This window comes from Marmota monax, unplaced genomic scaffold (assembly GCF_021218885.2).
Source record: "Marmota monax isolate L192 unplaced genomic scaffold, Marmota_monax_Labrador192_F-V1.1 WCK01_AAM20220418_F8-fsc00060, whole genome shotgun sequence".
In the NCBI taxonomy this organism is placed as follows: domain Eukaryota; kingdom Metazoa; phylum Chordata; class Mammalia; order Rodentia; family Sciuridae; genus Marmota; species Marmota monax.
Window position 1 is genome coordinate 2607025 of NW_026692826.1, and position 288358 is coordinate 2895382.

A 288358-nucleotide genomic window follows, 5' to 3' on the forward strand; every position below is an offset into this window, starting at 1 on the left:
GTCATAGAATTCCTGGTGAACAGTAATATTATGGGTTTAGAACAAGCAATGGTTCAATATCTTCTTTGATCATAAGAAAAATTCAGTCATAACTTTACCTTCACAGACACAAGTTTTCTTCTGTTACTCTCCTTTTTAGGTTTGGTTTTATACCCCACTGCTACAAATATTTTCCTCTAAATTAGCTACACTTTTAGTTGCACAGATTCTATATTATTAATGAGTTATCATATTATAAAAATTAACAGTTTTATTGCAGTATAATTGATATACTAAAACAGAACCTATTTAATGTATACAATTTGATGAGTTTGGATGTAGGTTTATGTCCTTGAATCCATTATCATGATGAAGGTAAAGAACATAATTTTCACATTAAACCCCTCCCTTTTAAGGTAAGAACACTTAACATGCAAGCTACTCCCTCAACAGATTTTAAGTGCACAAGGCAGCATTATTAACTGTAGGCACTGTGCTGTACGAGGATCTCCAGAAGTTACTCATCTAATGTGACTGACTGTATACCCATCAATCAACTTCCTACTTCCCCTCCCCCTCCAGCGACTGCTAATCAACATTCTACTCTCTGCTTCAATGAGTTGGACTATTTTAAATACTGCACATGTGTGGCATTCATCAAGTGTCAGGTTTTCTGTGAGTGGCTCATCAGCATAATGTTCTCCAGGTTCACCCATGTTGTCACATGTGGAAGAACTTCTTTATCAAGATCAAATAGAACTCCATTGTATGTATGTGTTAGTCCACCAATAATCACTGTGGAAAAAATACCTGAGAAAATCAGCTTCTAAAGAGGAAAGGTTCTTTGGGCTCACAGGTTCGGAGGTTTCAGCCCATGCCTGGTTGGCCCTGTTGCTTTGGGGCCTGTCGGAGCCAGTACCTCATGGAAGAAGCACATGGCAGAGGAAGCTGCTCATGTCCTGGCCTCCAGAAAGCAAAGAGGGAAGAAGGGCCCGGGGCCCAACATCTGCTTCATGGGGCACTCTCCCAGTGACTTGACTTCCTTCAACTAAGCCCCACCTTTTAAAGATTCCACCACCCTCCAAGTGTGCAATAAGCCAGGACCAAGCCTTTAACGCCTGGGCTTTGGGGAACATTCCAGACCAAACAACAGCACTGGACAAACCATGTTTTTTCTGTGATGGTTGGGCACTGCTGCAGTGAATGTAGGCATGTAGGTTTCCCTTCCTCACGCTGGTCCCAATTCCTTTGATTGCATAGTGGTTGCACCGTTTTACATTTCAGGAATGGTGTTCAGGGGCTCAAGTTTTCGATGTGTTCACTGACACTTCTCTTTTTGCAGTTGATAATAATCAACCTAAAAGATGTGAGATGAAATTTCACAGTGGTTTTGGTTTGTGTTTTCCTGATGATAATGGCTTTGTGCCCCTTTTCACATAACTAAACACTTTTTTTATGATTTGGGAGTAATGTCTGCTTAAATACTTTGCCCATTTTTGAGTTGGCTCACTTGTTTTGGTCTGTTGTTTGGTGTAGAATTCCCTTATGTATTTTGGATTTTAACCCCTTATCTTACTTTCTAAGCTAGAATCCAGATGAGACAGGATTTTCCACTTGTGTGCACCTCGATGAGACTCTGCCTTAACACAGAAGCTGAGCCTGAGCAGACAGGCTGAGTGCTAGGTGTGCATTTTTCTAACTGGCAGACTTGCAATCTGCAGTGGTGGCCAAAATTTCCTAATGAGGCAGCTACATATAGTTGTTTTTCCAAGTGAGTAATTTGCAGTTCTCTGACTCACTGTAGTGGTGGCAGTTCCTGTGTCAGCATGTGCTGGCGGCACAATAGCAGACAACCCAGAGGCTGCACAGGCAGCATGGAAGCTGGCTCAAGCCCGTCCTTCAGTGCTTCCTGTTTTGAAAGCAGTTTACCGCAAACTAATAAATCCTCTTTTAAACCTGGCAAGAACAGACTCTGTGTTTCCTGTGATGAACTCCTACCTGACAAGTTGCCTAGGTGGTAAAAGTATAGCAGCATGTATATAAAAGACAGATTCTAACTCCAGGATAATGGTTGTCACTAGCACTCTGATGGGGGAATAAGAATGGGGAACACAGATAATTTCACTGTATTATTCTTTACTTTTTATTTCTTAAATAGCTTGTGGATACCTGGGATTTATAATAGCAATATCTATTCTTTTTGCATGTTAGAAATTTTTTCTTTAAAATATCTGATTGGGCATTCTTTTGGAATCTTTGGGTATGTTTGTCCAGCCAAAGGAAAAAGTGGATCTTCATTTTCTTTGGTTGAACTCATCTAGAAACTTGGAGATTAGCAGTGAAGAGGATAAGAAAACAATTAACCCTCTTATTATAGATAATCTCAAGTATGTACCAATATACATACACCCAGGCACCTGTGCGTGCACATATGCATACACATAAAGATAAAAGAGATATATGTTTATACACACACACACACATATATACACACAGTTAAGATTATCTACATCCCAGTTTTATAAAAATAACAGAGTTCTTTGTTATTTTTAAATTATAAAAATTGTTTCAACATTGTCTTGTGTCCCAAATACTAAGAATGTGTTTTGTATAAGCCTTGCTTAACACTCAGTCACCTCCTTCTTGCTCAAGTTGATTATAGATAGACCTGTTAATATTACTGTGTATCAATTTCTTCCCTTGAAATTTTTTTTTTAAAAAATGTCAATTTTATTACAGTTCTTGTGAGAGATGATATTTAGTTGGGTCTGAGTTGTTTATTCCACAAAGGATTTGAAGAGGCTTACAACCAAAGTGACCATGATAAAAACTGCAAAACTTCTAGCCAAATGGAAAGGCCATAAATCATTCCCTCGTTCTGCCTTGTGAAGTCCTATTTAAATATTCAAAAGATTTAAAAAACGAAATACTCTATATTCATGGGAAGCCAGTAAAATTTGCTATATTCTGCATTTTAAGGAACCAAAAGAAAGTCTGCTAAATTTAGTAACAATGTGACTGAATTGAATTGAACAGGCTGTGTGAGATGGCTATGCAAACCCCTCTTAAGCAAGGGATGTATAGATAGGACTGGTGATTGGACATCAAGAGGACAGGGTCAGAAGCAATGGTGGGCTGGGGACACCACTATGGACTTACTATTTGTGTCCCCATAAATCCATATGTTGTAACTTTAACCCCTGATGTGATGATTTTAGGAGATGGAGTTTTGGTACATGCTTAGGTCATGAGGGAAGAGCCCTTAAGGACAGGATGGATGCCCTCGTACAAGAGGCCCAAAAGAGCTCTCCAGCTGCTTCCACCAAGACGGAAATGTGTAACCCAGGAGGTAACCCAGCAGACACTGACTTCACTGGTATCTTAATTTTGAATTTCCAGTCTCAAGATGTGTGAGAAATAAATTTCTGTTGCTTTTCAGTTTCCCAGTCTATTGCATTTTGTTATAGCATCTTCAATAGACCAAGAGAGAACATCAAGTAAACTATTTCAGATTGCTTCTTTATTCTTGATCTCCATTCATTGAGAAATGCAAGAAAGCTGCATAATAATTCAGAAAATTATGCAAAACCTAGAAAGCCTCAAAACTGTTTTCCAGGAGAGAAATAGATGTCTGGAGTGGGAGATGCTGCCCAGGAAATCACTCCAAGTTTTTATCGTAGTAACTACAGCTTGGCTGCTATTTCTAGGAAGGTCTAGTTGCATGGTTACACCTCAGTCTCTTGGACCACTGGACTTGGAGACAGAGGAGGACCAGGTATGACTGACATGACCAGGCTTTATGCCAGCCTGACAGAACCAGTTCAAGCCCTAAAAAGTCATGATTGGAGAGAAGACAATCTATGAACAATATATCAAAAGAAAGGAATGCTGATTTCTCTTAAAGTGAAAAAGTTTGTTTTTCTCTGCAGTATTACTATTGTAGAAATAGAGATATTTTATATTTATAAAAACTGCAATGTAAAGCACAAATATGAAAATTATAGTTTTGGGTTTTGTCAAACATGATATGAAATACGTAAATTGTCAGAAAAGTAATCGAAACAGGAGATTTTATATTCATGTAATTGATTCATAATAGATTTAAGTAAAGAAAAAATGGAAACAATTGATAACAAAATTTTATTAATGTATATAAATATACATTATAGTTAAATATATAGTTATATATAACTATAAGTTTTATATATATATATATATATATATATATATATATATATATATATATATATATATCCAATATTTGAGAGTTGAACTTCCCTACAAACATCAATAAAAAAATTATAAGAACCTATGATTTAGAAGACCAGTAAGCAATGAAGGGCATGGTGGCACACACCTGTAATCCCAGTGGCTCAGTAAGGCTAAGGCAGGAAGATTGAGGTTCAAAGCCAGCCTCAGCAACTTAAGGAGGTCCTAAAAACCTAGTGAAAGAGACCCTGTCTCTAAATAATATACAAAAAAGGGCTGGGTATGTGCTCAGTGGGCAAGTGCCCCTGGGTTCAATCCCCAGTATCAAAAACAAAAGACCAGTAAGAACTTTTCTACAAATTACAAATAATAGAAATTGTGTATAGAGTTGCCAAATTTGATCAATCTAAACTTGGGATGCTCAGCTAGAACTGGGTTTCAGGTATCAGCATTTATAATTCACTTATCATTTTCAGGGCTCCTGTATTATATCTGGGAGCCCTAAACCCCTAGGTGATGCTTTCCAAACTGCCACTGCAGACTAAGTATTACTATCAAACTTCTGTTTTTAAATATTTTTTAGTTGTAGATGAACACAATATCTTTATTTTTATTTATTTATTTTTATGTGGTGCTGAGGATCAAAACCAGGGCCTCATGCGTGCAAGGCAAGTGCTCTACTACTGAGCTACAACCCCAGCCCAAACTTCTATGTAATACAAACCCACATTACCTCAGTCACTTCAAATACTGTTCCAAGTAACTGTGGAATTATAGAGCAAATCAATTATGAGATAAGTTGTGTTTAAGAAAATAAAATAATGTAATACCAGAATACTTGGGATTTACCTAAAGATTTACATAGAAATAAAAAGTTTTTTAAAAAGTTGGTATTAAGCATTCAAAAATAAAATACCAAGAAAATTATCATACTTTGGCTCATAGAAGGTTTCCAATAATAATATTTTCAAATCAATGAATTAATTCAGGCAAATAAGAGAGGATAACATGGAAAAGAATAAATATAACGAAAGAGAAAATTATTTCAAACACTAAAATTAAGTAGGTTATATTGATAAATTATTTAATAGTAAATTAATAGTATCTTGTAGTTTCTAAAAGAAGTATAGCAAAGCCCCTAGAACAATAAAATAGTTGACCCCCTGAGATAACAAAAACAAAGAAAACATATATAAACAAATTAAAATATGAAAGACAATATAGCAGATACAAAATATATTTAAAAAACTCTTTTAGGCAATGTCTTTTTCTATTCATCCTAGTAAACTTGCAAATTTCAATAACGCTTTAAAATGGAAATCCAAATTGCATGTGTTGATTCAATAAGGAAAACGTTTTGGTAGAGTGATGGCCATATATGCCACATATGGTCAAGGTATTTCTAATTGTACTGAAGGCAAGAAATGCCATGCCCAGTGTGAGCTGTATATTTAAAAGCTTCTGCCTAGAGTTTGACAATATGGCACATAGTTTGTGAGGACATACCTGGTGTCCTTAACAAGAGCCAGGGAGTGTTACTTCTAAGGGACATTCAGAAGCCAAGTCAATACAACCATGGGGATAGTACAGAAGTCCCTCGTACTTCAGAGGCCAAGTTTTGTATCACTTCATACATGTCCTGTTGATGCAGTGCTATGTAGCCTGTCTATGTAGCATGCCCACGCCTATGAGTTTAACCCAACAATTGTACTGACAGCCAATGACAACTGGGTGCTCACAGCTCTGCTCTGAGCTTACCTTCTAAAAGTGAGTTCTTCATTACTTCTGTAACTAAACCTGCATTGCCCCCATCACAAAACCTTAACTGTTACCAAAAGCCTTTTTTCCTAATTCCTGACTTTTTAAGGAACATAACTGTGTTTATTTCATGTTGAGAATATGGTACTAGCTTGCATGAAGAGAACAGGTTCATTGTCTTTACTGAGATTGCAGGTTCCAGAGAAAGGTATGACTTTATGTATGACCATAGACATTTCTGCTCCTCCTAGGAATTCTAATTTATTTTTAAAAACAAATTTAATCTGAAACAGCTGTTGAAACTGCCCCCAAACTGTCGTGTAAGGAAAGGAGAAATAATTCTGTTGATGAAACTACATAACAAACTGGTCATCCCCATGGAAATTTCAGTTACTCCTAAGAGAGACATTGTCATTTCTGCATGGATGAGTTGGTAACTTGAAATATAAGCATTCAAGAGTGCACACACACAAACACAGGCATGTCTTTTGGAAATAAGAATTTTTAAGTAGCTAAATTCTTAATGTCTAGTCAGCTTACCTTTAGGTAAATAGGCTTCTCTGTTTTATATGGTTGTGGAAATATTGTTATGGTTTAGATATGAGGTGTCTCTCAAAAACTCATGTGTGAGACAATGCAAGAATTTTCAGAGGTAAAATGATTAGATTATTAGAGGTATGACCTAATCAGTGTATTAATCCATTGATAATGGATTAATTGAGTGCTAAATGTAGGCAGGTAGGGTGTGGCTGGAGGAACTAGGTCACTGGGGTGTATCTTTGGGTTTATATTTTATCCCTGGAAACCTAGTTGCTGTTCTGAGCTGCTTTCCTCCACCATAGCCTCTGCCATGATGTTCCACCTCATCTAGGGCCCAGAACAATGGAGTCAGCCAACCATCGACCAAAGCTCTGAAACCATGAGCCAGAATAAACTTTTCCTCTTTTAAATTGTTCTTGTCAGGTCTTTTGGTCACAGCAATTAAAATGCCAAGCCAAACAATTATTGTTTCACTGAGCCTTTGTTTAGATGTTATTATTTCAGTTCTGCACACTTCCAAGGTTAGGGATAAATATAACTCGGTGCAGAATCCAATGCAACGAGGAGCAGAATCAAATTCTCCTGTGACTTCTGCCAAAGATCCAAGAGTTTTTGACTCCAAGTTTGAACACACTGGTTTGTGGATCAAAAACAAAAACTTCCAGAGTCTCACATGCAATCTAGTATCATTCAACAGAACAAAGATTTGCTCACTAAAATGGATTTATTTTATTGAAACCTTTTCTTGTTGCCAGCATGAGGTGAAATGAAAAGCTGGAAACTGTGCTGAAAATCTGGTCAGCATGGGCAGCTGAACCAAACAATGAAGACAAAGCACTGTGTTCTTAGAACTTGTAGAGTACAAATTATCTGCAGCTGTGAATAACTCCTAATATTTGAACAATGGGTGAAATTTTACTTTTTGACCCAAACTGTCTGTCTTGGCTCTCTCCACAAACACTTTGGCCAATTTTCCATTTTGCTTTGTACTTTACAGTCTTTGGCAGAATCTGTACTGCTGAGAAACCAGAAGTTTTCGTTCTTAACTTTATACACTGGAGCCAAACTATTTAACAAGTCTTTTCTGATTTATTGACATATATATATATCTTGATAAATTAAATAATCAAAATATTAATGTTTTCATTCATTGGGAAATTGAGACTTAAAAACAATTTTTTTCTAGCCCAATGAAAGAAGATATGTGAACAGTAGAGTATATCCTGACTTTTCTTGATCATTCTTAACAGACTAATTAAAAGAATAGCTTGAATATTGTTTTAGGTAGAGCTGGATGATACTCATCTCCAGGAATTTCTATCGTTTAACAGAAACTTCAGAAAGAATATCAGGGAGATAGAAACTTAGATGGCAAAGTGGTACAAGTCAGCAAACGCAAATTAAAGGGCAAAATGATTACTGAAAAGGGGCAAAGAAATGTTAAAACATTTGGAATACAAAACAAAAATCACAAAATAAAGGATTGAGTAACTTGCAGCCTTAACTTAAAAAATACATCATGTGCTATAAGAACTTATTACAAAGTTATATAAGAAATTTTCATTCTTGAAGCAACCTCTTCAAAATTAAGTAGAAAAAGAAAGGCCAAGACAAAAGAATTGGACTGAGTTTCTCCCCTAAATTTGACACCGGGTCGTTGTTGCCAGGGTTGGAGGATGTCTACAGCTGTGAATAATCTGAAATCCAGAAGTTGTGGGAATGACGCTGATGAAATCCTAGTGACACTGGAAGGGATCCAAGGAAAGGGAAGGTTAATTTGATAGGTCCTGCAGAATCCAAGAAGTTAGTGTACTTCATATGTTTTCAACAGAAGAAAAATTTACTCAAAATGAAGGTTTTAAAGTTAATCTTCTATATTTTATTTTTTTCAAAACATTTTTATTTAATGTAACTACTAGACTTTATGAAAAATTAAATGACTAAAGTCCCTTGCTATATAGCATCCTAATATAAATGTATCTTAATTGTAAATTGGATCTTAAATGAGGTTTTTAAAGCTATGCTTAAAATAATTTTATTTTTTTCAAACTAAATATATTTTTCTTTAATTAAAGATATTTTCCAAGTACAAAATATGCAAACCATTATATTACTTATTGACTATCATTAAGGATGAGGCTTTCAAAAGATGTAAAAAAATTTTTTTAATTGTTCAGGATAATTATTTAAAATATAAGCATGTTTGTGGTTGGTTGTCATTAAAATGTTTGAGTGGAAAAACACTAAGATGTCTTGCCTAATTTTCATATTTGCACAACATTTAGGTTTTTTTTTTCACATTTTATAATTCTTTTGGTCCCTATTCTTTTTTTGTATTTGTTCTAATTATACATGACAGTAGAATGCACTTTGACACATCATACATAAATGGAGTATAACCTCTCATTCTTCTGGTTGTACATGATGTAAAATCACACTGGTCATGTAGTTGTATATGCACATAGGATAATAATGTTCAATTCATTCTACTATCCTTTCTACCCCCATACTTCCTCACCTCCATTCACTTCCTTCTGCCTGATGCAACATATTCTTATATTTCCCTAGCTCCTACCTTACTGTGAACTAGTATACTCATATCAGAGAAAACTTTTTGGTTTTCCATTTTCCTGCAAATGCCATAATTTCATTTTTCTTTAAGGCTGAATAATATTCTATTGTGTAATATTAATATGTATATATATATATATATACATTTGTATATACATATATATATACATATGTGTAATATTTATATATATACATATGTATATGAATAATATTCTATTGTGTAATATTAATGTATATACATATGTATATATACATATACATATGTAAAAAATATACATATGTGTATGTATATATATATATATATATATATATATATAATATATTTTCTCTCCATTCATCTGTTGAAGGGCATCTAGGTTGGTTCCATAGTTCGATTATTGTGAATTGAGCTTCTGTGAACATTGATGTGGCTGCATCACTGTAGTATACTGATTTTAAGTCCTTTGGGTATAAACTGAGGAGTGGGAAAACTGGGTCAAATGGTGCTCATGGAAACTCAAGCCAAAGCAATTAGACAGATAAAAGAAATTAAATGATACAAATAGGAAAAGAAGAACTCAAATTATCACTATTTGCCAATTACATGATTTTATATTTAGAAGTTCAAAAATATTCCATCAGAAAACTTCTAGAACTAATAAATGAATTTAGCAAAGTAGCAGGATATAAAATTAACACCCGTAAATCAAATGCATTTCTATATATCAGTGATGAATTCACTAAGGAGAAATTAGGAAAACTGCCCCATTCGCAATAGCCTCAAAATAAAAAAAAGAAAAAAGGAAGGAAGGAAGGAAGGAAGAAAAAGACAAGAAAAAAACCTTGGGGAATCAATCTATCAAAAGAGGTGAGGTGAAAGACCTCTACAATTAAAACTAGAGAACACTAAAGAAAGAAATTGAAGAAAACCTTAGAAGATAGAAATATCTCCTATGCTCTTGGATAGGCAGACTTAATATTGTCAAAATTAATAACCAAAAGTGTTATACAGATTTAATGCAATTCCTATTAAAATTCCAATGACATTCTTCATAGAAATAGAAAAAGCAATCATGAAATTCATTTGGAAAAACAAGAGGCCCAGAATAGCCAAAGTAATCCTTAGCAAGAAAAGAGAAGCCTAAGGCATCACAATACTAGAACTTAAACTATACTACAAAGCCAGAGTAACAAAAAGGGCATGGTATTGGCACCAAAACAGACATGTAGACCAATGGTATAGAATAGAAGACATGGAGACAAACCCACATAAATAGTTATTTCATACTACACAAAGGCACCAAAAACATTCATTGGAGAAAAGATAGCCTCTTCAACAAATGGTGCTAGGAAAACTAGAAATCCATGTATTAAAAAAAAATGAAGTATAACTCCTATCTCTCATTTCACCCTGCACAAAACTCAACTCAAAGTGGATCACAGGCATAGGCACTAGAACAGAGACTCTGTGCCTAACAGAAGAAAAAGGAGGCCCAACTCTCCACCATGTCGGCTTAGGAGCTGACTTCCTTAACAAGACTTCTAAAGTGCCAGAAGTAAAATCAAGAATCAATAAATAGGATGGATTCAAACGAAAAAGCTTCTTCTCAGAAAAGGAAACAATCAATAACATGTAGAGAGAGCCTACAGAATGGGAGAAAATCTTTACTGCATGCACTTCTGATTAAGCATTAATCTCTAGGGTATATAAAGAACTCAAAAAGCTTAACATCCAAAAAACAAATAACCCAATCAATAAATGGGCTAAAGAACCGAACAGACACTTCACAGAAGAAATACATTCAATTAACAAATATGTGAAAAACTATTCAAAATATGTAACAATTAGAGAAATGCAGATCAAAACTACTCTAAGATCTCATCTCACTCCAATAATAATGGCAATTATCAAGAATATAAGCATCGATAAATGTAGGTGAGGATATGTCGAAAAAGAATACTCATACACTACTGGTGGAACTGCAAATTGATGCAATCATTATGGAATGTAGTATGGAGATGCCTCAGAAAACTTGGAATGGAACCACCATTTGATCCAGTTATCCCACTCCTTGGTTTATACCCAAAAGACTTAGTATCAGCATACTACAGTGACACAGCCACATTTATAATTCTTTACTCTGACACTTCTATTCCTTAAGTATTAAAATGTTTTATATATCTTAATAAATTTATACATCTGCATAACATAAATTTCTAGTTGACATAGAAACATTAATTATTGTGGATTATTCATTGAAATGTTCTAACAACTGTGAATTACATCGTTGATACTGTTGTCAGAGCCATCCTGGAAAGTTACTTTGCAGTCACACATGCTGATTCACAGCACAAAAATACTAAAGAACATTAAATAATAAAGGATGTAATGTTGGTGTAGAAAAGTTATTAAGATACACACAGGGGAGTGATGCTGTAAGAAATGTCTTGCCTTGAAGAAGTTTGGAGGTTGTCCAATTATATTGAAATGTGCAAAACACAAAAATATTTTACTTAAGTTAAAATTATCAGGAGAATGTTTTGATAGGCAACAAGTATTGTTCAATGATGTTAGCTTTTGCTCAATTTATAATTTTACTGAGAGCTTAGAACTCTGTTATGCATGGAAAATGGATGAGACTAAGGTCTTCCCTTTGGGAATTCTTTGTTGTAAATTCCATTGTGACAGTTCACATTCCCTCCATAAATTCTGCTTGTATTTCCACCAAAATAGTTACTGTATTTTTATTCCATAAATTATCATGTTATGAACTCTTATAGGTCTTTCAAATAATCTTTGAGATGCTTTTTCAGTCTCCCATTGGGACAAAAATCTGTTTATTATATTAATTCAACAAACAACTGGGTATTTTTCTTAGATGTTTTCATAGTTTCTTTCCAGTTATACATAACTTTAGAATTCATTTTGACATAATTTTTTAAAAGGATGGAATATAATTTGCTCAAATTTCATCCACAGTATTTTTCCTTTTCCTCCCATTCCTCTGCTCTCCTGATCTTTCTGCTATTTGCTTGTAGACATTTTTTTTTTCTTTGTTACTGTCTTGTGGTTGTATGTGGTGAGAGTCACTGTGGTATACTTACATTCGTACATAGGAAAGTTAGGTTAGATTGATTTAATCAAAGTTGTTGGCACCTTTGTCTAGTATAAGATAATTATATTTGTGTGAGTTTATCTTTGTGTCTTCTATTTTCTTCCGTTTGTTTTCATGTCTATTTTGGTGCCGATGCCATGCTGTTTTTGTTAGTGTAAACCTGTGATACACTTTAAGGTTTGGTATTACAATGCCTCCAGCATCACTCTTTTTATGCAGGGTTGCTTTGGCTATTCTCAGTCTCTCATATTTCCAAATACATTTTATAATTGCTCTTTCTAGTTCTGTGAAGAATGGCATTGATATTTTGATGGGAATTTCATTGAATCTCTATAATGTTTTTGGTAGTATGATCATTTTAGCAATTTTAATCCTGCCTATCCAAGAATGTGGGATTTCTTTCCAACTTCTAAGAGCTTCAATTTCTTCCTTTAGTGTTCTATAGTTTTCATTATAGAGATCCTTGGTATCTTTCCTTAGATTAATTCCCAAGTATTTGTGAAGTTATTGAGGAGTTTAGCAAGTTTGCTTACCCTTTCAAAAAATGAACTTTTTATTGATCTTTTGTATTTTTTTATTCTCTATTTCATCAATTTTAATATTTTCTGTCTTCTACCAACCTTGATTTTGATTTGTTCTTTTCTAGGGACTTGAGGCATAATGTTAGATTTTATTTGGCTTATTTCTATTTTTTTTAACTTTTTTAGTTGTAGATGGATACAATACTTTTATTTTGTTTATTTATTTATTTTTTTATGTAGTGCTGAGAATTGAACCCAGTGCCTTACACGTTAGGTGAGTTCTCTACCACTGAGCCACAACTCCCAGCCCCTGTATTTTTTTAAATGTATGAACTCAGTGCTATAAAATTTCCTCTTAGAACTGTCTTTATACTCTCCCAGAGATTTTGATTCATATCACTATTCTCATTTGTTTAGAAGACTTTAAAATTATTTTCCTGTTTTCTTTTGCTATCCATTCACCAAAGTGCATTAGTTAGAAACCAAGTATTAGAGTGGTTTCTGTTTTATCTTTTGTCATTTATTTCTAATTTCACTCCATTGTGATCTGATAGGATGCAAGGAATTCTCTCTCTCTCTCTCTCTCTCTCTCTCTCTCTCTCTCTCTCTCTCATATTTGCTACTACACTTAATTTTGACTAGATAGTCTCTTCTTTGAACATTCATCTCTTTTTTTGGAAAATAAAAACAAGGATAACACCATAATTCCTTCTATAGCTATAACTAAGTCACAAATTTTGCCACAAATTGAAATTTTTCTCTTGCTTAAGAGAGTAAACATTACATTTAAAAATATTTACACTTTTTCTTTGAAGGTTATCCATTATTTGTTAAAGCAACAAATAAAAGTGATCATGATATCATTAAATCTGATAAGATAGACAACATTAAAACACAACTAGAAATTTGTGGGCAGATCACTAGCATTCTCTTATAGACACCATTGAAATTATTATTTTTTTCTGATGTTTAAATTACTCTGTTCTATTAATAACAGTTATTTTGAGTGGGAAATAGTATTGGAAGTCATATTTTGGGAGTGAGGAATAGTATTTGTTACTGGGCTTAACATTATTCCTTGGCTTTTTATTTAATAAAGCTAGGATGTATATGTGTATGTATAATATATTTGTGTAGTTGTACGTGTAATTTTTATGTTGTCTATACAAAATAATGGATTCTCACTCATATTCTATTTAAAATCAGGACTAAGCTTTCTCCTAACCTCTTTAGTCTTTTCAGTACCTCTTTTATCCATGTGGAAGACCCTTATGCTGAGTGACACCAGAATCATATTAGTATATTGCATATCACGTAATTTTTCATTTGTTTTATATACTGTCCATATATTGTTTTATATATGGACACAATAGTCTCAGAATAACAATATCCATGCTGCCATCAACAATATGACTGCTGGAAAGTTTGATTTTTTGCACTTATTTTTGTCAAATTTCCATGATATAAATAACTTGAATCATTGGTCATTTTGTGGTCATGACAACTTATTGAATGTACATGTGAGTTCATTTATTTTATTTTGTCTAGAATTCTAGAGATTGATTCCTTTTTAATTTAATTTTACATGGGCTCAAAATTGATCCTACAAACAAGGTGTATTTGATTTAACTTTTTTATCCTGTGCTTTCTACCCAATAATCCTGATAGTTGCCATTTTACAATATTATAGTTTATTCTTAACTTTTCCATACATATTGATGATATAATCCCTACCACTCTTAGTTGTCGTTTGAAACATTATAGTTTAATACATTATACAAAAAACACATTAAGTACATGATACATACATAGCTACATATGCATGTTTTGCCTTTCGTAAATGCATTGTAAGATGATACACTTTTTATTATGTTTTCCTTGGCTTCTTCACTTTCCATTATAGATATCACTTTATAGCCATGTATGGGAATACCCCTCATTCCTTTTTACAACTGGATAAATTACATTTTTGTGTCTATATTTAACTATGCATTTCATCCATTTTAATACTGACAGATATTTGTGCTGATTTAAACATGTTTTTTCAGTTATTTTTCTAATTAATAATTTTGTTACATGTCCTTTTCTGCTTCCACCAGTTTAACTCTGGCATACTGGCATTGCTGCTGCTTAAAATGCTAAAAGAATATGTCTAATTTTGTTAGTGCTAAATTATTTTTATTATATGTGAGATCATTTTAATTGTTTATTTAGAATGAGCTTTACATAAGATCCATGCTTTGCACTTGGCTAGTCTGCATTTTAAGTCTATTTTAATCCACAGATTCCTCTTTTCCTTTGGAAATTAGTTATTAATGTTAATAAGTGTGACTTTTCCCTTCTTCTCTTCTCTGTATTTCTTATTAACTGGATGTCATACTGAGAGGTTCCTTCTGACTTTTGTGTGGGGCACTTCAACAGGCTGGAGACTGCGGTTGACTCATCTGCTGAAGTCACAGCTGTTTGGACTCGAGTTTAAGTGAGGGTCAAGGAACCATAGCCACACCTGTCAGGGTCTCCTTCACACCTATGCCCTGAGCCATCCCCAAACAGAGAACCAAAGTTCCCAATTGTAGAGACATTCCCTCACAATAAAAACAGCCTTCACAACCGCTTTCCTCCTTGATTTCTAATGTGACTTCCTGCTTGGCCTAATACTTCTCATTTTTTCCCACAGTTCTGCAAAATAGTGTTTCTTTTTTACTCTGGTAGTTAAAAGTTTATCATTGGAAGGGCCCCAAGGAAGTCTTTAGATCGTTATGCTGCTGAAAAAAATAAAAGTTGTTCTATGGTAGAGAGGATTTTAAAGTTGCTATCAATAATAAAATATTCAAATTAAAGAGCTCACAATGTCATATGCCTCAAATGTATAACATTAGAGTAAGTCAAAGAGGTTTTTTTTGCCTAGTAGCAAATGAATAAACAACAGAAAGACACTAAGAACAATTGCCTAAATATATCCAAAGTAGTTGTTGCATTTGTTTGATTCTCAAGGGAAAAAAGAAAAAAAAAACAAGTTTGACAAGCATACTGTAATGAATTAAATGGAAAACTTCCTTCCATCTTTTAAAGATAGATTCTCATTATCAAGGTATTACTTGCTGACAGGGTAGAGGCACTAGATTAGAAATTAGTTCAGAAGCCATAGCACTTACACCAGGGTGTTAATTAAACCACTAATCCATAAATCTGACAAATGAGGTAACACTTTCAGGCACGAAATAGCAAACATAAGACTGGCCCTTCTATCTAATAGAAGAACAACTTCCTACCACAGTTTGATGTACTTGGAAATCATGTAGGTAGTAGACCTTTTCCCTCTTTGTAGTCTAACTGTCCAAGCATATTTCTTTCAATTAATGGTGAAAGTTTCTGGTTACAAGGGCCAAAATCTCCACTTGCCAGCAAAGGAAGTTTCTTGATTAATTTTCCAAATATAACATCATTTAGCTTTTTCTAAGATTTGTTACTTCCTGTTCATCAATCTACATTCTATTTATGAATTCATATTGGATATATACCATTTTGGGAGGAATCTAATTGCCAGGAATGGTTTATTTTACCTCTAACAATACTTCTAATTGAGTATCTGCCAAGAGTTAGTGTAGTAAGCGCCCACTTTGAGTTTGCCATTTCACTAGACAATGCTGATTGTCTATCAGGACTTTTTTTTTTTTTTTTAATAAGTAACAAGCAAGCAAAGACCAAGGCACATTGATTTGTGAAAGTTTTCCCCAAGTTGCACATTTAATTGACATGTATTTATGTTCATGCTGAAAAATACCAAATCTCTGATGCATAACTGATTGAGTAAATTACACACTTATTCAAAGTGTGTTCATTGAAAACCAAGTACTTCTCAGGCTAAAGTGCTGGGAACTGGGGATAAGGAGGTGAAGAGGGCTGGGAACTGCTCTGGAGGGATTCCCAGAGCTGGGGAAGCAGAGCTATGAAGAAACCGTGAGGACTTTTGATCAAAATGATTTCCTGCTATAGCCTTCAACTAACTCATCCTTTCCAAATTTCTCACTACAACGATGAAAAGGAGAAAAGTTAAAGAAATACAAAAACAAAAACTGAGAGAACCCAGTGCCAGAATTCCAAGAACAGAAAACAATTTTAAGGAAGATGGTGTGTGTATGTGAAAGAGGAGCCCTCAGCACCTGGCTTGTCCTCAATTTGGGTAGAGGTTACTCTGAATGATACGTTTAATGTGCTCCTATTTAATGACACACGCCACCAGGAGAACTGGACAGCCATCCTCAGGCACTTTTCTGTGACCGTAACAGAAAACTTACTGTGGCAGTAATTCTGCACGTTTGTGTCTTTATATAGGTGGGTGAGCTGGCCCTGGACCTGATGTCAAGACACACACAGTCCTGTCACAGAAGGATTATGAGGGAGGGTGATGATGGGGTGTCTAGCAGCAGGATATGCTGGGAATTGCATTTCTTCCCCAGACAATGTGCCTGGATTGCTGAAGTAATCAGAAACTGTAGACAAAATAACAAATTTGCTCTTTCATAGTTCAATAATATATAGCACATATTGGCACAATGATTCATGAATATATTTTTTATGAATGAATACATTTGTATGGGTGTGTATATGTATGTATGTATGTATATACATCATATATTATAGGTTTATACTCAATGTAATTTGCCGATGGCTCTGTAGTCAGAAATGTGTGGAGACCACTACAATAGAGTAGCAAAACGTCATGCAGTGAGGGAAGGAAAAGGCAGTAAAGGAGAGCTGTTTTACAGAGATAAGTTATATTAGTTATTTCCCAGGCCTTGCTCTTGATTTTAAGAAGCTCTGATAAAGCTTAGGCAAGCTCGCTGCCTCACATATGGGCTGACTTTTTAAAAAAAATAAGTTAGTTTCATGGAGCTATAACTCACAACGGCATATAGTCCACTTATTTAAAAGGTACGATTTAATCATGGCATTTACACTGCACCCATGAGCAGTTACTCTCTGTTTCCCCCCAACTTCAGTTGAGAGAGACTCATCTTTCTGTGTTTATATACCTTGCCCACTTTGGACATTTCATAAAAATATAACTTCCTACAAATGGATTCCTACAGCGTGTTGTCGTGTTTTGACTGGCTTCTTTCACTAATCATCACATTTTAGAGTCTCTTCAATGTTGTAGCATATTATCAGCACTTCATTGACCTTTATTGTTGAATTTCATTCCATCATCATTTATGGGAATATGCCTCCTTTTTAAATTAAATTTCAACAGGTCCAGTGTACTGTTTTGAAGAACTGCCAGATTACTTCCTAAAGGAGCTGTCCATTTTGTATTAGTCTCCGCAGCATATGAAACTTCCATTACTCCCTCATCCTCATCAACACTTTTTTAATCAACACTTTTTCTTACATCATTTTGATTAAAGCCATCATAATAAGTCTAAAATAGTGTGCCATTTTTGCTTCCTAATATCTGTCATTTTGCACTTCCTAATATCTAATGATGCTATGCATCTTTTCACATACATATTACCATTTGTATAACTTTTTTGGAGAGTGCCCGCAGAGATTCTGACAAGTTTTACAAATTTTTTATTTTTTCTCAGCTGCAGGTTTCCCTACTGCACCACTTAGCTGATGCTACCTGGATCAGAATCATTTTGCATACACTTACAGTGACTACTCTGTTCACAGTTCTATGTCAACGTTTCTGTTCTGTGTTGTAACATGTTTAAAAAAGACCTGGATGGGTGTCAGACGATGACGTGACGGCTATCACACCAGGTGAAAGGGCTGCTGGGACACATGCCTTACCAAGCATGAAGGAAAAAGCCTAGGACATCAGTAAAGTCTTTAAGTACACAAGATAACACACTCAGATTAGTGCAACTTGGACATAGTATCCACAGATAAGCATTATTATCTATGTATCATCTGTATCATTCACTAATGATGCCCTTAAAAGTACAGTAATGCCTGCCAGATTTCGCTGACCATGGAGGAAATGGGTGGCAATCTTCTTTGTGCTTATTTATGTTCTCTTTACAATAAATATCTCTGACTTATGTAGTATATATTATCTTTAGACAAAGGTATATTTTAATTTCCAGATAATTGATAAAAGGCTAATGAGTACATAGACCAAAAGAAACCTGGACATATAATTTTTCCTTGCTGAAGTCAAGATTCTTTATCTGTAAAGTAATGCTTTTATTGTATTAGTTGTTTTCCTAAGTGATCCCATGGAGTCTGGGTTCTGTGGATGACCTCTAAGGACCATTGTTGGAGGAAATTAGATGTGGGGAGAGTTTCCAAGTAGGCAGGTATCCAAGGTTCCTCTATGCCTTAGTGGGAGAACTTTCACTTTAGACATAAATGACTTCTGTGTAATATATGCTTTTTTATTGACTCTTAGAGAAAACACTTCATTACTTTATAAAAAATTCTGAAATATGTTTTTGTTTAATAAAGATTAATTCTGGCCTTATACTGCCAAAATATTAATGTATGATTATTATTTTGTTATTTTTCAAATTGCCTACAACTTATCTGAGTATTGCCTATGTAATGATTTGGAGATTAAATAGAAGAAAAATGAATTGGTTTTCCCACTTTGTACATTTTGAAAGTTTTTATAATAACATCATGTATCACTAAATCCTATTAATTATCTTAATTTAAGTGATAATATACAATAACTTTAATTTTAAGATGTGAGAGATATTACAAATAGAATAGTAATTGAGGTATTTTTGAGGGCTCTGGGACATCAACAGAAGAGAAATTGTTAACACCAAAGCTGGCTTTATTGTAGTTGTGTATTAACAATTTTTAGCATTCAAAAGTTAATGAGAAAGTTAAATCTTCTCTGGTTTCAAATAAAAACAAAAGATAATTTCTAATTGAAGAAATAGGTTAGTCCTGGTTAATACTATACTACCAAATATATTACCATTATTAAATTATTTTGGAAAGTTGTTTAATATTATTTATAGGCCTGATTTTCACATATTAAATATTTGTCCTTCTAAGATTTCAATGAAACTGTACATTTTTTATTCTGCTCAAAAAGATATGTTTTCTAAATTAATAGAAAAATTATTTTTTCTTAAAATTATATTCTACATTTTAAGTGTATGAACAGTCTTCTTAGTGAGGCTAAGTTAAATTGTAATTATATATAGTAAAAGAGCACTTTTCATCAATATAAAGGATGTAGAATTGTATTCTGAGATAAAATAGTGCTAAACAATGTTGATGTAGACTTATTCAGAACAAACCTTTTTTTTTTATTTGTTTGTTTCTGTGTACATGGTAATCCTGGAGTTGAAGTTACTTACAAAATAATTACAACACTCTGACTCCACTTAATAGTAGATTTTGTATCTTTTTTTTTTCATTTTCATTCCTTATACATTTGATACCATAATGCATGTCTACGTGAATGACTATGTTTGAAATATGTGAGGGAGAGAGACAGAGAGAGAGAGAAAGAATCAGGGAGAGAGAGATAAAGAGTGAGAGAGAGAGAATGAAGGGGTGGAAAGAGATATTAGAGTGCTTCAATTTTTAGTAAGATAGACTTTCAAGATTATCTAATTTCCTGAACTATATATATGTGGAAAATAAGATTAGGAGCATGGAGTCACTTTACCCATGGCCACAGATCTGTCATCTGCCAGCAGCAGAGCTAAGCCTGGCTGAGTCTCATCTTTCCACAACTCTCCATCACTAAACAGTGAATCTTGATCAACAGTTATTTTATTCCTTAGGAGACCTGGGCAAAGTCTGGAAATAGGTGTGGTTGTCACAACTGGAGTGCTACTGCAGTGGGTAGGGGTCAGGGAAGCTGCTAAGCACCCCATAGTCTACAACACAGCCCCCACCCGCCGCTCCCCAACAAGTGTCAACAGTGACATATCTAGAAATCCTCCTAAAATGCAGAGTATGTCCTACCATCAACCAAATAATTAAGTTAACCATTTACTTCTGCTGAGTTCAAGCAAAATTCTATGGCTAAAATTTTAATGACATATATATATATATATATATATATATATAATATATAATATATCTGATGATTTAAAAGGAAAATATTTGTTTTGGGGTCACTTTTTTGTGATTAGATCTTCCAAGGAACATTCCTGAAATGTTCAGAGTCTCACAAACACAAATGCATGGATTTTATTGTAAGTAATGTGCCTAATTGTCTTGGTCAGATCCTAAGTGTTGGGTACCAGAACAAGACCACAACCATGAAACTATCACTTATTGGCAGCAATATGTTAAGCCATCAAACTAAACCATGCCTACATTTGTTTAGCATTTATACATAATATGTAAAATTTTGCTTTAGACTACCTTATAGATAATGTAGTTAGGACAGCATAATAATAATTACTACTGATGGTAGCTTTCATTCATTCGTATGTTAAGTACCTTTTGCAGCACTTTATGTCTGTCATCTCTTAACCTTTACAATCTGTCTAACATCCACCTCATAAATGAAGGCATGAGGCTCAGAGATGTTGCTGGGAGCACACTCCACTAGACGCCATCTCAGGTCTGTCTGGCGTCATCTCTTTTCAATGTATTAGATTTTATAAATCAGATTCATTACTCATTTTTTTCCTTAACATTTCCTTTGACAAAATAGAACTATAAGTGACTTAATGCTAAAGCCTCGCATTCTTATTGAGAATATATATTGATTGTAAAGTAACCTAGAGACAATAATCTCCATTTTTAAAATAGTAAGAGAGTTAAAAATGTTATTTTCTATATGTCACAGCAGACTCACATACTGTCTTTAGGGTTTGTTTATGAGGCTGATGTAGGAGGGTGGGGACAGGTTAGTTAGCTTAATAGAAGACCATGACCTCCCAGTCCACCCGCTTGATTGTTTTTTAATTTTTTAAAAATTTTTAATTTTTTTTATTGGTTATTCAAAACATTACAAAGCTCTTGACATATCATATTTCATATATTAGATTCAAGTGGGTTATGAACTCCCATTTTTATCCCAATTACAGATTGCAGAATCACATCGGTTACACATCCACAACTTTGTAACATCAGAGCTGTGGCTGAGGAATTTTGTGAATTTTGTAAATGTGTGTTTCTAATCACAATTCTAAACCACCTACTGATTCTCAGTCAAAATCACAATTGACTTCCTTACAAGAAATTTTCAGTTACTGACACTGTCACATTTCCTGACACTGTCACGTTTCGAATACTGTTAAAACCATTAAAATTGTGGCACTTAAAATTTAAAAGTATGGCTTAGTTTAAATAGTTACTAAGGTCCACAGAAAATTCTATTTGTCTTACTTGGTTAGTATTTCTATTTTTTAAAAGTTGTCTGGGAGAAGCACATATGCATGATGTTGGCCCTATTAATTCTTTTAATTTGTAAAAGCAGGGAGAAATGGTAGGAGAAATTTAAACATCTCCATGGACCTTTTCACTGTTATAAGGGCATGTTTTTTTTCTAATTTATTTTCTCTACAACTTCTCCAATTCTCAGATATTCTCATTATTTTTATTTTCTTCAATGCACTCATAGAGCATTCATTCATCAATTCATTTACCATTTATACTCTCAGCCATTTGTCCATTGACTAACTTGTCTATTTGCAAAAGACCCAAAGACAAATACAATATTACCTCCTTAGGAAATTTATTGTCTCTGAGGCAAAGCATGTAACTAAGTGCAGAGCTTTGGCATTAACCCTGAGTCGTGGGAATGAGGAAATGCCTCACAGCAGGGTAAGAGATGGATGTATATCTGGGTGGAGGTTGTGGTATGAGTTTTCAATTTTATGCTTTCTTCTGGACCTCCCAGTTAGGGGATAATGACCTGGAATAAAATCAGTTTTGATTAATAGTTATTTCCCATTGTTTCTCCAGCAGAGACCATGACCACTTTCCCTCAGCCTGAAGCAGCTCCTGACTCAGTAAGAAGGCCCCAGGAGAAACCCGACAGTGTCTTAGCCAGATGACCACCTTCCCCCCAACACTGAGAGCTGTGCCAGCCCGGCTCCTTCTGCTCTTCTCACTCTGTGTCTTCCACAGGAATCAGGGGCCCAGGACAGCACTGTCATTCGGCAGTGGCTTCTCCACCTTCAGCCTGCTGACCTCTCAAGACAGGAAGAAGAAAAGGAAAAAGAAGAAATGGGTTGGCATCTTGAGCAGTTTTGTTTTGTTTTTTTGAAAATGCTCATTAGATTTCCACTTACGTTTCATTGGCAAAACTTACTGCCCAGCCAAGTGCATTTGTACAGGAAGCTAGATCGCAATTTCTTTAATTAATCACATTGTTGAGTTAAACAAAAATAAAATTCTTATTGTTGGAAAAGAAGGGGAGAAATGATATTGGATAGGCAAATAGCAGAATCCACAGGGAAGGCGTAGTGTATGGAATAAAATTAGAATCCACTCAAGAAGAATAAAAATCAATCCTCACTGATATGAGCTGAGTGCCTCAAGACATTGAAAACAAATTATGAAAAGTCCAAGACTTCATTTCCCCATACTTTTTTCCCCCTTTTTTCTTATATTCCTGGCGATTGTTACGTGAGATGGAATGTTCAGGTAATGCAAGTGGTGTGTGTGTGTGTGTGTGTGTGTGTATGTTGTGTATGTGTGTGTGTGTGTGTGTGTATGCATGTAGATTATGGATCATGGTTTCAATGTACCCTTTGAGCTAGGATGGAGACCCTGGATTACTGTCTCCTTGATGGTGGTAAGTACCATGCTACCAGTGAACAAAGAACCTGAGAACCAGACCTAGCAGTAACTGTGAAGCAGGACACCCACTCCACTGTCTGGCCCCAAGGGAGGTGGGGCTGTGTGAGAAAACATGATCCTTCACTTGAGGAAGCTGCAAGTGAGACAGTGCCCCCATTCACAGTCAGAGTTCACTAGATGGTAATTTAGGAACCTCCTGTAAAAAATTGTAGTGAGACAAAATCCTGACTGGTGCAGGTTCTGCAAAGACGGAAGAAGATGAAGCAGAGACAGAGACATAAACTGATTGTTCAAGTTTTAGTACAAAGCTGAGTTACTAAATTTGAGGGGCAGAGTAGTGTAAGGACTCAGGGATAACAAAATGATTGAGGGAGTGTGGGGTGATAGTATCTTAAGATGGAAATACTGTGAAAGTTTTTGGAAGAAATACAAGAGATTTGGTGTCACTGAGATTTGACTGGTTCCTAGTGAATATTTCATTAGACTGTTGTAAGTACAGATCTGAAGGCCGAGGCACTATTATGAGGATATCTTGTATATTTGGAATTTTATGTATATTAGTTTACTAGGGCTGCTGTAACCAATTACACAAACTTGTGATTTAAACCAAGGGGCAGTTCTTGTCTCACAGTTCTGGAGGCTAGGAGTCCAAAATGGAGAGTCACCCAGACCTGTGCTCTCTCTTGAGGGCCTGAGGAGAGACCATTCTTCTCTTTTCCTGGCTGATGGTGGTTTTTGGCAGTCCTTAGCTTGTAGATGCATCATCCCGATCTTTGCTTCTGTCTTGCCACGGCATACCCCCACGGTGTGGGTTCAAATGCCCCTCTTTTTACAAGGAACCAGACATTGGATTAGCTCTGGCCCCATCCTGCATGGCTGAACTTGATTACATTTGTAACGATACTACTTCTAAGTAGGTCATATCCATAGGCATTGGGTAGGATTTCAGCACATCTTTTTGGAGTTCACAATGCAATCTGCAATGATATATATAATAAAAGAAAGCCTCAAAAATAGATGTGATAACCCTGGAATAAGAACAGAACCACTGATGGTTCTCTGGAGGTATTCCAATACTGAGGAGAGAAAAGAAAAAAAGAAGGGATCAGTGCATGATATAAGTAAGAGATTAAAAAAAAAATACCGAAAAGCTTCATTCTGGAAAATAAGAGAAGCTTGAGAAGGAGAGAGTTGACCAGAGGATTAGAAATCTTCTGAGTGTCAAGTAGTATGTGAACTGGATGGAGGCCACTGTATCTCTCACTGAACAACAAGAAGAGCAAGTTTGGGAGCAGAGAAGAGATTTAAGAGGACACTGCAGTGATTCGGAATGGTTATGTGCTTGAACCAGGGTAGTGGCAGTGAGAAGAGAGAAGAATGGCGAAGTTATTGATGACAATCGCAAGGAACTGGTATTGGAGTGGGTGTAGAACAGGAGTCATGGTGACTTCCAGGATTTTTGTTTAGTCATCTATAAACTCTGTTGGTATTTATTGGTATAACATAGTAGGCCCACGGCATGATGATGACTTCAGATTTAACACGTTGGTTCCGTATCTGTGATATTTTCTAGTGCAGGGGCACAATGTGCTAGTGAATGAGTATTAGAGACTCAGAAGATGATTGGGCCCAAAGACAGATATTGAGAAGTCATCTGAAAAATAGAGATGGTAATTGAAACCATGAGCATGTTTGACACTAACCAGAGAGAGAATGCGTATATGTTTATCTGAGAACCTACCTGATGTCTAACAAAGGATGGGAGGAGAATGGACACCACAAAGGAGGTGGGAAAAGGCAGCTAGAGATGAAGGTCAGGAGAGTGTTGTGCCAAGGTAAGCTTGGACAGGGTTGCGAAGGGCATCCAAGGGCTGCATAGATTCGTTAAAGTGAGGACAGAACAGAGTTTGTAAACATTATCTTTTTTTCACATAAAGGCTTGTGTGTGTGTGATTACTTTGATGCATTAAAGGAAGTGGATCCAGATTAAATGGGGTTATTGGCTGGGGAGAGCTCTTCCAATCACTTGACTATGAAGGAGAGACAAAAAGTTCCTGCAAATGAAAATGACTAGATGGAAAGTAAAATTTATTGGCACAAGTGAAATCACCTGAGGACTTTATGGTGTTTAAAATCCCATGGGGAAGTCCAGGGAGGGGGAGAATTCAAAGACAAAGGGAAGTGCGATGGAGCCAGATAGCTCAAAAGAGTTTGTTGATTCTATAGGGAGAAAGGTCACATTTCCACTGCATCAGGGAATGAGAAGGAAAGGATGTTGTGAAGTAGAAATAAAGGATAAAAACTGATATTCAGCTGGGCTGGGGTTGTGGCTCAGTGGTAGAGTGCTCACCTCGCACGTGTGGGGCTCTGGGTTCGATCCCCAGCACCACATAAACATAAATAAGAAAAAATAAAGGTATGTGTCCAATTATAACTAAAAAAAAAATTTTTTAAAAACCCTGATATTCAGCTAAGAATAATCCTCCAAATTAAAAGGTGGAAGAATAAACTCATTTACTTGACATTTACTTCCTAATTTCCAAAGCTGTCCTGGTGTCACTCATGAGGAGCATACTGATTGTCTCCTCTGCCCTTGCTCTTTTCCTTCGGGAATTGTGTCCTCTGTCAGCCAGGAAAGCTCTCTTCTCCGTGGTCTGCCAGCACCCCTCATCACAACACTTCCTGACAGCTGAGTCATGTCACTGGAAAGCCACTCCTTCCCCTGGGAAGAGGCCAGAGAACTCTCCTGTGAGTCCTGGGGACGGCAGGTCACATTCCCTGCCAACATGACTAAGATCAAAGGATTGACAGATAGTTTTTGTATTATGAGTTGTATTCTCAAATACTTTATTAAATAGGATTTCTTTTTCTTTTTTTGGCAATTTAATGCAAACCAAATTGAACAAGTGATATTTTCCATTGTTCTATGACCTGCAGTAGAATTTTCCTTTAGCTATTTTCCAGATAGGGGCTTTAATAGTTTTTGTCATTTTAGCTTTAGGCTTTTCCATTTTTAGAAGTTATTATTATTAAATACTAAATATACGTGTGAATGAGGAGGTAGGTATTTTCTTCCTTTTCTGCTCACAGAACATAGTTTCAAATGGGCTGTCTGGAAAGCTTTGAATAACAATACTTAATACTTTGAGAACATTGAAATTATTTTATTTTGGTTATCTTACTTGTGATCCAAAGAGGGTGTTGTGGTATCGGTTTTGAGAGAACTTCACAACCAATGGGAATCCTTTTGGAGTTAGCGTGGGGTGTCCTTAATACTGGAATAATCCCGTTGGCCAGGACCCCGGAGCTGCTCAGATGAGAAAAGGATGCAGGAAATTCTCTTGTTTACACATGTGTCTGCAACTGAGACGCTAGCGCAGTCCCGCAAGCCCAGAGGGTAAGAGAATTTCATAACCTTCTGGTTTTCTATTTAATTTTCATACTTTCCTGCTAGGCAAAGCCTGTGTTCTCAGAGCAAAGGAAAAGACAGTTGCTTATAAGATATAGAGGAAAGCTACTTGCTGTAGGTCTGGAAGCAGGATTTGGGGGTTCTTTTTAAAATACAGTTGATTTCTTTGCTTCCCTTCCTTTTTTTCCACTGTAGGTATTATCTATTCTGACAGCTTCATGCATTTTCTGTCTTTATATAAAAAAAACTATATTCTAAACAAAACTCAGGTAAAAATTCAACTCCAATTTTAGACAGTCATAGAATTGGTTGATAGTGAATCCTTACTTTCTAGTTCCATGTGCATATAAATGAATGTGTTTGAAGTAATCTGTATTCTTGTAGTAAAAACTGTGAAATTGTCATGCAAAGTCTATGCACTTTTCATTTCATGAGACTTCATGCTAAATTCCTTTCATCCTTAACAGAAAAGTATACTTTAAATATTGCCCTAATACTGTCTTTGTTTTATATGTTACCTGTATAGTGTGGAAGAGTTAGAGACATGGAATAAAATCATAAAATCTTGTATTTAAGAGCAAAGAAAAGAAATTGATGTTCAATTATACAGAAATAAATTGCAGGGTTAAAGTAAAAAAACTCTCTATAATCAATTGGGAAGAATTTGCTTATGTTTTCTACAAAGATAAATTATCAAATAAATGCCCAGTGGGTATATCAGTTGGACATAAATATGAGGAAGATATTCTTAAAATAAAAGATACAATTAGAAATGTTTAAGTAATATAAGGCACCAAACTATATAATGATATTTCTTTATAATCTTATTTACATCAATACCCATTTTTCTGTTTTTTATAATCTTTTTGTTATCCATAAATGTCCTTATGTACACATTAAATGTTCTTGAATTCTATTTTTCCCACATTTTTGAGAAATAGTAAATTGGAAAGGAATTTAATAAGTTAGTCAGACAATATTTATAGGTTTTGTGTCATTTTGCAATCTGGACTTAAAATATATGGAGAAATAGTTTATGTGAATTTTTTTTTCAGAAACATTATTTTTCAGAAACTTTAAAAATAGTTTTCTTGTGAAATAATGTTATTTTTTGGTTTCTCTTTTGAATTCTGCATGTTCATTGGCTTCAACAGTTGCTTCATCCCAGGTACAGAGCTTCTTGCCTCTTACAGTGGATATGACCTTTAATTTATGTATTTTAGCTAATTCTTAGAGGCAGAAAGATAATGAGTATGATTCTTAAATATATGAAAAATATTCTCAGGTCACCTTTATTTGAAAAAGTGCCTTATTTTTATGCTGATATGACAAGGTTAATTGAGATCCATCAAAATCTTAAAAAGTTTTATTTTTAGCAGAGATGTTAGTATTAGAGGAACTCATGAGACTTTGAAAGAGGTTCAACTTTCTGATGAATATTGAAAAATTAGTGAAACTTAGATAGGTGCTCAAAACAAGAGAAATATTCTTACTTTGAGGAAGCAGTCAACTTAAAGGCACTAATTAGCATAAAGCATGGAAGAATAGTGGGAAGTAATCTGAGAGATCGGAACATGAAAAATGCACTTTGTGAATAGTTGACATTGTGCTCCACATAGGTGGAGCAGAAAATGTTTGTGGAAATCTTAAAATTCACACAATGTTTCAAGTTTTATATATCCTTCAGTGAGGGTGATGGCAAGTTTCTGAGCTGGAGTATATCATCCTTAACCTCATTCTCACCATCAGCAGCATATCCTGCCAACACAGATGGTGTTTCCTGTGTGCAAGGTGATTGACATACATGTCTTCAATTCTGATAGCTCTGCAGTAAACTGAACTTCATTTTACAAGTTACCTTCATTTACACATGAAGAAATCTGGTGTTCAGAAATGTCAAATCATTTACTTACAGCCACAGATACAGTGAGCGCCGGAGCCAGGGTTGCAGGCACTGTCTTTCTGGCTCCAGAGTATGTTCACAGTGCTATGCTGGTATTTTAGGAATGTGAATCTGGTAGAAGTTAAACAGAGAGTTTTGAAATGGGCATTGAATTAATAAGGTACAAAGAGGAGGAAGGGAGACAACAACCCAAAGATCAATTTCAATATTCCGTATAGCCAATCAATCACAATTCTATCAAGTGTTCCACTCTTTTCTTTGGCAATAGAGAACAGAAATCAATGATGAAAATAAGGAACAGTAATTGTTACGGAGACATATCTGGCCTTGTGGATCTGTGTCTCTGACTACCAGGGAGGTGTTTACAGTGTTCTATGCTATTTTTCTAATAAAGTATGAAAATATGGATCACTTGAGGAAGGGACAATAGGTTTCAGTGTGTGTGGGCACCTGTGTGTGAGTTCATATTTGTCATCTGCATCAAGCCTGATACCTGGTTCATGGTAGGTAACAAATGAAAGGCAAATAAATATTTGGGTCTGTGGAAGAGATTTACTAAAAACAAGTACAAATAAAATGCTTGTAGAGAAAAAATAAGGAGCAGATTTTACATTTGAATTGTTTTGCCTCCTCTTCAATACTCACAGCTTTCTTTCTTATTTTAAAAAACATTAAAGAGAAGGTATCTTTTGATTTCTCAGAGGAAATTTCATTACAGGTTTTCAGCAAAGATCACTGTACACAATAGAAATACTTGAAGTGCTTGGGAATGTTATCAGGAGCACGTTGACTCTCCTTGATTTCTTTTCAATGTGTGATGTTGATGACTACTTAGTGACCATGCCCTCTTAAAACTATGGAAAGATGCAATTATTATCAAAGGAAAGCACCATATACATTTTAGTTTTATCTCAACAAGTGGAAGAGTACACATAAAATTTATGTTGCTAATGGATTATGTAATATTCAGTGTATCCATAGTAAAATTACTAGAACCTATTTATTAGCAACTGTCCCCCATGTATACAAACTTTAAATATCTTTTATTTCCTCTTGAAGTAAAATAGAACTAGTGTTTGAATTAGCATTCATTTTCTTCTTCTCTCTTTTCTATGGTTTGAATGAAGTTAAAAAAAAACACTTCAGCTTATGCTGTTAATGAGTTTTTTTGGAAGATTTATATACACATATACAAATATATGCATATATGATGGTTTCTATGCTATCAGTTATAAACATGTTATCTGTTACTTTATAAGTATAGTATCATTTAAGTAAGCTTTACAGGAGAAACATATTTTCCATACACTGAAACAGATGAAGATATTTGAAATGCAATGATCTGGTCCCTGACCTCATGACTTTGTATTTTAAATAAACAGATTTAGGTTGTGTTCCAAGATTATATTGCACAGAATGATTTTTATTCCTGATGCCAAGTTCTCACCAATTACAGATGCTCAAATGTGATAGAATATGAACTTGAGACCTTGGGTACAAAAAGGAAAACTGGACACTGTATTAGAGGAAATAAACTAGCCATTTAATTGAAATCCTAACTTTGAAAAATTATTAATATTACTATGTATTTAAATATTATCTGGGTTGATTTAAGTCAGGTGAGTGAGGGATTCTGGAAAGATGGAAATAACAATCATATAAAATGCTACCGATTGTTCAAATAAAACAGGAATTTCAGGTCTAGAGTTAACCATTAATTAGATTTAGTGATGTAGAAATCATTCATTCTCTGATTTTGTTTGAAGTTGGGGCTGAAACTGATAGAGTAACTTCAAGAGAGAATAGAAAGAGAAAAATGTTTTCTTAAAGATTTTTATTATAAAAATCCAGAGAAATGGGATGGCTCCTGAGCAGGGATCAAGATCACTTTTGAAAGTTGAAGGTATCACAACACTTCTCTTGCTGATGAGAATGGCCTAAAGCAGGGGTCTAAACTGATGTAACACAGGAGCAAGGACTGTGTTGGCAGGAGACCCGCCTTTGAGTAGGTGAGCGGGGATGAGATGTGCCTACGAACAGGAAGCCTGACTTGAGGGCATGGACAATCCCTCTGCAGAAACACATAGCACATGGGCATCCTGAGATTGAGAGGTGTAGAGCGTGGGAAAACATAACAATTTTACCAACGAAGATGCCTTAAGGAAGACAGGAGTCTAGTGGAAGAGAAGTGAAATGGGATAAGGTTGAGTTGGCAGTGGTGAAAGTCCCTTTGAGGTTCAGAATCAAGAACCTGAGGTGAGACCCAAGCAGGTGTTTTCTCTAATATGAGCAGGTGCTCAGGGGCACATATGGAGCAGGCAGATAGACGGCATTGACCTGTTAGGGTTTTCTAAGCTGGTGAGGTGGATGGAATGCCAGGATGAGACTTATCTATTAAAAATGGAGTACAGAGGAGGAGGGGAGGGGAGATGTGAAATAAGTGAGAGACAGTGGAAAGGTCGTAGAGTTGATTGACAGACTCAAGCCTGGTTCAAAAAGGACAGTTACATGGAGGATGGGAGGAGGTAATAAGAGGTGTGTGTCATTGATTTGGAAAGAAATGCTAGTGCAGTATGGTGTCTAGGGTGTATAAGTAGCCAGTGGAGAGGTGAAGTGAAGATATTGGAGTTATTAGGAACTTAGGGTGAGAATATTAGTTATAAGGGTACTACATGTGGAAATGTTTTGGACATGGAGTTTTTGTCCCTGAAATGCTTCAACTCCTCCAGTACTTAAGCAATTAAGTAACACAGTTGGTTTCACTAGATAAATTTTAATACCCGTTCCCATGCTAGGGTGCTGGTATCTTGCTAGAATTCTCTGTTTGTCTCCTTTCTGTTTACATCATGTCCTGATCGCTCATACAAACTGCATTAGAAAAATAAATCTTCATGCAGAGAGGGATAGGAGCAAGATAGCATTTTTCACATCCAACAAATTCTAAGTTCACAATTTTTCTAGATGTTTATTCTTTGCCAAAGTTTAAGCTAAATTTTTTTTGAGAGAGAGAGAGAGAGAAAGAGAGAGAATTTTAATATTTTATTTTTTAGTTTTCGGCGGACACAACATCTTTGTGTGTATGTGGTGCTGAGGATCGAACCCGGGCCGCATGCATGCCAGGCGAGCCCGCTACCTCTTGAGCCACATCCCCAGCCCTAAGCTAAAATTTAAATACAGTTAAGTTCTAAAATAATGCTGTTAAGAGAGCATGAATGGGTAATATGATTCTTGGCCTCTGACTTCCAGTACAGCAGATATTTTAACAAATACACATTTTAAAAGTTAGTCATCATTTTTTGCATATTGTCTAAATGGTGGGATTTCTCAAAGTTTAGATTGAACTGTTGAGCAGATGTATCTAATTTTTTTAATGATGTCCATTTGCTTGTGATATGACAACTGCATTATGTAACTGTATGGCCAGGAATAAAATGACCTGTACACATATATTTAAATGACAGCCATAGACATTTTGGTGTTTCATTATCAGAACACACTTTTCAAGAATATATTTGCCAATAATGTTATGAGCAATCACCTTAATTTGAAACATATATAGGAAAACTCTACATGATTGAAACAGAAATGTTGCCAAAACATGTTGAACGTGCTTTTGAAAAATCAAAACATAGTTTTCCATTTCTGTAAAATTCTCCATAAAAAAGAAACATTTTGAAACTTTTCGGATACTCTAGAGTTGTGCTGTGCAATATAAATATAGCTCAAGCATGATTTTCAATTTAAAGTAGCTAAAAAATTAAATGACAAATAAGTGAAATTAATATATTTTAGTAAGCCCAATATATAACATCATCATATAACATATAAGCAATATATATAGTTTTTAGTGAGATATTTTATATTTTTATTTTCTGTGCCCTGTCAAATTCATGCTTTAGATCATTTCGACCCATGCTGCCTTCATTTCTAGGGAGCACTACTTCTGGCAAGGAAGTACCATGCCCGATGGCCTGTGACTCATGCACTGTGAAATAAAGTAAAAAAAAAAAAACACTCTCAGGGCAGTCATAGATCATACCATCTCTCTCCTTATTGTAAATGAATACATAAAGTTTAATGAGCTTATTAAGGATGAGACTTGATCCAGATTTCCTAAATCTGACCCACCGTCCTCTGGCTTGTACCAAACCTTCTGATGTCGTCTTGTTTGCATATTTATGTTATCTTGACACTGAGAAGTACATAAATTCTGGCAGCCTATAGACATAACCAAGCCAATATGCCCTCTGGTTGTTATTGATTAAGAGATTTGAACAATTTAGGGAAGTCTAATAGGTGTCAAAGCAGGCAAGGATGGAAATGATAAACCCAATTCTAAGAATCCACAGAATTCTTAGTATTTATTTGTGTATTTATAAACTAAAATTAAATTAAATCTATAAATCTGAGGAGGCAGAGATATTTAAGAGAAAAACAGCAAAAGAAGAGTTTTGGAGGAAGATTTTAGATTGAGACGTTCGAGGGATTACTTGTGAAAGAGTCGATGAGAAGAAAATATTCAGACTGGGAGATGAGGTGAAAACAAAGCTTCCAGCAACCAAGATTTTAATCTGGACTCTGACTCTGCAGCTTTCCTTACACATGGGTTACATTTTCTGTTTCAGGGACTGGAAAGTCAGATCTTTTGAGAAATATAAACACTGCTTACTCACTTCCTGTTATTTTGAAATTTTTAATCCTGTTCCCTTAGTTTTTATTACTAAGGAAATAAACAACTAAGCCAAAATAAAAGGACACAAATGAAAACTGATACCAGATCAATTAGCAATTATGTTAAGAATTTTGCTTTATGGTTAAATTTTTTAGTGCTTTCTTTTCCTATGTTAAAATTAGAAAATCAGGAACATCAACACTTATAAAGATGATTGGAAGCTGAGGATCCTGTGTCTAAACAAATGATTAATTCACTGACTAAAATGGGGAACATATGTACAGGGACTAAAACCAGGAAAAAGCTCTACTCATGTTTATAGCAAATAATTGTTGAATAAAGTTCTAATATTTGTTTTTTTAAGATTTCATGTCTTTCTTAAGATATAAACTCTTATAAATGAAACACTTCCAGTGAGATCAACATTTGCATCTCATTGTTATAAGGAGCTTATGCACTACAAAAGCATCACGTTGTGTTTTCCGAAGGATGTATCTGAAAACTGATTTCTTGTTTATATTACATTAAAATGAAAAGAATTACAATAAAATGTGATTGATAGTATTTCTATGGACTCAGAAGAGTCCACAGAAATGTAATGATGCCACACATCTAATTATGGTGACTCAGACACTCTTGGGTAAACCCCCATACACTGTTAGCTAATGTCCTGCTAATCCATGGTAATGATATATTTATATTAGGCTATATATACATTATTTCCCTTTTTGTTAGATTGTACAAGAATATTAGTCTTAAATAATCCCATTGTCTGTCTTTGATTTTTTGATAACTTTTCTGAGTTTAAAAATGCTCCTTAATAGGAGAAATTACTTGATTTAACTGCATATAAATGAATGTTATTTTATTTATGTTGAAAACACATTTTTCATCTTCCTTTGATCTTTTTTCATTCATCTCCCAAGACATACAACGATATACTTTCTGAAATTCATGCTATTAGTATTCAGAAGGAGCTAGCCTTGTGATTTCAAAATTAATTGTGTACTTTAAGAAAAAACAATTATGAAACAGGAAGTTCCATTTTCACTAATAATTTTATTCTGTCAACCTCTTCTGCAACTTCATTAATAAAGGCATTTAATTCAAGGACTAAAGCTGACCTGTGGGTTTGGAGTATGCAGAGACTTAGTTTTTGCAGGGCTGCCCTGTGAACACACCGCTTTGGAGGGGTGGAGGCAGCCAGCTTTCCTGTCTCCATAACACACTTGGAGGATATTTAGAAAGTTCAGTTGACTTTCTGCCCCCAGTCCCTTCATTTTCCATACAGAAAGTAGAGTTGGCTGTGTAAATATTTATATGTGGGAGGGTAATCAGGAGTATTAAACTCCAAAAACAGGGCTAGTTTGCTTTATAGTTTATACAATTCTATTTTCCAGTTTTTCCATCATATTCTAAATAATTCATTTTCATTCATAATATGTTTTGTTTCATTTAAAAATGTGAACAGCTCGCTAACTTGATAAAAGTGAGTCTTTGGAAAACTTTTCTTTTTTAATACTTACTTGAATTTCTCAGTCAGATTTCACAGGTAATCACAATGGGAGCTCCTTGAGGGTGGACATTCAAATCTTTTTCTTCTCTGGTACAACTTCAACCTCTAGAATGATGTGCTTGGGATATAGTAGACATTCAGTAAGCACTCACTGACTTAATACAAAAATGCAAGTTTAAAAATATAATATTTATCTTTATTCTACTGTAACATCATGCAGAAATGAGAAGACATTTTTGTGTATGTGTTTTAATAAAATGGTCATCAGAATACAACAGACACTAGTATTGCTGTATGTATATACGTGGCTGTATAACCAATGTGATCCTGCAATCTGTACACGTGGAAAAATGAGAATTCATACCCCATTGAATCAAATGTATGATATGTCAAGATCATTGTATTGTCTCGAGCAATTAATAAAAAATAAATTTTATAGTAGGGGATAGGAAAGGTAGCAGAATACAACAGTCATTAATATGGTATTATGTAAAAATGTGGATGTGTAACCGATATGATTCTTCAACTTGTATTTGGGGTAAAAAATGGGAGTTCATAACCCACTTGAATCAAACGTATGGAAGATGATATGTCATGAGCTTTGTAATGTTTTGAACAACCAATTAAAAAAATAAAAAATAAATAAAAAATAAAATAAAAAATAATTTTTTTAAAAAAAAGAAATAAAATTAGAATAGAAATGAGCAAAAAAAAAATGGTCATCAGAATACATCATTTCGTATGAACTTGCCGGCTTTTGTGTCTTTTATTTTGCTTTTGTTATCACATGAGCTCCTTAAGTGTTAGACAAAGGAAAATAATTACAGGCACTTGAAAATCTTAAAATTACTGTAGTTTACTACTTTTTGTTTTTTGATATATAATTTACTTTATATGATAATCTTTTTCATTGAAGTTTGGAGCCACAGAAAGATTTGCAACAGAATATAAATCACTTAGAATGGAATAGAATATATTATATGCAAGGGATGCTGGCTTAGGAAACACACACAGAGACGCACACAATATAAAATATAACTAAAAGATTTAAAAGGATAGTAAGCAGCTATGTATTTTTTTCAGATGAATTTTATTTTTATTTTTATCTTTTTTTCAACAGGAAGTTATTTATAAATCTCATTGAATCACTTCCACAAAAGGGATAATCATTTGGGTTACCATAACAGCTAGCAAAGCCCCACTTAGATTTTTATCTATGCTTGAGACAGATGCCTTCTATCTGGTTAAAATGAAAATACAACAGCAAAAAAGACCAAACATAATTTGTTTTTGTAACTCTACAACACCATTAAAAATTTCAAGGAAATCTCCCCTAATCTGCTTTAACAATCTAGTAACTAAAATCTCTATTGTTAGTGTGTCTTTCTCTGCCTTTTCTCTGAATGCTTCCTGAATGAAGTTCACTCTTAAAATTTACAAGTTCAAGGATTTTTAGTGCAACTCTGTTTAAAAAATTTCTTAATTAGGAAGTCCGAACATAAAGTCATAAATCATATAGAACCTCCACAGAAACATTTAAAAAACTGTTACCTTTCTATGTTGATAAAATGTAAACTTTAAGGAAGGGAGCAATTGACACAGGTAGGAGAGGTTTGAGGACAGAGGGTTCTGGAAGGAATGGGTAAGGTGAACGGGAGACTGGAGGGAGGCTGCTTTCGGGAGGGTGAGAGTAAGAGAGAGAGCAGGGATCAGGGTGGTGATCCCCTGATGCATGGAGTGTGGACAGCCATGGGACTCGGAGGTGAGAGAGCCAGGGAGGTGAAGTCTGGATCTGCAAGGAGCAAACACCAGGCTGAGTTAGGACTTAATGCACTGAGCCTGCTGACTAAAATGAGAAATTGACTGAACATGAGTATCTTCCATATTGGAAGGAAAAATAAAATTCTGCCAAGAGAGAATAAGATAAAACCACACGGGAATACATAGGCTTGGATTTTTATCACTACAGACCAGTACTTAACCTTTTGTTGTTTAACATTATTATTGAAACATAAGGAGATTGCAAGAACTATGAATCATGGTTAGATTTATGAAAAAGAAAAGCAGCTTTTCATATTTCCATGAGTTAAACTCTCTATTTTAATGGGAAAACATATTCTAGTAATTTTACTTAAAAATAAATTCAAAATCCACTTATGTTAATGTATCAAATGGTCTCCATTCTACTTTATGAAAAGTGTCAAAGTTTTAAAGTGTATTTTGTAACAAAATTTAATTCATACCCAAGATAATTTCAGGAGAAATTTTCCTTTTGTGTCTTATGGACATAACAATCATGTGGCCATATGTGATTACCTACTTATGGATTTTGTACTTAAAAAGGAGTAGAAAATGACTATCATGTCTTGGTGCAGCTTAAATAATAGAAGTACTTAGAGAAAATATTAGGGAATTCAAATGGCATCTCAACAAGCTGGCATTAAACATCTCTTTTAGCAGAGGCTACGCTTTTCAGATCTTTATATCAACTGAGGAGGTTGATGCTTTTATATAAGTCAAGAACAAGTAAAATACAAAAATGAATAATATATATCAAGACCCTAATGAATATTGAAGTTTGAACATGTGAACATAAATATCAGTACAGGCTGGTACTTGTATAATCTTTATGAAAGAAACACTCCTTCTGAATAAATATAAACAGCATATAGTGAAGCAAATACTGACATTCCAAGGAAATTGATTTATATTGATAGCACAAGATTAAAAGCTAGGGAGATAGAGTAGGGGAAAAGGAAACTTGGACGAAGGCAAGGGGAGTGGAGGGAGAGCACTTAGACCTCTGTTCCAGTAATTCAGGACAGAGGTGATGGTACTTGAACTAAGTAGGTGCCAAGAGAAAAGTGAATGGAGATGAAGAACTTTCAGAAGTTACAGTGAGCAGGACTGACAGCTGATGGTGTATGGGGATGACAAACAATGTTTAGGAAAGGAAAACTGACAACCTTCTGGCTTCCACCAGCTAAAAGATGGTGGTGCCTTTAGATGGTTTGACAAAATGAAGGAAAGCAGCTAATCTTTTTTTTTTCAATTGCAAATATTTTATGAATATTAATCATATGATGCAAACATTTTCCTTCAATTAAAGTTATTCGTATCATGCATTTAATGGGAAATTGTTATGTCAACAGCTCCATAAGTAAAGTATCTTTCAGACCATATACTTTCTCTTTAAAATCTCTGCGTATTCTTGTTGTGCTTCTAAAAGTAGGTTTTGGCTTGACTTATTAGATTTGGGTGTAATGGTTCTAGTGGGTCCAGGTTCAAACTCTGTGGTCACTTCTTCTAGTGCTCTGGGTAAGCCTTTGCCTGCTGCCTGCTCCGTCTTGGCCAGGTGGTCCTCCCGGCTCTTCCTTGCAGGCTGTGGCTGTGAGGTACGAACCACCACGTTTTCTCTTGGACCAAGACTTTCTCCGTGTCCCTGACTGTTGTCCTGATTTTCTAGGCTGCAGAGTTTGATCTTAGAAAGCTCTTGGGAGACAAGCTCACTGTTGTCTTTGGGGTGGCCTGTGTCAGCATCCGTTTTGGCCTGAGAACTGGAGTACTCCTCTCTTGTGCGCTGGAGACCCAGTTCTAGGTCTCTCCCCGGGGGTCTGACTTTCCTAAGGATGGGACGGCGCCAGATCCAGTCTGGCGCGGTAGGGTTCCAGTTCTGCTTCCAGTCTGGCCTTGCCTTGCTTCAGCTTCTCCAGTTCCGACGTTAGCATCGTAATCTCAGCTTTCAGGTCGTTCAGCTGCTGGTTCCTCTGGAACGTCGTTTCTCTCTGCGTTTTCTCGTACACTCGGATGGTCCTCTGGAGGTCATCGCTCTTTGCTTTCACAGTTTCAATATTCTCAAGGTATCTCTTCTCCACGTCCTGGCTCTGACATCTCACCCTGTCGATGTTCACTCTGAGCAGAGCGATTTTGTCCTCCAAACTGTTGTATTTTTGCAGTAGATCTTTTTTGGTACAACCACTAGCAGGGACCCGGGGCTGGTCACTGTCGTTGTCACCAAGCCTCTTGGACTCTTCCTCTGGAGTTACTTCCAAGCCGGGGGCGGAGCCGGGAGCTTCTGCGCCTGCATCGATTGTGTCCTGTGGGTCGTCCATGTTAAAGTGTCCCCGTCCTTCGCGTGAGAAGATACAGGAACCTCATCTCGCAGCCTCTTGACAGCTAAATGTCCAGATTCAGCAAAAATCTTCTGCTAAAAGGCTGGGGGTAGAGTTGCGACCAGCTTTTTCGTATTATACACACGTGCCTTCCACAAATGACCAGTGAGTCCTCCCAAAGGGTGGTGGGCACCTCCAGTTGACCCAATGCGGGGGCTCCTGGCCATTTCTGTCTTTGGTAGAACCAAGAGCAGCCGCCGGTTGACAGCGAGCCGTTCCACCATCATTGTCCCCGGCTTCGCTACCTTCCAGGACCGTTAGGACCATGTTCCTCCTGGTCAGGACCAAGTGACCAGGAAGAACCGTCAAACCGCCACCGGCACCGAGCTGTCACGCAGGGCCCCATCTGCGCGGCTCACGGGTCTAACCCGTGGCAGGACTTTCCACTGTCCATCCGCCGTCTCGGCCCTCGAGGCGTCACGTCCTTAGCGGTGGCTTCACCTGGGTCTGAGAGGGTTGGGCAGGGAGGCCCAGCAGCCTGCAGTCATCAGGGCACCACCAGGGCACAGAGATGATCAGAGTGAATTTATATACAAGGAACAACATAATATGTGTTCCCAAGCACCCTGCAGCAGCAGAATTCATCGATTCTTTCTAGGAAATAATGGGAATATTTCTATACTCCCTCAGGGGGAAAAATGGAATATTTTCTCTACTCCAGTTTCTAGGAAAGGTGTGAAAAATATTTCTTCAGTCTTTTTTTTTTAAGGGAGGAATTTTCTAGTTTGCAAATTATTTATGATGATTTTTTTTCTCCTAAGCCTTTTCTCTAAATAACAGGCATTGTGCTCTGTTATGCGGGAATAGTTATTCAATTTACATGATCTCTTTCAACAAATCACACACTTAAATTGAAATAAACTGGCTTAATCAAGGAACAATATTGAGAAATTTGGGTAATTATCACGTCTCTCTTAGAATCATAGAACTCTTGGTTCAAACAGTAGGCTAGCTCAGCTCCATTCAGACATTTCTTAAAATCTATTCTGTATAATTACATTGTTTTCAAAGGAAAACTGAAGAAAGATATAGCTATTTTCCTGTCTTCAAATATTTCTTTTGATTCTCTAAAAAAATTAAAGGCAGCGATAAATGACAGAATATCATTTCATAGAAACTGTTTTCTGAAATGTTTAGAAATTAGCTGAGAGCATGCATTTCAAAAAATGCAAATAATCTCTGAAGTATTTGAAGTAGAAATAAGTGCTGTAACATTCTTCTCAGAATATTTCATTTAAAATAAAATCAAGGTGAAAGAAAAAACTCTACAATGTGTTTATTATAAGTTGAAAGACAACTAACTTTAATGAGGAAAACTAATACCTCAGAAACATTTAGGATAATTATATTTATTCTTCTGCTACATAACTCTATGGCTGCTAATGTTTTTGGTGTGCTAGATTATTTTCCAGGAAAATTATTTTCAACAATATTAATTAATTAATAGAAAATGCAGACTGTTGTGTATTGTAGCACATGTAGTTTCTTAACCTCTTTTTATTGAAGAAGGAAAGTTAGTATTTTACATAGGTTATATGAGTAAACTACCTTATCACACATTAGCTGGAGGATTTTAGTTATTGAAAGCTAAATACTTTTGGTCACCAGTTCTGAAATATCAGAATTAATTACCATTTCCTAGTTATTATTCTCTCACCTTTTCCCTACATTTCTTTGATTCACACACTCACACCCACATCAACCACACATGCAAATACACACATACCAGAAGTGTTTTTGTCTCCAAGAAGACTGAGGAATCCCAGTGGATACTCATACCCACATCAACCACGCACAAAAACACCACACACATACTGAAATGTTTTTGTCTCCAATAAGCTTGGGGAGATGCCTGATGATTGGAATATGACTCCCTTGTAGGATCCCAATGGACACACACAAACCAAAATTTATAGATTTTTTAGTAACCTCTTTCTAAATTGAATTGAGGTTTTGATTCCCCCTAGATTCACTAATTGAATATCTTCTTTATTCTGGTTTCTGTGAGAACTCAAATAAACAAGATGCTGCCCCTACTAATCTCTCTCTCTCTCTCTCTCTCTCTCTCTCTCTCTCTCTCTCTCTCTCTCTCTCACACACACACACACACCACGCACACACACTGAGCACTTTTCTTTTTTCAAAGCTTATGCCCTACCTTCATTTCTCCAACTCTTTCTGCAGACCCCAGGTCGGTTTCTCTCAGTCTAGACTGTGTACCTAGCGTACTGTAGTGTAAACCAGGGCTGACAACAGACAGGACAGCAGAGCAATGGGCCCCGTGAGATGAGCTTTCTATTTGACCAGGAACCAAGGGAAAATCAGCTTCAGTTGTTTACTTCAATTTGTCATTTCACTGTTCCCATAACTAGATTATTTGGAAGTGGAATTGTTTACATTCCTACATCCTGTTCATTGTTTTATCTTTAAACACTTTGTTTTCTAGATTTTATTAATCTCATTTCCCCTAATTTCAGTTTAGCAGATTTTTTTTTTCCTGCCCGAAGGAAGAGGAGAAAATAAAACACACTGTTCTTTACTGAAGATGTGACTGACACTAGTAATCAGATATGTGTGCCAGTTGGCTTTATATTCTGAATTTTAATTTCAGCCACAGATTCACCATGTACAGAAGGGGAATATATATATATATATATATATATATATATATATATATATAGAGAGAGAGAGAGAGAGAGAGAGAGAGAGAGAGAGAAAAGCATAAAATAATGACAGATACCATCTACTGAATGTGTGTGTTGTTCCTGGAGTATGTGAGCATGTGTGCATGAATGTGTGTGTGTGTATGTGTGTACATATGAATGTGTGTGTGTGTATGTATGTGTGTGTATGGGGGGTGACATAGCCACAATCACTCCTGTTTTATTGTAAAACAGGACAAGTTAACTTCTTTGGGTCACACCTGCACAAAAGTGGCACATTCGTTTTCAGTCTAGCTTACTCCCCATTCCCTTTCATGATTTGCGGAAACAAAGGAGCTTGTAGAAAGGTTCTCTTGAAGAGCGATCAACAGCTGTCAAACAGTAATAATGGGTAAAAGCAGCATTACACAGGGGAAGCATCAGCTCGGCTGACTTAATCTATAATAAAACCAGAGATAAAATGTATGTTCAAAGTAACTCTTGTGATGATTAACAGGATGCTTGGGACTGGTCTGATGTTTAACATTCTGGGAGAGAGAAAGTAGTGAGTTGTATGGAGCCAAAAGAGTCTCAAGCCATCCCACTACTTAACTGTTGCTGTTTAGACCAAACAACAACAACAACAATAATATTTCATATTTTATATATATATATATATATATATATATATATATAATGTTACATGAGTTTTTATATTTTAAAATTAAGTTTATCGCTACTTTTATAAAATGCTTTATAAAATTCTCAGACCAGTGACATGATTATACTGGTCTGAGAATTCTTTTGATCTGAAATAGTGCAGATTAACCTATAGCATAAAATAAAGTTGAATTTGTTTTTCCCCCCTAGATTTATGCAACAGAATTCCATGGGAAACTTGGGGATCTGAAGCAAGATCTTTTATGTTGCCAAGGATTGTTAGAAATTTATAAATAGCTTTGGCTTTCATAAGCATAGTGAGCAAGAAGAACTCAAAATTGGAATTAAAACTTTTTCATAATATCAAGTTACATATTCGCTTTTCTCATTTTAATTTTAGCATTTGAATAGCAACATAATTATTAGGATTCTGTTTTTGTGTGTCCTAACTGTTTGAAATGGAAATATGTATAAAGATGGAGGAAGTGGGTAGGTTTTTTAATTTTTTCAAGTCTAATTATCTTTGTTTAGTTCTTGCTCATTATATTGAAGCAGGCCCAGAGAATCTTGCACTGACCTATTTAAATTGAACATTTTTGTGAATGCAAGAATGGTATCTTTGAGTGGACCGGGTATTAAGAAATGACCTCAGTTGCCTGTTTGTATAGGATCACAGGACAGTTGATTGCTTTGTCCTGAGACTTCTCAAAGATCATACAAATCATTTGTTTGCTGATATTCATGCCTTATTTCTAGTAAAGGATGTATATTTAAGAATCAAATTCTGATAATATGAACACAGTATTTTTAATGGGTATTAATTTCACAAGACAAAAACATATATGGAGAACTTAATGTGGGTGTTTGTATAATCAAACATGCTTCTTTGTATTAAAGAGACAATTAGAAAAGAGCTAAATTTTTAATTTTTCAGTATATTGTCACTGAATTCTAATAAAAACAAAGATGAAATTTGTACATGTGACATATGTTATTTGTACATATATAGTATCGTATATATAAATCTCATCAAACTTTTACTGCAATTAAGTGAATTTATTGGAGAAATTTTGCATTTTAGAACCATTCAGAATTTCCATAATAAACCACACTATTGGAGGAGACCTTATTTGACCCACCAAGGTTGTCCACCCTTTGGAGGAGTGCATCTCCTTTCAGGCAGAGCTGACGTAATTTGCAGAAGAGAAGGAACTATGTGGACCCAGCCCTGTGGCCAGGCTCTTCCCCCCCAGTGTGTCTGGAAAGTCCTTGCTCCTTATACTCTCCCCTCAGCCACCAAGCAAAGGCTCAGTGCTGCTCTGTGGTCAGGCTGCACTCTCACAGGAGCTCACCTTGCCAAGCATGACGATGCTCTTTATCACATGTCTCCTGCCCCTCCTGGAAACACCCTGACTGCTGAGATCTGGATGGATGTATAAAGACATCTCTGGCATGCGGCTGCTTTCTGGTGATCTCAATGTTGAGATTCAATGTTGGTGGATTCACTTAAGTTACTTAGTCAAAGCACATAGAGCTCATGGATTTTTGAGAGCAGTCATGAAGTCACCCTCCAGCTCAAGTGGCAGAGCCCTGTTAGAAGTGTCCCCCATGCCACCTCCTCCTCATCACCCCTGTGCAGTGGAAAACTCTAACCTCTGTCATGCACACTTGTGCCTCCTTTGGGGCTCATTATAAATGTGAATATGCAGAATGCATTATTTTGTGTGTTTGTAAATTCATCCCCATGGCAACAGCATTGATCTGTGTTATGTAATTGCCCATCACATGACTATGGCAAAATTTATGTGTTCATTTTTAGTTCACAGACAATGGACACTTTCAATTTTGAGCTATTAGAAAAAATGCAGTGAGGATAGCTCTTGTGGTTACGGTTTTCCATTGTGGTTTTAATTTGCATTTCCTTAGTAACAGATGGCATAAGGATATTCCATATGTTCATCGACTACAGGAATATTGTCTTTCAAAAAATGCATTTTCACGTCTGTAGCATGTTGTTCAAAAATCTTGTTTTCTGGTCAGTGTGTGACTTCATCAGTTTCAAGTCATTCCGTGAATGGCTAATACCTTCTCCAGTGAGACTGTTTGTATTTTCATTCTGTTGATAATCTCTTCTTTTAAACAGAAAATCTTAGGTTAAACACAGTTTAGCAAATCTACAAATATTTTACTTTGTGGTTAATATTTGGTATCCTGTTTAGAGAACCTGCTTACTGTAATGTCATGAGTGATTTTTCTTAGTGAACTTACAGAAGATTTATTGCTCTGTCTTATGCATTTGGGTAAGCATTTTATTTTTGTTTTCTTTTGTGGCACTGGGGATTGAACTCAGGGGAGCTCTAAGACAGAATGATATTTCCTATGACAAATTTTTTATGTCTTTATTGTTATTGTGAGATAGGGCTTGCTAAGTTGCTGAGACTAACCTCAAACTTGAAATCTTCCTGCCTCAGCCTCCAGTCTTTGGAACACAGGAGTGTCTCCACTGTTCCTGGCTGAGCACTCTATTTGGAAGATTACTCTTACATATTGTGATGCAATGGTTAGTTCTATGTAAATGTATTGTTGAATTGGCACTTTTTTGTTAAAGGAAAAACTATTTCCCCTATTGAATGGTCATAAATCAGGTTCAAAAGAAATGTGTCTGTATTTAGATTTTGTATTCTCTTCCATTAGTGTATTCATCTCTTTTATTTGCCAATATCATATTGTCTTAACTACTGTAGCATTATCTTATTTCCTTCTAGCTTTATTTTCTTTTAATTCTGCTCTTTTTTTAAAGTTGTAGATGGACACAATACCTTTATTTTATTTATTTTTGTAGTGCTGAGGCTAGAGCCCAGTGCCTCGTGCGTGTGAGGCAAGATGTCTACCACTGAGCCACACAATCCCAGCTCCTTAATTCTGCTCTTTTGTAAATATTTTTTGGCTTTCTTTGATTCTTGGCATTGCCAAGTGGGATGTAGATTCCAGCAGTCCACAGTGAATTCCTCACCTGGAGCCCTGGACACACTTCAAGGGCTGAGTGAAAGGAACCATCCAGTATGAAGTACAAAACTGTGCTTCAGGAACAGGAAGCAAAGACATATGATGAAAGAAGCTGAGGAGGCTACTGTTAGCAGACCTTCCCCTAAAGACTGGCCACAGGAAATTCTTCAGGTGGAGGAAAGACAAAACGAGTGAAGATTTCCTGGAACATCAGAAAACAGGGAAGAACAACTATGCAGTGGAAATATCATGTATATGAGAAAACACTTTCTCCTCATTGGTTTACAGATCTGATTATTTAAATAAGAATCAAGACCACTGTATACCCAAGAAAGTGATATTTAAAGAAGTGAAATGACCTAAACAAAGTAGTTTTTCTACACTGTGCTGTATGTCATATTTACATATTTTAATTGCTAGACAACCACTATGAAATCTGGACAAAGTGATATACTCAAAACATCAGGCGAGTGGATTAAAAAAAAACAATGTTTGAATAACAAATGGCAGAAAAGAAGACAATGAAAACAATGAAGAATAAGAAGAGGAGAGGAGAGGAGGAGGAGGAGGGGGAGGAGGGGGAGAAGAAATAGAATAAGAAACAGAAAACAAATAATAAAAAGGCAGACTCCAGTTCCAAAGTATCAATAATGCCTTAATATCCTTAACATACTCATTAAAAGTCAGGAGTTGCCATTTGACCCAGCTATTCCTCTCCTGGATCTATACCCAAAGGACTTAAAGACAGCATACTACAGGTACACAGCTACATCAATGTTTATAGCAGCACAATTCACAATAGCTAAACTGTGGAACCAACCTAGATGCCCTTCAATAGATGAATGGATAAAGAAAATGTGGCATATATACACAATGGAATTTTACTCAGTAATAAAAGAGAATTAAATCATGGCATTTGCAGGTAAATGGATGCAGTTAGAGAAGATGCTGCTAAATGAAGTTAGCGAATCCCCCCAAAACCAAATGCTGAATGTTTTCTCTGATATAAGGAGGATGATTCATAGTGGGGTAGGGAGGGGGAACATGGGAGGAATGGACAAACTCTAGATAGGGCAGATGGATGAGAGTTCAGGAAGGGAGAGGGTGTGGGGTTAGAAATGATGGTGGAATGTGATGGACATCATTATCCAAAGTACATGCATGAAGACACGAATTGGTGTGAACATACTTTGTATACAACCAGAGATATGGAAAAAAATTTGTGCTGTATATGTATAATATGGATTGTAATGCATTCCACTGTCATATATAAATTAAAAAAATAAAAAAGTCAGGTGTCGGCAAGTGAATAAAACAAGATAAAATAAATAAAAACATGAGCAAGATATGTACTACTAATAAAAAGCTCAACAAGTAACTAACTTCCTTCAACTATCAATTAGCATTATCAATCACCCCCCATAAAATAATGAAAAACATACTGGGTAAAGATTTGCTTAAAAAAACACATAGAGAGGCCCAGTGGCCCGCGGCGGGACAGAGCTTCCAATCACTCCTGCAAGGTAGGCGGGCCTGCGTCCCACCAGCAGAAGAGGAGCAGCGGCCTGCTGAGAGGCAGAGCCACCCCCTCCCCCTGCACCGGCAAGGTAGAGGGAACTGTGACCACGCACAGAGCAGGCCCAGCGGCCTGCTGAGGGGCAGAGCCGCACCCCACCCCCCGCGCCTGCCAGGTAGGTGGAACTGTGACCACCGACAGAAAAGGCCCAGTGGCCCGAGGCGGGACAGAGCTTCCAATCACTCCTGCAAGGTAGGCGGGCCTGCGACCCATCGGCAGAAGAGGAGCAGCGGCCTGCTGAGAGGCAGAGCCGCCCCCTCCTCCTGCGCCGGCAAAGTAGAGGGAACTGTGACCACGCACAGAGCAGGCCCAGCAGCCTGCTGAGGGGCAGAGCAGGCCCCCACCCCCCGCGCCTGCCAGGTAGGTGGAACTGTGACCACCGACAGAAAAGGCCCAGTGGCCCGCGGCGGGACAGAGCTTCCAATCACTCCTGCAAGGTAGGCGGGCCTGCGACCCACCGGCAGAAGAGGAGCAGCGGCCTGCTGAGAGGCAGAGCCGCCCCCTCCCCCCCGCGCCTGCAAGGTAGACGGAACTGTGACCACCATCAGAACAGGCCAGACCTGCAACCGAGAGACAGAACAGGCCCAGTGGCCTGAGGAAGGGTAGAGCCCCCCCCCCACGCCTGCAAGGTAGGCGGACCTGCGACCCACTGGCAGTACAGCCCCAGAGGCCTGCAGAGGGGCAGTGCCGCTGCCTGCGCCTGCAAAGTAGACAGAACTGCGACCACCGACAGAACAAGCCTAGCGGCCCGCAGAGGGACAGAGCCGCCGCCCGCGCCTGCAAGGTCGGCGGACCTGCTACCGACCGGCAGAGCAGGCCCAGTGGCCTGCCGGCGTGGTAGGCACATTGCCCCAATTGGAGGAGGGGCAGAGCCGCCGCCCGCGCCTGCGAGGGAGACTTTGCAACTATACAAGACCAATATAAATATATAGGGGGAAAATTCAATAGCACAACAGTTTCACCAAGTAGAAAGGAACGCGAACAGTATGAAGAGACAAGGAAAGAAAGGAACACAAGCATTGCAGGTCAACTCAACGTTAGAAGAGGTAATAGCTGCAGCAGATGGAATGTCAGATAAAGAATTCAGGATATACATGCTTCAGATGATCTGGAGTCTCAAGGAAGACATCAGACAGCAAAATCAGACAATGAAAGATCACTTCAACAATGAATTACATAAACAAATCCAAGAAGCAAAAGATCAACTATACAGGGAAATAGAGGTTATAAAAAACAAACAAACAGAAATCCTAGAAATGCAGGAAGCAATAAACCAACTTAAAAACTCAATTGAGAATACTACCAGCAGAGTAGAACACTTAGAAGACAGAACATCAGACAATGAAGATAAAGTATTTCAACTTGAAAAGAACATAGACAGCTCAGCAAGACTGTTAAGAAACCATGAGCAGAACATCCAAGAAATATGGGATAACATCAAGAGACCAAATTTAAGAGTCATTGGGATACAGGAAGGGACAGAGTTTCAAACCAAAGGAATGAGCAATCTATTCAATGAAATAATACGAGAAAACTTCCCAGACTTGAAGAATGAGACAGAACCCCAAATCCTAGAAGCCTACAGGACGCCGAATGTGCAAAATCATAAGAGACCACACCTAGACACATTATAATGAAGATGCCCAACATACAGAATAAGGAGAGAATTTTAAAAGCTACAAGAGAAAGGAAGCAGATCACATTTAGGGGTAAGCCAATCAGGATAACAGCTGATCTTTCAACACAGACTCTGAAAGCTAGAAGATCCTGGAATAACATATTTCAAACACTGAAAGAAAATGGGTTCCAACCAAGAATTGTGTTTCCAGTGAAATTAAGCTTCAGGATGGAAGATGAAATTAAAACCTTCCATGATAAACAAAAGTTAAAAGAATTTGCAGCTAGAAAACCATCTCTTCAAAACATCCTTGGCAAAACATTACAGGAAGAGGAAATGGAAAATAACAATGAAAACCAACAGTGGGAGGTAGGACACTAAAGGGGGGAAAATAATCAAAGAGGAAAACAAACCATGTTTAGTAACATAAATAAACAAATATGGCTGGAAGAACAACCCATATCTCAATAATAACCCTAAATGTTAATGGCTTAAACTCACCAATCAAGAGACACAGGCTAGTAGAATGGATCACAAAACAAGACCCAACAATATGCTGCCTACAGGAGACGCATTTGATAGGAAACGACATACATAGGCTGAAGGTGAAAGGTTGGGAAAAATCATATCACTCATATGGACTTCGGAAACAATCAGGAGTATCCATACTCATATCAAATAAAATAGATTTCAAGCCAAAGTTAATCAAAAGGGATAAAGAGGGACACTACATACTGCTCAAGGGAACCATACACCAACAAGACATAACAATCATAAATATATATGCCCCAAACAATGGTGCAGCTATGTTCATCAAACAAACTCTTCTCAAGTTCAAGAGTCTAATAGACCACCACACCATAATCATGGGAGACTTCAACACACCTCTATCACCACTGGACAGATCTTCCAAACAAAAGTTGAATAAGGAAACTATAGAACTCAATAACACAATTAATAACCTAGACTTAATTGACATATATAGAATATACCACCCAACATCAAGCAGTTACACTTTTTTCTCAGCAGCACATGGATCCTTCTCAAAAATAGATCATATATTATGTCACAGGGCAACTCTTAGACAATATAAAGGAGTAGAGATAATACCATGCATCCTATCTGATCATAATGGAATGGAACTGAAAATCAACGATAAAAGAAGGAAGGAAAAAGAATACATCACTTGGAGAATGAACAATAGGTTACTGAATGATCAATGGGTTATAGAAGACATCAAGGAAGAAATTAAAAAATTCTTAGAGATTAATGAAAACACAGACACAACATATCGGAATCTATGGGACACATTGAAAGCAGTTCTAAGAGGAAAATTCATTGCTTGGAGTTCATTCCTTAAAAAAAGAAAAAACCAACAAATAAATGATCTCATACTTCATCTCAAAATCCTAGAAAAAGAAGAGCAAAACAACAGCAAAAGAAGTAGAAGGCAAGAAATAATTAAAATCAGAGCTGAAATTAATGAAATCGAAACAAAAGAAACAATTGAAAAAATTGACAAAACTAAAAGTTGGTTCTTTGAAAAAATAAACAAAATCGACAGACCCTTAGCCATGCTAGCGAAGAGAAGAAGAGAGAGAACTCAAGTTACTAACATACGGGATGAAAGAGGCAATATCACAACAGACACTTGAGAAATACAGAGGATAATCAAAAATTATTTTGAATCCTTATACTCCAATAAATTAGAAGATAGTGAAGGCATAGATAAATTTCTTAAGTCATATGATCTGCCCAGATTGAGTCAGGAGGATATAGACAACCTAAACAGACCAATATCAATTGAGGAAATAGAAGAAACCATCAAAAGACTACCAACTAAGAAAAGCCCAGGACCGGATGGGAATACAGCAGAGTTTTACAAAACCTTTAAAGAGGAACTACTACCAATACTTTTAAAGCTACTTCGGGAAATAGAAAAAGAGGGAGAACTTCCAAATTCATTCTACGAGGCCAACATCACCCTGATACCTAAACCAGACAAAGACACTTCAAAGAAAGAAAACTACAGACCAATATCTCTAATGAACCTAGATGCAAAAATCCTCAATAAAATTCTGGCCACTCGGATACAAAAACATATCAAAAAAATTGTGCACCATGATCAAGTAGGATTCATCCCTGGGATGCAAGGCTGGTTCAATATACGGAAATCAATAAATGTTATTCACCACATCAATAGACTTAAAAATAAGAACCATATGATCATCTCGATAGATGCGGAAAAAGCATTCGACAAAGTACAGCATCCCTTTATGTTCAAAACTCTAGAAAAACTAGGGATAACAGGAACATACCTCAATATTGTAAAAGCAATCTATGCTAAGCCTCAGGCTAGCATCATTCTGAATGGAGAAAAATTGAAGGCATTCCCTCTAAAATCTGGAACAAGACAGGGATGCCCTCTCTCACCACTTCTGTTCAACATAGTTCTCGAAACACTGGCCAGAGCAATTAGACAGACGAAAGAAATTAAAGGCATAAAAATAGGAAAAGAAGAACTTAAATTATCACTATTTGCAGATGACATGATTCTATACCTAGCAGACCCAAAAGGGTCTACAAAGAAACTATTAGAGCTAATAAATGAATTCAGCAAAGTGGCAGGATATAAAATCAACACGCATAAATCAAAGGCATTCCTGTATATCAGCGACAAATCCTCTGAAATGGAAATGAGGACAACCACTCCATTCACAATATCTTCAAATAAAATAAAATACTTGGGAATCAACCTAACAAAAGAGGTGAAAGACTTATGCAATGAAAACTACAGTACCCTAAAGAGAGAAATAGAAGAAGATCTTAGAAGATGGAAAAATATACCCTGTTCATGGATAGGCAGAACTAACATCATCAAAATGGCGATATTACCAAAAGTTCTCTATAGGTTTAATGCAATGCCAATCAAAATCCCAATGGCATTTCTTGTAGAAATAGAGAAAGCAATCATGAAATTCATATGGAAAAATAAAAGACCCAGAATAGCAAAAACAATGCTAAGCAGGAAGTGTGAATCAGGCAGTATAGCGATACCAGACTTCAAACTATACTACAGAGCAATAGTAACAAAAACAGCATGGTACTGGTACCAAAACAGGCGGGTGGACCAATGGTACAGAATAGAGGACACAGAAACCAATCCACAAAACTACAACTACCTTATATTTGATAAAGGGGCTAAAAGCATGCAATGGAGGAAGGATAGCATCTTCAACAAATGGTGCTGGGAAAACTGGAAATCCATATGCAACAAAATGAAACTGAATCCCTTTCTCTCGCCATGCACAAAAGTGAATTCAAAATGGATCAAGGAGCTTGATATCAAATCAGAGACACGCCGTCTGATAGAAGAAAAAGTTGGCTACGATCTACATACTGTGGGGTCGGGCTCCAAATTCCTCAATAGGACACCCATAGCACAAAAGTTAATAACTAGAATCAACAAATGGGACTTACTCAAACTAAAAAGTTTTTTCTCAGCAAAAGATACAATAAGAGAGGTAAATAGAGAGCCTACATCCTGGGAACAAATCTTTACTCCTCACACTTCAGATAGAGCCCTAATATCCAGAGTATACAAAGAACTCAAAAAATTAGAAAATAAGAGAACAAACAACCCAATCAACAAATGGGCCAAGGACCTGAACAGACACTTCTCAGAGGAGGACATACAATCAATCAACAAGTACATGAAAAAATGCTCACCATCTCTAGCTGTCAGAGAAATGCAAATCAAAACCACCCTAAGATACCATCTCACTCCAGTTAGATTGGCAGCCATTATGAAGTCAAACAACAACAAGTGCTGGCGAGGATGTGGGGAAAAGGGTACACTTGTACATTGCTGGTGGGACTGCAAATTGGTGCAGCCAATTTGGAAAGCAGTATGGAGATTTCTTGGAAAGCTGGGAATGGAGCCTCCATTTGACCCAGCTATTCCCCTTCTTGGTCTATTCCCTAAAGACCTAAAAAGAGCATGCTACAGGGACACTGCTACATCGATGTTCATAGCAGCACAATTCACAATAGCTAGACTGTGGAACCAACCTAGATGCCCTTCAATGGATGAATGGATTAAAAAAATGTGGCATTTATACACAATGGAGTATTACTCTGCATTAAAAAATGACAAAATCATAGAATTTACAGGGAAATGGATGGCATTAGAGCAGATTATGCTAAGTGAAGCTAGCCAATCCCTAAAAAACAAATGCCAAATGTCTTCTTTGATATAAGGAGAGTAACTAAGAACAGAGTAGGGTCGAAGAGCATGAGAAGAAGATTAACATTTAACAGGGATGAGAGGTGGGAGGGAAAGGGAGAGAGAAGGGAAAGTCCATGGAAATGGAAGGAGACCCTCAAGGTTATACAAAAGTACATACAAGAGGAAGTGGGGGAAAGGGAAAAAAATATAAGGGGGACAAACGAATGTCAGTAGAGGGGGCAGAGAGAGAAGAGGGGAGGGGAGGGGGGATAGTAGAGGATAGGAAAGGCAGCAGAACACAACAGACACTAGTATGGCAATATGTAAATCAATGGATGTGTAACTGATGTGATTCTGCAATCTGTATATGGGGTAAAAATGGGAGCTCATAACCCACTTGAATCAAATTGTGAAATATGATATATCAAGAACTATGTAATGTTTTGAACAGCCAACAATAAAAAATTTAAAAAAAAAAACACACATAGAGAACAACATAGCTCCTAAACGCATGCAGATAAAATTGAAACTGTGATCCACGAAAATTTCAGTGTGGCACTGGGGGTCCACACACCCTAGAACACGCGGGAGCTTCCCTGTAGGTGTGGAGCTGCACCAGGACACAGCGCCTCACATCCAGCACCCTGCACAATGCCGACCGCAGAGTGGCCTCCCAGTGGAATATTCTAGTCTGAGAGGGAATTCAGAGTTACAGTGGGTTCACATTTGACCTAGCCTTTTCCATTTCCGTGTTACACATTCCACCACACTGCCAGGACTTGCCATCACGCAGACCTCTGAGACATCATTGCTTTGTAGTATCCAGAATGCCCAGTCTCACCATCACCTATGACCCTTCTTACTAATTCTCATAGTACACCTGAAACCCAACATTTGTTCACTGTTTTGCTTACAAATATAGTTCAACTCTAAGTTCTATTAAAATCTTAAGGCTATATATTAATGGATTGTCACTTGCCTGGTTATATGTACACTGAATGTATGTTTATTTATATTTTTATGTATTTAAAAATATGACACATGTGTTAGATATCAGTATATAGAAGGAAGTTGCAGTCACAACAATGAAAGAGAACAATGAAAGTTTCCATTTTCTAAAACTATAATCATAACTGCTTTAAAATTTAAATAGCTAAAATACTCTCTGATGTTTCCTTCTGACATTAACATCTTATTTAGATTATTTTGTGATAAAAATTATAAGCCAATTTTTTAAAATATCATTTTGAGGACAATAACAAAATAGTATTATTGAGAGGGCAGTGAACTCAAGCATAAAATGCCCTAATTTATCTCCTTCCAGTTACCCACTTACTATGCAGTGCCTACCAGCCAAAAACATAATTACTTGGACAATATTGCTATGGTTTAAATGAGAAAGGATAGATTAAATCATTAAAGATCTGCATTTTTAAATTATGCATACAGATCTCTTACTTCGAGTTTTCTGATTTCTGTTTTTTTTTCTTCCAGAATATTAAAAAAAAATCCACAAACTAACTGTATCTCAACTATCTAATATTTAGTTTCATGACTGTTTATGGCAAAAGAACATAGTAGAGATGACATTTCAATTGCATGTACAAATATTTCAATAATGGGAGGGAAGCTTAGTGTTCTCAAAGTCAGAGTGAATTCTCAACTGTCTTTGGGTGATCCATTCCCTGAGTAACTTTTCAGATGTATGGTGTTGCAGAAACCTCAAAGTTTTGTGTTCTTTACCCTTAAGATTTAATCTGACTAGTAATTTGAAGGGAATTCCATCCATATGCTTATAATTTAAAACGGCTTTTTACCCATTCCTATGTTTGATATCCAGAACTCAATTGAGCCACTTCTTTCAGGGGTCTTTTGGCAAGATGGTACTAAGACACAATCGAAAAGCTTCAGTTTGGAATTCAACGTTCACAGTATTATATAGATTCTGAAATATACTAAGAAGACTTCTCATTCTGAATCTGAATGTCATAAATTAATTGTTAGTTTGAAGGTTATTCAATGGCATTAAAAGATAACAAGGATTATTCTAATTAATGTTAGAAGTCAGTACATTTTCCTATTAAATTGTATGAATATTTTTATAGAAAAATGTTAGTATTATCAGTAATCTATTAATTTTTCCCTTACTATTTATTATTTAGTGAGTTAATATTTAATGAATTATTTCAACAGTATATTTGCATCTACTTGACCAGATTTTTCAAAGAAGTTATACTTGTCTGCTCTTTAAAAACAGGGTCTAAAGTGGCTGTGGTGACACATGCTGTAATCCCACTGGACAGGAGGCTGGGAAAGAGGATTATGAAATTTAGACTGGATTTGACACTTTAGTGAGACCCTGTCTCAAAATGAAAAATAAAAAGGGTTGGGGAGGTAGCTTTGAATTAGAGTGCCTTGGGTTCAATCCCCAGCAAGGCAAAAGCAAAACAAAAACTTATTGTGGATGGGGGAGTAGCTCTGTGGTCTAGTGCTTTCCTTCTGTGTGGGAGGCCTGGTGTTCACTCCCAATACTGCAAAGGAAAAATACATGGGCTTTGTTTGTTTCTATTACAGCATAATCCATGCTTACTAAGCAAGCATGATTTGAAGGTAAAAAATAACTGTAAGTTATCTTAATGATTATCATTTAATTTATTCTCTATAATGAAATGAAAATTCATTGACAACTTGATTACCTATGCAGTTACTACACATTTTTTTTAAAATAAGAGTTTTAACAACTATGGTATGACCCTGTGAAATAATAAAATATAGGAATGCATAAATAAAATATATTGGAAAATAACTGACTCGATTTAAGTCTTTGCTCCTGTATAATTGTAGTGCACACAGACTAAACATAAAAGTAATTTGACATAGAAGTATTATTTTCTCCAAGCACTGCAGACATTCATAAATATGCACAAACATGCAGTTTAATCTACTTAAAATGTTAAAATCATATACAATCCAGTTATACATATATATGTATATGTATACACATACACATTTATATATACAAATGTATTTAAATACATGGGTACACATGTTCTATATTGTTTGATGGGGTCTGGGAAGGCACTTTCATGGTAAGGTAACTTTAATTCTTCTGTTTTGAAAAGTGATTTAATGTTATGCTCATGGAGGAAAACTGAGCTTCAAGAGTACCTTATTCTGAAGCCAAGAATGTCAGATTAGTACATGGAGTGTTTGTGTCACTACTTTATCCAATCCATATGGTCTTTACACAAGAAATATTAAAAAAAAAAAAAGGGGGGGGGCCCTGGCTGCTAAACTCTGTAGCCTTACTGGATGATACGATGGGTTTAAGCTAAACTCTTTCTCTTGGTCTTTACCCAAAGTTAAGCATTAATGAGACCTCACACTGTGTGTGGTATTGGGTCAGGCTACTGATACTCAGTTTGAATATTTAGTGAAGAAACAACTTGGTACAGTGGCAAGAGCTCTTTACTTTCAAAGATGTGAAGTAATCTATGTTGCTGCCAGTTATTATGTTTCAGATATTGGTCAACACACCTAACCTTGCCTAATATAAAATAATATCTTTTGCATCATGCAAAACAAACTTTTAAACTCATTGAGAAAAACATACAAAACTGATTTCAAGAGTTAATACATCTCTGAGAAGATGAGGAGGGAGCTGTGTGCCAAAGGAGGTGGACGACCTTGAGAAGTTGCAAGGGCAGAGGGACTCCCTGCCTGCTTAGGGCCCTGAGGAATGCCAGCCCTGACCCTCTTCACTTTATCTCAGTGAGATTTATTTTGGCTTCTGAACTTCAGAACTGTACGATAATAAATATCTGCTGCTTCCCGCCCCCCCCCCCCACCAATTGAACTCAGGGACACTCGAAAGCTGAGCTACATCCCCAGCCCTATTTTGTATTTTACTTAGAGACAGGCTCTCACTGAGTTGCTTAGCAACCTTGCTGTTGCTGAGGCCGGCTTTGAACTCATGATCCTCCTGCCTCAGCCTCCCTGAGCTGCTGGGATTACAGGCATGTGCCACCACGCCCTGCAATATCCATTGTTTTAATATGCTAAATGTATGGTTTAGCAATTTATTTATTGCTGCAACAGAAATAGGAGACTAGTATCTCACTTTATAAGATAAGCTAATTATTTTAAGGGTTGTCATTTGCTTCTTAGCTAAACTTAAATTGTTCTATAATAGTACTGTTTAATATACAGAATAAATAAGTTACAAATTAACTTTTATTATTTTAAAAATACTGTTTTACTCAACCACTCAGGCAGGAACGACAATCTTATATGACTTCTTAGGGGTACTTCAGAAATGTTGCCTTTCTGTCTACCCCACTCTTGAAGCTCAGTGTTGGTTCCATAAATCTGATCTTTCTCTTGTCTAAAATTAACCTATATTGACCCATCTTTCTTAGATGGTCCATATAGCATCTGAAGTGATTTTGTGGAACTGGGCTTTTAAAAACACTTTTAATTTGATATAATTTCTATTTTAAAAGGGTAAATTTTTTTCTCTGGTATCAGTATAATATTACTGTTTACATTTAAAATTAAATTTTAGATTATACATAAGAAAAATTAGCAAAAATGCACAAATATATTTGTTTTAGTAAGAAGCAGAGTAAACAACAAAGTATTTGGAAATATGCATAGGTGTAGCACATAAAAGTCTAAATATATTCTACAATTTCTGCTCTGAATCCATGTTTTTCTTTTAGCTTTTTGATGTGGAATTCCTTTACCCAGTTTGGATTATTAGTACAAAGAATGTAGTGTTGGGAAAATGAAACAGACATTAAGAATAAATTTTACTTATTGAAAAATTTGTTACTGCTTTCCAAAGATAAATATGACAGTCATTTGGCAAGCACGCACCAAAACTCATGATTAAGCCTGAGAAAATTTCCGGACATCTAGCAGAGTAGTTGGCGGTGTGCACACACATCAGATGGGTGTGAGAAAATGTTATTGAATCATACTGACACAGAGAGCTGTGTCTCATGTTCAGTATCAAGCATAGCCAGATCCGTGAAGAACCTCTGACTTAACCTTATATATTCTTTAAGATGAAATGTGAATGGGGTAAATGGCTTGGGAATTTCACTTAAGAAATGCATAGGAAAGGGGCTGGGGTTGTAGCTCAGTGGTAAAGCCCTTGCCTAGCAGTGTGAGGGCCTGGGTTTGATCCTCAGCACCACATAAAGATAAATAAATAAAATAAAGTTATTGTATTCATCTACAACTACAAAAAATATTTAAAAAGAAAAAAAATGCATAGGAAAGTCATGGGGTATACTGAGAGATACACACAAATACTGGAAAGCGTTGATGAATTCAATGTTTTAAAAGTCTATAATTTTAAAAAATAAATGGCTTTTAAATTTAAAACAGACGAAAAGTTTTAAAAATAAAAGCCCAGTCTTGGAAAGCATAAGCACCATCTTAGCACCACCTCATTTGTAGTGGAATTATGCTAGGAATTATTTCATCCTGTGATCCACAATCATCATATACATTCATAATCATAATTTCAAGTTGTCTACTATGTGCTCTTATTTTAAGTTCTTTTTAACCGAAATTTATGAAAGCAGTTGTACTGTGCTCTCTAATCTGTGGAGGTCACACAAGACAGGCTTTCAGTGTGATGCAAGTTCCAGAGAAGAAGTCATCTGTTCAACTTTGAAAAGTGGTAGAAGCTTTTGCCACTGCTAGACCTGCACAGCTTTATTTTCCATAAAGTGTGCATGTTATCGGTGAGCCACCTGAAAGTTATGCTAAAGGTATTCATATTTATATATTGAAAAAAGGTTTGGTGGAGCTCTATACTTCTAGTATAACTAATATTAACTTCATTTTTTGGCTTAAGATATTAAGGAATATTTTGACTCTTTATTTGGCACTATTAAGTTGGAATATATTGTATATTAAACTAGTTTGTGATTTTGTTTACAAAACTTTGAGGAGAACATAAATGTTAAAAAATGCTGGAAAATTCAACCGGTGTCAGGTTTTCATACAAATAGGTACTAAGTAGTATAGATGTCATATATATAATATATATTTTATTTATATGAGAATATATAATGTTTACAATATTATATATAATATACATAATACAATATATATACAATTATATTTTATATATATAAATGTACTTAAGCTGTTAAACTCAAATATTTATGCCTCAGAATTTGTACAGTGGTGAGAAATTTCAGGAATACTTTAAAACAGATTTTTAAAAAATTTGGCACTCCAAGTGCTAAATTAGAGTGGTAAATAATGTATCCACCAAGAAATTTTAAATTGGGCATAAATTTGTACTCTGCAGGAAAAGTACTATAAAGTGTTCAAGATGATCTAGAAAACAGGAATTCTATTTTCCTAAGATTCATTACAAATGATGCATTGACACCTTTAAAATGGTTTGTGGACTTTGGAATCTCTCTTTATTCCTTAATTTGTATTCCAGATAGATCAGACTGGTTACTTTCTGTCTCCAACTTATAAAGTTATTATTTGCATGTAATTTGGCATTTCTTTTTAAAAAATATATATTTATTTTTCAGGTGTAGATGGACACAGCACAATGCCTTTATTTTTATGTGGTGCTGAGGATTGAACCCGGGTCCTGCCAGTGCTAGGCGAGCGCGCTACCGCTGAACCACAATCCCAGCCCAAATTTGGCATTTCTTAAAGCATAGAAAACATAGGAATATCATCACAAGGAAAAATTATTCTGAAATAGTGCTTTTTTTTTTGGTACCAGGAATTGAACTCAGGGGCACTCAACCACTGAGCCACACCCCCAGTCCTAGTTTGTATTTTATTTAGAGACAGGGTCTTTCTGAGTTGTTCAACTCCTCATTAGGTTCTTGAGGCTGGCTTTGAATTCCTGATACTTCTGCCTCAGCCTCCCCAGTGCTGGGATTACAGGCATGCGCCATTGTGCCTGGCTGAAATAGCTTATTTTAAAAGAAATGGAGTTAATTTTTAATCAGTGAACATTATCAAAAGCATTATTCTTGTCACAATTTTTTAAAGATAATTTCTATTGTAAACCTTGGCCAGTGTTGATTTGAAGCAGTGATGCCCCACGAACAGGGAGCCACGAGAAAGAAGAGATAGAATAAAAAAATGAATAGAAAAGTCATAAAAGGTGAGGCTCATTGTATGAATCCCATGTTAATTCTAATGATAAAGGTAATTTCTATGAATAATCCAAGTAACTTATAATTCAATTATGACTCTTGGAAACCACAAATAGGCATGTTTTACTGTGTTTATGGTTATTTTATAATACCATGCTTTTGGAAAGGAAAATATATAAGCTTTAAATAATTATCAAATTTATTTTACATTCTTTAGTTGACTATGGAATTTTTTCTGCCTTTATACAATTCCAAAGTCTTTCATTTGCAACAATAAGCATGGACTCTAATTTTCCATGCAATTTGCCACAGTGTAAAGATAAATTTTAAGTACAACATTTAACCAGGAGCAGAGCCTGAGCCGCCTTGCAGTAGTATCTGGGGCCATTCACTGTCACGGTTCCTCTCTGCTGTCAAATCTGCTGTCTTCACGTTTTGCATTCAGTGTTCTCTTGCGCAGCATCCCCAGAATACATTATTTTTATGTTTTCAATCCAAACAAAATATATATGCTTTCATACAAGTCACATGTGTGTGTTTGGCAGGCCACACATTAGAATATAATGTGCTGTTTTCTCATAGATCAGAAACCAATTCTTCCTCTTCTTCTTTAGTCAGAGTATAAGGCCACAATTGCAATCATTGCTTTAGGCTTGTGCTTTGAATCTGTATTACTCTGTTCTCTCATTGCTATGGTTTTTGCTATTGTTGTGCATGCATGAAAGCTCCTCTCCTTCTAAAGAAAAACAAATATGGGAAAGGTTTCATTAGAATGCATTTTCTGTAGGTTAAGGGGAAGCAATAACTGTAAATTAAAAAAAAAAAAAAACCTTTGGATACTATTTTGTTCTGCCATGGTGATGTAACTTCTGCCAAAAAGGCTTTTCTTTCTGTTCCACTTCATTCTTCAGAAAATACATAAAATGTCACTTGGGAGAGACTTAACCAAGTAAATAGAGACATTTTGGATCAAAATACACTATGTGTTGCTTTTAAAGACTTAGCTAAAATTCGTGATTATTTTATTTCTTGTTTTTGGTTATTAGCAATGTCCCAGGATGGCAGAAGCCACTATCACAGAGGAGCCCCACTGTAGACATTCCTGTGAGACTTGGGCCTCTGGAACATCTGGGTTAGCAGGATTATCGGTCCTATCAGCAGTCAAGCAGAAGCTTCTACCTGGAGGGAGAGAAGCTGGGGAAGGGGTGCCAGGGAGGGAGGGAGGTGTGCCCCCGCATAGCAACCAGATGGCCTAGAGCTGAACACGCAGGGGAGGTCCTGCAAGGAAGGTAGCTCCAGGTGGCTGCAGCAAGACACATAGAGATCGGAATGACAACTGGAGGAGCTGATAGCATTTCTTTTAAGCTGTGATGAGGCCATTGAAGGAACTCTAAGGATGATGTCAGCATCAGCAGACTAATGGTGATGTGATCTGATAAGAGATACTTTAGCATAAAAATATCCAAAATGGATATCATTGTGCTGCAGTGAAAATGGATAATGCTTTGAAGCTGTAGATTTTTGACAAGGTGAGGTGGGGGCTTCTGTTACGTGAAATTCAGAACGCTATTGTGAGTAATTTTTTTTTCCTTATGTTCTCCTGTTTTTTAAAAGACACTATTTATCTTTCAAAACAGAGAAAATAAACTAAAAAAATTAAATGTGACAATACTCCAGTGACAGTACTATTGACTCCTACTTGTAGTACTAAGAGAAACTCCTACTTGTAGTACTAAGAGAAACCTTGGAGAGAGATGCTGTGTGAGCCAATCTGCAGGTGAAGTTCTATTCAGCAGTCAAAAGAAAGCAGTCCTATTGAATACATGCCATCTCTGTCCCATTTACAAACAAGGATATTGAGTCAAAGGCCGTTTGCATCATCTGTCCAAGACCTTTTCTCCAAAATGGGGGAGAGTCAGGATGAGAACCAATATACTCAAGATCCCACCATCTTATACATTAAGCTCCTCTTTGGCCAGAAATATAATCTTTAGTAATATTGGATGGACATTGCATTTAATATTCCTATCACATCTTATTTATTTGATAATGTACAATATTAAAATATTTGCAGTAATCATGGTAGCCTGAGAATTGAGAATTTTTTTAAAATGCAGAAATAAGTACAAGAAACCAAAGTCAATAGCATTAAAATGTTTTCTCTTACATCAAAGACCTTGTGCCACAATTATTGGCAAATACTTATGCAGTCATCTTAAATAAATCACAGAGGCTGAACGTGTATATATAGGGAAAACAATTACTTAAGTGAATCCACAGAGATGTTGAATATCTCCACCTCAAGTAAGTCATCTTTGCTTGGAGAAAACTCTTTGGAATAGGAAATACTATTTTAAGTTCAAGGACTGAAGGATTAAACCAAACTCATTTTTATTTAGTTAGATGTGGAAAAAATACAGAGTTAATTGGTGGGAAAGATCGGACTGTACCAGAATCCAATTATGGAGTCTTCAAAATACTAGTGAAATAAAAGTTAATGAGACATTTTAAGGACATTAGAATTTTATGATACTGATTTGTTTTGAAAAATGGCAAGGATAAACTTAAATTTAATATGATGAATTAAATTCTCTGTTCATTTTGGAATTTCAACAGAAAGAAAATGTAATTAAATATGTGTGTGTATGTTTCCAATTATGAATTTCTTTTGTTCGTTTCTTCCTTTTTATATTGATCTTGATTTATTAATTATCAGAAAACTGTGGTCAGTTTTATTATTATGTCCTCTGAATTATAGTAAATGTGTAGGGATGGATTACTCCAGTCAGCTCTAATTCAAACATGATGAACAGATGCCATCACGTAATTACAACCATGAATTTACATTATTTCAGTAAGTACTATAATAGGGAGTAAATTGGTTTGGCATCACTATAAAGTACTTATTAAAATGTGCTTTTCTTTCCTTACAAATAAAGTTAATACACATTAATTTTAATATTATAGTAATTAACTTGAGTATTATAAAGTTACTTAATTGTATAGTCTTTAGAAAATATTATGTAGTCTTTTTAATGGACATAGGCTTATTTTATAAGTAAATGGCTATAATAAATCAGTTATTAAGTTATTCAGTTCTTAAATAGATGGGTCATAAGAAGATGGATTATGATCTGTAACTATATAAAAGCAAATGAAAGAAGAGTGAGAGGAATTACTATCATGCACATAAAATATCATCTATAATTATTTACACCAGAAAATTATATCTGAGAATAAAAACAACAAAAACTGGTAACCATGAAACTGTATTAATTTGAAAATTCAAGTATTAGCAATTATTTTTTAAAAATGTTACTTATTATGTTTCCAATATAGCTATATTAGACAAAGTAATAAGTACACATGTTTGTAAAATGATATGCTTTTACAAATTACTTTGTAATTTGGTATATATATGGAAATTTTATTTTTCTTCCTTTACAAAGCTTTGAAATGATTTTTTAGTGTTATCAATTCAGGGATACATCTACATTTGTGGGAGATAGTCACAACTAGCAATACACCTTGAACATATCCCCAAAATCTAGCACTAAATTGACAAATATATACCAAAAAGCAATTGAAAAAATAAACACAGTTTTATAGTGTAAATTATATGTTTTAAATTTGTATGTATTCGTGTCATCCATTAGACTGCAGAAGTTTCAACAACAAGGGCCACATCTTATTTATAATATTTTATTCTTAGAGCTTATCACAATGTTTATCATGGTAGGAAATTAGTTTTTGTATTAGGTAGATATGCTTCTGACTGTAATCAACAGGAAACTCAAGGATCATAGCTTAAATCAATAAAGGTAATCCTTCTCATCTGACAAAGAAACTGGAGGTATGCATTCTAGGCTTTAAGCAGCATCTCAGTCATGAAATGTCTCTCTTCACCTGTCTTGTTCTCAATTTACATATTATGAGAGGGACTTCACCTTGCTTTTCCAAACCATATCCTAGTTCAGGTAGGAAGAAAGCAGAGCAGTGAGAGCTTTTCATATTGATGCTCTCTTCTGAGCAGAGACACCTGCCTGTCTTGAGACTAGCAAAGAGTCCCCCAGGTGGAGATCATTAGGGAAGAAGGAGACTAATCATGGTTTGTCCTCTGGGGTTTTCATAAGGATTTCTGCACACAGAGAGGAATAGAGTCTTCATTCAACTTCAAGGAATTGGGTTTAGTTAGCAGGAGCAAAGGAGACTATTGTGTAGTTTAGTAGACAACAAATATTCCAGTTTTTTAATTTTGTGATGGACAATGTTGCAATTACAAATGCATGAATTCTTCTATAATTTTGGTTATACTGGGAGAGAAACTATGCAATATTGAAAAGATGCTTTGTTTTTCAATTTGTTTTCTCAGTATAGGGCTTGATCTAACAATGACAATGGAAATTCAAATGTGTAATTATGTCCTTTCCTAGGCTTTGAAAGACAAATATGAACCTAGATTCCATTCATCGATTAATTGAGGAAACTCAAATCTTCCAGATGCAACAGTCATCGATCAAGCCACGCTGTGACAAGGAAGCTCCTAGCCCCTGCCCTAGGGACACCTGTGGTTCCTGCTTGCCACCTTGTGGGCTATCCTCTCCTGCAGCCTGTGATTTCAGTGCTCATCCCTGCAACACCAACAAATGGGATATTTGTGAGGAACTCCGCCGGCGCGAACTTGAGGAAGTCAAGGCCAGGGCGGCTCAGATGGAAAAGACCATGCGCTGGTGGTCAGACTGCACTGCCAACTGGAGAGAAAAATGGAGTAAAGTTCGAGCCGAGAGGAACAGTGCCAGGGAGGAAGGAAGACAACTCAGAATAAAACTAGAGATGGCCATGAAGGAGCTGAGCGCACTGAAAAAGAAGCAAAGTCTGTCACTTCAAAAGGAGGTGACAGAAGCCACAGTAACCCAGGACCTGGAGCTTCCTGGCTTTGCAGGGTCTCACCACCGGAAAGAACAGCTTCAAACTAGTTCAGCAATGTGTGGCTCCATCGGTTTGGAGAAAAGACAACTTGTTGAGGAGGAGGACACAAAGAGTAAGGTAAGAAAAAATCCGCTCAGGAATCCAGACATCACTGCACTTTGAACGTTGTTCAGACCCCTGGGGCAAAGGGACAGGAACAAACCCAGCAGTGCCTCTCTCTGAGCCAGCAGGGCCACAATCTGGGTGGGCCACACGACACTGATTTAGTCTTCCACAGTTCTAGGGGCGAGAAGTCCAAGACTAAGGTGTCTGCAGGATCCTCTTCTCCTGAGGCCTCTCTCCTTGGCTTGTAGGGTCTTCTCCCTGTGTCTTCACCTCATCTCTTCTCTGTGTCCAGATTTCCTCTTCCTACAGAGACAGCATCACTAATTCCTCTCGAATGCCCCCTTTTAACTTGATCACTGCTTGAAAGACCCGATCTCCAAATACAGCCCTGCTCTGAGCTATCAGGGATGGGTATAGAGTTTTCAGGAACACGATTAATCATATTGTGACTTTACTAACATATAGCAAAAAAATGGTGCAGCATTTAAAAAATGTGAACAGAAAATATTTGGAGAGATTTCTCTCCATTCACCCTAAGTGTGTCAATAATGATACATTATTAGAGGAGATTGTTGCTTAATTCTTTAGACTTGCCTCGCTACTTGGAAAAAGATAACTTTGGGCAAATATAAAGAATACATACCATGATTCATACTTGGAATTTTCTAGAGTTGTTTGCATCTTGAGATTTATGGGAATTCTGCATAAAATAAAGTTTCTAAAAAATGTGTTTTAGTAGTTCATGCATTCATTTATCAATAATCTCCTCCCCTTTTTATGACCTGATATGTGCTTAGGGACATACTTAGGGAAATTTTAGAAACTCATGAAAGCTTGGTCCATAAAATCATATTGCTACCCCATCTATGAAATTCCATCTCTAAAAACCTGTTGGTCAACATCTTGCAGCTTTAGAATTTATCTAAAATCTTAAGTTTTTTATACTGTTTGCAATTTATGTTAGATATAGTCTAGATCCCATTGCAAATGAAGAATTTCAACAGACTGAAATAACATGATTATTTCTACTAGTTTGGTCTTCTAATTGCTTTTGCTTACCTTGACAATGCAGGCTGCTAGTACCTTTATGTACATCTTCCTAGGAATGGGAAATGTTCTCCAAATTCAATTGTGTTAATATATAAATTTGGAAATAGAGATTGGCTACAGGAATGTAGTCAATATAATGTGCCATAAATCCACAAAAATATTTCTTTATTATTAGAAGTCACTAGACTGTGTATGAGAAAATGAAAGATTTTCTGTACACATATTATGCTGGGAAATTCTTAAATTCTTGCACTTTCATTTGGAATATCTTTGTGTCATTAGTGTTAAGAACAAATAATACATAGATGTATTTATTCAAAGTTTTATTTTGGAAAAAATACATAAAATGCCTTATGATTGCAAGAACATAAATGTTTTCTGTTGAAGAAATTTCACTTGGTTTCTTTACTTTGACAAGTTTCACTGTTAGCTCTGGACACACAAGAAGAAAACCTGTGAACATAGAACTTAGGTGAACACTTTACTTAACCAATGATTTTTTTTTCTTAGACCTTAAAAATGAAGTATAGGACTCATTTTATTGTTTTTAAAGTATTGTAAATAATTGCAATATTAATTATGAATATGATTAAGACATGGATAATACTAGGTAACTTGGTGTTCACATAGTATCTTAAAAAGAAAATACTATAAATCAAGTATCTTTGAAATTTTAATTGCACTTAGCTTTTTTCTATTTAATTCTCATAAGTCAGGTCAAATTTAAATTATAAACAAATATCCACAACATGAGTTCAATGGAGTTTTGGAATTATTACACAGGATTTTTGGTTCAGTGTGCTGTCCTGGTAATTGATTTCCATGTTTATTAAAATGTCTTAATTTCTATGTGAGATCTGGCTAGTGAACTAAAATTAAACAAGCATGCATATTAACACATTCAGGACCTTCCTGAAAATTCATTCTTTCTATCCCATCCTTCAAAAAAATGTTTTAAAAAATCAGATTTTTTTTTAACTTTGAAACTCTCAAGGTCCTTGTGACAAAATAAGTTTTAAAAAAAGAATTAATCAGTTTATTAAAAACTCTACGTCTATTCAAATTTACCCAGGTTTATTTTGAGTTGTGATTAGGAAAAGAAGACAAACTGCAAGCTAAAGCAGACCCCTGGAGAAATTGTTTTATAATAATGTTAGAATACAGAAAGAAATAAGTTTGAAGGAGAATGTGATTTTGTTGGGTCACATGATATGACCCTTAGGGAATGATAATGAAATACAAATATAGATTTGATGTTTATCACAACATTTATTTTCCTTTGAGAATGTTTTGCTTATGAGTTTTCTCCTGAGTCTAAAATATTCAACACAATAATTGGATTATGTTTTCCTTTTCTCAGGAAGAAGGTGTGGTTCTTGATTCATTAAGATTAAATGAGGAGATGAAACCAAATCCGGATTGCACTGATTTGTTCAGGAAGGGTGGTTTTGGAAGCTGTGCCATGAAGCCTGGGCTGAGACTGCCAGCAGGGAACCTGTCCCCAGAGAATGCAGTGACTAAAGTCTCATCCTGGCAGCTGCCTTTGGAAGACTTCCAAGAAATCCTGTGGAAGGAGAGAGAGTAAGTGCTCATCTTTGTCTCCCTGAACAGAATTCCTTCAGTCTGATAAGCTGGTCATTTGATGATGCATTTGATCTATGTGTAGACACAAGTTGTAAATCTATGCCCAGCATGGGTGAGGCCCTGGGTTCAATCCCCAGGGATTGGAGAAAAAAAAAAAAAGTGTACGATTTGAAAAGATGAGCTGTGCGCACACACACACACACACTTTTAATTTTGAAAGTAACTCATAACTTGTTAATCCTTACCATTCTTTTAAGATGACTTTTACCATTAACATGTTATCATCTCTCATTAGGCTAATGGTAATTGTATTTGGATTTTTAATGTAGACTTTTAAAATACTGTGTATTCTCTATGTTTTATAGCTTTATTAGACTTTAGTGAGTCAACAAAGATGAATAAATGTTAATATTATTAATGGACAAATCAGTTTTATGACTCATTAATCACAGAAAGGAACCCTTACATGCTGTCCAAGGTGAAATAGAGGAAGCACACTGGACTTGAGACTAGGTGACCCGGACCTCCTTCCTCTCTGGTTCTGACATGTTCTAGCCAGAGATATTGGGCTACTGTTTCCCTTAAGGACACAAGGTGGCGCTACTATGCTGCTGCTATCCTTTAATAACATATGTTCCTAATCCTGTTTGTTTTGTTTTGTTGATATTGGGGATTGAACTCAGGGGCCCTCAACCATTGAGCAATATTCCCAGCACAATCTTGTATTTTATTAGAGACAGGGTCTCACTGAGTTGGTTGGGCCCTTATGGTTGCTGAGGCAGGCTTTGAACTGATGTCAGTCCTCCTGCCTCAGCCTCCTGAACCTCAGGGATTACAAGCATTCGCCAAAATCCTGGTTCTTAAAGCAACGCCTCCATGTACTCTATTGATGCATCATAAGCATGGCTGGACAGCCCATCTCATCTTTTGGCTGGGATGGCTCCAATTTGCAGGTAGCTGGAAGGCTGGGAGTGGGATGTCTGAAGTTTGGATCACTCACAGTTCTGGAGGTCGGCCTTGGTTCTCATCAGGGGTCTCTGTTGTAGCACTCACCAAAGGACTGTGTGGTTTCCTCCCAGCCCAGTGATTAGATTGCGTGAGAGCATCTTAAGATCACCCAGAAAACAGGTAGCATGTTAATGACGTGAAGTCAGGGAGTGTTTCTTCTGACACTTTTGGTAGAGGCAGTCTCACTGGCCCACTCAGGCTCCAGGGCGAGGGCCCCTGGCAATGGGAGGAGTGTGGATTATTTCATGATCAGGGCAGGTAGGAGGCAATCATGTGGGGGACAGCTTTATCCCGTCTTCTTCTTTATGGCACTCTTGTTAGGATTACACACAAATGGTGTCTGGGAAAGAGGCGGAAATGTGAAATACTCCGTGTGTGTATGTGTGTGTGTGTGTGTGTGTGTTTCCTTCATGATTAGCTTAAACGCATTAGCATAATGTGGATGGAATTTTTGATGCATTTTAAAATATACCTACCAAATCTGAAAGTAATTATTTCTCCATCTCCTTAGTCAAAAGACTCTAAATGGGTAGAGCTAGAAAAAGAATAGGGATGCACACACACCCATAGATGATAAGTATATATTATATGCTTCCATATATGTCACATATTTAAATAATTATATAATATCAACTTTTATTGATGATATAAGTATGTAATATATTATATATTTGATATCTGGTTTATATTGACTCAAATAGTAATAAACATGTGCACAAGCTTTTCAAATGTACTGCAGCTGTTTATCTGCCATTCCTTCTCCATCAGCCTGAAGTGTCTCACTATTCACTCTCCATTTTTCGAGCGATACTAATTCCTTTTTGCAGATTTTTTATCTGTGCTTCACAACATTTATAGATTGTGTTAAATGTTCATCTGTGCACTAATGTATACTATATTATTCTACCATCAAGTATAAATTCCTAATAGAGGAAAAAAAACATTAGTAGAAAAAAGAACGCAACTGAGTACAATTTACACTTGTACACATGTTGAAAATCTCATCTGGCCCTTGAATTCTCAGTGAAATTGGAGCCTTTTAGTTTTTATTTCTTGAAGGATTTAGCTCTCTGTAGTCACATACTTCTCTCAAATCTGCCACAGTGTAATAGGAATGGTGTTCTGCATTTCTCCAGATAGAACCCTTTTCTATTCTAGGATGCCGGTTTTAATGGTATTCATATGCTACCTTTATGCGTCCAGCATACACATACACAAAACATATTTCTGACTTCCTTGTACTGAATTGTCAATCCCCAGGGGAAGTAAACTCTCAGTTCTCAGCTACTTCAGCATGTAAACCTAGATATGCCAAAGAATGAAGAGGGTGGGGGTCTGACTCTGACTCGGCTCTGGCTGTGTCTTCCCACTGCCTCTTAGAAACAATTCCACGGGGGTCATGAGTCCTGGTGGGTGTGTCTGTCAATCAGCTTTTGCATGGAACCCACAGGAGGCAACTACAGTCTTTATACCACAAGAGAATGTTCCCAGGGATATAGTATTGCTAGCATTCTCTCTAATCTTATAACCCTTTCTTCCTGGAATATCAATGAGTGGGTGGTTTCAGTAAAGAAGCTATGAATATAATTTTTTCTGTGTTTCCATCTAGTCTCTTGACTAGAACACAGGAACCAGCTGCAGAAATACAGGGAATCATTTCCAGCCATGTATGTCCCTCTCTAGAACCTCTCATCAAGTCCACTAAAATTATTATATTGTTCATATTCAGAACACTGTTTAGTTTTATGAACAATTTCCCAACATATGGAAACTCCATATATATATATATATATATATATATATATATATATATATATATATATATATATATACTTAAAGATATCTCAGGTACAAAATTTGGAATGAGGATAGGAAACCTGATGTTCTTACAGACCTAGGTGGACCTAAACATTAAGAGAGAAGAGTTTTGGCACTACCAAATCCTCTGTAAAGGAGGCCACGAGGTAAACTACTTTGATGAAATGTCTAAGCATATGAATCAGTCTTCCACTTCAACTATGCAGAGCACTCTGTCCCTTATAAATGCTTGCTTTGTGTCATTTAAGCTGAGCTTCAGTTCATCCTATTTTCGTTCCTTAATCTGTTTTTCTATATAAAAGTAGCATGCTTATATTTTGCTTTGCTTCATTAAGTGTTGAAAATTTTTGGTAATAAAATGAGATTTAAAGTACCATTGAGAAGGTGTAGTGAGTTAAAAAGCTTTAAAGATTTATATATATATATATATATATATATATATATATATACACACACACACACACACACACACAGACATATATATATATACACACAGATATATACATATATATGTATATATAAAAATATATATAGTATATATTTAGAAAGATAAATATGACATTTCTATTTCCTACATATATGTACATCTATTACTCAACACAATGAAAAAAGTGATATATATTGAATATATTGGCTGCCAGATACAAAACTATCATCAGGAGAGTGTTCAGGCAGCAGTCAGGGAAAGCTGTAGGCAGTGGGGTCTTCTTGGACCATTTCTGTGGCATGACAGTGCACTTGTCCCTGACTGCTTTACCTCCAAGCCTTGTTGTCTGAGTTAATGTGCTTAATTACATTTCTTATCTAATTAAATAAATTATACATGGCTTTATTGGCAACTTAAGAACACCCATTGATAAAAATATAATTATAAATAGCTGGGAATGTGATCACAAAATAACATCTATGTTGCTTGTGAAAGCATATTTGTAGTAACTTTTATTGTTAGCATTTAAATACTAACTCTAAATTTTAGACTGTCATAAAAATAAATACATTTATGTTTTTCATGCTCAATTATTTTTATTTGGCAAAAATATTTTGAAACTAATGACTTATTAGGAAATATTGATTAGACATTTTTTTCAATGCAATTTTCCAGAGTGCAAAATTATTAGTATTTATTCCCAGATATTAATGTTTCAAGACTTCACTTCCAAGAAATGTTTTGAATAGTCTTCCTGTACAAATATCTAAATTTAATCTTCAACTACTGTGAGATCATGATAGATAATAATGTATTAAAGATCAGACATAGGGGCTGGGGATGTGGCTCAAGCAGTAATGTGCTCGCCTGGCATGCGTGGGGCGCTGGGTTCAATCCTCAGCACCACATAAAATAAAATAAAGATGTTGTGTCCACCGAAAACTAAAAAAAAATAAATATTAAAAAATTTTCTCTCTCTCTTAAAAAAATATTTTAAAAATCAGACATAAATATATCACACCTTTCCATAAAAGTAATTTTAGTTAGCATTTTACCTTTTAGAACCTATACATTTCATATATATCAATCTGATTTTTAAAATTTCATAATATCAAATAAAAGATGATCTATTTTTGTTGAGTCTTATGTTTTTAATTTTGTTCTTTTAAGTAATGTGTACATGAAATATGTAGTATTTTTAAAGTAGATATGGGATTTTTTCTTTGCTTCTTATAGTTCAAGTAGCATCACCCTGGCATTCATTTCAATTGTACATTTAGCTATAGAATTAATCATTTTTGAAAATCTCTCTGAAATGGAATAAATTGATTAGGATAAAATATTAAGGACTTGTAGGGTGCCCTCTGCTGCATAAATGTGGATGTGCAATATCCTCAATGCTTGCACCAAACCACACATTTTACAAATATAGGGCCACACTAAAAATATTCAAGCACCACATGTTCATTTAATGATTTTTTTGTGAATTACTTGCCTTCTCCTGTACATGATCAAAGTATAATGTTTTACTTACTACAAGTACTTGACTCTTTAAGGAAACTGATATATTGGATGTTTATTTAAGATGTATACTTACAAAGAAAAATAGTACTACACTGGATGTTTATTTAAGATGCATACTTACAGAGAAAAAATAGTACTATATTTGAAATGTTACTAATTTGCTTTATATAGAAAACAAGTCATTATTAATTTTAATTTACTTTGGCCTGATTATATTCTGTTTAATTCATGGATTGTCTTTGGATATTTAGTCTAGGTCTAGATATAATCTAGATGTAGTTATATCTTTATATTTTATGTGACTGAAAGTATATGTGAAATAATATAATTATTTATATTATAAATCCCCTGGCTAGTGTTTGAACCATCCTTACCTAATCAGAGAGAGTCCAGAGGGAGAAAGAGAAAGACAGAAAGAGAGAGAGGTGATCTTCTTCAACCAGGTAAAAAACCCTAAAAGAAAAATAACTCCAATAATTTTGATAAAACTTAATATTAAGCAACGTGGGTCAACATTCATTCTCAGTGACATATAACATTTTTTAATGCACGTTATTTTTCCCAAAAAGTTTAACTTAATTTGAATTATTAAATTATCATTTGATTTAAATGCAATGTCAAAAGGTGACACTTGATTTCTGATTATATAGGATTTTGAATTTGTGATTTAAATATCTAGAATTTATCAATTTTTCAAGTATAATTTTCTTAGCATTCTATTTTTAAAATAACAAAATTAGTTTTAGGCAAAATATCAAAGCATATTCCATTACACAAATGTAGTTAACTAAAATTTTTGATTAATTTTTTAGTAATTTTACATTTTGTCTACCATTTAAGTTTTTCAAATATTGACATTATTCCAAATTTCTATTCATTCAAACCTAATAAATCAAAATTTTAAATTTTATGATGATTATATTGAATGTCCTAACAAAGTTTCAAGCTTAGAGCTACAATTTTTAGACTATTCAACTTAAATTCAAAGTGCTAGTTAATACCTGAAAACTTTTAATATTCTAATATGCATTATCATCCCAAATTTAAAGTTTCCATGTGCCCAATAGGTATTGTATTTCCTAAAGTATTTCAATGATTTGTAGACATACTTTCTAACTCAACACAAAATAATATATTTGGTGATCTGAAAATTATTTCTGTACTTATTTTCTTCTCAATATCCCAAACACTATTTCTGTGCTTTTTTTTTTTTTCTTCTCAACATCCCAAACACAGTCACTAATTTGGACAGAAATAAATCTTGGTAAGAAGCTTGGGTGTTGGCTGGCTGGGTTTGCTCATCAGAAATTGGAGCCGAGGCTATTAATTGGAAGCATAGATATTCATAGGCACAGTTTTGAAACCTAGACTTCTACACTGAACTTTTTCATTTGGTAATTTTGTTTAATGTATTTGCTGTGATAATAAGGATTGCAAATCAAAATCCTTATAAAAATTATGGTGGATTTTTTTCAACCTGAGTCCTTTGTAGTTAAACTAAGCTGTAAATAAGTCTTTTATATCCTTGTGTGGCTTGATTCATGCAAATGCAATTATATAACTCTTTAATAGGCTCCTTATCCATTTGATTGGATTAAACTAATATATTTATAGCCTGATACTATTTGAATTATTCTTACAGCATTGCTACTAGGAAAATTCATATTTCCTACAGATAGGTAAATGATGCTCAATTTTGATTCCACATGCATTTTCTACTTTATAAATACATTTCAAGCTCTTCCTAATAGCACTTACATTACTAAAATAAATCTGTGTGCTTATTAATTATAATTACCATAAGGCTTTAACTATCAAACACAAAAATCTCAGTGTTATATAACACTCAGAATTTATTTAGCTAGAGCTGAGCATGTGCGATCTTCACTAGTTGTTTGCTGTTTCACATCTAATATCCTCTGTCTGAGCTTAGAGTTGAGGAATGAGGAAATCAACTCCATCATGAAACGAGGAAAAAGAAGGAGGATGTTTGAACAGAAATCTAATATCTCAGACAGGCGAGGACAGGCCAGCTGTAAAGGTCAACCTATGCTAATGACAATCACACATAAATTAATTATTTTCAGTGACTCACTCTAGTGGACATTGTGGGCAAGGAAAAAAAATATCAAAGGCTTAGGTGTTAAAAGACCAGATTTTATCCTACTTCTGTTTCTATTTCTACAAATGGAACATGAATCTAAATTATTTCCAGTAGTTTAAATAGAGATCACAGTGAAATTGCTTTGTTAAAACTAAATTGCAAATAATAAAAATATTTTCAACTCCCAATAAGTGACTAATTTTTAAACTTAGATGAGCTTCTTGGTGTTCTGTGTCATATCAGAGGATGCTTCATTCATATACGGTTACAAGAGGAAGATGTGTCAAAACCGCGATGAAATTAGAAACATGTATGTCCTTCTGTGGGTGGAAGTCATGGAAATGTGAGGAACTGACAGAAATGCACGGCAGCAAGCAGAAGGGCAGTGTTGGCAAAGCTGAGTTTACTTTGTTTGATCTACCTTAAAGCTAATTGCCAGAATAACAAATTCAACCAAGTTTTAGTCAATATTTATACATTTTATACATTGAAAGCACATTTTCTCTCATAATGGCCATTAACAAGCGTCAAAGATTAGGAAGAAAGAAAACACAAAAATTGATACATTCCTAAAATCATTTTCAAAATATGTCTATTTCACTTTCTTTTACTTCTTCTATGTTTTAGGATGCGTGTTGCTCTGGAAAAGGAGGTAGAACGCCTGGAGTCAGCTCTGTCCCTGTGGAAATGGAAGTACGAGGAGCTAAAGGCCTCCAAGGAGGCCAACGTGCAAGAGGTACGTCAAGATTCAGAGGAGAGAGGGCAGCAGGTTGCCTGTCTCGGAGTGGGTAACGCAGTGAACCCAGGGCAGAAGGCATGGCAGAGAGGAGAAGGTGGCTAAAAGATGGAAATTCCTCTAAAGAAAACTATTTGAAAGCACGTGTCAGTAGCAGACTTAGTCACACCCTGGCAGTAAGAGTCTGGTTCTGAATGGCACACTGTGCTGCAGTTTTATGTTAGTATTTCTGTTTCTTAGAACCCTCTGTTGTATATATTTGAAGTGTACATATAGACGGTGAGATGGTTCTTGATCAACATGACGGTTGGTACCCGGTACCCACTATAGACTCCTGGGAAGGGACTGCTCACGTTGTATTTCCTACCATCCATCATAAACAACTAACTGCTCATATTCTTTAATGAAGCAGTCTGAAATATCAATTTATCCCTAGTGGGTTTAGGTTCTGTTCATGGTGGCATTATAGTTATTTATGATCAACCATTTTTCTTTCTAAAAAAATATTTTTTGTTTGTAGATGAACACAGTACCTTTATTTTATTTATTTATTTTTATGTGGTGCTGAGAATAGAACATAGTGCCTCACACGTGCTAGGCAAGCACTGTATCGCTGAGCTACAACCCCAGCCCCCCCAGTTGCCTTTTTACATTTCTTTTGCATTATTGCCTGTGGAATATTGTCATTGACCCTCTCATTTGAGTGGTTTATTAATACCTAGTATTCAAAGACATAAAAAGAATGAAATCCTGCCTTTTGCAACAATGTGGGTGGAACTGGAGATCATTGTGTTAAGTGGAATAAGTCAGGCGCAGAAAGACATCCTCTGTGCAACCTCACTCCAAAGTGAACATTAGAATACAGATGTCATACAAGTTGGGAGTAGAAAGGTGGTGACCACAGGCTGGGGCCAGGGAAAAAGGAGGCCTAGTGGAGGTCAAGCAGTGTGGGGTAACTGAGATGGGACTAAGAGGTTTGGGCTTGCTGTTTCACAGTAGGGTAATTATAGCAATGGCAACGTGTTTCAAAAATCTGGAAGAAAATACTTTGAATGTTTTGCCATACAGAACTGGTAAATATTTGAAGAGATAGATATGTTCAAAATGATGTACACACTACAATGTATTCAATACACAATGTATTCATGTATTGAAACAACACACAGTGTCTCATAGATACATATACAATTTTTAAGTTTTAGGTATCAGTTAAAAATAAATTTAATAAAACAAAAAGAAAGTTGGGCACTGTGGTGCACACCTGTAATCCCAGCAACCTGGGAGGCTGAGTCAGGAGGATCACAAATTCAGAGACAGCCTCAGAACTTAGTGAGGTCCCTAAGGAACTTAGGGAGACCCTGTGTAAAAAAAAATAAAAAATAAAAATAGAAATAAAATAAAATAAAAAGAGCTGGGGATGTTGCTCAGTGTTAAAGCGACTCTGGGTTCAATCCTTTACCCTACCCCCAAAAAAAATTAAAAAGGAAAGTAATTGTACATATTCTGTGTTCATTGTATCAGGTTAGTGTTCGGGAAAGAAAAATGAGCAAATCAAAGGAAAGAAAATAATGAGCAAGAATGCTGACAACTAAATCCTATCAAGTAGGTTAACATTTAGCAGGTGCATGTGAAATATGCAGATATCGTATACATGCACACACACTTACACGAATATATGAACTGGTGATATTTATATATGCACAAGTACCTAACTGAACCTGGAGACTCTGGCTACAAACATTTGCAATTAATTAGTTTACTTTTACTGGAAGAATAGTTTACAATATGAAAAATCATGTTATTCTTAAATACGTGTATATGCTATATATGCTAATGGATTCTAAATTTGACTAAGAAAACTAATATGTGAGATAAAATTGGTTTGAAATCCAATTTTCAAAAAGGCCACATGCATGTACTATCTCTTGCCACTAGTGTGCAGTGCAGACTTGATAATGTCACTGAGTAAGCCTTTTTATTCAAGAAATTTAACACTAACATTGTAACTGGTTGGGGAAGAAGTCATGGTTTCGATTCAGTTTATAAAGCAATATGTATATTTTTAAATGTTTGATATTTTATATTCAAGGATGATTTTTGGTAGCAAGTCTGATAATGTTCACTCTAAACAAATCAACAAAAATATTTAGGTGAAAAAAATAAAACAAATATACAATTATAAAATATAAATTTCTTCTTTCTTTGATATCCATACAGAATTACGTATTTATACACATGTGATGCTTTTGCAATATATAATAGTGGTAGGGTTTTCAGAATAGAAGAAAGAAGAAAGAATTTTTATTATAGATGAAGAAAATTTATAAACATAAATGGTTTGTTCTATTTATACGGGATTGAAAAAAATCTCTTTCACTTCCTAACAAGTAACTCATTTTATTCTTAGAATCTTTTTGTATGAATGTTGTATGCACATTTATTTTAATTTTTATATAATGATGAAATGTTTAAAAATATTCAAAACTGAACTAATAAGAATACCTAGTCACATATAATTAATTATATGTCTTTTGTTTAATTCTTTTAATAATGGATTACAACAGAAGAAGGATTTTATGGTATATTTTAAAATGGCATTGTCAGGTAAGTGTAAGGACAAAATATTCAAAGTCTAGATACAAGTTGATTGACATTCAGAAAAAGTGTGTCATGATGCATGAGTTGAAACTTTATATGTATTATTCTTTCTTACTCTCTGTCTCCTCAAAACTTTTGATAATTACCTTCACTTTCACTGTCTAGTTTTATGGTTTTATACATAAAACTGTTCAAATATAAGAGCAGTTCTTTTGTGGATACCAGAAACAGTTTAAAAGCAAATTCATGTCTGGTTGAGGACTGCTGATGGAAAGATTAGCAATTGTTAGAGCTGGAAACAGATGTGCTTGGTCGAGCTAGATTTTTAAAAATGTATTTAAAAGTCTGGTGTGCTTTAGTGAGAAATCATTCTTAAATCACTGACATTTAGAGGAGAGAAATGGTAAGAATTTAATTGTAAAATCTAAGTAAGTATTTAAAATGCAACCAAGATAATAAGCAATAGAGGTAATTATATCCAAAATGCTGTTCCTGTGTTGAATTTAATACTTATTCAGCTCTTTCTTTGCAAGTCTATACATATTGATTTGGAATTAGATTACAAATTCTAAGTGTGCTGAAATGATCATTCCTATGAAATCTCATGGTCTAGAGGATCAAATATTCATGCAAGAAACATTGATTACAAATAACTGTGACAACTCATTTAAAGAATCAATGACTCTTATTCTTTCCATAATGGAAGAGATCCTTTGACATATATGAGAATACTGCTAACATTTTAAATCGTCTCAATCTAAAAACCTGAAAGTTTACATTTTTCTTGAAAATACTGTGCTTCTACCTCTTACTCTTTTATGAATTGTATTAAATAAAATATAAAATATTGTATCATTTTGTGATCATAAAATATGTCTAATAGTTTATAATTCACAGTGATTTTCATTAAATGTTTGTGAATGATTATGTTCAGAGGCAAAGGCATCTTGCTACCCCGATGGTAACAGCCTGCATCAGAGTCTTACCTCTGACATTTCAAACACCTTTCTGATGTGGTGGTAATAGGTTAGAATTACTAGCTGCACAAGCTAAAATTTTACACTTACATTTTTTAAAGATATGTCATGGGGACGCTATTCCACACCTACCAAGAAAAGGTCCTTGAAGATTCTTATTAGTAATAAGCATCTGGAGAACTATCAGCACAGTTGTGAGAGCCAAGCTAATTTGGAAACATTGTCTCATTGCTATTCTTGTGGCTTAAGAAATAATTTCATAGAAGTGAGTGAAAACATTAATGTATCTCTTCGATTCTCCCTCCAAACTACATCTGGTACCGTCCCTTTCCATTCCTGCCCCATCCCCGTCAGAGCCAGCACCATCTCTTGCTTGGTGTCTCCATCCAGGTCTCCTCACCACCATGCCTGATCTACTTGACTCCTTTTCCATCCATCAACCAAGGAGACATTTCTAAAGCTTTACATTTGTTTGAAACATTCCAAGACCTCCCTTGCACTTAAAGTAAGCGCTGTCTTCCAAGAACTTTGGGAGACCAGGAAATGCAAATTCACCTGGCCAAACCACCTTGCAGACATTTGATGGATGCCCAGTGATGACACCACTCATTTCTACCTTAACTGCTGAGCAGTGACACAATTTTAGCTAATAGTGCCCAACAGACTTTTTTTTTTTTTTAAGTAAGTACCATCCCTTTTTCTCCTCTGTTTGGAGGGCAGTCTTCTTCCACTCTGCCACTCTGTGGTCCTCTGGGTTCTCAGAGGCCACATAGCTGGATGATAGGCATCAGGATAAAGATTAGGAAAAAGGAAGGAGGTCAAGTGGGAATGATTTAGATGGGCCAGGCTTCGGAGTAGAGCACATGACTTCCCCTTCCCAACTCAAGGTGCGTTACTCAGTGGACCAGCCACACAGAATTCTATGTTGAGAAATACGTTCAAATGTTTTACTCAAAAGGAGAAAGAAAATAGATTAGATAAGCATCTAACTAGTGTCCCATTTGGGGTCAACATGTTATCTAATACAGCGATACTTATTAATATGACATCTTGTTAATAAATGCATTGGCTAAAATATTGCTTTCATTGTAATTGATAAATGATGAAGAATTCAGCTTATATTTAAGAGAACGCAGGCTTCCTAATTCTGAACCCTCACATTAAGAGCTTGCCTTACATCCATGCAGCTGTTTTTACCCCAGGGGACCCTGTCACTTCATGGCCTATGTTCTGGAGAAAGATTGCAGGGTGTGTGCTTCCCACACACATCTCTTTCCCAGAGAAATGGGTGGTGGTGGGGGGGGGGCGGTGAACAGAGCTGCACATCTCCAGTTTCCCCTTCAACTCACCAACCAGATGATCCTCCATCCACTGGGGAGGCGAGTGGAGTCTTGGGGGGCAGCTGGGCATCTACAGGGGTGGTGGCCTGAGTGGTTACAGGTCAGCAGTGCCTCTGCTCTTCTTCTTCTTCTCCCTGGCCATGTGAACCTCCAGCTACACTGGCGTTCATTCCTTTCAACAGACAAACAGAAGGACTTGCTCAGTACCCGGGTCCACGCTGCTCAGTGGCTAGGTCCACCCACCCTTCTGTGTCCAGAACACCATAGCAGCTTTCTGGGCTCCTACCTGCCAGGCACACCTTGCTGTGCACCTCAGTTTACGCATCACGTCATTAGAGTCATTTCTTTCCAACACCTGCTTCTTTTCCTGTTTACCCTCAATACAAGGTGTGAAATTTTGAAAGACCTCATCAGAACGAGTAGAGCTTTGTATTCATGTGCCTCAACCCAGTGTTGAGCACAAGTTTTCAGTTTGTGGTGGATCTGAAATGAGTTGGACACGGTCCTGGTATTTTCCTTGCTAGCTCTACTTGTGTCTGTTCTGCGCACTGGCTGTAGCTGCAGTGTGAGGAGACTAGTTGAAATCCTACCCTTGTCTTTTATTAGCCTGATGATTCCACTGCTCTGCATCCCTAAGGATTTTAGATTTTCCAGGGCACTGGAATGAGTCTTTATCCCTGAAGTCCTATCCATCATGAAAATTTGTTCAGCCCGTTCTTTGTATGACATAAATTAGCTTATCAGGAAAAGAGTAAGGCAGATAAAACACCAAATTAGAATTGGGCAAATGCAGAAGAAAAATGAAGCATATGGGACCCACTTTGCTGACATAAGTACCTCCAAGACCTTTTTAAACAAATGTAATTAAGAATGATACAAGCACTAAATTACATAAGTCAGAATTAATTAAACTACTAGTGGATAATTTATAGGCATTGCCAAGGTAACCCTCAGAACACTGAGATGACTGAATATACACTAAGATCATTATGAGACTCATCAAAAAAATTTAGCCTATTCCTAATCCATTTTACTTGTGGAAACATAAATTAAAAAGAAGATGAAAACAGATATTTTAACATTTATTTAACTTAAACAATACTATCTTAAAAAATAGAAGGAAAGAAATCAGCTAATATTAAATTAAGATATACATATTAGTAGTTTGAGAATAATGGCAATATTAGGCTAAAAGAAATAAGGACTAAAGTCTCTAAGAAAGTTACAAAAAAAAGTTAATTTACCCCACACCTTGGCGATGTTTCACCCAGTATGGAGCAGAGAATTCATGAAATATTTTTATCTCTATTCCACTGGGTGGGCTATTTTGCAGTGGTCCTTGCCTCATAAATGCAAAGTCTCTGTCTTTTTTTTTCTATAAGAAAACCTTATGCAGGGACATTCTGTGTAGACTATTCCATAGATAAAGATCCACCTCAGTACATAGCATTGGTCTTTTTAACTGGAGGACCAGCTGTCCTGTTGAGAAGGAGATTGAACAAGGTCACCTGCCTTTTTCCCTTCTCCCTGAAGGTTTGCTCACCTCCCCACCTCTTCCCCCCCGGTCCTGACATCAAAAGTTTTGATTGTGTATATGGCTGGGTGAAAAATCAGATTGAATCAAAAATATGTTATCTCACTTTAAAAATGCTTGGACATACAGACATCTGAAACGATAAACTGAAAATTGTTCATTCTTTTCACATATATTGTATAACCTTCATTATTTTCTAAACATTCCCTTTTAGACTTTTAAAATACATAATCTGAGGTCAGGGAACCAAGGTGGGAGTTCAGGATCTGTGGGGTTGTGAAGAGGCGTGTCTGTATGTAACGAGATAAAATTGCTTGCATGGGCAATATAATTGAAAAATGGGTAGTGCTCCTCCTTTTTGGAATTTCTGAACCAAATGCAACATAAATTATAATGCTCCCTTTTATTCTACCCAGCTTGTGCTTTGTGCTAATGTAGAGGTTAGAATTTTTTTCTTTCTTTCTTTTTGCGTTTTACTCCATAGCTGTACACATTCTTTAAAAAATTATAATCATTTTCAAAAGATATAAGCTCACCCAAAATTAAAATGTTGGATAACACAGATGAAAACAAACATGTACAATAAATTCTATGTGGATATTTCACTAGTGTATCCTGAGATAATTTGGTTTAGGCACTGAAGAGTGTAAGAACAGCACAGGAAATGAACCACACAGAAACTAAGGGAGAAAGCTGGATTCCTTTGGATGAGAGGAGATAATAGAAAAAAAAATACTCAGGGGATTGAACTATAACAAGTAAACAACAACCAGAATGAAAACAAAAGAGGAAAAAAGAATGTGCGAAAAAGCCAAGTCACCACTCACCACTCCCCCATGCTCTGCGGGAGGGGAGTCCTGCCATCTCCACACTCCTGCCAGCAGACTGTCTGGAGTTACAAACCCCATTTCTGGGACTTGATCACTTTTTAGTGACTAATTATCCCTCAATGCTTCAGACTACTTCCTAGGTCACTGGTCACCCCTGGAGAGCACAATTTGATGCGGTGCAATCAGGATTGCACGGGGATAGCAGGACAAAACATGGCAAGTCACGTGGAAGGACTGCCTTGTAGCTGCCCTGTATAGGGTTGTGCCATCTGAACACCCATAGCATCCCCAGCACCTCTCCTGGCTGGGTGCTTCCTAACTGGCACCTATAATTTACAAGCATTAAGAAATCACAGGCAGAAGGCTAAAAGAGCACTTTAGCTAGCATTTTCCCACAGATCACACAGGAGGTTGAAAGATGCATAGCCTGCATCCTGCAAGAGAGGGGACCCTTTGAAATATACTTTAGAATGTGTAATTGCCACTTGAGGCAAATTTCCTTTGCAATATAGTACAGAAGTTATGATCAAAGCCAATTGGGATATGATTTTATATTTATATTAAAACGTTGTCTAATGTGTACAAAATGAGGTGCTGGCAGAATCTTGTATGGTAGCTCTCACATGTATAATCTGAATACCATAAAAATATTTAAGATATTTTAATGCAGTCATAATGAATTAGCAAAATTCATTAGATTCAGCTAGGAAGAATTTAAAAATTATAGCTAGATTGATAGATATGTCTTTATCTCCAGGTCCCTCTTTTAGAGATTTTTACTTAATTGAATTCAGGGCTTCTTAGGTATCTGTATTCTGAGATGCTCATTATTCTGCTGTGTATTCTCCTTTGAGAACTGCTGCTTTAAGTCACTATATTCCAAAGCTAGAAGAGAGCATGGAGATCCCAAAGACCAACTGTGATGTTTAATTCTGTGTGGCTGCTTGAGTGGACCACAGGATGCCCAAATACTCGGTCAATTATTTTCATTGTGGTTGTGAACGTATTTTGGGTGAGATTAACATTTGAATCCAGAGACTCGGGATAGCAAATTGCCCTCCCCAGAGTAGTTATATCTCATCTAATAAATTAAAGGCCTAAATACAACAAAATTGTGACCTTCCCAACAGTGACTGGGAACACCTCCAGCCTGCCTTCCTTCTAGCTGGATGCTGGATTTTTCCTGACTTTATGGGTCTACAGCTGCTAACTGCAGATCTTGGGATTTAGTTTACATAATTCTTTCTGGGCATGTGTATACTTATGTATAAACACATGCACATATACACCCTCACACAAAAAGCAACATACACACACAAACATCTAATCGGTTTTCTCTGAAGAACCTGGCTAATCTATCCAACCTCTCAAAAGAGTCATAATTTGGCCCAATCAATTCCCTACAAGTTCCAGGTTCTGTCCATTCAACAAATTTTCCTCTTCTACTAATTGTGTTATGGGGCCCCAAAAAGGTACGTGTGTTTCTAGTTAATAACTTCAATTCTTAAATGAGATACATAATTTATTTAACTTACCCTGCATATTAATTTGTAAGTTGACTTAAAATAATTTTTCATGTAGGGTAGAGAAAAGGATATGTTGATAAAAAGATATTTCATATTTTACTTATTTATTTAAATTAAACTACATACCATTCTGCAAAGAAGGAACATGATTTCTCATTGCGAAGGAAAAATTGGGGGATGCTGATGAAGCTTAAGATCAGGGCCCCTCTACTTGGACCTCTTCCAGGTCCTTGACATGGAATGGCTGTGGAAATGTTTGGGATCTTGCCAAGTCAGAGTTGAGTAGAAGCTACATGCAGTTTGTAGGCACTGGAATATAGTTTTGAAATTGTTTCTTGTGTATGTGTAGACAATATGGAAATTGTCTTGACAATGCAGCATAGCTTTAAATAAAAATTACCCAGAAAGTATTTTCTAAGATACCTGTAATGGACAAACTTCCAGAAGTGAAAATGCTAAATAGCAAATAGACCTACATGGTAACACTGTGATCTTATTTAATCCCACTTAATTCACACACACAAAAAAATGATCAACTGTTCTGGAAGAAAGGCTAAGGTTTCCCTATGAAAAAAATATACTAGAAAGTCACTTTCATACTAAAAGTTTATCAGAGTCTTCCTTCCTTCCTTCCTTCCTTCCTTCCTTCCTTCCTTCCTTCCTTCCTTCCTTCCTTTGTTTCTTTCTTTTTCATTTATTTGGTACAAGGGTTGAACCCAGAGATGCTTAACAACACTGAGCTACAACTCCAGCCCTTTTTATTTATTTATTTATTTATTTATTTTGAGACAGAGTCTCACTAAGTTATTTAGAATCTTGCTAAATTACTGTGGCTGTCCTAAAATTTACAATCCTCCTGCCTCTGCCTCCCAAATCTCTGGGATTACAGGCGTGAATTATCAGGATCACCTCATCAAAGTATTTACAATTTAAAAATCTAGGGAAAGAGTTTTGTAATGTTTTGAACAACCAATAAAAAAATTTTTTTTTAAAATCTAGGGAAAAATTATATTGTCATTACTTTGTGATTTTTATGGTATTTGTCATCTTTCCAAAATTTGTGAGTTGTGCTTATCATTCTGAATAAATATTTACTTTCATCCCTAGTTCTTCTTGGTCCCCAAATTGGGAAGAAATCACAGTCTGTGAGACCTGACTTCACGATGGTCCCACTCCCTTTCTGCATGCCCCCTGTCTCCGCGAGGTGGCGCTCCTCCACGTGGCGCTGGTACCTGCGTGCGCACAGATTGATAGCGCGGGCACCCAGGCAGGTCATCTGGCCTGTTTGTCCCCCACTGTGTAACCACCTCGAGGGTAGAAAAACTCTTTCATCTTTCCGGGCTCCTCTGCTACCTCAGTGTCCGACTCCCACTTACAAATGGACTTAATGGGGGTAGATGAATGCTGCAGGGCCGGAGCAGAAAGTTGCTGAGAGTCAGGACTGCGTTCTTTGTCCTATTTACCACGGTTCTGACGGGTTGGGTTTCTGTTTTAACTTTCCACCACACAGCAAGCAGGTTTTTGCTGATTCTAGATATCTGCACTATGTTTACCCAAAAAGGCACAAAGCCCCAAAGAAGAAAAGTGATTTTGTCAGCTATTTGGTTGTGAGAAGTAAGCGCAAAGGTCAGACTCCTCTGGCAGCCAGAGACTCCAAGAACGCGTTAGCAAACTGTAAGTCACAAGATGAGCGAGAAATCATCCCAGATGGAAAGTAGCGGTACCACGTGTGCAACTTCAGACACCATTTCAGTTCTGAGTGTGAGAAGCAGAGTCCCCTGCTGAGCCCCATTCCTCCCTGCTGAGCCCCACTCTGGATGTTAGATTATGACACACGTAAGAAGTGAGTGAGTGGGGTTTGGATTCTTCCTGAAACAGGGGCTCCAGTCTGACAAAAGAAGCCCGAAGCCCTGCCAGGCTCAGTCTGTTGGATTAAGAGAGCTCCAAACAGAAGCTCTGTATAATTTCCAGTTAAATTAGAAGGCATAACTGCCCTAATCCTTTTGATTAAAGCGATCTTTCTTTGTTTTTTACATATTTTAGCAGATTTATTGAAATGCAATTCACATACCATATAATTCATACATTTAAAGTATACAATGCAATAGTTTTAATAGATTCACAGAATTGTATAAGCTTCACCCTAATCAACTTCAGAGCATTTATAACGGCCTCCCAGGAAACTGGTAGCCACCTGCAGTCAGAACTCATTTTCCTGACCCCTGTGACCCCGTGGCTTCTGTTGCCACAAACTCATTTCATGCTATAGATCTGCCCATTCTAGGCATTTCATATAATAAAATTATGGACTGGCTTCTTTTACTTTATGTGATTTTCAAATGATTTCTGTAATCTGCTACATTAGCACCTTTTTGTTATAACCCAATAAAGAAAATAAACATGCTGATTTTTAAAATAAAAACCTGATTTAGAAAAAATATACATAAGAAAGTTTAATGTTATCTTTTCCAATAGAAAAATACTAACATTTAGGTGTTTGAGGCATGTCTGGGCCCAGAGGTAAATTTTTTCAATGTTATTTTCCTTAAATGAAAACTTCAATTTTGGCAAATTCTTGTTCACTATTTCCTGTTTTATAGAGACGTACTAAGTCAGAATCAAAGAAAAACTTCGATTTCTAAAGCCATGCAAGAATTGTAAGATATTCTCTTATTATGATACAGTTAGCATTAATTTTTACTTGATGAAGTCCATGCTTTAGCTTTAGTAAATTATTTCAACCATGATTATTTCATTTGATTTAGTTTCACACTATTGCGATTATTTGCATCTTCAGGCAATATTTAATTAAGAATTAAATAATGTTAATTCTTTTAAAAGTCTGTTTATCTACAACTAAAGATCTAAAATGTGTTTTTTCCACCAATAACTTTGTTGTGAATAATTTCAACTTCTGTATGAGCTGAAGGAATAAGGGCTGTGGAGGAGAAAGAGGGATCTTAGATAATAATCTGTAAAGTTTTAAGTTTAAGAGCAATACATTATAAGGGAACCACTTTCAAGAAAATCTTGAAGATGCTTCCACATAGTATTTTGCTAAAACCACAATAATGATTTGTTTTATAGCTGCAATTCATAAAAATATTTATTATACATGATATAAAGAACTCCTCATGCTATATCTATATGTATGTATTCACACACACATCATATATATAAATGTGTCATATATATGTCGAACCTAAAAGCCAGTTAGTTTTAATGTAGTATAGTTTGTATGTAGTAATGTTTTGTTAAGTTATAATAACTTTCTATAATATTTTTAATTAAAACAATTTTTCTGAATTAAAGAACAAAGTGCATTATCCACTTTTGTGTAAAACTTCAAATTTTATATTGTTTCACGATGTTAATCATTTTTTCTACTACTAATTTATCAATAGACATCGTTTCAATCACTTTTGTAGCACATTGGAAGCTACTTAAACTGATATTTAGTCTGCTTTTCTCCTCTGATGGAAAGTAAAGTAACTGGAGATCTGAATAGTGTGAAATGCCCCAGTGTATATGAGAGCTTTGTCAAAACCACACCTACAACACAAGATTCCTGGTTCTTTTACAGTATCTTTTCAACTACTCTGCTGTTATTCTTTGATCAAAATGCTAGAAATTTCATTTGGAGCCTGTGACTAAGAAATTAAATTTACTTCTTGTGGTTTAGTGTATGAAGTTTTTAGAAATGAATAACTCATGAATTAAATAAAAAAGTCATGTTTCCAATTTAAAAATGGAATAAAGGATAACAATTGATTTCTATATAAAATTATATTTCTCAGTTATTTCACAAAGTAATTTCTTTATACAGATCACATTTGTATAATCATTTCTCTCTGCATGTATATTATGTAGGTTAGCAGACAATTTCACAAAGAACTATAACATTTTATCTGAAATACATGCTAGATAACTTCTGGATAAGATATAAATTAAACTTCTCAGATGTTTGTTCTGTGCAAGTCATGATCAATCCTATGTTGACCGTATGATGTCCTCTCTAACCTTGTGGCAAAATCTCTTAGAAATAATAATTAATTTTTTGGAACTCACATTGGCTTTTCCCTGGCCTTTGAGTGACTGTGGACAAAATTCAACTGTCAGCTGAAATGTATAATCTTGGATTATTGAAGCCAATACTGGACCTTTACTTCATTGCAAGTGAGAGTCAAGTAGCATACAAAATGGCAGTACTTATCCTAAATGACCGTTTATTTATTTATTTATTTATTTATTTATTTATTTATACTTAGGAAGATAACTTTGCTGAATCTATTAAAATGTAAAACTCTCTAGTAATTCCACTTATCAATATCTACCCTAGAGTAACGCTTACATGTGCACACCAAGATGTAGGTACAAGAATAGAAACTTGAAATTTAAAACAACTTAAATGTACATTTATAGACTAGAGTGCAAATAAGCCAAGGTGATATAGCCATTCTATGGAATCATGAAGAATACAGTAAAACCTGGGCACACCTGCAATCTCAGCAACTAGGGGAAGCTGAGGCAGGAGAATTGCAAGTTCAAGGCCAGCCTGGGCAACTAAGCAAGACTCTGACCTAAATGACTGTTTAATAATTCCCAATAGACACAATGTATGTTATTATTTTTCACACTGTTGATTTTTAATCTTATGACTTGGTAGTTCAGCTCTTGGAGGCACACCCACAACAATATATAAAAGAAAAAAAAAACATGCATTATATAGTTTGTGTCAAAAATACTAATGTCTTTCATAGTTGACAGGTTCTTTTAGTGAATTATAAACATGAAAAGGAGTATATATTAATAGATCTTACACTTTGAGATAAACAGAAATGTTGATACTTACAGTTCTTGAGGTATGCTCATTCACAGAGACAGGGTATAGAGTTTGTAAGAAGGGAAATTGTCATTTAAATTATTTTTTTCTATGGAAAATTTCAAACACTTACAAAATAAAAAGAATATCATCACAAACCACAGTGTTTATGTTAGCCATCAATAAAAATTATCATTCTGTAGCCAATCTTATTATTCTGTACCATCCCCATTCACATTCTTACCATATATTATCCTGTCTGGATTTCTGCCTGTGACTCAGAACATAAGGACTTTTTAAATTTTTTTGAAAAATGTAACCATACCAGTTTAAAACTAAAATTTAAAAACAATTTACTCATATCAAATATTCAGTGTTCAATTTTTTTCTAGTATTACAATGTTTCTTTTCAAAGTTCACTTACTTGAATCATTAATTTCGGACATTGATTGGATATATGGGTTTTAAAATGTGTAGGGATCCCCCCATATATATTTCCCCTTTTTGTCTTTGAATTTATTTAAGATTTAGCCAATAAAGCTGAGCTTGGGTTCCACAGGTCGTACCTGTACTGCAGTTTGGTATGTCTCCTGTATTTCTATAGGTGGTAGCTGGACTTGAGGAATTAGGTGGGACAGGGTTTCAGGACTACAAGTCAGTGTCTTCCCCTAGGAAGACCACAGTGGTTGTCTCCATGGTATCAACTGATAATGATACTCATTGACTATATCCATAAATCTAGGAGTTGCAAGATTTTGACATTCGACCAGTTATTTCTGCTTATTAGTTGTGCCTACGAGGAGGTGGCAGGTTAGAGGGAGGACACACTTCCCACTAGTGCTTCAGCTCAGGATTTGAACAGGGGGATGCTCCTCAGCCAGGAGGGAACTCACTGAATTCCACATTGGACAGCAAAATAATCACAGAGACACAGAAACGTAGAACTCAGAACATAATATAAAAATAACGTGTTAGAGATGCCCCAGTCCACTGCAGAGGGGAAGGGAGCACGGGGTGGGGGGGGGGGAGAGCAAAGCTGAGGAAGGAGACTGTCCTGGGACTCTGCTCAAGAGAGGAGGTGGAGCCCAGCCTACCCAGAGACAGTGGGAGAGTCCTGGAGAGAAAAGGGTGGTGATTAAACTCTCAAACAGCGGTTGATACCCTGCAGTTCTCCAATCGCCAGTGTATTGGTTAGCCAACTTGCACATTAGGACTCAGGGGAAAGGTCCCTGGTTTTATTCCTGATATCCATAGAGTTTTGACTTTGCTAGACTGGTTGCTTTGCCTGCTTTTGTGGAGTTTTGCAGGCATTTTTTTTTTTTCCTTTTTGCAGCGCTGTGGAAGTAACCCATGGCCAAATACATGCCAGACTAGTGCTCTACCACGAAGCCACATCCCTAGCCTGAAAACCTTTAAAGTAGTTGTCAACCCTGCACCCTGGCCACCTTCCCACAAGTCACCACAGGGGTAGCTACATGGTTTCCAATTCCAGATTTCCAAGTATGGTCTTTGTAAATTAATCTGCCTAAGGACAGAACTTTACCAGCAAGTTCTTCTCGCCCATGTGACCTTCCAGCCACTTATTGAGGGCTTATTTCCAATCTTCAGTGATAGTTTGAAGCATGTGGCTGGGGTGGGGAAGACGTCTAGAGTACCTAACAGGAGATACTTTGAACTATTGGTGTTGTGAGACAAACTAATGGATAGGTCACAGAATCTGTGGCATTTCTGATGGTTTCCAATTTTCCTTTTCATGAAAATATTGGAGCAGGAGCAACTGGATGGATCAGCTTATAGATAATAAAAACTAAATTTTAATATCAAGTCAAAATGTAGCTTTGCCATATACTTAGAAGGATAATAAAACAACACAATGACTGCTATTACAAAACATTTTCTGTTTCTACCTAACATGTGAAATCAAAATTTTCAGTGCCTACATCAACGGAATAAAAAATAAAACTGATGGTAATTATTATCTCATTTTATCAATAAGTTATTTCACCTATATATACACAAATTAATCTAAAAAATCTATTCATTTATCTCATTAAGAGATGAATTTCTAGTAAATAATTAGTTTATATTTAATACTTACCTATTAAAATAAATAATTTCTTGTTTTTTAAAGCAACTATCTACTCATAGTAATTTTTTGTTTGTTTTTCTTACATATACATGACAGTACAGAGTATCTTGACATTTTATACATACATAGAGTATAACTTATTCGAACAGGATCCTATTCTTGAGATTGTACATGATGTGGAGTTGTCTATTCATATATGCACATCAGACATTTATGTCCAATTCATTCTACTGTCTTTCCTATTTCTATTTCCCCTCCCTTCCCTTCATTACCCTATGTCTAATCCAATGGACTTCTATTCTCACCCCCCCCACACACACACACACTTTTTGGTATTAGCATCTGCATAGTAGAAAAAAACATTTGGCCTTTGGTGTTTTGGGATTTGTTTATTCCACCATCTTGAAGGCTCCCTCATATTAAGATAATTCACCACAAAAAAACTTGACGTTTGGAGCCTTACAGCCACAATATATGCATACATATGTTAAATATGGACTTTTATTGCATATTATAGAGAAAAATAAATTTTTAAGGATAAATACATGTTATAATGTGATAATCTGGAAGAAATAAAATAGAAATACGTGTTCAAGAACTAAAATTAACAGACATTAACTTTGAATACATATCAACAAACACAAATTTGTAAGGTTGGAGTATCACTGATAGCCGTAAAGTCGGATATTTCATTTAAAGTGCCATTGTTTCAAATTTACTAGAAATTTTATTTTAAAAGCTGTAAAAAATGCACTCTTCTAAGACAAACTTTAAGGGATGGTGAAGTGGGCCTTTATCCCAGCAGCTCATGGTGTTGAGGCAGAAGGATCATGAGTTCAAAGCCAGCCTTAGCCACTTAGAAAGACCCTGCCTCAAAATAAAAAAATAAAGAGGCTGGGATGTGGCTCAGTGGTTAAGTTCCCTGTGTTCAATCCCAGGACCAAAAGAGACAAAAAAAGTAGACAAACAAACTTTAAGAATGTAAGTGTTAGGTCTAACTCCTGACTCAGTGCTGCGCTCCTGCAATCCAGCTACTCAGGAGGATGATGTAGGAGGATAGCAAGTTCAAGGTCAGCCTTGGCAGCTTAGCAAGGTCCTGTCTAATAAAAATAAATAAAATGGCCTGGGAATTAGCTTAGTGATGGAGCACCCCTGGGTTAAATAACCACTACCAGAATAATAAAAAAGAATTTTTTGAAGGATAGATCTGCATGAGAGTAAAAGAGCACACAGACCCCTGAGATAATTCACTTATTGTCCTTATTTTGACCTAAAAAACTTAACCAAGCTTTCATTTATCAAAGCTGGCTTTCCTGCTATTACTTAAGGTTATAGAAAAGAATTAGATAAAATTTACTTTAAAAATTTTCAGCAGAAATATTCTGAGCCATGATCTAATATATGAAGTGCCTCTCTGTGGTGTCTCTGAGTGTGTAAAGACTTCTTTGTGGGTTCATCGTTAACTGAAATTACTTAGAACCCCAAACTGGCTGTTGGATATCCTGGCATTGGAGTGCCATTCCTTCTCACATCCCTCACCTTTTACTATCAGAACCTGGTAAACAAATAAAACTTGGTCTTTTATCCTGAATTAATGGATATTCAATAGTTATCCCAAAGGTCAAATTAAAAATGTGTGCATCACAACAAAGACAATGAGAAAAGTCTTGGAAAAGCACTGGCCAGTGCTAATTCGATTACAATTTCAAAAATCAACTCACCTTCAATGTGAAAAGAGATTTGGGGGCAAGGATGATACAGACACCTTCAAATTTGTCTTGGTCATCCAGAGAGAAGTAGGTGGTTTCCTATGCTCATTGGGGGAGGAGAAATAGGGAGAGTTGAGAAATACACAGGATGAAAAAATGGCAAAACCTGGTGATTAGTTAAATGTTGTGGATGTGTTGGGGTGCAGGGGACATGACCGAGAAGGAGAAGTTAACAGATTCCTGACGTTGTCAACCAGGTGGCCATTCATTAGGAGACAGACAAGCAGGGAGAAAAATATAGGGGGAAAAGCTATGAATTTATCAAATTTGAGATGGAAATGTTTGATACATCTTTGATTTAGGACCATAAAGAGAGGCTTGAACAATGACAGAGCGATGGTGGCTGAAGCCAAAGGAGGAGATGGGGTGACACTGGGTGGGTTATCCAATAAAGCACATGGGGCTTAGCGGAATGACACCAGGCAGGACAGATGGAAAAGGAGGAACTGCACAGAAATCTAGAAGGAAGGGAGAAGGATTAGCTTTTTTTTTAACCTGAGTCTGAGACAGGATATTTTCAAAACCATGTGTACTTCTGTCAAGGATTCAAGTAAGAAAGGGTGAAGATGTGGGTGTAGGAAGGCCTGGGAAAGGCTGAAGCCAGTGGAGAACCGAGGGAGAGGGAAAGGTGGGGAGAAGGTGGTCCGCAGCGCTCCAAGGGCATTGGCAGACCGAAGGAAGGAAGAGGGGGAGCGAAAGCGCCAAGCGTGGAAATAAGGAGAATCTTCTCCCCTGGACCTCCCTCACTCGCTTGTCCCCAACCTAAATGAGAAGTATTGAGGAGTTAAATATGTCTAGGAAACCTTGAGGAAAGATATCAAATCCTGAGGGCAAGTGGAATAATTAGCCTTCAATTCTAGGAATTATTTAAATTCCTTAAGAGAGAAAAGAAGGAAGGACTCCTGTAGATGCATGCACAGTGGTAGATTTTATCTTAAGTATTTGGAAATCTTGGCTATGCATGGCTTCTTCTGCATGAAGGGAAGCTGCAGGATCCTTTACTAGAGCAATGGGAGAGATGGTGAGTTTGGTGTTCAGGGGAGATTGAAAGGTGCTGTATTGTTAATGATATTGACATAAACATTCCACACGTTATTTCACAAAGAACAGAATTTTGCAATCTGCCTTAGTTATGTAATCCTTGCAGACCATCCTGACAGATAAAATGATAGGCAAAATGAAAATAAATGGATGGGTTAGATTATATTTTTGTGCCCTTTTGTTATGAATTTTTCTCTTCCTACCATATTTGGATAAGTAGAAAAATTTTTATCGATATGATATACAATATTTTCATTTTTTAAACATCATCCTGAGATTATTTTTCAACCCATGCTTATCTTGATTCACAATACACATTTACATATAATGTTGATAATTTTCCAGAAAAAAATCATAGCAGATATTTCTGAAGTCACAGACGTGGCACATTGCCTGGTTTAACTTTCTGTAAACACTGCAGCATCAAAAGTGGGTTTTTAAAGAGTAATTTTGGAAATATACTTCAGTGCAACCTTGGGGAAAAAAGACCTTACAAGAGAATATACTAAATAAATATTAAATAAAAGGACATGAACTTGGAAAATGGTTTCTGATGCTGACTCACTCACTTTATCTGGTACCTGCTATTTCTGTCACTTGCAATTTAACTAATCTGACATGTCATTTGTGGATGACATTCATAATGTTTCTAAATTAATCGTCTCTAGCATCCACAAGCCCACTGCTTTCAAATTTCAGTTTCTAAATAGATTGTTACAACTCCATTAATCTAAACCTAAAGTCAAAGAGGTAAGTGGCAAAATTAAAGTGAGTTCCAGTTGAAACTCAAAACTGCAAAATAATCAATTTAACTCAGTTTTTCAAGTAGAAAGTAGCTGTTTCATTAATTTATCAGTTTTCTCTGCTATATATTACTTTATTAGCTTCAGATGCACACTGCGTCATTTCTTATATTTAGTTGTTTTGCTCTTCTGTGCTTGAAAGGAGCACTGAGAAGGACAGTGTGGATGGCCAAGAGATGAAGGGGGAGGGATGGTACAACCAAGTGGATAAAATAACTTTAAAGTGCATCTTTTGCTGATTGGGAACTTGTTAACGGGATCTGAGCAGAGAAAAATTACAGGATCTGAATTACTTTCTAGAGCTTTCTTTGGATGCTGTTTTGAGAAAGAGAGCATGGGGCCACACATAGAAACAGAAGGATGGAGGCTACTCCTATGCTAAGTGAGGGATCCTGGCAACTTTTAATCAGAATAGCAGTGGTGGATTTGGAGAGAGGTAACTGGATTTATAATTGTTGTAAAGGCTCAGCTGATGAACCAAATTGATTTGCTTTTAATTTGGATGGCACATGAGAGGATTGAATTAATACATCCTGGTCCACGGGGAAGATGGGATTGATATCTGCTGAGTTGGTGAAGACTGATGGACCAACAGGTTTGAGGGAGAAGTTCTGACTTTGGCTTTCCAGGGTGTTGAGTTTGAGATGTCTACAGAGGTGAGAAATTGGAACCTGGAAATATATCCCAAGTTCAGTAGAAAACAAAGGCTTCAAATAGACATTTGGAGACTGTCAGCATTTTGATTAGTGCACAATGCCACCAGTACATGTGAGCTGATCTACAGAGCAGTGTGACGTTCACAGGGGCAAGGATGAACCTTGGGACACTCCAAAATTCTATTCTGTATTCCAGCCCATCCAGGAAATTTGTCTAAAGATACATTGTGAAATTTCTTAGGGGACAATCTTTTATTATCTTTAAAACTTGTATTTGCTCTGTCATAAACTTCTGAAATTTATGAATGCAATGTACTAACTGGGCACGGTGACACATGCCTGTAATCCCAGCAACTCAGGAGGATGTGAAGAAGGAGGATCACAAGTTCAAGTCCAGTCTCAGCAATTGACCAAGACCCTTAGCAACTTAGCAAGGCCCTGTCTGAAAATAAGTAAATAAGTAAGTAAGCAAATAAATTAATTAATTAAATAAAAAGACAATAGACAATGCAAGTCTGGCTCAGTAGTTAAGTTCCTCTGAATTCAATCCCAATACCAAAAAAAAAAAAAAAGTAAAGAGATTAAAGCAGTATACTCTTGCCTTTTCCTGAAGACACTAGTTACTTTTAAAATCAGTGTATTATTTTATTCCGTAGTTTGTGTCCTCTTGTTAGTGTCTCCCCTCCACCTGGCATTCTGTTTCTTAATCTTGGTGTTAGCCATTTTTTCCCTTTCTTCTTGCTCCTGGGTTCTTTGAATGTTCAGAGAGCTTTGATTTTGACATTGACATTGATGAGTGAAAACAGAAATTTTGAAGTGTCTGGTGTGGATTTCCTTTGCTGTTGTTTAGGGAAATTTACATTCTGACTCTTTTAGACAATGAGAAGATTTATTGATTGACATAGTTTCTTGTGGATTAAAAGCTAAGACTTCTGAAAGTAAGCCAGGGCCATCAAGTTTCACAAGAAGCTGAATTTTCTTTTGGTGAAACCAACTCAAAAAACAGTTTAACTCTTGCAGCTCGCCATTTCCTCTGTCAAAGTGACTTTCCTTTTATTTTACCTTGGATTAATGTCACACTACTTAACTCACATGGTAGTGGGTTGAACATGCAGAGACCAGTGGTCATGAATTCTTCATTTTCTCTTGCTCTGACTCTCAACTCCCCTGAGCTCTCTTCACAGCACAACTGAGCCATTTCGGCAATGTTTGGGAAATCGGCTCCTGTCCCTAGTGTACTCCATTGCCTTTGTGTTGGGCCTCCAGCCTCTTTGGCTATGCTTCCTCTACTATCTCCATCAGCTTACTGCTTTTCAGAAAATTATTTTACTGGGTTTTATCTTTATAACTACAGATGCAGTGTTGGTTAAGCACTCAGGTAATGAATTCAGTAAAAAGCCTCTTAAAGTTTTCTCCCTGTAGTTAATAACTTTGCAGATTGGAAAGATGCTTATGCTTCTTTAAAATATGGTTCATGCCAGGCATGTTGGTACAGGCCTATAATCCCAGAGGCTTGGGGGGGGCAAAGGCAGGAGGATCACGAGTTCAAAGCCAGCCTCAGCAAAAGCGAGGCACTAAGCAATTCAGTGAGACCCTGTCTCTAAGAGAAATACAAAATCGGGTTGGGGATGTGGCTCAGTGATCGAATGACCCTGAGTTCAATCCCCAATAATAGAAAAGAAAATATATGGTTCATTTTTCTGTAGAGTAGGGATAATAATAGCAGTGCCTAACACTTGGGTCACTACTAGCATGAACTAAGACAATGTTTCAAGTTCAGTTCCTGGAGACTAGAACATACTGGTAATATTATCAGTATTAACAATGTCATGAATAATCCTGTTTTTAAATTTTTGAATAGGCTGTATTATATTGCCTTGTATATTCTAATTTATCATGAGATTATATACAAGTTATGTATAATTCATGATGGAAACATTTACCTATATGATATAAGGAAGGAATACATTAATAAAATAGAACAGCATGTATGTATAGCTACATATTTTATATATTTATCAAATTTCATATTTCTGCTAAAAACTTCTAATTATAAGAATAGATATGGAGAAATATCACCATTTATGTTAATAGTATTCAAATTCCTAGGTTTTTATACCTGTTCCTAGGTTTTATTGGTATTTTTCAGGTATTTTTAGATGTTTTATATACATTTTACCAACCCAAGCACCATTTATATATTTTTTCTCCAAGTTTGCCTCCATTACAATGAATTTAATATTTATACTTTATGTTAAATAGATTTAAGACTGATTATAAAAAGCACTGAGGTATTAATATTCTGGACTAAAAGATCAGAATTAATTCATTAATTTGGAAGTCAACTGACCCATTGTTAGGAATACGCAGAGGTAAGTGAATTTTGTCCACTTTTCAATTGAAGGATGAGATTTATGGAGACTTGCTGATTTTTTTCCTAACAAATCAGTATTTTTCAACTACAAGCATTGTAATAAATGGTCCAACTATAATAGTTATAATAGCAACAACAAGGCCTTTCAGAATCCACATGGAAAATAAAAAAAAGATTTTAAAAAATCGGAAAGATTAATGGGCATTAGACTGGAACCAGCTAGCTTTTGTAGCGTATTGTGATTATAGTTCGAACTTTGCTTTTCAGCCTGACATTCTTCACAGTCAACATGAAAGTGAAACAGGAGGAATTTCAGGAGATATAAAGGAAAAATCTACACCTCAAAACAGCAAGGATAGAGTCATCTGTGAGCTAAGAGCAGAGGTAAGGTATTGGATAAAGGGTGTAACATTATTAAATCACACTTGAAAATAACTAAATTATATACCATTTTAAATTGCACAAGTGAGGTCACTTAATGAGGGTGAGTGCTGCTTGTATAGTAATAAGCTTATATACTTTATGTAAGATTCTTTGGAATGATACTCCTAACTAAATGTGAGCTATCTGAGCAATCCCATAGACAATGTAAGTCTTATTGTGAGTAAATATCTATTGAAAGTTCAATCATCTGATGGAACATAATGTTAACTTATTTTCAGAAACAATGACATACAAAATATGTGGCATGTGGATTCTGGTGACATTAGCAATGCTATTAGCAGCTAACAACACTAAGACATAGGATAAATTCACATTGGTTATAGCTAATTGATTTATTTTCCTTTCTGACTAGCAACTGCAACAGATAAATTTTCATGGATTTGTAAACTCAGAGTGTTTTTCTGGTCTTAGATACAAAGCAGGAATTATTGTTCTTGGACATAGGAGGAGGGATTGAATTATTTATATTTCATTGAAAACTGCATTGCATTAAAAATAGAAAATAGCAAATTATTTATTTTATAACTGGTGATTCTGGACAAATGCTTTGGATACAAATGTGTAGGAACAAGTTAGGAAATGGAAAAGAAGTTGGTAAAAATATAGGCTGGGAAGAAGGTGATTTGTATGAGGCATTTTGTTTCCTATAAAACTCTTCAAAGACAGAGCTCATGCTGGAGTTTATTTTATGTCAGATGAACCAAGTGCATTGGGAAGTACATAGATTTGGGAGTCAGAAGCAGCAGAATCATCTTCTGGTTATTTTGTTGAATTCCTTAAGCCCCTCTGTGTCTTGAGTTTACAGAGATGGGAGTGATAATAGTCACAGTCATTACATAGGGGCTTTAAAAACAAAAATGTGCCTGGGGAATACTTGGTGGAGAAGAGTTCTTGTACTTTGGTACTCAGCCCACCTGTTCTGGGGCTTCAGGTCTTGCCTGCACTGCCTCTCCCTGCTGCCAGGCTGTCCTTACCCCTCGTCCTCAAGACGCCTGGCAGGTGTTGGGAACAGGAATATGCAACAACAGATCCAGATGAGAAGGTGACTATTGAAAACAACCACTTTTCAGTCAAAGGAGAAAAGGATGGCTCTTGTGCCTTTTGTTTCTAAGAGGCATCCAATCCTCAGGAGAGCTGCCTCTTTCCCTGGGCTCTGCGCTCTCAAGTGCACCTTTGATAAAGCACTGCTGGACATGCAGCTAACACCAGAAACAGAGGAGGGAGACCTGTCAGACTGCTTCCTGTAGCTCTCCTCAAAACCAGGGGCGTAGGTGCATACACGCACACGTTTGTAATGTTTTTAAAGAGCAGTTTTAGTTTTACTGCAAAATTTGGCAGGAAATAGAGTTTATATATTCACCCCTCTCTGTACAACATCTCTCAGGATTATGGTGCTTAGTAAAATCGATGAACCAACGTCGACACATTATCAACTGAGTCCAGGGTTTCCGTTAAGTTTTTACTATGTGTTGTACATTCTGTAGGTTTTGGCAAATGTCTAGTCACAAGCATCTATCCTAAAACTCCTGTATGTTCCACACACTTATCCCTCCCTCCCCTGAAACCCTGATGACCACTGATCTTTTCTTTGTCTCCATACTTGCCTTTTCCAGAATATCATGCTGTTAGAATCATGCAGTGTGTTGTATTTTCCGATGGACTTCTTCAACAGAGCAATATGTATTTAAGGTTCATTAACATCCTTTTTTGGTGGCTTGATAGTTCATTTCTTTTTAGTGGTGAATAATATCACATTGTCTAGATATACCACGTTTTGTTTATCTCTTCGTCTTTTGAAAAATATCTCTATTGCTTTCCTATTTTTTCTACTATACATAAAGCGCCTATAAAATTTTTTCTGCAAGTTTTCAAGTGGAAATAAGTTCCAACTCCTTTGGATTAATACCAAAGATGTCTATTGCTGAATCATATGGTAATTATAGGTTCAGTTTTGTAAGAGACTGACAAACTGTCTTCCGAAGTGGCTGAAGCACTTTGCATTTGCTCCACATTGTCACCAGAGTTTGATGCTTGGATTTTGGAAATTCTAGTGGTTTTGCAGGGGCATGTCATTGAGGTTATAGTCTAAAGTTTCCTAGTCAAGTGGGATACTGATGTTTGTTCCTATGCCTGTTTGTTATCTTCTCATCTGTGATGGGTTTTGTGTTCATATCTTTTGTCAACTCTTAAGTAAGCTTGTTTATTTTCTTATGATTGGGCTTTAACAGCTCTTTGTGTATTTTGTTCAACAGTGATCTGCCAGATCTGTGTTTTGCTAATATTTTCTCCTAAACACATAAAACTTCAAGGGTATGCATTAAAGAGGATCAAATGTAAATAAAATTTGCAATATTTTTTAAAAGTTAACAACTTTAGCCCAAAGAAGTTAATTATAATAAATCTTTTGAAAAATGATGTGATTATTTTAGGATGATCATATCCAATTGTTTTATTTCAAACATTTCCATATCTAAGCATGTTTATTATAGAAATAATTAGAAAGTATAGAGAATAAAAAAAGAAAAAAACATACACATATAAATGTATTTGCTTATATATGTATAAATGTATATGGTTTCTTAAAATTATACTTTTTTATGTTCACATAAAATTGTGTAATTATATCAATTTTATTAAAATATAAACCAATTTTTTAAAAAATGGGTTCTTGTTTTAGATATACAATCAAGATTGTAATAAGTAGCCTCATGCAAATACATACATTTAAAAATGGCTTAAATTCCTCGAAGTAAAATGGCTTGGTCAAGAGGATGTTTATTTTTGAAATCTCTTATACACATTGCCAAGTGCTCCATTAGAAACATTATATCAATTTACATTTTCACAAAGTATATCTGAAAACTCTATTATTCACAAAGCAAACATTAAAGACAGTTAAAGAGCAGAGGCTTTCCACCTAGGCAACCTGGGAACCAACTGGCAGTCTGGTGATCTCCTGGGGTTTTCCTTGGGCTGTATATACATCACAAAGATGCTAGCCATCTGGGAACACCAATCGGTAGAGACAGATGAAGAAACAAAAGCCATAATGAAAATGTAACCTAAGTCGGTTTGCTTTTGTCAAAGGACCTGGGAAGATCAAGACAAAAGTTTGAGGAGAGTAATGCTTGAATCCAACCAAACTCACAGGAAAAAAAAAAAAAAAGAGCCCCACCTCCACTCCTGCTAGCAGAGGCTGAGTGGGGAGGACATCATTTCACCCTGCTCAGGTGGTAAAGAAGTTCCCCAATCCTCCTTGGGAGGATTGTTATGGTTTAGATGAGGTGTCCTCCAAAGTCTCATGTGGAGACATGCTAGAATTTCCAGAGGTGAAGTGATGAGATTATGAGATCCTTAACCTAATTCATGGAGTGGATTTATCCACTGAAATAGATTAGTTGGTTGGTAACTGTACGTAGGTAGGGCGTGTCTGGAGGAAGTAGGTCATTGGGAGTGTGCCTTTGGGGTCTGTATTTCGTCCTTGGGTAGAGGAGCTCTCTCTGCTTCCTGGCTCTCATGTTCTGAGGAGATCTCTTCTGTCACCCTCCTGCCATGATGTTGTGCCTCACCTCAGACCCGGAGCTTTGGAGTCAGCTAACCATGGGATGAACCTTTGAAACCACGAGCCAAAGTAAACCTTCCCTCCTCTATGTTGTTCTTGTCAGGTTATTTGGTCATGGCCGCAAAGAAGGTAACTAAAATAGACTGTCATTGCTAGTTGGCAGTAAGGAGGCCGCCCAAGCTCTGGTGGTGTCTGAGGAAACCCCATGCAGAACTATGTGGATGAGGTCCAGCAGGCAGAAAAACCTGCTGTCACTGCCCAGCAGTGAAAGGAGACCCTGAGTTGGGCCTCAGGGAGGCCAAGTGGCAAGTCAACCCTCATCTTCCAGGGGTTTTCAGTAGGACCCTTCCATAGCGTCCAGTTTTGTGACATAACCCCCCACATATGCAGAATACAATGAATGTTACTCATTGAATGTTACAAATGGAATGTTACTCATCATATCTCAAAGCAATCAATCAACAGATGCCACCCCTGAAATGGCAACAATGTTTAATTATTTGGCAAGAATTTTAGACAACACTCAGTAAGCAACTGCGAGTGAAATACATTTCTTAAAGAAATAGTAAGCCTTTTAGTAAATAAATTGAAAGTTGCAGCGAATAGATGGAAGATGTCATCAATGAAACAGTGGAAGACTTAGGCTCAAGAGCACATTGAAAATTTTAAAGTTAAGAATGGAGGAGACAAAAAAGAAGCAATGAACTTGAAGGCAGACTAGAAGAAATGATCCTGTCTGAACACAAGAAGAAAGTTGGCTACAAAAAAAAAAAAATGCATCCTCAGGGACATGTGGAATATGTAACAAAAAATCTGTTTGCATATCGGCGGTCATTATCAGAGAAGTAGCACTGGGCGGGAGAGTACTGAAAAGATGAGTGAAATTTAGGGAAAGGGTCAAAATTAGAGCCCAGAAGCTCAGCAGACTCCAAGGAGCATAAATCCAAAGACACCCATCATCAAGCCACATGGTAGTCAAGCTCAAGGGAAGCTAGGGAAAACGTCTCGACCTCATCATGGCCAAAGCCTTGCCCCTCTGCAAGGACGAGCATTCAGCAGGCTTTGCACGTCCCACCAGAAACCCTGGAGATCAAGACAGAAGCCGCATGCCAGTGTTCAAGTGTAAAAGGATGGCCAACTGAACACGCAGTGCCTGATGACATGTTCTTGAGGACACCCGGAGAGCAAAAGGAATGTGACTCTAGCAAATCAGCACGTGAAAATGTGTCATTGAGAAAATTCAGACAGAACGACCATGAGATGTAACCACAGAGTGGCTAAAATGAGAATAAAATAGCCATAGCAGTACATACCAGTGGAGAAGCAAAGCCACAGGCCACTCATCTATTGTTAGGGGAGTGTGAACTGATGAGAGAACGGTGTAGAAGAGTTTGGCCGTTTCCAGCATAACAACTATCCTATGATGAAGCAGAGAACACCTGGGCATTTACGTTCTTAGGAAAGAAACTTAGATTCACATGAAACTGTAGGTGAATCTGTACACGGATTTAATTCGTAAATTCCAAAACCTGGAAACAACACTTAAGACCTTCAGTGAGTGAAAAATCAAACAAACTGTAGCTGAATATTCTTCAGCAATAGAACAGACTGAACTCCCCTTTTGTGAACCACCTCGAAGAGCCTCCAGAGAAGTACACTGAGCGGGGATTGTTAGTCCCAAAGACATCATAGTCTGTGATTTTATTTACAGAACAATTTTTGAAGCAATAAATTTAGAAACGGAGATAGATTTGCGGTTACCAAGGAAGCAGGTGTGTAGGAGTGGCCGATGTGACCCTTCATGGCGATGGAGATGGAAAACCTCTGCCTTTTGACTGCCTTGTCCATGTTGGGTTCTGGTCTGTGCTGGAGTTGCAAAGTGTCATCACTGGGGAAAACAGGGGAAGAGACACATGGATTTACCTGTATACCTTGCAAATGCCTGTGAATCAGCAATTATCTCAGAACGAAAATTCATTTCAAACACCCTAGTCCTCTTCCAAATGTATGCCAAGTTCCACCTTTTCATATACTTTTCTGAAAATATGCCTCCCACATTTTCTTACCATTCTAGGATCCAAGAGATCCAGGTCTAAGTTTTTATCTTAACAGTATCTAGTGTTTGGCTTCTCAGTAATTACACAGGCCGTCTGAGATTGTTTGCTTATGAGTTTGTTTGCAAACTGGTGTTAACAGCTTATCTAAAAGATGAATTGATTCTTATATGTAATAAGTAAAAGTGGGACACTACATGTAGTAGGTACTCAATAAATATGTCTCTCTTCCCATTCACATTTCATTTAGTATATTCTACATTGGCCAGACTATCCAGATTCTGAGATTTTAGTAACATTATACATAATCTTGTCAGAATGCTTCCACCTCCCTGTGTTTACCTTCCACTCAATTGTAGGCTATTCTGAGTGTAAAGGTACTGTCTTACAGCAAGTGCAATTCCTGCAGTTTTGGGTGCCAAATACACTCTCCTGGTATTATTTTTTTTCCCAAGCCAGATTCATATACAATCCTCCATGCATAGGTTATGTGTTGATCCATAGGCTAATCTTTGAGAATTTTTTGGACAAAGACTATGAATGTCTTGAACTGGAAAGCACCTAAGGTACAATTCCTTGTTCCAGATGCCTGTTCTGATGTTAATGAATCACCCACAGTGGGCTCTCCTTGAGTGATCTCTCCGTGGTACATTTTGTCTGATACTTTGTATTTAAGTCTTTTCACATAGTACAATAAAATGTTATTAAATTGGTTTCTTTTCTTCCCAATCCTAAATGAATGCAGTATGATATAAATTGAAGGTACCAAATGCATCATTTTTTCCTCACTTTCAAAATGTCTATATTTATCCCCTTTTAAAATGCTGCTTCCAAATTGGAAACAAAATACTCCAATAGGTAAGATGTTAAATTTAACTTGTGATTATAAAAGTAGTCTTCTTTATTTTGCTTATGCAAGAGAAGACATAAACCTTTTGCTACATTTTTTTTTTCACATCCAGTAATATTGTATTACCGATCAGGTCTTAGAAAGGGGATTTTCTCCACATGAGTGCCTTTCTATATACATAGACAAAATGCAGCAACAAAGACGTTGTAAGAAAACCACCCCAAACATCAGCATGGAAAATAACTAGGTGCATTCTCATTCATCCAAGGTCTCATTCAGTCATTTATTCAACAACTACTTCTCCAACATCTTCCATGTGTTTGGTACTGCGATCAAGCAGTGAGGACTCCCTAGGGTGGTTTGGTGTCAAGATCAAGCACTGAGGTCTCCGGGATGCAGGGTGGCCACAGGTGGATACACAAGCAAGCCAGAGGGAAAGTGGTGTGTTAGGTCTGATAGGTAAGGTAGAGAGATCTGTGCAAGCACAAGGAGACAGTCAGCGGAGAAAGCTGAACTGCCTTCATATAGTGAGGTACAAAGGCAGGCATGTGACGGAGGGTAGCCAATGAGACAGTGAGACTGCAGGTCAGTAGGAAATCAACACTACAGAAGGCCGGCACTTTGAGTACTGATGGTGAAACAAGAAGCCCTTCGTCGCCCTCTTGTACTACTGTAGATGTTAGGAAATGTTGATGTGAGGAATACTTTGAAAATCTGAAGAACATGCTGTTTTTAGCTTAAGCTGAAGGAAAATGCTGAAGGCAGAAAAATGTTGTTATTTTGTGTTAAAAATGAAAAAAAAATTATCTTAAAAATGTTCTCTTAAATTATGAACTCTCTCTTTAATATTTCAAATATTGTAGAGTACCCAATGTGTTAGTATCTAGTAATTCAAGAGTGTGGTAGAAATGGTCCTGCCCTCAGAGAACTGCCTTCAGGGAGGGACTTGGTATTCCTCAAAATCCTAAGGGCATCTTTCCCACTTTACTGAAGCTACATACCAGATGGGCCTGGGAGTCAGAGGACTGGCCTAGTCAGAAGTCAGAGATGATATACTGGAGATTTTATTTACTGATATGGTTAAATAATATCATCTTTGACTAAAAAGGTATTGCATGATTAGAACTCTGGTATCATTATATTTTAATTTTCTGAGATAGTCACAGTAGGTGTTGATCTGAATTGATATACATCTCTCATACCTTGATTCCTCTTACTGATATACACATTTTAGCAAAGAGGTTTAGATTGCTGAGAACACTATGAATGTGTCAGAAATGATTATACAGTTTTGACACATGGTACTGTCATTTGTAAGAGGTTCATTCAGAAGCCTGTTAGTGATACGGACTTAAACATTCCGAGTTCATATTGACAGAACACAGGGAACAAAATATACAAAAGGAAATTTGATACAAGTAGACCCTTAGAGCAAAACAACAGCCTGGGGAAACTGAAAGTCACACTGTCACAGATGGATACGCTTCTGGGCACTAGGTACACACAAGCCTCAATACTGTAGTTGTCCAAGGCTGAGACTATCACTTATCCTGCATTCACTAAAATCTGATAGATACAAACTTGAATACTGGGTGAAACCCTGTGTGATAATTTATCCAGGAAATATCGATGTCTTGAATGACATATTTCTTTCAAGAAAAGTCGTGAACCATGTGGAGTGCATTAAAGTCCTTAAAACTTCTATTTTCAAATATTCCAACAGGAGTAGTCATTCTTGGCCAGGTGTGGTGATGCACATGCCTGTAATCCCAGAGGCTCAGGAGGCTGAGTCAGGAGGATTTCGAGTTCAAAGCCAGCCTCAGCAAAAGCGAGGTGCTAAGCAACTCAGTGAGACCCTGTCTCTAAATGAGATCCAAAATAGGGCTGGGGATGTGGCTCAGTGGTCTAGTGCCTCTAAGTTCAGTCCCCAGTACTAAAAAAAAAAAAAAAAAAAAAAAAAGAAGTAGCCATTCTTTGTGAGCCAGGTCTGTGGGAAAGGTCTCTAGCTAAGTTTACTTACTTAATTACAATCTGAGGTTTATTGCCATTAGCAGTTAAGAGTTTTTTTTACTGGCTTCTCCTGGATGAGATGGGTGGGAATAGAAGGGATTACATTAGTTTAAACTGTTTAAAATGATAGGTTTTCATAGGTTCGTCCACTTCTCTTCAAAGTCCTGCACACTGTAGAGCCCACCCCAGAGCACCTAGTACGTGTCTTGGTGCCTTCCACGGAAGACCTTCCTCCACAAGACCTGCCCAGTGATGCCCTCCAGGTCTCACCCTCTCTGTGTGTTTCTGGTCCTTTGAGGGCACCCAGTACGCGTCATGCCTGCTTCGGGCCCACAGTCAGACACGACACATTTGCACCAGGATGCCCTCTACATTTCCCTGTCCCCATGGTCAACCATTCCTCCCAAAGCCTTGAATTCAAAACCAATTTACCGAAACTATTAGAGTACAGTTGTGTTTGACAAAGACACAAAGTTCGAGTAAAATAAATATTCTGTTATATTTTAGAGGAAATTGATTCAGAACTTTCCCATTATTATTATCAAAAACATTTCCCTTGGGAAACATATTTTCATACAAACAGGACTTCTGATAATATGGGCCTTAAACCAAACGGGCAATTGCATTTGTTTTCTTTTGCCAAAATCCCAAGTTAATAAAAACAGGACATAAAAAGGCCTGTCACTTTAGATGCTAGAATTCTTACCTTCATTCTGCAATAGTTCCTGGATTATACTGGCTGAGTATTTTTAATTCAAAATGCTTTGGACCAGAAATGTTTTTAACTCCAGATTTTTTTTTTTTTCAAATTTTAGGGGAAAAATATCTATCTATCTATCTATCTATCTATCTATCTATCTATCTATCTATCTATATTGGGGATGGAATCTGAGCCTAAGCATGATAATTAATTTATGTTTCATATATACCTTATATCCAAAGCCTAAAAGTAAGTTTATATAATTTTAAAAATAATTTTATCATGAAACAAATTTAATGGTGTGGAATTTTCCACTGTGCTCTCAAAAAATTTCAGATTATGGAGAATTTCAGACTTTGGATTTTTCAAATTAGGGATGTTTAACCTGTAAAAGGTGCTCAACAAATGGTCATTGAATGGATGAGAAAAAGATAAAGCAGATAATAAAGAAAGGGAGCCTTCTATTTTAACCTTTATGAGGTTAGGGGGGAAAGTCAAAATGGAGGGAGGATATTGCTTTCTAGATTCATTTGGAATTCGGAATGTGGTTTGATGTGTTCTGTAATTGACTACATCCATTGGTCATCATCGTGATTTGAATGTTTGTGCCCCCCCCATCCATACCCTGAATTCCTAACCCCCAAGGTGAAGCAGTCAGTGATAGGTAGGGTCCTCAAGAATGAGAATAGTGGCCTTATAAATAACTCTCCAGACAGCTAGCTCTTCTTGTCTACCTTGTTAGCTTTCAGGGAGAAAGCACCATCCATGAAACGGAAAACAGGTCCTCATTGGACACCAAGCACACTGCATCTCATTCTTGTACTTGTTAATCTTCTGTTGCTTATAAAGTGCCCAGTTTATGGTATTTTGTTACAGCAGCATGAAAGACTGAGGTTGTTATTAATACGGATAGATAAGGGTAATGTTTTAGGGATAAGAATATTAAAAAAAAAAACTAATAAGTAGACAAGTAAGTAATAAAGATAAGCCTCGTTTTCATAGAATAACTCCACTTTCAGTGGTTAATTGAATAAATTCAGTGGCCTCTACATCTCATTGAATTTGATACTTCTTTAATAGAGTAAGATTTTTCTCTCAAAACTGCTAGAAATCCTTCTGTATTTTAAATATTAAAAGCAGTGCAGAAAGTTGTTAATTAGATAATTTCTATACATTTATGAATCAGTGAAACTTTGATTTATTTTTCATCCTGGTAGGTGCAGGTGGAGTGGCTTTTGGAACAATTCTTTTTAACAGTGATAAACCATATTGGTTTTCATTTTTAATATTGATTTGTTCAAGTTCAAAACAGCTGTTCTGGAATTGAGTATTATAGCCTGAGGGACTTTTTTTTCTGTGTGTTTAGCAATGATTCAAATATCATAGAAAAGAGAAAAAAAATCGAGTCTCTGATTTTAGTCTTTCTAGAAATCTCTACAATAGAAATTGCTTAGCCACAGAAATAAATAAGAGCAGTGATATATCAAAACAATTATTCTTCTGAAAACTTTTATCAACCAATGAGTGGAGGACACCATTTGGACATGAAAGGGGACAGAGGGGAAAACTCAGGCCAAAAAGGAAAGGAAGAAAAGCTATATAATAGATACACTTCTGCAGTAAATGCTGAAAAGTAATGGGAGGTGCATAAGTAACTATTAAAATCTGTTTTTCTTCAGATTGAATATCAGTAGGTATTTATAGTAAATTTCATGGAGGCTTTATGGTTCTAGGTGTCTTGTAAGTACCTCACACTTCAGATCTCATTTACCCAGCACATCAACCTTATGAGGTGGTGGGATGGTGAACTTCAGGAGCCAATTTGTTTGGGCCATGGGGTTCCCAGTCTTTTGAGGAAACACTTGTCTGAGTGTGTGTGTGTGTGTGTGTGTGTGTGTGTGTGTGTGTGTGAGGGTGCTGTGGATGAGACGAACATTTCATTGATGGACTGAGTAGAGCAGATTACCCTCTCTAATGTGGGTGAGTCTTTTCCAATCAATTGGAGACCTAAAAAAAAACAAAACTGAAAGACTGAGAACGTGGCCACTACTGCGGAGCTGGGGCATCAATCTTTGAATGTTCAGACGTGGGGTGTGTTATGGTTTGGATATGAGGTCTTCCCCCAAAGCTTCTGTGTTCAGGCTGGAATATTCATAGGTGAAATGATTGGGTTATGGAGCTGTAACCTTGTCAGTGGATCAATCCATTTAATGAGTTAAGAATTTAAAGGGATTAAGTGTGTGGTAACTGTAGGTAGGTGGGGCATGGCTGGAGGAATTAGGTGCTGGGGGTGGGTTTTAGGGTTTATATTTTTTTCCTGGAGTCTCCATCCATCATTCTGCTACCTGACTGACAGGACCTGAGCAGTTTTCCTCCCCACACCCTTCTGCTATGACGTTCTTCCTCCCCTCAGGCTCAGAGCAATGGAGTAAGCCGACCACAGACTGAACTGATGAAACTGTAAGCCCCCAATACACTTTTCCTCCTCCATGCTGTTCTTTTTGTAAAAATTCATTTATTTATTTTAATTTTTGTTATACATAACAGCAGAATGCATTTCAATTCATAGCACACACAGAGAGCACAATTTTTCATTTTTCTGGTTGTACACAAAGTAGAGTCACAACATTCGTGTCTTCATACATGTTCTTAGGGTAATGACCTCCATCTCATTCCACCATCTTTCCTGCCCCCATGCCCACTTCCTTTCCCCTCCCTCCCCTTTGCCCTGTCCAAAGTTCCTCCATTCCTCCCATGCTGCCCCCACCCCCATTATGGATCACATTCACATATCAGAGAAACATTCGGCCTTTGTTTTTTGGGGGATTGGCTTACTTTGCTTAGCATGATATTTTACAACTCCATATATTTACCTGAAATGCCATGATTTTATTCTCTTTTAATGCTGAGACATGTAAAGAATCCCATGCTGTTCTTACTGGATATTTTGGTCACAGCAATGAAAGCTGTCTAGCACAGTCTGAAACATCAAATATTATGAAATATCCAGCTTGATGGCTACAGAAATCTTCATAGTCTCCAAATTTTGTAAGCCAATTCATTATTTCTCTCTCTCTCATCTTCCTTCCACCTCCTTCTTCTTCCTGCCTCCCTCCCACTGTCATATGTATGTATGCATATATGTGTATATATATATATATATACATATTTATTCATTCTCTTTAGAGAATTGTATTATAGACTGTATCATATACATTTTTTAAAAAAAACTGTGACAGCAGGAAACAGAGTCATAAAGTGACATGCCCAAGGCAATGGCTGAGTTAAAATTAAACAACACTACTTTGACCACCATGAGACACTGCTTTATACCACCAAAAATTAAATAAACATTTTAAGTATTAATTTATCTTATAGTTTTGTAATTTATTTGCTTATTCTTAGAAACATAATTTTTCTATCCTAGGATACTAAGCAATGATATATATATATATATATATATATATATATATATATATATATATATATAATATATATATATATATATATATATAGAGAGAGAGAGAGAGAGAGAGAGAGAGAGAGAGAGAGATGCCTTCTATGCTGTGAACACATAAGGAGGCAATGTGTGATTATAGGAAAACTTCATTTTTTCAAAAAATAATTTTAAAAACCTTTAACCATATTATTATTTCAGTAATAAAAATCATTAAGTGTCCTGAAAGAAACAATCATAATTTGCACTGCAAGAATGGACTTTGCATGCTTCACTTCGTAAAATTTGAATTAGAGGCATTTGAAAAAAAATGCAAATAAACAACAAAAAAATTTTGTCACACAAATATTGTAAATTCATGTGTTGTGACACAAAGAAAGCAAATGACAAGTTCCAGAACATTCCAGCATTTCTTTGGGCCATGACTTTATTTACATGATCCTTCTCCTAAGCAAGTTTGATTGTTCTCATTTGCTTAATCTTCAAGCTCCAAATGCTGGTGGAGAAATGAGCCAAGACAAGTGGCAACTGGTGGTGATATATCCTGTGGTTCTCCTCACATCAAGCCCTGCATTTAAGCAGATTGATTCTTTCTACTCTATTCATTGATTTATTTCTAGAATCGAAAGTGGTCTATGGTAACATTAGATATAAATTGGGTAAATGAATGACACATTTAATCCATTTATTCGATTTAGTTCCTTAGTAAACCCAGAATATCACCATTATTTCAAGCATGTATTTTATTTTAGGGTTTTCCTTTCTGTCTAGTACAAAAAGCTAATTGTTAATCTTACAAGCCTGATAAAGGGATTGCCTCATTTTCAAGAGAAGCCAAAGAAGATTAATCCTTTACATCGAGCAAATTGAGCATAGACATGTCCCTGTACTTTCTCTTCAAAACTGCAGAGTAACAGGAATAGGAAATAGCAGGACTAAGGTAGGATTGAATAGCATTGGTTGAAAATGTATTCGAGAAGTTTTCAACCACTGATCCCTTTCTTCCTCTTATGAAGCCAGCCAGTGATTATGCTTGACCTTCTATAGAGGAAGACTGGAAGTTACAGAAACTGTAAAACAATGGAACTAAATTTTCAAAACTTTGAAGGAAAATGATTTACATCTTAGAATTCTGTTTGCATCTAATATCCAATAAAATATAGAACAAAGCACTTTAATACATACAAAATCTCAAAAAAAAAAAAAATACCAGTTGTGGTAATCTCTTTCTAGTTCACAAAATAACCTAAGAAACATAAGAGGGAGTTGAATTAAGTAAGAAGGACTAGAAAAGTGTTTTGAGGATTCTGGGGAAACTCAATGTCAAATGAATGTCATCTATAAATGATATCCACAAGTAGTTTTCTGAGATCACTGGTATTTCTAGGAAATTTTTACTTCCATGTGGAATGTTCCATATTATTGAAAACTATGCAAAGGATAATCTAAGGGACTGTGTAAGTTAAGTAAGTTAAAAATATATAACAAAATACATACAATTTAGTACACTGCATAGAGCATCTCTAAATTTTTCTTTACAACATTCAAACAGACTATGTACCATGTTCTCTGTTAAGATGTTAGAACTGGCCTGTGTGGGGGATTGGGAAAGAGGAGAGTGGAAAGTAAACTTTTCATTGAAGACTTTTCACACTATTTCAAAAATTAAAAGGTGCCACATTTATATGAATATAAATACATGTTTCTGTTATTCATTACTATAGTTGACCTTGAAAAGAACCTGTTTTCTTCCTATATAATTCTTTAAATTAGGTCTCCTGAATAAACTTCTGAATGAATGAGGAAATGTATCTAAGATGATGCATATTTTTGTGACATTTGAAATGTATCATTAAACTAATTTCAAAAAATTTATTTCCATTTATATATCAAGGATCGGTATAATCACTTTCATAGATGACATATTATAACCCATAGTGCCATATTGTGTGTCCAAGCCATTGTCAGGAGAAGATGGGTCCTCACTTTAAGAGAAGTGTGATATTATACAAATCACACACAAACATTAAATGTTCAGCAGCATCATATTTTTATTTTTAAAACAAATTATATTTTTAATTTTTGTTATTAGTACATTATCTGATAATCAATCTGAGACAGGGTAATGCTTTCTTTATTCATACCAAATTTTGGAAAAAAGATACAACTAATTTGTAACAAATAGTAAATAAATAAAGAATGAAATTCGAGAATCCTCAGGGCAGTGTAAAGAGTAGGAAGTAGAAACCCATAATATGTGTACAAGTAGCGAGGAATACTTTTTTTCCATATACAATAGAAATGTAAGAAGACCTATCATTAGCATATATTCCTGTGACGTGGCTATAGAAAGCAGGATTCTAAAAACGACAAAAGAGTGATCCGAACCTACAGTCAAAATTAATTTTAAAATAGAAGAAAGCCTTCTGTTGAACTTTCTTATGTAAAAACCTAAATTATTTTATAAGCTTAAAAATTTCCCCAACATATGCTTTAAGATATTTGCATCATTTTACATTTTCAATGCTTGGTTTTTCTAATAAAACAAATGTTTTCATTTTTTCCCTGGGTCCCTAGAAAATCTTGTTCTGGGAAAAAATTTCAGGTAGCTAATAACATATCTCAAAGATATGACACTTAATTGTTGTCACTTATAATATTGCAATCATATTCATTGATCAGGAGAATTCATAATATCCTGTTTATTGTATCCGTATTATTTAATCTGATACTCACTGATTTCACAAGGACCCCACAAATTGTTTTTATTCTCTAATAATTTGCTCATAGAAGCTCATCATTTTCCTGCTGCTCAGGGCCAGCTGTTGTTGTTGTCATTGTTATGGCACTATGACTTTTATAAGGCTATCTGATAGTCCTGGTCACTTTCCTGTACTGGTCCTACACTGCCTCTCCTCAGGGTCAGCAGCCTGGTCTCCTCATGTCCCTGCATGTCATTCATCCTGGTTTCCATCCAGCCCGTCCCTTTATTTGACCTGGTGGCCAGCACTGGAAGCAGGGAAGAAGGGGCGAGTGGAGGCCCCTCCTTCTCCCATCCCTTTTACTCTGGGAGGTGACCAGGTGGGGACAGAGCAGTGGGGTGGGGAGCCAAAGTAAAACAGGTATTCTGGGCAACTCCCAGGACACTTGTCTGCTTCCAGACGAGAGCCACTTAAACTTTTCTCACAAATGATTTTGAATTCTGGTCATATGTATCACCCGAAACAAAATTTCAAATAGCACTCAAGTTTATCCTTTGACCTTTATCAAATCTTCTGGGGAATTCTTTCCTCTCCCATAAATGTCTAGAACTTTTCTGTAAAAGGTCAGGTGAGCGGAAGATTCTTACATAATCGATCCATAGACATTGACATTTGTTTTTGAATTTGGACAAATGTTCGTGTTGGACTCTGGCTCACTGACATATTTGAGTAATCGATCTTTTTAACGGACTCACACTTGAGAAATATTCTTCTTCTAGAAGAGAAAACTTCAACTACAGATATAAAGCCATACCTAAGTGCACTTTCAATGTTGTTATCAAAACTAAAATTATATTTTTTGTAAAGCATCCTAAGCTTTTAACCTTACCAACTAAATAAAAACACATTAGTCATTATATATCTATACATTACAGTGGGAAAGCATTTTTAAAAATCAAGAATGTTGTCCTGGGCTGGGGATATGGCTCAAGCGGTAGCACGCTCACCTGGCATGCGCGGGGCACTGGGTTCAATCCTCACCACCACATAAAAAAATGTAAAATAAAGATGTTGTGTCCACTAAAAACCAAAAAAAAAATATTAAAAAATTCTCTCTCTCTATCTCTCTCTATAAAAAAAGAATGTTGTCTAATTCTGCAAGAATACAACTGAAATTTTGGAAGCAGGACTCTGGCACTGGTGAGAAGGTCAGCAATTCATGTTGCTGAGTAATAATTCATTGTGTATGTATACCATTTTTTATTTATCTATTCATCTGCTGAAGAATACCTAAGCTGGATCTACACTTTCCCTCTCTATTATACACTCCTGCTCACTATTCTGTATCACAATTGAGATTCTTCCTACAAGATTGCGAGAACTGATGGCTGTGGACCTCTCCAGTCACTTTGGCTGCATAGATGGGTGACCTCTGTGACAGTATCTTTTCTTCCTCTATGTCTTGTGTTTCCTATAGACAGGAAAGTTAAGCCTAGGACAGAGATCTCCAAACTCTGCTCCACTGACATGTTTTGGGTGCTGCCCCATGAACATAGGACAGTTGGCAGTACTCTGGGCTTCTACCTTTGGGATGCCGGAGGACCTCTTCACCAAGAGTTTGCTAAATATCTCCTTCAGGAAAAACCATCCTGGGTGAGAGTTTTTGATGGAAAAACTAGATTACACTGAGGTTAAATTTTGTTGAGAATAATGAATGGATTACAAAGACGCCTTCCTGCTTCATATCCAGAGAAATACAATGATTCCTGTTAGTGAGGCCAAATGTGAACACTTGGTTAAGATGTGAGCTTCAGCTTTCTCAAATATAATACTGTACTCAATTTGAAATTAGTGAATGATTTGTAGGATAACCTTGAATATTATTGTGTCCTTCAAAAACAGTATCCAATGATTTTGGCACTCATTGGTGATCTTTATGTGAAGTAATTAGCATTATCATAATTGGTAGTTGCAAAATTTCTAGTTCTACTATCATGTTACATTAATTAACAAGCGTTCTCCTGACTTCTTAAATTAATTTTTCATTATCTTACTCTTTTTCTGTTGAGTAATGTTATAGACTTATGAATGAATCTTTTCAATCTGTTATTAATGAACAATTATCTTCTGTGGTCTAATATTTGTGCCCCCAAAGTTCACAGGCTGAAATCCTACCACTCGGGGGATGGTTCTGGGGTGAGGCTTTGGGGAGGCGATAAGTTCAAGAGAGAAACGCCCTTATGACTGGGATTAGTATCCTTATGAACCCCCAAAGTGCTGGCTGGTCCCCTCTGCTCTGAGACGACACAGGAAGAAGCTACCATCTATGAGGCAGACAGCAGACATTCACCAGATGTGAAACCTTCCTTGATCCTGGACTTTTCAAACTCTAGAATTGTGAGAAGTAATGTCCTATTGTTTTATAAACTACCCAGTTTGGGGTAGTTTGATATAGCTGCTTGAATGGAGTAAGAAACCAGCTTTCTTTTGGATTCTCAAATTGTTCCAAATATAGCCATCCATCTGAAGCCCTTTTAAGTTGAAACTGTTTTTGTTATATTTACCAATTAATCATTGAGTGCTCAGTTGTTTTAGGCACAAGGATATTCTGGACTCATCTGTATTTCTTGCTTCAGGTCCTGAATTAAGTGTTTCTCTAAAGAGTGCTGGCTTATCTTCTTGGAAATATTGGGTGCTAAACATCTTCATTTCCTTGATTTAATTTAATTCATGTTGGAGTGTGTTATTATTTTTCTCTGTCATGTGTTGGTTTTTTGAGAAGTATTTTCAGAAGCTGAAAGATCTTCTCATTTTGTTTTCTGTTTTTAATAGCTTCTTACAGTTGCTACATTCCTTTTTCTGTCCTGATAAAGTAGTCCATCAATTTGCTTGGGTTGTCATTACAAAATGCCAGAGACTTGGGTAGCTTAAGGGACGGACATCTACTTTGCAGCTCTGCAGGCTGGGGGTCCAATATCAAGGAGCCTGCAGAAGAGCTTCCTGCACTCCCTAAGCCCCCTCCCTCCTCCTTGCAGCAGGTGCTATCTCATCCTCTGGGCCTCAGGCCCGATTCTGTCTTTCTCCATGGACAGTGATATCACTTCTCTTGCAGGTAGTTCTCCCTCCTGTGTTTCACCTTCTATCCAGTTCCCACTCACTGCTCCCAGGTGGTGTCCAGAAAATGTTCTGCTGCTCTTGGGCATTTATTTCCCCTCTAGGTACAAGTCACACTCCAAGTAGATTAAGTCTCTTCACTGGGTTTGCAGGTATGGACTACCAGTAATTTTATTTCTCGTCATTCTCAGTCTTCAGAGACTGTGGTGAAAAGATTGAGATTTAGGCTCTGGTCTGGTTTAAACTACATAGTTTCAAAAGGATACTATTTTTTTTTAAAAACAAAGTCAGTCATCTATGTTGATTACTGAATATAATTTAAGTAATGATTTATTTTACTATTAGAAAACAGATATCTAAGTAACCCATAGATCAAATAAAGAAATTTAATGGAATTTAGGACTGAAAGAAAAAAAAACATTGAAATGTTCCGGGATGCCACAGAGCTCAGGAACATCATATAAAATACCATCATTGTGTATATTAGCATGAGAAAGTGCCTCTCACCCCTCAATTACAGGGAGTATAATTAACCTAGAACCCAGATTGCTGCACCCTGAAACCGAGCCAATGAGACTCTGCTTTCCACAGGCTACTTCTAGCCCAAGGAAGGTGGGCTAGCCCCGGGAGGTGCCAAGTTCCTCTGACTCTAGACCTTGATGACCTCACCTAGCTTTGCCTGGACTTCACCAAGTCTCAGAAGCTTCCATCCTTCCTTTGTCTCCTCCTTCCCTTTCTTCCATTTCTCCTAACTCAATGCCAGTCCTGAATCAGTTGGACTTCTCTGCATGCCTCCTAGCTATCTCCCCACTTTTTTTAGTCAGAGGCCTCCCCCTAATGGATGTATTGCTTTTGAAATCTCATTGTAGAGTTGCTGCTTGGAATACTCAGAATCACCAAATAACAAAGACAGAAATGTTAATGAGCTAATACTTAAGAATTTAGTAAAAGAATGTCTGAAAAAATATCTGTAGAATGCTGAAAGAGGAAAATAAAGACAATGCTAGGAATGAATAAAAATACCAAAAAAGTTTCACTAAAATAGCAAAGCCAGAAAATGGTTCTTTGGAAAAAGTCTTAAATGAAATTTAAGCAATGTTAACTAAGAAGTTATAATTAGAAAATATTAGTATCAAAAAGAGATATCCTTTTATATAAAGCAGAGATTTAAAAGATAAGGAAACGATATGAAGAATTGATGCTAATAAAAATAAATCTATGTGGAATAAATTATTGACCAGAAAAATAGAACTTATCCAATATAGCTTATCTTTGCCTGAATACATTTATAGTAGTAAGTTAATTGAATTAAAAATTGGTAAATTAAAGCTTTAACCCAATAAAACTCCAATATTCTAATGCTTTATGGTCATGCTAAATAATTTATTGTAGATAATTACAATTGTATTCATATAGAACATAGAACATCTTCTAGAGTAGGGAAAAGAAGAAAAATATTTTTCAACTCTTTTCATTCTGTTAGTTCAACTGTAATTCTGCATCCATAGAAGGATAATGAAAGAAAGGAAAGTTACAGTTAAACTTACACAAAAACACAGGGCAAACTATTAATCAAATACAAATAATATTAATATAAATCTAGTGAATTTTTTGAAAATTTCTTTGTCACAAGAATGGAAGCTATAATATAATATTCTATCATTTGTTATGTGTATCACCATACTCAACAGAATAAAAGCAAAATCAACTATGTACTTATCTTAAAAGCACTCACTGAGACAATTCATGATTATAGAGAAAAACTTGGAAATGGAAGGAGACCCTCAGGGTTATACAGTGGAGGGGGTAGAGAGAGAGGAGGGGAGGGGAGGGGAGAGGTGGGGAGGGGGGATGGTGGAGGATGGGAAAGGCAGCAGAGCACAACAGACACTACTATGGCAATATGTAAATCAATGGATGTGTAACTGATGTGATTCTGCGATCTGTGTATGGGGTGAAGGTGGGAGTTCATAACCCACTTGAATCAAAGTGTGGAATATGATATGTCAAGAAATTTGTAATGTTTTGAACAACCAACAATAAAAAATTAAAAAAAAAAAAGAAAAACACTTTAGCACATTTGGAATCAAAATGAACTTTTAAAACCTGATGTAGAGTAGCAAATTTTAGATCAAATAATTTTATTTACTGGTGAAGTATTAGAAGCATGCTATCACTTTAATTTAAGCTGGTACTTTTAGTCCCAGCTATTTCAATAAAAGAAGACAAATAAATCATAAGAATTGGAAAGATGCAAAATTACAATTATCAAAGATGATGTAATTATCTATTTAGAAAGCACAAAGTCATCTCCAAAATATAATTTGTAGTTTAGAGATGTTATTGGGTATAAGATAAATTATATGTATGTATTCAATAAAAATATGTGTGTGTGCATATGTGTGTGTATGTATGTATGTATATATATATATATATATATATATATATATATATATATGAAATTCAGTAGTATTTGTGTACCAATAGTTAAACCAAACAAATAACATATTAAACCCAGAATCAGAACACACACGCATACAGAAAACTGATTTAGCAACAGAGTTGTCCTTGTTAACTCAGTGCTACGTAGAGAAACCAGTAAAAAGGGCTGACTTTAAAGATCAATGAAGTCAATTAACTTGTACAATTTTAATCTCTTTTATGAATAAACAAATTTTGACATAAAATGCTTGTGTATTTCTGATTTAATTAACCAGAATATTTTAAATTTTTCACTATGTTTTTGTTGAAAGAGTTTGTTAATATGTCTTTAGGGAAATTTCCCTCCAATCTCAGATCTTAGAAAAACAGCATGTTTAAAATGCAAAATTGGTATGCTGAGTCATTCTTGGCAAAGCTGTAAGATACAAGGTGATGAGTTACAGAATACTCAGAATTTTGCCATTATTTCATTCTGTCTTGTAGCATCATCCTAAAGCTTTATTTCTCTTTACTATCTTTTCTCCTACTACTTTCCCTTTGTAAATCAGTAGAAATAGTTTTCTTGTTCACAACTCAGTGTTAATAATTAACTTTGTATTTTATCTGAACCATGAGAGTAAATGTAATCAGACAATAATACTCCTATCTGAAATGGTGTCAATTCTTTAGAATAAAACACACATATGGATTAGCATGAGACTGTCTCAGCTAAGTATCATCAGGGTCATGTGCTTCGGTTTCTGGGAGTGCTCAACAAAACCTCTGAGAAGCCCTTTCTGACAACATTGGTGGCAAGATAGCTTGTCTATTTTTTTTAAATAAGTTTTTAGGAGAGATTTTTGAAACAAAGAATATCTACTGCTCGTGCTTAATTGCAACGTTATTGTAATATATTCGTTTCCTAGTACAGATCTGTCAAGCATTGTGTATTTGCTTTTCCTAGGAGTACAACACACTTGAGGTGATAGTTAGTGCTGGATAAAATGAAGTCCACTTAGAGATTACCTGACATTAACTTCTGGTTCCTATAATCACTCAAACAAATCTACATTTTACAAGCTCCATTGTGTTTCACTTCCCCAGTTCTGTATGTACTGATTGTGTAAAATTTCACACTTTCCCACGTTAATCAGAGATCCACTGTAGCACATCACTGTTCTGGACAAAAGCCCTACTTTCCTGATTGGTTTAGGTTGAGACTTTGTTCTTGTTGTTCTCTAATTCTCATGTTTAGGGATAATAGCATCCTGTTTATTTGTACTTTTTGCCTAATTCCAGCACTATGTGTAGATGATTATTAACTTCTACACGGAAATGGAGGCGTTATTTGGGTATTAAATTTTGTAACATCGCTTAGGTTTTGGAGATATGGCCTGATTGTTGCAAATTCAATGAAATAAAACACAAGTTAGTATTTTTACTTCGTGAAGTTGGTGAGTTTTATTTTTCTGAGCCTAGTCAAAGTCTCCATAAATGCACTTCCCTTTGTTATCCTAAAGTATAACATACTGACTTATTTAGAGATAGATGTGCTTTTAAAAGTTTGTTTGTATTGCTTTTGATTCATGTTCAATATCAAATGCATTTTGGCCTCACTTTTATATTTAAAATCAGTACACATGTGTTTCAAACTAGTAAAGCAGTTTTTACTTTTACAAATTCTCCAAGGATTTAAAATGAAATTAAAGTAACTAAAATATATGAGATGTCACATATCACTTAAATCATTTATTGTGCTCTTGATTTTTGCTCAAAGAGGAAGAGAGATGCAACTGGATTATATTTAACTATAGACAGCTTGGAAGTAGACTTTTCATTTTTGAAGGAAGTTTCTGCAATTCTTATTTATGATTCGAAAATATGCTTAGAGAAAGAAAGTTAAAAGACGCAGGGGGTGACTTCAATAATATGAATCAAATTACATTTGACTTGCCAGACTTTTGAATTGACAGAAACTCTCTCTCTGTTAAATTGTTTGCTGGCAGAAAGAGACAGAATAAAGAAGAAAAACCCTTAAACATGCCAAAACAAAGCCAAATGCAAACAAAACCTTTCTTATAGAGCAACCCAGTGAATTGAGAATATGGTTGTTACTGTTGTAAGAGGATATGCTTGCATCTATCTGTTAGCATCAAGTGCAGGAATATAATTGAAGAACTTTAGAGGAACTGTGCCTGGACTTCTGGCCCACCTTGGGACTGTCTGTTGAATCTTGGAGCCCCAATGTTGCAGGATTATTGTTAGAATAAGGAGTACCTGCGTAGCTCTTTATCAGGAGTCCAGTAAGAATGACAACCTCCTACTGCTAGGACACAGCAAAGCATCCTTCCTTTGGCCTCTTCCCTATAAAATCATATGTGCAATGAAGTCTTATGTCTGATTTATGAAATGAAATGAAAATTCTGAGTATTTGCACATTCACTATTGGACATCCACATTGATCCTAACTAACTTCCTCCAGCCTACAGAATGCCATATAGTTCATTTTCTTAGGATTTTTTTTCAGTTGGTCAGGATTGTTTACAAAATGATTGTCATTTGGATAAAGCTTGATTAAAAATTAATACACTATTTTGATCTGCCAGCATTTGAATTGACTATTGAGATTTTTTTTTTTTTTTTCAGAAAGCAAAGGTATCAAGCAAGAACCACCACTGGAAATCAAGTATAGATGAGTGTTTAGAAAATGCCCAATAGTCTATGCTTAGGAATGATCAAAACATCTCATTTTCACAACTCAAGTGATTGTTCGATCCACACTTCCTTTTAGTGAATTGGGGTCTCTTGTTCAATATGCTCACCTGATGTTGTGTGATTGGACAGGAAATTCAAACCTCTTTCTTGGCTGCTTTGCTTGTGAAGCTCTACCCTTGAATTTGTTTTCCTGCTGTTTTGACTTATACCTTAGACTTCTCCGATGGCCTTCTTTCATCACCCAGATGATGCAGCTCTTTCCCAGAGCATGCAGGGATTTTTCCTTTCTTAGAAACTATTCAAGTTCTACTTATGCATTTATTTGTATTTTGAAAATGTTATGTTCATTGTTTTTCTTTTAGTTTCTGATCTATAAAAGAGACTCAATAAATATTGGATAAAGAAATAGAAAGGCTGGATATTTATGTATTTTTTTCACTGTTTAATATGTATAAAATTAAAGATCACTAAATCAAGACTTATTTCAGTGCTTACTGTGATAAGTATATACTTTTACATTAAAATGTTCAGATAAGATTTTTCAATAATTTCTATTGAATCATCTGAAATTCATATAACAGTAGAATACACTATTAGTTAAAATTATAGAGTTAGATTTAAAATATTTTAGGATTTTCTCTTAGTCATTAGAAGAAAATTAGTGGGATGCCATTTCATTTTAATAAAATTCTTGGAATTTTCAAAAATAAACTATGAAAGCATAAAATAGTATCTATTTTTTTTTTCATTATTTTAACTTGCTTTCAGATGAATGCCCTTAAGATAATGGATTTTTCATGTGATTCTTGGAACATAATATGACAGATACTTTTACAAAATGAAAATTAAATAAAACTCCTATACTTTCTATGATGTTCTTATTGTCACAGGACCTTTAACTTTTATATGTATCATGAACAGATATTAAATGATTGGCACATCTATTAAGATTTATTAAAATCTAAAACTAGCTGCGAGGGCAGGGCCGCCCGGAGCAGCTGCGCATGCGCGGGAGGGAGCGGCACCTGCGGGGCCTCCGGGTGCGGCCGTCGGGGAACTTTCCCTAGGGATCCCGAGGCCGTGCCCGCCTCAGTCTCTGGTACAGGCGCCCCCTGGGAGTTTCTGGTTGCAGACTGGTCGCTTTGTCCTCGGGTCCCCGGCCCCCTTCCACAGCCGCCGAGCTGCGAGGGGACGGCAATGGCTCCTGGGAGCCGCTCCACAGTGGCGTCGTGGCCGGGCCGGGCCGCCGCCCCCAGGGCGCTCTCGCCGGGTCAGCTGTGTCCACGCAGCTCCGTGTCCACGCAGCTCCGCGGGCTTTTCTGTAACCGCGGCTGAGTGCCGCGGTTCAGCATTCCTTCGCCTCGCCCGAGGGAGGAGTGGCCCCCGGGGGAAGGCGGTGCCCAGGGCTGGGCCGCGCCTCCCTGCTCCGCCCTCTGCCTCCGCCCTCTGCCTCCGCCCACCGCCTTCTCTCCTCTCTGCCTCCGCCCTCTGCCTCCGCCGGCCTGAGGTTCTGGGCAGGTTCTGCAGCACTCTTCACTACTGAGCTATCCCCGCTTCCAGTTTTGGGTCTTTGGGGTTTCTGTCTTCATGGTTCAGTTTTTGCAGGTTCCAGATGTCCGGAAACTTAGCCCCTTCTTCTAGGCCCTCTGATGTGTTGACACACGCTTGCTCATAATAGTCCCTAAGATCCTTTATCACTGGTACCACTTGAAAAATCTCTTTTCCTTTATGATTTTGCCTGTTCAGGCCCGTTTTCTTCCTGTTTATCCTGTCTAAAGATTCATCAGCTTTGTTTATTTTTCTAAAACCAACTCTTGGTTTCACTTACGTTTTGTGCTTCCTTTTCTTTCCCTTTTTCCTTCAGTCTCTTTCATTTATTTGTGTTCTGATCATTATTATTTTTTTCCTTCGACTCATTTTGAGTTCGGTTTGTTACTGCTTTTGTAGTTCTGTAAGTTATGTTGTTGTTTATTTGTAATCTTTCTCTTTCTTTGCTGTAGTTGCTAATAGCTATAAACCTCCATCTTAATATGGCTTTTGGTGTATCTGATAGGTTTGGGTATTTGATTTTTCCATTTTCATTAGTTTCAAGAAATTTTTGAATTTATATTTTGATTTATTTATTGACTCATTGGTAAGTTAGGAGCTTGTTTATTTCATATATATATATATATATATATATATATATATATATATATATATATATATACTGGGAGCCATTAGCCAAGTAGGTATGACAATTTCCTTGCCAGCGTACCCCATGTTGCAGTGACATTGAATGTACGTGACCTTGCTCAAGGACCAAGGCAGATTAGGGTGTTCCCGGTTTTAAGATAATCGTGTTTAGGGCGTTCCCAGTTTAGGTTCCAGGTTTAAGGTTTAAGATTATTCCTGCTGGGAATAGGGCGTATCCTGCTGCCTGAGTTCCCCTTGAGTTCTCACGGGATTCAGACAGTATATTTTGGAGATAGAAGCCCAGTGGAGGTGGATTTTGGGCAGAGAACGTGGATTTCCCCAGAACGTGATTGTAGACGGCTGGTGTGAGTTCGGGAATAAAGAGTTGCTGTTTGAATCTACAAGCTGTGTGGTGGCTCGTGATTGTGTGCCCAGCCAGACTGCGGCATTTGTGCCCAGCCAGACTGCGGCATATATATATATATATATATATACACACACACACACACACAATATTTAAATTTTACTATTGACTTCTAGTTTTATTCCATTGTGGCCACAGAACACATGCAATGTTTGGATTTGTTGTGAACTTGTTGAGACCGTTTTTTTTTGGGGGGGGAGGGGGTCTATCCTGGAGCATGTTCCTTGTGCTGATTAGAAGAATATCAATTCTGGAGCTGCTGGATGCAGTGTTCTGTTAGGCCCATTTGGTGAATAGTGTCACTTAACTCTGATGTTTCTTAATTTTTTTAACTTGACCCTCTTATTTGTTGATTTTTTTTTTTTTGTCTAGGTGTGTCTGTTGATGTGGGAGGGGTATTAAAATCCCCAAATATCATTATATTTGAGTCTACCTTTCCCTTTACTTATAATTGCATTTGCTTTATTTAATTCTGTTATTGGGTACACATATGTTTCTAATTATTATTTCCTCTTATTGAATTGATCCCTTTGTCATCATTATGTAGTGCTCTTGTTTTCTTTTACAGTTTTTGATTTAAAGTCTATTTTATCTGCTGTAAATACAGCTACTCTTCCTTGCTTGTGATTTGCCTTTGTATGGAGACTCTTTTCCCAACCTTTTACTTTTAGTCCATGAGTGGCTCTTCTGGTAGACTTTCTTATGGGAATGTATAGTTGATTCTTTTAAAAATCCATTTGGCTGATCTATACCTTTTGACATTTGAGGTAACTAAGCAAATGTTTACCACTTTCTAACCATTTTAATTGTTTTGCATTATTTTGTATATTCTCTTTCCTTTCCATCTTATTCTTTATTTTTGCAGCTTTGTAGTTTTCTTCAGTGATATGGTTGGATTCTTCTCCTTCTTTTGTATCCACTTTGCCAATGAGTATTTTTAAATATGATTTTATGATGGTAGTTATCATCCTTTCATTTCCAGATGTTGAACTTTAAGCATTTCTTATAGGGCCTGCCCAGTGATGATGAATTCCATCATTGGGAATGGGGATTTCTGGCAAAAAGTCAACAGTTTTTGTTTTTCCCTTGATACGTTTAATAGACAAATAAGGTCCAAAGTTAGTAACATGAGACAAGATGATAGGAATGTTTACATAGGGCCTTAGTCCAGGACTTTTGTATTTTTCTCAAGTTTTCAAACACGTAGAATTTTCTTTTTAAAGTTCCTTAAATGGACATGTCCTGAACATTTTGTGTGTGTGTGTGTGTGTGTGTGTGATGGACATTGCTGCCCATCACATGCTGCTTCTTTGTGCTCTGTCTTTTGACAATTACATGTGTCACATGATGCTTCTTTGTGTTCTCTGTGTTTAGCTAGAGAGAATACAGGCTGAAAATACATTGGAATGGGACAAGAGAGAGTTGCTGGAAACTGAAAAACAAGGATTGGAGAGAGAAAATAGAAGGCTAAAGGTCCAGGTGAAAGAAATGGAAGAGCTCCTGGACAGGAAAAGCAGATTAAGTGAAAACTTTCAAGGTCCTGATTTCAAGACATCCTACAGTGAACTACCGGAAAAGAACAAGGTAGGAGCTCTGGGAAGCACCTATTCCCTCACCCTGTGCTCCCCTCTGACGCCTGGGCACCTGCTGCCGTCACCAGTCCACGCTAAGTCTTAACTTCCCATTTTGCCCTCTAATAAATGATAGCTTGAACTTTTCCTCATTTTGATAGATAGCAGTAATATTCAGATGAAACATTGTGACGTATTTTGGATGAAGATGTTAAGAAATAACAAGTCTCTGAACAATTTCAAGAGTTTCCAAACAAAAGAAAAAAATGAAAGGAATTTTTTGTTTTACTTTTTCTAGTTATAGCTATGTAATTGGATTTCCTAAGCTATTGATCTTATTATCAATTAATATGCTTCTCCTTTAATTTGGAGCAACTATATAATAAGCATTTGTTGGTAGTTATTGAAAGTACTTACATAAACTTTTAAATTTATCTAAGGCTAACTCTTCTCTCTTTTTTCTTATAATACTCAAAACCATGATTTTCGAATCAATGAAATGCATCATTTTGCCAATAATTTTTACAGGCAGTAACATAAATGTGAAAACAAAGATTAAATTCAGAATTTGACTTAGAAAAACTTGGAAGGTTTTGAATGTGTTTTTAATCTTCAAAGTGATAGGCATATTTAGTGCTGCAGATGACAATTTCCTTCTTTTTGATAAATAATTTACAGATGTTTAAATGTACTTTTAGTGACAGAACTATAGTTAAAAATCTGTGTCATTGACTATCAGTTTGCTACCAAATACATACTACATTTTTTTCCTAATAAAACATCTGTAGAATGTTAATGTTCAAATCTATTTTTCACTCAATATTTTTAACAGTTTGAAAAGTGAATGTATAAGTTCATGTTTTTGACTTATATAATGAATTCATACTCATACAAACTCTAAGAGCAAAGTGGCCAGAAAAATTTAATTTGATGTAACTGTTCAGTTCTTTTATGATTTTAGGGATGTATTGCAAATATAGTATTAAATTGCATTGGTATTTCATGACTTGACAATACAAATTTTTAAAGCCAAATGTCGTAGTCAGTAATCATTAGTTTGTATGGTACAGACTCATGAACCATCATCTTAATGGCATGTGACATTCTGAAATACATATAACTAATAAATCTGTAGAGAATTATTTTGCAGATTTCTACTTCTAAAATCACACAATATTTTATCATTTATAGAATGTGGTTTTGTTATCCAAATTTGTCTTCCTATTTAATTCATTGAAAGAGGACAAGCATTTGTTCATGTTATTTTCTGTGTCAGCAACTGCTCTAGAGGGCTAATGGGAAGATGAATGGATCACTGTCCCTCTGCAGCATGAGCTTGGAGTTTACATAGGGACACACACACATAATTGATAATCAATGACTCATTGTGTTTATTGCTAAGAATGAAGTCTGACTGAAACATAGATGAAGAAGAAATTCATTCTATTTAATTGTGTTTAATTGTGACATCTTTCTAGTTATGCAGAAATGTCACAACATGAAATGTGCCAGTTAAGAAATATGAGGGCTAACAGGGACTCTTAGGAGCTGTCATAGGTGACGTGTTCTTTCATAAAGACCCACTATAGCCAGATCTGCACTCTTTGGAACCAATATAGTTCTTTCAAAGCAGGCGGAAGTTGGTGACTGTGAGTATTTTAGAAGACTCAGACCTTCCAAATCAGTGGGCGTGCTCATCATTTAAAAGACTATACAATTGCTTAAGTTTATATTATGGTGATGGTAACAGAGAGTTTTGGTGAATTTACTCTCTTCATTAAGAATTCAGACTTACTGCAGAAAAACCAAAAGAGAAACCAAAAGAATTACTTTTCATGTAGCAGTCGCTGGTCAAAAGCCTTGGTGCCTCATGGAAGTCCAAAATATCAATATTTATATGTCCTGAAATGTTAAATAAATCAGAATTCTCCAAAAACATACCAAATCAATCATGAGTAGGAGCATCAGATCTGTTTCTTCTCTATACATCCCTGTATGTGAGTGTGGACCACATGAGGCCCCTGTGTAGACTCATGTATGTGAGTACCGTGTCTATATGTGTGTATGAGTGTTCTACACAAGTGAGTGCTGGCAGGGGAGGAACACTATAGTAAACATCACACAATTGTTGCTCTCTCAAAAATATATGAGGTTTCTTACCACATGACATTTACATCTACTCACACTTGCTGAATGTCTGTGGCTGACTGAAACTGAAACTACTTGCTTCTTATAGAAATCTCCATATCAGGGATGGTGATAGAGTTGGTAGAGTGCTTGCCTCACATGCACAAGGCCCTGGGTTCAATCCTCAGCACCAAAAAAAAAAAAAAAAAAAAAATCCCGAAATCTTCATATCAATGAATTTTTAAAAATCTTTGAGTTTTATTAATCTTAATGTTCAATAAAATTTTTATATATCCCTAGTAATTCAAAAAGCATATTTCACCCTGGTTTTTTTTTTTTTTTACTTTTTAAATTTAGTTTAGTGTTACAGGAAATGTTTTTAATATGTCAATGTTTTAGAAAACGTACTATTGTTTTAAAAATGCCTCTCAATTTTAAATTGAATTACTAATTAAAAACAAATATTCTTCATGTGATATTATCTCTTTAATGTCCATTTGGTAATTGCTTTTATAGACTATATTTGAGTAATTTTCTATTTTTTTCGATTTTCTACAATTTACAAAAAAATAGTGGCACAAAGAACTTTTCATATTGGAAAATATTTTTTAAAATTTATTTATTTATTCTAATTTGTTATATATGACAGAAGAACACATTTCAATTTATAGTACCCATATAGAGCACAAATTTTCATGTCTCTGGTTGTATACAAAGTAGAGTATCTTTATAAATGTACTTGGGGTAAAGATGTCCACCTCATTCCACCAGGTTTTCTATCCCCCTTCCCCATTTCTTCCCCTCCCTCCCCTTTGCCCTATCTAAAGTTCCTCAGTTCCTCCCATGCTCTCCTCCTCATCCCCATTATGGATTAGCATCCTCATATCAGAGAAAACATTTGGCATTTTTTGGGGGTATTGGCTTACTTCACTTAGTATAATATTCTTCAGCTCCTTCCATTTACATGCAAATGCCATGATTTTATTCTCTTTTAATGCTGAGTAATAGTCCATCATGTATATATACCACATTTCTTTATCTATTCATCTACTGAAGGACATCTAGGTTGGTTCCACAATTTGGCTATTGTGAATTGTGTTGCTATAAACATTGATGTGGCTATATTACTATAGTATGCTGTGTTTAAGTCCTTTGGGTATAAACTGAGGAGTGGGATAGCTGGGTCAAATCGTGGTTCCATTTCCAGTTTTCCAAGGAATCTCCATGCTGCTTTCCATATTGATTGCACCAATTTGCAATCCCACCAGCAATGTGTGAGTCTGCCTTTCTCTCCACATCCACACCAACACTTATTGTTGTTTGTATTCTTAATAGCTGCCTTTCTGACTGGAGTCAGATGAAAAAGCAGTTTTGGTTTGCATTTCTCTAATTGCTAGAGATGTTGAACATTTTTTCATATATTTGTTGACTGATTGTATTTGTTGATTGATTATATATCATCTTCTGAGAAGTATTTGTTCAGTTCCATGGCCCATTTATTGAGTGGGTTATTTATATTTTTGGTGTTAAGATTTTTGAGTTCTTTATATATCCTAGGGATTAGTGCTCTGTCTCGTGTATGTGTGGTAAAAATTTGCTCCCATTCTGTTGGCTTTCTGTTCACCTCACCGATTGTTTATTTTGCTGAGAAGAAGCTTTTTATTTTGAATTCATCCCATTTGTTGATTCTTGATTTTATTTCTTGTGCTATAGAATTCTTATTAAGTTTAAGGTCTGGTATAGTGATGCTACCTGCTTCACTCTTCTTGCTAAGGATAACTAGCTATTCTGGGTCTCTTTGTTTTCCAGATGAATTTCATGACTACTTTTTCTATTTCTATGAGCAATGTTATTGGGATTTTGATTGGAGTTGCATTAAATCTGTATAGTGCTTTTGGTAGTATGGTCATTTTGACAATATTAGACATTTAGGGTTTTGTCACAATATACAGAAATGGTAAGTTTAATTATTATCTATAATATAAATATGTTTGCAAAAAGTTCTACAGTTTTTGATGGTGGACAGAGAACTGGGGGTGAGGTGTAGGATGAGATGGTGAGGGGGTAGAAGGTGAGGATATAGAGTTATTAGATCTTAGAAAGAAGCATGAAAGAAGAATCTAAAGAAGTTGGTGAGTAACAAGAGAAGAGACAGAAAGTGATTTGGGGAGACAAGTGGGAAGACAGTAGAGTACAAAAAACAAAGAAACATAAATATTAAGAAAAGTAAATAATGTAAAAATAGAAGATAAATAATATACAACACCACTGTAATATACTATTCAGACTTCTCAGTAGTAGCCTATTCATGAAAAGTACTTGGTTTCACAAATGTTGGGGATATGAGGGTGGGAGGAGAGGGAGGGAGAGAGGGAGGGGAGAGAGAGAGAGAGAGAGAGAGAGAGAGAGAGAGAGAGAGAGAGAGAGAGATCTCGAAGGAAGATACAAGGATTGTTTTGGTTGGATATAAGTATCTTTCCAGCTTCCCTTCATATCCAATAGGTGGGGTTGTCTGTTGTTTCCTGGTATCTCCACCCTCAGAATTATGAACGTTATTAGGGTGGCAGGGTTGGTCTCAGGGGTATGGCTCCTGGAGGTGAGGTATATTACTTGTAGTCCCTGATGGGAGACTATACCACAGAGACCTTCTGTGGCGCCTGCTTGTGTGATGTGGGTGCTTGGTCTTATCTCTATATCACTGTGGACCTCACAATTCCTGGTCTCTAATTTAGTCTCTAAACTGTATCTCACTCTCGCTCTCCTTTTCTAGTTCCCAGTCAGGAACCTTTCTCTCCGGAGATCTTGTGGGCTGAGCTCTGGGGGCTGCACACCTGTCATGGAGAGCTGTTTTATATTGGGCAGTCACTGCATGGAGTTAGTGGCTGCCAGGGAGTGGGAGGGAGTTCCCCAACTTGGTATCTGTCCAGCCAGTGTTCCAAACTTGGAGTTGCCCTAACTAAAGATGGTGACAAACCCAAGATGAAAACAGCTGCTTTCAGTGATGGGATGTTGGGTCAGGTGGGGCTGGGCTGTGGCGTTGAGCCATGTGTTCAGAGATACAGCTCCGTGGTGTGCAGTGTTGTGGCTGATGGTTGCTTCCATACCCTGTATGATGTCCCTAGGTTTAGGCAGGCTACCATGTGTAGAGGACTATGGCAGCTGCAGAGTCCCAAGATGGAGGTGACCAGGGGAAATCCCATATTGGTAAATGGGGGTCCACACAGGATGGAAGCTGGAGTTCCTGAGCATGGGTGTCCTGTGTGGGAGCAGCTGTTGGGAGTCCTTTATCACTTGCAAAGAAACAGTATTTCCACTACTTGAATCCTAGTTCTGGAACGACACAGAATGCAGCCTCCCTGTAGCCTGCCATCTTGAATCCGCCTCAAAGCCCTCATTTTAAATGATAATAAGAATGTTGGAGAACTAACTTTAAAAACATTAGTAAATCAAGGTGTATATTTTAAATAGAAGACAATTGGGTATACTTGAAACTTTGGCTGCACAGGCATTAGGAAATTATGTTGGTGATGCATGATTATTAAAATATTAATTTCATGCAAAATATTTTAGAAATGTACCTCTACTTATGAATATACAAAATAGTCCTATTGGAATAATTGATAAGATTTAGTATTTTAAAAATTTTCAGTATATTTCATAAAATTTGAACTTAATAATCTAAACTCTCTTTTAGAAAATGTTCTTACCTTTCGTTTACAAGATCCAAGTGACTAAAAAGTTTAAGTATATCAAAAATTGTAGCAATATAGAAAATGGTGTGTACATGTCACATTGTGGTGTGAAAAGAAACTACTAATGCTCTTTTTTAGCTCTTGTTTTTTGAATTTCTATGCTGTGGTTATAATACATATTTATGATGTTGGTACAATAGCATGTCTATATAATAGAATTAATGTATTTTAAAGATTAACTTATAATATTATACAAACATAAAATGAACATGTCAGTTATTTTACTTAACTCATTACTTAACAAAAGGAATCATTAAGTTATCTGAATCAGTTCAAAGGAGATTGTAAATATTAGAAATTGAGGCATAAAAGGATGCTGAAAGAAAAAAGTGCTTAACAGATGAAAAACTGACTCTTTGATAGTGCATAGTAAGGTAAGACATCAGAAAAAAATCCCCTGCAAGTGTATGAATGAGATTCATTTGCATTGCTATGGATTACCTATATATTGTATACAATAAAGCGTAAAGATATTCAAAGTTCCTGGGCTGTATAAAATCAGCAAATGCTACCTGGAAGAATTTATTAGACACAATTACAAGGAATCTATATTGAGCATCTCAATGTCGCTCATAATTTTTCTTTTCTTTTTTTTTAATTAAAAAAATTTTTTAGTTGTTGATGGAACTTTATTTTATTTACTTATTTTTATGTGGTGCTAGGAATTGAACCCAGTGCCTCACGTGTGAGACAAGCACTCTACCGCTGAGCTACAACTCCAGCCCCTCATAATTTTTCTTGATAATTATTTGATATATGTTTAATAACCCTTTATATAGTAACACATCAACAAACTCTTAGAGAGTGTTACTTTGGACTAGAGATGGGCAAACATTTTTTTGTAAATGTCAAGATTGTGAATATATTAATATAAGTTAGGCCATATAACTTCCTGTTGCATTTTTAAAAAATTATAAGCTTTTAAATATGTGGAAAATATTCTTCATTCATGAGAGGTATGCAAAGAGGTCTAGAGCTGGAAATCTGTGTGAGATATAGCTGCAGAACCCCTGTTCAAGATCAGAAGTCCATAACATTGAATGCCTGGGATGGGCCAAGAGAACCATGTGTGACAGAGCCAGGTGCACCTCGGCAGGGTCAGCGGCACTTCCATTTTACACACTTTCTTTCACACAGTAGGCTTTAAAAACAGCCAAGGAATGACGGAATCTTAAAGAAAGAATGAAGGAATTTGTAGTGTAAGGCCAGCCATAAAATGGTACCTGGATCATAATACTGGAAGAAGAATTTGAACGGCTTTTCGTAGATTTGCTTTGAGAGGAAAATGGGCTCTAGAAGTCAGTATGAACGGATACCCAAAGCTATCAGAGTGGACAGGCAGAGACAAAAGGGAATTTCAAGAACAAATAGTAATCCTGGAGTTAAAGCCAACCATTTTTCCCAGGGTGTGTGGCAAGGAAAAAAGAATCTTGGGTCTTTGGCTGCTCAGATCCTAGAGTCTGACACTCTTCCCTCATTTTCTTCTGGTTATTCACTTTGAGCTTCCAGGACAGAAAATAACTGTGAGAAGACAAATCAGAAGAAAGAAAATAACAAGTGGGTTTTGTGACCACTAGAGAGAAGAAGACATAATAACCAAAATGCGTGACCTAATATTTATCAAGACAAGTCCCAAGCTTTCGGTAATGCAGATCAGTAGAATTGCAACTCTCATATTTTTGATATGATATCTATGACAAATGCTGATTTGCTTTATTCAATGTAGAACTCTATCTCTTGCATTTATAATACTATAATTCTTCTGTTGATGCATACTCTCTTTCCCTTCTATTGCAAATTATATTATTTTTAAATGAGAAGTTATTGGGAAAAAATGGTCAGTATTCTTGAGGGTAAAACTCTGTGAACTAGTCAACGTGCCTCTCATGAAATGATTTGGAAGCTTGTTTTCTTAGATGAACTCAGCTACTGAATCCCTTCATTTAGGTCACATAGTGGGTCACTTTCAGAAAGCTAATGCAGCAGGGCAGTAATTGATGTGTCTAAGGAAAATGATGAATTAATCTAAAAGTTGAAAGGCTGTCAAATCAATTCCTAATTGATGTGCTACTGATGGTTCCAGATTCAAGGAATGACATTATATTTACTTTGTTCAGTAACTTTGGCTTCAAATACATTTATTTTGTTTTGTAAAATGTTTAATATTAAAACTCAGTCCCTATTGCAGTGTTTGTCATATGCTTATAAATGTGTCAAGTGGATAAGTCCATTCATGCATTTATACTTCCATTTTCATTACATAAATTTGAATATATATCTTAATATTTAATTCCTACATCTCCCATTTATTTGTGTAACAAGGCAAATGCTATAAATCTTTAGTGTTATTGGAGTCTCATATTATCCTTTAAAATTTCTATGTGTACCAGACAAATGATATGGTGTCCCATATCAGTTTAAAATGCAATTTTTGACATTTTAATCATTCATATTTTGTTTTATAATTTCATAATATAAATCATTACATTCAAGTACAAAATGATGTCTTTCTGCTTTTGATATGACTAGCATACTAGACTAGTAATAACCCACTATTTATTAAAGCATGATTAGCAATATGCATAAAAGTGATTTTTTGATTTAAAGGATAAGAAAAATATTTACATTTCAAGTTAAGATGTCATAAAACTGTAGTCACAAAAGTTTTTTTAATTTTTTAAATTAAAACTACATTAATAAAAACCCAAGCAATTTGAACCGACCTGAAACATTTATTATTTTTGACTTTTTACTCAATTGAAATCACAGAACATAAAATTAATTATTTTAAACTGAAAAATTAGTGGCATTAACTACTTTCACATTGTGTAGCCACCACCTGTACCTAATTCAAAAAGCATGTTTATTGCTCCCAAAGGAACCCCCCAGGGAGCTGTATGTGCTAAGGACTTGCTCCTCCTCCCAGCCCTGGCAGTCACCACTGATGGCATTGAGCCCACTTTTGCTTGCATATTGGCATTTGTACACCTTCTGTGCAGAAATTACACTTAAACACTTTGTGTGTATTGGGCTGTTTGTAGTTTTTTTTTTGTTGTTGTTGAATTATACGAATTCTTCATATATTCTGGACACCAAGCTATGGTAAGAGATATGACTTGTGAACATTTCCTCCCAGCTTTATGCTGTATTTTTACTTCTCAGTAGTGTCTTTCAGTGCATGCTGTTTTGCATTTTGATGAATCCCAATCTATTTTTTCCTTTCATTGTTTGTGTTTTCTTATCTAAGAATCCATTGCTGAATCCAAGATTTATCCCTACGTTCTCTTCCAAGACCTCTGCATTTTTTCCTGTTATATTTAGATCATTGATCCACTTTAGTTAATTTTTGCATATGGTGTGAGATTGCACTATAGCTGTTATTTTGCATGTGGATATTCTGTTGCTTCAGCAGCAATTTTGTACAGTTTATTCTTTCTGCCTTCAAATGATCTTGGCATCTTTTAAAAAACAATTTGCCCATAGATGGATAGGCTTATTTCTGGATGCAATTCCATTATGTTGGCATATATATTTTTCTGTGAGTACCTACACTTTTTAGATTGTTATTCATTTGTTGAAAGTTTTGAAATCAGGAAGTGTTAAATTTTCCAGTTTTTGCTCTTCTGTTTTCAATATCATTTTGGAAATCCAGCCCTGTTAAAAATTATCGTGAAAACATTTGCCATTTGTTTTTTTTGGAGGGGGGGATTGGCTAATTTCACTTAGCATTATCTTCTCCAACTGCATCCAGTTACCTGCAGATGCCATGATTTAATTCTCTTTTATTGCTGAGTAACATTCCATTGTGTATATATGCCACATTTTTTAGTCCATTCATCTACTGAAGGGCATTTAGGTTGGTTCCACAGTTTAGCTATTGTGAATTGTGCTGCTATAAACATTGATGTGGCTGTGTCCCTGTAGTATATTGTTTTTAAGTCCTTTGGGTATAGACCAAAGAGAGGGATAGCTGGGTCAAATGGTGGTTCCATTCCCAGTTTTACAAGGATTCTCCATACTGCTTTCCATATTGGCTGCACCAGCTTGCAGTCCCACCAGCAGTATATGAGTGTGCCTTTTTCCCCACATCCTTGCCAACACTTATTGTTGTTTTTCTTCGTAATAGCTGCCATTCTGACAGGAGTAAGATGGTATCTTAGAGTAGTTTTGATTTACATTTCTCTAATTGCTAGTGATGATGAACATTTTTTTCATATATTTGTTGATTGATTGAATATCCTCTTCTGAGAACTGTCTGTTCATGTTCTTGGCCCATTTATTGATTGGGTTATTATTATTATTTTTTTTGGTGTTTAGATTTTTGAGTTCTTTATATATCCTATAGATATAAGGTGACTGACTCATAGTGGGGTCGGGGGAGGGAGCATGGGCGGAATAGACAAACTCTAGATAGGGCAGAGGGGTGGGAGGGGAAGGGAAGGGGCAGGGGGTTAGCAATAATGGTGGAATGTGATGGACATCATTATCCAAAGTACATGTATGAAGACATAATTGATGTGAACATACTTTATATACAGAGATATGAAAAATTGTTCTCTATATGTGTAATAAGAATTGTGATGCATTACGCTGTCATGTATTTAAAAAATAAAAGCAATTAAAAATAGAAAATAAAAATAAATTTTATGAAACAAAAAAATTAATGTGAATCTGAGGATCAGCATTGTCACGTTTGCAAACAAAGACTGGTGGGATTTTGATAGGGACTGCACTGAAGATGCAGAGTACTTTGGGGAGTACTGATGGTTTAACAATACTAAGTGTTCTTACCTGTGAATATGGGATGTCACTTCCACTTATTTTAGCAATGGGTTATCATTTTCAGTGTATAAATTTTCACTGCCTTGTTTAAATTTATTTCCACATAATTTATTCTTTAGGACGGTACTGGAAATAGGATTTGTTTTTTAATTAATTTTTGGATGGTTCTTTGCTCAGGTATAGAAGGACAACTAATTTACATGTGTTCACCTTGTTCCCTGCAACTTTGCTGGATTTGTTTATCAATAAGATTTTTTTAATGGTCTTTTGTTGGTTTTCAGTTGTTGTTCTTGGTGTTTTCCATATATAAGATCTTTATCAGTGAGTAGGGATAGTTTTACATCAGCCTTTGCAGTTTGGGTGTTTTCTTTCCTGGAGTCTCTGGCTAAAATCTGCCATCACTGTTGGACAGCAGAGGTGGAAGCCAGCTGTCTCAGGGAGACAGCTTTAAGGCTCCACTGTGGATTATTAGGTCAGCTGTGGGTTTTCATATGTTGCTCACTATGTTGAGAAAATTCCTCCCAACCTTTTTTCTAGTTTATTGAGGATTTTCTTTTCTCTCCTTATGGTTGTTGGACTTTGTCCAATGCTTTTTTGCATCAACTGAGATGATGATGTATTTTTTTCCCCTTAATTCTATTAATGTGGTGTTCTTTGGTAGGTGTTTTTTTCTGTTTTGTTTTGTTCGGCAGTGCTGTGAGTGAACCCAGGACCCTGTGCAAGCCCGGCACACTCTCTACCAGTGAGCTACATCTTCAGCCCTGATGTATTTAATGTGATTGATTTTCTTACCACCCTGGCATTCTTGGATGTATCATATTCACTCCTAATGTAAAATTCTTTCATGATGTTGCTAATTTTTTTTTGCAACTATTGTGTTTAGGATCTTTACATCATTCATAAAGTATGTTAGAGGTAGATTTATTTCCTTGTGTTGTCTGACTTTGGATCAGGGTAATGCTGAGCATTAAAGGACAAGAAAAGATGCCACAGAGATTTCTTACCATACTCAAGTTGTTTTTTTTTTTTTTTTTTTTTTTCTGGATGCAGTGATTCCTTGACTCTGGAAACCTGTGACTGTGTTCCAGAATTCCAACACAGTTGATTGCACCTACTTCCCTTAATTTTTATACGCTTGAAGCTACCTACTTTGCCATATTTTGCTGGCATCCTGTGGCATACATTATTTGTCTTAGGAAAAACTGGATAAATATCTCCAAAGCCTCTGTATGCTTTCTGTTTACTTAGGCCACCTCATGATTTAGCTGGAATTTTGTATAGATGACATTGCCTTTAAAAAAAATACATTTTCCTCTGACTTTTTAAAGATACAGCATCTGTTATTATGATAATCACAACTTACTGTGAAGGAAATCAGTGTGATAGGTTTTGCTCCTTATTAAGTTCAAATAATGATATCTATTAAAATTGCTATAGCATGCAGTGATTTAACATGGAATGCGATCCATAGTTGTACATATAAAATTCATATCTTTGAGTTTCACTTAAATTTACTGATTTGTGTGTTTGTATACTACTCTTCAATATGTTAGTTTTGTTTAAATGGATCTGCATGTATTTATCTAGATCAGATTTGTAATATGGCTGCTGTAGTTGGCAATCAGTACATGTTAGGTAATGATTGATGGTTCATGCTTGCTCACACTGGAATAGAACTGAGTGAGGTGGTGCATACCTGTAATCCCAGCAATTTGAGAAACTGAGGCAGGAGGACTGCAAGTTTGAGGCCATCCTCTGCGTCTTAATGAAGGCCTCAATAGCTTAGTGGGACCCTATTTTAACATAAAAAGTAAAGAGGGCTGGGAATGTGATTCAGTGGTAAGATGCCCTGTTGGTTGAATCCCCAGTACCACAAGTAAATAAATAAGTAAGTTGTATGCACTGGAATCTCCACAGTGACTAATTTGAACAGATTGCTTTTACCCCATCTATGTGGCACCAAAGATAAATTTTCACATGGCAGAAAACAAACAAAGAATGACTAAAGAGAAGAGGAGAAAGAAAGAAAAATAAGTGGAGGAAGGAGGAAGAAATTAGAAGGAATAAAGGAAACAAAAAGTAAAGGAAAGTGGAACAAAAGAAAAATAGAGCAGTTAAGCAATTAATACATTATAGGATCTGTTTTTGTAAACTTTTAAATAAAAGTTTAAACTATTTTCTTCTCAGAATAGTTATTTTCATCAATATGTCTTTCTTCCCAAATGTTAAATAAATATCTAAATTAAATGTGAATTATTCCTTACTAGACATGATTGCCCAATGATGTGGAGCCAGTTTCTCCAAGTCATGCTTTAACATATTTTTGTTCAAAAGGTAAAAACATATACTTTGGGAGACTATGTTAGATATGAAGGAACTTCATGTTATTTTGTCACTAAAGTGATGCCACCAATTCTTTTAAGTAGATATAGAATGTGGCTGAAAAAAACTCTGATTCCAAGTTTATTAGAATGCAGTATATTTAAAAAATGGTTGTTGATTAGTTCAGAGGTTGTGAAGTCAGTTCATAAGTCAACCCACAGAAGTCAAGGCCTTCCAGCTATGTGCAGGTGTTCAGCTTCATTTTTGATGGTGATACGTACCATGATAGCCTGAAAATAAGACAGGGCCAGCTGAATATAGGGGCAGTAACAGTGCATCTCCAGGGACTTAAGTAGCTGCTGAACCTCAGCAGCTTCTTCAGTTACTTTGTGATATTTGACATTCACTTTATCTTTCTTTTTACATAAGACTTAATTGGAAAAAACCCAGATAAAAATTATTTTGGGGAGGGGTGATGCAGGTAAATAGATTACTTTGTATAAATTTTTATATAAAAATAGGAAAATGGTTAAATTTTAATGAAAACCAGTTAGTGTGCAAAATGTACAGAACCTTCTTAGAATTTTTAGGTAGTGTGGCAGAATGGTGTGAGCATCGATTAGTATTAAATGAATTTGGCTAAGGTTGATTTCCTCATGGTAGTAAGGCCTATTAAAACATGAAAGTAGAATGCAATTTTATTTATCATCTTCATTCATCATCATCAGTCATTGTGGACTGAATTGTGCTTTACTACTGAGCTACAACCCTAGGCCTTTGTATTCTTTATTTTTAGACAGGGTCTTGCTAAGTTGCTGTGGGTCTCATTTAATTGCTGAGGCTGACCTTGAACTTGTGGTCCTCCTGTGTCATCTTCCTGAGTCACTGAGAGTGCAGGTATGTGCCACCATGCCCAGATAGAACAATTTAATTTTATATTACTTCCTAAATTTACAAAGCTTTAGTAATGACCTAAGGAAAGCGAGAAGACCTTCTAGGGGTCACGAGAGAGCTTCTAGTGCAACAGACATAGGTGCATATGCTGAAGGCTCACAAGATGTATGGCTTCTTAAGAAGCATGTGGTCCTGAGAAGTATTTATAGGAAGTCTACTCTTTCTGCCTAGAAATGAAACAAAAAATGCAAGGCTGGTTCCACTCTAGAAGACTCTACATGTTTTAGAAGCAATTCAGAAGGTAGTGCTGGGTCTGTATCCAAATTACATGGTTTGGAGCTGCTGTAGCTTCCTTAGAATCCCTTAATTTATTGTGAACCAGGGATAAGAATTGTATTAGAACCAAATGGGGAAAGAATTTGAGAGGTTGGAATAGAGAAATGAAAATTAGTTCTGGGAGCTAAATTTCAGTGTAAGTCTACTTAATATTATCAACCCAATCAATACCATTTGGTATTGTCAGAGTTATTACTGGGTATGATGGCACAGGCCTATAATCCCTGTAGCATGGGAGGCTGAGGCAAGAGGATCCCTAGTTCAAAGCCAGCCTCAGCAATGACAAGGTGCTAAGAAACTCAGTGAGACCCTGGCTCTAAAGAAAATACAAATAGGACTGATGATGTGGCTCAGTGGCCAAATGCCCCGAGTTCAATCCTTGGTACTCTCCTCCTCTTTCCCCCCAACCAAAAAAAAAAAAAAAAAAAAAAGCAGAGCTATTACTGAACGCAATAAAATATTTTGTAAATCTTTTTAAGAACAACAGTATGATACATACCAAAATCACTACATTTTTCTTTGCATGCACAAAGCATTTTTCTTAATTTATTCACATCATTCAGCTACTTGATTAATTTTGCAATTTGAATCTGGAGAGAACTTCTACAAGTTAAATTAGTTGTACATGGTGTCAGTCCTAGGTTATAGAAAAGCACCTGATAAACCTATTAAAAAGAAAATTTTATTAAAGTGTTTTGATAATCTGTAAACACCACTCCATAAGTACTATTTTAGACAGCATTTTAGATATAAAAGATACAATTACATATAAAAAATGTACATCAAAACATTTATGTTCTGTCCAATCCTTTTGACTTACTATCTAACCCAGATGTTCTCAAAATGTGAAGCTTACATTAGTAGTAGCAGCAAATGCCCTGTCTCAGACCTCCTCTATCAGAAACTCCAGGTTTGTAGGTAGACTGTATTTTAACAAGCTCTACAGGTGGAACCTGATGCCAATGAACACCTGAGAGCCACTGACCTAGCCTATATACCTGCGTGTGCTGGCAGTGTCTTCATTGTGTTGTTAATGTGGGTCCTTTTCTAACATTGTCTTGGTTGTTTTATTATACAATGGAAGAGCTACTGGTTAACTTGTGGTTCAACTTACATGTCACAAGAACATTGGACTTATTGAAATATGAAAGGATGATGCTCTTATTCTGGGTTTGGGCTGAATATTTGAGTACTTTTGGCCAAGTGATACACTGTGTTCATAATTTTTAAAAGAATAGCTTGCTTTAAATAGCTGAAATACCTTCTACTACCAAATCCCATGATTCCATTGTGCTTTCCAAAATTTAGCTACTGAGTTTAAAAAATAGCACTAATTTGGGTTCATGAAGGCAGTGTAATATTTCCTTGAATTTCAGTTTATTTTTAATAAAATGGCTGTTTGCTTCTGATACAGTTGAGAATACCCTATCCAATTGCTGGATTTATTTCTTTTTAATTCACACAGTTAAACTTAATATGGTTATTGACATAATTGAGAGATTTTTCATTTAATATTTCTCTGCTACTGGCCATCACTTTCTGTTTCCCTATCATTTTATTATGCTTAATTTAATGGTATTTAAATCCCTGTAGCATTTGGCAGCCTCTCAATTTCTCTCTAAATGATAGGAAATCAGAGAAGAAAAAGCATCAATATTTCAGTAACAAGCAAAAATCATCTCTTTGCTTTTTAACCAACTTTGATTTAAAATTCTATTACATAGTCTTTTTAAAAAAAGATTTTGTGGTGATGGTTCTACTTACATACAAAGTGAATAGGAAGTCAGTAAAGTTAAAGACTGATTCTAGACCACATTGCTGTTTCACATTCACTTCTTATTCCATCATGCTAAAATCAGATCACCACATGTATGTCCAGCAAAATTTACAGGGTGAAGAAAACAAATGGAATTTAGAGACAAGTGCTTTATCTGATTCCTTATCTCCCACAGGGGCATTTCTTAAATCTGTATTTTCTTTTTATCTCTACCAGATAGGGTATTTTATATAATAAAAATTTAGAATTAGTAGACATATAAATTTGGGTCCCAAAAGTGTGTATATTTAAAAACAAACACATAGGTAGTTTTTTGGTGTACAAAAATCAGAAAAAAATCAGTGTTCTCAAAATACATTATAACATCTTTTGTGAAAAATGTAAATAACTAGTTTCTTTTCTCTTTTTCTTTTTTCTTTTTTTTTTTTGGTACCAGGGATTGAACTCAGGGGTGCTTAACCACTACCACTGATCTAGATTCCCAGCCCTATTTTATATTTTATTTGAGACAGGGTCTCACTAAGTTACTTAGGGTCCTATCAAGTTGCTGAGGCTGGCTTTGAACTCAAGATCTTCCTGCCTTAGCCTCCTGAACTGCTGGAATTACAGGGGTGTGTCACCACGCCTGGCACTTCTTTATTATGGGAAAGGTAGATTGTTATTTCTAACTTGGGATTATTAAGTGTGTGCATATCTGTGTGTGTGTGTGTGTGTGTGTGTAAGTTCAGTGAGGGCAGTGATTGGAACATGTATTTTTGTGACTGGTAATTTCAAATAATATATTTTTACAAATGTATAATATACCTTAGAGTTATATTTAAATAGATGTCACTAATAAAATATATTTTCCAACTTGCTGTACCCACATTTGAAAATCTGGTTCTCTTTTCTGGAGGCAAGGTGGTGGCTGCTGGTGGTATTGTCCTTGGCAGAGTCTGAAGATGCAGGGGAATTTGAGAAGCTTGTCAGGCCAAGGTGAGGCAGGTGCAGGGATTGGGAGCATATGGGCAAATAATTAACTGTCTTGAGTCTGTATTGCAAAAATAATTTTACCTTAAGCCAGTTAAAATTAATTATGCTTAGTGAAGCTAGCCAATCCCTAAAAAACAAATACCAAATGTCTTCTTTGATATAATGAGAGCAACTAAGAACAGAGCAGGGAGGAAGAGCAGGAAGAAAAGATTAACATTAAACAGATACATGAGGTGGGATGGAAAGGGAGAGAAAAGGGAAATTGCATGGTAATGGAGGGAGACCCTCATTGTTATACAAAATTACATATAAGAGGTTGTGAGGGGAATGGGAAAATAAACAAGGAGAGATATGAATTACAGTGGATGGGGTAGAGAGAGAAGATGGGAGGGGAGGGAGGGGGGATGGTAGAGGATAGGAAAGGTAGCAGAATACAACAGTTACTAATAGGGCATTATGTAAAAATGTGGATGTGTAACCGATGTGATTCTGCAATCTGTATTTGGGGTAAAATTGGGAGTTCATAACCAACTTGAATCTAATGTATGAAATATGATATGTGAAGAGCTTTATAATGTTTTGAACAACCAATAAAAAAAAATTAAAAAAAAAAAATTAATTATCCTACCTATGCCAGATAAAATTAATTTAATTTCTCACAAAGAAACTGTTTATTTGGCACAATTGGGGTGGATATAACTGGTATATTTTTGACCCTTGTGAGCCTATCATAATTAATATGTTGTTGTTTGGCTATATTTACTATAGAGGAAAAATAAAGAATGTTTGGATTAAAAAATTTTAAAAAAAACTTTGATGTATCCTTTTCTCCAGGGAATTGTTTGAGTTATTAATGTTTTCTATCTCATCTTTATATCTCAGTGAGTCACTACTTATTAGCCTGACCTGTACATATGAAAAATGCTGCTTTCATTATTTATTATTATATTTGTCTTATCTACTTTTTTACCAAACAACATGTAATTCATTTTAAGGGAAAGCCATTTTAAGCCAGTTTTTAGTTTTAATAGTTGTAAAGGAAATATATATGAAGGTGTTTTCAAACTGATGTAAAAATGTTGCAGTTTTTTTTTTTTTCCTGTGATGTAGGGGCAGTGTGAGTTTTCAACTATTGCAATCTCTCTCATTACTTATTTCACATGTGTTAGCAAGATATAATCCACAAAGAACACAAGAAAAATGTATGACATAATTTTATAAAAGATGCACAATATGTTCTTAGATATAAGAAATTTCATGTAAATTCAGATAGCATCTACTATCATTTGTTTATCGAATTATCTAACAAATAACTGGTGGGAAGGGAGGGATGGGAAAGACTGATCAATGGCTATAAAATTGCAGTTAGGAATAAAAAGTTCTAGTATGCTTTTGCAGAGTAGGATGACCTTGATTAATATGAATTGTCGACTTGATTGAATTAGGAGATGCCTAAGATTAGGAGGCTTCTGGGTGTCTCAGGATGTTTCTAGGCATGATTAGTATGTGGGGCAGCAAACCGAGGCAGAGACCCATCTTAAATATTACCAGCATCATCCAGTAGGTTGGGAGCCTGTGTGGAAGACAAGGAGAAAGAACAAGGAAGCAGCAGCAGCTGAGAGCTTGATTCTTAAGCAAGTTCTTTTTTTTTTTTAACTTTCAAAATAAAATTTTTTTCCAAAATATTTTGTGTGTGTGTGTGTGTGTGTGTGTGTGAGAGAGAGAGAGAGAGAGAGAGAGTCAGACCTAGGAATATATAAAGAATATATGGAGTACCTATATTTAATGTGAAACAATTTTATATCTTTTTGTAATCTCTGCCACATCCTCTTCTGCTGCCTTGCTCTGGTCTGTGTCTTCATAATACATTACTTGGGTTGTTGGAAATAGTGCTGTAATTGATATCTTTCCCCTCCAGGGTTTCTCACATTCAAGTCAGACTACCTGAGACTATAGGATTAAATTTCCTGAAATTCAGCTCTGATCTCATAGCTTTCTAATTCAGATATTTTTGATAGGTAACAGATGTGAGCTATGGGAACATGAGTTTAAGGAGATAATTCTATAAACTGGGCCCACCATGCTAACCCCCACATGCTTCCTTTTTAAAAAAAAAAATATTTATTTTTTTATTTATATATGACAGAGGAATGCATTACAATTCTTATTACACATATAGAGCACAAGTTTTCATATCTCTGGTTATATACAAAGTATATTCACACCAATTCATATCTTTATACACCTAACCCTAACCCCAAATAATACGCTACTGAATGAACAATGGGTTGCAGAAGACATCGACGAGGAGATTAAAAAATTTTTAGAGATGAATGAGAGTGCAGATATAACATATTGAAATCAGTGGGACACTATGAAAGTAGTTCTAAAAGGATAGTTCATTGCATGGAGTTCATTCCTTAAAAGAAGGAAAAGTCAACAAATAAATGACTTAACATTACATCTCAAAGCCCTAGAAAAAGAACAAATCAACACCAAAAGTAGCAGAAGACAGGAAATAATTAAATTGAGAGCTGAAATCAATGAAATTGAAACAAAAGAATTGAAAAAATTGACAGAACAAAAAGTTAGTTCTTTGAAAAAAATAAAAAATAAAATTGACAGACCCTTAGCCACACTAACAAAGAAAAGGAGAGAGAAAACTCAAATTACTAACATATGGGATGAAAAAGGAAATATCACAACAGACACTACAGAAATACAGAAGATAAATAGGAATTATTTTGAAAACTTGTATTCCAATAAAATAGAAAATATCGAAAGCATTGACAAATTTCTAGAGTCATATATTTGCCCAAATTGAATCAGGATGATATATACGATTTTAACAGATCAATTTCAAGTGACAAAATAGAAGATGCCATCAAAAGTCTACAAACTAAGAAAAGCCCAGGACTGGATGATTCACAGCCAAGTTCTACAAGACTTTTAAAGAAGAACTAATACAAATACTCTTTAATTTATTTCAGGAAATAGAAAAGGCGGGAGCACTTTGATCGAGTTCTTGATTGCTGCAGTCCTGAGGATGCCAGACTCCTGCTCCTGCACTCTTCCAAAGAAGACTCTGATCAGTGATTCTTCAGGGAATTTTTAGTCCTTTGGCCCTAGTGTTGGGTGGCATCATTGATCTCTCTTCTTCTGAGTCTCCAGATTCTTGCATTGAACAGCTACATTTCCTCCAGCCTCCAGCCTGCATTTGGCCACTGTGGGACTCTCCAGCTTCTGATTGTCTAAGCCTGTCTAACAATCCCCTTTTCATAATCCCCTTTTCATAATTACGTGTGTGTGTGTGTTAGAGTCTGTAAACAAGTCAAGATGGCGGCCTGGCATTTTGGGAAAGGGAGTGGTTTGTGAAGTAATGCCAGGGAGCCATTAAGTGTGGAGATTCCTTATTGGTTGACTGCTGTATCTAGTTTATGTTAATTAGATAAGCTGTGTGGAATGTATATATACCCCTCCTGTCCTACAATAAAAGGCTTGTACTCCTGCTGTATCAATCTACACAAGTTGCTCGTCACCCCCTGGTTATTTTGCTGCAGCCGGACTGCGGCATGTGTGTATCACCTTTTGGTTCTGTTCCTCTAAAGAATCCTAATACAGTGATAAGGATAATGTACTGAAAATTGCAGAAAAGGAGAGGAAAGGATTTTGAATGTTTTTTACCACAAAGAAATGATAAATGTTTGATGACAAATATGTTTAACCTGGTTGAAATATTACACAACATGTACTCTTTTAGTCAGCTTTTTTTCCTGCTATGACCAAAGAAACAAGAAAGATTTTAGAGGAGGAAAAGTTTATTTTGGGCCCTCCATTTCAGAGATCTGAGTTTGTAGATGGCCAACTCCATTGTTCTGTGCTCAAGATGAAACAGAACATTATGGCAGAAGGGTGTGGATGAGCAAAGCACTTCAGGACATGAGCACCAGGAAACAGAAGGCTCCTTCTGCACAGTGAGGACAAATAAAAACCCCAAAGACACGCCCCCAGCTACCTGCCTCCTCCAACCACACCCTACCTGCCTTTCGTTAACACTTAGTTGATCTATTTCAGTGATTTAATCCAATGATCAACTCACAGCTCTTATAATCTAATCAGTTCACCTCTGAAGGTTCTTGCATTGTCTAGCACATGACAATGGGTGGTACCTCTTATATAAACCTTAACTGTTTAAGTTTTTATTTAAACAAAGGACAACAAAGATAAAAAGTATTTTATCCTGGATCACTAAGAGTTTGGTTGTCAATAACAACATAGGAATACACTGGAAAGGCATGTAATATGATAAAATGCATTATTTGGAAGAATGGGGAATACTAGCCTGATGTTAGGACACTAGCACAGAACAGGCCCAACTAAAGGATGGGTTCTTCCTGGGAACCATCTGGAAGACATGAAGTCAGGATGTCCTTCTGTCTGCTGCTTTGATTGCTATAACTCAGCTGCAGGATATAAGTGGGGAGTTCCCTGTAGAACTGGGCGTACCAGCTCTGTTACTCCTCATTGCCTCTCCCCAAAATCAGTTCCAAATCAGTTTTCATGCATCATTTTAACAGCATCTGAATCATTTCTGGAGCTTGACCTATAAGAGATTCAAGGAAATGTGGATGTGCCATATCATAGAAGGGAAAATTAGAGGAAGCTGGATGGATGTGGAGATAGTCATCCATTTCAGGCCTACAGTGTAGATGGAATATCACGTTGTGATAGCTGTCTTCATGAAACTTACTGTCATGTGTAGGAGATGAAAACAAATTGGATATTATTAAGTTATAATATCAATTCCAGGAACTGGCAATTCAGATTGAGATCTAGAACAGAGTGATCCACAAGCTCCCACCCCATGTGGACTGGATGAGAGTAAGGGTCTTCCTTGCACTGGATGGAATCCAAGCTCCTGAAAGAAGACAGGGGTGTGGATGTGGTGGCATGAGCCTGGGAAGGAAAAGCTGCAGGTCTCAGTGGCTCCACAGGCTCAGTATTGCTCTTGATCCTAAATCATTAGGAAGCAAGGGAACAGCAACAACCAGACAGGGGTTTTGAAGCAGGATTTGGTTCCAAATCAGAGCTCCAGATAAAGCAGAACTGTATTTCCACCTCCTGTTTTGCTTGATTTTGTGCCTCTTGTTTTTATTTGTTTCATTGTTTTTATTTGGAAAGCCAAATTTCTTGAAAGCCACCAGTTTTCTTTTCTTTTATGAGATAGTTTTAAGTGTCTTGGGAGCAGGACAAGAGCAGTGGCATTGAGGAAGAGATACATGGAGGAAAATAGGGTTCCAGATCCCTGAGGTCTCTTTCTGTTGCAGACACTGGGCTGGTGGTAGCCATCCCCGAGAAATTCGATGATTGCAGGTGAGGGGAGGGGAGTAGCTGTGCTCAGCCAAAATTCACCTGCTGTGGGAATGGAGGGAAGGTACAGAAAGGGGTCAGAGGATTCCTAAATTAACCTCCTACCTTCTATTGGGAACAGATCTGGTGGTTATACTTAGCTGGTGTAGCTAAGGGAACTGTCATGTCATGACCTTTTTTAGTAGGCGGATCTTTAGATCTTGTTGTTCCTCTCTGTCCAAATTTATTTGCCTTAGGATTCAAATACTTTCCATCTTGTATTAAGGACTTTATTCATCAATTGAGATTTTTCTTGACATATGCTAATGAAAGAGCTAAGTTTCTTTAATTATCCAACTTGTGAAAACTTGTTATTTTTAATGTTTTAACATTCTCTGTAAAATACTGTTGACTTTTAATTTATCTAAGAATGGCAACATTTTGCTCTGTGTCTTTCTCTCTTTTTATTCTGTTAGTCAGCTATTTATTACTGGAACCAAAATACCTGACAAAAACAATTTAGAGAAGAAGTTTATTTCAGGGCTCACAGTTTTAGAAATTCAGTTCATAGTTGGCTGACTGAAATTGCTCCGGACACAAGATGAGGCAGAACATCATGGAAGAAGGGTGTGTGGAGGAGCAAGGCTAAGCTATGGCATCCAGAGAGCAGGGACTGAGAGAGAGGAAGGGATCAAGGAAAGATATAAACACCAAATGTGTACCCCCAGTGATCTACTTCCTTCAGCTATGCCCCACCTGCCTACAGTTACACCCAGTAATCCTTTCTGTTATTAATCCAGCAAATGAATTATCCCACTGATTCAGCTACAGGTCTCATAATTTAGTAATTTCACCTCTGAATGCTGTCACATAATCTTCTCCAGGAACAGCTTATTTTCAAACCATAACAGATTCCAAATGTTTTTTTCACTGTAATCACCATTCTTCACATCACAGTAGCAATACAACCTGAAAATAAACTGCTTTTACATAAAAACTGGACAAGGTGACATTTACTATCTATGAATATACTCAACCATTTTATTTGTCATATGCACACTCTGGTAATTTTTATACATGTGTGTGTGTGTACCTAGTATTTTTTCTTTTAGTACACAGAGGCACATACCTCTAAGGCAAATATGTCACTGTGGTAGACCAAATATTGACCCATCTAGCATGATAAAAAGCAATTAGAAAATGCCAAGTTTATTTATTAGAACAATGATCTTGTCACTAGAGATCAGAAGATTCTAAACTTACACAGAAACATCTACTTTATTTCTGAATAAAGTATCTACTTTATTTATGAAGGTAAAAGTTATAAAATTAATGACTTCTTGAGCACCAACACTGTACCCCTGAGCCTTTCAAGTATCTGAGTCAATATATTTTATTCTTCATTTAGGAAAATTTGAATTTGTTTGTAATTCAATGCTATCAAAATGGTTCCAGAATTTACAGCAAGTATATTTTTTGAAATATGTAGGTTTTAAAGAAATTATGGGCTGTAAACTAAAAAGTAATCTCACTCTATTGTTTCAAAAGAAAATAGGAAATTGAAAACTAATTTTGCTAATCATTAAGTAGAATAAGGAAGAGGTATTTAACTTTTTAAAAATATTATATCCCTGTTTATTTTGAGATCATGGTCATTTTTACAACATAATCTGATCTTTTGAACACAACTATAAATGAGCTCATGTTTAGCCTATTTTGGAGCCATTCTAACATGGAGTAAGGTGGGTGGCAGAGTTTTATCTTAAGTAAGGCAGGGCTCTTGACAAATAACACAATACAACATTACATCAAAACATGAAACAAACAAAGGCTTTTTTTGTGGAAAAGTGTGGTAAAATGCTTCCATGTTTTATAATGTCACCTTTAAATAGATCAGGCTGTCCTTATTACCTTCCAAAAATACATTTAAATTCCTAATATAGGGTGAAGAGTAACACAAAATTGTATATATAAAATACTGACAACAGGTTACTTTGTCCAGCTATAAAACATCAAATAACATGAATAAGTATCAACCAAATTTGTTATTTCTATACAAATCTGAGACAATTACTACTGATAATTTTAGTTTGGAGAACATCAACTTGGCAAAGTCCTCTCCTAAGCTTTACATTTAACTAATGTTAACTTTTAAAGTACAATTTTGAATCCATAGTATACAGTAACTATAATCACAGGTCTGCATGGATTAGGAAAAAATAAAAGATAGCCTTAAAACTCAAAAATTTAAGAAATTGTTAATCATCAGAAATTGATTTAATCAAAGCAAACAGATGTAAAACAGGTCTTCAAATGATAGTGTGGCCCATCTATGTCAGATACAATGTACAAAAGTGTTCATTAGTTATCTTGCCAGTAAAATTACATAAACTTTCACTTTATAAACTTTTACATAATACTTACAAAAGCCTTAGACAGATAATAATTCTCAGATGCATATATATACCTAATCACATATATTTAGGTTGTCATTTATATTATTATAATCTAAATAACATTTGTTTGCTTATCCAGTTACAAAGTAATCATTTAAGACTTTTTTAAAACAGGTACAAATCCTAATGCCTTTAAGACTTAGTTTCCCCAAGTAATAAAATCTAACAAATACAGGAAAATTATCCTGATGGGTAAGAGGAGATCTATGTTTCAGACTTTGCTTCATATTAGTTCTTTAAAGTTCAAATAACTTTAATTGACTGTGCTAATTATAGCCAATTTAATCACAATCACAAACTTTTTGAGATTTACCTTCCACAAACTGTCTGCGACTTACTTCCTTAAACATTCACAACTTCTTTACATCCTTAGTTTAGTTTTCTTTTATATTGGACTTTAGCACAAGAATATTACTTTGCCAGACAAAAATAGTTTCTTATCCAGAGACATTTCTTTTACCTTCTAATTTTACATTCTAAAGTATTTCCATACCTATAATTCTTTTTTCTTTTTTAGTTTCACACTCTTTCTTAAATTCATATTCTAAAGTAATCCTTATTAATTTTATCTGCAAATGTAATTTACAAAACAAATTTCATCCCAAGGAGAGGTTTGGAAAATCTGCCATATACAAAAATGGTCTTAATCTTTTCTCTCTCAGGTGGCAGTCAAGGGGTTGGAGTACAGGATATTTTTTAGCCTGACCTCTCTGTCTTATCATTATCACAATTCCAACAACTTTAAGTGAGTTCCCCATTGTCAATTTTACCCAGAGTCTCCTTTTGGGCTTTTTTCTTATACTCTGCATGTTGATATGTAATGGAAGAGGTCCTTTTCTTTTTCTTTTTCTTTAGGCTTCCTTGAAGATACCTTTGCAGAGACAAGGGTTTGCCTTAGTTTGTCTTTTTCTTTTTGAGTGCCATTGTTAATTCTGCCAGTCTCCCCATGCATTTAGTTTGATGGGGTACTGTTATAGTAAGAACTGCTTTCCCCAGTGATGGATTGCAAGAACTGATTTTCCCCGGGCCAAGCGGGGTGTCCTGTCAGATCTTAAAAGGGGGAAAGTATTCCTGTCCTCAGGTCATAAACAGTGCTTAAACCTAGTGCCACATCCTTTTTAGCCAGCAGCCTCCACCCTCCATGAGCAAAAGGGGCTAGAAGGCAGGGCAGAGGTTCTCTTTGGCCATTTTTCTATGGCCTAGGCTTCTTTTCTGGGAATTTTCCCAGTTTAGGGATAGTGTCCTTGACCACAGTAAGATTATCTGTAGCTGCCTGAAGCCAGGCTAAGAAACAGTGCTGGGAGTGCCAGGACTGGGTTTAAAAGATATAAATCTTGTTAACCCTTTCTTCTGGTGTGCTGCTATCCTTGCACACCAGAGGCAGTGTCTTTTGGCACTTTCAACTTATTTCCTGATGGTTCTGACCCTTATCATACAACTGCATAAATATCTCTACATATAGAATCTCTTTTATATACTTTGCCCCTGACCAACCTCAATGTCAAGATTGTATAATGATCCAGAAAAACCATTCAAAGGCAAGATTGTGTTATAGTAAACCATCTTTTTCTTAGACAGACTTATACCAATATGTGACCCATTCAGCCAAGATTTCTCTGCTCTAGAGACTATGGATAAAATCAACACAACATGGCCCTTGTCTTAAAAGACCAGTAACAGATACAAAAAAAAAAAAAAAAAGAAAAAGAGGATCACAGAAACCAGGGTTGACAGCAGATGGGAATCTTTAAAACAGACAGATCTACACATACAAATTTCTTCCACTTACTTCAAATTTGACAGACCAATTCTAACTGCAAGATTGTATAATAATCCAGAAAGCTATTCAAAAGCCAGATCATTACAGTAAAATGTTATCTTAGGCTTATAATATAGGTGGCCCTTCAACTTGCTTTACTTCTAACAGACTAACTCTAATTGTAAGATCCTACAAAAACCAAATACAGAGACAACCAGAGAGGAGACCCAAAACCTTGGCCAAGAGATGGGAACCTTTAAATTGACCAGCCAAGATCTTTCCCATGAGACTACCTATAGGATCAACACAGAATTGGCCATGTCTTAAAAGGGGTGATAATATATACAGACAAACAAAAACACAGCCAGCCAGCCAGAGGGAATTCCCAAACCCAAGGCCAACAAACAGATGAAAACAGAACAGATCAGAAGGGAGTAAATATCCCTAGGTTTTCTAGTCCCTCTTAACCATGACTCCTATACCAGTAGTGACACAGATGTTCACATAAAGAGGAACCAGACATGTGGAATCAAGGGTCTCAGTGTGCACACCAGGGGACTTACCAGAGAGCCAGGGGTGTTGAGACTTGAGTTCAGTTTCGTTTTTCTCAAAGTGGACCACTGTGGAGCTTTCTGTACCATTTAGGGAGAGAAGGCAGGAGTTCCCTGAAGCAAAAGGAGCTTCAGCAGCTATTGGGATGGTCCCTCAGTCCCTCCCTTTAACTCACAGAAACAGCTACTCTAGTTCTGCCTGAAGCAAACTCACCCATCTCCTAACTTTCCTGCAGTTGGCTCTCAACAAGTTTGCCAGCCATCTTGCATCTTCAGCATGGAAGTGGGGTTCCTTAGAAAGTCAGGACTACCCAAGAAAGCTGGAGTGGGGGCTGCTCTTGGGTTCTACCCAGGGTACCAAATTTGTTGCCTAAAGCTTGTTTGGTCCTTGTCCCTGATGCCAATCCAATAATGAGGACATGGTTTTGAGAAAAAAGAAGGAGAAGGTTTATTGCTTTGCTAGCAAAGGAGAAACACAGGGGACTCCTGCCCCAAAAGTTGTGTTTCTCAGTATTTAGCTCTTAAACACCAGATCTGATTTGTGTGTATAGAGAAAGTGACTGGGTGTTATCGTGGCTCCACGTGCAGTGTGGTTACAGCATGTGTGAATCATGGGGAACTTTTTGCATGTCTGTGCTCCAGAAAATTAGTCCTTAAAACACTTTAGAGTTTACCCCTTATGTCTGTTTTAGGGAGAAGTATTTTATGATATGTACTATTCATAAATATTATATTTATTTTTATAAATGGCATATTAATTTCACCAACCACTAGTTCCCAGTACTTACTGTATTTAAAGAGATAGTGAAGCTTTGTTATCCAGCATATATGTAAATATTTAGAAGGAATATATGCAATAGAAGAGAGAATGAAACTTTCTTATATTGAACACATTTCTAATCTTTAATAGGAATCCAGGCTCCTATGTGAACATGCCTAGGAGAGAGAAATACAGCTTTCTTATTCTTATGTATTTTTACCAAAGGCACTTGCTGAGAACCCTCCCTTGTCTCCTGCAGCTTCTGGCCCCTCCTGTTATTCCTGGATTTCTGGCAACAGCACTCTAATCTTTACCTTCATCTCCCTATCTCTGTAGTCTCTGTTTTTGTGCTTATCAAATCCCCCTTTCTTTATTCACAGAAGTGTGTCAATCAGTGAATTTAGGGCCAATTCTCAATCCAAGATCTCACCACAAGACTCTTAATTATATTGAGACTTTGCTTCCAAATAAGATCATATTCTTAGTTACTGGGATTAGGGCGTGGGTACATTTTAACAAGGAAACAATTCAACCTATTCAGTGATTAAGCGAGTATGAGGCTGGTTTGCCACACTACATAAGTGCCAAAGGTAAACAACAAACCAGGGCAGGAATATTGTAGGATAGTAAAAAAGAGATTCAACACATGGTAGACCTGTTTGCTTGTTCCCAAATCCCAAGAAGTGGTCTGTAGAACAAAGGTAGATCCACTTGCCAAAGTATAGCACTATTCAGGGCCTTAAATTTTAACTAAACATTTCAAATATCCATACAACTGAACAAGTTGCACTCATCCAGAGACCAAGAGTTTCTAAAGAGATCATTATATGGTTACCTTGATCCCTAACTACCTACGTGACTACTTCAGATGCACTGGCAACAATAATAAGTAGAAATGTCAGGGCCATGGTGAACTTCCTTTTCCAAGAATCCACCTGTTTGTACTACATATTCTTGGTTGAATTTAAATTTTTATATCTGCATATCTATGCTAGATAGAATAATAGCTCTTGAAGACTTTTATACCTCGGTCCCAGGAAATGGTGAATGTGTTATTTTTTTTTTTATATAATACAAGATGTTTTGCATGTGGACCAGAGGATGCTAATCAGCTAGTATTAAATAGGGAAATTGGGCTGGGAATGCAGCTCATTGGTAGAATGCTTGCCTAGTATTAGCAAAGTTCTCTTTCCAGCACCATAAAAGTAAACAAATAACTGAATATGAAGATTTTCCTGGTTTATCTCCTTGAGACGAATGTAATCACATGGTTCTGAAAAGTGAGAAATCCAGACAGAAAATTTGGTCAGAGCTTTCAGCATGAGAAGGACTCCATCTGCTGTTGCTACCTCTAAAGATGGGGGAAGTAGGCATGAGCCAAGGAATTCAGGCAGCTTTTATGAACTGACCAAGTCTAATAGCTGACAGCCAGAAAAAAAAAAAAATGCAGACATTGGCCCTTTTAACACAAGGCCCTAATTTCTGCCAACAATCTGAATGACTGAAGAAATTGAATATCCCTTAGAGCCTATAGAGGGAAAAAAAATGCAGTTCTAACAAGTAAGAGCCATGGCAGATATCTGATCTCCAGCTCCCCAAAGAATAAATTTATTTTGTTTAAACCAATGTTTGTCATACATTTGCAACTAGAGCAAAACTAATATGATGTCATTACTCTGCAACTTAGATTTAATATTCTGATAGAGGCTGTAACTAATTCTAGTCCTTTTGTCTGAATCATACTTCATTGATGATATTTTAACAGAATTCCAATCTGAAGGCTGAGTCCAGCTGCCATTGTTGACCTCAGCTATGCAGTCAGGGTTCCATACTTGGCTTACTGGATAAGTCCCAGAACAGAGTAAAGGTATTATTGCAGATGAGCAGGTACAGGTGCACTTTCCACTTGGCCTGCATTAAGTCAGTTGCATTAGGAAATGTGGGTGACTGTACATCCTCCTCCCTGCTCATTTGAGAATGTAGTTCTATGGTATACTCATTACAACATATACAAGGGCTGTTGAACTTGAAGGGCTTGTGATGTCTCACTAGGGATAGAGATTACTGTTGTTTAGGACTTATTGTTTTGCATCAATATTACATTGGTTTGGTAAGCCACATAAACAATATCACCAAATATTGTGTCTTCAATAACCATGTTGCATAAACTAAAGGCAAGTGCCAGATGAAGCATGCAAATTTTATTTTATTTTATTTCTTATTTTTAATTTTTTTTGGTGGCGGATACTGGGAAGTGAACTCATAGGCACTCGATCGCTGAGCCACATCCCCAGCCCTATTTTGTATTTTTATTTAGAGGCAAGGTCTCACTGAGTTACTTAGTACCTTACTTTTGCCAAGGCTGGCTTTGGACTCACAGTCCTCCTGTGTCAGCCTCCTGAGCCACTGAGATTATAGGCGTGGGCAACCAAGCCTGGCACATCTGAATTTCTATCAGTCTGAATGAAGAAAGCTTGCCCTACTGGGTGTTTGAACATGCACAGAGCCACTTCACCTTCATGAACTGTGGTTGACAGCCTCAGGCACAGGGGACTCAGCCATGCCTACCTGGGCTTTTCTGTTCCTGGAGGAGCAAGATGGGAAGACAAACTGTGCTGCTTCTGGACTCAGCTAAACAGGTGATGGTTTCTCCAGACTCCAGTAGTGAATATTAATCATCCCTCTCTCCTTACAACTTCTCAGGTGCTTCCTAACAGGTATCAGGAATGCTACTCTCACAGGCTACTCCTTCATGGCCACATTGTCTATATACCCAAACCCATAACTCTCTTGCACCCAGGTGGCAGGATCATGGAGCTGGGACACTGCTAAGATTCCCAAGGGAGAAAAGTTATTTGCTAAGCACCTACTATGCATCATTATATTGGCCTATTTGAGTTTGTGTTAACAAAAACCTTAAGATGTAGATTTATTATTGACATTTTACAAACAGAAGCCTAAGCTTTCTGACTCTAAAGTCAGAGAGGTTCAGTAACTTGTTCAACCCTGACACTGCTAAGCCTTCCAATCTCTTGATTTTGCATATGGCTTGAAACAAAGAAATAGCCTTTATGTCAAATTGAATGAATCAATATGATTGAAAATTCCATGTTCCATTCATCTGCCATATTACCTTCTACTACAAAGAAAGGAAAATGAAGCATCTGATAAATTAAAATATATGCACAGAGACACACATACTATTTTGTTTATCTTTTTTTCCAGTGTGTCCCATTTTAATAAATACTTACCAGATTTATTATTTAATAATTTATTGGATTCCTAGATAAGTTTCATAGGCATAAAAATGTACATTTTGTATGTATACAAAACTATATGAAATGTATTTTTATTGGGCAATACAGAAATCAGGGTATAAAAATGTCTATACATTTAAATAACTGTAATACAATATCTATGTAAATAATGCAAACTATGTAGATGCTAAAATGATGATTTCATTGTTTTATTTAGCAACTAATTGCATAATATTAAATAACATTATTTAATAAGAAAATAGTTCCTATGAGTTGTGCACATAGCATGTTCAATGCCTTCTGTCAGGTATGGTACAGACATGAGATCATAAAAAGGTATTCTTAGATAGGCATTTTTATAATCCCCATCCCCAGAAGAGAAACCTGTGATTCTACAAACCTGAGTAACAGCAATAAGCAAACCATTCTCCATTCAAACACAGATTTGCACTGCACATTGAAGAAAGCATTGTTTGAATCAAACTGCCATCCTGTGAACCAAAAATTAAAGTGTTAGGGGTGACCCTGGTAACAGAATTGCATTAAGCTTATCATTCTTATATCATCTAAAAACAATATCACACATGAGTAACCACCAACATAGACTGAACTACACTCTGGCCATAACAAGCCTGCCTTTGCAGTAGATGGATTTATGATAATGGATATATAGATACTTGGGGATTATTTTTAATTTACTAACTACAAAAGCAATCTGTGACCATCATCAGCAAAATTTGCTGTTTGTCCCAGAGCTACCTCCACGAAGTGCTCATTTTGTTGCATGTTTATTGCTGTAAGTGCCATCATTTCCAACCAAGGAACTCTGTTAGGAGTGAAGTTTCTGAAATACCTATTTTATTAAAATTTGTATCAAAATTTCTCATTCTGTGAGGTCATATCTGCCTCTCCTTACATACCGTATGTACCCTGATTTTGTTGGAGATACCAAAACAAGTGCAGCATTAAAGCACTCTGGACATACTGCTTTTCAAATTGGCAAGAAAATCTCCATGGAAGTCTTGGGGAGGTCCAGCAATTCTTAGTCACAGACCCCCCGCATGCCTTTCTTTCTTTGACCCCTCTTCTTCACATGCAAGCCCATGCCAGCCCTCACTCAAGGCTGTGGTGCAGTACTGACAAAGTTCATTGAGTGGTATGAGCACCTTTACTAGTGCCAATGATAGTGGGTTGTCATAATCATTAGACTTGTTACACACAGGTCATTGGTCTTTAGCCCTAACCTCCTGAACGGGCAGGGCTATAGTGGGGCCTACGGACACATTCAGAGTATCTGTGGAGAAAATTATATTTAATCCTACAATTCTTGACCCTAGCTGCTTCTTAAAATCACTTGGAGAAATTATTAATAAATAAATGCCACACCCTATATAGTCTGATGAAATCAATATGGCCTGCTGGGGTAATATAAGACAGGACTGAGAACAACAGCAGCTTGATTACTTGTCTAATCATTCACTGGGAGGGCGATGTCACTGAAAACGTGGTACCAGGTAAGCATTTTGATTCAATGTTTTTCATCTCAGTTTCTTTGTGTTGTTCTTGACCACAAAGTTGGTGCTCTCTTACAATGTTAACAGCTTTTCCCTCTCATTTCCTAGATGCATACTATATGGCATTGCTTTTCCAAGCTATAACATAAATGATCATCTTGCATTTGTTTATGTGTGGATACTAATTCAGATGAGCAGTATTGAGATTTGGAAGTGGAAGGACAATGTTACTCTGAGACAATAATGCCTTGATTCATAACTGAGGACACCCTACAGTTATCTCTTAATCATATTCACCAGTGGTCCTTCTGCCCACTGGAAAGTTTACTGATGAATGTTATATAGTGAACATCATTGCAATTGATATGTGCCAGTTCTGATAATTTGGCTATTTTGGGTAGCATGCTACCTGTACACAAACTATGAGACTTGTAAAAAGATTTTGAAAAACAGCGACCTCTTGACACTTCTTTGCTTTTGCTAAGCATATCATTCAAGACAAAAATATGATGATTGATATTACACCCATACATTTATTTCTGATAGGATGATAATTTATCAAAATATTGTGAAAATTGGGCTGAGGATAACAAGTAACCCAGGATGGAGACTTGTTGGCATTTGTACCATTTAGTGAGGAAGGTGGTAGAGGAATAACTCATGGTTATGTATTGGTTCTTATGATACTATTCGGCATTATAGTAATAATGAAGATTATTTAGGGTTAGAAAGTTACAAAATTTAAACTGGAAGATAACCAGGAGAAAATATAAACATATTTTAAAGTGTTTTAAGCTGTTTAACCAAACATAGTCTCAATATTTATAATTTTATGTTAATCACTGTTTCTGCCTTTGAAACTGCCTAATGGCTTTATACCAGCCATGATGAATGATATTAGAAGATAAAGCATCTGTAGTAATTTATAAAACATCCATTAGGGGAAGGTAGAATTGAAAATTTCTATTAGCTTTTTTACTTTGACTTGTTTCTGGTATCTATTTTTAAAATAGTTATCTCATTTAAAAGAGTTAAAAGCTAAATAGAACATAATTCTCTTTTAGAAACCACTATAATAAATGTGCGTGTTAATTTGATTTGAAGTTATGAGATGATTGAGTATTATTTCACATACATTAAAAGTCATGAGTACCAATGGAATTATTAAAATATTTCTAAAGTGAATATTATTGCCATTATTAACATAAGTTGCTTTTACTATGAATATAATATTATCTAATGAATATTTTTGTGGAATTGCTTTTCTTAATCTGTTTTTTTGAAGATGAATTTCACTTTTGACATGGTTTTTCACTACTTGGATTTTCACATTTAATTTGTGTTTAACAGTTTTTTTTACGAAATGTTTATTTAGTAAAATACAGTAATAGACATTTGATTCTAAGGAAAAAAAATTGATAAATAATTACCTTGAGCTATAATTGGAAAATCTGGTATAGATGAATCAGAAAAATACTAAATTTAGCTTACTTTTAGCAAGTTTTAGAAGTCAGATGATATAACCAATGATTTACAAAAAGTCCATATAAAATGAGCCAAAGTTTAGATTTTGCTTGAAACGCCAACTGATCATACCACCTTGAAATATTAGAGTCTAAGATAAATGGAGTTAGTGTGTGAAATGGAAAGAAAAGTGATTCACAAGAGAGTGGACTTCATAGGTTCCACAATCTAGATAGGGTTTTAAAACAGCATTAAGTCCTAGATTCCTGATTAAGAATCCTCAAAAGATACTATGAAAATAAAATAAGATAATGTCTATAACACATTGATAATGCATGGCACATCATTATCTCTTTCAATTACTTAAGCATTCATACATTAAATATTCTGAAACCAGTTAGGACAGGAACAACCTCTGGGAGGTACAGAGAATACTTTGTTAGTGAGAAAAACTTTCTTTCCAGTAGAGTTTGGATTGAATGCTCAACAGTTTCTATATCCTCCTATTTCTTGTATTCATATAACTTGTATATTTTATTCCACATATGGTAGCCTATTGGGTAGAAATTTTCCTACCTGAGGAGTAGCCAAATAATCCTCAAAAAACATGTTTACATGTGGTTTATAGATTTAAATATCAATAATCACACAAAATATGATACACATAGTTAATGCATTTAACCCATAAGTTAACTAGACTTTTTTGAAAGTCAAATAGTACCTACCACTTTCCCTGTTTCTGGTGATATAATGGTAACCAAGACAGAGAATAACAGAATGCATGGTCAACACTCTGGAAAAGAGGAGCCTCCTATAATTGCAGGTAACTAAGAGATTGGAAGTATTTGGAGACAGAAAGGAGGGAGAGCTGCTTGAGTCAGTGCCTGGAAATGGAGCTTTGTGCAGAGATAAATTACATTATATACACTGGAAGTGCAATGAATCTTTTCAGAGGGAGTGCATGTGTACAGGGCAGAATGGAGGACTTCATAAGTGAGTTTCAGATGGATTTGATTTGAAGTACACAAAACCTCTAATTTTCAGAAAACGTATGGCATTGTAATGGTTAAGAAACATGGTCATGTAATAGTTAAGAATTCAAACCTGGGATTTAGAATAAATTCTGACTCGTCCACGTGCTGACCATGTGACCTTGGGCACCTCTTTTATCCAAGCATTGGTTTCCATATTTATACAATGGTGGTGATATAGCACCTACTTTGTAGGTCCTGAAGGAGGATTGACAGATAATTCAGCAAGAGGAGTGCTTATCCTCAAGACTAGCTTGTAGTAAAGGCTCCAAACACCAAACTTTTGTGAAGCTTTGCTTTTAATATTATATGGATCTGGACATCAGAAGCATTGTGTGGATTTCAGAATCTTCAACACAGAGTGGTATCAATCCTGTACGAAGGTGAAAGGCTGAGAGTGGAGGGAGGACAAATAAGAAACTGTGACTGACCCCACAGAAGTAATATGTGAGCATTTGTGAGGGAAGATAGAACATGCAATCAAACTGAAGAGAAGCATCAAAAAAATGCTCCTCGCATAAACAAGATTGTGATGTTGCTTGAAATCCAGAACTCCAGGAGCACAGAGTGATCGTCTCCATCAAGTGATTCCTAGAGATAAAATGAGTGATAAAAAATGTCCTTGGGATTTACAACATGGGAGGTGATGGTGATCTTGGTGAGAGCTTCACAGATGGGTACCAGGGGAAGAAACTGACTGGAATGGAATAGGACACATGGCTGTGGAAGGTCAAGAAATGGAAGAAACTAGAGCAGGCTGCTCTTTAAAGGTATTTGTGAGAATTTTAAAAATTAGAACTACAATAACAGGCGGTAGAGTATTTTTTTTTAATTGGGAGAGATTTGAGCCATCTTAATATTTGCAAATAGAATAAAACTGATGCTTTTCTGAGCAGGTATACTTTGCATAGAGGAGACGATGAGTTATTGTAGACCAAGAAATTAGTTGAATGGATGTATCTTAATATCTAAGCTCAATAGGAAGGGAAGTGGCAGAGAAATTTATGAAGTTAAAGGGACGGAGGTCATGATGACTTGGCAGAATTGGAAAGCATTTATTCAGACAGTAGTGATGGGAGATGATAAAACAGATCAGCAGGAAGATTAGGAATGTGTGCTCAGTGATACATTGCAGGTCTTAATGAAATATATTTTTTAAATATCCCAAGTTGTAATTATATGTTTTTCACATCCATGGAGAATATTGAGATGATGTTGAAATTCAGTATTAATTTTATTAGATTGGAGCAGAAGTCTTAATAATTTGAGCAGAAAGTGTGGCCCAACAGAGGCCTCTTGGAATTTGCACACAGTAAGGGTATCACAGCGAGCAAATCCTTAATTTCATCCTTCAGTGTCTCATAAGATAACAACTTTGGTTTCTACCACATGGATGGAAAGGTTCTCTAAGAGATTTCTACTTGAAGTGGAGTAATTTTCTCCTTCTACTGAGTTTCCCATTTTATAAAAGTGTTGGTTTTTCCAACAGACTGCCTCTGCATTGGCTTTACTGAGGAAAGAGAACAGCTTTCATGGCCGCCCCTGCTGTGGGCCTCTGAGGCTTGTTTCCCCCCAGCAGACAGGAACAACAGGGGGCCAGAGCCCCAGAGCATTAAGAAAGTATAAAATCATAAATTGGGATTTAGTCTGCTCATTTCCATCATGTTTAATAATTCCTGGCAATTAATTTGTCCATCCATTTCATTTAAAAATTTTCAAATACACATCAACCATCGCAACAACTTCTGTTTCTTGGAGAATGAGATTTTGGTCTTCTGGTGATGTTTACTTGGATCCTCCAAGTAGAGGAGATCTTCATGCAGTGACTCTGATTTCTGCTCTGTCTCTGCTAGGAAGTTACCCATTTTAATCTACACAAAGGCAAGATGTAAGCTATTTCCCATAACTTATGAATTGTATAAATACAAGGATCAAACATATTGGCACTGACTGAAAGATTTCTTCTGAAAATCACTGGGAAATTTAGGTGGTTGTTTTAATTTTCCATATCCCACAAATGACCCTCTGACTATTTAGAAGGATATTTTAACAGAAAGGACTGGTTAAACTGTAAACAGGAATAATTTGCAAAGTTGAGAAACCTATAGCAATTGCAAGATCAAAAAATTACACACCGACATAAACAGATGCTTTATTTAAAGACTACCTTATTTTGCATGCTGGAAAACACTGCTATTGTTATGAAAGGAGCACTTGAAATTCATTTGTTATTCTTTACTCTGAATGAGGTATGATTAATAAATTTAGACACAGCTCAATGATGTGGTCACTCTAAAATTTAAGGTAGTTTTTACATTTTGTTTTTTAGGGTATCCCAATTTTCTTTGTCATAACACAAATTCTTTATGGGTATTTTTGTTCCTTAGTGGCACATACAATTGGGCTGAAAGTGTTTTGTATAACCAAGAAGACTAGAATTGGGAAATAAGCCACTCTTCTCCTTCAGGTAAAAAATAACATAAATTATCATTAGTTGACAAAATTCCATATGAATCTTAAGTTGTATATATACTTGAAAAATTAAAATAACTGGAGAAAGAGTTTAATGACATTTTAGTTGTTAAAGTAATAAAAACTAATATGTAATATTTTATTACCTACTTAAATGTAACAATGAGAAATTTGTATGTAGGTATTATTTATTATGTTATCATTTAGCTTAAAATTGAAAGTGATAATGATTATTACAGATTATTTTGCATTTGTTTGACCTAAATAGAATATAGCATTTATTTTATATTTCAAAATTAATTAATATTAAATAATTAGTTCCATGTTATTGAACCTGAAGGATTCTCACTTGATTTCACTTTGTTAAGCCTCTGTATATTTGAGAAAATGCAAAATGGACTAATGGATTGCAGAATATATTTAGTACTATGTTTAAAGTGTTTTAAATAAAAAGTAGCCAGTCTATGAATATTCTATGATATACTGATGGGTTTATCATAGAGATAGCTCTGAGAAAGGTGAGAGAATGAGAATATGGGAAGTAGGGCAGTAATTAAGCACTGAATTACAATGGCACCCCCTCCCCACCCAACCCTTAGGTTTGTTTGGGAAGAAATTCTATGATTGAGTGGATAAGCTTACAGCATAATGACATCACAGTCTGACATTATTTCTTTTCATGGCAGATATAATTTGTGAACCATTATTAATATTATCCAGAGAAATTACTTATCTGGTTTTCTATAATTGGGACTTTACAGATTAACTTTGGCCAACTATTGACTTCTTTAGCTAGAGAATATGCAGGCAAAGCATTTGTTTAATTTTACATTAATACTTTTTAAGTCATTTGTGTTAAGTACATGTTGCTTAGGTTAGGCTAAATGTGCAATGACTCAGCTTATTTTATTTATACCATATTCACACAGCACTCTGTGACCCTGAAGCCTTATATTTTGTCCTTTGAATACTCCTAGGGTTCACATTCTCCACATGGGCCATATCATTCTGTCGTGTAAAAACTGTGTTCCCCTAAGGAAGGCCAAAACAGTTTTAGATATCACTATAGTTCATGGTCCTCTGAAGGACCATGAAATGTAAATAACGATATACAATAACTATATAATGTATCCACAATATCAAAACTTCATGGGGAGGGAGGATTAGGGAAAAATATATCTAAAAAGATTCCTTGGGGAAGGTATTAATGGTGGCATGCAGGTTCTGAGAAATGTTATCTAAGGTATTATTGCTTTTTCCTTCCTTCTGGCTGAAGATATCAATCCATAACAGAGCTCTCTACAAACACAGGAGTGACAGGAAACACTCCCAGTCATATCCGCTGACCAAACTCAGCCACAGGACCATAGCTAGCTGCAGGGGAGACTGAGAAATGTAGTCCAGCTGTGTGTCCAGGAACAAGAGGAAGACAGGTTCTGGTGGCTATTGAGTTTTTGTTTTAAAATCTATTTTGACATAGAATTATACATATTTTATTTAGTACATGTCCACAATATATAATAACCATATCAGGGTGCGCAACATTTCCATTTCCTTAAACATCTATTATTGTTTTGGGAACTAACATACTTTACAAGTTCTTGATAAAATAAATCATAATTTGTTGTAAGCTTTAGTTGCCCTCCTGTGCTGTACAACATTAAAACCTATTCCTTTTATCTCACTGCCTTTTGATACCCCATATCCACCCTCCCTTTATCCTCCCTGTTGATTAAATGTTTTCTGAACTGTCCTGGAAATGGTGTGTGGATCTCTGTGTAACTTCCTTCTAACATAGTTTATGTCCCAGCTCCATAGATTGTCAACAAATTTTTGACCCATTTTGTAGAACTGTGTATCCATTTTGCTTTTATGATATTCTTCCTTATTAAGCACTGGCATGAGGTAACCTAGCTGTATTCCTGGGAGTTTAGTGTATGCCTCTGCTGTGAATCTTGTTTTTCTGATTCTATATATTGCTTTTAATGGGTTTTATTATTAATCTCTAACCATTTCAAATTTTTAAAATTGATCTTTTAACTATTACTTGTATAAGCATATGTTAAATAATTTTGCATGAAGTTGAAGTACTTTTCATTATAATAACCAAATAGGCAAATGACAGAATCTTTTAGACCACATTATGCTTTTAGATTACTTGTGTTGGAGAAGATTATAGATAAAGCCCTTCAGACTACATTAATTGTAAACGCAGTGCATACAATTACTCCTAGTATGTTCCTTTACTTAGCGTTTATTTTCCCTTTATTCTATTTTACACAACACCATCTTCTGGAGAAGTCCCTGTACACTGCTATCCACTTCAAAACACACATAGGTTGAGATTAGATTTGAAGCAATACAATAAGGGAAGAAAAACAACACAACAAACACTGTTTATGAGATGTAAGTTATAGACCTATCTCACCATGAATCACTCAGACCGTTAAAGAATTAGAAACTTTGATTTCCTTAGGAGTAAACAGAGAGGCTTCCTTGGTGAACTTTATCATTCCTTCCATTTTATTGATCACTGATACAGAAAGACTCCTGTCTTTCTATATCCTCTTTCTGATCTTGTAGATTTTAAATGAAGATGACATCTATCTAAGATAGTTGTTGGCAAACTCTACTTAAGAGAAAGTTTTGTGAACCATCAGAAAATTGTATAAAAGTTCATATTTCTTGATATATTTGGTAAACTAAATGGATATCTCGATTTCATAAGAAATACAAATCTTTGTTAATTTCTTTTATACGTTTTTTTTTCCAAAAGTAATTGCCTTAGTACATTTTGTATTGTTGTGGAAAATATACAAGGTTGAGTACTTTATAAAGAAATATGTTCATCTGCTCCTGGTTCTGGTGTTTGGAGGGTCTAGACATTAGGGCCCAGCATCTGGGGAGGCCCCTGGCTATATTACTACATAGCAGAGAGGCAGAGGAAAATGGCTGCATACATACAGAAGTGACCAGTCTTACAGGCTGCCCTTACTTTATGCACCTTACTTTATATTGTCTGCAAAGGTGGTGCTTTGTGACAACCTGCTCTCATTAGAACTCACTCAGTCCTGGAATAACTAACCTAATTCCCTCCAAAGGTGATCCCCTATGATCTAATCACCGTCCACTAGACCCACTCCTAAAGATCCACCACTCCTCAAGATCCACCACTCCTCAATATTGTTTCACTGGGGACCAAGCTTCCTGCACACGAAACTTGGAGAGACACACTTGAACCAGGGCAGTGACCTTCTGAACCCTTAATATTGAGGTTATATTAAAATTGAAGTGACACAACTAATGATTCCTACCCATGCTGGTTTCAAGGGCACTCAATGTTTTCAACTTGTATGAAAAAAGATTTAACTTTGAGTTAGTTGTCACTGTGGTACATGCCTATAATCCCAGTGGCTAGGGAGGCTGAGGAAAGGGTAGTGCAAGTTCAAAGCCAGCCTCAGCAACTTAGTGAGGCCCCGTCTAAAAATAGAAAGTAAAAAGGGCTGTTTTGGCTCAGTAGTTCAACCAAAAAAAAAAAAAAAACCAAGAGAGAAAGATTTAAGTTTGAACCAGGTGCATAATTGATGGCAAATCTTATCCTAGGTCTGTCCAAGGAGGAAATCATTTTTATACATGCATGAAAAATACGTAAAATATATTAATAGGAAGTAACTATAATAATAGGAAAATAAGTGTTTCTTTTATACATTCAGTAAATAGTATATCTAAACAAATTCTATGAAAACATTGTGATGGTTGTATAAAGATTTAAACATCTCTCAGATTTTTGCTCATCAATTTGACAACTTCTTATTAAACAATTATTATCAGAAGTATTGTTTACTTGGAAATGTTTATTATGCAAGCTTTTAATTTTCTAATTTATTTCAAGGATGGCAGAAAATATACTTGATGCTTTTTCTTTCTTTCAAAAGTATCCCACAGATAACTACATTTTTATGCACAGCTTGTTTCTATATATTAGTGAATCACATTGCATATGGGGAAAATCATGTTATAAAAGCCAAACTTTTTTTTTCATGGTCCATTAGATAAATACTTACTAACTCTTTGATTATAAATAAAATTTCTCTGGAAAATCTGGAAAAAAAACTTGTGATATACAAGTCAATGAATTTTCTTTAAGGTAATAACATTTCTTATTACAGAAGAATTTTCTTTGTTTTTACAACCTGAGGACAATCTTAATTGTTATTTCATTTAGGCATCTGAAAAAGAACTTTAAAGCAGGGTGTACGCTGAGCTTCATAATAATAATGACTATATATAAAGTCACTTAAACATACATAGTCACACAAAACATACATGTCACACAATAATGACTGCATAGTCACTTATTTTAAAAAATAGAGGGCTAGAATTAATGCACAAAATGCAGTTTTATTATATTTATTATAACTCAGTTAGTTCCTCTGTCATATAACATTCAACAAAGTACCTTTATCAGAAAATAGAAAGCTCAAGTTCCTGAACTGAACAGTGTAATTTGCCAGCATGAACCTTATTTTAAGGAATGAATGATTGACTCAGGTTAAATTGCTTATTAAGAAAGTCAACTGTCTTCACCAGAGTGCATTGTAATCACATTATAATCCTACTATATTTAATCCCAGAGGATCTGAAACCTAGGTAGTAGAAATGGGATGTTTTTCTGCATCGAAGTTCAGCACTTAATCCTTAGCATCTGTCTCTCTCTCTTTCCATGAGCATGCACGTGCACACACACACCTATAAACTCACCTAGCCTCTATAAGGAGGCATATGACCTTTAAAGCAGGTGTTAGAGAGAAGAGGAAATAAAGAAATAAAATTGCAACTACTATGTTGATCAGAAAAGTCAAAGAATTCAGAAATTTAAAGCGTTATTTTTATATTTGATGGGTAATTAAAATTCATTTGACCAGTAAATCATAATATCACATTTAGTGTATTCATTGGAGTCTCTTATTTATTAAAGATCCAACCTAGATGTTTAGCTGGCTACAGGGTAAATGGTGAATGATAATTCTAAATTGATTGTTTTCAAGCATATATCTGCACAATAATCATATACCTTTAAAATGTTGTTAAGGCTAATGTGATTCTTGATTGTGTTTTTTTTTTTTTTTTTTGCATTGTATCACAAGTTGACAAAACCTATTGTGAACAATAGGACTTGATGGTGTGTAGAGACTGATTTGATAGTAAGAAGTTACTGTATTGTTAGTTTTAATTCAGCTTAGATGTTCATCATTGACATATTCATTAACTATTAAGTATAAAGTGCAAACATTACTATAAACATGGCTTAGATGTAAAATATTATCAAAATGCAATGTAACACTGCCATAAGGTAAGTTGGAAATGTCGAGAAACTCTTTCATTTTCTGAGTCCAAAAACTTAATAGTATTTTATACTCAATGGGATGATTCTTCAAAGGAAAAAAAAATTCACGTTTCCTTCATGTGTTGAGTCTATTTTAATAATATAGGATATCAGGTCATTTATAAAGTTGTATGCCTCCTGGTTTGTGAGCTACTTAACCAGGGATAATGTTGCTAATTGTTCTACCTCTTGGCAAAGAGGACTACTTACACATGGCGGCTCATACGAAAAGCTCATGTGCTATTTGGAAAAATGGTAAATATACAGTCTCAGTGGAGTGATATATATATAGAAAATGGTTTTGTACACAAAAAAAGTCTAAAGCCAGAAGGTAATTTTGACTGTTGGAGTTATCTTATTGTTGTATGAATGGATTTTTCATACCAAATGTCTTAAAGTCATCACACTTTAATATTTGAAGTCTATGTAATTCTTAGTGAATTATGAGTTTGATAGTATTAAAATATTACTAAGTTGGTTTGAGATTTAAGGTCCCAACTGTGGTATTTCTGGACAGATATTATTCATATCTTAGTGAAAAAAATGATTTCATTGTAATGTCTTGGTCTTTTATTGAGAGTTTATGATGTCACGTTTTTAGGCTCCAGATTATGTCTACACTGTCAGAGCACATTTACATGTTTACTTTACAGTTATTATAACTAAATAATTAAATATTTGAGTTACATTCATTAAAAATTTTCACCAAAACATAAAGACATTTTTGAGCTAAGCACAGTAATGAAAGCTGTCTTTAGCCAACAGCTCTGAGTACCAGCCTCTGAATTATTATTCAGTTATCTCACATTATCAATGTCTTAGCATGTCTGGGTTCCATTACAAAATGCCTGAAATGGAGTGGATGTAAACAACAGACATTTGTTTCTCATGGTTCTGGAGTCAGGAAGTCCAGGACAAAGAAGCCAGTAGATTCAACATTTGTTGCAGGCCTGCTTCCTGATTTGCTTGGCATCTTTGGAACCTCACCTGGTGGAAAGGGCAACACAGCTCTCTGGGGCCACTTTCATAAAAGCATGAATCTCATTCACCTTATGAGGCCTCACCTCCTAATGCCATCACATTGGTGATTAGGTTTGAACATATGGATTTGAAGGAGATATGAACATTCAGATCCAAGTAGATAAGCATCACCATGAGATCAATATTAGCACATTGCTAGAGCACTAGCAAGGTTACAAAAGTTGCCTGTAATTAGAGCTAGCAAGTTCCAGACTCAGGTTAATGTTTGCATCTGACTCCAAAGCCTGTAACATATAGTACTAACCCTGATTGTCCCAATGGTGATGCCTTCAGTCAGAACCAAGTTCTTCCCATTCCTCACTCCTTCTCCTTTATAGAAGTCATTACTCATGACTCTTGGAGATTCCATTTCTACCAATGGTCTCTCAAAGTAGAAAGATGATTGCTTGACTGCAGAAACCCCTGGGTTTGCAATCAGGGAGGCACAGTTATAGGCACCAGTGTTCTCTCAAATCCAGAATTTGCATACCCTCATTCAACATACTGCCCCCATGAGTAGATTCACTTGTTAATTTGGACAAATAGATGATAAATTATAGTCACCACCACTTTCTTTTGCATCCTACAGAAAAAATGTGATGAAATTATTTTCTATTTATAAAAAGTTATACATTAAATACTGAGCTAAATACCAGCAGTGAACAGTCTACTTTATAAACTCTCCTTTAATTAAAAATGTGTCAGCTTAATCCAGTGAAAACTGAAGATGCAATTTGTTTACCATGAGCAAATAAAAACTTATGTCTGCCTTTCTCTAGCCCTATCTTCAATATACAAAAATAATTTATTACCAATTATTTTAATTTCAAAATCAAGAAGTACCCATGCTGAAGTAAGATGCCTAGTTTATTTGACATGACTATGTTTTGCTATTTGGCAGAATACTTAATAGTTTGTTGATTTTCAGTATAAAATGGATAGAACCTATTTTTAATAGTGCTGGTTGTTGAAGCATGCCGTTCCAAAGTAACTTCAAGGAATTTGTCATAAATACTGTGGGAGATTTCTTATAGAACAACGTTACAGTATTTCAGCCTTCTTTATTTCCAGGAGAGCACATCTATCCCCTTTGTTCCTATGATACAATACTCTAAGAATCGTCCTTCTTAATTTTAATATTGTAATTGTGGCCAGTAATTGCTGATACTACTAAATTTTCTAATCTGATTTTTGTAGGCATTAAAAGAATTGACCTTGCACACTGCAGGCTTGGGGAAAAGCATTTTTAAGTACAGGCTTTTTTAAATGGCCACTCATTTTCTGCTTCTATAACATACTTGTAGATATTCACTTTCCTATTTTGTTCTTTTTCAATACATTTCATTTTATTTGTGGTTTGGTGGCTTAGTTATTGAGTTTCTTTTCTGCTAAGTGCTTTGTAGTCTTTCTGGAGACTTTATTTTTTGTATCTTAAAATTATGATGTAAGAAAAATCAGAATATATTTAAGTGAAAATGAAGCTCATTCATGTAGAAAGAACTACACATAATCTTTTTTATAAATGCCATTAGATATTTTTCTGTGTTCATGCATAAAAATTCTTCCATATACATATGCACTTACTGAAAAAGACCTGTGGAATTTAGCTTCTGATTTTCGCTAAGCAGCACATGTCCATCTGAACTACTTTGCTTCTGCATCGTCATACTGGCTTTCCACATAGACATTATTCATACTTGGAAATACAGACACACATATGTACATATTCTGTGTGTAAATAAAACACACTGTATACTTTTGGCTAAATATATTTAACAGAGCTGTAGAGGATGTCACCTTGCCAAATGTTTTTGTCGTTATTCAGGTACTTTGCAAAATAAATTGATTCTACATATTTATTTTAAATTGTCATTTAGAAACAATTTTCTATCATCTCAATCCATAGGTTAGAGACAAATATTATATAGATATCTTAAATTAATTTCTCAAATTTTCATAAATAATCAAAACCAGATATTGTTGGTTGTTTGAAGCACAGCAAAATTACATTTTGGTACCCTGGTTGTGAGATGGTCCTGTTTGATGAGCTGTTATTTAGCCAAACCTAAGGGCTTTGAAGGTAAAAGAGTTGTTAAATTACAGTTTAATATGGTTACTTAAAATAAGTTAATCATCAGGATGAAAATCTATTCTAGATTGAACCACCTAAATATGCACTGTTTTCAAGGAAATGGTATTATTATTCCATGACTACAATTGCTTTAGTAATTTTGTTTCAGCGCATTTAATTGTTGCAATAGTATTCCAGAATAGACATATCATGGATCAGCAAAGATTTTCAAGATACAAGATGTAGTATTTTAACGGGAAATGGAGACTTTGATGCATAATATGTGTTCCAGAACAAAAATCACATTATATAACCATATGAACAAGACAGTCATATTGATTTTCAAAACAATTTGAGATAAAGAGTGTATTTGCATGTGACATCTTTGTGTCAAGTAAAGCATTTACTTCTCCATGACCTTGGGAAAATCTGATTTTGCATCCCCTTAGGAAAGGGGCTGGTGCTTAGAAGCATATATTTCTGGAACCACTGTCTCCTTTAATCAGTTTTTCTATCATTTAGATAAATTTCTAAATATAAGTGATAAAGTATTGCAATAATTGGAAAAAAAGTAAAGACATTTAAAATTATAGATCATTGAGTAGAGTTTGGAGCTCATACTTGTAATATTTCTATACTTACACATAGGGTCAAAAATATAATGGCTGCATGTGCATCCCTGTCCCTTAGTGAGCTTCTAGTTCAGCCCTCTGAGAAATTAAGAAATGGAGCAAGCAATTGTTGCATCTCTTCCGCTTATAATGGGTCTGGTATTAGAAACTCTATTTTGTTCCCTCATTCTGTGTTCATTCGGCTATTACTCATTGTTCACATACATTTTAATACACTAAATGTGATATATTTGCCAAAGTGTTTTCCTCTTAAGTGGTAGGTAAATTCCAATATCCAGTCTTTCTTCTGTGAATTCCACTTACCAGTTCTGAGCATATTTTATTTATTCTTTATTTTGCAAGAACAGTAGCTTGACATACTCTAGAGTAACCTTATTTTGCCAGCTGTTTTCTTTGTATTTGAATATTACTAAAATATATAGGAGTGTGATAAAATTGTTATTATTATAAAACATGAAATTTCAAACATGGTTCTTCTTCTATTCTGGTAAAATATTCCATGTTATTATTTCTAATGTGAGATGGCTTGTATTCCTATTTGATCTATAATTCACTAGAATGAAAGTAAGAGGAGGAAATAAAACTTTATTATTTACTTAAAAGAGGCAAGAACAGGAACGGGAACCACCCTACCTAGATAAGTTTTACAATCCAAATATTGATATATTGTTCATTATAGGCACTGCCATAGTTGGAAATGCTTTCACAGTATGTATATTTCACTTACTAAAAGATTTCAATTTTGATTGAGTAGAACCAGTGTGTTTGTGTGTGTTTGTATGCTTAAGCTAATTGGAACTTTATGGTTTCTGAATTGTCACATAATATGAAAGAAATTAGCACCTTTGTTTTCCTGGTAATAGTAATGAAAATAAATTAGAATTACAATTAAAGCACATTGTTAATATATGGGCTAATTTATTTGCAACTGTTTTATTAAATCTAGAGTATTATCTTCCTGTGTTTTAACTAAAAGTCATGATTTCCTACAGGGCAGTGCCTAATTTGCACTCCTTTCAAAAATCATATTACTCAATGATATCACCTTTTTTTCTGTTACTTAATATCTAATATATGCTATTTTTATTATTACTTAATATTATTTTCCTCAACTCTGGCCTTTTCATCACTAGGCAAAATAACTAAAGTGTATCTAGAAAAATTAATGAATCATGCAATATGACACCACAATAACTACAAAATCACAAAACCGTCAGATTCCTTTGATGGACCCATAATTGCTTGGAGGGCTGAAATGGCTCTCTGACCACACTGATTTTGTCCTCTTTGCAGACATTTTCATCTCAAACTGTTTGAGCAGTTGGGAAGAGTGTGGTGTGCCAGCTCTCTCTTTACCCACTCATATCCCCACTCAGTCAACAGATTTACTGAGCTGTATGCTTGTGGTCCTTAGTACTGTGCCATTCCCTCATACAGATAGTTATGCCGAATAAATACATAGCATGCTATTTATGACAAGTTAGTGAAAAGTTAAAACAAGCTATGGGGGACAGAGAATGACTGCTATGTCTTTGGATGAAATGGTTAGGGAGAGTATCTGACATGCATATAGAGACAGAAAGGAAAAGAGGTTGCATTCTGTGCAGAGACCCAGGGAGGGGAGGCTTCATGTGGAAGAAGCATCAGGGACCCCTGTGAGGTAGGAATATGCTTGGTTTATCCACAAAATAGGTACATGGGATTATTTAATGCATCATACAGGAAATAGAATCCCTTGAGTGAGTTTTAATCATACTTTTATGCCTTCTCTGATGTGACTGCTTCATTGCATCTTGCTTTTGCCTCCTGCCTCAGTAGCAGAAGTCTTCTCCCGCAGGAACTCAGTCTCTCCATCAGGGATACCTTCTTCTAGTCGGAAACTTTGTCCTAGCGTTCCTCTCTTTCTCCACTATGTATGTGATCCTATTTCTATACTCTATATTTCATATTAAAATACTCTCATTCTAAAATAGTAAATTAAACATCAAGAACACTGCCATTAATATTAAAGCCCCTTTTAACTACTGCGTATCCTGGGGAGCATCCAGGATGAAATAGTGTTTAATTGTGTTAGTCAGGTTTTTGCTGTTGTAACCGAAATACCCAACAAGAACACCTTAAAGGAAGAAAGTTTTATTTTCACTCACATTTCAGAGGTGCAATCCATGGTGGCCCACTCCATTGCTCTGGGCCCAAGGTGAGGCAGAACATCATGAGGAAAGTTCTTGTCAGAGAAGCACTGTTCCGTTGACAGTGGTCAGGCTGCATAGAGAGGGAGTAAGGGGAAGGCGTGCAGGGAAGGTCAACCCTCTCAGGCTTGCCCAGATGACCCACCTCCTCCAGCCATACCCTACCTGCCCACAGTTACCATAGAATTAGCACATTCCAACTAGGATGGACTGATGAAGTTATAGCTCTGGTTATGTAGTCAGTCCACCTCTAAGCCTTCCTGCTAACCCAGGAGCTTTGGGAGTATATCTCATGTCCAAACAATAGCACTAATAAATAATTCAAAACAACCATATATGCTTTGTATTATTCCTGGTTTAAGTTGAGGAAGCATTTCTAGTTATTGTCTCTAAGAGAAACACCTTCAGCCTGGATACTAGTTCTGCCATTGCTAAAATGTTTGGATTCTTCTATCAATGATAATTACCTGAATCTATCTAAGAAGCCCACAATCTCCATGCTGTTAAATTAAGTATCTGTTCTTTATGGAAGAGATATGAGAAAAATTCTTACTATCCTTAGTTGCAGCATTGAATATAACTGGGACTTAGGACTTTTGAAGATTTTTGGATGAGGTTCTGTTCTAAAATATTTTTATCTGGTGTAGTCTTGAAAAAAATGTTACAAACTATAAAAGTAGAGGCAATGCTAAAATATTACTACATGGCCTGTAGCAAATTTAAATATATGTAGAGCTAAAGTCTATAAGGCTTTTATATTTTAACACTGTATTTGAATAGAATTTCGAAATTGCAAAACTTCTACCCTATATGTGGGAGATGTATAAATAGTAAAAAATGAAAACTGGCTAAACAAATGTATAATAGCATACTGACATGATGAGATAAATTCCAGATTTAAAAAAATGAGGTGAAGATCATTTAGAAATATTTATTTTTAATTTTGTCTTTTTTGGACTTTCTATTGTATTTCTGTGTAGTGGGAATCCTGCTTATTCCAAGTCCTTTTCCTGCTTGGTTCTTTAGATTCAGGTGGCATTCAAAATTATTTCAGTATGTACATAGCACTTTTAAAAAAGTAGGGAAAGTAAAAGAAGAAATATTGTCCAACTTTCCAGCTTCTTTATTTTTTGAAAAAGTATATGCATACACCTCCTATTTTCTTATGAATGTAGTGAATAATTATGGGTTGGTTAATTTATTTTAGGAGTGATGTGTTTTCACTTAAAGAGCAAACTTGTTTAAATTTATATGTGATATTTAAACATGCTACTGATAATGAGAAAATTATGATATTAGATATGAACTTTCATATACTAGAATGTATTATAAAAAATCAACAACTACCTGCAGGGATTCTCTTAGTACTGGACATGTGAACATATGTGGGACAGAAAAACTCTGAAGAAATTATCAGTGATATGGGAAGAGATTGATGGAATAAGTTGAGAAAATGGCAGTCAGGAATGGCATGCATAAAGTTAGCTGAAAGATTTTGAAAGGAGGCAACTTTAGCTGATCCTGGAGCAGAGAAAAAGGTGGATAGAATTTAAATAAACACAGTTGATGGCAGGGAGTTCCAGATTAGAAAAGCAACATTTGAAGAGAAGCAGAAGTGATAATTCAGACAGGTTTTTTGGGAAGCAGTTGGCTGATAATTTGGCCAAGTCTGACTCTGAACAATTTGGTTTAGACTCTACTTTGGAAATTAAATTGGAATAGTAAGAAGACCTTGGATATTCATTGTCACTCAATGAATACATCACAGAGATGCATATTTCATTTAAAAAAATTAGTTGTAGTTGGAGACAGTACCTTTATTTTGTTTGTTTATTTTTATACAGTGCTGAGGACTGAACCCAGTGCCTCACATGTGCTAGGCAAGTGCTCTACCACTGAGCCACAATCCTAGCCCCTGCATGTTTCATTTTGTTTTAAGACAAAGCAATTATAAGGCTACTCAATTTTGAGAAGATTAAATGCTTCAAAACAAAATCTTTATAATGTTTTCTCTTTCCATCCAATAAAATTGTCACATATTTTTCTATTCTTCTAGAAAAATAGTAGGTGCATGCATGTAAAATTCTGTCTAAACAAATTTACTGGAATTGTTTTCTGGTCAGAAGAGGCTACTGATTCCCATTATTTGATTTTATTTCCATTGCTATTGTTTCCCCTCCATCTAAAATGAGTTTTAAATAAATGTACCAATGGCCTATAAAAATAAATTCTTCTATGTCATACTACTCTATAACAGAGCAATTGGGTGAGGAGTTAGGCAACTTGATCTTTAGCTCTGCTTCTAAACTGATTACTGGAATGATATTTTTGGCAAATTGTTAAACTTAAACGTGATAAAATAATGCCCCTCTTTAAAATAGTGCTAATCACAGCTAACCTATACTCAAAATTGTAATGATTAAATAACTCAAAACATATTGGGAATTACGGGTTGGTTTTGCAAGCACACAGTATCTTTTCATTTCATTATAGTTTTAGAGAGACATTGGAAACGTTGTACCCCATAATTTTGAACAAAACATTGGTAACAATGTGCAGAAATGGATGATAAGGTAGATGCCTGTCTAGGATAGAGGAACCAGAATGATCTGCCTCCTCCCCCAGTGCTTTAGTGTTTGCTGTAACTGGAGGAGATGCCAAATTTAGGGGTCTGAAGTGAAGAATGAAGTCAAGGTAAGGTTTTGTCAAGTCAAATTTCAGTGGGTAATAAAAAAGTCATTGGTCAACTCCAGTGATGTATGGTGTGGTATGCATGATGTATGGTGTGTATCAATACTTGGCCAAATTTGTCAAGGTCGATAATGCTAAGCACTGTCAAGGATGTGTGACTACAAATTCTGTTTTATATAATCATTGAGAAGCTAACCCATTAAAACCACTTTAGAAAAGTTCTGCATTACCTCTTATAAATTTGCATTGCCTGTAAGTGAATAATCCCAGTATTAGATCATGAACTGTTTTGTGCATGTAAAAGAAACATGAAGCACTATGCTATACGAAGTACTTGAAATTGCAAAACAGAAAAATATCTGCCAAAATATGGAGAAACAAACTATGGTATAGATAAATAGTGGAATGTTTTAGAGGAATAAAAACTGGAAATGGAACCACCATTTGACCTGGCTATCCCACTCCTCAGTCTGTACCCAAAGGATGTAAAACAGCATACTTCAGGGATACAGCCACATCAATGTTTATAGCAGCACAATTCACAATAGCTAAACTGTGGAACCAAACTAGATGCCCATCAGTTGATGAATGGATAAAGAAAATGTAGTAAATATACACAATGGAATACTATTCGGCATTAAAAGAGAATAAAATCATGGCATTTGCAGGTAAATGGATGGAGTTGGAGAGTATTATGCTAAGTAAAGTTAGCCAGTCCCAAAAAACCAAATGCTTAGTGTTTTCTCTGATATAAGGATGCTGATTCATAATGGGGTGGCAGGGGGAACATGGGAGGATTAGACAAACTCCAGATAGGGCAAACTGGAGGGATGGGAAGGGAGCAGGCATGGGGGTAGGAAAGATGGTGGAATGAGATGGACATTAACACCCTAAGTACGTGTATGAAGACACAAAGGATGTGACTCTACTTTGTGTACAACCAGAGATATGAAAAATTGTGCTCTATGTTTGTAATATGAATTGTAAGGCATTCTGCAGATATATATGCAAATTAGAATAAATAAATGAGTAAACTATAGTTTCATAAAAAAGGATGAATATTAGAAACATAATATTGAGTTACCAGATTCAGAATACTAAATCTGGTAAATACTAAATAGGATAATATTATTTTTAGAAATAACAAAGACAAATAAAAAATCACATATATATTATTAGCAATATATAATATTACATATGGGATTAGTTGATATTTAAAAACTTTAAGGTTGTTTTATTTTTAACTTTTTGAGAAACTTCCATCAGGTTTTCTATATTTGCTCTACTATTTTGCCTTTTCATCAAAAAATGTACTAATATGTCAAATTTGCCACAAACTTACTGATAGTCATTGTTTCCTCTTTTTCCTTTTATTCTTTTGACAACAATGATCATAACAGGAGTGAGGTGATATCTCATGGTTTTGAATTGCACTTTCTCAATGATTACAGATGTTGAGTCTTATTTATTTGTTGGTCATTTTAACATGTGCTTCAAAGAAATGTTTATTCAACTTTCTTACCATTTTTGATTGGGTTATTAGTTTGTTTTCAATTGGGTTGTAGGTATTTCCTCTATGTTTTGGAAATGAACCCCGATCAGAGACATGGTTTGCAAGTGTTGTCTCCAAACCTGTTGGTCATCTCTTAACCCTGTGATAGTCTCTATTGCTCCAGACACTCCTCAGTTTGCTGAGGTTCCACTTGTCTATATTTGCTTTTGTTGCTTTGGCTATCGGTGTCATATAGACAAAATCATGACCAAGACAAATGTTATGAAGTATTTTACTTATGTTTTAGGAGTTTTTATAGATTCAGTTCTTAAATTTCAGTCTTCAGCCTATTTTGAGTTGATCCCTATACCACGGGAGAAGAGATGGTCAGGAAGAGGGTCAGAAGAGTTCCCTGAGGGGAGAAGAACTCAGCTCAGGGCCAGCAGGGCTCTCAGCACAGGCAATGGAAAACACTTTCAACAAGAGCCAGACAACGGGACAGACAGCAATTAACTTAACACAGGTAGATACACATTCACTGGAGAACACACTCTCTCTCTAGAGTGAGAAGCCCACCTTTGGCTGGGGGTCCAATATTTATGGAAGGTCTATATCAGGGGACACATTGGAGGTGGGGCCAGGGTGGAACTGGACAATTTCATGCAGGTTTTCACTGTGTTTGCATATTGCCCTCGTTTTACAAGGGCATGATCCAACAACTGCTTGCTCAAGAATTACAACTAGTGATTTCTGAATCTCAATGATTCATTTCCCTTAAGACTATCCCAAATCCCTATCTCTCTTGTGTATGGTATAAGATAAGGTTCAATTTCACTTTTCTGTGTGTACCAGGTTTTTCAGAAACAGTTCGTAAAGAGACTATCCCTACCTCATTGTGTATTCTTGGTGTCTTTGTCAAGATGAGTTGACTGAACATGCATGGGCTTATTTATGGTCTCTCTTCAGTTTCCTTGGTCTATATCTCTGTTTTTACCAAAGTGTCATACTTTTTTATTACTTTTGCAGTATTACTTTTTTTGCAATATATTTTGAAATCAGGATGCTTCCAGCCTTGATCCAAAAATCCCATTTCATGGCATTTGTCCTAAAAAATATGTAATCTGTATCTCAATGAGATGGCAACACTTCCATGTTTATTGCATCACTATTCATCATGGCCCAGATATGGAAACAACCTAAATGTCCATTGATCAATGAGTGGGTAGTGAAAATAAAGCACGCATGCACAGTGGAGTACTTCAAGTACTTAAAGAAGAAGGAAATCCTGCCACATGCCAAATCTTTCTTAAGTTTGAAAACATGATGCTAAATGAAGTAAGCCAGCCAGTTGCAGAAGGAAAACTCTGCATGACTAGACTGATATGAGGTCAAACTCATAAAAGTACAGAGTACAAATGTGGTTGCCAAAGGGCAAGGGGGAGACAAAAAGGGAGTTGCTGTTTTATGGGTATAAAATTTCTGTTATGCAAATTCTAGAGGTATGCCATACAACCTCATTCTTATTGTTAACAGTATTTTATTGCACATTTAAAAGTGTTATTTCCTCAATAAAATAAAATAAAATTTAAAATTCTTAAGGACGATGAGTATAAGATTCAAGACTGGTTACTCTGAGAGGGGCAGATGAGGTATGGAACAAACACACAAGAAGACGTAACAATATTGACAACACTTTTGTTCTGTTTATTGTTGGGTAAAAATGATATTTATTTCATTATGTCTTTCACACTATTCCTATATATTTGTTAAATTAATCTAAAATCATATTAAAAATTAGAAGAAAAATTTCAGGAGTTCACCATGACTATCTATATAGTGACCAAAATAAATGTCACAGGAAATACATGTTTATCTACCATTTTATATGGTGGAAGGAAAATTTCACTTACTGGATAAACATTTTTACTAAAAAGGACTTGTTTAAATTTAGGATGACTCATTTAAATAAACAACTGTTAATTTCTAAGAAAGAAAAAAAATGAAATAAGCAACTAGAAAGCTTATTCCAGGACAATTATATACCTTGCTTGGATCAATTAAATTCAATATTTTGCTAAAAAATGTATGGTCCTTTTAGGTTGTTATAGAGATAGGTAAATGTACATAAACATTTCTTCCTCAGGAAACCCAATGAAGACATGAAGAAGGTAAGAGTAACAGGTGACACCTGAACAATCTTATTTCCTGTGAATATCTCCCCTCATTATCACTGGGATTTTATGAAGCTTTAAACACACAACTGACTTTTAGAATTATTTCATAACTTTTGGATCATTATTTGTATCTATTTACATGGCATTAAAATGCTCAAGTGATTTCATTGAATTGCTCTTTCCTTTGATGTCTGACTTTTAATTGCATTCCCTCATGATTGTAGTTCCTGACTGGAATATTTGCAGCTCCTTATGTACTTTGCAGTATGAAAATATTATAACCCTGGAGTACATTAACATCAGTGACACAGATTCTACATAGATATGCCGACTTGTAACAATGATACAACTTCCACAGGAAATGCTAATCTGTGGGTGTATCTTGCCAGCTGTTAAAACAAAGAATAGAACAACAATAGTAGTTCCATTTCACTCTTTTTCATTTGCCTGAAAACTATCAAAGGATAATAATGGCTATCAAATCTGATTGAATTAAAGTAAGATTTGCATTTGTATTTACATTTAGCTTAAAAGGGGAAATACAAATATTTATCCCTATCATAGGCATGAATGCTATAACATAGGTATAATTTGCCTTCTGATAATGTAGAGATAATGTTGAAGTGGAAGAAGGAAGAGAGAATAGGAAATATATACTATATTATATAATATATACTTTATTATATAATAGGAAATTTATACTCTATGATATTCTATATTCCACATGAGATACTTCACATGTTACATAATTTACTTTTTATGAATCTATGAAAACCCTGTGGAGCTACTAAAAATAATATGATTTACCAAGTGAAAACTTCAGATTTAGAGACATTAGACATCCTGTACAAACAATACTAATGTAGTGGAAAAATAATAATTTGAATTAAAAATTTTCAACTAAAATCAGTCATAAATTCTGCATAGTGGGAGGAGAGAAGGTATAGATAACAATATGAGCTATTTCCATTAGAATGATATGTAAGTTATTGGTATTCACTCATGATTAAGGAAATCAGAAATTTAAATTTCTTCCGCATTTTTTATGCTCTGTTACCATCTGGCTTACTGTGGTAACCATTTGCTAAAATTCAGCATCTCTAAGGTTGCTGATGAAAGAAAGGCTTCATGATTTATATGTGGAGGCTTTAATATTAAGAACAAATTTTCTATATCTTCTTTTTAAATACTGTGAAGACATCTTTGTTGTGTCAAAGAACATTTCCAGAATCTTCTGGAGATCAGTTTAGGCTAACATACCATGAGACAGGTCCTGCAAAGACAACCAAAATGTAATATGTCTCTGCCCTTCCCCCTAAGGATGGCGGAGCCCTTAGCACAAGGCTCTGCCCTTGGAGTCAGAAACACCACCTGTGCATTGTAAGGGTTGACTTTGAAACTCATTTTTAACCCACTATGTCCCAAGTTTTCAATTCAAGTAAGTAGTCAAATATTATTAAAACGGTACCATAATTTCTATACTTCTTGCTCAATTTAAATTTTGCTAGGTATTCCACATTTGGGACAATGGGAGAAAATGGGGTAGGGCACATGTTGCTATTTTACAGTTCCTTAAAATCAACATTATTTTAAAATGTGTTTTCTACATAGGAGTACTGTGGATAGGCAATGTTAGGTAGAGGTATTCTCCAAGACAGGAAGGCAAGAAAACCTGTAAATACAGAGAAATGCATCTGATGGCCCACTTCCCATTGTGAAGCTCCTGGGAAAAGTCAGTGGAATGTATTTCAGTTAATTGGAGTATCATTAATGCTCTCATTATTTTTCTAATATTGAAGAATATCTTTTCTGTTTCTTGCTCTCTTTTTCTATAAGTTTCCTTTCCTACCCTGAGTGGGTTCCACTCTATCCCTCCAAGCTGTGAGCAGCACCATTCAAACATTATTTATTGGTTTTCCTCCTTTGTTTTGTTTTTTCCATAACTTGAAAGAATTTGTCTGTGGACCCTCAGTGCCCTTGTGTATACTGAAGGTAAACCCTAACTGCCATTCAGAGCAAAGACTGGTCTTCCTGCTATTTAGGCCGCTACTGTATTTGTAATTCTTCACCTCTGAAAACTCCTCTGTCCTCTAAACATGCTGTATTTTATAACCTTGCTCTGTCTTCCATTGGCAGGTTAGGATTATTGTCTCCCACTTGAAAACAGAAATTTATTTGTCTAGAAATATAAATACTCAGTAAATTAGAGCTATCATATAATGGAGTGGATACATTTGACATTTCCCAGTATTGTATTATTTAAGAAATGTAATTCTGCATCTGGAAAGGTTTCTTACACATAGCCACTTGATAAGTTGGAGCATGTCAAGAATAAAGGAGGAATTGTGTCTAACTCAATGCAAATATTCCTAGATTCTGGACTCAGTGCAGTCTAGTCTACTTTTTATATTACCAAAATAAAAACATCTAGTTGTATATTTTTATTATGTATTATTATTTCTAATCCATTTTATGCAATGGACTTTAGGTTTAAGTGTCCCATATTGGCTGTATGGATTCCAGTTGGCTAGTTATTCAGGGAAATAATACCTTATACTCTATCCATGTTCCAGTAGTCTATAGTTGACTATATTAAATAACAGACCTTTCATTTAATTACTTAGGTTTTAAAATTTTTAAAAAAATATATGTAAATGAGAAATGTTTATATACATCTCATTGAATTCTTGAGACATTTTTGGAGTGAAATATTAATTAGGTTGTTATGTCCTCTCTTACTGAGGACTATTACTTTCCAGGATCTTGGCAGAATCATCTCACTTTGGAATTTCACCTAAGCTTGGCCCTTGTTACCTGGGATTATAAGAGCATGAAACTGTGTAATCCATCAGTAGAGGCAAGCTTCATGACACATTGTAAACTTAGCCTCACTGAAATGAGTTATATTAGCACAAACATACCATTGTATTTTAAGATACAAAATCTTTATTTGGGTTTGAAATATTAGACAATGAACATTATTACATTTTTGATGTTACAAAACAAAACTATTATAATATGTTAACTTAAAAGGATTGATTAAATAAATTGGCACACCAACTTCCTTAATAAGACTCTTAAATCTTGAGAAATAAAACCAAGAATCATTAAATGGAATAGCTTCAAATTAAAAAGAAAAGGAAACAATTACAGGCATGAAGAGAGAGCATATAGAATGGGAAAAAAATCTTCTTCAGCTATTCTTCTGACAGAGAAGTAATGTCCAGAACACACATATATCCCAATCAATAAATGGGAATATAAAGTATTTCTCAAAAGAAGACACACAAATGGCCATCAATTATAAAAAAAAGATGTTCAACATCCTTAGCAATCAGGGAAATGCAAATTAAAACTACACTGAGATTTCATCTCATTCCAGTTAGAATGCCAATTAGTAGGAATACAAATCACAAAAACTGCTGGTTAGGATGTGGGGCAAAAGGTACACTCATGCATTGTCAGTGGGACTGCAATCACTTTGGAAACCTGTATGGAGATTCTTCAAAAGATTTGGAGTGAAACCACTGTACCACACCCAACACAGCTAACCCACTCCTGGGTATTAGCCTTGAAGAACCAAAATCAGCATACTACAGTGCTACATGCATACAAATGTTTACAGCAGCACTTTTCACAATAGCCAAGTTATGGAACCTGCCTGGAACCAACCCATAAAGAAAAAGGAAATGCCATTTGATGGAATTGGAGAATATCATGCTGTGTGAAATAAGCCAGTCAAGAGTCAATTTTTTTCCCTCTCTTATGCAGAAGCAAGAGAGAAATAGGAACTTAATAAAAAGGGGATATCATGATAAGAGAAATGACACAGTAGAGTGGAGGTATATATATATATATATGTAAAACTAGAAGAAAGAAGGGAGACAAGGGGAGGGAAGGAGATAGTCTTGGAGATTGAAATGGAGCAAATTATGTTACATGCATTTATGAGTAAGTCAAAATGAACCCCATAATTATGTGAAACTATATAAAGCACTAATAAGAAGGAAAAATCAACAAATCAATAAATTGGTATATAAACATAAGCATGATGAATGCTTTCTGTTTTCTCCATAGAATTCTTATGTGTAAAAATAGTGATTTTCTTCATTTAAAATTATTTTATTTCTATACAAAACAATTCAAATTTATGTAAATAAATGGTGACAGATAGTATCATTTGATCTTATATTTTCAATCAAAATTAGATAAGAATTAGATGAAAACATTTTAAACTTAGAATTATAAAAGTTCACATCATCCTTTGCTAATAAGACAACATTAAATTTATTTGAAATGGATTTAGAATAAATTGTTTTGTGAATGAATATTCATCTGCAAATTACTTTCTTACTATGTTATTAAATTCATGGAAAATTTTCAGAATATCATTTATTGTAAAATGTTAGAATGCAAGTATAAAATAGTCTTGCTATTCTGCCAACAAAATTGTTATTTGGAATGTATTAGAAGGCTTTGAAATTCATCTTACATTTTCTCATTCTACAAATTGCATTGTAGCATTTTCATATGAATATTCTATGCCTGTGGTGTTATGCTCTTATAAAATAAAATAACACTTTTGTAGAAATGTTGTGGCACTGTAAGTTTTCCAAAAGGTATAATTGGATGCCAACTCACATACAACTTTATGGATCTTAATAGAATTTTACTTGCTTTTGCACATTCATCCTCTGTGGGACTCTATAAATTTATTCTACTTTTAAATTTCATAAGATATAAGATGTCTAAAAATTTTACTGCTGATATTATTTTTATATATGGTGTGTGTATCTTAAATAATAAACATTTCCTTCACTAGATGTTTGCTGTTAATATATCCTAGAAAATTAGTTCTTGCTTTTCCAAAGAGCAGCCAAATTGGTACTTAGAAATGTCATCCTAAAAGTTGTGATATTTTCTAATGTGTTCTAGCATAGATCCCATTCTTTATTTGCTTTGCTTTCCTTTCCTATAATTAGGTTGCAGCAATGTTTTCTTAGTTTTGTGATTTAGTTTTGCAAAGGAAATAAAGCCTTGCTTCTTTTATTTTCTAGAGTCTCCTTTGAATTTAGTTCTGCACTCTACATGGCTAGCTCACAAATCTGTATATTTGGTACTGTTCTCTTACACTCTCTTCATCCCTTGATCTTCAACAATCCACAGAGTAAATGGATGACTCACTAGCATGTCAGCTCAACATCTACACTTTATTTCTATATCCAGATAATTCATGCTTTTCAGTGTGGTATTGTTCTCCTTCATTCCAGACGCAAAACATATTACTAATTACTATACAGTCATTTTATAACATTGCTTATATTCAGAAATTGATGCGCTGATGATTATTATTTCATTCTTCTATTCTTCCATTCATTGTTTGATATTGAGCATTTCTCATTATGTCCTGGGTTAGGCACTGTCTATATAGTAGGAAATCAAACACCATTGCCTTCCTAGAGCTTAGGGTCGAGGAAAAAGGGAAGGAAACCAGGTCATCTTGATTTTTTTTTCCCTCAGCAACATGTCGGGTATCCACCACTTAACTGGCTGTTGTATTCTCATCAGGTCTATATACGGTGGCAGTCTCCAGATTTGCTTTCCTTGCTTTCTGCACATGGGCCTCCAACAGGTTTTTAAAATTATTTTCCCTCAACCAAAGACACTTTATTATTCCTATTTCCCATTACACCAAAGAATCAAATAGTCTTTCTGATTTTTAAGGCTCTGCTTCCTTGACGCACTCTGTCCCTACAATCATTGGTTACACTGTATTCCATTCTACTGCAATTCCATTCACTCTGGACAGGAAAAGATTCTTCAGTGGATGGCTGGAGGTAAATTTGTCATGCTATATATAAAGATAAAAATCTAGATTTGTTGTGGGCCTACATATGAATAGCAAAGCCATCGGGCTATGAAAATCTAAAAGAACATCTTCAAGATTTTGCAATGCAGAAGAACCTTTTAAAACTCAAAAGCAAAAATCAAATGCAAAACAATGACTCTTTTGAATAAAAATTAAGAATTTGTGTTTGGATCAAAGATATTTTAGTCAAAGTTATAAGGCAATTTATGAATTTGGAGAAGGTTTACAAATCTGAATGACTAAGAAAAAGTTCTTATAGGAAATTCTTACAAATCAGCTAGATAAAATGATAGGAAAAATAGAAACAAAATGTGCAAAATGTGCTGTATTTATTCCATAAATGATCACCTTTAAGCTTAGTGTATGTTTAAAGGTGTCCTTTTATTGTCCCATGTAATCAGTTTATGCATTCCCTGTTAGCAAAACAGCAACTTTCACATGTGCTCTCCTCCCCGTCTCCATCTATATTGCCTCACTTGTCATATTGAGGATCTTCTAGGCTCCTACTTAAAGAATATTATTGCTTTTGTAAGCATCAACTAGCAGATGTGCAGTAATACCTTACAATTTTAAGTTTAACTGTAGGTCTTTTTCATGGTGTTTTGTCTAATGGCTATAACTTTGAAGCCAGTAATTAATTTCTTAGTGTGTATGGATATGTGTGCATTAATGTGCTTATTTTAGTAAAACTGTTAATTCTCCCAGATAAAGTGTATGGATGGTGTTGTTGTGGGTGGCTCAATGGATGTGTCTGATTTTCTTACTTTTTCTCCCTCAAACCAGAACATGTGAGTACTACTGATTGACTACTTTTTTTCAAATATGCTGTGGCAGAGATGTCACATTTTGTTTATAATTAGGTTGCAGCAATGCAAGGCTTGCAGGTCTCTTTCAAGAACAAGAAGTAATATGTATGCTAAATTCTGGAAATTTCTTCCCTATTGCTATGTGTATTATGTAACCACAAAAGTATCTTCTGCCAGAAACCTAATGAGTCAGATAAAGTTCTTGATATGTCCTCTGTTTCTTTAAAATATAATTTTATTTTATCGTTTATATTAAGTTATCATTTGCAGTACATTCTGGAATAGTACCTTGGCTCTTGACATTTGATCAAATTCAGTCTTCCCTTGTGAGAAATTTGAAATTCAGCTCACTATTATCATCATTTTATTTTCAATGACCAAATTCTAATTTCCAAACTATCAGTTTAATTTTTTATGGATATGATTTCTCTTTATCTTGCTCTCTGAGGTTACTAAGAATATTTAAAAATTTGTTCTCTCTCTCTTCTTTTAATGCTAATTCTTTGGATAGAAAGCTTATTGTTGACTTTGGTCCTTGTTTTATATTCTTGGCTTTTCTCAACTTTTTGTTGAATCTTGGCTGTGAATTTGGTTTTGTCTTTTGTTTAATATTGCCAGTTATATCATCTATGGATGGAATTAGTATAGTTAAGCCCAGTTTTCTTTTGCTTAGTGTTGCTTAACATTCTTTCCCCATCTTTTCTTTTTGAATCTGTGCCTTTAGGATGAATTTCATGTAAACAGTATATAACTGGAGTATGATTTTACAACCTATCTCACTATGACTTTTCATTGTTATGCTCAGACCATTCTTCATACTTGCTCTCCTCCTGGTGGTAGCACCACTCCAAGACTCCGGCTCCTTTATTTTCTTCAGGATTATTAGTCACAGGTTTTAGTATAATTAGAATATTTAGAAATCAATTAGCAAGCAGGAGCCTGTGTTCTTAAATAAGCATGATTTTTATCAGGAAAATTTTGATGCCTCTCTGAACTTAGGTTTGAGGTCTTGTGATTTGGTATTCAGGAATACATGAACTTCACATGAATTCTTAACTCCAAACTTATTTCTCAGATCCTCAGATCCTTATTTCTCAGTTCCTATTATTCGTGTAATACAGAAATACACTTTTTATCATATTTTATATAGTAGAATGATCAACCGGCATCTGCCTCAGAGGAAATTAATCATAGCTCATCAACACATGAAAAGATGCCTGTCTTCATTTCATTTAGGTTGTGCATATTAAAATGACTGTGCAATACCTTATGACTTACTGGATTGTGAAAATTAAAAGTTCAATAGTATAGGTGTGATAAGAATGTTGTGAAATGGAAACTTTCTTCATTTGAAGAACAATTTGGTATAATATTGTGAAATCTCTCTATAGACAAATATAGTTTACTGGTATTACCTTTTGACCAGTTCAAGCCTCTGCTTATATTTTATTATTATTCTCCTATATAATACAACTGTTTTAAATATTCTCTCTATGTACATGGAGAACCACATCAGAAGTGCTGTGGCATCTGCTGACTTGTGAAACATAATATGGAAAACTTCAAAAGAGAAGGGATCTGCGGTATTTACCCACATCTTTACTTCCCTTTGCTTTCTTGATGTTCTAGGATTCACTATTTTGTCTGTTAGAGAACTTCCTTATTCATTCTTTTGACTTTGATCTGGTCACAATTTTTCTGAGTTTTCCTTTATCTGAGCCTGTCATTTCATTTTCATTCTAAAAGAAAATTTTGCTTGCTATAGAATTTTGAACTGACAGTTTTTATTTTTTCCCTCCCCCTCCCTAGCACTTGAAAAGCATTGGAAAAAAAAAGAAAGAAAAAGAAAAAGAAAACACCCTTGGTTCTCATGGTTTCTTATGAGGAATTGAAGATTTATTGCCTTATATAGATAAGAGGTGATACTGACGACTTTTTGAGATTCTTTTGTTTTTATTTTTTGTGAGTTTCACTAAGATGTGCCTTAACACAAGTTGCTTTGAGTTTATTTTGTTGCTGTTTGCTTACTTTCCTGAATCTGTAAATGTATTGCTGTTAATTTCTTCTATTACTTTTCCAACTGTAGCTTCGTTCTCTTTCTAGGAATTCAACGGCATGAACACTAGAATTTTATATTAATCCTACAGATTACAAAGACTGTATTTATCCTTCTTCTCTTTTCTCTTTTTTTTTAATTTTTTATTGTTGGTTGTTCAAAACATTACAAATTTCTTGACATATCATATTCCACACTTTGATTCAAGTGGGTTATGAACTCCCACCTTCACCCCATACACAGATTGCAGAATCACATCAGTTACACATCCATTGATTTACCTATTGCCATACTAGTGTCTGTTGTGCTCTGCTGCCTTTCCCATCCTCCACCATCCCCCCTCCCCACCCCTCCCCTCCCCTCCCCTCCCCTCCCCTCCTCTCTCTCTACCCCTTCCACTGTATAACCCTGAGGGTCTCCTTCCATTTCCAAGCAATTTCCCTTCTCTCTCCCTTTCCCTCCCACCTCTCATCCCTGTTAAATGTTAATCTTCTTCTCCTGCTCTTCGTCCCTACTCTGTTCTTAGTTACTCTCCTTATATCAAAGAAGACATTTGGCATTTGTTTTTTAGGGATTGGCTAGCTTCACTTAGCATAATCTGCTCTAATGCCATCCATTTCCCTGCAAATTCTATGATTTTGTCATTTTTTAATGCAGAGTAATACTCCATTGTGTATAAATGCCACATTTTTTTAATCCATTCGTCTATTGAAGGGCATCTAGGTTGGTTCCACAGTCTTGCTATTGTGAATTGTGCTGCTATGAACATCTATGTAGCAGTGTCCCTGTAGCATGCTCTTTTTAGGTCTTTAGGGAATAGACCAAGAAGGGGAATAGCTGGGTCAAATGGTGGCTCCATTCCCAGCTTTCCAAGAAATCTCCATACTGCTTTCCAAATTGGCTGCACCAATCTGCAGTCCCACCAGCAATGTACAAGTGTACCCTTTTCCCCACATCCTCGCCAGCACTTGTTGTTGTTTGACTTCCTAATGGCTGCCAATCTTACTGGAGTGAGATGGTATCTTAGGGTGGTTTTGATTTGCATTTCTCTGACAGCTAGAGATGGTGAGCATTTTTTCATGTACTTGTTGATTGACTGTATGTCCTCCTCTGAGAAGTGTCTGTTCAGGTCCTTGGCCCATTTGTTGATTGGGTTGTTTGTTCTCTTATTGTCTAATTTTTTGAGTTCTTTGTATACTCTGGATATTAGGGCTCTATCTGAAGTGTGAGGAGTAAAGATTTGTTCCCAGGGTGTAGGCTCCCTATTTACCTCTCTTATTGTTTCTTTTGCTGAGAAAAAACTTTTTAGTTTGAGTAAGTCCCATTTGTTGATTCTAGTTATTAACTTTTGTGCTATGGGTGTCCTATTGAGGAATTTGGAGCCCGACCCCACCGAATGTAGATCGTAGCCAACTTTTTCTTCTATCAGATGGCGTGTCTCTGATTTGATATCAAGCTCCTTGATCCATTTTGAATTCACTTTTGTGCATGGCGAGAGAAAGGGATTCAGTTTCATTTTGTTGCATATGGATTTCCAGTTTTCCCAGCACCATTTGTTGAAGATGCTATCCTTCCTCCATTGCATGCTTTTAGCCCCTTTATCAAATATAAGATATTTGTAGTTTTGTGGATTGGTTTCTGTGTCCTCTATTCTGTACCATTGGTCCACCCGCCTGTTTTGGTACCAGTACCATGCTGTTTTTGTTACTATTGCTCTGTAGTATAGTTTGAAGTCTGGTATAGCTATACCACCTGATTAACACTTCCTGCTTAGCGTTGTTTTTGCTATTCTGGGTCTTTTATTTTTCCATATGAATTTCATGATTGCTTTCTCTATTTCTACAAGAAATGCCTTTGGGATTTTGATTGGGATTGCATTAAACCTATAGAGAACTTTTGGTAATATCGCCATTTTGATGATGTTAGTTCTGCCTATCCATGAACAGGGTATATTTTTCCATCTTCTAAGATCTTCTTCTATTTCTCTCTTTAGGGTTCTGTAGTTTTCATTGTATAAGTCTTTCACCTCTTTTGTTAGGTTGATTCCCAAGTATTTTATTTTTTTTGAAGATATTTTGAATGGAGTGGTTGTCCTCATTTCCATTTCAGAGGATTTGTCGCTGATATACAGGAATGCCTTTGGTTTATGCGTGTTGATTTTATATCCTGCCACTTTATGAACCTAGATGCAAAAATCCTCAATAAAATTCTGGCGAATCGGATACAAAAACATATCAAAAAAATTGTGCACCATGATCAAGTAGGATTCATCCCTGGGATGCAAGACTGGTTCAATATACGGAAATCAATAAATGTTATTCACCACATCAACAGACTTAAAAATAAGAACCATATGATCATCTCAATAGATGCGGAAAAAGCATTCGACAAAGTACAGCATCCCTTTATGTTCAAAACTCTAGAAAAACTAGGGATAACAGGAACATACCTCAATATTGTAAAAGCAATCTATGCTAAGCCTCAGGCTAGCATCATTCTGAATGGAGAAAAACTGAAGGCATTCCCTCTAAAATCTGGAACAAGACAGGGATGCCCTCTCTCTCCACTTCTGTTCAACATAGATCTCGAAACACTGGCCAGAGCAATTAGACAGACGAAAGAAATTAAAGGCATAAAAATAGGAAAAGAAGAACTTAAATTATCACTATTTGCAGATGATATGATTCTATACCTAGCAGACCCTAAAGGCTCTACAAAGAAACTATTAGAGCTAATAAATGAATTCTCTTTTCTCTTAATTGTGTATTGAGTGATTTCTATGGTTCTGTCTTCAAGTAACTATATATTCTGTGTGTCTACTCAGTTTTGCTATTGAGTCCATTCATTATGTTTTTGTTTAGTTATACCTTTCACTTTTAAAATTTCTATTTAGTTCTTTATTATCTTTTATTTCCTTTTGAGAGTTTTTACTTCTTGTTAGGAGTTTCTTTTTTCTTATTTGTTTCAAGTGTGTTTTTGGTTGCTTGTTAGAATAATTTTTTAAATGATGGCTTCTTTGAAATCTATGTCAGATTTTTCCAAAATCTATGCTATCCCTCTATAATTGTCTGTGAGTTATTGTCTCTTTTAAGTTGAAATTTTTTGGGTTCTCAGCTGATAGGCAGTTTTGATTGATAGATTTATAAACCTGTGCACTAAGATTTAGTATGGTTGTAGAATAAAGTCAATAGTATACAATTTGTTGAAAGGATATGTAATTTCTGAGTAAAAGATTTATGTATAAATATTATGAGCAACTTCTATATTTTATATATTCCTCTGTAAGTTAACATACAAGTATTTTTTAAAAAAATACATAACCCATTAGTATCTATATGTAGACCTTATTTTTTCAGCTCATACCTATTTTGATTTACATTAGAGCAGAAAAATTTCTTAGGTTTTCACAGTTGAGTATGATGGAAAATAACTTGCTTCTTTTTATCTGAATTCTGATTTTGAGTCACAATTTCCTAACTTGCATTATTTTACATGGCATATTATCTTCAGTTCCACCAATGTTGCCCTAAATGATAGACTTTCTTTCTTTTTAAAGGCTGAATAATGTTCTGTATATCGGTATAAATAGGTCCCAAATCACCACATAGTACACATTAATTATGGACCACTGGTTATACTTAATGGGCTGGGAAAATATAGAAAATCTGTTTATTTGTTTATTTTTACATATTTGAAGACCTCAGATTGTGTCTTATTGTACTCTCTCATGATCTGTAGAAAACCCATAGGCATGAGCTTCAGACTTCTACCTATAAAAAGCATGCTCATTTGCTTATACTAAAAAATAAATAAATAGAATTTAAAAAAATAAAGAAAAGAAAGAAAAACGTCCATCCATCCCAGTGTAACAAACTAGGACAAATTCATCTTTCAATTGCGTCCCAGACCTCATCCAAACACCTGATCTTCACCTCCATTACTTGGATCAAACCCACTACCATGGCCCTGAAGAAGGCCACACAGTTCTTTGGTTTGCCTGGCTCCATTCAACTTGGGCCTCCCCCCTGCCTTACTGATCTCCACCTGACCATGTCTAGAGTTTCTTCTTAATTCTTATGAGCCTACCAATGGAAGCTGTATTGATCCAGTGTTCTGGAAGTTTTATGGAAAGAAATTCACCTGGACCACCTGATTTAACATGTTATTGTCTCCACATTTTGCTTTTTATTTTTCTGTTTCCTATAATAAATGGTAAGCTCTGTGGTCTCAATTACTGTGGTCTCATAACTACCACAAGCCTGGTACACAGCAGTTGCACAATCAATACTCATTAAACAATACATCATAACTATCAAAACATATGTGGTGATAAAACATTGTCATAAAATTTACTTCAGGGTCTTATTTCTTATTTTACATGTTGACAAAAGCTGTTCTTAGTATTTTAAGATATGATCATGTTTTTTGCTGCATTACAATTTGTATTACTAAACATTTTTGATAAATGACTATCTTGTTTTTAACCAATAATGTCAGAAGTATATAATTATTGGTAATATTAGAAGGCAAATTATGATGTTTTAAAATTATTTACTTGCCTAAGAGTAAAAAATATTTTGTGATTACATATGTGCATTTTCTTCTTGTAAAAGCAAATTAAACCATCATGATGTATAATTTCATTACTTTTTAGCAAATCTTACATCATGTAAATCCATCAGCCATGGCTGTTTTTCTTATTAAATTTGAAAATGAGAAATTTAGGTTAATGTTAAGCTGTCAGAATGAGAGTATTTCATAAAATATATTGACATAAGAAATATTTAGCATATTTATTGCTGTGAAAATCATAGACTGCCTGTGTTTCAATAGTAAACAAAGATACAATATCAGTAATAAATCTTTAAAGGATACTTATTTCTCTATCTTTCACGTTCTTTAGATATTACTTATTGCTATGGGAAGAATACAGCCAGGAGGGTTTTTAGATGAAATAAATCAAATGTAAAGAAGAACTTTTACAAAATTGGAGTCATAAATATTCCTGTGTTTATCTTACATAATTCTTTATTAAAAATATTTGCTCATACCTTATTAGAAAAACAACAAATTCATCTGTTTCGAGTCAAAGGTGGAAAAGTAATTTTTGCAGAGAAGTACCTGTTCTCATTCCATTCTTAAACTTACCTGTGTAAAGTCTACTTCGTCCAATGTGTTAATTACTTTTGTTGTGGTTCTGCCTGGTTTCTAATCCCATGTTTCCCACGTACTGGCAGCATGCCCTTGAGAACATCTAACTTATTTTTAGCTGAAGTTCTTCATCTGTAAAATGATTATATAATAGTAGCAGGATTGTTTGAGGATTAGATGATTTCATATTTATTAATAACAGAACATCCTCTAGCATATAATAATTAATTAATGTATTGAAATTATTTTCTGAATGCAATATGCCTTATAAATAATTTTTGAATATCATTGCAATCTAAGCTTAAATAGTCCAATAAATTAAATATGATACATGTTCACATGTATAATCATATGATAACTTTGGTAATTAGTATATAAGGTAATGCTTGCATCCTAGATTTTAGGTGTTTACATTATAAGTCCATACTTTGCTATGGACATGAGTTTCATAATTTGACCCAAGTTATAAGAAATTAAATATGATTTTATTATGCAGCAAATGCACATATATATGAAAACAAATATTTGGTTATAGCCAAGATAGCAATAATCAAGTCAAACAATGTGAAGTAAGTATTTGAAATACAAAAACATTATATTTAGAGATAGCACACTATCATTAGAAATAGTAATGAATCTTATTTAAATACCTTTGTTAACAGTCATTCTTAGTGAGCTTTTAATCAAATTAATTTTGATTAGTTCCAAATTTCCATATTCCCTTTTATTTCTGGTATGTACATCTACATGTTCTTGTGAAAATATTTTCATATTGTGTATAATTAATACCATTTTCACATCTTACACTTGCTTATGCAGCAAATTATCATGTACTGTTCTTTTGCAGATTTATGTTCAATTCTACCCTTATTTTAATTTTCCTCTCACAAATTCATCTGCTCTATCTTCCACTTGACCCCAGAAATTATCTAGTAGTTGTTGCACTCATACATACATATATGGATACCACTTTAGGACAAAAATGTGAGTAATTCAGTATTTGACTCATTTCAAATACAGTTTATGATTACCTGCAATATTCACAGATCTCTTTTCTCTGAAAATTGTTATATTTTGTACAAATGCAGTGTGAATAGATAAATTATTTGCACAAATATAATAAGGGGAAAGAGAACTTAAAGAATGAACATTAAGTTCTTAGTTTAAAAACACTGGACATTTGCATCTGAGAAGAGGAAATTGTCTAGGTCACTAAAAGAACAATGTACTTTAATATTTTCAGATCTTTTCCTATTTGCATTGCTTCTATATTTTGTCATCCTGTATAATACCCAGGTATTATTAATAACGTGGAATACATCATATTATGTCATCATTAATAATTTATATATACAACTTCTGTACTAAAGTGTATACTTTCTCTTCAAAAAATAATAATTACATCTAACTAGATCTGCCAGAAAGACAAGGGTAAATATAGGTCTTTTCCTTCACCTCTCCCTGGCTTTCCTTTACCCCCCATCTGTCCCCTTCATTTTCTATATGTTGTCTCCTGCAAATATATCTGGTGTACTTAATGCCAAAACAATATAAAAGGCATTTAAAGGATGTTGTAAATCAGAACATGGAAGTTCTTAGAAATATTAGAATAGTAATTTGGAAGGTATACACTTCCATAAAACAAAACAAACTGTAGACTCGGGAGTTGTATCTGAATTCTTCCTTCAAAGAAAGCATTGGAATTTAGACTACCCTTATCCTTGCTTCATATTTCCATGTGGATTCTCCCAACATGAAGGAAGGGGACAAAGTTACCTGGTGGGTGTTTCAGGCAGCAGGAATTGGCAGAGTCTGCCCTGCCACTTCCTTTCTGGTCTGCCTGCAAGACTTTGCTCTCAGGTTGACTAACAGTGTTCTCTGTAACATTTTTATTTCTATTTCTTCAAATCTATCTATTGCAGCTGGTTCCAAACTACTGGGAAAATGTTGTTTATCTGTGAGCACCTTTAAATTTCCAGTAGGGAGTTGACATATAATAGCTGCATAGTAAATATTTTTAAAAATCAATAGATTTCAGTAAATTGATATTCGGTTTCAGAAATGGGCATAGAGAGATAATAGGATGAATAACATAATATATTACTATAAATTTAACTGAACTTTAATAACAAATGGATACTTATTTGATGATTCTTTTCAAATTTCATTAAAAAGTACTGCCATGTCCAATTATGCACCTGTTTCTTAAAGTGCTTTCTGTTTTGTGTGACTTTGTTAGCTCCTTAATAAATAATGCAAGTCTACAGTTAATTTCTGAGTATCAGCAATAGTAAAGGAAAAGAATACTTTCCATTTCATGTAGAACATTAATGAAATCTTTAATCAGGAACTGTATTCATTTAGGAAGGATGACATGTAGAGGCAGCAAATCTCTTATGTTCCTTTTTCTGAGATTTAATTTGCAGGTACTCTACTGGTGATACACTCAAACCATTGAGTGAGTTTATTGATTTGCATGTTGCTGTACTCTGCGTGGGATCTTAAATCTCTTAAACAGCCTGAGAAGATTTGTGATGGACTGTCTTAGTATTGCATTTTTGTCTAATTTCTTGTTAGATAGTGAGAGCTCCTTTAGTGTTATTCTTATAAAGTCAACATAATTAATAACAAATAAACCTATCATTTTTAAGAGCATATCTGATTCTGGACATAGAAATAAAATATAATTAAGGGAAATATGTAAATGACCACCTAGTCACAAAATCTTAAATCGATTTTATTTTTATTTTTTGCAATAATCACAGCATTGTAAGGTATAGTTGACCAGAGTTAACCCACTTTATTCATCAATGTCTCTGACTTGGAGACCCTAAGAAGTGAATAATAAATATAGAGATAAGCAACCAACCAAAAATATGGTCTGCTGGTATCTATCAGCCTGTGATGATTAAACATAGTTGTGAGTATACATTTTCATATAAATATTCATTAAAAAGTAATTTATTATTATTTAATAAGACATTAATTTGCTTGTTATCATAAACACTCAATATTCATGATTATTTCAATGCTTTTATTTCTATGCAAACAGCATAAGTTTCAACAATGAACATTTTTAAGGAAAGACCCTTCAAAATTAGGGCAAATATTGCTGATTGTTTTGCAACTAGAATTTTAAATGTATTTTTTTTTACTTAGTTACAGATTTGTTTTCTGCTGTCCTATAATCACAAACATTGAATTTATTGCATTTTAATTGCTGCAACATTGTCTTGGCCAAAGCTGAGTCACTTTCTATATGAATGATGTCAAAAGAATACTCACCCCAGTATAAAGAACTAAATTGGAATTCTTTGTGATTTTTACTAATTTTATCAGGAATTATGGTGATTTAATTGTTTGTCGTGGTTAGAGGGCTTTTTCCACTCCAGATTTCATTTTGAAAAATATCCAGTGCAACAGTATCGGCAGGCAAGGCCTAGGAGAACAGTTAGGGCACTAGAGCCCCCTATCATGAAGGGATCAATACCTCTGCGGGTGGAGTGGTGGGAATGGCTTCCTCTCCTGCTCTTCTGTCTCTGAAGGAAAAGGGTCCTCCCCTCTAGAGGAAGAAGGATGGAGGGCGCAGTGTTGATGCAGCAATTGGGGCAGACAGATTAGGGCTGAACATGCCAGAACTTTGATTTTGGACTTTCTAGCTTCAAGCAATGTGTGAGAACAAAATCTGTTCTTTAAAAATTAGCCAGTCTCGGGTATGCTATTATAGTAGCATGAAATGGACTTAGCTGTCATTGTAGTAGTAAAAATTTAAAACCAAATTCAATTACTGAATAAATCTTTTTATTTTCTTTTTCTGTAAGAAAAAATGTTATAGCTTGGCTATCTGGAGTCAGATTTATTCCTTATATTATTTTTCTTTTATTTTATTGCCCTAAGAAAATGATTTTTTGTTGGGAATAGATATTTGTTTGCCACAAGTGCATTAACCATACAATAGCAGATTTTCTTGAATGATTTTAAATCTTGATACAACATAATTTTCTATTAATGACTATGAGATTATATACATAAATACTATAAATTATATTGAAATTAAAATTTAAAATGAAAAAGGGTAGAATTATGATGCAGGAATGTAGAAAAGCAAGATGCTATTACCTCCTGTTGTCTTTCTATATTTGGTACTTTTTCTCAGTCATTAACAACAAAATGTCCAAATAACTATTTAAGGCATTCAAATAGGCTGCTTTTTTAAGGACAGGTAAGATATATAAGTCTGTCAAAATTATCTCTTTCAATGCTACTGTATGTTAAAAGAGTCATTCTATTATCTATCTATCTATCTATCTATCTATCTATCTATTATTTATTTATTTATTTTTGATGTGCTTTAGGTGGAACCCAGGGTCTTGCATGTGCTTGACAAGGACTCCACCACTGACCTACCACCCCAGCACTGAAAGACTTCTAATGCTATAGGAAATCAAGAGTAATAAGACATCACATTGCTCAAAAGGCACATACATTCAGTGAGATTGCAAAACACGTCCACAAGGAAAAATTGTAAGGCATATTAGCCATTGTCAAGTGAAGAGTACAGGCACCTGACTTAGGCTCCAGTGCTGGCTCCACCTCTGCTTCTACATTCTGACACCAAGGTTTCAGTTTATATATGTATTACATATCCCTTTTTTCTCTTTATAGCTTAAATTTCTAGTCATTATCATTTTACAAATATTACACAGGTCAAAGGAAGGCAGAACTTCAATTATTAAATATTTAATTAAATTATGTTTTCATGATAAAACAATGAGATTATACAACAATTTGTTATATATAAACTCTTACCAAATATTTCAGGAAAGAGGCTGATATCTATTGTGCAGTTTGTAATAATGTTTAAGAGTTATTTGTAAATTAATTTTTCTGATTATACCTTTGAAAGTTGTTACCATAGATGCAAATTGTTTCTGAATCATTTGAGAAGCATCATTTTGCATATCTGTCCTGTTTGAGGGGACACTAATGAATGATAAGTTAAAGCAAAGATTCCATGTCTATTTCCAAGTTGAAGAGTATACTAGGGAATCATTTTGTGAGGTTGACCTGCTTTTCTGTGTGATGTTCATTCATTAAAATCATTGTTGTCTAATAAAATGACTTTGAAAAGCAGCATTCTCTTGCTATGAGTCATTAATTCTCACAGCATCAGTGTGCCTGATACACACACGTGAAACCCTCCACACACTGAGTGGCTCTTTCATTTAAAATAAATTCTCCACCTGAAATCCCAGGCCCATAAGGACTTCCACTTTTCAAAATTTCTAATCATCAATACTTTCTCTTCATTCTATGGGATATTTTGGATATTTGTAAATATAGCAGTAATTGAGGTTTTTATCTTCATTGGAGTCAACAGAAATGCAAATGCCACTCAGAGAAGTTTGCTTTGAGGATACTTTCCCCACAGAAAATTCCTTTTCATCAGAGAAATGGCATTTTCTCAAATTATATCAATGTTTAAAAAAAACTTTAAAATTTTTGGGGGGATTTTTAGGTTTCAGGTAACTGGTATTTAGATTCCATTTACGCATACAGCAAACTATTTGATGAATGTAGCTCAAAATTACTCTAAAAATATCTAGTGGACTTTCACAATATCTAATATCTAATATCAATATTAGAAAATTGATTAAGTATACTCAGAATCATAATTGACTATTGGAAAAATTGTTATATTTTAATGAAAAAAAATTTGATCATTTTAATAAGAAATGATGTAAATTCATATAAAAATCTTGGGAAATACAGAAACTATATAAAAAGAAATACTTTATAAAATTATTAAAACTTTGTATGAGTATTTTTTAATCTGTAGTTATACATGACAGTAGAATGTATTTTAACATATTATACATATAAGGAATATAACTTCCCATTCTGGTTTGTACATTGGGCATGTATTCATATATGCACATAGGAAAGTAATGTCCAATTCATTTTATTTTCTTTCCTATTCCCATTTCTCCTCCCTTCCCTTCATTCCTCTTTGTCTAACCAAGGTACTTTCTTCTCTGTGAGTCACCCCTTCATTCCGATTTAGCATCTGCATATCAGAGAAAACATTCTGCCTTGGGTTTTGGGGATTGGCTTATTTCACTTTGCATGATAGTCTCCAGTGCCATCCATTTACAGGCAAATGCCATAATTTCATTTCTCTTTATGGCTGAGTAGTATTCATTGTGTAAATATACCACCTTTTCTTTATTCATTCACCAGTTGAAGGGTACCTAGGAAGATTTTGTAGTTTAGTTATTGTGAATTGAGCTGCTCTAAACATTGATGTGGCTATATCACTGTAGTATGCTGATTTAAGTCCTTTAGGTATAAACCTAGGAGTGGGATAACTGGGTCAAATGGTTCCATTCCAAGTTTTCAGAGGACCTTCATACTGCTTTCCAGAGTGCACCAATTTGCAGTCCTACCAGTAATGTATGAGTATACCTTTATCCCCATATTCTTCCCAGAATTTATTGTTATTTATATTCTTGAAAATTGCCTTCTGACTGGGGTGAGATGGAATCTCAGTATAGTTTTGATTTATATTTCTTTAAATGCTAATGATGTTGAATATTTTTTCATATATTTGTTGACCGATTGCATTTCTTCTTCTGTGAAGAGCCTTATTTAGTTCCTTTGCCTGCTTATTGATTAGTTATTTCTTCTTTTGGTGTTAAGTTTTTGAGTTGTTATATATACTGAGAGATTAGTGCTCTATCTGGTGCAGGTGGCAAAGATTCTCTCCCATTCTGTAGGCTCTCTTTTCATATTCTTGATTGTTTTCTTTGCTGTGAAGAAGCTTTTAGTTTGATTCCATTCCATTTGTTGATTCTTGATTTCACTTCTTGTACTTTAGGTGTCTTGTTAAGGAACTCAGTTCCTAAGCCGATATCATGGAGATTTGGGCCTCTTTTTCTTCTATTAGGTACAAGATCTCTAGTCTAATGCCTGAGTTCTTGATCCATTTTGAGTTGAGTTTTTTGCTACATATGGATTCCCAATTTTCCCAGTATCATTTGTTGAAGAGGCTAACTTTTTTCCAGTGTATGTTTTTGGCACTTTTGTCTAGTATGAGATAACAGTATTTATGTGGGTTTGTCTCTGTGTCTTCTATTCTGTACCATTGGTCTACCTATCTTTTTTTGTGCCAATACCATGCTGATTTTGTTACTATGGCTCTGTAGTATAATTTAAGGTCTGGTATTGTGATGCCTCTTGCTTCAGTTTTCCTCCTTAAGGATTGCTTCGGCTATTATGGTCTCTTATTTTTCTAAATGAATTTCTTTACAACTTTTTCTATTTCTATTAAGAATGTCATTGTAATTTTAATAGGAATTGCATTAAATCTGTGTAGTGCTTTTGCAAGTATGGCCATTTTGACAATATTTATTCTGCCTACTAATAGGGAAACCAATGGAATGCACAATCTTTTTAATGGTATAATACGAGAAAATTTCCCACACCTAAAGAATGAAATGGAAAATCAAATACATGGCTTAGAAGATCCCAAATAAATATACAAAATTAAATAGACCGATATTAAGGCACATTATTATGAAAATGCCAAACATACAGAATAAGGAAACAATTTTAAAGGGTGCCAGAGATAAAGACTGTATTACATTTAGAAGGAAAGGTGTATGGATCTCAGCTGACTTCTCAACCCAGATGCTCAAAGCTAGGAAGTCTTGGAATAATATATACCAAGCTTTGAAAGAAAATGTATGTCAACCAAGAATATTGTACCCAGCAAAATTATGCTTCAGATTTGACAATGAAATAAAAAATATCCATGATAAACAAAAGTTAAAAGGATTCACAACTAGAAAGCATGCAGTGCAGAACATTCTCAGCAAAATATTTCATGAAGAAGAAATGAAAGATAAAAATGAAAACAAGCAAAAGGAAGAACTACACTAAAGAAAAAGTCAACCAATAGAGAAACTAATTCAAATGGAAAATCAGAAATTAACCAAAATGCCTGGGAATACAAATCATATCTCAATAATAACTTTGAATATAAATGGCCTAAACTCATCAATCAAAAGACATAGACTGGCAAATTGTATGAAATATTCTTAATGAATACATTATAAAGTTTTAGAAATAAAGTACTAAAAGAAATCCTAGAAAGTAAATGATATTTATATTATCATTGCATTTTTCTGATTTTCGCTTTGGGTCAATTACCAGGTAAAACGTTGGTCACATTGTAATCCATTTTATCATGTTGTCAACTTTGTCTCTAAAATTGAATCAATTTCTTTTCATTAGAAATGAATACTTGGCTTATAAATCCTCCTAGTTCCTTAATATGTTTTTGGGTTTCTTTGTTTTAAAAATCATCTGTTTTTTTTCATGGTGTCCCTGGTTTTAAATATTTTTGTGTTAAATATTTTAATTCACAGAGTGAAAAAAAAGCAGTATATTTCTTTTTCAAAATATTCCTGTCTCCTTCCTTATATCCTTACTTGCAGAAGGCTTTCCACATTATCGTTCTATGTTCCCAAAGAAAATCCCATTATGATCCATTTTATTTGTCTGATATTTAATTTGTGAATGAATTTAGAGATTAGCTTTATACATCACGAATCACTGCATATATCAAAGGTAGTGCTTCTTCACTTTTCTAATTTTTGCATTCTGTTAGAAAATTTTCCTTATATACAATACATGTATTTTCTGTTCAGTTTATTCTTAGATATTTTATAGTGTTTTTGCTAATATTGATTGGATCTTTCAATTATAGTTCCTATATGTTGATTCTGGACTATAGGAAATTATATATATATATAGATAGATAGATAGATAGATAGATAGATATCTCCAGATTAATCCTGGGATTTCTCATAAATTTTCCATTTATAATTTTGTGGGTAAACTGTTTATTCTTGTGTATAAAGAGTGATGATTCTGTCCCTACATTTTTAGTTACTTGTAGTTTTTCAGTATTTTTAAATGTTGTTGTGGTCAAAATTTAGGTAGCAGCACTAAAAACAGGATAAAATAAGCATCCCTGTTTTTTTTTTTTTTTCCCCCTGGCTTTATATGTGTACCAGGAAAGGTGGCCATGATGACAGTAGCAATGATGTCCCAGACTCTGCCTGTGTGAAATTCCCTCCTTATGGGGATTCACTCAGCTTTTATTTTTTGAAATGTATTTTACTTTTTTTTTTCAAATATTCTTAGGTTTATATTGAAATGACTTAGGGCCATTTTCTCCTTCCATTTAGCAATTTATGGGTTCAATTATGTGAATAATCTCCTAATAGCAAAACATTTCTGCCATACCACAAAAAGTGCTCCTCTATCATTTTCTAATATTCATTTAGTCTACTGCAAAATTCAATTTTCTACTCTTCTACTTAGGGTTTATCAATTTACTCTTAATTTGATTTCATATAGAATTGAACATTCTTTTCATTTAAGTAATATTTATTAATTTTGATAGGTTTAAAATATATTTTATCATCATATTAAGGGCCAAATTTATGTGGACGTGAGAGTATTTAAGACAATTTTTATGATATTAACTCCTTAATTAGTAGCTTTTGATTTCATATAAACCAGTGGATTAAGGTTATATGTTTTCTTTTGACCTTGTTATAATTAGTTATGGCTCTTTGGATATTATAATTAACTTAGATTAAAATACAGAAAGATATGATTAATTTAGGTTAAAATATAGTGCAGGAAAATTCTTTGAAAGAATGTGAAATTAAACATGAGCATTTAAGGGCATCTTGTCCTGTGGATTCTGGTGAAAGCCAGCTGTCTTGTAATCTGCCGGTCATTGTTTGGTCAAGACCACCCCATATAGATGTCCTGAAAGCTATGACTTCGCAGGCACAGGCACAAAGGGATCAGAGCTGCAGAGCCAAGCCTGATGACTAGCTGGTTCGTCTCCTTTCCCTAGACAACACTGAGCTAGTCCACACCCCAAAGCACAACATACATTAACAGTTCAAGCCCTAGAGTCAAACTATGAAGTGCAAATACAATACCATCACATAATTAAATGTTTGATTGATGTTTGCTTCTACTAATACGTTTGTTATTATCCTGTTCTTTTTCAGTGAGCCCTGGGCACCAGATCACCTATTGCATAATCAGGGAGATGGTAACCTTTTCTAGTGATTAATAAATCATTTAGAAACTTCTTTTAATTGACATTAGCCTAATGATTACTCATATCCTTTCTGCATATTGTCTAGAGAGATAATGATGTTGTTTCTAACAAAAGATTAAACATGTTAGACATTAAAAAAATGTAAATGCTAAGTGTTAAACTATTCTAAAAATAACTATTATTTCTTACCTAAGATTAAATTAATGAAGATCAGAAACATGGAAATGAAAGAAAGAGGAATAAAATCAGGGATATAGGTGTTAAAGTATATTGATATATATTTTATAAAATGTTAATACTAAGAATTAAACATTTGGGTAAAAAAGGAACAACCATAAGCACATAATCCTAGATCCTTTACAAAATAAAATTTCAATAATTTTTCCAATTAGAATTAATATGGGCCATAATACAGCAAAATAAAATCACAAATATTTATACAATATCACCTATAAAATAGACATTAATTTGGCATTTTTTGGGGAGGGATTGGCTAACTTCACTTAGCATTATCTTCTGTAATGCCATCCATTTACCTGCAAATGCCATGATTTTATTCTCTTTTAATCCTGAGTAAAATTCCATTGTGTATATATGCCACATTTTTTTTATCCATTCATCCACTGAAAGGCATCTAGGTTGGTGCCACAGTTTAGCTATTGTGAACTGAGCTTCTATAAACATTGATGTGGCTATGTCCCTGTAGTATGCTGTTTTTAAGTCCTTTGGGTATAGTCTGAGGAGAGGGATAGCTGGGTCAAATGGTGGTTCCATTCCCAGATTTCCAAGGAATTTCCATAGTGCTTTCCATATTGGCTGCAAACAAATGCTGAATGTTTTCTCTGATATAAGGAGGCTGACTCATAGTGCAGTAGGGAGGGGGAGCATGGGAGGATTAGATGAATTCTAGACAGGGAAGAGGGGTGGGAGGGGAAGGGAGGAAGCAGGGGATTAGCAAGGATGGTGGAATGTGATGGACATCATTATCCAAAGTACATGTATGAAGACTCTAATTGGGTGTCAACATACTATATATACAAACAGAGATATGGAAAATCGTGGTATATATGTGTAATAAGAATTGTAATGCATTCTACTGTCGTGTATTTAATAAAATAAAATCAATAAAAAATAAAATAGACATTAATGTCATTATTTTAAATATCTGTGTTAGAAAAGTAATTACTCATCAAGTGATTATTTCAAAAATCATGGAAGTTAGTAGCATTTTTCTTAATAGTCAAAATCTAACAGCAGTATACAATTCATAAACAATGATGTGGTTAAACCAGTTGTGATGTGTTTTTATGATGGAAAACTACATAGGAATGACAAAACAAAAGCAAAACCAAAAACTAACATATAAGACTCTGCATAAAGGATCTGAGCTGCAGACTTTGTATGTGGTTGCATTATTTATAGAGATCAAAAGTCCATTTACTAGTATGAAACAAAGGCTTAAGACAGATAGAAGAAAGGACAAATGAAAACCCTGCCAGCCAATACTGTGTGCAGCTGAATTATTTAGAGGCTGAATGTCCTGAGAAGGAATTCTGAGCTCTATTGAGGAGTGGGGACAGTTTATGAGCTGCATGAGGTCAGAATACTGGTTATGTTTTATCAACTACAAATGCTTTCCTGAGGCTTTGAAGGCAGAGTGAGGCAGAAGCCTTTATCCTGTGGATCTTCCCTTCTGCTCCCACTGGCATCTGCATAGGAGCCCCACGACCTAGAAGGTACACCTAAGCGAGCACTTCATCCCAGAGTGTGGTGACCTCTCCAGTTCATTGAGGGTACCTGAAACAGTGACTATGTAGATATCTATTTCCGGTGTATCTGCTCTCCCTTGCCTTGTTGACATGGTGGAGAGATAGGACCCTTGCTGGAAGTTCTGTAGTTGTCTCCAATTGGGAGATCCAGGGTCAAATTCTTTCCTCCAGAATATAAACATTTTATAGGCACCTAATTCCTTGTCCCTTTCTTCTTAGGAAATTAAGAGCTTCCTGCTGAATAAAGAATGATACAGTGATCTTAAATATGTTCATTCATTTATTCAAGGATTAGCCTAAGGCCTGCTATGGGGTAGCTGTTCTAAGTATTGGAGTTCTTCAGTGGACACAACAGACAAAGGCCCCTTGGCTTGGAGCTCTTTATATCCTAATCAATGTAGTCAATCAAGAAAATCCAAAGAAGAATAACTGTAGCAAACCTGAGAAAAGCACACTCATTCAGAGTGCACGCCCTGCTTAAAAACTGCAGGTGTTTTTTAAATTCTCTTATCCAGGGACATATCCAGGCACATTGCAATTTTTAGTTTCTAGTATACTTTAAAATATTTTGCTTTTTAAAATGGAACTTGGTGATTATATTATGATTTTACATGGATGACTAGAAAACAGTTTCCATTTTTGTTACTTTATTTGCTTTGTTTGATATGTTTAGGTAATTAGAATATGTATCCTATTCCCTTATATACTTCTTTCCTGAAAATAGTGTTTTCATAGGAGTAGCTAATGAACATTATTTGATAATCATTTTAGAACCCAGTGAAGAATTGCAGCAACATTTGAACAAGATATTTTCAAACCTTATAAAGTAATGGGATGCTTGTAGATTTGTCTAACAAAAACTTACATAACACAATTCTGTAGGTAGAACATTTTAAACATAATCATATCTTTTCTAGTTTGTATCACAAACCACAAAGATTTGTACCAGAAAAAAAATGCAGTTTTAAAGTAAGTGTTTTCATGGTGTGATTTTATTCATATTATTTAATTTCCATTTTCAATAGCTTACTCTTTTTCTTTAATGGGAAGTATACATTAATTTGAGAGGAATCTTGGGGGTGATTAAGTTACCTTAAGTATACTTTATCTGATTTAGGTGGATATATGAACTTTTCAGACATTTAGTAAATCATTTCCTCACTTTTATAATCATTATCTATTTGCCAAAGGGAAATGGACATTTGGCAAGTAACCAGTTAATTTGAGCAGACACCATGCAGGGGAAATGTCTCTTGGCGCCTGAAGGAGATATTAATAGACCAAGTGGTTTGATGCAACTGCAGGGATAGTCTTATCACCTTGTCTGAACTGACCCTGTAAATCATAGAGCATGAGACTGGTTGGGCATAAGAACTCAAGCGAAAGTGTTAAACTTTTATTATTTTACAAGCCTGTGATAAAATAGATTGAATGTTTTTTCCCTCAACTACATGTAGCAATAAAATAATAGTCTTCAACTTTCCTAAAGGATCTTTGATGATTTTAAGTAAAAAATATAAAAAACTAAAAAAAAAAAAAAAAACAAGGGAGAGAATTGAATTACAGCAGATGGGGTAGAGAGAGAAGATGGAGGGGAGGGGAGGGGAGGGGGGATAGTAGAGGATAGGAAAGGTAGCAGAATACAACAGTCACTAGTATGGCATTATGTAAAAACTTGGATGTGTAACCGATGTGATTCTGCAATCTGTATATGGGGTAAAAATGGGAGTTCATAACCCACTTGAATCAAATGTATGAAATATGATATGTCAAGAGCTTTGTAATGTTTTGAACAACCAATAAAAAAATGAAAGTATCAATATAAACAGAGAGGAAAAAGAAATATTTGGAGCTTAGAAAGCTTTGTATGTAATGTTTGGTGTGAGACTTTTGAACACTGTTAAATGTTTTATGTGTCTTAAAAGTTTACTACATCTTCTAAGAGTTCAACTTTTTAAAATTCCACATATAAGTGAAATCATGCAGTATTTGTCTCATCAGGCTTTAGCATAATATCCTTCGGGTTTATCCATGTGGTCATATAGGATTTCCTCCTTTTTTAAAGACTGAATAGTACTCCATTACTTATATTTGTATTCATTAATTGTCTTTATCCATTCATTGGGTGAACACCTAGTTTGCTTCCATATGTTAACTATTGTGAATATTAGTGCAGTGGAATACTTTAAAAGACATATTTGAAGTACATAAAGGAAATTTTAGAAAAAAAAAGTGCTATATATGGTTTGAATGACTGATTTTCACTTATTAATTAGAGCCTCAAAATATGAAAAAAGAATGTAAGAGCAATATCTGTGACCCTGTCTTCAGTAGCAGATTGGGTAGGCTATTTAGAGATATTAATGAAATTTTAAAAAAATATATACCTACAGATTTACATTTTTCCATGAGTTGTAGGCTTCTTTTTATTACTAAGATGACAAGATTATGTGCAAGTAAAAGACACTTATTGGTAGAGTGAGAAGATATTTAAATCATTTTAATTACTATTCTTAGCATTACTTTTGAAAGAAAAAGCAATGAGATTACAGTTGTTAAGGCCTTCCATACTCTGCTTATCTATAGCAACATTCCCAGAAATAACATTAGTTATTTATAAAATTTTATTAAAAACTCATGATTTTTCTTTCACTTGTGGAGCATACCCAGGGCCTCATGCATGCTAGGCAAGTGCTCTACTGCTGAGCCACATCATGTTCTGTTTTAATGCACATGATCTCATTTATCTCTTCTAATAGAATGTGAGCACCCTAAAGCCATAACTGGTATCTAGTGACCTATGAGTTCACAGAATGTGTACAGCCTGTTTCTTGTGAGTCACTGCATGTTGACTCCAACATGTGACTGCCCTCTTACAAAAGCTTAGCTGTCCAAGTCCTGGGCACCTGGAACTTGCAGATTCTTTGTATAAACAACCAGTCCATAAATTTGAATTGTCAGAAGCTCCTGGAAGAGCAGTTGGAAGGCAGGGCTAGAAGTATTGACTTACAGGACAAGCCCTCCCAGTGTTTCCAACAATGCCTCCAGTTCACCAGTTCTTGGATATTCATTCAGTCATTCAATAAATATATCACAGAGATGCATGTTTCATTTTAAAAATGATTTTTTTTTAATTGTGGATGGACAGTACCTTTGTTTGTTTATTTTTATGCAGTGCTGAGGACGAAAACCAGTGCCCCACATGTTCTTCCCATGGGGATTTTGGGACATGACATCTATGCCTTTTCTTCTTCTGTTGACTTAAGATTTCTATCTTTTTTTTCCTAAAGAAATTCTTAACCCATGCAATATTACATAGCTGAATTCATCATTCATCCTGGAGCAAAACTGGACTTACCTTGTATGTCAGGTAATCTTGGAGATCTGTATGAGAATATATTTAGACTTAGAAAAGTTAAGCTACGTGGTTTGTTTTTTTAGTTTTATTTTAATATTCTGCCCAACTTTAGCTTCCAATAATTCTCTTTTAAAATCACCAACACAAACTGCAAGATGAAACACAAATACTCCATATTAAAGGACTTATTTATGTTACTTAATTTATCACCACGTTAAACTGTTATGTATTTCCAGACACCCTATGAAAACACCTTAATGTATTACACAAGTTAATGTTGACCTATAGAATTTTAAATAATTCCATCAGATAATAGAAATTGATTTCTGAATATGTAAGCCATCTAAATAATTAAATTATAAGTAGTGCTATGAGTAGTTACCTAATTCCTATGTTATGGAAGTAATCTGATTTTGTGAGTAATACAGCTTCCTCATAAAAGTTTTAAAAAACTGAGTTAGCCTTGTTGTTCTATACCTAAATTTATTTATTTCAACCAAAAATGAAGATCCAAAGAACCACTCAATTTGTGTACTTGTGATCTCTCATCTAGTTTCTCAAAGAAATACTTGGTCAAATATGATGATACATTGGTATTGTATGGAACATTAAAGTTTTGGAGATTATTATTTATTTACCAACAAGTAACACAAAAATTTTTGGAAGGCTTAAATTCAATACAATAGAAAGAACCTCTTTTTAATCTTTTCTATGTCAATTCATATTTTCAATTTGATATACTTAGTTTGATATGTAGTATATATGTAGTTGTGAAAAGATACAAATATGAACATGAGGAAACTTCTGTCTTCTTAAAACTCAGTATATCCATTAGGACTGGTCAAGTAAATAGAAAACACATCATGTCTACAATCAGCAGGGACTTAATACAAGTAATTTGAAGAACTCAGAAGCTAAGAAATAGATTGCTGTGGGGTAACCTGTAGATTAGTAGCAATAGGGTAGATTAACATCTAGAATGGAAAGACCCTACCCTACATCATGGACAGTGTTCAGATACCTGGTAGCTGGAGCAATGTGGTGAGAACTAGAACTCCTGCTGGTGTGTTCTTCTTAGAGCCACAGTAGATGGAAAATTGTCAGACAGATGCAGCTTTGGTTAGCAAAGCAGAACTCGGCATCTCTCCCACTACTGCCTTCCAGTCTTCTGCCAGGTTCTGCCACTGCCTGAAAAGTTTTAGCAGTCAGCTGGCAAGGGGCCTGGGAAATGGGTCCCTTCCACTATGAGTGAGGACAGGGGAAGAACAGATTGGAGAGCAAATGTGCAGGAGGTCAAACAGCACAAGGACAAAGGTGAGTATTCAAATCACAAGTAGAAGAAGCAAAAGCGTTGAGGAAAGTAGAGATTACTTGATGGAAGGAAGGGAAGACTAAAGCTGATGGAGTAAATGATATTTGGATGTGACTTATGATTAAAGGAAGATATTCCTTATCATCTAAACTAAGAAACTTTTAAGAATGGAAGGGGTAATGTTAGGAAGTACTCCAATGCAACATACGCAAACTTGAAAATATAATACATGAGAAAGACGGCACTCCAATCAATCATACAATTAAGTGTAATTTTTTTCTAATGTAAACTTATCATTCTTTATTTGTTGTTCAATTTTTCATGATTATGTCATTGAAGATATTTTCCAATTAAATGCCAATATCCACGAACAAGTTCCAGCATGATTTATGTGGAAGAATCATTATATCATGCTATCTTTGAGATTATGAGGTTATTCATGGAAAGATTAAAATCACGTTGCTTTGGGACTTGTTGAGTGTGCTACTAGGACATGTTTGTAGGTATGTGTCAAAAGATAATTAGCTCATGGTAGTAAGGCCTCGGACGATGCTCCGGCAAGTTGTCCTGCATTATTCAATGCTGTACTTATTCTTCTTGGTCAAACTTCTGTCCTTACCTGCTTTTATCTGTGTTCTTTGGCCACATACTGTGCTTGCTGACTTCACCTTTAGTGTCCAGCATTGTTTAATTCTTGGAAATCCATATTCTCTTATTTCATTCCTCTGAAAGTATTCTTTCACACTTGACTAATAAATGTGTATGTGTCAGATAAAACATACATTCTTCAGTTTTTATGCTTCTGTGCATTGCTGGATCAGTTGAAATTATTGGTGCTCTTGAAAAGACTGGTATCCTTGGCCCAAAATATTTTGGACTGTTTTCCTCCTATAATGCTTTAAAAATGAAGATTAACTACAAAGTAAAATGCAAATCACCTTATACTAAACCCCACAGGGAATACATTGTCTACATTTTCAAATGTTTGGTTAACAGAACAAATTTTAAGTGGGAAAGATAGCAGTGAAATTTTTTTCCATACTCCTGCCTTGAACATGTTCTGCTCTTCTTCATTTCTGGTTAAAATCAAGGGATATCACAGAGCACCTTCCAATTGTCGTTGGACACTGCTAGCAGTTCATCATGCCCGCGTTCATGGATTCTAGACCCACTAGTTACAGGTCTCAGCCTCTGCTCCTGTTCAAAGACTCTTCATTCCCTCAGCTGGCTGCGTGGGGCGCGAGGCCACAGTGGGCAGCTGGTATGTGTCCCTGCCTTCTCTCCAGACTGCTCCTCCATCAGTATCCCCGCTCACTAGCCTGCTCTCACTTTTCCCGAGTGGGAGACATCTAGAGGAGAGGAATCAGGGAGGAGGAAAAGTTCTCCTCCTGTCATCAAAATGCTCCTCGTATATTTTAAAGATGTATTATTCCAATAAGGACTAATTTCTTTAATACGGGCCTAATCATATAGGCTACTTCAAATATTTATTATCAGAAGTGAAGCTGAGTGAACACTTCTGAACACAACTACTTTGTATGAGTCCTGGGATTTTCCTAGAATAGTTTTCTTGTTGTGAAATATACTTTGATTCATCTCAGTAAATCTTGCTCTCCCCTGAAAACATCACTGATATTTGTATCCTCCTTCAGAAATGTTCAAGAATGTCTTCCTTACCATTTCTCTATCCATATTTTTATTAATATATTTTTGCTGTGAGGAATATTGATTTTTCTCCTCCTTCCTTTGTGTGCCTTCATCTTGGCCTCTGGACAGCTTCCTGTCAAGTTTAGGACACTCCACCTGGCGTCATTGCTGTTTGCCTTTCTCACTTTCCTGTTGTCCTCTCTGGCCATTCTGCTCTTTTTCAGACACGAATGCAAGGAGAAATTGTTTGGATATTGCTTCTGTAAAACCCAATACACAGGTCCATTTATTTCATTTAAATGATTTATTCTCTAGAATTATGAGCATAAACAATAGCTTTATTCATTCATCATTCATTCGGAGAGTTTACTCTGAGTAGAAACTTATAAAAGATTGATTTATCAGATGAAAGCGTTTTGAACAACAACATGCTTTTTCGGAACATATGTAGCTCTGTGCGGTTACAGGGCATTGAGAGTGGGCAGAGAGAATGCTTGAGACTTTGTTATAAAGCATTGTTTAGCTAAGTGCTCCTGGCTCTAGGGAAAACCATGTAGGAGGAATGCTCCCCCCACTGATGTGAGTCACTCATCTGACTTTCTTCACCCATGGGGGCCTGCAAAATAGAAAAGGAGCTTGTGATTCCATTTACAATTTTGGTGACTAATCATTGATGTTTTAACTTAATACTTGCACTCTAGAGACAGAATACTGCCTACATACTAAATTATATTTGTTACGATGGTTTAACTGTAAGATCAACAGTTTTATTTTCAATTATTTAGAAAACTTTAAATATCACAGAATCAGAATATAGTTTATAACATATTAAAAAGTATTGCTTACCTTTACAGAGCTTTATTTGTAGATGTGATTGGTGATTAATGCAAGCTTTTAAAAGAAGAGAAATGTACAAACATGATTTCTATTTGACCTACATAATAAGAACTAATTTATCTTTCCATATGTGATTTGTATGGGATATACTCAGGATGTACATGTACAAAACAAACACATAATTATGAGGTAAAAATAAATAAAATCTGGCTGAGTAAGCCCTACAATTTTCCCTGTAATGTTTCAAGGTACATTTGGCATTGATGTAAAGCCTTTTATTTTTGCCAGGGAGGAAATCTTGATTTTTTTTCTCTTTATTTTCTCCTTAATTTAGTTCTATGACTGAAAGGAAATAATTGTTAGTGATAGACATTTAAGTAATCCAGAATTGCTAGGGAAAGGAGTTTGGACTTCTCATTTGGATTCCATTGTATAGACTATGAGTCCCAAACACTTAGATTATGTTTCATTCCTGTAGAAGTATATACTTATCAGCCACTATCCTCATGCTCATCCAAGTAAGAAATACATTGACAGCAAGTTCTGTGGGTTCTGGGATTTTCTCAGTAAGCTCTGACTGCATCCCACGTGGCTATCCCTGCTCCCTCCATTTCTCTTCATTTTGGTTCACAACTTTGGCTGTAAAGGTAGTGTTATCTGGGGAGTTTTTAATAGTTAATGATGTCACCTTCCTCCCAGCAGGGCAGAATCTCTGAACATGGGGCCAATGGTATTTTAAACCTCAGCTATAACTGGAAAGTTTTCCAGAATGCCAGTCTTTCCTGATTATTTCTTTCGTAACAACTTTGTAGTCATTTTTTTTAACATGCCTTAGGTATTCTTTGCTCCTTCTGGTCTCGCATCTTACCTGCCTATTTTACTTTAATCCAGATCTAACTGTGCTTTGACTGAAGAAAACCTCCTGTGCTTCTTCCCTGTGGCTCTCTGCTGATCACCTTCAGTGGCGGGCTCCCTCTGACACTCAAAGCCTGGCTAGCTCCAGCTCTTCCTTGCTCATTCACTCATTCAGTTGGTTTGTTAGTCAGTTAGCATTTTATCATTATATTATAAGCAGTGAAAAAGACAGAATTTGTCCCTATTCCTTGACATATACATCATAGTAGGTTGTAGGGTGGTGGAGTCCAAAAACAAGATCAACCCAATGAACACATCAGATAACATGATAGTAGATGGTATACAGACAGAAAATTAAATAAATAATATGATAGACAAGAGAGATGATGGGTAAGAAAAGTTCTTTATCTAACTGATGATTAATTATTTGTCTTCGTGTTTACCCTATTTTGTTTTTATTTAGACACCCAGTGAGGGAAGGACTTTAGGAAGAGTACTAAATGAAACAGAAAATGTGTAATGGGGCCTTGTGGGTTTTTTTTTCAGGGTAAAGCAGAAGGAAGTGTAGTTGCCAATGGCCAAGGCTGGAACTGCATGAGGACTCTGTCCAGGGAGAGGGACAGAAGGTCCTGGAAAGGGGTCAGCCTCAGAGTGTGTAGAGTCCGTGAGTCTCTTAAGTGGTGGGGGGCCATCACACTGGTGATACAACTGATCTGACTGTTACAACATCATCTGCTATGATTTACCTTTGGTGTGGAGGAAGGAATGGGAAGAAGAAAGGGGAAGGCTAGGGTTGAACCCCATCCTGTGTGGCCTAGTTTATAGACCATGGTACCTTAGAAAGAGGGAGGCTCTGGGGATGGAGGAAGAGGCAGAGAACATGCTCTACAAGTGCTATTTTTTTCCTCTTGCAGGCACCTTGAGAAGAGTGTCAACAGGGTTTTTCCAGTGTTAGATGTGGGATTGATATAAAATGAGGAGTCAGACAAGGATCTAAGTCACAGCTTCCTGCTAGCAGAAGGTAGAAAGAAGCTTTGCGGAGACCTTTAAAACTTCATTTTGGGTTGAATTTAGTTTCCTTTTTAAAATTAAATATTTCAAAGACTTTAGGAATGCAGAAAATTTCAAAATGGATATATGTGTATTCACCACCCAGATGTAAGTTTAATGACAGATATCACAGATCTTTTGATATGTTTAAGAAAGACTCACACAGCTGTAGCAAAAGACCCACTTTCCATTTCATCCCCCTCCTTTCCTCTAATGAAGAGATATGCTGGTGAATATCTTTTTTATGTGTATTTTTACTCCCAGATCACGCCTTAATGTAGTCAACAATGTATTATTAGCTTATATACATTTAAAATGACTGACATTGTACTGTATAATTCTGCAACTTAGTTTTTATACTATACTTATTTTATAGATGTTTGAATATTGATAAATACAAACATAATTTACTCATGTACTGTATTACAGGAAACCCTGTGTTTATTTATCAATTCCTTATTGATTAGTCTGTATTTCCTCAATTTATAAACTATGCCATAATGAAAATTTTGTGTGAAGCATGTAATCCATATGTCCAAGCGATGTTTCACATTAACAGAGCTGTTTTTCAGATGTGATGAATGCCACCAAACTGTTCCCAAAGTGTTCATGCCAACTTACATCCCACAGTGTTCATCCACCTGTGCTGAGCATATATATGAACATAAATTGATGAGTATTTTACATCAGTATGTATATCTATGCCTATGGATATTTAAAATATGATTATTATGTGTATTTTAAATAGAACTTTTAGAAATTTGGGTATTCTCTGGACTGTGGATATATCTTAGTTGGTAGAGTGCTTGCCTCACATCCACAAGGCCCTGGTTTCAATCCCCAGCACCACACACACCAAAAAAATAAATAAATAAAAAGAAAGAAAAAAATTTGGGTATTCTCTGAAATAATTTATGTAACACTAAGTGTACTTATTTCTCTCTGATTTGATAAAATTTGTCTAAATTGTTTCCTGAGCTTTCTTTGTTCAACTTTCTAAAGGTCATTAAAACAAAACAAAACAAAACAAACAAACAACCAAAAAACATGTGCTTCAGATTGAATGGAGCATGGAATTAAAAGAGCTTTCTGTTTTTAAGATGCAAGTTCTGAGATATGATGTTTGGCTCCCTGTGCCATTCATGTCTGTCTTGTGTTTCCTTTAGATGTGCACCTGTCACACCCACCTGGATCTCTCCACATTCCGTCTCTTGCTTGTTCAGTTGTCTGCATCTACAGCTTGGTCTGTGATGGTAGGAACAGAGATACTTGGTTCACAGCAGACACCAGCGTCTAGCAGTATACCTGAATGGTGTATAGACTGAGATGTGTTTTCAGTTGACTTGTTGGAGGTTGGTGGGAGAAAATTTGTTTCTTTCCTATTGATACAGTACATGCACTCTGGGAATGGTGAAAAGACAGTCACAGAATGAAATCCTGTTCACTCAACAAAGAGCATGCATATCGAATCTCCATTAAATAAGTTTCTCTATGAGCCCTACTAAAGAAGGATATTGCCAATGCTAAGAACACAGTGAGCATAGTTCATTATTTGGTAATGAGAACAATAACTAGGTACATAGAAAAAGAAATATATCTGCAGAAAGCACTATGCAAATGCTATTCTGTACTGGGTACTCTGCCAATCATCTAAAAATTCACACATTTACATAGCACAAGGTCCCTTAGAGATGGGAATACTCCTTGTTCACATATAAGAGAAAAAAATCTTCCCTATCACAGATGTCTTAAATCTCCCCAGGGGGAAGATGGTGAGATTAGAGCTGCACCTACTCTGACCTAGCACAGCCTGCCCAGGCTAGCTGCTCTTCATGAGCTCCACTGGTGCAAAGCATTATTGACACCTGTCTAGATCCATGCCTCATCCCCACGGGCAGGCTCTCCCACCTCTCCCTCCTTGTCTCACACACACATCATGAGTCACTACTCTCCAGCAAATTTATCAAATGCATTTCCTGTACATTTCCCCATTTCTCCCCCTCATTTCAATTTGTAATACCAGAAGCACATAGTTATAGTAGAGAGTTAAGTGATATTTTAAAGTAGGATGATAATAAGTCAATAAGTCATTATGTTGGGATATTCATAAGAAAATGTCCTTGTTCTAGTACATACTCTTACTTCTGACTCTATTTCCACAATCTGAAAACCTGTGATATATTTTTAAAATTATTTATTTGTTTTAATTAGTTATACATGACAGTAGAATGCACTTATGCACTTTGATGTATCATACATAGATGGGATATAATTTCTCATTTTATGAGTGTACATGTTGCCGAGTCGTACTGTTCATGCAGTCACATATATACATACAGTAATGATGTGTGTTTCATTCGACTATCCCTCCTATCCCCACATCCCCCCTCATCACTTTCCCCTACCTAACCTGAAGTAATGCTATTCTTCCTAGTGCCCCCTGCCTTATTGTGAATTAGCATCTGCATATCTGAGAAAATATTTGGCCTTCGGTTTTGTGGGATTGGCTTCTTTTGCTTAGTATGATATTCTATAACTCCAACCATTTACTGGCAAATGCCATAATTTCACTCTTCTTTAAAGCTGAGTAATATTTCATTGAGATTATATACTGCATTTTCTTTATCCATTCATCTATTGAGGGATACTTAGGTTGGTTTCATAGTTTAGGTATTGTGAAGTGAACTGCTATAAACATTGACGTGGCTGTGTCACTATAGTATCCTGATTTTAAGTCCTTTGGGTATAAACCAAGGAGTGTGATAGCTGGATCAAATGGTGGTTCCATTCTCAATTTTCTGAGGAATCTCCATACTGCTTTCCACAGTGCGTGAACCAGTTTGCAGTCCTACCAGCAATGTATGAGTGTAACTTTTTCACCACATCCTTGCTAACATTTATCGTTGCCTGTACTCTTGATGATTGCCTTTCTGAAAAGAGTGAAATGAAATCTGAAAACCTGTGATAAACTTCAAAGTTTAAATTTGTGATTATTTGTGATTATTCATATGTTAACACATTACTTCTATGTAGCTAGATTTCCGTACTGATTGTTTTTTTATTCTAAGGGGTCTCTTAAGACATGAGTATGTGGAATCTTTTAATTGTGCGTTATTTTTTTTTCCTACTACATATGAGTACTCTCTTAAAAAATAGGCTCATAGTCATGTGTACCATGCCAAAGTACAGAGACTCACGTACATGTGCGCGCACACACATGCACTCTCACACCCTCAAACTCAGAAGCACACACACACAATCTTCCACTTATACCTTCAAACTCAAAATCACACCCACACCCACTTAACACTCAAACTCACATTAACACTGTAACATACCCACAGTCACACACTCACCACACTATCACACTCACACTCACGCACACTCTGAAGCTCACACCCTCACCTTCACATGCACTCTTGCTGCAGTCCAGGCACCTTCCCATTGACACGTCCTTGGTGTGTGCTGCTACTTCAGCTTGGAGCATCTTCCTTTCAAACTTTCCTCTTCAAATAATAAGTTTTTTAAATTTTATTTGTTATAATTAGTTATACATGATATAATAGTGCATTTCAATTCATTGTACACAAATGGAACACAACTTTTCATTTCTCTGGTTGTACACAATGGAGAGTTGCACCACATGTGCAGTCATACATGTACCTAGGGTAATGATGTCCATCTCATTCCACCAGCTTTCCTACTCCTATGCCCCCCCCTCTTCCCTCCCTCCCCTTTGCCCAATCCAAGTTCCTCCACTCTCCCCATGCCCCCCCATTGTGGGTCAGCATCCACTTATCAGAAAAAACATATGGACTTTGGTTTTTTTGAGATCGGCTTACTTTGCTTAGCATGATATTCTTCAACTTCATCCATTTACCTGAAAATGCCATAATTTTATTCTCTTTTAATGCTGAGTAATATTCCATTGTGTATATGTACCACAGTTTCTTTATTCATTAATCTGTTGAAGGTCATCTAGTTTGGTTCCACAGTTTAGCTATTGTGAATTGAGCTGCTATGAACATTGATGTGGCTGCGTCACTATACTATGCTGATTTTAAGTCCTTTGGGTATAGACCGAGGAGTGGGATAGCTGGGTCAAATGATGGTTCCATTCCAAGTTTTCTAAGGAATCTCCATACTGCTTTCAATGTATGAGTGTACCTTTTTCTCCATATCCTCGCCAATACTTATCATTGCTTGTATTCTTGATAACTGCCATTCTGATTAGAGTGAGATGAAATCCTAGAGCAGTTTTGATTTGTGTTTCTCTAATTATCACAATACCAGACCTTAAACTGTACTACAGAGCTATAGTAACAAGAATGGCATGAAAAGAGACTTGTAGACCAGTGGTACAGAACAGAAGACACAGACACAAACCCACACAATACTCTTGAATTAACTTCCAAATTTCAGAACCCATGTCCCCTTCTCTATGAATCACTGCCATTTTCCATAATACTATTAGCTTCTTTGTCTCTACAAAGTGGCCTGAAGCTTGATTCTATATGGTACCACTTAGCCAATTGCCAGAAATATTCCTTGAATGGACAAAAGACAGAATGAGGAAAGGAGGATAATCAAGGGAAGGAGGGAAGGAAAGAAAGGAGAAAGGGGCTTTATGTCTGAGAGATCAAGAAAGATTCCGTTGTCACTACAGATAATAGAAGGGTGTTCCCTATTCCAAGTTTCTTTGTTAACAAATAAGGCATGTAACTTGACATTTGAAAATTGTGTTCTGAAGAGAAGTGAGAGATCTGTTTGCATTTCCAATGCGATCTGCGATGCCATTCAGTAAAATGCTGCAGTGACTTCACAGACCGCTGTGTTGCTGTGCAGCTACTGACCAGCTGACCAGTGTGTGGGCCACGTCTGATTGCCCTGCTAGATCTGTTTCCTCCTCTCTCCTGCAACCCTTCCTCAGAATTGGTCACCAGAGGTGGTGGTTCTCATTCCAACCATTTATTGTACTTAATACAGTCTCCAGGTTGGTCCATGTCACAAATGACAACATTTTGTTTCTTTTTGTGGCTGAACTGTCTCCCATTATGTATATATTCCATCATGTATATCTACCAAATTTTCTTTATCGATTAATTGGTTGATGAACACTTAGTTTGTTTCTATGTCTTGGCTCTTATAAATACTGCTATAACACATATGGGGGTGCATATATCTCTTTGACTGACTGATTTCATTTACTTTAGATATATATCCAGTAGTGGTAAAGCTGGACCATACGTTGTCTTATTTTTAATTTTTTGAGGAATCCCATATCAGTTCCCATAATGTCTGTTCTAGTTTGCATTCCTACCAACAGCATGTAAGGGTTCCTTTATTTCTACATCCTCATAATTAGACTTTTGAATTTTTGATGGTTACAGATTCATATATATTTGTAAGAAATAATACAAAGAGAAGTGTACAGCCTTTACCCAGTTTCCTCCAATGTTATCATCTTACAAAATTGTCTTATAATAGTACAACCAAGATATTGAAACAGAGAAAGTCAGAACAGAGAGAATTTCCATTTTAAGAATATGTGATGTTGCCCTTTTATAGCCATCTCCTGCATTTCCTGACGACCCTCTTACCCATCTCTAACTTGATTTCCATTTCTGTATTTTTGACATGTCAAAATGTTATGTACATTGTAATAATTATTCCCCTAGTTGAATGAAGATGAATATCTTTCAAAGTTTAGGAGATATTCTATTTTATTTTCTGTACATTTTGTCTTTTCACATTTTATATCCAGTTAATTTTCATAAACTTGATACAATTCTTTGTATAATAAGGTACTTGGTCTCATGTACAAAATACTATTTTATTTACTGTGCACAAATTGTATAATTGTGATTACATTTATCATTTTATGATATCTTGGCTTGGGATTATACTTAGGAAAACTTGTACTATTTGGTGATTTTAAAAATGTATCCGCATTTTTCTTCTAACATTTTCCAGTATTATATACTCTTTTTTATTTTTTTATTTTGATTTTCTGATTCATCATTATCAAGATGACAATTCATAAAAGATGTGAAGAAAAATTCAATTTCTAGTTGTCTACCTAATTTTCCTAAGTAATTGAAAAAAGATTTCAAACTGATACCATTCTTTGTGATTTTTATATATTAATTATGATGACAGTGTTTTTCAGAAAGTCAAAGAAATATCATTGGGTTTTCCTACAGTATTATAATATTAGGAGGAAGTACAGATTTTTTTCTTTAAAGCTTTAAGAAAGCTGTATTCCATGATGCAATACTGTTAATGTTATGCCGTGAATTTTCACAAAAAAGTAGAAACCCTTATTAATTATCTGTGGCCAATTACTCTATTCTATAAATGTATGTTGTGCCTGGTGTTGATCTTGGCAACACTGGTCAAGCAGCTGTGCCATCATAGATTCATCTGCTTCTTTACCATGTTCTCCAGGTCACTGAATCAGATTCCCTGGTTTCTGGAGGGATGGCTGGTGACAGTAGGATTGCAGCTGCTTCTCTCTCAGAAACACAGTTAATAGCATACAGCCTCACAACTTCCAAGACTTCTGTTGACATTGTAGCTGAAGAGCTCTTTTGCTTTTATTTTTATTATATTTTACTCTTCACTTATGGGTATGTGATTTTCTTCTTTGGAAAAGATACATTAAAACATTTCCTGAATAAGGAGGGAATTGAAACATTTACTTAACAGAATAAAGAGCTGCATTTTATTTTAGCCATTTTAGACACAAAGGAATACATCTTCCACTTACAGTTATATGCTAATCATAGTATTAACTGCAAGCTGGGCACAGTGGTGCTCACTTGTAATCCCAGTGACTTGGGAGGCTGAGATAGGAGGATCACAAGTTCAAGGCCAGCCTGGGCAACTTAGCAAGATCTTGTCTCAAAACTAAAAGTTCTTGTGGTTCCACATGAATGATTTAAATTACATGCCCACTACAACCCAATGAGAGTTCTGATCACTCCACCTATTGCCAATGCTGAATGCCTTTGTTTTTCTAAATCTTTGTTAATTTGGTAGATCAGAATAGTAGCAAATGATTTTAATTTGTGTATTTTTGAAGTTTCAAGAGAATGATTAGACTAAATGGCGTACATATGCTTGTGTCTTTTTCTTAACTTTCCACTCTGTTCCAAGAATCTTATGTACATTCTTACAGAATAAATATGCTCTTATAACTATCAGTTTAAAAAAAAAGTGGGGCAGGGTTGTGGCTTAATGGTAGAGCAGCTCTGTGTTCATCCCCAGTGCAGACCCCAACAAGAGACATTAATTGCAGCAAGATAGAGTTTGAGATGGAGGAGGTAACCCATCTGACTTTTTCCTGGAATATTTTCTCCTTGGTCGGAAGAACTTGTCTTTCTTCCGACTTCATCAGAGTAGATTACAAATAATGGATCCCTGCTTTCTCTTAAAAGGAACTGTTGGAACTTCGACATGCTTATCAAAAACTAAGAAGACAGTACCAGGTGAAGGTGGCAGAACTGAATCCTGCAAACAGCCCAGTGGATCAGAATGAGGCAGAAGCAAAGAAACTCAGATTTCAAGTGGAAGAACTGAAACTGGGACTGAACTAAAAAGAAGATGAGGTACTTTATAAATAAGCATGTAAGCATGTGCTGGATGGCTTCAAACATCACTTTATAGTGTGTATGAGGCATTTTGTTCTTTATTAATGCATCATTAATCAGGGTAAAAACCTTCATATTTTAACCACTAAAGTCAATTTTAAAAATTATATGGAAAGAGAAGAAAGATTACAACATGCACATTTGAGTGATAATAGTATGTTTATAGCTTTAACGTTTCAGCATAGTCTGGTGTGTGTGTGTGTGTGTGTGTGTGTGTGTGTGTGTTTAAATATGGACACAGTATAACTAAAACCTGGAGTTTTACATTTAAGATTTAAGCATATGTCAGAGAAATACAATACTTGTTGTGACTATACATTATATATATTAGCACTGCTCTCGGGTTTTTTGAATGAGGCTCATTTTGCTGGGTGAGGTCAACTTGTTAATGGCTATGAAATATCTCAGATGGTTCCGGAAGGCAGTCATCTTAGTGTGATGTCTAACAGCACGACTGTGACTCTGGTGCAATTTCAGCTTCACTTATGAGTACAAAGAGTTTGTTTATTTGTTTGTTTTCACAGCAACATAGCCTCCATTGTCACTGTGACTGTGGGACTGTCCTCTCCAAGTTGTGGTAATGTCAGATTCCATTCACTGCATTCCAGTCACTGCATCTGCTCCTGTTGGACAACTTATGAGGCAAAAATCAAAAAGCATTGGCTCCCTCCTTAGAAAGACTGTTTACATTTTTGCATGAGAAATAATAACAGAACATATTCTACATTTTGTGCTTTAGTTTTTTTTTTTAGAGTTAATTTTTTATTTTTTTATTTTTTTTTATTTTTTTTATTGGTTGTTCAAAACATTATAAAGCTCTTGACATATCATATTTCATACATTAGATTCAAGTTGGTTATGAACTCCCAATTTTACCCCAAATACAGATTGCAGAATCACATCGGTTACACATCCACATTTTTACATAATGCCCTATTAGTAACTGTTGTATTCTGCTACCTTTCCTATCCTCTACCATCCCCCCTCCCTCCCCTCCCATCTTCTCTCTCTACCCCATCCACTGTAATTCATATCTCTCCTTGTTTATTTTCCCATTCCCCTCACAACCTCTTATATGTAATTTTGTGTAACAATGAGGGTCTCCCTCCATTACCATGCAATTTCCCTTTTCTCTCCCTTTCCATCCCACCTCATGTATCTGTTTAATGTTAATCTTTTCTTCCTGCTCTTCCTCCCTGCTCTGTTCTTAGTTGCTCTCATTATATCAAAGAAGACATTTGGTATTTGTTTTTTAGGGATTGGCTAGCTTCACTAAGCATAATCTGCTCTAGTGCCATCCATTTCCCTGCAAATTCTATGATTTTGTCATTTTTTAGTGCTGCGTAATACTCCATGGTGTATAAATGCCACATTTTTTTTATCCATTCATCTATTGAAGGGCATCTGGGTTGGTTCCACAGTCTAGCAATTGTGAATTGTGCTGCTATGAACATCGATGTAGCAGTATCCCTGTAGTACGCTCTTTTAAGGTCTTCAGGGAAAAGTCCAAGAAGGGCAATAGCTGGGTCAAATGGTGGTTCCATTCCCAGCTTTCCCAGGAGTCTCCATACTGTTTTCCAGATTGGCCGCACCAGTTTGCAGTCCCACCAGCAATGTACAAGAGTACCCTTTTCCCCACATCCTCTCCAGCACTTGTTGTTGTTTGACTTCATAATGGCTGCCAATCTTACTGGAGTGAGATGGTATCTTACGGTGGTTTTGATTTGCATTTCTCTGACTGCTAGAGATGGTGAGCATTTTTTCATGTACTTGTTGATTGATTGTATGTCCTCCTCTGAGAAGTGTCTGTTCAGGTCCTTGGCCCATTTGTTGATTGGGTTATTTGTTTTCTTATTGTTTAATTTTTTGAGTTCTTTGTATACTCTGGATATTAGGGCTCTATCTGAAGTGTGAGGAGTAAAAATTTGTTCCCATGATGTAGGCTCCCTATTTACCTCTTTTATTGTTTCTCTTGCTGAGAGAAAACTTTTCAGTTTAAGTAAGTCCCATTTGTTGATTTTTGTTATCAACTTTTGTGCTATGGGTGTCCTATTAAGGAATTTGGAGCCCGACCCTACAATATGTAGATCGGAGCCAACTTTTTCTTCTATCAGACGCAGAGTCTCTGATTTGATATCTAGCTCCTTGATCCACTTTGAGTTAACTTTTGTGCATGGCGAGAGGAGGGGATTCAGTTTCATTTTGTTGCATATGGATTTCCAGTTTTCCCAGCACCATTTGTTGAAGATGCTATCCTCCCTCCATTGCATGCTTTTAGCTCCTTTATCAAATATAAGATAGTTGTAGCTTTGTGGATTAGTCTCTGTGTCCTCTATTCTGTACCATTGGTCCACCCTCCTGTTTTGGTACCAGTACCATGCTGTTTTTGTTACTATTGCTCTGTAATATAGTTTTAAGTCTGGTATCGCTATACCGCCTGATTCGCACTTCCTGCTTAGAATTGCTTTTGCTATTCTGGGTCTTTTATTTTTCCATATGAATTTCATGATTGCTTTATCCATTTCTACAAGAAATGCCTTTGGGATTTTGATTGGCATTGCATTAAACCTATAGAGAACTTTTGGTAATATCGCCATTTTGATGATGTTAGTTCTGCCTATCCATGAACAGGGTATATGTTTCCATCTTCTAAGATCTTCTTCTACTTCTCTTTTTAGGGTTTTGTAGTTTTCATTATATAAATCTTTCACCTCTTTTGTTAGGTTGATTCCCAAGTATTTTATTTTTTTTGAGGATATTGTGAATGGAGTGTTTTTCCTCATTTCCGTTTCAGAAGTTTTGTCGCTGATATACAGAAATGCCTTTGATTTATGTGTGTTGATTTTATATCCTGCCACTTTGCTGAATTCATTTATTAGTTCTAGTAGTTTTTTTGTAGACCCTTTTGGGTCTTCTAGGTATAGAATCATGTCATCTGCAAATAGTGATAATTTAAGTTCTTCCTTTCCTATTTTTATGCCTTTAATTTCTTTCGTCTGTCTAATTGCTCTGGCCAGTGTTTCGAGAACTATATTGAATAGAAGTGGTGATAGAGGGCATCCCTGTCTTGTTCCAGATTTTAGAGGGAATGCCTTCAATTTTTCTCCATTGAGAATGATGCTAGCCTGAGGCTTAGCATAGATAGCTTTTACAATGTCGAGGTAAGTTCCTGTTATCCCTAGTTTTTCTAATGTTTTGAACATAAAGGGATGCTGTACTTTGTCGAATGCTTTTTCTGCGTCTATTGAGATGATCATATGGTTCTTATTTTTAAGTCTATTGATGTGGTGAATAACATTTATTGATTTCCGTATATTGAACCATCCTTGCATCCCAGGGATGAATCCTACTTGATCATGGTGCACAATTTTTTTGATGTGCCTTTGTATCCGATTCGCCAGAATTTTATTGAGGATTTTTGCATCTATGTTCATCAGAGATATTGGTCTGTAGTTTTCTTTCTTTGAGGTGTCTTTGTCTGGTTTCGGAATCAGGGTGATGTTGGCCTCATAGAATGAATTTGGCAGAGCTCCTTCTTTTTCTATTTCCTGAAATAACTTGAAAAGTATTGGTATTAATTCTTCCTTAAAGGTTTTGTAAAACTCCGCTGTATACCCATCCGGTCCTGGGCTTTTCTTGGTTGGAAGTCTTTTGATTGCTTCTTCTATTTCATCTATTGTTATTGGTCTGTTTAAGTTGTGAGTATCCTCCTGACTCAGTCTGGGCAAATCATATGACTTAAGGAATTTATCAATGTCTTCACTATCTTCTATTTTATTGGAATATAGGTTTTCAAAATAATTTCTAATTGTCTTCTGTATTTCTGTAGTGTCTGTTGTGATATTGCCTTTTTCATCCTGTATGTTAGTGATTTGAGTTCTCTCTCTTCTTCTCTTCGTTAGCATGGCTAAAGGGTCTGTAGATCTTATTTATTTTTTCAAAGAACCAACTTTTAGTTTTGTTAATTTTTTCAATAGTTTCTTTTGTTTCAATTTCATTGATTTCCGCTCTGATTTTAATTATTTCTTGCCTTCTGCTACATTTGCTGTTGTTTTGCTCTTCCTTTTCTAGGGCTTTGAGATGAAGTGTGAGCTCATTTATTTGTTGGTTTTTCCTTTTTTTGAGGAATGACCTCCAAGCGATGAATCTCCCTCTTAAAACTGCTTTCATTGTGTCCCATAGATTCCGATATGTTGTGTCTGTATTTTCATTTATCTCTAAGAATTTTTTGATTTCTTCCTTTATGTCTTCTGTAACCCATTGATCATTCAGTAACATATTGTTCATTTTCCATGTGATGTAGGATTTTTCCTTCCGTCTTTTATCATTGATTTCCAGTTTCATTCCATTATGATCAGATAAAATGCATGGTATTATCTCCACCCGTGTATATTTACTGAGGGTTGCCCTATGGCATAATATATGGTCTATTTTTGAGGAGGATCCATGTGCTGCTGAGAAAAAAGTATATCCACTTGATGATGGTTGATATATTCTATATATGTCAGTTAAGTCTAGGTTGTTGATTGTGATATTGAGTTCTATAGTTTCTTTATTCAGCTTTTGTTTGGAGGATCTGTCCAATTGTGAGAGAGGTGTGTTGAAGTCACCCATAATTATTGTGTTGTGGTCTATTTGATTCTTGAACTTGAGGAGAATTTGTTTTATGAACGTCGCAGCACCATTATTTGGTGCATAAATATTGATAATTGTTATGTCTTGTTGGTGAATGGTTCCTTTTAACAGTATATAATGTCCTTCCTTATCCCTTTTGATTAATTTAGTCTTGAAGTCAATTTTATTCGATATGAGGATGGCCACCCCTGCTTGCTTATGAGGACCGTGTGCATGGTATATTTTTTCCCAACCTTTCACCTTCAGCCTGTGTATGTCTTTTCCAATCAGATGTGTCTCCTGGAGGCAGCATATTGTTGGATTTGTTTTTTTAATCCATGTTACCAGCCTATGTCGCTTTATTGGAGAGTTTAAGCCATTAATGTTTAGAGTTACTATTGATATATTGTTTGTACTTCCAGCCATGTTTGATTATTTATCTTCTTTTTTTTTTTTTAATTTAGTTTGTTTCTCCATGGTTAGCTTTCCCCCCACCCTCTGTCTTTATAGAGGCACTTCCCACTGATGGTTTTGGTTATTGTTTTTCATTTCTTCCTCGTGTAGTGTTTTGCTCAAGATGCTTTGCAATGCTGGTTTTCTGGCTGCAAATTCTTTTAGCTTTTGTTTATCATGAAAGATTTTTATTTCGTTATCGTACCTGAAGCTTAATTTTGCTGGATACAGAATTCTTGGTTGGCATCCATTGTCTTTCAGTGTTTGAAATACATTGTTCCAGGATCTTCTCGCTTTCAGCGTCTGTGATGAAAAATCCGTTGTTAACCTTATTGGTTTACCCCTGAATGTAATCTGCCTCCTTTCTCTTGTAGCTTTTAGTATTTTCTCTTTGTTCTGTATATTGGATATCTTCATAACAATGTGTCTTGGCGTTGGTCTACTGTGATTTTGTGTGCTCGGTGTCCTGTATGCATCTACAATTTGTATATCCGTTTCCTTTTTTATTTCTGGAAAGTTTTCTGTAATTATTTCTTTCAGCAGGTTACTCATTCCCTTGGTTTGAATCTCTGTACCTTCTTCTATCCCGATGACTCATAGGTTTGGTTTCTTTATGTTATCCCATATCTCTTGGATGTTTTTCTCGTGGTTTTTAACCAGCCTTTCTGAGTTGGCTAGGCTCTTTTCAAGATGATATATTTTGTCTTCATTATCTGATGTTCTGGCTTCTACTTGCTCCACTCTGTTAGTGATACTCTCAATTGAGTTTTTAATTTGGTTTATCGTTTCCTTCATTTCTAGAATTATTGTTTGGTTTTTTTTTATAATCTCAATCTCCTGATAAAGATGCTTAACTTCTTCTTTTATTTGTCTATGTAATTCATTTTCAAAGTGTTCTTTCACTGTTTGGATTTGCTGTCTCGTATCTTCTTTAAGGTTCCATTCCATCTGTCTAAGGTATTCCTTGAGTTCTTTATATGACCATTTTTCTGCTGACTCGAGGTCCTCCTGAATATTTAGGCTGTCCTTCATTGTTTGTACTCCTTTTCTTCCTTGCTTTTTTATGCTGCTCATGTTACTTCTTGTTCCGTTTGACTGCTGAGTTACTGTTTACTCTTATAGATTTATTTGATGCTTGGGAGGAAAGATATTAGAAGGGAAGGGAAGAAGTCACTAAAGAGAATGAGAGTAGGCAGGTAGAATTCAAGGAAGGGGGAATAAGAAGATTGAAAAGAAATGAAAAGACAAAAGAAACAAGAATAACAAAGATTAGTTAATAAAGAAAGAAAGAAAAGACAAAAAAAAATTTAACAAAAATAATAGTGATAATAAAAAATGAAAATTAAAATTAAAAAAAATAATAATAATAAAATAAAAAAATTAAAAAAAAATAGAAACATTGAAAAAAAATTAAAGAACAACAACAAATAAAAATTGAAAATGAAAGAAAAAGAAGAAAAAAAAGAAAAAAAAAAGAAAAAGAAAAGAAAAAAAAATGATAATAATAATAATAATAAATGCAGTCCTAGAGTTCTATTAACTTCTCTTCCAGTAGGTGGAGCTGTGCCCACTGGGCCAAGCTTCTCCTCTCAATAGGTGGGAACCATTCACTGTGCAGCAGCTCTTTCTCCTAGACTGGGCGGGTCTCCAATCCTGAGTGTCTAGGGCCTGTCTTGTGTTTCCTCAAGCCAGGCCGTGCTCACCTGTGGCGCTCACCACAATACTGGCTACACGCCAGGTCTGCTGCTCCTGGGAGCCCTGTTTTCATGAACACCTGGGCTCACTCTCCCTGTTTGCCTCCCTCAGACCCTAAGTTTGTAGAGCTTGGGGCTGAGATCCCCCAGCGAATTTGCTTGCCCTCCTGTAGCCACGCCCCCGGTAGCTGGTGCAAGAGACCTCAGTTGTCAGCACTCGTGGGAGCGGTAGCCGGGAGTTCCGCGCCGCGAGTCCCGCGCCACTCCTGATTCCCTCGGTCTGGTTATTGCGTTCACAGGAGAGCTGGGAGTGGCCCTTAAGGTTTCCCCGCTGTGTGGAGAGAGATGGCTAGGGGATTACACACCTGTCGCGCTGGTTTCACTGCAGTTATCTCCTCCGCCCGTGACGCCATTTCTCTGCCATGGTGATATCCCATGCAAATGGTGACCGTTTGTTCCCTTTGCCGGATGACCAATGCAACGGGTGGGTCCTGACTGTCTCTCCCAATCCCCGTTTCAGTCCTGTGGCCACTGCCTATGAAGGCTCGGTTGGCTTTTACCTCTGTAGGTTCCTAAGGGCCGGCCAATTATTTCAGCGGGATCGTTAGTGCTGAGTCACACGAAGCAGGCGAACCGGAGCTTAATTGCCTCCGATTCGGGCTCTGTGTGTGTGTTCTGAGGGGCCTAGCCTGTACACCCCAGATCCACGTCAGCTCAGCATTGCCTAGTGATCCTGAGCAAACAGCATTTAGACAGTTTACGGCTCCCTATGCCCGCGCAGTTGAAGATGTCAGAGACTTGATCTCTCTGCGCCTGCCACCATGTTAGATCTCCTCAGTAATATTCATGTTGCCCTTACAGCTTCCTGGTATAAGCAAGTTCTTGGGATTATACAAACTGCTGCTTCTGTTTCCAGTCCAGATTTCTAGAAATGAAACTCTGGGCCGTGCTGACGAGCGTCCGCGCTTGTCTGCGACCGTAGCAGAGCTGCCCTGGCCTCCGCAGCTCTTCAGCCCGGTGCCAGGCCCCAGGGGCCCAAGCGGCTGCCGCCGCGGCTCTCCGTCCCCCTCCTCCGGAGCACGGGTCCCCTGGCAGGGGGGTGCAGAACGACCCCAGAGCAGGCTCTGCCCGAAGGTGCAGCGGCGAACAGGCCACAGAGACGCTCGAGGCTGCAGTCCAGCCTTCGGAGGACAGGGCTCGGCACGCAGCCCAGCTCCAACCTCTAGGTGCGGCTGCCGGACAGTGTATACAGAGCCATCAAGACAGCAAGCAGAAAGCAAATGGCGGCTCCCGCGGAGTGGATTTTCGGCACAGAAACCACAGCCCCGCCAGCAATCCCAATCCACAAACTCTCCCTGTATAAAAAATATTCAAAAAAAAAAAAAGAAAAAAAAAAAAAAGGGCGGGGCGCACTGAGCTTTCTTTGCCTCGGGTACTTACAATCCACTGCTCATTACACACTCAGCTTCTCCGCCCGGAGCGAAGCGAAAGAGGAAGCAGATGGGAGCAAAGCGCCCGCGGCTCTGAGCAGCCAAGCGTCTCTTTTTCGATTTCTTTGTTCTTCCTGCTCCTTGGCAAAGTGGTCCACTACAGATTAACGGTGAAAGGAGCTTTAACAGACTGTTCGAAATCTCTATTAAAGCCGCTGCTTTTTCTGTGCTTTAGTTTTTAATCAATGTGATTTCAGTCAAGCAAACTGTATTTCTCTAGTGAAATCTTGTGAAAACAGATTCATTCCACTAGTGCAGCTCACACCCTGCTCTCTGCTCTTACTAGGGTTGTTTTTTGGTGGGCACTTCATCCCTGATATGTCTCTTTTTAATGAAAATATGCATCCATTTATTGATATTCATATATATGCGAAGAGTAAGTCCAAAGAAGACTACAGTAGTCTCAAGAGAATATTGTTAGGTTTTTCTTCTATTATAGCCATTATTTCTGGGAATAGTTTTAACATGCTCATGTTTATTGGGGTGGCAGGTGTGGTAAATAAATTGTTGTGTTTGTCAATATAAGCTTTAAGAAATAACTTGGTGCTGAATCATTTGCAAGGGAATGAATATATATTCCAGAGTTTGTTAATCAATGAAATATTATTCTCCAATGATCTGATTCAACAATATCATGGAATAATGTAAAAATGAGCCATGTTCTCAAGGATGGGCATATAATTTGCTCCTCTATGTAGGGTTATGTGTCCCACAGAATCAGTGACAGGTGCGGCCATCTGATGCTTGCTTCACTGATATCTCATGAGGAGAAGCAGAGCTCATCAGTTGCTCTGTTAGTCAGGGTTCTCTGGAGGTACAGAATCAACAGGAAGTATAATTATAAAAAGGAGACTTATTAGGCTGGCTTACCCAACCAGAAGCTGGATAGTCCACCATGGACATCTGCAGGCTGCAGAGCTGGAAGAACCAGTAGCTGTACAGTCCAAGAGGCTGAAGCCCCAGAACAAGAGGAATTAACAGTGCTACCCTAATCTGACACTGATGGCTTCTGGAAATTCCCTGAACACTCACTGGCAGAGTCTACTTTGGAAGAAGAGTGAAGAAGCAAGAGTCTGACATCCTCAAACCATTTCATCAGCAATCAAGAACCAGTTCAAGAAGAGTTAAGCTTGAGTTTGCTGTTGCTTCCTTGTTCTTCCAACTTTTATTCCATCCAAGCCATCATCCTGTTGGATGGTGCTGCCCACGTTGGGGAGGGTCTCCACTCCAGTTGCCTATTCCACATGCCAATCATTTCTAGACACATCCTCTTTAACACAGACTCTTAATCATTGGCATCTCTTAACCCAATCAAGTTGATGATTCAAATTAACCATTGCAGTTGCCATCAGAAGCTTGAGAGCCAATACAGGGCTTGAGCATGTCTCTCTTCTTCTCTCTTCCCATGTGCATTTTCTTCTAGATCTCATGTCATGAAGCATGTCCTATAATAGAACATGTTCATAATCTCCACAAAGATCCCAAGATAAAGAAGACATGAAGCAACACTTTTGCTGACCCACCATGGAATCCATACAAGTAAAAGTCGCTATGTGCTGATACAAGTCATTGAAACTTTGGAGTTATTGCTGGGGGGAAAAAAATCTTAGTTGAAGCTGATGCATATGGTCATTAAAATAATATAAGAAAACAAACTCTAAATACATACTGGGGCTTCTGTGCCAGAAGAAGGAGGTTAGAAAATATATTGGAGATTGGAATGATACAGACCTATTTTATGGAGTGGTGAAACTTCTGGTACATTAATTTCCTTTGGTATCTTGAAAGACAGATGATGAATGGGGATTATCTGGTGGATTTTAGGTGTAAAGATGTGAAATAATATTTCTTGTTTGCTATTGGTGCATTTTATAAGTGCCTATAATAAAGAAGAACTATAAAATAATTGTCAAATTTTTAAACAGATATGTAAGATTATATAATAATTTAAGGCATCCTATGGTTTATACTGCTGTAAAACACATCTGACTTTTATTTCCAAATGAGAAAATATAAAACTAAGAATTTCTTCAATAATAAAGGTCAATTAGAGTTGAATTTTGTGGCAAAGACCAAATCAATGGTGTGTCTATCAAATAACATTAAAGCCCCAACTCTATTAAAGTAGCTCCTAATAAATCCTTTAAACTGAGTAAATTGGTGCAGGGAGGAAAGATTGAGGCTGTACCTCTACCAGAACATCTCATAATTCAGGTAACGAAAAGTAGCTTGGCGACAGAGTTATGTCTCCAAAGGAATTTAAGATGTGATTATTGACATGCAGAAGTTACTGGAATGAAATAGAAGAAGACTCTGTTTCATTTATACTGACAAATGAGCTTTCAGCCTGAGCTGAAAGAAATTAATTTTTCAAGACTTGAAATAATTTTTTGTTCCTCCAAACTCCCACAAGAATGTTGCTCGCTGACTGTTATTTCAACACCGAGGGAGCAAATAGTCCTTATTAACATATCAGACATAGCCATAATATGATGTTGATGATGATGATGTTGTTGTTTGTGGTCTTGGTTTTGGCCTCAGCATTTTAAAAGGTAACAATAATAATAAATAAATAAATGAAATAAAAGAGTTGCCTACATACTAGGCAACTATTTTCAGGAAGCATAAGTCAGGCAAAATATAGAAATATTCCAAGGGACACTGTAAGTGCCCCATAACATCTACCAAGTTAGAATTCATTAATGTTTTCTATTTCGCTTTTATATATGGAAAAATTTATTTGACTTTCATTGTCCTACTTTTCCTACAGTATATTGATTATGTAGGTGTGGGTGTAAATTACTTTCCTTTTTAATGCATAGATCTCTGGAGCAACAGAGGACACATTGAGATCTGTTACAGAAATTACCATGAGATCTTGAATGTTGAGACCACTGCTGAATTGGGAATGTCATTTGTATAATCTCTTTTAGGGTAGCAGAGGAAAATTTTTGAGTGAAGAATAGAAGAAAACATCTTATGACCAAGAGAGTGGGCTGTATGGATACTATATATAAATGGGTATTTGTGAGTGCATTTGTGTGTGGGGGGTGTCAATACTGCTGCCCTTTCCTGAGGGAAGCTTATGTTCCCAAGCATAAATGGCAGGCTTGATCCTGGTACTTGTTGGCTAAAGAAATATGTGTTACTTTCCAGAAGGGAAACCATGGTTCCATATGTAGAAGGATAGGGGTTTATTTTATATTTAAAGCCTAAAAAATGGATGCATCAATATGTATGTTCAACACACAATATATTTCATACTTTTATACTTCTACTCCAGTTAATTTATCACTAGAGAGGATTAACCCAAACCACCAGCAGCTCAAAAGGAATCATTTTACTTCAGTTGTGAAGTCCTTTACTATTTTCTAATTAAATATCATCACTGAATTTGATGGTTGGGAATAAAAATATTCACCGTGAAAATAAGATTTTTGCCTTAGATAGCATTCAACATTTCCATAGTTTCACATATTATGGAGAAGCAAAGAAAAATCATGTCTGTGTTATTGCTGAGCTTTTCAATTTCATAGTAGCAAATTCTTCAAATTGCAATTAGCATTTAATTAGAATTGCCAAAATCAAAGTTTCTGTTAACTCCCACAAGTCAACAGATTTTAAATAAATTAAAATGAGATATTAATCCTCTGTACTGTAGAGAGAATAGATATTCTTGGGCCCAAAGGAGCAAATCCAGAATCTGATTAAACAAATGATCAAATTAAAAAATTCCTTTTTGGGTGAGTTGTTTTTCATTAGTAAATATAGCATTAAAAATTCTAATTTTATATATATTTTAAAAAGTGAATATCAGTTCTCACCATTTCATCAAAGTTTTTCTGTGTTTATGAGTTACATTTTAAAATGGAAAAATTTAATCATCATATATCCACATTAAAATATCAAAATAATACTTCAGTATATGTGGTGAGTAAAGCAGTGAAATAAAAATACAACAGTACAATAAGCAATGTTGTTAGAGACAGAAATAGGCATATGCTGAACTCATGAGTTTCTGTTTCTTGCATCAAAGAAGGAATGTACATAATATAAATTAAAAAGACACATGAATATTCAACCTTTAGAACTGGTGTCAGAAAGGCTAAAGGGTGGAATGAAATATTTGCCAAACATTTTGTAAATCATTATCACATCACACAAAAAAAGGAAAATAAAGGGGAAAAAAGTCAATTGGACTATCACCACACAGTACTAACATGGTACTTTAGCATGTGGGCTCAAATGACCAGAATATTTTACACACCATTATAATCATTGTTGCAAATAATATTATATCTTGTTTTATTGATAATTATAACCAGTTTTCCTGTTGCTTTTTAGTGTCCACAGATAGTGTTTCAAGGGATACAGTATTATCTCAAGGGATATAAATCAAAGCATTAATCTATCTTCCCCAATTGGAGGTTATTTGGATTTTTCCCCAACATCCTTCTACCTAGAGACTCTTAAAATATCCAATACATATATATTTTTTTTCATTTCAAAAGTTCTCAAGGTGGAATTACTACCTTGTATAAATGAAAATGGTTCTTAATATGTGTGGTCTTACCAATCTTCTTTCATTCTCAGTAATAGTTCAAATCATGGAAATGACAGCTGCTACCTGATGCAGAATGGTAACTGCATCTAATTAATGCAAAAGTAAGGTGACCCTCAGAGAATCTATTTATAAAATTAAAAAGCTTTTAGTCGCTTAATTTGTGATGTTCTTAGTTGTATTTTTAAAATTCCAGTTATTTTATATTTATATATATATATATTATATTTAGTTATTTTAATAAATATATATTATATTTAATATATATTTAATTAAATATAATAATTTTATTATATTTATTATACTAATATATTAATTAATTAATATATTAATTAATTAATATATTATATTAAATATAAAATAATTAATAAATATATATTATATTTAGTTATTTTAAGCTCATTTTATATTTTCATACTTTGCATATTTTAATTTTAACTTTTCATTAAAAATTTTATATGTTTGATGCTTTGATAAATTAATGAACATTACGTTCTCTTCTCATGGTTTATCTTTATGTGTATGTTTTAAGAACATGTTAGATCCACTCAAATTCAAGTATGTACTTCAGTGTTCTTAGCTGTAGTTATTAGGCAATATACTGGATCTCTAGAACTTTTCCATCCTATGTAAATGAATCTCTGTACCCTTTGACTAAAATCTTCCTGGTTCCCACCACATACTCCCTGATAAAAAAGCATTCTGTTCTCTCCTTCTATAAATTGGACATTTTCGGATCTTACATGTGGGGAATGGTGACTTGTACCATGGTCTTTGACTGCCTTGGAGCTGTGGTTGCACTTTGCCCTGGGAACTTTCTATGAAAAAGTGCAGACAAGATTGTCCAGGAACTATGGTAATGCCCTGCTGAGAAAGTTCTGTGCAAAGGCATGGAACTATATATCAGTCTTGACCTTGAGCTCAGACACAGGCTGCCAGTGATAGAGAATTCTGAGCATAACAAGGTAACCATAATATCTTGCAAGCACTGCATCCTTCAAGACTGCCTGCTTTGCAGAAACTTTCCCACAAATAATCTTTTTGTGATAATACTTATAAAGTAAACATGCTGTGCTGGCTTTGGGTTACTGTTCTCCCATCAGAGGTTGGTGTCCCATCTGGTCCCAGCTTCTCTCTATAAATGTCTGTGTGTCTTTCTTAATCCCTCATTGCCCCTCACTGGTTTCTAGGGCTCGGCTGTACAGGTTGTGGCACTTACATATGAATGAGATTGTGCAATTTTTATCATCGTGTTTATTTCACTTAGCATATTGTCCTTCAGGTTCATCCATGGTTTTGCATATGGCAAGATGTCATTTTTTAAAGGCTTAATATTATCCCATTGTTTATGTTAAATATATAATGATATTTAATAAGTATTAAGTACATTATAAATTTATTATGCTGTATTCATTTACAATGAACATTCAGCTTGTCCATATCAAGATTTTGCGGACAGTTCTGCAATGATATTAGAGTGAAGATATCTCTTTGATATATATTTATGCTGAAGAGAAATTGCAGGATCAAATGGTCATCATAGTTTTAATTCTTTTCAGGAACCCATATCATTTTTCATAATTGCTATACCAATCAACATTCCCACCGAGAGTGTACCCAGTGTTCCCTTTCTCCACATCCACACTAAAACTTACGACTGTGTCTTTGGGAGGATAGCCCTCCTAACAGTGTGTGAGCTGATAGCTCACTTAAGGTTGAACTCATATTTCTCACCTTTTTGTATACCTGATTATTTCTATGTCTTCTTTGGAAAAAGTGTATTCAGGTCTTTTGGTCATTTTGTTTAACTAAGTAATTTGGTTTTGCCATTCAGTTATATGAAATCCGTATCTATTTAGAATATTGACCCCTTATCAGTTTTCCAGGGTTTCCCACCTTGAGACTGTTTTCATTTTGCTCACTGTTCCCTTTTTCATGCATAAGCCCTTTAGTTTTCTCTTGTTCCAGCTTTGTTTTTGCGTATTTATTGCCTGTGCTTTTGGTATCAGATTAAAAAAAATCACTTCTGAAACAAAAAAAAAAATCAAGGAGCTTTTACTGTTTTTTTTTTTTTCTTACAACTATATGATTTCAGACTCTGTGCTTATGTCTAGATCATGTTGAGTTGGTGGTGAGGATATTATTAAGGGTCCAATTTCGTTCTTTTGCACATGGACATCCAGTTTTCCCATACCACGTGTCATAGAGACCTCCCTCCCTAATCATGAATTCCTACGTGCTCCTGTTGACACTTAGATGGCCATACATGCATGAGTCTGTTTCTGGGATCTCTGTTCAGTTTCACTGGCCTATTTGCATGTTTTTATCCCCCAAACATACTGTTTTGATTGCTGTAGCTTTTTAACATAACTGGGAATCAGGAAGTGATTGCCTCCAACTTTGTTCTTTCTTGCTTTGACAATTCAAGTGTTTTCACGGTTCCACACATACATTACATGTTTTTGAAAAATATGATTGTAATTATGATAGGGATTGAATTGAGTCCATAGATTGCTTTGCATAATATGCATATTTTAACAATATTACTTGTTTCAAATATTACTTGTTTTATTTATGTCTTCACTTTTTTATTAGCCCTTATAGGTATCAGTGTTCAATTCTTCCACTTCCTAAGTTAAATTTATGAAGTATCTTATTTTTTGATGTTGTAAATAAAGGTGTTTCTTAATCTATTTTTTGGTAGTTAATTGTTGTTCAAATAAATACTACTCTTTTGTGTATGTGCAGTCTGTACACTACAGAATTTGTTTATTATATCTAACAAGCTTTTCTTGGAGTCTTTGGAGTTTTCTTTTTTAATATTTATTTTTTTAGTTGTAGTTGGACACAATACCTTTATTTCACTTATTTATTTTTATGTGGTACTGAGGATTGAACCCAGGTTCTCGCACGTGAGAGGCGAGTGCTCCACTGCAGAGCCACAACCCTAGCCCAAGTCTTTAGAGTTTTCCACATTCATATCAGATCATCTAAAAACAGAGGGATATATATATATATATATATATATATATATATTTTTTTTTTTTTTTTCTTTTCCAATTTGGATATCTTTTGCTTCTTTCTTTTGCCTAATTGCTCTGGCTAGGACTACTTTGAGCAGAAGTGGTGAGAGTGGGTCTCTTGGAGGAAAAGCTTTCTTTTCCCCATCCATTACTATGTTAGCTGTGGTGTTTCATAAATGGCCTATATTGTGCTAATGTAGGTCCTTCTATATCTATTTGTTTAGTCTTTTTATCATGAATAGCTGTTGAATTTTGTTAAATTCTTTTTCTGCATCTATTGAGATGATCCTGTGGGTTTTACCACTCATTTTCTTAATATGGTATATCACCTCATTTGATTTGTACACATTGAAATCTGTTTCTTTAATTCAATTGCAGTACTTACTCTTGTTCTTTGCACTTAGAAGATAAAAAGTTTCAATAAATGAGGATGTTTGATATACTTAGTGAATCGTTTTGTGTTTAAAAGATACAAATCAGGGTAAAGTAGTTTCTAACTGCCAGATTCTTATATTCACAAATAAAACTGCATAGAACAAGTGCTAGTATACAGTAATTGAAAATTGAAAGGTCTATGTTAAGTAAAGGGAAGAAAATATTCACCTGGTCTTGAGGTGACATTCATGCTTTAGGCAATTCATCATTTTCTTTGTTGAAATATGATTTATTCAGCTAGGTGCTCACTACAATTCTGGGTGCAAAAATATAGAGATAAAACATTTTTTGGTAGTGTTAAAGTCTTTTCAGTAGTGTTAAAACTAGATGCACAATAGTATCACTTTAGGAGATTCAAAAAATATTGATACTTAAGTTTAACCTCCAGAAAATCTTATTCGATTGTTATAGGTGCTATTAGAAAGCTTCTCAAACTATTTCAATGCATGATCAAATGTCAGAAGTACAGGTCTAATAAAAAAAAGGCCGCTACAATTGAGATTCAAATTTGCTTAACTATAGTATACCTGGATCACATATATTTATGGTAACAAATTTTACCAGCACAACATAAAAATAAAATGGTCTGCTACCCAAGTAAATTTTTTATGTGGTCTAAACCTAACACTGTAACATACAAAATTAATTAATGTAATGCTTCTTCTAGTTTTGAAAGAAATTCAGAGATGAAAAGTCATTTAAGCAGATGGAGAGTGAAGTTAGTGTTTTGCTAAATGCATTCTGGATGTAGTTTTACAGTTAGCAATTATCACCTTATTGTTACAACTTAGCTAATTTTGGCCTCACATTTGAATACCTTCGGGTGTCAAAAAGGTGAATATTTTCAGAAGTTGGATATCATCAACAAATAATGAATATGAAAGACACTTTGATCAAGCTAACACATTAATCATCTAAACTCATGTCCAATTTTTAAACAATGTTTATTTGGAAAGGCATAGACATCATTTCCCAGTCCTAAATCCATTTCAGTAAAAATCTCATCAATTTATTCCCAGAGATTTTAAGATTGTGAGAATAGTGACAGACTGTAATTCACATTTATCTATGAAAAGGATGTGGTAAGTGTTTCAGATAAAATTAAAAAGAAATCTTAAAGAAGGGGCCAACTACAGTTTCACCTGGGGACCCAGGTGGTGACACCTTCTCATGAGATCACCAGGCCCTGAATAGACTATCACAGTCAGCCTAGTTCATTTACTATCCATTCCTTTATAACCTCTATGTAAATGTTATAATATACTTAATTTCTTCCCCCAAAGAATTTTACTACATAAGGGATATTGAAACATAAATATTTGATTCTATATGAGTCAAATATAACAAAATAAATGTGAAATAGATCTGGAACAATTTTCCATGCTTTTTCCTTCACATGCTCAGGCCCTTATGATTGTTTGTATTAGTTATTTATTTTCTGACGCCCCAACTGGGATGCATAGTGGGGATGGCAGGGTTTTTGACTCTGCCAGCAGCTTATCTTGAAAATAATGAAGGCACCACCAAAGGAATAACAAGGCTGTGGAAGAACAAAGCCAGCACAGGTCCCACAGCCCAGCCCAGTTTCCACTCATTGTCAATCTGAATCGCCCCAATAGTTCCGTTTCTCTTTTGATGGATAATTTGAAATTCACTGATATTGTTCTTTTGCCTGGCTGCTGCTTCTGCCCCATCTTAACCCAATGGAGTCCAAACCATCCTGCCTGGCATTGCATCAGCTACAATTTTGATGAGTTATACATGAGTGGAAAGGGGAGCCCGAGTCAAGAGGCTGAGTCAGGATGAGAAATTTTAACAACAGGCATATGGAAAGGCTTAGATCATGGTCTGTCATTAGCTTTTCCTCCCTGTTTTGTGTGCTAGACAAACACCCTTCCTTTACTTTGTTTTCTTTTTAACATCTGATACTTCATTCCCCCTCCTCTTCCTGCTCTATCCTTCATTGCCCCTTGATTTATGAATGGTTATGATTAATGATGGATGTGACAAACGTTATTATATTAGATAAATGATGATAGAAAGATGAATATCTTTCTCTTCTCTTTCTTTATCCCCTATTTTTTGTTTTATTTTATTTTATTTTATTTTCTGCTCTTCATTCTTTTGGTAGGTAACCCAGGCTGAGACAGTACTGGGGTACTATCAAGTTATTTCTTGGCACAGTTGTTGATTTCTAAAAATAGCTTTCTGTTTATTTGTTTATTCTGTTTTATTCTCATGCTCACTCTAATTGCCCTCCTTCTGTGTGCTGCTCTTTATATTATTGTGTGTTTTTTGTATGCATGTTTGTGCATGATGTGTCCTTTGTTTTATGTGTGTGTGCACAGAATTTGTGCTAATTCTGTTTCCTCATCTTACCTGCTAGAGAAACTCTCATAGAACCCTGAGGGGAGACACAGCGAATGTGTGGCAGCACTGTTCAGGAAGTCTCAGGAAGAGGTGGCTGGGACTTTAGCTACTGGGGGAGTAGAGAGGAAAATCTGGTGGACGTGCAACATAGGGGACTCCACTGCATGGAATTTTACATGAACAACTACACTGAATGCTCCTAAAAACATGCTTAATGTAGAAAAGGTAGAAAAACATAATATATTTTTTTAAAGTAATATATCCTTCTGCTCTGTGACAATGATTGAGTAATGCTAGAAGACGAAGTTGAAAAATATAGATCTGGCCTAGCTTCTGAAATTTTGACACTAAGTATGATACATTGGGTAAAATAGTCAGATCTGGAAGTTAACTAAGTTTACCATTGGTATTATCTTGAGTTAGTGTTTAGCTACGTGTGTTATACTTTGCTGACCTGCAAAATGAAGAATAATATGTGGGCTTACATAAATTTAACTACTGAAATATCTGTATTTGGTTTAATAAAAACATTAAGGGAAATAAATATTGTAGTATATGTTAAAATATTAAAAATGATACATAGTTGATCTACAAACATCATGGATCAAATGTTCAGCATTTAATTTACAGTGTTTAATTTAGTCTTTCCTTATATAGCCACATTTGACAGAATGCTCCAATATTGAATATATAATAATGTTGTAATATGTTATAATATTTTACTATTATTATAAATCTATACGTGTTGTTATAGTAATTTAGGAATATAAATATTAACGGTTATTTTTTTCATGTCAGCCTTATCACAACATTGAAATTAGGTACAATGATTACAGACTTTTTGAAGCTTCAGGAAGCAAACAATAAGGCAGGAGTCACTGATGGGAAATGAAGAGCTAAGACCCCTCCCCAGAGGTTGAAGCGCATGAACAGAGCATGTCCCCTGGGGTACTGCCATGTTTGACTCCATGACAACACTCACATGGATTCAGCTACCTTTCCCTGCAGTAGAAAGTTTAAAGATGAAAGGTATATTAAGTGCTATTCCTTTCATGTTGAATTACCAAGCAGGTTTAGTCAGATTGTTATTATTAATTCCTGGTGAGCCATTTTAATACTTGAATTTTTTTTTCCTGGCTTTAATCAGAATGTTCTTTTCACACAAAATCAAAATGGAGTTCAGAGGCAAGTATTTGAAATAATGTTCCAGAATAAAAATAATAAAATAAAGTGTGTTTTATTATATTTAGGGAAGGAAATAAAAGCTTGTTTGAGGTTTTCCTATGTAAAAAATAAATATAAGAAATAGTGAGATGGCTTGGGTGTTAAAATCATGTTTGAGAGAAAGCATGTGTCAAGGGTAGATTTATTTTTTCAGATTTAAAGAAAACAAAATAAATATAATAAAATCCCTCCTTGGGTCTTAAATGCTATTTAATTCTTACTCAAATCACTACTGAAGTAGCTTTGGGAATGGGAAGGAATTATAGATCCTATGGCACCCTTATTACAACTTAAGAAGACTACTATCTGTGGTCTGAAGTGGAAACTAAATCAAGTAACTTTGAAAAACAAATTTGGGAGAAAGAGAAAACAACATTTGCTAATTTATTTTGGATAATGTCACAATTTTATGAATACTGTATATTCAGAAATCTATGTTATCTCTATATTGGAAATATGGAATTTCAAATCAGTATTAAAAAGTATAACTATATATGTATGCATGTATATATGAGTATATATACATATATTCTTCTTAAGTTTTCTGTTACACAGAAATGCCTGTGTAGATAGTAATCACCTAAAAAACACAATAGTCTGCTAAGTGAGCATATGCTATTTCCTGTGAATTAAAAATATTTAGCCATATTTTTACCCTGTCACCTTATGAGTTGTCTAGGGATACAGTTAAAACAATATAGAAAGCAAACACCTCTCTCTTGGTCAAAAAAGACATCAGAGATTTGTTTTATGGCATGTTCTGTCTTCAGATTTGTGTAAGCAAAGAGATTTCAGAAGTCCTACATCTCGAGGGTAGAATGGCCAAGATCAGAAGAGTCATTCTTCAGCTGGAAGAATCAAGGCAACATGGGACATCTGGAGTTTCCAGAGGCCAGACCTGAGCTTATACTATCCACCTCTGATTATCCTAGGTGCATGTACATTTGCACAAATGGTGTGTCCCTACTTCATGTATAACCAGAAAAGTAGAAAAACTGAGCTCCTTTGTGTACAATGAATTGAAGAGCATTCTGCTGTCAAGTATAACTGATTTGAACAAATAAATATATTTTTTTAAAAAACAATGTATCCATTTAATAAAATTAATATAGTACTTATTTTTTTTTTAAAAAAGTCATAGAGCCAGGAGCCAGGCAGATGGAAAATAAGGGTATAAGGTATTCAAAGTTGGGTGGGTAGGAGATGCTCTGAGCTTGAGTGACTAATTGCAGACATGACAATAAGCTTTGTCCCTCCCTGGAGTCCTTCTTATTGAGGGAATAGAGGCCAATTTCCTCTGATTCACAACAAAAGGGAAGGGTAAATGGAGAAGACAAATTCTATTAGAGGTACTATCGATAGATAATTTGACCTGTAGAGAAAACTATTCACATATGAAAACAAATTTTAATTGGGAGGCACAGCAATTTAGAATAGATTGATATGTTTTTCCAAAGAACATGGGTTCATTCATTTTTTTAAAAGATTCAGAATAGAAGTAGACAAAGACATTGGCAGAGTCTTAAAACCAAAACAAAGGACTACTTCAGAAAGCAAAGGGACTGTGTTGTTTGGTAGGAAACAGAATGGAAATAATTAGTTCCAGAACTGAGAGGCAAGTTGCCATGAGAATCTATGGCACTTATTTTAAGGCCAAAAGAGAAAATTACTATGTAGAAAGTGTTTGATGATGTTAACATTTAGCAGTATTGAGAATGGGAAACTACTGATGTATGTGTCTTGTTCTCATTTCGGAGAGATAAGACCTAAGTTCTTGCTGAAATTACAAATGCTATTGCTTTCACAAACAAAATATTTTATTTTTAGTAAAATTTATATAGATAATGAAGCACATCAAAGTTTTTGGGTTTTGTTTGTTTGTTTGATTCAATAATATGAATAGCTCAGTGAAGGGAAGATGATTTTGTCATTACTTGGTAACAGCGTATTGGATTGGAGGACATACTTAAGATTAAAGTTAATGCCTTTAATGTTGGACTTGTGTGTTCCTGAGGTGATAAGCACGTTTTAGACCACAACAGGCTATAACCCATCCAGACTAGGATAATGCCGAGAAACAGTTGAGATTCAGAACTAGATTAACAGGCAGGGAAGGAGGTGAGACAGACTCTGCGTCAGAAGGTAGGGAAGAGTGGCCTGGACTTTACTTGCTAGGTAAAGTGGGAATAACATCCCAATCTTTTTATTCTCTGGTCATGAATTAGAGAGCAGGATGAAATGAAGCTTTATTTTTCCCTTGTAGCAACATTACTCTATTATTCAAAGTAAATACAATTTAAAACTATTCCTTTCAAAATTTTAAAATAATTGTTTTCCATAGTTCTTTTAAAAATGTTTAACAGGGCTTAAAAAATCTTTAAGAATAGCATACCTTCATTGGATTGGGACATTGGACCTGTTGCTTGAGGTCAGGTGATGGTTTTGATGACCCCAGGTAGTGATTTTCATATCCATGATTCTATGGAAACTTTTTTGCTTCTTGACTTTATTAAAATAAGTTTGCAGTTCTAATAAGTCATAAAACAATCTAATGTACATTTTTCAATTTTCTTGATTGGCATTAGGTCAACACATATGTTTCCTTTCATGATCATACCATTTGTACCATGTCAATGTGTATAGTTTTAGAAACTGAATTTTCCATATGCAACAAGCAAGATTCATTTTTATGAATTTGCATGCAATATCCAGGTGCAAACATTAAGTCTATTAACATTTTCACTTTAAAATTGTGACAGTTGGTTTAAAATTTTATGTTCAATGTTATGCATTCTAACAGTGAGATTTTAGACTCTCGACATGTTGATGGAGAAGGTTTTTTTTTTTTTTAGGCAAACTAAAACTTACTTCATACTAAAACTATTTCATATAAACACAGAACTGCTTTTTTCTTGAGTATTGCATAGGTGTGATATTGCTCTGAGTGTCAATTTACCAATGCCTACTGCATAAAGTAATAAGTAAGTAGAAGTCATTTGTCTTGTCCATGGAATTCTGAATACAAGAATATGTGTTCCAGGTTCTTAAGTAGGCAGTGATGATTCAATGGTGATATAAAAATGCTAAGAAAACTGACAGCCACCTAACAGATACTAAAATATATTTGGAAAAATGCATGCTCTTGGGTTTTGCAGAGGTTATGATCTATTTGATAAAATAGACAAAAGCAATTATCCTGGAGAGAGTTTAGTAGCTTATTGGGGGAAACTAGGGACAACTAGCTTAGGCTAGTCAGAAAGCTTCTTGGAAGAAATATAAGCTATAGGGCAGACCTTGAGAATATAAGGGTGAACAGAGGTTAGCGTTAGCCAGGGCCAGGGCAGGTGGAGAGAGGGAGCAGAAGGAGAGCCTCCTTGAAGACCGCGTAATGAAGAAGAGGCTGGCGAGTCCAAAGAGGAGTGACAGCACTGCTGAAATGTGGCTGGCTGGGAGAAGTGGTGGGGGAGAAAACAAAAAGTCACTGGGGCCGAGCACAAGGCTTAGAGCCAGCAGAGAACTCAAACTTTATTCAGAAGAAGAGGCAAGCCATGCAAATATTTCAGGCAGAACAGTGATATGGCTGGTGACCATGGCAAGGTGATGACCATCTTCTTTCCAACATGCCTTGTCCTCCGGCCTGAATGTGAGGCGGGGGTCCTCACTTGCCTACCCCAGCATCTTCAGACCTCTGCTCTTCTCTCTCACTCCCCTCTTTGTGCACACACACCCCTACTCCCATCACGTACCTGGCATAGGGTACCCTCCTCCCTGCTGCTAATCCTCATCACTCCTTGAGACTTCAGCACTTATCTCCACTCTTCAGAACACCACTCCAGGTGATTTTAATACCCAGAAAGACAATTTTTAGTACATTGAACTGTTCATTCCTCAATTCTTCTCTTCCAATTATCTAGCCCAACACAGACCTTAGCACCCTAATCTCAAAATCATATATAAATGTGGCTGTGTTTCCCCAGCATCTCAAATTTAGCATCCTGTTCTGCAAACACATTCTTTTTTCTTTACAGTTTATTCCCTTTAGTCTTCCAAGTACCGTCATTTGTCTACCTCTATTTCTGATTTCACCCTATGCACATTATAAATGGTGTGGCTCAACATTATAACCATTTAATTGAGGTCCAATTTAGATATAGGTAGACATAGATAAATAGACTAGACAGGGATATATAGACATAAATATGTGTGCAAGTATACATATGTGTAGACATGCGTATACACTTAAACTTTATATATAATAGTAGACTAAATCTCCACAAGTAATTACAGGTACTCGTAGGTTAATTAAAGAAGCACTTTGAGCTAACATCTTTTAAAAGACCTATTGTTATTGTTATTCTAAATATAAGAAGCCTTCATTCTTAATCAGGTTGGATGATATGCTTCCGTATTAATGTAACCCATATGTAAAGAGGCATGTGTTAGATATGTGAGGATAATTTTGGCACTGCTTGTAGAAACTTCTATCCAAATGCAAATTGTCTTAAGAGCTCATCCAGCTGGGTGCATACTCCATTAGGAAAGCACTCTTCAAACCCATAGTTCTCAACTCAGCAGGTCCTAGAGTAGCTTGTTGGAGGTCCATGAGGTCAACACTATTTTAATAATAACTTTAAGGTTCTCTTTGCCTTTTTCTCTGTATTAAATTTAAATTGTTCATTGAAAAATTATTAGTGAAAATATTTATGATTAGTTCTGAGATTATAGGCAAGGGCTGTGTTCAAAGTAAGAAATGGCAGGCAGACCAGGGTGAGTTGGGAAGCTGAAAGTCATCTCAAGAAAGCGCTTGCTGCTTTCTCATCAGTTTTCATTTATACAGAGCAGAAATTCTCTTCTAAGGAATGTGCTTTAAATACCAATGCTCTGTCTTTATCCCTTCAGCACTAAAGAGTCTCCTTTGGCTTTTGAAATACCACTAATGCTATGACTAGAAGTGATGTGTTTCAGTGAAATTAAACTAAAAATGTGCCACTTTTATTCTACTTACTATTTTGTGAAGAATTTTTTTCTTTCTATTTTGATATGGCATCAATTTTCTAAATTGTGACTAGGCATGTACTCTACCCTGCTGCTATTCAAAACAGCTTACCAGTGATGACAGCAAACAACCATGAATCGGTCTTAGACTTAGTTTTACTAGGAAATATGTATAACAGAATACTTAAGCATTTTGCTTTATTGTAAATAATTTACATGCCATTTAACTACCTTTGTTTTAATATTCATCACTTCAGATACTGATATATGTTCAGAGGAAATTAATCAAAGTTTTTGGTAGAGTAATATCTAGAAGGAAATGTTATTTTGGGCCTAGTTATGAGTAAATTTATACTAGACAAATCAGGAAGCTTAGAATTCAGATTAAATCAACAAATAATGAGTTGCCCTTTTTTTCTATATCAAGGCATTTTTGAAACAGCATTTTTTAAATTCCTTCAAACTGTTTCAAACAGTTTCTTCAAATTGGCATAAAAATATGGACAATATCATGCTTATAGATTACATATGTAAAAGTTTGTATGCAATTCAGTTTGTCTTGCTTTTAAATAGATATACATGTGTTTTACTAAAAGATGTTTTTAAAAATTTAAACCCATGAAAGGATTGATTTGATTTGTTTTGCTTAATTTTCCATACAAGGAAGGAAACCCATAGAAATGGGTTTAGGTGCCTGTAGCCCAAAGAGCTTTATTAACGAAGGAGAGGATGCGGGATAAAATGATTTCCCCTGTGTTTGTCATTTTGAAACTGTCATCAGGAAGGATGTATGTATTGTAGAGGAAACGTTTCTTCCTTGTACCACATATGCTTATTGTCATTATGGTCCTTTTTAGAACAGGTTCTCTTCTAAATTTAAAAAAAAATCAAATATCAGGTTATAATGTCATCCCTTTTCTCTGAGGGACAGTAAATATTACTCCCCTAACTTATAATACAATCATAAAATTGTTTCTTGTTTTCTTTTCATAAAATACATAAATAGTTTTTTTAATTTCTTATTGTTTTATTTCATGCAGTCTGCTTTATTGTAAAGCACCTTTTTGGAGGCCTTTCCTTTGCTTTTTCTACTCATGTTTTTGTGAATCTATTTTGATGTCACATCATTTTTCTAATTTGGGATCTTTTAAAAAAAATTTAACAATAGCCTGAACCTGTTTTAATAAATAAGCCAAGAGGGCTTGTTTTTTGTTTGTTTTGGTTTTTTTTTTTAAGAATTTTTCACTAGTTCCTAATTTTTTTCTTTTGTTTTTGTTTTCAGATGAAGACTATGTAGCTTTTAATAAATTGCTTTTTCTGTGTTTTATGAAAATTGCAGTACCCTTTGTGGCAAGGAATTATCTGACTCACTGGTAGATTGTCACGTCATGGGCAGGTGCACCTTTAAAAACTGGCTTGAGTTGCTGTGGTGCCAAGGAACATTGTAATAAATAAGTGAGTAAATAAAACCAAGTAAATTGATTTTGAATTCTCATGTTCTTAATATTTAATTTCCTCTAAGAGAGTTTCATAATTTAGCCACACTTCATCTTTGTGTATTTAGGTAAATATATATATATATATATATATATATATATATATGCTTTTCTTTGAGTTCAAATAAAACAGAATTTGATACACCTAGATTCAACAGAGCTGGGGGATGAGTCTGATAGTCCATAGCTTGTGATAACAGATTGGAACTCTGGAGAAAAATGGCAATTAAGTTTCTTTCATTGAGTTTCATGATGCTGGATTCCTCCCCACATCTGAAGGCAAAGAGGCACATAGCCCAGAGTTCCTAAAATGCTTCCTCTGATAAAGCAGACATCTGTCATGTGTTAATTGAGCAAAGATGACATAGGGAAGGAAGAGCTGTCAGTTCCCTGGGTGCTTTATTAGTGCTCTCTACTGTTCAGGTGTTCAGAGCAAAGTGGGAAATAGGTACATTGTATGATGATCAAATACTCATGCTGTTGTCATGAAAAGTAGCGTTGATATTAGTTGACAATGTTTTGTCTTCCTTTGATGTTAGACATCATGTTATTCTTTATATAAATAATTTAGCATGTTATTCAGATTAATGCAACTTGAAGTTAGTTTTAATAAAGATCCATACCAAACAATCTTATGACATACTGGTTACAAATTAAGCACCTATAACATTTTGTCATACTTCTTGATAAAGAATATTCTCCTCTGTGAAAAGAGATTTTCTATAGTTGTCGTTAATTTTGGTAAAATTGGATAAATGACCCCTATCAAGACGCCACACCGTACCGTGTAACATTGCCATACCAAGATGAGTGGAATGCTGCAGTGGTCTCCTGGCAGCAGTGGGCCACATGATGCTGTGGCTTCCATTCTGCAGTTGCTATAGCATCCTGAGTACATGCTCAGTATTCCTCTTCAGGGCACAAACTAAGAAGCACCATCCTCACAGCAAGTCAAGTGCTTTGCTCCCTCTGGTCATGGTGCTGGTTTAATTTAGTTAAAAAAAAGAAAAATAATTCTGAGCTGCGTAAATATTTTATTATGTTTAATGGAATGCTTTATATGTAAACATCACTAAGCCCATAAGATTATCTAGGTTAACATGTTTTAAAGCAATGCCAGTATTTATTAGATTTATTAAGGCATCGGCACCCACGTTTTGCATCAATTCTTAAGGAGATTTTAAAAGTTCATCACACAGAGTTAAAGCAATGAAATGGTAGAGATTCAAATGATGTGATTATTTAAGATAACATTCTTAAGAACTTTGGAATCATGTATGTCCACTGTATTTGTGGGTACTCTAGAATTATTCTTGATGTGGCTTTCCACATAAAAGGGTAGCAACCAAAATGTACGTCATACTCATATTTTTATTAACAGCTCTATTAATATCTAATTAACATACAATAAATTTCAGCCAAAGTGTTCAGTTCAATTGAATTATTTTTAGTATAACCACACATAGAGTTATGAAACAATCACTACTATCTAATTTACAAATAATTGTCATCACCCAAAAAGTCAAAAACCCACACACATCAGTGGGCATTCCTCATTCTCCCCTTGCCCACAGCTCTTGGCATATTAATCAACTTTTTTCTCTATAAATTTATCTGTTTTGGAAATTTTATGAATGATATATGAAACATAAAAATATAATCATAAATGACTATATTCTTTCATTTAGCAAAAATTTTATTCACATTATAACATGTATTAGTGTTTTATTCTTTGGCCAAATAAAATCTTACTGGAGTGATATCTCACATTTTTTTTCTTCATTTTATCATCTGAGGGGCATCTGAGTTGTTTCCAACTTTCAGCTATTCTGAACAATGTTACTGTCAACATTCATGTACAAATATTGAGTAGATGTATTTATATTTCTCCTGAAATTTCTGGATTACACAGAGTTAGACCCATGTTTAACTTTGAAGTAGCTGCCAAAATATTTTTCAAAGTTCTTGCATTGTTGTACATTTTTATGCAAGCAATCTTTGAGGTTTCTAATTTTCACCACCCTTTTACCAACACATGTTAGAACTCCCCCCCTCTTTATATAGGTCTGGAGATCATACTCATCAGGGTCTTGTGCATGCTGGCCAAGTACTCTACCATTGAGCTATATATAGGCCTTGTCTTGTTTTGTTTTTATTTTGTTTTTCTCTATATCGATCCTTGTAGATATCGATCATATGTGCTTGTGATTTTTATCTGAATTTCCCTAATGATTAATGATCTTTAGAATGTTTATATATATGAATTGTCCATTTGTATATTTACTTTGGAAAATTTCTATGGAGATCCTTTGCCCATGTTTTAACTGAGTTGTCTTTTTGTTCTTGTGCTTTTATTTATTCTGGATACAAGTCACTTCTCAGATATATGAATAGTATTATTTTCTCACTTTTTTTTGACTCTGTGGATTTCTTTTTACTTCCTTGATAATATCTTTTAAAGAACAACTTGTTAATATTTTTTATTTAGTCCAATTTGTTCTTTTCTTGCTTTTGCTTTGAGTATTGTGTATAGCCCCCAATTCAGTGTCATCAAGATTTAATCTCATGATTTCTTTTAAGAATTTTATAATTTTAGATCTTAAAGGTTTGGTCCTGATCTATTTTGAGTTATCTTTAGCCAAGGTGTGAAATGGGGGTTCAGGTTTATTCCTTATTTATACAAGCCAGTCGTTCCAGAAACATTTGTTGAAAAGTATTATTTCTTCATTGAAAAGTTTTGACACATGTCAAGAACCCATTGGCTGCTGGGCAGGGTCACTGCCCGTAACCTTGGATGCTCAGAAGGTGGAAGAGAGAGGATCACATCTCAAGGCAGCCTAAATAACACAGTGAGATTCTGTTTCAAAAACCAAAGATCAAAAACAACTGCCCATAAAACTAAGAGTTTATTTCTGGGGTTTAGAGACAATTTCAATCCCATATCTCTCTATGCTGGTTACTACAGTTTTCTAGTAAGTACTGAAATCAGGAAGTTTGAGTTATCCAACATTTTTCTTTTATTTTAGGATTGTTTCCATGATAACCTTTTTGTTTTCCTCTCAAGAATGTTGACATATAACCTCATGTATAAGAACAATGGCACAAAACCACAGCTACTTGGAACACTATTCTTGATTTTTGTTATTTAAGATAACAGTAAAGCTTTTTGGGAAATAATTGGTTCAAGATATTTAGAATATAGGTTTCATCATTCCAATCACTTCAATTGTCCAATTAGGAAAAAAAAAATCTCTCCAAATTTGGGGAACCAATGAAGTTTCTGTAATATCTCAAATTGAAACCTGTGTCATTCCATATAGAATTAGTTTTTAATTTTATTTTTGTTAGTACTAGAAATTAAATCCAGGGCCCCATAAATAAATTTTAGACAAGTGCTCTGCAAATGAACTACATACACATCAGGCCCAGAATTACTCAACCGTACCAATTCACCTGTAAGTGGACCCTGAACCTTCTGTTCTAAATAATGTAAATTAAAGATTAAGATATTTAGCTGTGATACCCTCTTTTTAATGTCATTGGCCCTATATCAACAAAAAGTGCATTGTAACTACAGCTTATTGGAAAAGTTATAGTTCAGACCTCAAATGTCAGCAAATTATTTTAGCAATTGATTTATACAATACTACCCTGTTTAATATTTCTTAAACACTTGGCAATCTCCCATTTGACAATGAGGATACTTATTTTAAATGGAAACCATGCTGTAGAAATCTAGCAGCCGGTTCTATGAAAGCTTTAATGTCTTGTGAAGTGCAAGAGTGTATGCATACAAAAAAAAAAAAAGATTAGTAAGAAAATTGCATAAATAAATCTGATAAATCACACCCTTCTCTTTATGGGTTACAAGACCCAAGACATTTTGTATTAGAAGATCACATTTTAATATTGACTGCCTTAAGAATAATACCTTAGACTCACTAAATTTAAATCACCCAACAATTTCCATATAGATAGTGAAAAGATATTTTAGAAACTGAAATTGATTCTGACATGGAAGAATGTGTGGAGTCCTGTAACATATGCTATGTACTTTGCAAATATCTCAATTACTTTCTGCCTGAAATTACCAAAAAGTTTTAGCAAAGTCCTGATTGAAATTACTGGGTTTTTTTTCAGTTTAAGAGCTCATTATGGTCTAGTCCTATAATAATGTGATTCAGAAATTTTCAGTTCCAATTATAAATATCCAAGCAAAATTTACTATGTACTAATTGTTTAAAGTAAAAAAATTGTCAAGCTTATTCATTTCTTACAAAGGTTCTGCATTACCTGAGCTTCGGTTAGGGGATTTGTAAACAGAAACCTATCTAAATTTGTGCCATTATTCCTTATTACCATGATCGAATTCCAAGCTGCTCACATTATAAGGATAACCTACCATGGATACCCTGGAGCAGACTTGAACAGATTGGTCAAAGAGACTTGCCAGAACTCCCCATGATCAATTGTCACCTCAGCTTCCATGACAAGAAATGGTCCTGTCTGTTGCTAATGGGAAGACTGATCACCAATGTTTTACAACTGAAGATTTAGATAAAGATTTGTAATATCAGTAAAAATCAGATTTATATTCGGTGATCTGTAGCATCTAACTGGAATTTCTTTTTCCAGTGTTTTTCAATTGTTTATCATATTCTTTTTTCTTTTTTAATTCTAGAAATCAATGTTTTCTAAGAATTATAATGCCTTTTTAGCTGAAACTCTTATTTCCACATTACCAAAACTTAGACTATAGTTGAACTTTGTTATACTGTCCGCTTGATCAGATTCTAAGATAAAATTTGAATATTTCCCTTGACTAATGAAATTTTGGGCATCTACCCAGATTTCAGGCAGATTGCCTGGGACCTTACCAGAGTAGCAGTAGGAACAAAGCAGTTATTCTGTATTCACAGTAAATATTGAATTGGATTCATCTGGCATATATAAAGCTTTAGGATACTATTTATATAGAATTTTTTAAATTATGGCTTATTGGCTTGGCAAAAACTATTAACCACAGTAGAAGTGCATCTGTTGCTTTAACCTGTCCAGCATCCATTTATTCTTTTTAAATGAACACACACTATTCCAGGCATTTGGAATATGTGCATGCATTAAAAAGTACCCATACTGCATAGAATAAATACCAATGGTGCTTGGAATTTGCATTCTAGTAGAGAGCCAGAGGTCATTAAGGTATGAATATACAAGTATTAGAAAGAGAACATCTGAATTCTTACATTGAGTTCAGATCTCAATATTAAGTGTGGTGTCTGGCCTGAGCTTTGAGTAAACATTTCAAAGATGTTAAAGATGACTATTGAAAGAAGGCTCCAGGTAGGGGAACAGCCAGTGCAAAGCTCTTGGTGGGACTGATCAAATAAGAAACCAGATGATATGTGACAGAACATTGCATACTGATGAAGTTAGGTGTGCCCTTCAGTAGGTGAAAGGGTAAGGAAACTAATGCATAAGTGAGGCGCAAATTAAGTGCACTGGCACACACACAGATACGCCTCCCCATACACAGAATATGTAGCTGGAGCACTGGCAGAACCCTTCAGTCTAGGAAGGACTGAGACAGAAAATACAATTTAGTTTGATAAGTTCAAGGACAAAGGTAAATAACAGGCATAGTGGAGTGTCTAATAAAAGCTTCACTGCTGGGATACGGCAGTGGTCTTTACCTCCACTCCAAGTACCCAGAGCAGCAGCACCAGTGCCACTTGAGAACATGTCGACATGCCCTGGACTCCAACTGGAACCCATTGAGCCAGTATTTGCATTTTGACAAGACCCTAAAGTGATTCGGAAGAATTCTGACATTTAAGAAGTCTATTTTAAAAGATTTTAGGGATGAAGCAGTGGTCCATTCCAGAGAAGAAAGGACTTGAACCAAGTTGTGGGAGAAGAGAAAAAATTACATATCACCACCTCCAACAAATCTGCCCTGCTATGTGCTGATAACTATAAAACATCAAGGGTAGCTGGAGCCAAAGACAAAACGCCAGTAGAGTGTGATCTGAGAAGGCGAATTGGAGAAGGATTTACAAGTTAATCTGGGAACCGAGGTTTGTCTCGTAGTCATTGGGACTGTTGAGGGATCTGTCACAGTTGCATTTGAGCTAGACCAGATGAGAGACTGTGAAGGTCTGGATCACACCTTGGCACATTCTTTTGCTCTTAAAACACCCTTAATACTAATTTAACTGTTTATTTATTTATACGTAAATGTTATAGAAGCTTGACACAAATTTAGAAAATGTCCAAAACATTTAAACAACAAAATGATTATAATGATATTATAGCCAATTCCATCAGCAGTTAAGTAGTATTTTTGTTTTTATTATTTTCTCATGAATAATTTTACATAAAAGTCATATATTTTTTACAATATTATGAGAGTTTTTCTCAATTTAGACATAAAAATCATATTATAAAATCTATATGTTTTAATGTCTGGAGAATGCTCCACCAGAGTAGTGGATTATAATTAAACATAATACTTTCAGAAATCAAGTAGGTCAATTTAGCTTTTTCATTATCATAATGAAGCATACTTGTGCTGAGATCTTTTATGTGTTTTGATATTATTTTTCACACATTTGAATACATGATGAATATTTTAGGACTTCTGTTATGATTTTGATTCCAAAATCCTCTGCAGAATTTGTTTCATACATACCATTCTCATCATTTTATATTTTTCCCTGATCCAAAAGAAATGCCCTTTATTAAAAATGTCATATGCAAACCAAATACCAAGATAAAAACTGAGTGCCCATAATTCTGTTGTAATAGAGATAATCTATATTAGCATTTTACTCGGTTTCCTTCCAAACCTGTTTATCCATTTATTTTATATCCATCTCTAAAAATGTATGCTTGTGTGTATATGTGTATTAACCAACAAATATTTGTACTTTTTCCATATATTTATCAATACACCCATGCATTCTGCCACAACATAATTCTCTTTGTTCATAACAAGTATACGTTGGAGCTTCTTCCAAGCAAATATAAAGGCAATTATTTCTTAAGGATGTTCATACGTGTAACATGCACGAATCTTAAACATCATCCAGTGACTCAGCATTTGATTATAACACTTTTTGTTAAATTAAAAAAAAACAACTCAGAATAAAAGAAAGATTGGTGAACTAGATGAAGGGGAGTGAGGAGGAAGAAGGGATGGCATAAGGAAAAAGAGTGGAATGAATCTGACCTGACTTTCCTAGGTACATGTGTGAATGTGCAGGGAATCCCACCATCTTCTATATCCACAAGACACAACAACAACAGAAAAAAAAACAAAAACAAACCTATAAGCAAATTGTAGAGGGTACCCAGTAGATAGAAGGGAAGAGGGGGAGAGGGGGGGGGGGGAAGGGCAAGCACTAGAGACAGAATTAGACTGAATTGTATTCCATGCTTTTATAATTGTGTAAAAACGAATCCTAATGCTATGCATAACTACAAAGAGCAAATAAAAATAAAAGTAGAAAAAGATAATTTTCTTATCAGCTGCTCATCACTAGCAAGGCCCACCTGTACATTTTTGTTACCTTACCACCAGTTGGTATAGCAAATAGTGGACAGAGCCATTGGATCAGCCCAACCCCAGGGTTCCTGCATTCATCATGCTGTAACCATGTGAACCCCCATCCTGGAAATCCCACTTTCTAGTTTAGGTCTAGACTATCTAATTAAAGATGAAAACCTATTGAAAAAAAAACAGCAAATTCCACCGTGTGATCAAGGACTTCATGATCCAGGGTGGAGATTTCACAAGGGAGATGGCCAGGAGGAAAGAGCATCCATGGGGGCGGGGAAGAGACGGGGAGGTTAGGTACAATTTTTTAAAATGTGGTAGCTTTCTCAGGTTTTAATTTGACTCTGTGACTAAGTTTTTGATAAATTTGCTAGTGTTAAAAAATCAAACAATAGGGTTATCTAGATTTCTAATTAGCTACCTTCTAGAAATTTTACTGATTATCCTGAATAAGTTGATTACCGTACTGATCTGCATTCTACACCTCCAATTATATTTGTAGATTTTATTGTCCTGTAATAAGAATGTGCTTGATTGGTAAGGAAATGGCAAAATTTTGTGATTATATGTACCTCAAAATTGTCTTAATTAATCTTCCTGATAAATGAAAATGAGTCTGTGTTTCTTTCAAGAGTGGATGCTGCATTATCAAACCTTTAAAAAATAAATCTGTCTCCAGAGGCTAAAGTAAGTTTTAAACACAGGATCACTTGCCTCTCTACCAGGACAGGAGGGACCTGGGCACTCATAAGGAGGAGCTGAAAGCTACAGACACAACCAGTAAAGGAGACGCCTGAGAGGTCTCAGCCCTCCGTTGCACTAGGAAGAGGAAGAAAGAATACCAAAGTGTTGGGGGGGGGGAGAATAAGGTTCAAGAAACATATACATTTATACATGTGGATTTAACTGTTTCATAGCTAAGCAAAATAAATAGCTTTAGAGCACACAGGTAGCCAGTACCCAGTAACAAAGCTGAAGTGGATTTTCGCTCTATTAATACAGAATCAAAGCTGCACTTGTCAGACTCTTCTTATACACAGCAATCCTGCTATCCACACACAGTCAGCAGATATTCAATTTATATCAGTTTCACTAAAAGAAAAAAAAAGCTTAACCTATCAATTCTCCTCTTAGACAAGAGAACATTTTACACACATACATCAGGAGAGACATACAAATATATGACTATTCGGAGTAGCACCAAGTTGAAAACATTTAAATACTGCGAACAGAAGGGTAAGTATATTAATCACAGCATATTCATGCAATGCTATATTGTAAAGCAGAACAAACTATAGTGACAGAAACCATGTAGATGAATCCTAGCAATTAAAATTGAAAATTACATCCAGTATAATTCCCATTTTGTTTGTTAAAAACAACTAAATATATTTTAATAATATTTATATAAACAAGTAAATTTAGTATACATTATAGACACACTTAGCACATGCATATATGTGTGAGAATATATGCTCATAGATTTTTCAAAGTCATGAGAAAACTTAATATCTATTTATGAATAGATTTATCTATTCATATCTATTCATATTATCATATAAATTTATGAATGTACAAAATATTATTATCAACTGTATCCACCATGATGGAAAATAGATCTCTCTGTCTCTTGAACTCAAGCAGTTTTAGTTTCACAATTTCTTGAATCATATCTGTAAGTTTCAGAGGTCTCTGGATGAACAGAAGGAAACAAAATCTTAGAGATTGAATTCAGGCACTTAAGAAATTGGTCATTACTTTACAAAATATGTTGGATTCAAGATTGGGATATTAGATAAGAGAATTTTGATGTCTTTTATATTTATTTTATGTTTTTTAAATATATTTTTAGTTGTCAATGGACCTTTATTTATTTTTATGTGGTGCTGAGAATTGAACCCAGTGCCTCACACATACTAGGCAAGCACTCTGCCACTGAGCCACAACCCCAGTCCTGTTTTCCTAAATATTAGGAACATTATTTTCAACAACTAGAAATATTAATGAAAGATATAGATATTTGAAAAACACTTGATTTTCAGGATCTCAGCTTATATTGCTTTTTGCCTAGTAGATGTTGCATGTTATGGTAAAGTAAATTTAAATATCATTTAAAAATGACTTTCATTCTAAAATGAAAATGAATGTTGAAAGACAAAATGAGATTTTAGAATACATTTCACATAAAAGATGGAAGAGTTATAATATCTGCAAGAATAAAGTAAGTTGAAAACCATGTAAGTTCCTGGACAGTTGAAAAAAGAGCCACTACATTTAAGTGAAAACAATTTTTTAAAATAATTGACAGACTCTTGTGCATGTGTTTTCTTCATCTATGTGGTTGAGGTGGCAGGCTGTGTGGTGGGCGGGGGGGGGGGGATTTTTTTTCACCCAGAGAGGTAACAACAAATTCCTGGAATAATTGAAAAATTTCTGCATGATTCTCATATAATTCTGGTCACAGGGAAGAAGTGGACAGAAGAGTCAGACCAAATGTTTTGAACTGTAAGGAGACTAAAAGGGCAAGCTAAGATTTGCACTTGGATTAATATGAATATCCTAAGAAAAGGAATAAATCACCTGTGGTGGAGCCAAGGAAAAGCTGCCAGCATCTCTGAGAAGATCCAAAGACTTTTAATTTGCATCTGCAGACATTCCTGGCACAGCAAGTAGAGGACCCACAGGCAACAGAAAGGACTGTCCAGCGGCAGAACAGATCGAAATATAGCTCCATTTTCCCTTCAAATGATAGGAGCAAAGCAACGTATAAAATTGCTCTTAGATGAGTATTTTTTAAAAATCTTTTGTATGTATTATAGCTTACTGCTCCACATTTGAGGCCAGTTTTTAAGATAAAGTATTTACTTTGAAACCAAAGACACTATATAATCTTAAAAAAACTATGTGTAAATGAAGCCAATTTAAAAAACTTGACCTAGTCAATAACCTACTCATTTCCTTATCTTTCACATTGGTAAGTGGAGAAAACAAAATATTACTGACTCATCAGTGAATGAAGATTAATTTTTTCCCAATACACTAATCTTTCTCTTTTATTGTCATCCATTGACATTTCACTTTTGTCCCAGTTCCTCTAACATTAGTAAAGAGGAATTCAACCTTTGGACCCAATGTTCCAGAGGTTTGCTAAACACTGGTCTTGCATATGCCAGGAGTTTTGCATATTTGTATGGCACAACAATCCATTTTGTGACTGGGAAGACTTGCTGGGTCCTACACTGAACCATGAACTCCCTTCCCCTTGCTTCAAGTACCTCTTGTATACAAAATTCTATTTTTGTTCTGTTTGTTGTAACCTCTTCTGTCCTATTACATTCCCCGTTAACCAACTGACTTAGGGATCCCAACCTGGAGTCTTCAGGATAGACTCCAGATAGGCTCTCATATCAGACACAGACTATTTGAGAAGTGAATGTAGTTTTGAGAAACTAAATATTAGTCTTTCTCTGCCTGACCATGTTTCTCTGTTGTTCTGAGTCTGAGCCTCAAGCAGGTGTGGCCAACCTGCAAGACAAGGTCCTCCCAAGATCCTGAATGTGACTGGAAAACAAAGAGTCCCCCTGCCCCTGTCCTTAGACCTCAACACTTTAACTCAACCTGTATAGCTGTCCTTAAGTGGGCACTGGAATCTGCCCTAGATCAAACACATAGCATAAAAGGAACGTTGAGATTCTTTTCTAAATAGTTGTCTTGTTTTATAATCCCAGCGCCCAAAAGAAATGGTTCTTATAGCTTCACCTAATGTCATGTGTCTTCTCTAGACTTTCATTATAACAGATTCTTGTGGAGAACTACCACTTACAGGCTGTTATGAATAAAGCATTACCCTAGTGGTTTCACATGCATTAACCACTTCATCTTCATGAGACATATGATGGAGACTACTTTTACCTTCATGCATCAGATAAGGAAATTGAGGCACAGTTGTTTAGTACATAGGATTATGGAAGACAGCATAGGAAGATTCATCCTATGCAAAGATGTGGTCACTTAGTGAAAATTTGGCTTCTATAGGCCAGAGCCTAGGGACCATGTCTGCCTAATGGTTTTACACATGGATAATCTTCACAGGGATGTGGTATCTAAGGCAATCTCTAGAGAATTATACAGTGCTACTTCCTTCATATTCTATTGGCAATGTCAGTTCCCAGGCCATCCCTGATTCAAGGCAGTGGCCCCAAGGTCTTACAGAAGGAGCCACATGAACATGTAGGGACACCCTGGGGTAGGGGGCTTGCATCCATCATTCCAGGCAGTTGAGCACAGCTGGCAAAATGCAGAAAGTCCTGGTCTAAAGAAGGCCTCAATTGTCTTTCTGTTATGTTATTTACCTCCATGCCTACAACGTGGAAAAAATCAAACCTGGTGGAAAGATGCTCTTAATGGAAAAATGAGGAGTGTGGTGGTACTGGTGTGTGTGTGTGTGTGTGTGTGTGTGTGTGTGTGTTTGTGATCTGCATTCCTTTTTCAGCAGCTTGTATTGATTTTTATAAGATGACAGCACATGGTTGTTTAGAATGGTCTTTGGATGCCTTTGCTTCTGAATGTACTCTCCTAAATAGAGATTTAAATCAATAGATAGGAATTGCTGCTTATGATCTTGTAACCTTGAGCATTCTTCTTATAATAAAATTAATTCCCTCAAAAACTGAATGAAATAATAAATGTGAAAAATCTGATAACAGACCTGTCATTAATAAATATCAAACAAATATTAGTTTATTCATTTCTTTGTACTTTTCAAGAGATAATATCTTTCAGAGCAAATAAATTTAGAAAATAAAATTACTATGCAAATTAAAGTATCCTTTTAATAAAATCTTGAAATCATCACATAAAATTTTAAAATCATAATGACACTTGCCCCTGACTCCAACGTCTTAATCCTTTAGCCTCTTACTTGCTGTATTTTCTTCTCTTTTGTTGACATGTTTTAAGAAATTATTCAGGTCTCTATAGAATATCATTTATAATAATAATCTGGACATTACACAGTTGACACTTATATATGAGACTTAAAAATCAAGTATACAGCATCATGATGTGAAAATACAGACATAAGCTAATAATCAGCAGCTGAATTTTTGTCTTTAAACATTCTAATTTATGACTTTAATGAAAATGATTAAACAGTTTTACACTTTTATGGTGGGATTGTAAATTAGTACAACCATTATGGAAATCTATATTGAGTCTCCTCAAAAGACTAGGCATGGAACTACTAGATGATCCAGCTAAATCACTCTGTGGTATTTCCTCTGAAGAATTAAAGCCATTTTCCTACAGTGATGCATGTGCACTCATGTTTATAGCAGCACAGTTCACAAAAGCCAAACCATGGAACCAGCCTAGATGTCCATCAGTGGAAGAATGGGTAAAGAAAATGTGATATATATACACAATACACAATATTCAGCCATATATAAAATGAAATTACGGCAATTGCAGGAAAATGGATGGAACCTGAGAACATTATTTTAAGGAAAATAAGTCAAACTCAGAAAGACAAGGTGTATGTTTTCTCTCATGTGTGGAAGCTAGAGAAGAAAAAAGAAAAGCTGGAGGGGGATATCATGGAAAGGGGCCAGGAAAGGGGAAGGAAGGGGTGAGGGGAAGGGGAGATACTGGTAAGTGATACTGGCTAAATTATATTGTCATGTTGTATGACCCTTGTAGTTTTACGTGCATTAACAACTTCATCTTCATGAGACACATATGATGGAGACTACTTTTACCTTCATGCATCAGATAAGGAAATTGAGGCACAGTTGTTTAGTTCATAGGATTATGGAAGACAGCATAGAAAGATTCATCCTATGCAAAGATAGGGTCACTTAGTGAAAATGTACAAATATGTAACAACAAATCCCATCATTATTTACAGCTAAAGTGTACCAATTAAAAAATGGAAAACAAAAAAGAAAAATGGTTAAAATTATATACTCAGGAATACTCCCAGAATAAAAAGAAATATTATCTAAATATTTTCTTTAACCTGATAGATACTCAATTACTATTCATAACCACATTAAAAAGGAGGAAGTCACTATATTATTTTAAAAAACACCCCTTTTAATCTAATTTTGTGTCAACTAACTTCTACATATATACATTTTTAAATAGAACTATAGTAACTTCAGACTACTTTATATTGGTCAACCTGAAGAAAAAGACATTGCAATAAGAAAAAATAGTTCAGTGTGGCACAGGTTTATATAAAATGGCTGTGGCTCAGTGGTAGAGCACTTGCCTTGCATGTGTGAGGCACTGGGTTCAATCCTCAGCACCACATAACAATAAATAAAGATACTGTGTGTTCACCTACAACTTAAATAAATAAATAAATAAATAAAATGTGTGCAGAATTTTTCTTTCTTTAATTCTCCATGCTTCCAATAATGACAATTTTATTAACTAGCTTTATAGAGGTAAATAAAAATAAATGTAAGAAAGGACATATTAGGCAGGTGATTCTAAATCAGACTGTTGCCACTGCTATATTGTCTCTGTACCCCAACAGATGATGCTCAGACTTCAAAGATTAGTGTCAAGCTAACATATGTATGTTGTACACATTTTCTGACAAAATTTGAAGTTCTGGTGTGTCCTGGCTTGGCATAGCCTTGGATTATCTTCAGGAATAAGAATGCAGATTGTGACTGCTGTGGGAAATGAGATAGTCCCTAACATATTTACATCTTGATGTGACCCTTTTTACTATGGATGAAGGTAGGAACAGAGTAGGAAACATGGTAATGGTTATTTCTGAATTTAATACATTCTTATTAGTGTGATGTGTTTCTAAATAATATATAATTTTCCTTTGAATTTCAATTTTGGGGAATTTTGCATTATTTTATAAAATTACTTACAAATATCTGATTCCTATGTCTTTAAATAAAAGCCCAATTCTGTGTTCATTTGTGGACATAACTACCGCATGAACTTTTGAAAATTTCTACTCTTCATGAAAATTATTCTGTGAGTTACAAAAACATACTTTTTTAGACATGTGTTCAGTGCTTTTATATTCACTGTATTCAACCAAAACCTAGTAAACAATAAAGAGAATTTTTGAAAAGCAAACTCTACCCGATTTATATAATTATTTTTGCCAATAATGGCTTGGCAAGTTTAAATAGGAAAACCATTTCTATACTGAATGTTCTTATTTGGACCTGTAAAGATCTATTCACAAGCAGAACATATTTCAAAGACAAATGGATTCTACTGGGAAAAAACACTGCTGAGGCCAACTCAAACCATAATTATGGGGTAAGGCAACAATCTGTGGCAATGGTGACATTGGAAAGAGTGTTCCTAAGTTAGCTACTCAATAGGCACGTGGATGATGAGGATAAAGAAACAGAAATCACAATCTATGATTCTAAATGATTCAATGCTGGAAAAGAATTAGAAGTAAAGGAAGTTCCTAAAGGAAGAGAATGTAATCTATTAGCATAAAAATATTAAAGGTTGCTCACATAATGGAACTTCATGTATAGGAAAGGTAGGTTCAGGTAATTCACAGTGACCTCCATATTTTCCCCATGTGCATACACTATTCTGCTAGCTTCATAAGGTAGGGATTGACATCCATTTTGATGGTAAGAAGCAGAACTTTGGTGAAAATATGATTTACTTAAGTATCACATGTGAGTCTGTAGACTTTCTTTTTTATTAACCTGCTAAAATTACAGAAGAGAGGGTCTGGAAGCCATTAAACATGCACAAGACATTTAAGCAAATCATTTAATCTTTCAGCAATAACAGATAGGAAAACTTGTTGTAATTATAAGCTTGCAGCCATAATTGAGTATATGCTAATTATGTCAATTTGAAGGAGGCCAAAATGTTTCAAGATTATTTTATGAGGTTTAAATCAGTAGTAGATTAAATAAAAATTAGTAATACACAATTTAAAATGTCTTCAATAGCTTTGGTTCACCAGCCTTTTAAAATTTTATTCATTTAATTTAATACGCATTTCTTTTTCAGTTTTGGCTCCCAAAAATGGAATTAATAGGATCTCAAGAACAATGACAATGATTTATATGTTTGAGAATATTTCCCATGAAAAGATATTATAAAGAATTTATTGTCTGTAGCTTTCAACAGCTATTGCAATTTGACTGTTAATGTCAAACAAATAAAATCTTGTTCAGGGCAATCTTCTATGGCAATAGATGGCCAGGCAGAAGTATATAACAGAATCTTAAAAATGAGAAATTTCATCTTACCATTATGCTATAATTTGTGATAGAGAGTGAGATAATAGCACTTGGATCTATATATTGTAATTTTGTGAATGAACATGTTACTGTCCTCTTAGAGATACTATGATTCAGTTTTGTAATAGCAGATTATATTCAATCTCTTTAGCTTGTTTTTAGGTCTATTACCTATTCTCCTTGAATAATTAGATAATAACTCAAAGAATATTACTGCTGAACGAGAATCCAGCTCTTTAATACCCTAATTCCCTAGGTCTGAAATATATTTTGGACAAAATTCTCTCATCTTTAATGTGGCATTTAAAGAAGTTACTGCTTTAGTTGAGATGTTAGGAGAGACTTAATATACTTTATTTTTATGGTGAATCCCCTTATCCCATGATGGGTTTAATGTTTCCAGAGTGTGATTCATTAATTAGAAAAGATATATTTGTTGGGTGACTACAAAATATACACACACCTCTCCATGTCTCTCATTGAGAATAGGAGCCTAGATATTGTACAGATATTAGTAACAAAGATGAAAGAGTTACTGAAAACATAAGAATTGAAGTACTTGTTTCACCTGAAGCGTAGGAATGACATCAGTTTTTATTATTAACTGGGGCTTTACCTAGTAACATTGCCAAAATGGGCTATAGTTGCTATAAATATTTGGGAACTGGAAGAGAGGTCAACATGTGTCTTGAATAGAGCTGAGATAACTTGGTATTTCTTATTCCAGAAATTCATAAAAACATTTTAAACAATGTAAAGTAATATTTAAAAATGTGAATTTCACACATGGCCAAAAATATTTTTAAATGTTTGAGTTTATTAGCTATTGGAAAAATGCCACTCTTCCAAAGTTCATATGGAAGCAAAAAATACCCAGAATAGTCAAGAAAATCCTGAACAGTGATGCAGGAAGCACCACAATACCTGATTTCAGATTATACTGCAGAGCTCTAGTGGAGAAAGCAGCGTGGTACTGGCAGAAACAGACATGAAGACAAACAGAATAGAAGACACAGAGACAAATCTACAAAGATAAAAGCATACAATCTCTGAAAAAGGTGCCCTTAAACTCACACTGGTGAAAAGGTAGCCTGTCTAACAAATAGTGCTGGGGAAACTGGATATCCACATGTAGAAGAATTAAACTAGATCCGTAACTTTCACCCTGGCCACAGTATTTCAAAGACCTAGGCATGGGGAAGTACTGAGGAAAAGTCTATACCAAATTATGCTATGTCCATGTACCTCAATGAATCATATGTAATATATATACATATGTGTGTATATAGATATATATTATTACTACTAATTAAAGTAATAATAATAATAGGAATTAGGCCAGAAACTCTTCAACTGCTAGAAGAAACCATAAGGTCAACACTCCAATACATTGATGCAGGCACCAACTTCTTTATTAAGACTCCTAAAATTCAAGAAATTACCCAAGAATCCATAAGTGTGATGCATTGAGTATAAAACGCTTCCTGCACTGCAAAGGAAACAAGAGTATAAAGAGAGAGCCTACAGAATAGGAGATCTTTGCTAGCTATTCTTCCTATAAGGATTAATAGCCAAAATATGTAAAGAACTCAAAAAACACCCAGAACAACCAAAATGGGCTAAATGGGCAAAAGAACTAAACAAATATTTCACAATAGAAAAAATACAGATAGCCAACAAATAGATGAAAAGAATATTCATTCTTAGCACTCAAGGAAATGCAGGTCAAATCTACAAGGAAATTTCATCTCATTCCAATTAGAAACAGAATGGCAACCATCAAGGACACAAATAACAATGATTACTGTCAAGGATGTGAGGGAAATTATAAACTTATACATTGTTGATGGGACTGTAAATGAGTTCAACTACTTTGGAAAGCAGTATGGAGAATCTTCAAGAGACTAGGAATGGAACCATGACCAGTTATCCCAGTCTTGGTCATTCATCCAAGTACTAAAATCAGCATTCTGCAGTGATACATGCATTCCAATGTTTATAGCAGCACAATTCACAGTAGCAAAGTTATGGAACTAGCCTGGGAACATATCAACAGACAAATGGATACAGAAAACATGGTATATATACACAATGGAATTTTTCTTGGCCATAAAGAAAAATGAAGTTATTTGCTACTAAATGGATGGAACTGGAGAAAACAACGTTATGTGAAATAGCCAGAATCAGAAAGCCAAGGGTTAAATGTTTTCTCTCATATATGAAAGATAGGGGTGGGGAGGAAAAGAGTTAAAACAATGGCATCTCACCAGAACAGAGTGCAGGAAGTAAATGGAGAAGGAGAAGAGCTAGGCATGGGGAAGTACTGAGGAAAAGTATTTACCAAATTATGCTATGTCCATGTACCTCAATGAATCATATGTAATATGTATCCATATGTATGTGTGTATATATATATATATATATAAATATATATACATAATTATAATGCACTAATTAAAGTAATAATAATAGAATAGAGGTCACTAGAGCAAGCAGATCAGGGGGAGGGAAGAATAGAAGGTACTACTGAGGAATGAGACTGATCAAATTATGTTTCAATATGTGTAATAATGATAATAATGAGCCAAAATAAAAATAAATTTTAAAAATATGCAATCAAAACCACAATGAGATATCATCTCATTCTCTTTAGGATGGCTATTATCAAAAAGACAAAAGTAACAAAGGGGATAGAGGACATGAGGAAGGAGAACTCTCATACACTACTTTTGGGAATGCAAATTAGCACAGCTACTGTGGAAGCTGCGAGGTACCTTGAGAAACTGAGGATGGATCTGTCACATCATGGATGCAGCAATTCTACTCCTGGGTATAAAAGGAAATGATAGCCTATCAAAAAGATAGCCACACACCCATGTTTGTTGCTGCACTATTCACAATAGCTAAGATATGATATCAAACTAGGAGCCCATCGGTATATGAATACATTTTTAAGTGTACTATATACACACAATGGAATATTACTCAGTCATAAAAATTTTTAGCTAATTAGATGGAACTATAAAACATTACATTAAATTAAGTAAATCACATGCAAAAAGAAATTCCAAAAGCTTTTTCTAATATGTGAATGTAAAAAAAAAGTGGATTAGAATATAAAAAAATGTGATTACAGAACCTGGGGTGGGTTGGGGGAAGGGGCAATAATGGATAACAAGAGTAATAGTTCTAGTGGTCTACAGAACAGAGAGACTACAGTTCACAATAACCTTTTATACATTTTTATGAATACCTGGAAAGAGGAACTTAAAGTCTCCAGACACAAAGAAATGAAGGGAGGCAGAAATATTCATTACCTTGATTGATCACTAAATATTATAAGTTTGTTTTGAAATATCATATTGTAGCACAAAAATATGTACACTTGTTACATGTCAATTAAAAAATTTAAAGAAACATTTAAGAAAGTAGAAATGTTAATTACCCTGATTTGATCATTACACAATATATATGCATATTGAATTATTACACAGTATCCCTTAAATACACAAAATTAAGCAATAATTTTAAAATAAGACATAAAAATAAACCTAGAATTTCGGAATTGTAAAGTGTAGAGGCTTGCAAAGTAGCAGTGTGTATTTCATGTGGCCAAGTTCACTGAGGATAGGATTGCTTTGGGGACACCTGCTATGCTTGGGTGATAAGGTATGACAGTGTGGTTACACAAAGTTGTCAAATGCCACAATCTAAAATATTGGAAGGAGTCTAGGAGAGAAAGTAGAGATAATACTGACTTTAATAAGAGTATATCTTTCTATTCACACTGAATCAATAAACACCTTGTATAATAGTCTACTGGAAAATATAATCAAACCTTTAATTTAAGAAGGAGTGCTAATTCTTCTTGCATGAAATTCCCTTTATGTTTTTAAAATTCAAGATTTGTGATAACTACAATAATTGAACATAAAGTACACAATATATGTTAGTCTGATTAAATCTTATTTGGGGATTGACAAAAACTTTGGTAATATATGAAATATTTGTAAATTGGTATCTAAATATTGAATTTTAAATTCTGTATTTTTTCCTCATTATAACCTAATGGAAATGAGTTAAACTTTGAACAGAGTACAGGTGTCCATTAGTTCTTGATCTAAGTTTATTTAAATTACTAACATTAAAAATAAATGTGTGAAATGAATCAATACATAAGCATATAAAATTAAACAAGTAGATCAAAGAGATATTTAAAATACAAGGAAATGAAGTATTGTAAGAAAATGTGATAGCATTTTCATCATTTCAGAAGAGGTTTTTTAATAAGCAAACAAATCTCAGAAGCCATAAGCTATAACACAGCTGATCACATGAAAATGTAAAAGGCATTTCACTTTGATCCAAGGAGACTGAGGTACAAGCAGGTCTCTGATAGTGCCGTGCTCTCCACCACATCCTTTCCCTGCTACTCATTTCATTTTTCCCTTGAGAAGCCGTCACAGCAGAGGCAGATTCACCCCTCACTCCACCACCTCCGCCCATCTCCTGCCTCATCCTGCCAACATGGTCAATGCTACAACTTGGTTAAAATTCTTACATTTTTATGAGGATGTTAAGATTGTTCACTGCTGAGCCTAGTAGTGCGCTTGGTAAATGTTCTGCATTGCATCAGTTTTTTTGTTTGTTTCTGAATCTAATCATGGGAAATTTTTATTTACTTGCATAATTTTCTATTTATTCATCTTCTGTGTTTTTTCTTCACACTTCATTACACAATAAGTTGATTCCAAATAAACAGTTATGAAAGCTTAATTGGGAATGAGTTCTACGTAGATGCAGCTCTTTAGGACTTTCCATTTACCAACATTTCTAAATTCTTTGTTTTTATCCTTTGTGCTCAATTACTTGTTTATAACACTATCACCAGTAATTTAATAAAAAATAACATTATATGAGGTAAAATTTTCAATTTGAGGGCTTTCTTTATTTCTCCCTTAAAAAAATACTGTCTTTATGTTTTAGGGGTGCGTCGTGCAATGTCCTTTTGACCTCTTGGAAGATAAGCAAATACTCACTTTTGTTTCATCTCTGTGATCACTGTGGGGTGGTCTCTCCTTTTCCTTTTCTCAAGCCTCTGTCTGCACTGGGGCTGGAAGGTGCCCTGGGCTGAGTCTAAACTCTCTGGTGGGTTTTTCCTTGCTGGATTATCTCCAGGCTTTCTTTCTATGGGTCTTTTCTTCTCCCATCCTGTATTTGACAATTTTGGAGACTTTTCTCCTTCTTTACAGAAATTTTTGGATCAAATCTTTAAGCTCTTAAATGGCCTCTGAATTCAACAAATGCCTTGTGAAGAGATTTGGCTCTAGAGTCTTAAATTTGTCATTCCAGTCTCTTAGGGTCTCTTTTATGCAGAATATAATGGTTTTCCTTTTAGGTCAATCTGAGAGTTTATCTTTGATAAAATATTATAAATATTTCCAATAATGTCATGAATAAACAATTATATGCCATCTTTTCTTTATTGCTTTTGCTTTCCTGAGACACTCTAAGTATTTTGCATTTTCTGCAGGGATTGTGCTATGCACATCTGCAGTTGTCTTACTCTCTGGCTTTGGTTGGGGAGCTATACTTCTTGATTCTCTTTCTACCAAGAGCTATTTAAGTTATTGTTAATCTTGAATTTCTCACTTATAGTTCTGTAATTACAGTTAAGGGTGAAATGACATTTTAAATAACTCGTTATGAAGAATTGCTCTTCTTGATATTTGCCTGTCCTCTTTCTATCCTTCTAAACTTACAGGAACAAAACATATGAATGGGAGATATGAACTAACATTGTTATTGAATATATTTTATAATTTCCTTCTTATTTTCACTTTGTATTGCTATTATTTAGATTTAAATCAGTGACTAATCATGTTTGATGTGTATGAACAATAAACAAATACTGCATACGCCACATTTCTGTGTTCTTAAATTCTCATTTCAAAGTAACTTCCAGGTGATTGAAGGCTATTTGTATCTTTATGTGCCCCTGTGGTATGGCACAGTTCCTTACAAGCACTTCTATGTAATTTGTTCCCCAGAAATAGTCATAATTTCATATATACCTGAACTTGGGGTCAGACTCCCAATTCATGCTTATAAAATTAGTTAGTAAGCATTAGATCCAGATATAGTATTTTCATTTATTAATCATATATAGTTTAAGATGCTTTTAGTAGTCCAGTTTTTTTTTAAATCAAAACATATTTATGTTTTCAGTTTCACAGATATTGATATTTTGACCTCACTCTGCCTGTGATTGACCTCTTAGGTTCCTTTTCAAAACTCTGGAACACACATTTCTCCCAGAATGACAAGCAGGTACTGATGTGTTGACACATGAACAATAACTTGGATTGCATAGAAATCTTGGTTCACAATGTTCTTTCATCAGTGCACTTCATTCCACTGTTAGTGTTGAGAGACAGCTGTCATCAATTTAATGTGTGGCTCTTGGAAGTGTCCTTTTCCGGTCAAAGAGCTCAAATCAGTTCTAGTTTTTAACTATGAATATAAACAGGATTTATCCTAGTGCACATTCATGGTTCATGTGTTTAATGGAATTTTGAAAACACAGTGATTTTATGTTTTCTCCAAATTTCAGATAAGGTAGACTTGAGGCATAGTATTATTTCTGATGAAATATTTTTCTTGGATCAGAAGTCCTTTCCATTTTGTTTTCCTGTTAATGGTCTAACCAATTTACATTTCATTGTATGACAAAGTACTCATTTATTCAATCTACATTATTGTAGATTTCTTTTACAAAAAAAATTGTGACATTTATGTGACCAAAACGGAATAGAGAAAATATGACTAGCTTAAGTTTATAACAAAAGTGACAGTCACCATGAAAATTTAGACAGTGAGTCATAGGAACTGGGGATAAGAACAAAATCATTCTGGTTGTTGGTATTAAAGCAATGGTATCTATAGCAATTTGGTGGTAGTGCTGTGTTAGTTCTATTTGAGATACTTTCTTATCACTTCCTACTGAACCCTGAAAAATGTTAAAAAATGCTTCAGGCACTGGAAAATATTATGTTGCAGGCTTCTGGGGAACAGAGCACAGGATTCCTGTCTGGGGGTGGAGGGCAGGGCCACAGAACCTGCTCAGGCCATGTGGGACTTTGCATCTCTCCTCCTGGGTCCTGTCCTACTCCCTGTCCTCCTCACTGTCTGAGGCTGTCGTCTATTTAATTTTCTTTGCTCCTCCATTCAGAAGAATTTGCCTCATTTTGGTTGACGGGCTTTGTATCACCACATGAATGGTTTCCACTTTCCACCTTTGATCTGGATCCCTTTCTGCAAAAGAAATTCTTTCCTCCTGTTCTGATGGGAACTCTTGGCAAGGGAGAAAAAGAAGGAAAACTACTTCCGGATACATGGCATAAGTAGTTGACTTCAGACCTCATGTGCTGGTGGTTTCTACTTGGCCTTGATGATGGTTTGCTTTATACCATGGTTTCCATGCTATCACATAATAATCCAACCTCAGTTCTTATTTTATAATCATAAATCTGTAAACATTATGTAAAGGCAGTCAACTGCTATCACGTTCTTTCATGATGTATGGTCTAGAATCGTACTGAATACAATTTAATTTTTGTAGCTCAATTAAACTTTACTTGGGATTTCATACTGTGCCTGTAGTACAGAATACTTGATAATAAAAGTATACAAACTTATTTTTTAAAAAAGTCTACAAACTTATTTTAACAATGAATACAGAAAAAATATTGTTCAATTTGCAGAATATTCTTTTATTTCTAGGACTTTTCCTGTGGCTTCTTCAGTGCATTTGATCAGCAGACTTGCGTTACTGAAGAACATTTAGTTCTCTGAAAAGGAGCTTACCGGAGAAATATCCACTATCTCTCCTATTCAGTTTCCACACTGAAAATTAAAGATTCAAACAGTGCTGTGCAATATGAATACAATGTGAGTCATAGATAAAATCCACATGAAAAAAGGAACAAAGAAACTGATCAAATTAAGTTTAATATTGTATTTTATTTAGCCTAACATTCTCAATCTATCACCAAAAAGTGGGGTAGGGAGGAAGAGCATGAGAAGAAGATTACCACTAAATAGGGAAGAGAAGTGGGAGGAAAAGGGAGGGAGAAGGGGAATTGCACGGAAGATGGAAGGAGACCCTCATCATTATACAGATTACATGTATGATGTTGTGAGGAGAAAAAAAAAGAAGTGTGTCACATTTTATTGGGTAGAGAAAAGTGATGGGTGGGGAGGGGAGGGGATGGGGGAAGGGAAGGACAGCAGAAGAGAATAGACACTATTATTGCTGTATGTATATATGTGACTGCATGACCAATATGATTCTGCAACCTGTACACTCAGAAAAATGAGAAATTATACCCCATTTGATTCAAATGTATGATATGTCAAGATCATTGTACTGTCATGTGTAACTAATTAAAACAAATAAAAAATAAAAGTTATTAAAACAAAAGAAAGAAAAAAAAGAATTCATCATTTTGAACATGTTATATTTATACAATGGAGTTTTATTCAGTCATAAAGGAGAATGAAAGCACGGCATTTACTAGTAAATGGATGGACCTGGAGAATATCATGCTAAGTGAAATAAGCCAGACTCAGAAAGTCGAATGTTTTCTCCCATAAGTGGAGCTAGAGGAAAAATAAGGGGAAAAGGCTGGGTGGTGGGGCAGGCAGTAAGAACTGTCATGAACAGAGGGAGATCAGCAGAGTGGAAGGAGAAGGAGGGGAAGGTGGGAGACAGAAAAGGGACAGAAACGTAGAATGAATCTGACACAATCACACAATGTGCATGTGTGAATATAGCACATGAAAATCCACCTTTACATATCTCAAAAAACCACCAATTAAAAATGTATAACTGAGCGGAAGGAAGGTAGAGTAAAAGAGGGGTAATGGGGGCAGGTGGAGAGGGAAATGTAGGGTACAGGGACTGAAAGGGAGTAAACTAAATTGCATGCATATATAATTATGTCGAAATGAATCCAACTCTATGTACACTATAGCGCACCAATAAAAGCAAAAAAAAAAAAAAAAAAAAAAAAAACTTCAAAACTTTGAGGCTTAATGGAAAATCAATAGTTTCAAAGAATTTCAGAGAATGGGCACCAAAAGAACCATGATCATTATTTTGATGTAACGGCCTTTTTTAACATCAGATACACATAAGTCACTCCACTGTTAGGGAAACCACATTGCACAGGAGGCATATTTAATTACAAGTAATTCCTGTTATCTAGAAATTTTTTCCCATATTTTATATAAGAATGATATTTAATTGTTTTGCTTATAATTTCACAATAGTAGCTCACTCAATTGTCCAAAAGAATTCTAAAAACAATATTTAGTATATCTATTTTCTTTGTGATTTTTGTTGAAATCTGGGCCAAAGTTACAATTAATAATAAAAAATATAGTCATATTTTATTGAATGTTGAAGGATGACATTCAATTTTGGAATCTTTATTATATTTGGGATTCTGTAAACTATACATTTTATCTTTTTCACTAGATATTTTAAATGACCTGTATTCACATGTATTACAAATAAAAAGCTTGAATGTTAGCCAAGTGAAAACAATATTAAGCTTTAAAGAGAAAGATTTATGGAAAAAGTTTTTTTTCTTTTAGCTGACATTAAGAAAGCTATCTTAAACGTTTTAAATCTTTCTACTATACACATTTGAATATTAGTTTTCTTATTAGCATTAACAAATTAAAATCTTCACATGTGTGTATGCATGCACTAGAGTAATTAGAGTAACATTTTGAATGAGAAGGCTCAAGTAATGTGAAAAATAACTTTGCCTTATTTTCTGTGTCTGTATATGTTTATGTATAATTATATCAATATATGGGTTTAGAAACATATATATATTCTTTTTCTCCAGAATTGAGATGATGATCAAATAAGAAACTGTATTTGAAAACATTTTATGTATTTTAAATAAAATGTTTAACACTTCCCATTGTGATCATGAATACTTTTAAAGAACTGATATACGTTTAAAAAATAAATGAGATTAAATATGGCTTATCAACACAGTTGCTTACTTCCAAAACATGAAGTTGTTTGTAAAGTTGAATTATTTTGTTATTGTGAGTCTTTGTCCCTGTTTCTGAATCATTTTTACCACCAGTTTCTTCAGGATGAGAGGTTTGCTTACAGATCGACCTACTTTCTCCTCGCTATTTTTTGGGTTTATATTAGACAATTCTAAAATTGTTAACTTTTATGGGTCACTTATATACCATTAAATGAGTTATTATTTCAGCACAACAAATTACTTTTTCCAAATTGCTGCCTATATATATAGAGAGAGCATCATTAATCTAGGAAAATAAAATTGTTTGGTGGTCTAATTACACATCTAATCCTTTAAAAATCTGGCTGAATAAAAACAAACTAAACATGATAAAGTGATGCTTTATGCATTATACTAAAATCCAATTGAGTGAGTCATTATTATACAATACTTTGTTGACATGGTGTGTAAGTAACTGCTGTTAAGATGGCACTTTAGGATTACTCACTGATCTCCCTGCCTCTGCCATAAACACAGCAGATGGAGGTACGATCTACTCTTCAAAAGGCCTTAAGAAACACATAGAGGTGATTGGTCATACAAGTGGGGCTTCACGGGGCAGAACTACAGCCAAGGAGGGAGCAAGTGGATGTGAATCTGGGCAGTGGGGACTGGAATATCACTCCTTGAGTGTGATGCGTCCAAAGTCAGGGCTTAGTAAAACATGCTATCAAAATAGATTCAAAAAATTAGAGGCCACACACATAAATAACCTTATAATTTAAAAACAGAATATAGCTGATATTTGTGATATTTGTAAAACATAAGATTATAAGAGACTTTAAGATCCATTAAGATCCAAATTTAGATTGTATTGAAATTGTCTAAAAAATAATTTGCAGTACTTTATAAAAAATAAGAAGAACTCAATTGAGTAATTTTATTAAACCCGTCACTCATGAAAGAAGTTCTTATTTTTCCTTGAAATAAATAAATTAAGTTTTATAGCTGCATTTTGCAAGTGCATTTTGCCAAAACTTTAAGGAACAAGTCTTAAAAAATATTTTAGAAAAGCTCAAAAGAACATTTTCCTAACACATTTTGTGAGATATTAAGTTATGAAAACTTAAGCTTGATGAGAATAATGTAAAAGAAATAGAATTATAAATTAATCTGCAATTGTGGGTCCAAAACTGTCAGTGATAATATCAGCAAACAGGATTCAGAAGTGTTGTAAAATATTCATCATGACCATATGGTGTTCATTCTCACAGTTCATGGAAGGTTCTCCACAGAAATTGTAATAATTTATTTCATTACTCTAATTAACTGATAAAAATGCTGAATATTACATTAAAATAATAAAGTCATTTTAAAATATTGACACAACTTAATGACAAAACTAGGAATATGAAAGGACATTTTTTGACCTGACAGAATTTATACTTGAAACTTATACCTAGTATTATTTTCACATTGAAACATTGAACTTCTCAATTAATTTAGAAATGCATAAAATGATGAAGATGACCACTGTCTGTTCTTTTCAACATTGTATCTTAGTAAAGCAAAATGGTAAAATAAAGCAAGCAGGGAAGTTACCAACAAACGTTGAGAAAACAGCTGGATGTCCACATGGAAAAGAGTGAATTGATATACTTTTCCCCACAATTAACTCAAAACAGATCAAAAACCTAACTGTAAAACTCAAAACTATAAAATCCTTGCAAGATAACTTAGGAGAATATCTGAATTAACTTTATTTTGGCAACACCTTTTTTAGATAAAACATCAAAAGTGTGATCCTGAGAGAGAAACAATCAATAAGCTAAACTTCACTAAAATTAGAAAATCCTATTTTATGAAAGACAGTGTCAGGAGAATGACAAGACATGCCACAGACAGGGAGAAAATATTTGAGGCTATTTCAAAAAGACATATTAGATAAAGAACACATTAGGCAAACGTATTTGATGAATATATTAGATATATTCTTTTTAAACTCACCAAAAATAATACATACAACACAGTGGGCCAAAGACATCCCATCAAAGGTGATATACAAATGGAAATAAGTATATGAAAGGATGTCCAGTATCATGTCATCCAGGAAATAAAAAACAGAACAATAGTGCGGTCCCACTGCGCACATGAGCAGGGACAGCACCATTGGCTGGCCATGAAGTACGGCCACCACAGCTCTTGCTCACTGCTGCGGGAATTCAAAGTGGAATGATGACCTCAGAAGACTGCTTGGCAGTTTCTTATAAGACTAAGCATTATTTTCACCTGAAGAAGCAGCCATGACCCTTGGTATTTGCCCAAAAGCCTTGGAAATGGATGTTTACACAGAAACCTCTGCATGGCTATTTATAGCAGCTTTAGTCATAAAGGAATACCTGTGGGGACACTGGAAAATAAGTGGTACTAAGTCTTGAGGGGAGAGGTGAGGACTAGGGGGAGCAATAAAGTCTAATGAAATCTCAGGTCTCCCTGTGAAATTATGCATAATATAAGTTCATCAGTGGTGATGAATGTACCATTTGGTGGGGATGTTAATACTGAGGGCAGATGTCCAGATAAAATTGTATGTATTTATCATGTGAGGACAGGAGTTACATGGGAAACTGTTCTAACTTCCTCTCAGTTTTGTGAACCTAAAAGTATCTTACAGAAGTATATTAAAAACAGAAAAAAAAATCTCAATGACAATCTAAACTCTATGAACAAAAGTTTTAATATGTCTTTGAATAACTCAAACATCTGTGAAAACTTTCCTTTTTAGAAGATTATAAATTTATTATAATTATTGAAATGGACTCTGTATAAATTAGGAGCTTCATTACATTCGTGAGTAATACATTATGATAAGTATATAATTTATCTCCAGACTAATCTTTATATAATTTCTGATCAAAATACCAACAGAGATCATTATGGAATCTGTCAAATTTCAATTAAATTCATATTGAAATAAATTTCAAGAAAATCTATGCTTTTTGTAAAGAACGTTAGAAAGTAACTAAGTAAGGTAGTTTTATGTTAGCTACATTTAGTCATTCCACAGTGCATAAATATTATACTTCAAAACATCCTGTTGTACATGATAAATACATACATTTTATCTGCCAATTGAAAAATAGAAAACCAAAAATCTTTTAGTATCTAATAAATATGTTCTGTTTTGTATAACAAAAAAGAGAGCCTATTTCTATTCTCAACAGATGTCAACAGGCATTGAAATCTGATAACTAAAACAATATTCATTATTTCCACAATATTCATTTTTCATGAATATTGTGTTGTATTTGCTGATATTAGGGAAGGTATTTTAGTATACTACATATGGTCAACTTAATTCACAAATCAATATATTTTGAATTGTAAGTACATTGAATAAATCAAATGCATCACTAAAATGCTGTTAACATTTTTCTAGGAACTTCTTCCTTGAGACATTTCATACATAATTTGTTATATTGTTCTTATGCCAAGAATCAAAGTACCCATGTTAGTATGACTTTATATTTAAATTTCAGAGGCAAAGTGAATATATTCATGGGAAAGCCTTGAGATTTTAAAAGATGGAAACCAAGTCAGCAAACATCCTCATCCCTGTTGGTGCTTGTGTGTGTGTGTACATTACTTATGGGAAAATAAGACTGTTGCCTTTCATATATTTATTTGCATTTAAATATTTTGATTTACGTGAATTCTTCATAGACTTTCTTAGCCTTTCTCTTAGATTCCATGAAACATATTTTAGTGTGAATAAATAAATCTTGTCTCTTCTATATATTGTACATATTTCTGAATTTTTTCCATTAATGAGAAAATTATAAAATAGAAAAAATCTTTGATTATTTAATTTTTAATTGTTTGGGAGGAAAGAAAATTAAAAGTTAAATTACTCAACCTCATGAATGAATGATCACAGTGTATTAGATCTTATTGAATGGCCGCATTTTTAACAGCATTCATTACATGAATCTGAAACTTATTGAAATGTTATGTTTTCAGACATGCAGATATGCAATGCACACATAGCACTGCTTTTAACATATAAAAGTATAATTTACCATATATGATATTCTCATGGGCTTGAGACCTTTAAATACTGCTCTCTATCCTCCCCCACCACTTTTATGACCTATTACCTCATTGCTGGAGGTGCTTCAGGGTGCTTCAGAATGTGAGGGTAAACACATTTGGTCTATTTTAAGGGATACCTCCCCATTGTCATACCCACTGGGAACTTCTAAAGAAAAGAGAAAGGGCCTGGACTTCAAGGGGGTGTCTGGCACTCAGTAACCAGACTGAGCAAACTAAATGCCATGAAAGGTCATGGGGCACTTAGACTCCATTCAAATAGAAAATAATTATTTATATCCAAATCTAGTTTATCATTCCTCAAGGAACTTAGAGTATGAGTTGTTAATTATTAATCTAATATTGAACATTTTTGAACATCTCTTCATTAGATGTTATCTCCTTAAATTGAAGCTGTGATTCTATAAATTTTTATTTCATTTTCTGAATAAATTCAATACATTCTTTGTACTTTGAAAGTGCTCCAAATGTTCAAATTTCCATTTCCTCTTACCTTGCTTAAATACTTTATTTTCATGTTCCTGTAAACATAATTCTTCAATAGCGTCACTTAAAATTTGAATATTTCCATTAAAACTGATCTGATTCGAAGAACACGTAGCTCATGTCAATGAACTAAAATATTGTTCATGATTTTTATATTTTCTAGTTTTATACTTTATTTTATATATTTATTTATATATTTTGTATTTTATTTTTATTTTTATATTTTAAATTATCTTCATTATTGTTGTATTTTCAGAACCTAATACTAAAATTAGGCTTTTATGATACATAAGTTCATATTTCTGACTTTTACATCCACTGTAGGCAACTAGGATTTGGTGCTTGAGAAGTTTTCTTTGACTAGCACATTCACGTAGCTCTTTTTCTGAAGATTTCCAATATTATCTTAATATTGTTGCCATGTGCATCAGGAGCACTCTAGCACTCTGGTTGTGAAAGCTGCTCACAGTCAGAGGTTAGGAGAAATATACTGATTCAATCACAGATGGTCTCCTTTAGTATGGTTTTTTCACAATCATTTTTAAGTATTCAAAAAACTCAAATAGAAACAATTAATAGGGAAATACATTCAAGTTGTAAGAATGTGTTTTCCACTTTTAGGAATGCCCATTTTGAAAGCTGCTTTTAAGTAAACTGAAAATGGTTTAAATTATTTATGTAAAATTACAGGTGCCTAAGCTGGAGAGTCACTAGTTTGTCTTTTAAACTGTAACTATAAAAGAAACATCTCAGTGACCCATACAACATCTCAGTTTCCCTTTTCATTGAAAATAATGTCAAACTCATAAATGCAAGGGATTCGTAAAATAACTCCCACGAAATTATTTTATCTTTTATCTCTATGGAAAATAAAATTAACAATATCTTAATAGTCAGCACCTCATTAATGTATTATAGAATGACTGGCTCAGAAACAGAAAAGAAAATGTGAAGATGGGAGGGAAGAAAAGGAGGAGAAGAAAGAAAGGAGGATGGGAGGGAGGGAGGAAGAGGACAAGGGAGGCTGGCAAGAGCATTTTGAATGAAGAACCAAAAAGAATGAAGAATTTGTGAAGTTGCTTCCTTCACTTTATGAAGAGTGTAAAATGCAGAAGTAGAATGGACCTCCGCTGCTGAGTCTTCTGTTACTCCTCATACAATTAAATGCACCTGAGCTCTGGCTTTTTAAGACATATTTTAGCAATGTTGATTTTGTTTATTCAATTCATTGAAATAAGCCCATTACCTCCTAGTCCCTAAAAATAAATGCCTTCTTTTATATAGTTAAAGATTCCTTCTCACCACAGAATCTAAAATTTGGGGTTTTTTTCCCACAGAATCTGAAAATTGGTGTGTATTCATTTTTAATTTAAAAAAATTAAACTTAGAAAAGTTATTTAAAATAATGTTGACAGCATTAATAACAATTTTAAACAAAGTTTCACAGGCTCGTGTCAACAAACGTATTTAATAAAGGGTAATTAGGTGTCTGATGAATTTTACTAGCACCATATTTGCAGACTTAATTTAAAATTGTTAAGAGACAAAATAAACTTTGTCAGATTAGAATATTAAAAAACTTTGGATGTTCAATTTATGTCTCTGTATAATTTCCTAAGTTCAACTAATAGAGTTGGCACTTTTCTGTTTTCAGTACTGAACCATGTCTCAGGGCAGAGTACCCATGAGAGTCGTAGTCACTAGTATTTGGATGTGATTGTGAGTACGTGTGTTGGAGAGGGCTTGGACAAAAAACAGATGAAAAACAGATAACATTACATAGTGTTTTAAGTGCTCAACAGAGAATTCCAGAATACTATGTAGACATTAATGAGAATTAGTTACTTTATGGTTAATATTATCTGAAATAAAATAATAATGTACTGATAACCATGGTTTGTCCAGAAAATATAAAGAGGTTTTATGCATACTAAAGGGCTTCTTTAAAAAATCCCTTCTAAGAATTTTTTTGAAAAAGTTAATTTTCCAAACCTGAATAATTTTACAAATATAACTGCATGCTCAGAAAATCCGGGTCTCACTGTGGATTTTGTTTTCCTTCCTGGATCACTTGGTTTCACTAAAGGCCAAGACAAAATTAATTTAATACTCTTCAGTACTCTTTAGCCACATTTGGTCTTCATGTAGTGGTGTTTTTTGTTTGTTTGTTTGTTTTTGCTCATTTTCTTATTCTGCAAGGGTTCTGTATACAACATTCTCCTGATTTTCATTTTTAAATCTTTTCCACGTCACAGAGAGCTGATGTATGTGTGCTTCCCTCTGAATGATCATGTCAGACTGTCTGCAGGAGCTGGGGGAGCCTCAGGCAGGCCCACCTTCTGGAGTTTCCCGAGTTCATATTGCTTCCCCAGCCTTGCCTCAGCATAACTAGATTTGTGATGATATAGTATTCTTACATAATTCTGATTTAATTTTTCTGGTGGAAAATTAGGAAAGTTCAAGAGCTTAGCACATTTTCTGAAATAATTATTTTCCAATTCCCTGAAGGTGCTTGTATAATAGAAGGGATATAAAAAAAATCATTGCAGGACAAGTAAAATCTCTACCACTATGTGTTTACAGTGATGTTTAATTTCTTTTTAAAATATACTCCTTCTTCTATACAAGGCAACAGTGTTTGTATTTAGAATTATGGAGCAAGAAAAATTCTCAACACTTCAAAGCTAAGCAGGAAAGTAACTAGAAATACAGGCTTTATCTACTTTGTTAAGTATATTATTGCTGTTAGATCTCAAATAGTTTTGTAATACGGATGAGAATCTGCTCAGTGTGTCTTAATTTCTTGAAAGACATGCTCCCGTCTCTAAGGAGATTGAATTGTGTTATAACTGACCATGCAGTAATTATATTTCGGTGGGAGTGGGGAGAAGGAATGAGAGAGAACACTATAAAGTGAAGAACTCAAACCTTTTGCATCAAAAGGAAGGGTGGAATAATTTGTGGAAATCCTCAGAGAACATAGTATCCCACTGTTAATTTTTGATAAACTCAGTTATCTAGCTCTCCAGAGTTACTTTTTACTAGTTTTATTTTCTTTGCCTAAAATTAGTAAGAATATAAAAATAAAACTTGTCAAGTGGAATACAAGATTATCCACAATCTCAGAAATCAGAAATATTCATGGATCATGTTTCCATAGTTGTGTAATGATGTATGTGGATACATAGGCTTGTTTTGTGTAATAAAATTTGTTTATGTGTGCATACATATAGTATACCAGTTAAGAATGTTTTTAAATGTTTTTAAATTTTTATTTGTTATATATGACAACAGAATGCATTTTCGTATCTCTGTACACAAAGTAGAGTCACATCCTTTGTGTCTTCATACATAGGGTAATGATGACCATCGCATTCCACTGTCTTTCCTATCCCTATGCCCCCTCCCTTCCCCTCCCTCACCTTTTCCCTGTCTAGAGTTCATTTAATCCTCCCATTCCCCGCCCCACTTGCAGCATATTATGAGTCAGCATCCTTAAATCAGAGAAATCGTTCAGCATTTGGTTTGGGGGGAATTGGCTAATTTCACTTAGCATTATATTCTCCAGCTCCATCCATTTACCTGCAAATGCCATGATTTTATTTTCCTTTAATACTAAATAATATTACATTGTGTATATATACCACATTTTCTTTATCCATTCGTCTACTCAAGGGCATCTAGGTTGGTTCCATAGTTTAGCTATTATGAATTGTGCTGCTATAAACATTGATGTGGCTGTGTCCCTGTAGTAGGTTGTTTTTAAGTCCTTTGGTTATAGACCGAGGAGAGGGATAGCTGGGTCAAATGGTGGCTCCATTCTCAGTTTTCCAAGGATTCTCCATACTGCTTTCCATATTGGCTGAACCAATATGCAGTTCCACCAGCAATGTATGAGTGTACCTTTTTTCCCCACATCCTCGCCAACACTTATTGTTGTTTGTATTCTTAATAGCTGCCATTCTGACTGGAGTGAAATGAAATCTTAGAGTATCTGATTTGCATTTCTCTAATTGCTAGAGATGTTGAACATTTTTTTATATATTTGCTGATCGATTGTATATCTTCTTCTGAGAAGTGTCTGTTTAGTCCCCTGGCCCATTTATTGATTGGGTTATTTGATTTTTTGGTGTTGAGATTTTTGAGTTCCTTTTATATTCTAGAGATTATTGCTCTCTTTGACATGTGTGTGGTAAGAATTTGTTCCCAATTAGTAGGCTCTCTATTCACCTTACTGATTATTTATTTTGCTGAGAAGAAGCTTTTTAGTTTGAATCCATCCCATTTATTGATTCTTGATATTAATTCATGCACTATATGTAGTTGGGACCTAATCTAACCTGACGGAGATTTGGGCCTACTTTTTCTTCTAATACATGCATTGTCTCTGGTTTAATTCCCAGGTCCTGATTCACTTTGAGTTGGGTTTTGTGCATGGTGAGAGATAGTGGTTTAATTTCATTTTGTTGCCTATGGATTTCCAATTTTCTCAGCACCATTTGTTAAAGAGGTGATTTTTTCTCCAATGTATGTTTCAGGCACCTTTGTCAAATACAAGAGAACTGTAGTTATGCGCATTAGTCTCTGTGTCCTCTATTCTGTACCATTGATCTAAAAGTCTATTTTGTTGCCAATACCATGCCATTTTTTTTTTTTTTACTATTGCTCTGTAGTATAATTTAAGGTCTGGTATAGTGATGCCACCTGCTTCACTCTTCTTCCTAGGATTGCTTTAGCTATTCTGGGTCTCTTATTTTTCTGGATGAATTTCATGATTGCTTTTTCTATTCCTAAGAAGAAGGTTATCAGAATTTTGATTGGAATTGCATTAAATCTGTATAGTGCTTTTTGTAGCGTGGTCATTTTAACAATATTAATTCCGCATATCCAAGAACAAGGTAGATCATCTTTCTATCTTCTAAGGTGTTCTTTAATTTCTTTCTTTAGTGTTCTGTAGTTCTGTTGTAGAGGTCTTTCACCTCTTTTGTTAAGTTGATTTCCAAGTATTTTATTTATTTTTTTTTTTTTTCATTTTTTTAGGCTATTGTAAATGGGTGCTTTTCTTCGTTTCCCTTTCAGAGGATTTGTCACTGATATAGAAATACCTTTGATTTGTGGGTATTGATTTTGTATCCTGCTATTTTGCTGAATTCATTTACTAGTTCTAGAAGTTTTCTGGTATGATGTTTTGGGTCTTCTAGATATAGAGTCATCATCAGCAAATAATGCTAATTTGAGTTCTTCTTTCCCTCTCCATATCTCTTTAATTTCTTCCATTTGTCTAATTGCTCTGGCCAGTGTTTCAAGAACTATGTTAAATAGAAGTGGTGAAAGAGGGCATCCCTGACTTGTTCCAGTTTTTAGAGAGAATGCCTTCAATTTTTCTCCTTTTAGAATGATGTTGGCCTGGAGCTTAGCATAGATAGCTGTTACAAGGTTGAGCTATGTTCCTGTGATCCCTAGTTTTTCTAGTGTTTTGAACATGTGTGGGTGCTGTATTTTGTTGAAAGCTTTTACTGCATCTATTGAGATGATCATATGGTTCTTATCTTTAAGTCTATTGATGTGATTAATTACATTTATTGATTTCCCTATGTTGAACCAAATTGCATCCCTGGGATGACCCCAACTTGATTGGTGTGCACTATGTTTTTGATATGTTTTTATATTCAATTTGCCAGAATTTTATTGAGAATTTTTGCATCTATGCTCATTAGAGATATTGGTCTGAACTTTTCTTTTTTTGGTGTGTCTTTGCCTGGTTTTGGAATCAGGTTGATATTTTTTGGCTTCATAGTGTGAGTTTGAAAGAGCTCCCTTTTTTTCTATTTCCTGAAATAAATTGAAGAGTATTGTTATTAGTTCTTCTTTAAAGATCTTGTAGAACTTGGCTCTGTATCCATCTCGTCCTGGGCTTCTCTTGGTTGGTAGGCTTCTGATGGTGCCTTCTATTTCATCACTTGAAATTGATCTGTTTATATTGTGTATATCTTCCTGATTCAAACTGGGCAAATCCATATGATGCTAGAAATTTGCCGATGCCTTTGATATTTTCTATTTTATTGGAGTACAAGTTTTCAAAATAATTTCTAATTATCTTCTGTATTTCTGTAGCATCTGTTATGATATTGCCTTTTTCATCACATATGTTAGTAATTTGAGTTTTATCTCTCCTCTTTGTTAGCATGGCTAAGGGTCTGTCAATTTTATTTATTTTTTCAAAGAACCAACTTTTTGTTTTGTCAATTTTTTCAATTGTTTGTTTCAATTTCATTGATTTTAGCTCTGATTTTAATTATTTCCTGCCTTCTATTGCTTTTGATGTAGATTTGTTCTTCCTTTTCTAGGGCTTTGAGATGTAATGTTAAGTCATTTATTTGTTGACTTTTTCTTCTTTTAAGGAATGAACTCCATGCAATGAACTTTCCTCTTAACTGCCTTCATAGGCACACCAGAGATTTTGATATGTTGTGTCTGTGCTCTCATTCTCTTCTAATTTTTTTAATATCCTCCTTGATGTCTTCTGCAACCCATTGTTCATTCAGTAGCATATTATTTAGTCTCCAGGTGTTAGAGTAGCTTTTATGTCCTATTTTATCAATGATTTCTAATTTCATTCCATTATGATCTGATAGAAAGCAGGGTAGTATTTCTACTTTTTTATATTTGCTAAAGGTTGTTTTGTGGCATAATATACGGTCTGTGTTAGAGAAAGATCCATGTGCTGCTTAGAAGAAAGTGTATTTGCTCATTGAAGGATGAAATATTCTATATATGTCAGTGAAGTCTAAGTTATTGATTGTATTATTGAGTTCTACAGTTTCTTTGTTCAGTTTTTGTTTGGAGATCTATCCAGTCATGAAAGAGGTGTGTTAAATTCACCAAAAATCATTGTGTTGTGGTCTATTTGATCTTGAACTTGAGAAGAATATGTTGATGAATATAGATTCTCCATTGTTTGTGGCTTATATATTTATAATTGTTAAGTCTTGTTGGTGTATGGTTCCCTTGAGCAGTATGTAGTGTCCTTCTTTTCTCTTTTTGATTAACTTTAGCTTGAAGTCTAGTTTATTTGATATGAGGATGTAAACCCTTGCTTGCTTCCATGGTCTGTGTGAGTGGTATGATTGTACCCAAACTTTCACCTTCAGTCTGTGGATGTCTTTTCCTATGAGATGAGTCTCTGGAGGAAGCATATTGTTAGGTCTTTTTTTTTTTTTAATCATTCCAATCTGCTAGTCTATGTCTTTTGATTTGTAAGTTTAGGCCATTACATTCAGGGTTATTATTGAGACATGATTTGTATTCCCAGCCATTTTTGTATATTTTTGGTAATGAATGTGACTTGTTTTCTCCTCTGATTAGGTTTTCCTTTAGTGTGATACCTCCCTCTGCTGATTTTCATCATTGTTGAGAGAGAGAGAGAGAGAGAGAGAGAGAGAGAGAGAGAGAGAGAATTTTTAATGTTTATTTTTTAGTTTTCAGTGGACACAACATCTTTATTTTATTTTTATGTGGTGCTGAGAATCGAACCCAGCGCCCCGCGCATGCCAGGCGAGCATGCTACTGCTTAAGCCACATCCTCAGCCCCTCATCATTGTTTTTCATTTCCTCTTCATGGAATATTTCGCAGAGGATGTTCTGTTGTGCAGGCTTTCAAGTTGTAAATTCTTTTAACATTTGCTTATCATGGAAGGTTTTCATTTCATCATCAAATCTAAAGCTTAGTTTTTCTGGATATAAGATTCTTGGTTGGCATCCATTTTCTTTCAGAGCTTGGTATATGTTGTTTCACGATCTCCTGGCTTTGAGGCTCTGGGTTGAAAAATCTGCAGAGATACAAGTTGGTCTCCCCCTGTATGCAATCTGATTCCTCTCTCTTGTGGCTTTTAAGATTCTATCCTTATTCTGCATACTAGGCATTTTCATTATAGCCTTGGTGTAGATCTGTTGTAATTTTGTATATTTGGTTTCCTGTAAGCCTCTTATATTTGGTT

At 35.3% G+C, this 288358-nt stretch overlaps 1 protein-coding gene across 3 annotated transcripts; it reads left to right on the forward strand.

Annotated features, from left to right (window-relative positions):
- The first annotated feature begins 26487 nt into the window (after nucleotides 1-26487).
- Ccdc102b (coiled-coil domain containing 102B) lies at nucleotides 26488-223517 on the forward strand. 3 transcript variants are annotated; one of them, XM_046448631.2, is made up of 7 exons: nucleotides 26493-26804; nucleotides 64394-65006; nucleotides 67405-67625; nucleotides 75137-75245; nucleotides 97872-97988; nucleotides 125607-125816; nucleotides 223333-223514. In XM_046448631.2, exons 2-7 carry the CDS (start codon nucleotides 64410-64412, stop codon nucleotides 223489-223491), a joined length of 1413 nt encoding a protein of 470 aa, XP_046304587.1. In that variant the 5' UTR covers nucleotides 26493-26804; nucleotides 64394-64409; the 3' UTR covers nucleotides 223492-223514. The 3 variants fall into 3 exon arrangements, with proteins under 3 accessions (XP_058436652.1, XP_046304587.1, XP_046304588.1); XM_046448632.2 differs by lacking the exon at nucleotides 223333-223514 and adding an exon at nucleotides 145756-146277 and having other exon boundaries at nucleotides 26498-26804; XM_058580669.1 differs by lacking the exon at nucleotides 97872-97988 and having other exon boundaries at nucleotides 26488-26804; nucleotides 223333-223517.
- The last annotated feature ends 64841 nt before the right edge of the window (nucleotides 223518-288358 follow it).

Coding starts and splice junctions, on each gene's coding strand:
- Ccdc102b (XM_046448631.2), top strand. CDS start 64,410: ATGAACCTAGATTCCATTCATCGATTAATTGAGGAAACTCAAATCTTC. Junction 65,007..67,404: donor AGGAGGACACAAAGAGTAAG/GTAAGAAAAAAT, acceptor TCCTTTTCTCAG/GAAGAAGGTGTGGTTCTTGA. Junction 97,989..125,606: donor TCTGTGAGCTAAGAGCAGAG/GTAAGGTATTGG, acceptor CTCTGTGTTTAG/CTAGAGAGAATACAGGCTGA.